The sequence below is a fragment of the Callospermophilus lateralis genome, chromosome 15 (genome assembly GCF_048772815.1).
Source record: "Callospermophilus lateralis isolate mCalLat2 chromosome 15, mCalLat2.hap1, whole genome shotgun sequence".
NCBI classification, from domain to species: Eukaryota; Metazoa; Chordata; class Mammalia; order Rodentia; family Sciuridae; genus Callospermophilus; species Callospermophilus lateralis.
In genome coordinates, this window is record NC_135319.1 from 87,976,174 (window position 1) to 88,219,966 (window position 243,793).

At 44.0% G+C, this 243,793-nt stretch overlaps 6 protein-coding genes and 1 non-coding gene across 8 annotated transcripts; 3 read left to right on the forward strand and 4 right to left on the reverse strand.

The window, feature by feature from the left end:
* Nucleotides 1–59,571: 59,571 nt before the first annotated feature.
* On the reverse strand, nucleotides 59,572–71,931 carry Tex36 (testis expressed 36). Its single transcript, XM_077105529.1, has 4 exons — nucleotides 71,881–71,931; nucleotides 66,388–66,519; nucleotides 65,630–65,710; nucleotides 59,572–59,784 (listed from the first exon to the last, which is right to left on the reverse strand). Exons 1-4 carry the CDS (start codon nucleotides 71,929–71,931, stop codon nucleotides 59,572–59,574), a joined length of 477 nt encoding a protein of 158 aa, XP_076961644.1.
* A 35,025-nt stretch (nucleotides 71,932–106,956) lies between these two features.
* On the forward strand, nucleotides 106,957–151,691 carry Edrf1 (erythroid differentiation regulatory factor 1). 2 transcript variants are annotated; one of them, XM_077105531.1, is made up of 25 exons: nucleotides 106,957–107,175; nucleotides 108,090–108,298; nucleotides 109,981–110,047; nucleotides 110,653–110,778; nucleotides 112,201–112,325; nucleotides 112,882–113,038; nucleotides 116,667–116,768; nucleotides 117,021–117,142; nucleotides 117,802–117,913; nucleotides 120,810–120,957; nucleotides 121,670–121,778; nucleotides 122,142–122,253; nucleotides 123,236–123,505; nucleotides 125,637–125,708; nucleotides 125,965–126,115; nucleotides 128,513–128,701; nucleotides 129,051–129,251; nucleotides 130,399–130,617; nucleotides 132,101–132,324; nucleotides 133,768–133,926; nucleotides 134,078–134,227; nucleotides 135,575–135,728; nucleotides 143,231–143,346; nucleotides 144,453–144,604; nucleotides 150,209–151,691. In XM_077105531.1, exons 1-25 carry the CDS (start codon nucleotides 107,068–107,070, stop codon nucleotides 150,381–150,383), a joined length of 3,729 nt encoding a protein of 1,242 aa, XP_076961646.1. In that variant the 5' UTR covers nucleotides 106,957–107,067; the 3' UTR covers nucleotides 150,384–151,691. The 2 variants fall into 2 exon arrangements, with proteins under 2 accessions (XP_076961646.1, XP_076961647.1); XM_077105532.1 differs by lacking the exon at nucleotides 116,667–116,768.
* LOC143638076 (U6 spliceosomal RNA) lies at nucleotides 113,256–113,358 on the forward strand. Its single transcript, XR_013154536.1, has one exon. It is a non-coding gene; the product is annotated as a U6 spliceosomal RNA (small nuclear RNA).
* Nucleotides 151,692–153,436: 1,745 nt separating the features above from the next.
* On the reverse strand, nucleotides 153,437–160,788 carry Mmp21 (matrix metallopeptidase 21). The gene is made up of 7 exons (XM_077105483.1): nucleotides 160,627–160,788; nucleotides 158,985–159,504; nucleotides 157,859–157,998; nucleotides 157,457–157,598; nucleotides 156,291–156,548; nucleotides 153,972–154,141; nucleotides 153,437–153,736 (listed from the first exon to the last, which is right to left on the reverse strand). The coding sequence occupies exons 1-7, from the start codon at nucleotides 160,786–160,788 to the stop codon at nucleotides 153,437–153,439; spliced, it is 1,692 nt and encodes a 563-aa protein (XP_076961598.1).
* Nucleotides 160,789–163,179: 2,391 nt separating this feature from the next.
* On the reverse strand, nucleotides 163,180–188,432 carry Uros (uroporphyrinogen III synthase). The gene is made up of 10 exons (XM_077105408.1): nucleotides 188,213–188,432; nucleotides 182,785–182,872; nucleotides 182,510–182,593; nucleotides 181,352–181,448; nucleotides 179,023–179,097; nucleotides 174,610–174,684; nucleotides 169,500–169,580; nucleotides 168,746–168,831; nucleotides 167,699–167,797; nucleotides 163,180–164,653 (listed from the first exon to the last, which is right to left on the reverse strand). Exons 2-10 carry the CDS (start codon nucleotides 182,845–182,847, stop codon nucleotides 164,516–164,518), a joined length of 798 nt encoding a protein of 265 aa, XP_076961523.1. The 5' UTR covers nucleotides 182,848–182,872; nucleotides 188,213–188,432; the 3' UTR covers nucleotides 163,180–164,515.
* A 277-nt stretch (nucleotides 188,433–188,709) lies between these two features.
* Bccip (BRCA2 and CDKN1A interacting protein) lies at nucleotides 188,710–203,288 on the forward strand. Its single transcript, XM_077105268.1, has 7 exons — nucleotides 188,710–188,894; nucleotides 193,931–194,005; nucleotides 194,837–194,917; nucleotides 199,252–199,344; nucleotides 200,255–200,442; nucleotides 201,751–201,922; nucleotides 202,834–203,288. The coding sequence occupies exons 1-7, from the start codon at nucleotides 188,727–188,729 to the stop codon at nucleotides 203,002–203,004; spliced, it is 948 nt and encodes a 315-aa protein (XP_076961383.1). The 5' UTR covers nucleotides 188,710–188,726; the 3' UTR covers nucleotides 203,005–203,288.
* Nucleotides 203,090–243,525, reverse strand: Dhx32 (DEAH-box helicase 32 (putative)). Its single transcript, XM_077105267.1, has 11 exons — nucleotides 243,042–243,525; nucleotides 234,507–234,700; nucleotides 228,449–228,821; nucleotides 222,425–222,670; nucleotides 221,201–221,300; nucleotides 220,954–221,112; nucleotides 208,487–208,678; nucleotides 207,658–207,807; nucleotides 205,889–206,076; nucleotides 204,704–204,885; nucleotides 203,090–203,580 (listed from the first exon to the last, which is right to left on the reverse strand). Exons 1-11 carry the CDS (start codon nucleotides 243,321–243,323, stop codon nucleotides 203,409–203,411), a joined length of 2,238 nt encoding a protein of 745 aa, XP_076961382.1. The 5' UTR covers nucleotides 243,324–243,525; the 3' UTR covers nucleotides 203,090–203,408.
* Between the last annotated feature and the right edge of the window lie 268 nt (nucleotides 243,526–243,793).

The window sequence follows — 243,793 nt, forward strand, 5'->3', positions numbered from 1 at the left end:
TGTTTCTCTCGCTGATGTGTCTTCAAGTTAATTTGCAAGTCTTAAAGCTGAACTGAGGGGCACAGCGTAGGGCCTTCCCTCCCCGGCACTATCCATGATGCCCCACTAATGCCCATCTAAGGTGGCAGCAAAGCCACCTGGTGCTAGGCTCTGCCTGCACTTCCTGTGTGTCCCTGGACACTCAAATCCTTGTCACCAATCTATTCCTCTTAGCTAGTTTTCTTTCTCCCTCTTCTCCCCTAATAATCACCCATTCTTCAAGACCAGCCCCAGCATTGGCCCACACAGGATGGCTCTCCCTGTTTTCTTCCCAAAAAGGCCGCTCCTTTGGGTGGTGTCCTTGGCATGTTGTTTCCACTCCCTTTGCCCACAGTTCTAAATGCTAAAGAAAAGCCATGCAGAAAAGCCGTGCCTAAGTGACTAAGATGGTGACTGCTAATAATCTGTTTTCAGATTTACAGAAACCAGAACATCTGGTGACCCTCAGATAACATGGGAATGCACCCGGCCCCTTCTTAGTCTTCAGTCTTGTGCATGAAGCAACATGAGGCCTCTAAGTCACTGTGGGCTTCACCAGTGGAAAAGTAACATTTGTCCTTAGAATTAGAGGAACTGGCCCCGGGAGGTGGAGGTCAATCATGAAGTTCTGTCAGGGAAAGAAAAGAACAAGACACCGCCCGGAGGAGAGCCGCCCTGCACCTAGTCTCCATTGCCCCCGCACCTCCCTCCCTCCCTCCCTAGTGAAGCCTTTTCAAGTACCTGGGTTCCAAAGATGGTCTTTTGGGGGGATAACTCCCCCATCTTCTCAGAGTGCCGACTCTTGAATAAACTTCTTTCCTTCCGTCACTGGTGTCCCTGAGTGCTGGCTCTCCAGTGGTGGACAGACAGACAGACTTGGGTCTGGTTACAGGTGCCCAGTGCTCCCATCCCAGAACCTAATGTGGTACCTAGTCCCTGGGAGGTGCTTGGAAAACAGTTTTGTTTGAATAAACATATGGATAGAATAAAAGCCTTGTTTTCCAAAGCTTGCCATCCACAATATTAAGAATATTTGAAGATCCGGACCATCATTAGTTCCCGGCACGAGGGGCTCTATCCTGGGTTCTGACTTTCCAAGGGCTCTTTATATCATAAATACACATGATGAATGTTTTAAAGAAGCATGGGTGCCTCTGTCACCCAGAGTGTGACAGGTAATATTGGCAGGGTGTCAACCCTAAGTGTCCCTGCAGGTGAATAACAAGGAAGCACCTGTCAACATCTGTTTCCCTATTCCTCCAAACAAAAGCCTCTGGGCGGGCCTCTCCTGTCAGGAACACACTGCTTCAGACAGGGGCCCAGCGAGGGGGCTGGAGCAGCAGGAGTGCTTAGGTAGGATAAATGACTAATTAACTACCTCCTGAAACCCATCCTCCTAGGTAGGTGGCACTCAGTAGATTCCTGCAGGAGCAAGCTTCTTTCTCTGCCATGCTGCAAATCCATTTTCATGTGCCTCTAATTTCCATGTTTTCTAATTTGTGGCCCAGAGGTACTGAGGAATTAGTGCATCCTTTGCAACAGTCACATCCAGTGCCTAGAGAGTATTTTGCAATACTGAGATAATTCACATTACCTTTAAATTCGTGAACACACGGATCTAGATATAACAGGAAGGAATCCTGATACTGACACCTGTATTTTGCAACTAGATGGACATCGAATACCGGGGCTGAAATGCAACCTGTTTTTGTTAACTTAGTTGAATTTTCAAAATTAAATAAAAATTTCATGTTGTAAAAATGTTCACTTTTTAAATGGTTAATTCTATTTTCCTTTTTAAAATTTAATGTTCAATCTTTTAACTTTTTAAAACATAAAATTTGCTTTTACATTCTTTTTGACATAAGCATTTACATTTATTTACTTTAAATACAACAATGTTCTCTATGTTCTCTTTTCAATCTTTAAATCATTGATAATAAATATTAGGCCACGTTGTCAGAGGAATAAAAAAATAAAGGTGAAACTCATAGGAAATAAATCAAAAACAGAAATAGAAGATCTGCCAGCAAGTGGCTTACCTGTATTTTTAAAGCTAGAAACAAGAAAAGTGAAAAGTCTCATATCAAGCATGATTTACATAAAATTTGCTAGGATAACATTATAAATTCTATATTGAGCAAGTTTTAATAACTGATCAAAACAATAAAAATGAACAAGAAAATTATTCTCATGAAATTCACAGTTTCACAAGGTCAGTGGAAATATCCGGAGCCTCATGTTCTTCCCTACGGGGAGATTTAATTAGTGATCAAAGAATGAGTCTGAGAAAGGGGATTGTTCATAACTAATCCACATTGAGAAGCAGCTAGTGTAACTGGCCTGTCCATCAGAGGAAGAAACAAATCCATTCATGAATTCAGCACATTGAACAGGAGGTCACTCCAGAGTTTCATTCACATAAGATAATCCAAAAAATGGTGTTGGTCATATCCTCCTGACAGCCTGAGACTCTTTCTAGAAAAATGAAATCTGATTCAAATTAGAAAATACAGTTTTTCAGAGGATGTGCATGACAGAGAACTTACTATTTCATTTTATACCATCATTCTTTCAAATGGAAAGAGCCCCTAGAAGCAGATTTTTACACCCCATGACAAAAGGTAAAGTATTTTGTTACATATGCTATGTGAATCACACCAATTTTCAAGATGAATTTTGGCCCAAGTAGTTATCTGGAACAGAAGCATTTGAATAACACAAAATATCATTCACACATATGTAATAAAGTACACATGCAAGTACCAGCGATTTTTAAATAGGCCAAATAAATAGCAAACTTCTAACGGTGTTCAACAATGATAAATGCCAGTTTAGAACACTGTTGTAATGTTCTAAAAATATATATTGGGTCTACTACTTTTCATAATACTAATAAGCCCAGTACCTACAGAAAGCAATAAATAATTTCTAGGCTTAATTAAAATAATTCCAAATTTTTGTTTTAGAATGGTAAAAAAATTTGTAAGGTGGACAAAAAATAATGAAATAATCACTGTTTAGGATTAAAAAATTAAAGATGAGATTATTAATTTAGTATGCAAGAAAGTGAGAGACTAAAACATATATAACTTACAAACATAAGCAAATATTAGTGTAACTCGCTGGTACCCGAGACAAAGGACAGGAGGAAGAACCGTATGTGCTGTTGAAGAAGGAAAGGAGAACTGGTTACATTGTTGTTACCCCTGGAAGTACCAGTTTTGATGTCCGTGAAGAGCTGGAAAGATAATTTTTAATTTTAGGCACTGAGTTGAAAGATTGTTGAGGGTAATGTGAAAAATAAAAAGAGCGGTGGTCCATTTTGAGAATACAGTATTTAGCCTTAAATGTAAAATTGGGATGGAAGAAGGCAAAGGAGGAGAGGACAGAGCTAAAATAACAAACGGTGACACTTGGGTGTGACAGATTCACAGCCTCTTGACAAACAGGAGATGAGGGGGAAGGGGCCAACCTGGCCAACTGCAGACCCCCAAAAGGCACTCAATCCAAGAAGACTTTCCTGCCACAGGAGAGCAAGGGGGATGGGGACAATTAAAGGTGCATTTCTTTAAATAACCCAATAGGAGACAGGGAAACCCAGGTTGTGCACCCCAGAGTGCTCAGCCAGTGAGGAACCTGGGGAGGAACCTTGCACTGGAGGGGATGAGATGCTGGGTAGCACTCTGGGGGTGTCTGCTCCCCCAAACACCTCACCTCACAAGACCCTCGCTAAAGCCTCACTTTCTCTGTACCATATTCTCTCAGTCCATTCTTCGGGTTCGGACAGGTGAGCCTGTTTCTCACAGGTAAGTTGGTAAAGGAAATGATGCGCGTGCCAGAAGGTTGGTCAAAAATTCAGAGGCCTCCCAGGTATGGCCCACCGTGGAATCTGCTGTTAGAACAGAGGTCTCCACTTGAGCCACTGTGACGCTCCCGGCAAGAAAGCAAGTAGAAGGGTATTGTCTGGATCTACCCCAAAAGGGAACATCTTAATGAAATACACCAAATTTGACCTCAGACTCTCTCTCTCTAGAAATTGTTTATTGCTTTCTGTAAGTATTGTGCTTATTAGTATTATGAAAAGCACAATACTCCTGACTAAAGAGTAGACCCAATATCTATTTGTAGAACATTACATCAGGATGGGAAGCCCTGTCAATGCTGTTGAAGCACTTAGACTGCACTTAGGATACAGAGGAGGTAAACAAAGCAACGGAAGATCCACTTAAAAAGATCTAATTAGATGTGTGAGTTACATATAGTACACATATTGCCTGCTCTTAATAATATTATCAGACTCATTACAAAGAAGCATCCAAGTTTTCCGACCTTTCAAACGAAAAAATGACTTAGGTGTGGGTATTTCATTTATTTGTTAATTATTCAGAATTGTTTTTTAAGATTTTTTAAATCACTCCCTGAACGCGGACTCCCTGCTTCTCACTCCCGTGACAGCCCACCTGCTCCTGGAGCCGGTCTCTGCTTCCTAACTCAGCCTTTGTCCATGTCTCCAACCAGCAACTGCTGAAATTCTGTTCCATAGTGTAGACCAAGGACCCCACTTGTCCTGAGTTGGGGATACTCTCTGCAAGCTCCTCGGGCTCCGGCGACACCTCTTTGCTGGTGATCGCAGCAGAACCGCTCACTGAGGTAAGCTCTCCAGAGAAACCGTGGAAGAACCAGCCAGAATCACCAACCAGGTCCCCGTGTCTCACTCTGTTAGATGACAGTAAACGTTGCTCATCATAATACTAAATTCTCTGCCCAGAGGTTTCCCTTTCTGACGTTTTTCTGAATGTGCAGTGTGTGACTGTGCTCAGGAATGTGCCCATGTCCACGTGTGGTGATGAGTCTTTCCTACATTAATATATAAAAGTTTTGCCTAATAAAATACTCTTGTTTTAGAGAAATTACCTTTTAAATACATATAATAAATCAATCTAAGATACTCCTTTAAAACATGGATGAAACTGCCAAATAAGTGATGTGATAAAACTGTAATGTTGTGGGGCTGGGGTTGTGGCTTGGTGGCAGAGCGCTTGCCTGGCATGTGTGAGGCACTGGGTTCAATTCTCAGCACCATATAAAAATAAATAAAATAAAGGTCCATTGACAACTAAAAAAAATTTTTTTTTTTTTTTAAATCGCAATGTTGTCTACAATAAGTCATCACAAGTGATCCCATTACTATGTGAATGTGATATCGAAAATCCATGGTCTGCTTTGGAATCTTACTTACAGAACTTTATTGATGCTTCACAGAGAAGTTTCTTCAATTTGAAGCTAATAAAAAAATAAGAAGTATATTAACTCAAGAAATGTCTAATTTGGCATTATTCTATAAAGGATGAAAATGATATGGAAATATTAATTATAAAAATATAGTTAGTGATTTTTACTAGAATAAAAATGAGAAATAAACTTTATGAAAGAAGTATATAATTTCTGAATTATGAATATTTATTGTATTTTATTTATTTGGGGGGGGTACCTGGTATTGAACCCAGGGGCACTTAACCACTGAGCCACATCCCCAGTCCTTTTTATTTTTTATTTTGAGACAGGATCTCAATAAGTTGCTTAGTGCCTTGCTAAATTGCTGAGGCTGGACTTGGACTTGTGATCCTCCTGCATCAACCTCCCAAACCACTGAGATTACCACCAGTCCCAGCTATCTGTTCTATTCATCAATCTATAACCAAATCATCCGTAAATACTCAGACATACACAATAATAACTAAGCTTGGTCAACTCGGATATTTTTGCCAACTTTTTGTCATGTCAAAAATTACAGTCAAACATTTTAACATCCTTAACATTTATTTTTAATGTTGATATTTAACATACCTCTAAATTTCTAACATTCTTAAACATTACTGGATTGTTCTTATGAGCTATAGCTCTCCAGTTAGGTGGAAAGGACTTCCTTAATTGTTAGCTTGGTGATATTTTTAACAGTGGGATCATGTGGTAGAAAGGCCTCTGCTTGCATCTGGTCCCAGGCCCCGCAAAGGTTAGGAGCAGGCCCACTTGGGCCCAGTGACAGACGCGTAACCCCAGGCTCCTCCAGCGTCCCTCCTGGGATGCCAACTCACTTTGGCTTGAACTCAGCTCCAGGAGGTGGAGATGGGGCTGGGGGAGCGCCGGCATTGCCATCCCCACAGACCCTGGGGCTCAGGCTGCCATATGCCGGGTATAGTGCCCGGCTGGGGACAACAGGAAGGGACACTAGGAGCTTTCTTTGCATGCAGAACCAGATAGGTCAAAGGTCGTGGTGGACAGGAGGGAAGGGGGGACAGCGAGCTGCCTCCCTGCCCTGCAGCCTCGCCCACTCTGCAGCATGCAGCACCCAGGTCGGTTCTCACACCCAGACCCAAGCCTGGTGCCCTGCTGGAAAACCTTCCATCTTGCCCCACAGCCCTTGTGGTGAAGACCCTCCCACCCAGCTTCCAGGCCCATGGATGTGGGGCCCTCCCCAGCGTCCCCCCACTTCTCCTCCTACAGCCTCTGTGTCTTGGCTCTGGGCCTTTGAACGTGCTGTTTCCTCAGCCATGAACGCCTTTCTGCCACGTCCTCCCCTCCCCTCCCTGGCCCCTCTCCCCTACCGCACCCTTCTTCAGGACTTGGGTAGGACGCCACCACCTCCATCTTAAACTTTCCCAAATGGTGTCATAGAACAACGCCGAGTTAGATGCCATTTCCCGCATGTGCCTCCAACCTGCCGTGGCACTTTTCTTATCCTTGTCCCTGACTTGACTGAGGTTCCTTGAGGCCTGGGGCCACTCTTCTTATTGTATTGACTTGCCAGTACCTGATGTGCACGTGGCTTGTAGCTGATGCTCAGAATGTTTGTGGACAGATGAGTGGACAGACGGACGGACGGGTGGACAGGCAGACTGGTCTCAGTTTTCCTGCCTTAACCCATCAACCCCTCCTGGGTCAGAGTCTGCATCCTAGCCTCCAATCTGAGCAGGAGTCCTGCTCCCTATAACTCTAGCCCCAGCCTGGATGCATCTCTCAGAACCACAGCCAAGAGACAGTCCCTGGGTCCTGGAAGCCTCCTTCCACACCTCCATCCCCAGCACACCCACCTTTCATGAAGCCTGGGACTGCCCCCACTCCAGGACAGCGTCTCCAATTCCTGAGTCTCTGTGAGTTCTTCCTGCTTCCCCAACCCCTGGAGGGTCCTGGGAGGAAGATTAGAACAATGCTAGTTTAGGAAATGCCCTACCTTTGTAGATGGGGACCATACCTTCAAGGAGCTGTGTTTTATGCTGTAAAGTACTCTCAGGTCTATATGTGGCTTTTCTGTTTGCATGATATTGACACTGAATGAACTTTATGTCCATCAGGCACAGTTATAACCTTTGGGATTTCTGATCAAGTTGCACCAAACAAGTGTCAACGATGTTTCATTAGGGCAAAATGGTCCCACCGGACTTCTAGGTTTATCTATTTACTCTGAGAGTGAAACAACAGAACATATCTCACTGCCTTAAGAAAAGAAGCAGAAAGAGCAGATCATTAGAGCATTTTTCCTGCCTGAGAGACTATCCTGTGACCCTGGCTTCAATTTATTTCTCAAAGGAGGCTATGAATACAGTGGTCCCTTCTTATCCACTGTTTGCTTTCTGAGATTTCAGTTACCTACAGTCTAAAAATAAAGTGGGATATTCTAGAAATAGTCAAATCATATTTTAAATTGCCTGAGTACGTGATGAATTCTTGTGCTGTCTGGCTCTGTCCAACCTGACACATAAATCATCTTATTGTCCGGGTATCCACGCTGTGTATACTACCTGCCCGTGAGTCATTTCTCTCAGTAACCATCTTAGTGATCAGAAGACTGTCACAGCATTGCAATGCTTGTGTCCAAGTGTCCTTATTCTATCTAATAATGGCCCCAAGTCCCCAGAATAGTGATGCTAACAATTCAGATATACCAAAATGAAGCCACCAAGTGTTTTCTTGAAGTGAAAAGGTGAAAGTAGAATAAGATATTTTAAGAGAAAGCTCATGTTCACGTAACTTTTATCACAGCGTGGTTTTATACTTGTTCTATTTTCTTATTAATTGTAGTTAACCTCTTACTGTGCCTAATTTATAAACTTTATTATAGATGTATATAAGAGAAGGCATGGTATGTAAAAGGTTCAGTATTACCTGTGGATTCAGGTACCCACTGGGGGACTTGGAACACCTTCTGCTCCCGTGGATAAGAGGGGGCAGCTATAAATACTGGTGAGTGCTAAACAGGCAGGCAAGACTAGATGTTATTGTTTTTTCCCTAAATAAGACTATCTATTCCCTAAATAACACTATCTATTAGTTAGGATTCTGGGGCAAATGACAGAAACCTGACCTGAAAAGCTTGAGCTCAAATAAGGGGGATTTGTCGGTTCTCAGGCCTGAAGGAGGCAGCAATGGGGTATTTGAAGGATACTGGGGCCCCACGTTCTTGTTCTTGTCTGATTCCCCTGTGGGTCTACTGAGGCTACCCTTTCCTGTGAGGAGGAGGAGGAATCACACATAGCCTCCCACTGGAGTCCTTGGGGGCCAACCATCAGAGCGGGAAGGGGAACTTACTCTTAAGCTAAACACCACAACCCAGTGGAAGGATTTAGTGTGAGCTGTCCTGAGTTCTTGCCCATTGCTGCCCTGGGGCCAGAGCCTGGAGCATCGTTACCGGCTCCTTTTGGGATCACACATGTGCCCACACAGGTAACCAGAGGAACAGTGACAGGCACACAGCAGAAAGTCAGCAAAGCAGGGGAAGAAGGCTTCCAAAGGGTCTCCAGGGCTCAGCAGGTAGTGGCTACAGGTCTTCAATAGTCTAAGTCACAGAAAAATCTTGAAAACATGGAGTGAAATCATTACCCATAACCCAGTCATCTTGAAACAAGGTAACCAACACTGCGGAGTATTTCCCCAGGTACACATGCATGCTTAATATGGTCCGACCAGACAGTAAGAGAATTTCACGTCCTGGTCATGTTACTTGAAATTAAAGCAGAAGAGTTTTCTCGTGTTATCTGTCCCCTGCACAATCCACCTCCCTGCCCACTCAGCCCTTGCAGAAAATGTTGCAGACTGCACAAGGAACTTGAAGGAGTACTGGCTTTGGGGTTGGGGGAATTTAAACAAAAAGAAGAGGAAGAAGGATTAAAGGGCAGGTCTCTGTGACCCTACAGAGCTGCTGAGATGACCAAATGGTGTGTCAGGTGAGTGTCTTGGGGCTGGCTACGTCTATCAGAGTCAGAGTTCTTAATCACTCCATGTGCCTCTCCCAACTTTTAAATAACTGAGTCCATCAGACGATCTTGAGTGCTGGTGGACAGCTGACCTCTCCTGACACAGGCCACAGCAGGGAACGGAGTGGTCTTCCAGAGAATCTGTGGAGCTGTTGGCAGAACCAGGCAGGACTTTCCAAAAGCTCTTCCAGTGTCAGGTGAGGAGACGATGCTCCGCTGAGAGCTGTAGAAACTCTGTGGATCCAAACACGGGGCCTGACGGCGCCTGCTTGGCAGTCGCTTCAAAACCGAATCCTGGCTGACAGGAATAACCAGTCACACGGGGGTGACTGACGGAGCCCGTGTGCTGACAGATATGACATTTCAACTGTAACTAAATTGTCCTCAGTTAATAGAACTACATTTTCTGTCATTCTCTGATGTGAATTTGCTTGGCTTCTGAAGATAACAAGGACAGGACCCAGGTATTCTCAGTTTGGCTCTGGGCTTCCAGAGCACCCAGCAGGCTCCCCCTCAAGAAGGGAGCCTTGGGAAGGTGGGGGCCTCATCCCATCCTCCTCTGCCTCCTCACCTGGTCCCACCAGTCCTACCTCTGTGGCCCTTTCAGCTACCATCCACCACCACGCCGTACGTGCCATGCCCCTGCTGGCAGCCCTCCAACAGCTCCCTGGAGCACCAAGACCAACATCTCCATTCTTTGCCATGGCCCTCCCAGCCCTGCCACTGGAGTCCCTGCCTCATGTGCCCTGACGTCTCTTTCCCCACATGCTGTGCCCCAGTCACTTATGCCTTCTCTGTATTCCTGAGCACCCCAAACACGTCCTGTTTCAGATCCTCTGATGGACTCAGTTATTTAAAAGTTGGGAGAGGCACACGGAGTGATTAAGAACTCTGACTCTGATAGATATAGCCATAGAACAGTTGTGTTCTGCATTATCCCACAGGGAGGACAGTATTCTGGAGTTGGTTGCTCTCCAGTCAACAGTCCCTGATTGTTGTTGTTATTTTTGTTGTTTTTTGCTTTGTTTTGGTACCAGGGATTGAACCCCGTGGCGTTCAACCACTGTGCCATGTCCCTGGCCCTTTTTATTTTTTATTTTGTTTTGAGAGGGTCTCGCTAAGTTGTTTAGGGCCTTGCTAAGTGCCCCTTGGGTTTTTCTACTAGCTTCCTGAATGTTGGATTCATCTTTCAGCTATGAAAGGACCCCCTAATATTCAATAGGGTCAGAAACGTGAAAGTCTTATTTCTAGTAAGGGAAAGTAAAATCTAGGAATCTAACTAAAATGTCAATTGCCCTGAGGTGTGAAAAATATTTTAAATTTCTCCATTTGCTCTTTTGTGATAGCATTCTTTGTCAAAACCTCTTCTCCAAATTTTATTCATGTTTGATAAATGGAAAAAGAGAGTTTCCCTGTGTATCATAAAACACAGCCAGCTAGGTGAAGCTTAGGAGTCTAACACCTTCCCAACCGCCCCAGTGTCTGCAGGGCTGAAATTAAGGGGTGGAAAGGGGAAGAGGAAAGTCAGGATCTAGAGAAATCGAAGACTGCTGGGCAGGAAAGGGGCAGACTTAAATTCAGAGCCCGGCAGCCTTCCGAGGGGGAAGGAATCAAGGCCCCCAATCCCCTCACCAACGGTGCACATTACTGAGGCCGGCTAGATTGGCGGGTGCTGGCCAAAGTCCCACGGCCGGAAAGGACCACTCGCTCAAATGGTCCATCCTGGGCCAATCATAACCCTCCTTCACCCTGACCACCGTGATTGGCCCAGGGAACGGTCACATGACCCAACCAGGCCAATCAGAATCCCTCCCTGGGATTTCCCTGGTGGGAGCTAGAAAGAAGAATCCTTCTTAATGTGTAAGGACTCAGCCCCCAGAGGCTTCGGATGAGTTTCCAGAAGAAAGGCCACGTGCTTCAGAGACAGCCAAACAACCCAGCAGGGACGGACGAAGGAGACCGAGCGGCATGTGACCAGGACAGAAGGTGCTGCGCCCACTGCGTAGCCCCTGGCCGCCTGGGTCCGCAGCAGCAGCAGCCGCCGCCGCCACCCAGGGCAGCTTCCCAGCTCGCACCCCCATCTTGCTTCTCTGCCAGAGGCCTCTCCCCCAGGCTCCCGGCTCGGATGCAACCCCAAGCACAGCCCTCATGGAGACGCCTAGGTTCCCAGGGCAACCCTCAACCAGTACGGGAAGGGAGGTGCCGAGTCTGCTCCCACAGAGGGAGGCAGCCCGAGAGCAGACGGAGCCCCACTCAGACAAGGCCACAGTGGGACACGTGCTTCTCAGGGCAAGCAGGGCGTCCCCCAGACCTGGGGTGACGGCACTTTTGGAGCAGCCAACTGGAGAAGGCCACGGGGAGGCGACTGAATAAGAAGCACAGACCTACTTGGCCCTTCCACCTGAACTTACTGCTCAGGGAGCAGCCCACTGAGTCCAGGGCATGGAGTCCCTGCTGGGCCTGTAGCCCACACCTCAGTGCTGTGTCATTCCTCAGAAAAACAGTGCCTTTCATCTGGGTGACGTCTAACCATAAAGCACTTTCGCCCCTGTTATTTATGTTCATCTACTTCTTTAAAGTTTTTGTTCTTTTATTATTATATTTTGTATTAGGGATTGAACCCGGGGCGCTTAACCATTGAGCCACAACCCAGCCCTTTTTTAATTTTGAGACAGTTCTTGCTAGATTGCCAAGTTGCTAAGTCTGGTTTTGAACCTGCCATTCTCCTGCGTCAGCCTCCTGAGTTGCTGGGATTGCAGGCATGCACCACTGCACCCGGCTACATCCATCTCCTTAACCTGGAATTCTGGAGCACAGATTCTGTGCACATTTCACCCGGGATGGTGATAAGGTTCTGGCTCTGGAGGGTGGGGTGGCTGCCAGTTCTGCAAGAACAAGGACCATCCATGAGAAGAGAAAGTAACTTCCCTAGATTCCAGAGGACAGGCATGCCATTCAAATACACATACATAGCTTCAAGTTTGGCTACTCGCTTCTGCTGAATGAATGCTCACAGACCCAAACTGGTGGCCAAAATGCACTATATATTTTTTTCTGTTGATTTGAGTGAACTTGATGACTTAATTAGCCTCTTAAAAGTTCACTTTATGAGTGACTCAACTGTATACACCTGTCAGCACAAATCCATTTGTTCACACAGACAATCAGCAAATAAACCTCAGGAATTTGCTGGGATTAGGAATCCAAAGACTTCTTGAGATGTCATTTTTTCAATGCTTATTCACTTTGGGTTGCTAGGAGATAAATTGGTTTTTTTTTTTTAAGCAATTTGCATAAAGACCAGGAAAGCATTTTAATAATGTCGACGTATAGCCAAATGGACTAAAGTGCTAAAGTGACCATTTTTCTCTAGATAATTAAGCTTCCAAATTTAAATGTTATAAAAAAGATATACTTGTATTCCACGGAGGTCTTTCCCACTTAGGTAGCTAATTATTTCTCAAGAACAACAGTGAGTCATGTTAGACATCTTCTTGCTAATCTAATAATAGGCTACTGGGAGATGGTTCCTGTCCCACCTCATCCTCAGGAATGGGAAACTGGTAGAGCTTTTGTTGCAGAATTCCAGGAAATTCATTCTTCTAATCACTAGTACAAATGTGGCGATCTGTCCAGCAGCCAGCAACCAAATTTAAGCTTAGAAACACAGAGCCCATGCCTAAATTGAAGTTTTCTTCCCTTAATACATATGCTGTAAATTTTATAATTCACACTCAGTGAGAGGAAGAGTGTCTTGGTCTACTTTTGCTACTATCCCATAATGCCTGAGAATGGGTAAAACAACAGAAATTTATTGCTCATGGTTTTTGAGGCTGAAAGCTCAAGATCAAGGCAGTGTCAGATTTGGTGCCTGGTGATGGCACAGACTGTGCTTCCAAGATGGCACCATGTTGCCTCATCCTCCAAAGGGGACAAATGTTGTGTCCTCATAAAGTGGAAGGGACAGAAGGGTACAGGTCTTAATCCCATGCATAACAAAAAAGATCTCACAACTTAAATCTGCTCCTAAAGGCCCCACACCTTATACTGCCCATTAACTGTCAAGTTTCAATGTAAGAATTTTAGGAGACATGCTTAGACCCTGGTAAAAAGCTAGTTGATTTAGGTAAAGCGTAGTCAACCCTAAGACCTACCTAATACTTTTTTAAAAGGTTGCTCCCTTAGAAAGTGTGGCACTTAGAAATCAAGGCCCCAAAACACAGCGCCTTGGCTTGCTGAGTACTGTGACCTGAGTAGGAGGCAGGATCAAGGTCTCTCCGACCTTGTCCTGCTCCTTCTTCCCCAAGGAGATTCACAGAAACCAGAACTCCTTTCCCCCAGAGATAAAACCTGAAAGTCGGTCTCTGACCCCCTGTCTTCCCCCCAAAGTCCTCAGTGACAAGTGTCCTGCCCCATCCCTAGGGAAAGAGTCTGAACAAACAGGCCTGGCGTAGCAATCTCTCTGAATTCTCTTTTAAGGTCAGTTGATCCTCTTGGGGTTTTCAGGTAAACAGCTGGAACACCTGCGAATAACAACAACTTTGTCTTTTTCTTTCCAACAATACTATGTAATATTCCTGTCTCTCCAGGGGTCTCTTCCTACACCAAGGTACAGTTTCCAGAATGCAATAGGTAGTGGGTGGAGGTGGCCAGCTTTGTCTCATGACTGACTGTCAGGGGTTCCAGCATGGCACAGTCACGTGTGATTAGGGTTGACAGGTTGAGACAGGTACTCTTTAACAGTATGAAGAGGTGTCCTTCCATTTCTGATTTACTGACAGACTGTTTTTTTTTTTTTTTAATTTAATCAATACTGGACATGAAGTCTTAGTAAAATCTTTTCAGAACATAGAGAATCACATTTTTCCTTTGTCATTTTTGATAAATTGTACTGATAAATTTCTAACCTTGAACTATTCTTGCATTCTTGGAATAGTGTGTTAAGCTTCTGATAATAGTGTACAATTCAGTTACGAGTATGTTAGACAGGATTTCTGCATCTCTTACGTATTACCCTGGACAATTATCAGAATAATACTGTCTGATGCAGACATGCAATTTATCTAAGCTGATTTTTGACCAACGTGTTTTTAAAGTCTGGATGTCACGACTGGATTGTTCTTGAGCAATCTTCATCTTCGAGTGTTATTTTCTTTTCTAAATTCTGCCTAGTCAAGTCATAGCTTAGTTTCACAACCAGCATCACCTGTCTGCAGGGTGTCGGCAGGGAATCCACTTTTAGTGGATTCTCCTTTATTATTTAAAGAAGGGGGGAGGCAGGTGATAATAGTCCTGTCTCATGGTAGCTGTGTTTCCCGAGGATCAGAAGACATGGTAGCTGTGTTTCCCGAGGATCAGAAGACATTTTATAAAAACCTTAGCATAATATTCCAGAGTAGGCGCTCAGAAATGTGGCAGATCTTACTGTTGTTGCTGGGCCAGTCCCATCTGATGGGAGCAAATGCTAAGATGTACTTCCTTGCCGCACCTGCTCCCTGTGTGTCTTGTGAAGGCGCGAGTCAGACCATGTTTGTGAAACTGTGTTAGAAGCAAAAGCACTACACAGAGGTCTGATGTTGTCAGAACCACATTTCTAATGAGGAAACATGACTTGCTCCGGAACACAAAGCCTTTGGAACTGACGTGGAGGACAAGAACACACCGTGACACAACACAGAGATGATGCTTTACCAAAGTACTCAGAAAGTCGCTCTGTCGCACAGTTTAAATGTTCCCCTGAGGTTGTTACAGGAGTGATTTTAAAGGAATACATATTTTGTCCACACCTGGCTGGAGGGAAGTGGTCTCCACGTGGAGCTGGCCTGTGTTGCCCCACACCTGAGAGACGGCACAGGCTGGTGGTGGGGGCAGGGATTGGGAGCCCATGGGTGACAACTGGGATCTTTGCTTTTTCCTTCCTCTCTGCCTACCATGAGATGCGCACAAATGATTGTCTTCTCTGCATCTTGGAATGATATTGGGACTGTAAGAATCGAAACGTGAATCACTCATGGCAAAATGTTTGAAATCATGCCCGGCTTCTGGGAAGCGCTGGGTGAGGGGGGGTCATCCGTGTTATTTTCACTAAAATCAACAGAAGGAGAGACTCAGGTGGTGGCTGGTGAAAGTGTCAAAGATCGCATGAGTTGGTTTTCATAGGAGATCCTGGTCCCTGACCCCACTTCCCAACCCCTCGCCATTTAGTTCTGACCTTACTAACTGGAAGCCAGCAAGGCCCAAGGTGAGGAGCCCCAGGCTGCATGGACACTTCCTACAGATCTCTCCCGCAGAGGACGATCAAGAGTGTGGGGGCTTCACTCTCTGTGTGCCCACACTGGGGACCTCCCTGAGAGATGCCGCTGTGTCTGCATGGTTCTCTCCACTCTCTGATTTACTTGAGTCAACGGGAAATTGCAGCTCCCGTATCAGAGCAGACCACAGTCTCCCCTTGATGGTGCACCTGTAATGCACATCTGTTATGGTTTGGATTGAGTGTCCCCAAAGGCTCACATATGAGACAATGCAAGTGGGTCCAGGGAGGGAACGATTGAGTTATGAGGGCCTTAGCTCAATCGGTGGATTAATCCCCTGATGGGATCAACCGAGTGGTCCCTGAAGGCAGAGGTGAGGCTGGAGGAGGTGGAACTTTGGGGTATATATTTTGTATCTTCCAAGGGGAGTTTTTCTCTGCTTCCTGATCATCATGTGAGCCACTTCCCTCTGCCTCTGCCTCTAGCTGCAGGTTCACAAATTCAACAGGAATCTTTCTTCACTCAGCAAAATGCAGTTACTTGAATTTTGTGTTTCAAATTCTGTAGGAGAAACAGAAAGAAAACAAAGCATAATGTTTTTCTGATTCTCTTACAAAGTCATTCAACTCAACATTTCCGACACCAGATGCACAGGTTTTAAACACACACACACACACACACACACACACACACACACACACACCAACTGCCCATCCTGAATTCCATTCACTCTGATAATATCTACCTGGAGGTAGCGTTGGACTCCAGAGGTCGAGTTTCAGTTCCACTGGCTCCCCCCAACTTTTGATGGCAATTGAAACCCTCAGGTTGTACCCTGTGCTTCTGAACTTAGGGCTATAGAGGGGAGCCCATGGCCCCCTCTTTCAGGTTGGATTAGTTTGCTACAGCAGGTTCTAGGACTCAGGAAGCACTTTGCTTAGATTTGATAACAGATACCACAAAGGATACAGAGGAGCAGCCAGATGTTAGAGAGCCACAGGGCAAGACTGGTGGGAAGGTGCCTTCTAGGCGGGCCATCCTCCAGGACCGCCCCACTTCTGCAGCCTCCTGGAGCTTTATCGCACAGCTCTCCAGACTGACCCCATGCTGGGCCTCTGGTGATCCGGACCTTCAACCTCACCACTTCCAGGCTTGAAATGGGGCTGGAAATTCCCACCCTCCAATCCCGCAGTTGGCTCCCCTGCCGCACCTGAGGGGATCTATCCAGGAGCCTCCAGCTCCAGTCATTCACAGCATACAAAAGACACTGACAACTGCAGATTTTAAAGAAGTTGTGTGCCAGGAACCATGGGCAGAGAGCGAATATGATTCCCTTCTTTCTTTTTTCTGTTTCATAATGCTGGGAATTGATCCCAGGGTGCTCTCTACCATGGAGCCACACCCCAGCCTTTTTTATTTTTTATTTTGAGACAGGATCTCACTAAATTCCCAAGGCTGGCCTTGAACTTGCAATTCTTCTACCTCAACCTCCTGAGTCATTGGGATTATAGGTGTGTGCTATCGGGCCAGCTCTATTTCTTATTATATCACATCAGCAGATTTAAGAAGAAAGAAATAAACCTCAACTTCTGAGAAGTTGCCACATTCTAGGAAGAATAACAGAATCTGAAGATGCAGGCTTCTGTGCTGCTTCTGCCATTGCTGTGTGACTTCAGACAGCACAGCAGCTTCTCTGAACCTCAGTCCATTTAGGGCACCAGTCGTCCCTGGTGAGGTTGCCCTTGGGGATTGTTAGGGGACTCAAACAGGCCAATGCATTAGAAAATCCTTAGAGGGTGCAAAGCATTGCACAAGATAAAATGCGTTCTTTTTAAAGTGGCATGTGAGGTTAACTCTTAAGTATGCTTTGATGAGGAATTGTAAAGTAAAATTCGTAAAGTGAACAGATGCACAAAGGACAACTGTGATTCCCCTGGGATGAGGCCCCTTGAATAGACACAATCGTAGAACAGTGGTCATCTGGGAGGAGGAGCGGGGAGTGCTGAATGGCAGAAGTCTCCTTGCAGGACTAGGGGCAGCCCTGGAGATGGATGGATGATAGTGGAATGAGAGCGTGAGTGTGTCCAATGACACAGAACCACCATCAAGGGGTTAGTTTTATGTCTTGTGAATTCCATCCAAATCTTGTTTGAAAAAGAAAAAGAAAAACAAGGCCATGGGTTTTCCTAGCAGAGCCAGGTCAGGGATGTTGGAGGAGTCCAGAGGAGGGGTGTGCGTGCTTTAGCCCACAGGAACTTACAATTTAAACTTCTGGTTTCTAGAATAGTAGCCAATTGTCTTCTCCAACAAGGACAGTGATAGTCCATTTACTAGATCATTAATAAATAAGGAAAGGTGGGTGTGTATGAATACATGTCCCCACTAAGAGAGACAAAAAGAAAGCAGATGTGTAAAAGTGATACCCGACAAGGTTTTCATGGTGAAAATCATTAAAGGAGACAACAGGGATATTTAATATTGATGGAAAGTTTAAGCTTGAGCTCTCCTATACTCAGCAACGCGGCTTCAAATCTGTGAGATCAGAAGGGATTGATAAGCCCACAATGGTGGGTCAACATGTCTCTCAGAAATTGATCAAGCACATAAAGCAGTTTCCACCCAAAGAGCCCCCAAACCCACGTATTTGGAAACTTAAAAGCACAATTCCATAGAAGGCATATTCAAAGAAGAAATTATGCCGACATTTTTTTTTTAATATTAAGATGTACATGGCCAAGAAGGTGTAAAATATCAAAATCTGTGTGTTTTATTTAGGGAGAAAATCAGAATTATATATATTTGAAAAAATAAAAGATCTTACATGCTGATAAGTTTGGCTTAACCTCGAGTATAAAGAGAAGCAAGGAAAGCAGAAGAGAGGATATGATGAGACTAGCAAGAAACAGAGGGGCAGAGCGCTGGCCCAGCATGCAGGAGACATGGGTTCCATCCCCAGCATAAACATAGACAAAAGAAATAAGGATATTGTGTCCATCCTCAATTAATAAAAAAAGAAAAAGAAATGGGTGGAAGAGCCGGGGAGTCCACAAAGCCCACACAGGCTTTATTTAACTTGGATGAACATCTGGCATGGTCGAAGAAGAGAGTAAAAAAAAAAGAGGGGTCACAGAAAAGTGTATTAGACCAAGAAAAGGGATTTAACTACAGCAATAGTTAAGGTTTCAAAACTCAAAGGAATGCTTTGCAGTAGGTAGTATTCTTTGTACCACAATGTTTAAAAACAAGTGAAATAGATAATTTCCTATAAATACAGATATTACAAGTAGTGGATTTAGAAAATGAGAATGTACCTATTAAATAAGTGGAATCTGAGTCGAACATTCTCTCACACCAAAGGGCTCTGACCCAGCCATCTTGACGGTTGAGTTTTACCAGACCTTTGAATAGCGAATGGATTGTTCCTTCTTGTATAAACCACCCTCCCTCCAAAATAAACACGTACAGGAAACGTCCACGTTCTGCAATGCATTCTACGATGCTAACATCACACTGATATCAAACCCAGTCAGGAACGTTCAGAGGACGTTTTCTGCATAATCTTCAGCCACTGGACTATTCTCCCAGCACTGTTCTTGTCCCTTTAGGGTTTACCTTCGTTGCAGCCCGTAGTGATCCACTTAAAGAAAAGTAGGTTATGTCAGTGCCCTGCTTAGAGTCTCCTTCTGCTCAGTAAGTCCTGCATGTCTTCTGTGCTCTGGCCCTAGCCACATCTCTTCCTGTCCTTTGCTGCTGACTGTACAATCCATTTGCTGCCCCAACACACCAAGAGTGCTCCCAGCACAGGCCCTTTGCACTGGTCATTCCCCTGAAATTCACATGACCCACTCCCCTTCTTTCTCCACCCTGTGCTTAAATGCCCCCTTCTCAGAACAACCTGCCTGAACCCACAATCTAAGGTGCCAGTCACTCTCTACTTCCTTCCCCTAATTAAAAATAATATAACATATTTACATATTAATATAGCAAACATAGAATATAACAAGTCTTCAAACAGTAAATATTTATGTGCATTTATTATAATCTCTGCCTATATAGTATAAATGACACAAGAAAGAAACTTGTCTATCTTATCTCTTGATGAATCCTAACGTCCTGGAACAACATCTGATATATTATTAGCACTCTGGAATATTTGTTAAAGAAAGAAATCTCATTTGTAAAGTTAGATGCCAAGATCCTCATTAAAATTAGCAATCTGAGTGGGCTGGTGTTGTAGTTCAGAGGCAGAGCACTTGCTTAGCATGTAGGAAGCACTGGGTTCAATCCCACCACATAAATAAGTAAAATAAAGCTATTGTGTCCATCTACAACTAATTTTTTTTAAAATTAACAATCTGAATACAGAAATTGCTTAAAAGTACTAATTACAAATGCATCCTGAGTAGGTTAGTGTTTATCTCAGGAAGGCAAGGATGGTTCAACATGAGAAAATGTGCTAAAGGAACTGTGGTGGCTGAACAATGGTCCCCACTCATAGCCACACTCACACACACACCTGGAACCTGTGAGTATTTGACCTTATATGATAAAAGGACCTTTGCAGATGGGGTTAAGGACGTTGACACTGGGCTGTCATCCTAGATGATTGAGATGGACCAAAAGTCATCACCAAGATCCTTCTGAGAGAGCAGGGGTCAGTGTCAGAGAGCGGGATATGAGAGCAAAAACCGAGAGGTAAGGGGGAGGGAAATGGAGACGGAGGAGAGAGAGACTGACATTTGAAGGTGCTAAACTGTTCACTTTGAAGATGGAGAAAGGGACCATGAGCAAAGGAATGAATGCCAGAGGCCCAAGAAGCAGGAGAAGACAAGAAGAAAGATCCTCCCCAGAGCTTCCAGAAGGATAGCTGACAGCTTGGTTCTAAGACTTGGGTCTCCAGCATGAAAGGCCCAGAAGCCATTCTCTACAGAACACTGTTGCAAGTGCAGCTGAGAACCCGTCACCTGGATCTAGATTCAGGCCTTCCTGGCTGGGATTCTGGACTCAGCACAGCTGTGTTAATTTGTAATTTCCCCTGCTACTTTCCTCACCTGGAAGACAGATTGAAGAATAACACCTACTTCAGAAACCCACGCGGGATGGCATGACATGACCCAGCAACACTGCTAGAATTAGCTCCTACCAGCCACCTGCCCAGGAAGAGTGCTGGCTGGGCCCCGCAGGTGAGCCTATCCAGCTTCAGGGTGGTGACCACTTCGAACCGCTGTTGTCACTGTCACCAGAACTGCAAAGCACTCACACCTCCTGGCTTCATGCTCCACCTGTCTTCTTCCCCCACTGCAGGGGGCGTTTAAACCCGAGGCCTGTCCTCCACATCTAACCTACATCTCTCCACCAGGTTGTCAGCCCACTGTCCCACTTGGTGAGCTCCCTCCAGAGCCCAGCCACTTCCCCAGGCTGGGGCCACCTCCATGTCTGATTCTAGCTTGATGCCGGGCACAGCAGGACACACCGGCCTCCTCACTCTCCCACTTGTGGTCATTTGCTGCATTCTCCAGCTTACATTTGGGGACGGGATGCCAACAGTAATGGAACAATGAAGGTCTTCATTTAGGCTGGGACCTGCCCACCTGTTGTTTATAAGGTCACAACAACCCCATAGGGTAGCAACAGTGGAGGCCCCAGGATCACAAAGACAGAGCCAGCCACCCCATCCGGGTGAGACCAAGGCCACTGCCCCTTCTGTCTTCATCCTGGGCCTGGTCTGGGTCTACACGCTGTTCAGGAGTCAGGGCCCACAGATCCCTAGGGAGTGGATCCTTGGGAAAGTGTGTCCTCCAGGACCATGACAAGGCCAGATCCCCAGACCAACAGGGCCCATCGCTGACTGTCCATCGCCAAAGTGGCCAAACTTTTGTGCTGAGAAAATAAATTCAGAAAGTACATTTTTACCATTCTCAACATCTCTTTTTAACTCCATATTTTGCTAATCAGTAGGTTTTACTGATTTTTTTCTAGGAGGTTTTTAGAGACCCAGCAGATTCATTATAGAAAATCAAATCCACTCAGGCGGAGTGGCCAGGCCATGCTTGATCACTAGCCAGGCTCAGAGCTGCCTCCACAACCACTCCCTCTTCCTGAGTTCAGCTGCAGCTTTGCTGTGGTGGAAATGCCTTGAAAATTCCATCCCATGGTCAGAGCCCCTGGTCCAGAAGTCCCTCTCCCGCCCTGTCGATTAGCGGATCAGGTGAAGATGGAGTTGACCACATGCCCCACATTCTTCCAAGATCAGAAGCTCCCTGCGAAGTGTCACTTTTTCTCAGCTGCAGCTTTGTCTCCCTGCCCCATGCCCTCTCCCTCACCTTCCTGAAGAACCGCAGAAGATTAAAAGGGGACTCGTCTGGAATTTCTTTCCTCAACAAAATAGGGGTGACATCCTTTTGTTATAAAATACAACCACATTAAAAATCTGGCACATGGAGAAGGAAATAGCCCCCCCCCATAATCCCTGCAAACACAAACAGCTCATGGCACGTGTCCACATTGTGCCTCTTGAAGATATTAAAACTGAAATCCAGTTCAGTGTGTAACCATGGAGACTTGTGTCCCTGGCCTTGGGATGGGCTGAGGACCAGTTGACATGGGGGACAGGCCACCGCACCCGCCCATGCTGGGGCAGCATCCTAGATTATCCATCAACTAAGAACAAAGGCCCCTCTCGATTCCCTGGTGGGGGCTCATTCCTACTCGTTTGGTATTTTCTGCTTTGTTTTCCTACATTTCCTTGCAGGCAAGGTCGCTGAGAGAGGAGGCTGTCACACACGTGCACGAGCCCCGCCCGAGCAGGACGTGGGGAAATGGAAGATGGACTTGTCCATCTGCTGTGGAGAGATGGCCACCCAAGCTCCAAGGCTCATCCTCCCCCAGCACCACATATCCCGCTGAATTAGTAACATTTCTGCTGCTTCCAACAACTTGCTAGAAAATTCTTTAATGATATCTCCCGAAGTGCAATTGCACTTTGTATTATGTTTGTGCAAAAACCACTTTGTAACCCAATATTTGGGGATGGGCACTGGTCAGAGGCTCCCACAATATGTCTCTTTTTCCATACCAGTAAATATGAGGGGTCTCTCTGGGCTCCTCCGGTGGGCCTTCCCCAGCTCCCTGGCCACCCTAGCCCTCTTCAAAGGAAGCTATGACTGAAAGACCCTCTGCCCCTGGCTCAGCCCTGACCTAGACTGCAGGCCCATGAGCTCCAGCCCCTCACTCCACTAGATCCAACCCTAATGTCCCTAGTCCAGTTCAGGAATCTGGACTTAGGTTCCATTTATTCAAGCAGCAAACACAAATGGCCACCTTCATTTCTTGCCTGGATCATTACAATGAACTTTGTGCCTTCATATTCTCTACCCTCTAGCCAATGTGATTGTCCTAAAATGTAAATCTATCTGGCACCTCCCTGCTTCAAATCATTCAGGGGTCGCTGCCTAACTGCGGTGGGGCTCTCTGGCATCACCTTTGCCTGGCCATGCGCTTACCTGGTGATAGGGGCCTGCCACACTGGCCTGTTTTCACTTCCTCCTGCAGTCCCGCGTACCTCAGGACCTTCACACATGCTGCCCTTCCTATCTGTCGTCCCCCAGCTCCCTCCCACCTTCTGGAATCAGTCCTGGTCACCAGCCTGCCCTGACAGTCTGCCCCACTGCTGTCCCCCAGTGCATAGAAAGACCATGGCATCTTCACTAGCTGATACGGTGGCCAGCACGTGGTAATTTCTGGGTAAATATTTGTGAAAGGAAGGAAAAAAGAAAAGCGGAAAAGAGGGAAGATGGAGGAGGCAGGGAAAGAGGTAGGAAGGCAGGAGGCCCAATCCCGGGAAGGTGCAAAGTCTCAATACATCTGATCATAGATAAGGAAGTCGAGGGTCAGAGAGATAGGGACTTGGCTCAAGGAAAGTTGCCAAGACAGGAAGTCAGGTCTGCAGATGCATAGGCTGATTCTCATTCCACGGCCCACATGCTTTGCTCAGTCAGACGAGGGCAGAACAGACACAGAAAATGCAAAGAAGGGCCTGTGCAGAGAAGCCTCTGAGAAATCTGGCCCAGAGAGATAGAAAGGCTCAAAGGTGGCCCTGGGTCAACATCCTCCAGACGTGGGAAGAAGGTGGGAAGCAGGACAAAAGGAAAGAAAATGCTTAATGCATCTTGGGGTATTTTCTGGGCTATCTCAGGCTGTTTGCTCCCTGGAGGACACGTCACTGTCCCTGACTTGCTGAGGGGTGCAAGACAACTCCCCTCTCTACTCCAGGCCACACCCAAGGACAGGCAGGGGGAGCCTGTCCACAGGCTGGTCAGTGACTCATGACCGGTTTCACTTACTGCAAGGAAATTCAAGACACTGGGACATTCAGCTGGCGAGACAGGAGATGCAAGAGAATCGGTGTGGAGGGCCAGAAGGTCCTGAGGGGTCACATGCAGGCTGATGAGGGAGTAGAAAGTGGGACCTGGGGCAGGAAGAGCCAGACCTGGGGGCAGAGTCACAGGGAGATGGAGAGAGGTTCAAAGGACAATCACACAGCTGTCCCATCTCCCCCTCATTCAGTGAAATCCACTCTATCATCTGTGTACTTCTAGTATCTCCTTCCTCTACTTGAGCTACTATGAATGGGTTCTGTTTCGACTTGAATTATTTAAAAATAAGAAAAAGGGAAGGGCTCGGGTCTACATTTGTGAAAACCAAGCATCACTAGCAGGCAAGTCCTTGCCCAGACCACCCAGTGATACCCCAGGATTCCTCCATAGCCTGTTGGGTCATATGCACAAGGGGGCAGCCCTCCCATGTTTAAACTACACAAGTCATTCCACTTCTAAATATAACCCCATGGTATAAGCTGAAAATCTCTGGGCATAGGATACTTGAAGCCTTATCTATGAGACTGTATAAAGATCTGGTTTCACAAATGTGAAATACTGACTACCACAGCTGATTGCCATGTGGGTCTTACCTGGAACTGCACTAATTCGAGAGCCTAGCTAATGCCTTACTTAGCAAGCAAGACCAATTGCTAAAGAATACCATATATTTTCAGAGTCACAAAGAATTTTATCTTTGTTCACTTGTTTGGCCAGAGGAATTGGCATGTGTACATGTTGATTTAATTTGGCTCTCTGGTTGAAATAGGAAATTGGGAAACTAAACATATTTGTGACATCTAAGCATATTTGTGTCTCTATTAATGCCTATATCCTAATATTTTTTATCTACCTTTCAGTTAATAACAACAGCTAACATTTATTGTATGTTTACTATGTACAAGGAACTTTTAATTAATATTCACATTTAATCTTTACAGTAACCCTATGAGACAAGCATATTATTGTAGAAACTGTGATAATGACTACATGGGGAACTTCCTGTAACTTGCTGAAGATGCACAGCCAGGAAGTGGCAGCACCAGGTACCTACTTGGAGGTCTACCCTCTTCCAACCTTTTAGTCTTATCCTCCTAAAGAGGGGTAGCTAAGGAAACAGATGATTGCCCATTTGTTTGAGGTACAGATACAGAAGATAATTCAGGAATTTGTAATTGCTCATCCCTGCTGGGGGATATTAGCTGGCATTAGCTGTAATGTGAATCACGACGCTTGTTTCCGGCTGAGTTATCACCTATGCACAATGGTACTCCCCAGCTTGCCAGCTTACCTTAGAAAATACTGGGGAAAGATGGTGCTCACTGCTTCCAGTTGCTCCAACTGCTGATGGCTCAACCACAGAGCCAAGGTCCCATCTGCCCTATATTGTTAGCTGGCCTTCTCTGTCCTCAGTCCTCCCTCTGGAGGTGAGTTAAGACCCTGGGACATTTTTAAATATGTTGATGTGTCACAGCCCATGGACTCTGCAGATCCCTCTGAGAACACTGAACTGCTAAAGCGTGGAAGGGCAGCACTCAGCTCTGCCATACTGGTTGGAAAGCTTCCTTGGGGTCTCCTCCCTGAACAGGGCCCAGAGACAGCAGCTAAACTCTAGAGGCATCCGGGACCCTGCTCTTGTTGCTCTGCAGGAGACGAGCACCATGCCCTCGCCCCCAGCAAGGAGGGGACCAGACTCCTAGGAAGACCCACGGAAGCTGCGGTGCCAGGGAGGCCTACCCAAGTGTTCCGCCTCCCGGACCCTGCTGGGCAAGTCACTGCCCCTGTCTGAGCCTCAGCTTCCTGACCTAACAAAAAGAAAAAGCAGGGCTGTCCTGGGGTGGACAGAGCTCAGCTGTAGCAGAGACACCTCCCATTTCCTCTTGGGATGTGGGATTATCCCAGGGCCTGTGTCCTAGCAGGTCCATCTAGAAATAAACAGGGTGCTCTTTTGCCGTGAAATTTGTCATTCTTTGCTTAAAATACAGGAGGGGAAACCCTCTTCATCTATTAAATAAACTCCCAGCTTCCAACATATCCCTCGCCGCTCTGTGCTCAAGCCAGGGAGGGATGGTTTCGTTTTGGTTTGCCCAGGCCAATCTCACACTCACAGGCTCAAGTGGTCCTCCTGCCTCAGTGCCCCAGCAGCTGGTACGGCAGGTGCCAGGTGCGTGCCCCTGCACCAGCCCCAGGGAGGCTGTCCATCACTCCCTCAGCTCGCAGGAAGCTCCTCACCCTTCCTCACGGCGAAACCCTAAACCCTCACCCTGAAACCCTAGGGGTGCTTCCCAGCAGAGCCCCAGGGTTCTCTGCCTCGCGTTTGGATCATTCATTCAACAACCCGGCCCTGAGCGCCCCAGAAGTCAGCAGCGGGGAAACGGAAGAAGAAACACCCCCAAACTCTCTATTTTTAAATTCTTGATTATATTCTCATACTCTGTAAAATTTCGCTCCATTTGGAAAGAATAACACCTTGTCCTTCCCACGGAATACGGGCTAATCCCCAGAGGCTAGCCCCGGGAGCGCGCCGGCGCGGAGCATCCCGCAGGGGCGCGCGCTGCTGGCCGCAGGTCCCCGCCCGGAAGGCGCCACCTGCGGGGCCGCGCACAGGCCCACCTGGCGCCCGCACCCGCGAGCTGGAGGGGCGGGGAGCGGCGGCCGTTTTCCAGGAGCGATTCCCCCTGGGGCAGGCCACCTGTCCCAAGAGTCGCGCTGCTACCACCAAAACTACTTGAATAAAATGTCCTCCCCTTCCCCCTGCCCCGCTAGAAACTAGCCCAGGAGATGGTTCCCCTAGGACCCTGGGACTCCCATGGACCCCTCCGGGAAGACGCGCCCTTCCCTGCGCCAGAGAAGGGGAGAAGGGTCAGGAGGAAGCCCTGGGCTGCCCTCGCGCTCCGCGCCCCTCTCTGCGCCCCTGGCCGTCGCCCTTCGCCCTCGGCTGCACCCTCGGCCCTGTCACCGCTCCTCCCTGGCCACCCAATATTCTTCTGTAACGCGGCCCCAAAATTTGCTGATTAACAAACTGCAGTGTGCACCACTCGACTGTCGTTCTGACATCAGGACGCGCACGCGACTGACCGCGAAGTTTGGGAGGGCCGCACAGCCACCTGCCTGCACTGCAGTGGGGAGTGGGCCGGCGCGCCTCCGCTGCCTTGGATCTCTGTAGGAACAGTCTCCATGGTTCCCCACAGGCCAACACCCCCGACCCCACAAGCCTGCGCAGCTCTCACAACGACAGAGAGCAGGACCCCCAAGAGGACCCTCTGACAAAGCACTACAGTCCAGAGCAGGGTCCAGGTAAAAGGGAGGCCTGGGTGGGCACAGAGGGCCGGTCAGTTACAGGGCATTTGACTCTGCCGCTGCAGGATGAAAATTTGAGCCTTAGTCTCTAGTTCAGTCCAGGCCTCTCCAGGGGACCTGCACCAGGGATCCTCTGAAAAGACCTGGTGAGGAGCATTGGAGGAGGATGGGTGTGCGAGTGTAGGTAAGTGGGAAGGACACCTCCGGAAAAAGTTGTTTCATATAAAACAGTGTGTGATAAAATTTGGCAAAAGCGGGCGGGGGTTGTGGCTCATGGGCGGGGGTTGTGGCTCTGGCAGAGCTTGCTTAGCGTGCGTGAGGCACTGGGTACCATCCCCGGCACCATATATATATTTTGTAAAGTAAAAAAATAAAATAAAGATATTGTGTCTACCACCACCACCACCACTCCAAATTGGCAAAAGCAGGGAGAAAGAACTCGGTATGGGAGGAAAGAGGAGGATGCTAGAGGGCCGGCCAGGTGCTTGCTCCTGCTGGGTTAGGGCGGTGGTGCCCAAGTCCCCCATCTCCCACCCCTCTTATGTCCTCCCTCACTTTATTTGTCTTGCCAGACTGTGAAGTCTATAAGGTTAGGACCACATCTTCCCAGTTAATCTCAATATCCAGCATGGTGCAGTCACATGGTAAGTGCTTAAAACATTTCTTGTTGAATGAAAAAAAAAAAAAAACACGTCTAAATAAATGATGGAAGGAATGAAGGAAACCCAGAGTCCAAAACTTGTCTACTTTTAGATTCCAGTGGCAGAGAATCTCTCCACAGTTCTGCTTATTTATCAAAAACAGCTTTTGGGCTGGGGATATAGCTCAGCTGATAGAGTGCTTGCCTTGCATGCATAAGGTGCCAGCACCAAAACAAAACAAAAAAACAGCTGTTTGAATTTTCAAAATGCATTCGATTTATTCATCTACAAGGCTTTTATTTAGTACCTACTATGTACTTTTTGTATTGGGGATTTACTAGCCCTGTGGGAACATTCTTAGATTGTATCAATGTTCTAAAAATCAATTCCTAAAGTACTGACAGTCATTTTATTTGGAAAGGGAAAGTCCTTCTAACTGAGCACCTTGGTGGGATTATTTTTTTCCTTCAGTGAAATATATTCAAGAAAGACGAGATGTCAATAGAGTCTTAAGTTTTCAAACATGTCTGCAAAAATCCAAACCCTAGACCACATCTTCCTGCCTGTCCAAACAGGTAATTATGCTTTGTGTATTAAAGCCTTATATCTTTGACCTATCCAGTGCACCAAAAACAGTTTAACCTTTAAACCAAGTCATGTACACCATTTTACTCCTAGAAAGATGAATTTGTGTTATTCCGTCAAATCAGTATCAACCTGACCTTTAAACACATCAGTGTTTCTTGGAAAAGTATTATGGCTGGATGCCTACTGCGGTAAACAATATTAGCTGCGCCTGCCCAGGGTTGAGCCATGCTGTGCTGCGGCTTATCAAAATAAGGGGTTGGGAGCCAGCAGGGACCAGAGCTCTTCTGACAAACTCTACAGGATATGAAGAACAATGTAAATGCACCAGAGTTGGCAGATATATTCCTATATTACTGTTCCAGAGATAACAGCTAAGGTGAATCATTTCCCACCACCTACCATTCCAAATTATTTCAAATTCTGAAGGGACCCTATTTATTTCATTGGTAGCTAGCAATTTACTTAGCTGAAGATCATTATATTTATGTGTCTGTGAAATCCTCACAATAATTACACATTTGAGCTGTCTCAGATGTGCTATACGTATTCTCATTAGTCATATACTTGCAAGGATATTATCACATTTTTTGTAGCAACCTTCACAACATACATATAAAACGCCCAACTGAATGTGAACTTTGATTCTTGTGGTTTTCTTACATATCAGATTTATCAAACAGCAGGACAGCCTGCATTCACATGCAAATGCTTACAGAATGCTGGGAAATTGTCTTAATTTCCCTTTTCTCTGGATCACTCAGTGCCGCAGCCCTGGAAGATATTGTATTGGGCAGCAGGGAGAACAAACCTAGCTGAGATCTGAAATTACTTTAGGAGCTTACCAAAAGTTCCATAATAGGAAATATTTATAAAGCAGTGCGCTTCCTTCCAAATCATAAAGTCACTGAAGGGTAAGTCTGAAGCATTTCTAATTTCCAGCGTTCTCGAGCAAGCATCCTCAGGTTGAATTCTGGACCATATTTGGGCGCCTGATTGGTTTATCTGAAAGGTTTGTTTTGTCGTTTTAAAGCCCAATGTCATAAAGGGAGCAGCCTGGTGGCTTTGCTTATTTCTGCCTTCCCTGTGCCAGCTACCATCATAAATGTGGTGAGTCTCAGAACATCTTTATCCTTGACAGCAAACAAGATCGGTCCTCTCTCCTGAGCAGTGACTTCAGGAAAACATGGGGATTTTTCATGTGGCAAAGAACATTATAGAACCTGAGCTCAGGGTCAGGTTTTGTACTGCATTCACCATGATCTAGCAACACACAAAATATTCTGTGCGGTCTTTGAATTTACCTGGCTCCCAACCTCATGGGAAGCCCCATGAGCATGTCCTCCTTCATCAACCCTGCACAGAGGTGCTGCATGAATATTTACTGGTTAGTAAATGAGGGAGGTATCTAAACCAGCTCCCTGTCTTTTCTCTATAATTCACCTTATATTTGACCTGCCTGAGGCTGAGAAGTCACACGATTTTCCCATATAAGGTTGGAGCCAGAATGAGAAATCCAGTCTCCAGACCCATCAGGTGCTGTCCACACTCCTCAGTTCATGCAGCAATGATTTAAAGAGCACCTACTAGGTGCTAGGAACAGCCATGTTGAACAAGTCACACAGCTGGGACCCTGACAGCTCGGAGTCTTCACCGGAAACATGTTTATCAAGAGCTCACAAAAAGGAGATTCCAGAGCAGGAAAAGAGACAAGAGCTAAGTACACCCTGCACAATAAAAAGAGTGTGGCTTCTGTTGGTTGTGAAACCAAACACCCCAAAGGCTGGTGCCTTAGGAGGGGCCCTGTGGGTGGTTAAAAAGGACTGTGTTTCTATGCGGTGGTCACTTCACCAGGGCTGTGCATTTGTCCAAGTTCATCAACTGTACTAAATTTTACTAAATACGAATAATTTCTTAAAAACTGCTTCTATAGACTAAACAACCAGAACACAGCAAGCACAGAAGGTATCCCAACTGGGAATCTGGGGTGGACATGGTGGAGAAGTTGGTCTCCCCTCCCTGAAGCCGGGACCTCTGCTGGGAAGTCCCACAGGCTGGACGCGGCTAAGTGCTGGAGTCCCTCCAGGCCCTGCTTGGTTGCTTGGGTGCTGGAGTCCAGTGACTGAAAGAATGTCACCTGAGCGCCTCCACGTCAGCCTCCCCATTCCGCAGATCCTACTAGCACCTGGCACTGTAGTGGACATTAGGGACACATTAACATAATGGGCAATATCCCACCCTGTGGATGTTCCAAAGGGAAGTCAGACGAGAAACAAATACTATCAGTAGTCAAGGAATGGAATGTTAGAGGGAGCACAAATGTGGAATAAAAAAAATTGAAGAAAAGAGAGGAGGGTGGGGAGGGTGGGGAGGGAAGAGTCCCTGCCAACGCCATTTCCTAGAGCTGAGCAGCTGGTGGCCCTGATGGGTTGTTTTGCCAATCTGACAGTGAAAAATGGTTTTAATCACATTTCCTTGGTTACTAGTGAGCTGAGTAACTCTTCAGAGATGTGGCAGAGACTGCTAGCTGGTCAGCCAGCATGGTGCCTTTTTCTGGGACACCATTTGACTACATCTCCCAGCCTCCCCTGAAGTTAGCTGGAGCCCTAAATGGAGTTCCAGTCAATGGGCGTCATGAAGGAAAGTGCAGGTACCATGTGAAGCCCAGGTCCAGCCGAGCTTTGCCTCCCCTCACCAGCCTAGAACATGTTCCCTGTTTATATAAGCAAGAAATAAATTTCTGTGACAGGGTCTATGAATTGCAGCAGCTCCCCCATCCTAATACATGTTTATTGGTCTTTTGGTTTCTCTCCTTCTGAGAATTGCCTGCTCAAGAGCCTCTGCTGCAGTTATTCTGAGATTTTTATTCCTTATATTTACTCATCTGTAGGAATCCTTTATATCCTTTCTGTTCAAAGTGTCGTCTGTGGACCAACAGATCAATTGCACCTGAGACCTTGTTAAAAAATGCAGAATCTTGGGCCCCACCCAGACCTGCTGAATCAAAACCTGTGTTTCAAAAACCTCCTGGTGATTCCTGTATACATTAAATTTTAAGGTGCACTGCTTCAAATGTTCAGAGATCATCCCCCCACTTTTTTTCAGTGTGCACTAAATTCATTTCTGCCGGTCTACAGCTGCCTTTGCATTTTTTGGCTCTGAATTCTAATGTACAGATTTTTAAACAAGTTGGAGCATTGTAGTATTTACCAATATTTTGCTGTATGGTTTGTCTGTTTTCTTTGTCACTTAAGAAATACCTGTTTATGAATTATATTGTTGTATCTTCAATGACATAAAAGCATTAATTAAAAAAAAAAAAAAAAGAAGAAGAAGTCTTCTTTCTGAGGTCATCCAGATTTGTGCTCCCTTGTCTGCTGAGAGTTTTAGTTGTCCTTTCACAGGTTGTCATTCCTCTGGAACTTTTGTCTGTGGTGTGCCGAAATGTTTATTTTCATATGGATAATCAACTAGCCCAGTGTCAGGTCCTGAACTATCCGTTCCTTCTCTAATGCTCTGTAAAGTGGCCCTGGTCATAGGCGGCAAATCAGGCTTCCAGGCATGGGGGGGTGTGGTTCATGTCTTTGGTCTCTCTATTTGCTTTGTTCCCCATTTAGTCACATGCTGTGAACGTGTCCCACATCGTCAGGTGTTCTTCCACGATGTCAGTTTTAATAGCTGCCTGGTATTCTGTCACTGTTTATTTTGTTAGACAGTTATGTTGTTTTCGGTTTTCCTCTTTTGTAAATAATGCTGAGGTTAATATCTTTCTCTCCGTCTCTGCACACAAGTGCATTGATTTCCTTAAGACAAATTCTTTGGGTGAAATTACCAAGTAGGCATATTTTTAAAGCATTTGTTGGATGCTGCCAAATTACCTTCCAGAAAAATCGTACCAATTTATATTCCTACCTGTTTCCTGCCACTCTCCTTCAACACTTTAATACCTCGGCACTTAAATCCCTGTCAATTTCAAAATAAATAAATAATAATGGCATACTATCGTTAGAATTCATTTGCCTTTGATTGCGACTAAAGGCAAACGTTTTTCTGTTTCTTGGCCTTTTACATTGACTTATTTTAATGTGCGTGTGAGCTATCCTAAGTCCATTTGTTTGGGTAGGTATGTCTTTTATTGATAGACACAGCTCTTTGTATTTGAAAATTACAACTCTTGCTTGAGTTGACTGTGAATGGGTTTTTCTGGTTTGTACGTTGCCTTTGACTTTTGCTGGTAGTGATATTTCAATGCAGAAGCTTCAAATGTGGACAGGGTCAAATTTAGCAGTGCTTTGTTTTGTTGGTTTGGTTGGTTGGGGTTTTTTGGTATGGTGCTAATAGCTAAATAAGTCCTATCCTTCAATTATTCCCCTACGTTTTCTTTCAGACTTGTTTTTCACATTTTTCTGTTTGATCCACTTTTTAGCTACATTCAGCCCTCAGGTGGCGACTTGTGTCTTTCCTGACTTCCTGGGCCAGGCAGAGTCTCCAGCGATGCTCAGGCACCAGGCCCTCTCCTGCATAGCACTTGGCACAGGGCAGTGTTTTCTGGGAGGGCTGCTCTCGGATGGATGTTGTGTCCTACAGTAGCACACAGGCCCCACGAGGATAGTGCTCTTTCTCTTTCCCACTCTTGTGTCCCCAGCATGCATGGAAGTGCCAGGTACTTGCATCTGCTCAGGTGTGACCACTCAGGGTGACTGAGGGTTTCTGTTTCTCTCTACCAGCCCCCGCCTGAATCTAGTTATCTCAGTCAGCGCGCGCGCGCGCACACACACACACACACACACACACACACAGTTTCATGTCTGTACAGTGATGTCCTGTCAGGCCTTTCATAATGAGTGTGCAGTCAGGGAGGGGCCAGCTGAGGCTCAATGCCATGTCGTCCCCTTCTTACCTACAGTAGCTTTCTCCATGATTCTTTGGGTTTTAGAAGCAGGCAGATATAATATCTGAAAGTAACTGAGGTCGTCTTCTACAGTTATAACTCACTCTTTTGTTTATGGCATTGGCTAAAACTTTCTGTACACATAGTTCTTTATAATCAGAAAACAAAGTACATATAACCAAAATAAGAGGTGGTTTTCATTTAGGTTGTGATCTTTTTTAATTTTTAAAAGCTATCTGGAAGATCTCTGGATGTGCACCCAAAGATACTCTTCATTTACTAAAAAGCAGCCCCAGCACTGCCCCCTCCCCAAGCTGACTCTGGTCTCATGTTCTACCATTGTCTCAGATGGAAGCCGCGGTCGTGCTCCCCCCCACCCCCACCAAGAGCTTGAGTCGGGCAGCTGTGGGTGCTGTGTGCCCGTGCACCCCCAGGTTGTCGGGAGCTGCCTCTGAGCTGGCACTCGGTCTTAAAAAGTCACTGTCCCTCTGCAGATCTCCCATCCCCAATGGAAAGTGGGAGGACTGCCAACCACCTTGCACCCCACTACATCGCAGGGCTCCCAGCTTCTGCTGTAGTGGCCCTCCAGGCACTGCAGGTCCTGCCACCTCCCATCCTCAGTCTCCTCTGAGAAAGGCCAGGTTTGCTGAAGGGGACGCAAGTCAAGTGAGGACTTAGGCAGACGCTCACTGGCACCCTGTGGGGGTGGGGGTGTTAAAGGGACTCACCTGGGCGTCTCTGCTCCACTGGCTGGGGTGAACCTGCACAGGTCACATGGAGAATAAGCCCTAAAGCCCTGTAAGCCCAACCCAGGAGCAGAGCATTCGAGACAGTGAGGCCAGGAAGAACAGCAGCAGCAGTGGGCACCACCCCCAAGGTCAGCCGAGGCAGAGACCAGCAATGGCACCACCCCCCAGGCGTCCCTCCTGGTGCCATCCCAGGTCCCAGGCAGCGCCGACGCTCCTCAAGGTCGGGGACTCCTCCTTTCTGTCTTCTCTGAGATCTTCAGATGCTCAGATGGTGATGTATTCTTCACTTTTTTCAAATCATGTTTTTTCTAATGATGAAAATAGCAAATGCTGGCTTTCGAAAATTTAGAAGCTACAGAAAATCAGCGGAAAATTCATCATTGCCACCTCCAGAATCTGGAATCCAGAAATCACAGATCACATTTTGGTGTATTATATTTCTTCTCTGCTTTCTACAGTTTTTTTGTTCATTTTGTTTTGTTTTGTTTTGTTTTTTTTACAAAACTAATCCTACCATACTAATAGTCTACATGCTCATGTCATTGTAAACATTTCTCACATCATTAAATATCCTTCTAAAATATGATTGCTGTGGCTTGGATGGAAGGTGTCCCCCCACATCTAATATGTGAGACAATGCAAGGTTTGGAGGAGAAATGATCGGACCATAACCTTAACTTAATCGGTGAATTGATCCCTGATGGGATTAACTGAGTGGTGACTGCAGGCAGGTGGGGTGTGGCTGGAGGAAGTGGTTCACAGGGAGGGTGGGGCGTGGCTTTGGGGTATATATTCTGTGTCTGGCAAGAAGAGACCTTGCTCTCTGCTTTCTGATCATCATTTGAGCCGCACACTTCTGCCATGACGTTCTGCCTCACCTCAAGCCCCAAGGAATGGAGCATGTGGCCTATGGATTGAGACCTCTGAAACCGTGAGCCCCAAAATAAACTTTTCCTCCCCTATAATTGTTCTGGTAGTCTCAGTGATGAAAATGCTAACTAAACAATGATACTTCAATCAAATTTTTCATCTTGTTCCTAAGCCTTCTGTTTTGCCAGATATTTAGTCCTGGTCTTGAGCTGCATAAATAACTCTGAAATGAGCATCTTTGCTCCCAAATCTTTGTCTAAGTATTTTGTTGATCCTTCGGATTGATCCTTATTGGGTCAAATGACATGGACTCTTAGAGGGCTATTGATGTGTGCTATCACACTTCCTTACAGAAATGTCCCAATTCTCAAGTTATCCATCTAACAAATCCTTGCCAGAATTAGGTATTTAAATTATAATAATAAAAATCTTTACTCATTTCATAGTGAGAAATGGAAACTCATTATTGCTTTAATGGGCTTTTCTTTGATTATTAGTGAAGCTGAACATTTTCTCATTTGGTGACTGTCCATTTGTAATTTATCTTTTGTGGATTCTCTATTCATTCCTTCTTCCCTTCCTCCCTCTCTCTCCTGATTTTCCTTTAACATTCAGTAGAAATGGGTTGAACATCTATTTGTTGGACCCTGACCAGACCCCAGTGGACACGAATCCGGGAGACACAGTTGTTGTCAACACAGTGTTGACACCTGGGGCCAAAACGCTACCTGACAGCTGATGACAACTGCTCTGAGAAGGTAGCCATGAATAATTTTTGAATTGTAATAAAACTTGCCATCTTAATTTTTCAGTGCTGGGGTGGAACCCAGGGCCTTGTGTGTGCCAGGATCGCTCTGCCACTGAGCTATATCCTAACCATTTTAAATGTTCACTTCCGGGCTGTTAAGCATATTCATATTCTTGTGCAATCAGTCTCTAGAACTTTTTCCTCTTGCAAAACTAAAACTCTGACCCCATCAGATTACAGTTCTCCCTCTCTCCCTCCACCCATCTGGCAGCCACCATTCCATCTTCGTCTCTATGTACATGCTGACTTTAGGAACCTGGCATAAGTGGAATCATCCAGAGATGGTCTTTATGTGGCAGCTTATTTCATTTAGCAGAAAGTCCTTGAAGTTCATCCACCATGTCATAGGCATCAAGCTTTCCTTCCCTTTTGAGTCCAATGGTCTTCCATTCTACATACAGACCCATTTGTCTGTCGGTGGACCTTGGGTTTCTTCTACCTTTTGGCTATTGTAGCTAGTGCCGCTCTGGAAGTGGCTGTACCGATATCTTCAAATAACTTCTGGGTACATATCTGAAATATGTTGGAAAAAGTAGAATTACTGAATCATACAGTGATGCTGATTTTAACCTTTTGAGGAACCGCCATGCCGATTTTACATTCCCACCAACAGTGCCCAAGGGCTCTGGTTTCTCCGTGTGCAAATCAACATTGACATTTTGGGCATTTTCTTCCCCTTCTCCTCCTTCCCCTCCCCTTCTCCGCCCTCTTCACCACCTCCTCCTCCTCCTCCTCCTCCTCCTCCTCCTCCTCCTCCTCCTCTTAGTAGTCATCCTGATATGTTTGAGGTGATACCTTGGTGTGGTTTTTGATTTGCATTTCTCTGATGGTCGGTGATGTGGAGCATCCTCTCGTGAGCTGCTTGGTCGCTTGTCTGTCTTCACAACACATAATCTGTGGCACTGCCCCGTGTTGGTGTAGCCTGAGGCTGGGGGGAATTTGTCCTTCTGCATTAGTTCCCAGCTTTAGGAATACCTATAATATGAAGCTGGCTTGAAATCGTCCTGAGATGGGTCGATTGCCAATGGAAGAAACAGCTTGTGTCAGCCCCGGAGACAGTGAGGTGGGAGACTCTGCAGGTCTGATAGGTAGGGCTGAAGCAGCTCTGTGTGTGGGAGAAAAGCACTTTGCCTTCCTCCCAGCCTCACCGTGAATGTTGTATCAGCAAATATGTACCCAGGGATTTAATAACACATTAAAGAAAGGATTGGAGGTAAATTATTTTGAATGACTGTCTATGCCGTTTGAATCTACAAATACGGAGTTGCCTCTTTGCTTTGACTCTGGAGGCGTGGGGACACAGGACAGCAATCATCTTATCCCCACCTTGGAGTGGACACGTGAGAGAATCGGCAGGATGAACACGTGTGGACCACCAGAAGGTTTTCTAAGACATTGATTTCCCCCCCCACTAGGCATCATCAATTCCTAAGTCTCTGCTGTCAGAATTATCTGCAGTAGTACTTTTTGATCCTCAGCTGGGCAAACGTTGCGGACCAGTTCCCTTCTCCCAGCTTTGAATTGTTACAGGCTCAGAGAAGCCACTTCACCTCAGCATTCGTGAAAGCAAAACGCATTCTGGCTGTTGGATCTTTTGATCTCCTCCCAAGACCTCCCTGCAGTCCACTATCAAATAGACCAAGAACCTCCCAGTGACAGCAAAGGACCCATAGATGCCCACGTGGATTTTGGCAGGATTCTCCTTCCCCTGAGTGGGAGCAGGTGTGACTCTGCCCCGGGCGAGCTTGTTACCAAGCTATTTGGGGTCAAAGGACTTGATTCTGCCCCGTGTTCTGCAGAAGAGATCAGTAGGGCTAGAGGAGGAGACAGACAGGTCATTGCTTGCCCAGCTGGGTGGTAGCCAGTCAGAGGAGATCATCTGGACTCCCAAGGCCTGCCAGGCCCCCGTCCAGATTATTCTTGTGACCAACTGTATTTGGTCATGTCGAGATGACCAAAAAAAAAAAAAAAAGAGGGCATAAACGCAACAGCTGAAACCATACAAACCACATGAACTTGTCCAGGGAACATGAGGAAATGGATGCACAGAGGGCTTTGCGAGAGGAGGCTCAGAGGCCGAGGATTCCAGGAAAAGTGACTATCCCTCCAAAGGCAAGCACAGAGATCTGAGAGCAAGCCGCCTTTGTGCAGAGAAAGATAAGGACAGGGCACAAAGGCAAGAACGGCAAACCAAGGAGCCCGACTGCAGAGAGGGCCAGGGTGACCTTGGCGTTTGGAGAATAAACATGAGCAAAAAGCAGTTTCCAGGAAACGGGCCAGATAGTCTAGATAACAATCTCGCCATGTCTGGCACCTCTTCCAGAAAACCCATGCTGACCCTGGCCCTCCCTTGTCCTCTGGTGGCTCAGCCACTACTTAGCTCTTCTCATGACACACACCTGAAGCTCCCACCACCCAGGAGTCTCTCACAGGCAGGGACTGTGCCTCATTCAGTCTGTTTCTAGGCCCAGAGCCAGCAACGGTGCACAGCACTAAGGGGATGCTCAATTCAACTTGGAGCAAAAGGAACTGAAAATAGTTGAAATCCTGCCCAAGGGTCTTGCCTCATTTTTTTAGTCTTTAATTGAGTGAGAGGGAAGTTATTGAAGAGCTTAAGTAGATAATGGAGAGTTGTTCAAATTTAAAATAAAATTCAGGTTCTACCCAAAGGTTATTTTGATGTCCTGGTTCAGTTCACAACTCAGCTCTAAAATGTCTATTTTAGACATTTGTTGGTTGGCAGAACTGTGTCTGCCTGTGATATTTTCCCTTTTAAAAGGAGTGATAGGCTGAATGGAAGGTTAAACAAATGCAGTTGTTACAAAGTGTTGAGCAATTTTAACAGCTCTATTGAGGTGTAATTTTTATAATGTATAAGTAGAAAGTAAACATGTCATAAGTGTGCCACTCAATGTAACCCCACACCCAGAGCAAGACACAACCTTGCCAGAAGCCCAGAGGGCCTGAGCTCCCAAGGGTCCCAGTACCTGTCCACGGGCAGTAGTCCTGTGGCCACAGAGACTCTCCTGTCCACCCAGGCTGCTTTTCCAATGGAAGCCACTGCACTGTGGGTGAAGGGTGTGTGGAACCCACCTCCCTCAGCTCCAAGAGTGTTCCCTGCGAGAATCAGTGTGGTGGGCGCTAGTGTGCACTGCCCAGACTCCCTTCGTAGAGGGAGGCCTTAGCTTCAGGGACCACAGCTTGAAGAGCTGCTTCAAAGTTCATCCCTTCCTGGCGAGACCCACATCCAGTTACCATCAATGCAGGGTACGAAGGTCGAGCCAACTCAGAGCAACTCCAGAGGGCCACTTGAGCTGGGGGCTCCATGGGCCAACCAAGGCCATCACTGAGCTGCCAGCCTCCCAGCTGGGCTGCCAGCTTCCCCCTCTGCCCTGCCTCACCCTCTTCCTCTCCATCCTCTCCCAGGTCGGGTCCCCTGGACTCTCTGCTACAAACATCCTGTACCCTGAACTCACTTCATACTCTGTTCTTGGGGGCAAGACCTCCAGTGGTGAACCTCGCTCAGCTCTCCTGCCTTGGTTCCCCCTAGAGGGCGCTGAGTGCCCTCTCCATGCCAGGTGAGGTACAGGTGGGGCACCAGGTGCTAGCAACCACAGGGCGCAGGCATGGCCTTGGGTTCTCCATGTGGTGCTGTGCTGTGGACAGTGCCGTCCTGACACCGTCTGGTTTGCTTCTTCATCTCATCGTTCATTCACTTTTTTACTCAAGGGACGCCTGCGTCTCACAGGAGTGAGGTAAAAGGAAGAAAGAGAACTTTGCCCCTCACAGAGGGCTCCCGTTCAGGGCAGCGGGCTGGTGCTCAGCCAGAGAATTCTCCCAGGCACTGAAGGCCAGCACGGGAAGGGCCAGAAGGATGGCCATCGGGGAGGACTTTCTGTGGAGGCGAGGCTGCTGGCTGACCATGCAACCAGCCACAAGAGCAATGGGATGGACAGAGCCCAGAGCCAGAGGCCCCCACAGCAAGCTCTCCTGCACGCACAGCCACAGCTGCAGGAAGTGGAAGGGACCCGGTGGGCTCTGCTCTCCTCCAGTGAGGCCTCCCTGCACCCCCCTCCCACTGCTGCTGGGGTCCAGGGAAAGAGGGAGTTTCCGGGTGGTGGGCAATGGGATCTGAAGAAAGAGTAACATGATCTTGGCAGGCTGCCCACGTCCCACTTCAAGCACTGGATTAACTTAAATCCTCCTTTGTTACTTTCCAGGGTCAACAGGATTTTCTTAATTTTGCATCTCCGATAGGGGAAGAACCTTGGGAAAAAAACAGATGAAAAGACACTGGGAGGTGAGATGTTTTCACTGATCTGAATTTGGGGCATATTACACTTGAAAAAAAAAACTAAATGCTAATTGTGGGGTCAGGCACTCTTCTTTAGAACATATCTGGAGAAAAGAACAATGAACATCAGTTTGTGCTTTTAGATGTTGCAAAGATGAGAATATATCTTGGCTATTTATCAACTTAATCACCCTATAATATAAAGACAAATGGGATTCCTAGGGCAATATTCAGCTGGTAATTTAATGCCCAAGTTTTTCTGATCAATAAACCATTGGCCTGTTAGAATATTTAAGTCATGCTTAAAGTCATTCAGGAAAAAAAAATCTATTAACTTAAGTTCTTTGAAAGCATGTCTTTAATTTAAAATGTCATTTTCTATTTAAGCATTGCATTTTACATTATTCTAAAACAACCATGATCTTAATTTTATTAAAAAAGGATTAAAACAAATATTTTGAATCAGAAATGTCATAATTTATTGTCTTCTATTCAACAAATATTTGAGGGACTATCTATGTGCCACCTCGTTGTACAATTCCAGGGATGCCATTGATGCTGTGATCCCAAGAAATGGGTCAGGTCTGTGTGAGGCTCTTGGGATACCAAGGGATGTAAGATATTCACTTGGGAGCTTTGGACATAGCTCAGGGCCCTGCAGATCCCAGAAGGAAGCAGTGACCTCTTCGTGGGATTTGAGAAGGGGCCGGGTGGTGACTCCTAGCATGTAAAACCTGTAAGACTCTTTGAAGATGATCCAAATGAAAGACTAAGAGAATTGTCCATGTTCACCCAAGTGACTTTAATCCTGGAGTCATGATTTATTGCCTGTCCAGATTTAGTATGCTTATACTCATGGGCTAAATGTGATGTAAATTTAAAAAAACCTAATATTCTATATTTGACATCATATAATGATAAGAAACATTTGGCATGTGAAAGAGAACAAAAATGCAAGTGTAAAATTCTTCCCTATAAAAACATCTGCTTTGTGTGCTTGTTCCGGAGAAGCGAAGCTTTCAAGAGCTTCATTTGGAGCCACAGCATAAGCCAGGGCTGCATAATGCAGACAGGCTGCAGACCAGACCAGTCCCGGGAAACCAAGAATGATTTCCCGCCCAGCACCTGGAACGTGAAGGCACGGATAACACCCCACTGCATCTTACTCGTTACTGTGGCCTCTGGTGGGGTCTGGTGGCAGTTGTGCAAAACCCTCCTGTAGTCATACTGCAGTGACCCTCAGAGAGGGGAACTGAAAATGAGCCATTTTGGAAGTTGCTTCCTTTTGGAATAGATCAGCGTGTAGGTCCCTGGTGACACCGATCAGGAAAACAGCCTGAGAAGGCGTATTTCTTCTTGACGTTTTCCCTAGAGATAATAGATCTTTAGGTGCAAAGGAAGCATGAAAGGAGCATCCATTTTGGAGGAATCTTCTAAAAGACCTTGGAGAGGTTGTGCGTGTGTATACAGTGGCTAAAGGAGGCACAGCATTTATCTAATATCTTTGTCTTCAACCCTTTAAGGCCTTTATAGAACAGAAAGTGGAGCAGTAAAAATTAACAATAGTTAACAGTCTAGCAAGTGTCTGCTGCACCCCAGGCCTGTGGATTGGTGCAGGGCAAATGGCAAGAGGGTGGACCGGTCAGTCCTTGCTCTTTCAGTGCTGCCTCCACTGTGACAGCCATCTGTCAGGAAACAAGTGCTGAAGGTGGCTGGGTCAGGAGCATGCTCCGAGCTAGGCTCTGTGAAGCCTCCACATAACATTTTGAGAAGACCATTTGTAATCAGAAAAAGCGCAGGTTCTGAGAAGCCTGTTTCTTCATCTTTCTTAGAGAAATGAAGGCGACTTCAAATTACCCAACAAATTAGTTCATTTTAATGTCAGAATGCATGGGGGTTCTGAGGTGAAAGAAAAATAAGTGTAATTGCTTCTTTTTTCAAAATCGCATATTACTTTGTTCATTATGAAATAATGAAGCATTATTTAATCCCATTATGAAGTAAATGAGATTGAGTAAATAGCACATCTGCATTCATGCGGTGACACGGAGTCAGGAAATGTTTATCCCACTGACATTTAAAAATAGCAGCTCAATTTTTCTTAGTAATGAAATTGTAGGTGTTTTCATTATAAAAATATATTTTATAATAAACACAAATATGGCATTGTTAAATTAACTGTTAGGGAACTCACTGAAGGCTTTCCTAGCTGGCTGGGTTTTGAAATGTAGATTCACTTCTTCAAAACCGAAGCTTGTCTGTGGGCAGTGATCAATAGGAAACAAAGTCATTGGTGAAATTAAAAAGAAAGAAAGAAAGAAAAAAGTCCGTAAGAGAGACAGGGGTGAAGTGGAGGAAACCCTATTCCAGTATGAACACCTGCCCTCTTGTGGCACGCATCTGTACAATCACGGAGCGTTTTTAAGACTAAGAAATAGGGTAGCCCAATCAATATTTGATGTGGCTGTGCATACATCCGGCCACAGAGCCTTGTCTCCAAATAGTCCAGATTTCTTTCAACCACCATTTCCTAGATGCAGCCTCTGCTGGGCCTTAATCCCTCCACCCCACCCCAACACTAGGTGCCGGGAGCTGGTGATGGCGTTTTTGGAACAAAATTCTCCTTTTCATTATTTATTTTCTTTCAGGCACTGAGGCTATGCAACATATCACCCCAACACTTAATGGTGCAAACAGCCCTTCTATGAGTCAGGAACTCAGACAGGAGGTGGCTTGTGTGGGGCCTCAGGTGGAAGTCTCAAGGGTGGGGTCTGGTTCTATCTGAAGGTCTGTTGACTCAGGTCAGATGGTAGAGGCTGGCTGTAGACTGGGGGCCTCAGTTCCTTTCACTATGTGTAGAAATGTCACATGTGCTGGTTGGACTTTCTTCAGATCAGAGTGGCTGTGTTCTACGGCTGAGGAGAGAGACAGCCAGGCAGAAGCACTGTCGGTTTTCTGACTTAGTCTCAGAAGTTAGAAATGCCGTACACATTGTATACATGTATTGAAATGCCACACTTTACCCTGTAAATATATACCTCTGTTGCATGTTTATTAAAAGGAAGAATCAAAATATATACAGGAGGATGTGTGTAGATTATATGCGAATGTTACACCTGGGCATCCACAGAAGATGATTTCCTCAGCCGTCCCTGTGGGTACTGAGGCGAGGCTGTACCTGCCATGTACATCATTCTGACTCCTGATCGCAGTGACCAAAGCTCACACAAGCTGCCTCAAGGAACGGGGGTCTGTGGTACAGAGACAGGAAGCAGATGTCTCAGGGGCACTTGGGACCCATGGTAGCTTTTTCAAGTCCTTGTTCTAACAAGGGTCTGTTCCTCTGCTCTGCCTTACCTGTCTCTCCGCCCACCTCTTGGCCTACACACTTTCTTTGTAGCTTTCTTGTTATTTCTCCACTCATGAGTGGATTCTCCCCATATTTTCTCATTCAAATTCCTAATGAAAAAAACAAACAAGCAAACAAACAAACAAAGGCCTGATGGGTCTAGCCAAGAGGAAGAAAGGCAGAGAGGATGCTTCCCACAGTATAGTACTGGTCCCAAGGGCCCAGCCCTGTTCAGGGTGGGAAGGGAACACCAAGAGCAAGGACGCAGGGAGGCCTGGGCCCTGGGCCTTGAGGACTACCACCTGCTGCCATCGGAGCAGTCCTGTGGTGGGGTGGGCACCCCGTCCAACACCTCCATCCAGCGCAGACCTTTCCCCTTAACGTCTCCAGGAAAATGACGGAGGGAGAAGTCCTAAAAGAGGAATTGGTCCCAGGGAAGAGGCTAAAGCTTCCAGGATTTGGTTCTGGAAGAAAGAAATGGGAGGGAGAGGAGGGACCCTCATGCAGATGATGAGGCACGATAGGCCCCCCGGGGAGGGGGGCATGGGGGCTTCTTTCCGTCCTCCCCTTCTAAGACGAGGTCTACTTCCGAGACCCCCTTTCCCTACTGTCCTCCGCCTGCATTTTAAGAGAATTCCATCATCGACTTCTCAGAGAAATATGAAGGATTAATAAACACATAAAAAAAAAAAAAAAAACTCAATCTCACCAGTAACCCTGGAAACAGACATTGAAGCCACAATCAGACACCCTGAGAGGGATTTTTAGGCAGGAAAGGTGTGGTCAGAGGCCATCTCCATTGCAAGTGCATTTAATCCCCAAATAAAAGGCTGTCTATAATTACCTACGTAGTCTCATCCTGATCCAGATTTATTTTTAAAAAGATGAGTGTTTTAATTCGTAAATGTATAGCCTGATGTTCAGAAAGATCAGATGCTGGTACAGTGATCACTATTCCCAAGTTATCTTAGGAGACAGCCGGGAAGCAGGCGCGCTCTAGGTATAGCCAAACCAATAAGACGGAGGAGGTCTCACTGCTGATCTCGAATGTTCTGTTGTCAGAATGAGAGATGAGTGCAGTCTGCAAATATACTCCCAGAGGCAGGAATGGCCAACCCAGAGGAAACCCTGGAGACTGTCACTCATCCTGCCTGGGTTTGGGGTAGAAAGATGACCTTGGGTGGGGTTTGGAGGTGTGAGGATATGGAGAAGATGATTTGCCCTAGAGCCTTGAATGACAGGTGAACAGGGTGTGCTACCTCCTTTCTTGGGAAGCATTGAAGTACAAGGGAGCCGTAGAGGGCCTTGTACTTCAGAAATGGATTGCACGCGGGGGCCCTGGTTGGTGACACAGGAAGTAGGTGAAAGCAAGCCAGCCTACAAGTGGAGGTTGGCCAGAACCACTGCAAGGAGGCTAGACTGGATCCCCCCACCAGGAGCCTTCAGTGATCTGAGCAAGGCTTCATGCAGTTAGTGAGTGTTTAGGAGAGCCACTCTGTGCAAGGTGGTTCATGGGGCAGCGAGAGGTTATGCCTGAAGACAACAGAGGGAGGCTGAAAGTGAGGGATAACTGGGGTACCAGCCATGCACAGGGGAAGAAGGAAATGGCCTAGGGACATTTCTCAGGCAGGACAGAAGACTTGCAGGAAGGCATGTGGCAGGGCTCTGAGGCTGCTACTGGCTTCTATGATTACTTAGATGGCGGTGTCTTTAAACAAAATGTGGGCTCCCGAAAGGAGGAATAGGGAGTCTGGGAAGAGCTTGAGCTCACAGACATCCGGAGAGTAAGTCCAGGAGGAAGCAACCTTGGCCCTGCCTTGGGACCCTGGGCTTATAAAATCAGTGTGGCCCCTCCACGTGTCTCCCAGCCTCCAGAGAGCATGCAGGGAAAGGCACTCTGTCTTGGTCTTGCCTGGCTCCTTGAAGGAGCTCTGCAACTCTGCCACATGAATGGCTGCCCACAGAAGTGCAGGGGAGAGGAGAGGAAGCAGAGGGCAGGGGAAGGGAGACTGTGACTCTGAGACCACGGTTAGAGAAGCATGGGAAAAAGAGAAGCCAGAGAGGGTGATGGACAGAACAGAAGGGACGGAGCAAGAGAGCTGGCCAGTGGGTATATTGTCCCTCAGCTCTGGTCCCTGCTCAACCTGACAGCATGGCTGGGCTGGTCAGAACTGGTTCTGTCCACATGCAAGCAGGATGAACTGTCCTGGAAACATTCCTATTCACCCAAGCCATTTTTTACTAAAGGTGGGAATCCTGTGCACAGTTGATGGCCTCTCCTCCCACATCATCTCTTCTTAAAGAAGACTCGGAAATGCGTCTTAAACGCTGTTGGTGACCCAAGAGAATCCAACAGGTGGAGAAACCCGATGAGGGCTTATTTTTTTTAACAAATGGTATCACCTTTGGACATCTCCAGGAGTCCACCACCCTGAAAGCTAACAAAGTCTCTTATGACATTTATTTGAATTTCCCAGATTGAGCTGATTTGCCTAACATTGCCAGCCTTGAGGGTGCTATTGTTCTGACTAATAATGTCTATTAAGAAATCAAATAATTGTTTTATTTCATTTTATTTTTTAAGTTTTGTCGAGAAGCTAATATAGCAGCAGAAAGCTTAGAAAACAGAGTGAGCGACCTCCCATCCCTGCCGCAGCACAGCTGTGCTGAGAGGGCCGCAGGCCTGCAAACCCGCGCCCCAGGCGGCCGGCTCTGCAGCTGTGGGCAAGCGGGGCCTTTGGCCTGCTTTTTTTCACTTAACATTATCTGATTCTTTTTTATGAGCAATGAAATGTGATACGAGGTGCTGCTCCCACGATGTTTTGAAAGACCATTGTTGGAAGCTTGGTGAGCACTTTCTAAGCCCCATCAACTTCGGGGAATCAGGAAATTAAACTTTTTATTTATTGGTCTTTGACTTTCCCATAAATGGACACAGTTCTACCTTGTTTGACTGCATTGTTAAAGCAGACCCGGGCAGGGCCCACAAAGGCATGCCGACCAGTCATTAGGCACTGGGTGGGAGGTGGGGCGGTGCTTTATGGGCCATTAGTACCCACCCGGCTGCTGAGGTTCAAGTCTGCTCCTCTGCCATCTGATTCCTTTCGTTTCTCTGGGTTTTTTTTTTTTTTTTTTTAATGACTTTACATGATTTTTGCTTTGTCTTAATGTTTAAAAACAACAAACTTATCTTTGCACAGTCATTTAAGGGAAAGAAGAAAGGAAGTTTGTGGTCTAAAAAGAAAAAAAAAAAAAACCTGCTCTCTGAATCTGATTTAACTTTTGTAGCACTTGAGTGTTTAGGACTTGAAAAGGAGGGAGTGGCATTTGTTCTGCAGAACCAGTCCCAAGTTGTCCGTGTCCCTCTTTGGCACCAAGAAGAAGAGATGCTCTGACCTTGCTTCCCTCTGTGCACTCTGTGACGTACTGAGAGGGTGTGTTGTGACAGCACGCTCCTTGGCAAGCCCACTGGACTTGGTAACCTAACCAAGTCCTGGGAAAGGCAGTGTGCACTGCAGGCACTTTCCCTTGTGAAATGCCTCTCTCAATATGCTTCGTCTAGAGCAAAATTGCCATCTTCCCTACCTGTGATCACAGCTATTAAATAAATAACTGAAGGGAATCTATCTTCAGAGAAGATCCACTGGAGAGTTCTTTCCCACAAATACAACCTTAGTAAAATGTTGTCATCTTTGCAGGCACATGTTTACTTACTGCTGCAACTTTGCAGAACAAGTGGCTAGTTGCTGCTTGCTAGAAAATTAACGTCCACTTTGTTAAAAACCAGATGGTTAAAAATGCCCAGATCTGCAAACACTGGTTTAGTGGTTGGCTGTTGTGAAAACACTCATTCATTAGTGCACTAACTCCTTCAGTGCACCAAATCATTACTGGGGGTCTGTGAAAGAGAACCCAGAGAAAGAGAGAGAGGGGTGGGGGCCATGCTGATCTCTGAGGCTAAATATGGGTGGTTTGAATGGACAGTGAACCCAGGCTCTTGCAGCCCAGGAGGAGAATGAAGCTTGTGCAGGTCCTCAGCAGCCAGCAGGCATGCCAAGGCTGGGAGGGGTTCAGAGCAGGGGTAATGTGAGCTGCAGCTGGGGCTGGGAGGAAATGACCAGACCTTTTCTTAGTAAAGGAAGAAGGGGCGAGGTCGCATCAGGCCCACCGCCAATCTAACATCCTTCTGTTCTCCAGGAACCAGCAGACTCTACTTGGGTGCAAACGCACTGTAACTAGGCACCTGATTTCATGACAATTTAATGGTAGAGTCTTGACAGGAAGTGTGCACCATCCCATCAGTCCATCCATCTGGAAGGGACACAGAAAGGTCACCCTGAGGCCTCACTGACTGACTGTTAGAATCTTCCAGGTAATTTGGAAGCAACTTGCTCAAGGTCATAAAGATAGACAGTAACTGGGCTGGGTACCAAAGCTTTGCTCCCAGCCAGTGAGCTGAGACCAGCCTCCACATCCACCCTTTGCAAAGACATTCTGGAATGCTCCTTTGGCCATCCCCTGCAATAAGGCCCTGTGTGCTGGGCAGGGTGCTATATGCTGGGGTTGGAGGTGGAGCGGAAGGGGGAAGTCTTTCTGTTGTCCCCAGATACTGCCCTGTGGTGAGCCTAGGAGCCTGGCACTGTCCTGGTGTCACCCTGCCCCTGGGGCCTACCTGCTCGCTCAGCTCCTCCCATTCTCTGTGCACACTGGCTGGCGCCCAAGTCAGGACGTGAATGAGATTCTGGGATGACGGATTCCACTCACAGCCTGAATTTCCGAGACTTTCCTAATATTTACACATTGTGTTTGCTGAACCCAGCTACATAGGCGATTCGTTAAATGAATGGCCAAATGAGACTCGACTTGGATACCTATGTGTAAGTTCCAAACGACCTCACAAGCATGACTTTTTAAAATCCTGTTTCTGTAAATCTGCTCCACATATCGCTCTGCCCCCGCCTCCTCCCATCCAGGTTGGTCTAGCCTTCTCCAGAAGCGCCCCTCTCACCCTCACTCCCCTCCTAGCAGCTTCAAGAGCCCTGGTGTATTTTCTTGTGACTGTAAGAACACTTACCATGAGATCTAGCCTCTTAAATTCTAAGTGTACAATACTCTGTCGTTGGCTCTAGGCACAGAGCTGTGTGGCACAGCTCTGGAGCTTATTCATCTCATTTAAATGAAGCTTCTTGCTTGTGCCTCAGTCTCTCAAACACTATCATAGTCTTTGATTTTATGAATTTGACTATTTTAAAGACCTTACATAAGCAGAATTGGGCAGAATTTGTGCTTCCGTGTCTGCTTATTCTGCTTAACATCTGCCCTCAAAATCCACCCATGTTGTTGCCTATCACAGAAGTTTCTTCCTTTTCAAGGTTGACTAGTATCCCACTGCATACCTGGTCTTTATCTGCCCAACCACTGGGGAACATTTACGGGCTTCCAAAAGGGGACCATAGTGTGTCATGCTGCAGTGGAATAGATGTGCCTCTTTGAGCCCCTGGTTTCAGGCCTTTGAATACACTTCTCTTTGCATTCCACCAGCAGTGCCCAGCCTCGGCTGACCCTAGAATCACCTAGGGAGCTTTTTTAAACTGCTGAAGCTGGTCCTACCTTGGCGGGTCCAGTGGGACCCAAGAACTAGCAGGCTCTAGTTGGACTCCCCAGGAGACTTGCAGGGCAGCCAGCCTCGGGAGACTCACCCCAGCCTCCTCTTGCACACGCTTCCTAACTTCCCCATGGGGGCATTCACTCCCTTTTATCATTTCCTCTTGCCCACTCGGGACCTGCTGAGCCCAGTTGGGGAAATCCTGAAGCAAGACCATGAACCATGAACTATGACTCCAGACCATCTCTCTGCTTCTGGGCCTCCTCCAGCTTCATCTGGTGAGGCCTTCCCTGAATGGTGACTCCACACCTCCCAGGTTCCCGTCTCAGGCACCTCCTTCTCAGCCAAAGCCCCACCTCCTACAGGAAGCAGCTGCCTCCCTCTCCCCTTTGAAGTTCCTCTCATCTCTTCTCAGCCACCCATGCACCATGTGACCCCGTCCAGAGGTAGGTCTCCTATCCAGGTGCACGCCTTGCCCAACCCTGACAGCCCTCTCACTGCTTTTCCTCTCCCCAGGAGAACACTGTCGATTTCTATTCCCTTCTGTGCCTTGGTCTGGAAGCATCACCCTTTCCCATGTTAGGAAGGAGGGAGGGAGGGAGGGAAGAAGGGAACCCTAAAACACAGAGAATAAGGGGAGGAACTTAGAAGACAGAACCAGAGACCCAGTGGCGAGGGACTGGCTCTGCGTGGCTGGCCCTGCAGGCGAAGGAAGGGGCCACACACTCAGGCTACCTACAAAAGTTAGGCAGGAAGAGCCACTGGCCCTCCCCTGGAGCCACCAGAGAGAAAAGCAGCCCTGCCCATGCTGGGATTTTTGCCCAGTGAGACCTGCTGTGGACTTCTGACCACCCTGGAAAACCGCGATAAATTTGTGTTTTAAGAAAATCCTTCTACATTACTGTTCCCCCATCAAACGTCCTCGCTTCTCCGTCCGTGTCTCATCCTCCTCCTGAGCTACTCCAGAACTGGGCCATCACGCTCGGCCGTATGCCGGAGACCTCCCCTGCCTCCTCCCTCACCTTGAACTGAGCCTGTCTGCCACAGCTCTCATGGTCCCCCAGCCTGGCCCTCCGCTGTCCCTGCAGATCACTCAGTCCCAGCAGGAGCTACACGCTGCCTGGCATCACCCAAGAGCAAAGCCTGTAACTTTGAGTTCCCAGTCGTAAGGTGGGAAAACAGCAGACCTCGCTCCATCTGCTGAATAAACCCATTATCCCTCCCTGTTACACTATTAATTCTTCATTTTACCTATCATTAGGTTTTCAGTAAATAAATAAATGAAGCCAAAATAACTGTTTATATCCATAAGTAATCAAAATGTATTTAGTGCTTTAGTAAGTAGTTTGTTTTTCTAATTTTCCTCTAATTAGCAGAGAAAGAATTAAAATCAATTCCTTATCCAACAGACAAAAATTAAGCTCAGCTTTTGCCTTTACATGTATCCAAATTTTAATGTATACAAGAAACAAATTCATAATTGTTCCATAATATAATATGTATCCAATATTAAACACGTTGCTATGACATTTATCTTCTCTCCCTGATCACAGCTTACTACAATTATAATTATGACCTTTCAAAGTATCATCGCCTGATCCACACTTCCTTGACATCCTTAGCTTAGCCTGGGCTGTTACAAGTGGGGGGGCTGCACTCTGCCGTCTGACAGTGTGGTCTGGATGCACTGTGAGCAAGGAACGGATCTCCTGCTGCCTGCCTGCCCTTGGACCCCAGGGACCAGCAGAGTGCTGACCACAGAGCCAGGGCTCAACAAATAGTCTGTGAGTGATGAGTAAGAATGTGAGCCTTTGGCACGGCTTTCAGCACGCGTGTTGGGACACACAGACTGTAGCTGCACACCCATCCCAAAAGGAAAGGAGCAACTTGGAGGGGGAGCAGATGGGGGGTGGGAGGTGAGAGGCAGGGCCCTGTTTGGGATGAGTTGTGGTACAGTTGGCAAACTGTGTCTGCTTTGACACAAGCTATCTTAATTGACTGAGAGACCAAACTCTCAGACTGCTGGGTGTCAGCAAAGCCAAATCCTTCCTTGAAAGACTTAGAATGTCACAGATATTGCAAAATATTCTTTTTGAGGAACAAGAAGACTTCCCCTGAGGGATTACATTGAGATAACTCAGTCCCCTTTGGAACCACAATGGCAATTGTAGGGTACATGGCTCAAGGTTGATGCCAGCCTGGCATTTTAGACAGAGGCTACAGATGGCACCAGATGTTTCAGATGGTTCAGTATTTCTTTTTCTGGCTGGAGAATAATTGCATATTCTCCAGAAAAGAAGGCTGTTCTCCGCCCTGGCCACTTATAACCCAGCCGGTAGCTTGCAACATGGAGAATGAGCAGCCTTGTGCCTTCCCTCAGAAACTTACATTGTCCTCCGCAACAGCATGGGCAGAGCAGCACCCAGTGTCCTGGAAGTGACAGTCCTTGGACCCCAACCTTCTGATGCCAGCTCCCATTGGGGCGATAGGAGCACAGAAGGAAAGACAATACAACTTGCATCCTTGAGCTTGGATTGGCCAATTTGGAAACCGGGTCTGTTTCATTTTGATTAGGAGAGAGAATATGGCAGTGAGGTGATTTTGGTTACTCTGTAGAAATCACACACTACACCACAAACTCAAGAGCTCCGAACAGCTGTAGGCAGGCGCGCATAGTACGATTTTATTCATTCCCTTTATTCAGTGAGTCAGGCTCTGACAGGAGTTTGATTTGTTGTTTATATTTGGGGGATTATTTTGGTGGGTTGGCCAGATGTTTGCTTCAATACTGTGCGTGTGACTAGATGCTCTTGTTTTGATGGGCGCCTGCGAGGGCAGCATGTGGCATTCACGCTCAGCACCCTCTAGCCTCAACAGCACTCCTGGTGCCAGGACCCTGTGTGTCTGGGAGGCGCCACCCTGCTCCACCCAGAGAAAGGCAGGGCTCCTGCAAGACGGCCCAGACTCAAGGCCCAAAGCAGAGCTGAGCGGGTCTTCCCAAATGCCTGGCTCCCCGACCAGGCGAGGACCAAAGAGGTAGGCAGCATCAAGAGCCTGGAGAAGAAAATCGATTATTCTTGCTTGTTTTATGGTTCTAAGGGTGTTACCATAACAGCACAGATTCCTCGCGCACTCCATGGAACATATGGGAAGGCTATACTTAGCTAACCACTTCAAGCCCTCCTCCCCACACCTACCTCTCCCACTAGGAATTGGCAATATGGGACCAGTTCTTCTGTAGATGGAAATAAAAAAGTTGAAGTGGGTGAGATGTCCTTTCCTCCTGACCCAAGGGCTAGCAGTGATAAGCCTGAACTTTGGAGTCCCCACACGATCACTGAACTGTGAGGTGGAGACGTTCCTAGAATGGCCAGATTGTTCTTGTCTGCCCCAGGAGAACTGTCACTATGTCTGACTCAGGAGCATGGCCACCAGAGCAGAATGACTTTGGCCAAAGCCAGTCCCAAGTTGCTCTAAACAGAAAGAAGTCACAAGGCAATCTTTAATCATCCACATCGACATCAAACAGACCCGCTGACAATGTGCTTCTCTGTCTAAATATAGGTGGCACTGAAGAGTTGGCTTCATAGAGGAAATTGTCACTCTGCTCCTTCAACCGTGGTGTCTAAGGACCCTTAGATTGGACTTTTGTGAATATAGAGATTCGGCAGTTAGACGTGTGCCTACGATGTCCTGGAGTGACCAGGACTTCCTGGGATGGTTCTGGAACAGAAATTAGGCAGCATCTCTCCAAAACGCGATTGCGAAGCCATCAGTTGTTCCTTTAGGTGTCTAAGTCGTCCACTTCTAGATGGCACAGGTCCAAGTCTAATTCATTAAAACAGAGGAAATCTATAAACACCTGCATGTAATTGATTAGTAAGTTGGGGTTTTCTTAACCGGCTGCTTGTTTATTTCTCTGTTCTAAACAACCCACTAAAACAAGGAGCCAGCGATAGCAAGTCCTTGGCACTATGCCAGGCTATCGAAGACTTTGATTTGCCCAAAGTGAGTTATTGTATCTGGGGGCCCCAGATCTACCCTCCATTAAAGCACGGCTTCCTTTTGTTTGTGGTCCACCAACTTGAGAATCATGGGATATTCGGATGATTTTAGTCTTTTACAGAGAAAACATTTGAGTGAAAAAAAAGATGATAAAAATAACTCCAATTCATTAACCCCACATTCCTCCTTCACCTGATTGAAGATTTGGTTCTGTGCACCTTTTTGGTAATTTTTTAAATTTTTGATTCCCAGGAAATTGAATTACAAGTCACTTGTTGGAGATTTTTGGTGTTTGGGCAGTGTAAGAAGATGTGGAAAGCTGAGTGAGGATTTCTTCTGAGGACTTCTGGGAGAAGAAAGCAGAGGAAAATGCACTTATTGAGAACAACACTCCTGCACATCAGTGGGGCAGCAAAGTGCTTCATGGACAATGTGCAGAGCTGAAGGTGTACGGCCCTGTGCATCGGACATGAACTTGAGAATTTATTCATGCTGCAATCCCAAAATGCATCCAATGACTGGGTCTGCAGAGGTGAGACCCAAGGGGCAGGAATGGCCATCAGAGGAAGCTCCATTGTCACAAAAGCTGCCTGTTTCCAGGCCTTCTGCTAAAAGGAGCACCAGAAAAACTGAGTGCTTTTCTGAATCTAGGGACAGGTGGGGAGTGTTACCAAGGCTTCCCTCAGAAAGCAGAAATTACCATGATTACTAACTCGGGTGCCTAAGGTGTCATTTGATATTCTGTATGTCTGTTTTTAAAATTTAGTTTTTCTAAGCATTAAGGCCCTTAGTCTGTATTTCTTAAGGTATGGGAAGCAGTTTTTAGGTGGTTGCCAGATGCAGCATCAAATAATATTGACCTACATATTAAGAATTTCTTTTTCTATTCTATTTCAAATCTTCTGTTGAGGTCAAGCAGAAAACCTTGGGTTTGGTGATAATATGTTTAACATCTCTCTAATACTTACTAATCTCCTGTTTCAACAAACCGAGGGCAGGCCTTGACACCCAGCTGGAATTCAATCATATTGGCTTGTTTGTTTGTTTCCCTCTGTATTTGCTTTGGGATTACCCTCTATCTATGACAAATTATCCTGGTTTTCTAAGCAATGGAAGACTGACAGGATCCAATTGTGCACCCATCATATCTGTACAAAAGTGTTAACTTTTGCTCCCGGGGTGCTGGCATGGAGGCAGTGAATTAAAGAACAGATAGGGTCCAGGGGAATGGGATTCTCCACCTGGGTAGGTTCCCATCATGTTCTCTGTACCATGGACAGGGTCCATGCCAGTGCCTTGTGGGTGAGTCCAGAGTCAGTGCTTGGGCCAGGGGCCCAAAGCAGTGTCCCAGGAAGATGTCAAGAGACAATCCGGGAAGACTCCCCAAGAGGAGTCAGTAGCCACACCCACAGGCATCTGTCCCAGCCTCATGCTGACAGTGTGAGAACATAAACACAGCTCTGGATGAGCTTTCACAGATCCTCAAACACAAACACAAAATGCCTGCACTATGCAAGAAAAACAGCAACTCCCATGGAGGCAAAGGGAGTGGAGGAAAGCAACAAGGTACTGTAATGAGGACAATTAGAATCAGGCAGAATCAAACAGGACGTCACCAAGAGATAGTCCTTGGAAATTGTCCAGAGATGCTGGGAGCCATCAGCCAAGTAGGTATGACAATTTCCTTGCCAGCGTACCCCCATGTTTCTTTAGTGGAAGGACTCATGGAAATAGGACATTTTGCAGGACATTGCATGTAAGGTGACCTTGCTCAAGGACCAGGGCGGATCCGTGTTTAGGGTGTTCCCCCTTTAGAATAGGGCGGTTTAGCATAATAGGAGATTAGGGTGTTCCCCCTTTAGAATAGGGCGTATCCTGCTGCTGAGTTCCTCTTGAGTTCTTAGGGTCAGACAGTATATTTTTGGGAGACAGAAGCCCAGTGGAGTAGTGGATTTGGGCAGAGTGTGGATTTGGGAGAGAACATGGATTTCCCCAGAACGTGTTTGTAGACGGCCGGTGTGAGTTCGGGAATAAAGAATTGCTGTTTGAATCTATAAGCTGTGTGGAGGCTCGTGATTTGTGCCCAGCCAGAGACTGCGGCACAGAGAGAATCCTTAGAGATTAAAATGCTTAATTGTAGGAAAACTTCAGTAAATTGGCCAAAGAGCAGAATGGATAAGTGAAGGGCTCTTTATTGAACTGGAAGATGAAGCTTAGGAATTCTTTCCCTAAAACCCTATAGTCATTCTCCCCTCAAAAAAAAAAAAAAAAAAAGTTATTTAAAAAGGAGATTTCACATCCATTAAATATATATGTAGAACACTCACAGAAATTGGCTGTGTATTGAATCACAAAAACATTTTAGAACTTTCAGTAAACAGAAATCATACAAACCTCAATCACTAACAATGTAGAAATTAATCACCAATTAATTAATAAGACATTGACAAAAGAATGCACTTTAAAATATACTGTTTAATAGTTCTTGGATTTTAATAAAAGCAATTGCAAGGTGTTTTAGAACAATACAAATGAATAAATTGAAAGCACAATGATGATGATGGTGGTGGTGGTGGTGGTGATGGTGATGATGGTGATGATGGTGGTGGTGATGATGGTGGTGGTGACAATGGTAATGGTGATGACAGTGGTGATGATAATGATGGTGGTGGTGGTGATGATGGTGGTGGTAGTGATGACGATGTTGATGGTGATGATGGTGATGATGGTAATGTTAGTTATGACAGTGATGATGATGATGGTGATGGTGTTGATGGTGATGATATATGTATTTGAAAGAAATAGCCTTAGTTACATTTGTAAGAATATAGAAAAGACTAAAAATAATTGGGTTCTGTTTTTACCTTGAGAAACTATAAAAAGAAAATCAAAATAAACCCAAGCAAGGAAATTAGTAAACACCAAAGCATAAACTGAAACCAAAAGCAAAGAACAGCAACAAACTGTGGATCTGGTAAACAGCAAAGGCGTGTGAACATCACTCAAAATGTCAAAGGGTGGGACATGACTTCACAAACCTAAAGAGAAGAAATTAAAACACAGAAAATGGTGAAATCCTCATAGAGCAAATGATTTCCACCAAAAATAAAAATGATCAAAATTAGAAAAGAAATAGCACCATACAGACCAAGCTTCATGAAATAAAGTGAACAGACTTCAAAGATCTGTACTGACAGCAGCACCAGTTCCGGGAGCTCCCTGGCAAATCCTGCATTTTCCAGAAAGGAGCGAAAGCTCTCTGCAACTCACAGCTAAAACTATGAGTGCAGAAGTTAAGCAAAAGGCTACAGGTGGAATATTCACAGCAGATCCTGAATGTATCAAAAGAATTAGTCATCATAGCCAAGTACAGCAGAATGGCTCAGAGTAGGAAGTCCCTCACTATGCTTCTTCCTTAACAGATAAATGTGCAAAATGTATATGATCTTTTCCATAAATGCTAGAAATTAATTGCTATGTCACTGCATACATACACAATAAAAACTATAACCCAAATTTAGACTGATTTAATAATATGAAAAGAAATTCTAAGCAAGGCAAAAAAAATCCAGAAATAAGTAAAAGAGTCATTCTTTTTACTACATTAAACAGTGTGCAGGGCTAAAGATACAGGTATATACTGTTCCAATTCAAAATGCTAATAGGGGAGAAACTACAGGGGGAGAATAGCGAGATGCCTGGTGGGAATTCTATACTTCCCATTCAATTTTTTCTTTAGACTTCAGACTAAAAAATATAGTCTCTTAATTTAAAATGTGTATGTGTGTGTGTGTGTGTGTCTGTGTGTAAAACACAGAAACAAAAACCAACAAACTACATAAATCATTTGGAATATGTTTGATTTTTAAAACTTAATACAAGAATATATATATATAGAAATCATCATCCAAGGGGTTGAAGAATAACATACCCTAAAAGAAAACTAGTGAACAGTTCACAGCAAAAGAAATACGAATAGCTTTTCTACAGCTACACATAATGAAGGAGATGTGGATTAAAATTCAGTACCATTTTTAGGCTAACGAACTGGCAAACAGAGTTCGATCATGCAAGGGTGTAGGAAGATAGGCGCTCTCTTATCTCACGTCTCCTTAGTGAAAACTGGAAGCTGGAATACAACTTGTAGAAAATTTAACCATATGAACTAAATTGAAAACCCACATACTCTCTAATTAACAAGTTTATTTTTATGGGTTTACGTGTAGACATGTTCATAGATGGACACAGATGCTTACCTAAAATGTTTGTCCGAGATTGTTTATAGTAAGGACAGCCTGGGACTTGCCTAAGTGGCCATCGGATTACAGGAACGATGGCACATCCCTGGGCACAAAGATCATGTTTTCTTCAGGAAGTGGGTTTGTCAGTGTCAACAGGGAATCTTGGAGGACACACTCAGAAGCAAAGGGGTGGGAGAGTGGCGGGCATCAGGAGTGAAAAGGACCCTAGTGTTCCTTAGGGGGTGTGTGAGAGAGAGAATCTATGCGCGGACTGACCAGGGACGGATGCAGAGATGTGAGGGGGGATTTTTGCTAATTTTTTAGTTGTAGAGGGACCCAATACCTTTATTTTATTTTTATGTGGTGTGGAGGCTTGAACCCCATGCCTTCCACATGCGAGGCAAGCACTCTGCCACTGAGCTCCAACCCCAGCCCTTGTTTTTACTATTTATTTTTATTTTCTTCAAACTTTTCCCAGGTACCTAGACCTTAAAATAAGGCCCAAACAAAAACCGAAACCTAAAAAAACTAAGACCATCATCAAACGTCCTTAACTAGGTGATTAAGTAAAAGTTACCTATCTGAAAAATAAAAGCCAGGTGTTTTAGTGATATATCAGAAGCAGCCCTCATTAAATTCAGATAGAAAATAAAGGTAATCTCTGTCCATGATGTTAGCACCGTACCCAGGCCCGCTTCAATGCAATAAGATGGGGGGGGTAACATCAATGTTAGAAACTACACAAAATTATCACCTTTGTAAATGATTTGATTGTTTAGATGGAAAATCCAGAAAAAAAGCCCACTGCAACATTATTAGAACTTAAATTTTTATTAACTATTAGAAGGTTTTATTTATTAGAAGGTTAGAAAGTGAACAAATACAAGATTCGTATACAGAAATCCATGATTTTCTCACCCCTTCACCAAAACCAATCTAAAAGGGCAACTGGAAAACAACATTCAAAACAGCCACAAATTTTCGAAGTATGCAGGAATAAGGATAGGAAAAAACGTGTCAGGTCTGTGTCTGGAAAATTATGAACTTCACCGAAGAATATAAAATAACATTAATAGGGAGATATACCATGATATAAAGTTGTCAGCTTTCCCATAAATTGGTGTCTAAATTTGGAAAAATTCCTATCAACCTGGCAGTGGATTTTTTTTTAACTTGACAAGCTTATTATTAAATTTATGTATAGGAAAAAAATATCAAGAATAAACAAGAAAATTTTGGTATAGAATAACAGTGATAGTGCTTGGTTAAGAAAGGGAAATAAGAATGGCGGTCGTATGGGAAAGAGATATCAAACTTCCCCAGTAATTGGAGAAATGCAAAATAAGAAAATAGTGATGTTTTTGTCCTTAAATATCCAAAAGACCCTGTAAGGGGAGAGAATCATAAGCTCGCAGTTAATGGGCCACTCTCAAGGGCAGTTTGGCAGTAAACTCCAACTGTGTCCTGTCCTCTCAGCACTAGTCAGATACAGGTTCAATGTTGCTCCTACGATGGGTGCACCCCAAAAGTATGATCTAACATGCTCTTCTGACATCATGCCTGACCCAAAAGGTTAAACCCAATTCAAATTAATAAAAAATAATTTTAAAAAAATAAGCTGGATGTGATGGCCACACCTGTCATTCCAGCTATACTCAGGAGGCTGAGGCAAGAGGATCACAAGTTTGAGGCCAGCCAGGACAATTCAGTCAGCTCCTGTCTCAGAGGTAAGAGCAACCATGTTCAATCCCATATGGCAAATAAATAATCAGTCTATTTATAGTGACACAACAAGAATGCCAAGATACATGATTAGATATCAAAATAAAGTTATAGAACGGTGGATATTGTGAGACAAAGTTCACATTGCAATGTCACACATACATGCACGTGCATAAAGGCATGGAATAAAAACAACATCTGGGTGACTTAGGGGACAAGAACTGGAGATGTGATGGAATCAAGGGACCTTGTGCTTCCTCTGCATTGTTTGAAATTGCAAAATGAAAACATAACCATGTTGAAACTGTTAATTTCTTAAGCTCCCCCAAAAGTAAATGGGACAATTTTAAAAGTTTATTTATATAACTGCACATCTTATTTTATAAGGATCTGAATATTTTCCAATCTTATTAAAAACCATGAAACTATTTCAAAGACCAAAGGGTAACACTGGATCAGAAGGCATATGCTTTTAGAATGACTGGTTAAATAGTAACATCACGAAACTCCTCACGAGTCTTCTGGGAGGATTGGGGTTCCCGTGGAAGGGCTGCACTTTTGTCAAAAGAGAACTTTCCTTTGGCTTCTTTTTCAAAAACTCTGTGTAGCTTCTCTAGGGAACGAATGTGAAACAGCTCCACAGCTCATTATATCGTCTTGGAAAGCGTCTGAAGTTTGGGACCATCATGGCCTCCTTATAGACATAGGATATTTGGTTATTTGAAAAGCCATCGAGACAAGATGGAACATAGTCACTTGCCCAGAGATTGAAATTTCTAGAAACATGTTGACTTTTATCTGGGGGAATCTTCTTACGTCCGAAGCCCTGGGGAAGAATGACAAGATCAGAGGGGAAACATTCAAAATCACATAGTTTTGAGATTTGCAATGAAACCAGCTACATGATGTGTGTTATGTACCCTGCGCCACCCTTCACAAAAGGTCCCCTTGGCCAGCCTGCTGGATTCCGCAAACCTACACTGCAGCCTGGTAGTGTCTCACGCTCTCCCGTGCTACCAGGGGGCTGGACTTTCAGAGACGTGGAAGGCAAAACCACAGTGAACCCAGCCATCAGTGCCCACTAACTGGCCTCAGATCCCAGGGCCCCCAGCAGTTCTTTGCGTCCCTGGTTGCCTCCTCATTACGCAGCAGGACAGATGCATCTTTCTCTAAGAAGATGGGAGGCTGAATTCCTTCCCAACCCTGGGTTCCCTGGAAGGAAACAGAACCTCTGTCCCTGCCCACAGGCTCACATGTTAATTTGTGACAGCAGACATGGGAACCTGAGAATTACTATGTACTCAAAGTTGTACACTTGATTTTATCACAAGTAGGTGAAAACGAAAAAAGAAAACATTATGCTAACACAAAGGACCGAGAGGCGGCGGCCACTAGGTCACCCAGACTTCGCATCAGTCAGTGAGGGCTCTGTTCACAAGGGCCGGCAGCAGTCAGGTTTGCAGAGGGAGAAGAGCAGCACACCTAAACTCAGACCATCGGAGCAGAGTTTATGAAGGGACTGCAGGTGGCCCCCAAGGATGCAGGCAGCCAACCTCCAATTCAGCTGACTGTGGGTGGAAAATATATTTTTTTAAACTGAACCTGTTAGATGTATACAGATTTTTTTTGTGACATTATACCCTGAGCAATACAATATAACAATTACTGACCCTGCATTTACATTTTTTGAATTATTATAATTAATGTAGAGATGATTTGCAATACACAGGAGCATTGCATAGGTTACCTGCAAATCCTACACCATTTATACCAGGGACTTGAGCAGGCTGATGTCTGGAGGTCTCAGAACCAGTCCCTGTGTATATTGATGGACGAGTTGGTGTGTGAGGGGGACCTGCATGGGCCGTGCAATGGCTCTAAGGTAGTCCACATAGACCAGCCTGTGGGGCCAGGGCCATGGGGGTAGGCGGCAAGCGACTCTGGAGAGACCAACAAGATGCTGGATACACCAGAAAATGAAAGAAGACACAATAGGAACAACAAAGAGAAGGGGGAAGAGCAGGAAGGAGAGCAGCAGGTAAAACTGCAATTATGTTCAAATAACTGGTGACTTTGTGACTAAGAAATGTGCTGGGATGTTGAGTAAGAATTCACAGAAAGCGGGGCTGGGGCTGGGGCTCAGGGATAGAGCATTTGCCTAGCATATGTGAGGTACTGGGTTCAGTTCTCAGCACCACATATAAATAAGTGAATAAAATAAAGGTCTACTAACTACTTAAAAAATACTAAAAAAAAAAAAAAAAAAAAGAATTCACAGAAAGGAAGAAAGGGAGGGAGCAAGAAGGAATGAGAGAGAGAGAAGGAGGAGGGGGGGATGAATCTACAACTGAAATTGCAGGATTTGGCCCTGTCTGGGGAAGCCAGGTCTGCAGCTCCGTCGTCCAGGCGGAAGCCCTGGAGTGGCACCTCTGGGAGCGAGCGAGCCTAGCTAGAGCCACCAACAGCCCCAGGAAGGGACATGCAGAGATAAGTACTTTAAAAGACTTGCCTCTCCTTGGGGAAGAGCTAGAGATATCCATTTATATAATCAGAATAACATGATGTTAATATATGTATTAAACATTTATACTTTGAAGGTAACTACTAGCAGAAAAGCAACAGAAATCAAAGGGAGCAAATAAATTCAGCCAATCTAGCAAAATAAGGAGTCGGGGGCGAAGAATCACGGCCTGTACATGAGGGCTGGGGCTATAGCTCAGTGGTAGAGAGCTTGCCTCACATGTGTGAGCACTGGGTTCGATCCTCAACACCCCGGATATACATACATACATACACAAAATGATATCGTGTCTGTTTACAACTAATATATATATATATTAATATATTCACACACATACTTGATTTTATCATATATATATATATATATATATATATATATATATATATATAATAAACAAGAAACTTGAGAAAGGACAGAAATAAAAGCAAAAACACAAGCTGTCATAATAATATGAATGGGTTAAATTCTTTCATAAAGAAACAAAGATTCCTGGATGTTTTAAAAAGCAATGCTGTATACTATTTATAATGGAAGACAAACCCAAAGCAATATCATTAAAAATGATGAAGACAAAGGAATGCAGCATAACCTAAATAACATTAGCAAAAAGGCAGTGTAGTGTCCTGGCAGACAGGTAGAGCCCAGGCTGAAAGCACTGAGGCGTGTCAGGAGCACTCCATGCTGGTGGGTGGGGCAAAGGCTGCCTGGAGATAAAACAATTGGGGTTACTGTGCTGAAAGACAAGGTAAGGCAAAACCAAGAATGCTTAGAAATTCAAGAATAATCTTAGAAGCAGAAACTGGAACATCAAGTAGAAAAATAAGAAAAAGAAAGGTTGCAATAACAAATTGGGCATTAATTAAAAAAACTTTGTAACTCAAAGGGGAAATTATGCTCTTTTAAACCCTGATAAAACACTTCAAAATTACAAAGATAATTTCTATAATTCAAAAATTCAAAATCACAGATCATACACTATAAACTTACTATAGCCCATAAAACTAGATAGTAAGCAACATCTATCAACTTAGTTAGATGGCCTAACCAAATTCTAACCATCTAGAAAATTCAAAATACTCTATAAATTATTTTTTAGTTAAAATGGAAATTAAAAATTAGATCATAGACTATTTAGAAGCAAATAATGATGATAACTTAATTAGAAAAACCTTTGCAATATATCCAAAACAATAATCTAAAGAACATTCATGGTTTTCATAGATTAATTAACCAAAATTACAACTGAAAACATTTCTAAAAGAATAGCAAAATAATAGTATTTTAAAATATTTTTTTAGTTGTAGATAGACACAATACCTTTATTTTGTTTATTTTTATGTGGTGCCAGGGATTGAGCCCAGTGCCTCACATATACTAGTCAAGTGCTCTACCACTGAGCCACAACCCTGGCCCCCAAATAATAGTATTTTAAGAGATATTATACCACTAAATTTAAAATGAGTGAGTTAGATATATTTTAGGCAAATACAACAGCAAAATCTACCCAGAAGGAGGTAGAATGTTTGAATAGATTAATTCTCAAAGCAGAAAAGGAAAAAGTAGTTTTAAAAAAACTTAACTCAAAAAGGTATTGAACCCAAGTAATTTCATGGGCAAATTCTGTCCAACCTTCTTTAAACTTAAAGTCTCAATGTTATGTAAACTATTCCAGAACACAGAGAGGGCTGAAAAGCTTGCAATGCCTTCTGCGAGACTCTGGTGACTCTGGTGAAGTGCCTGTGGCAGGATCCTATCTGAGTCACTAACAAGGTACACACTCACACATCTCTCTCTCTCTCTCTCTCTCTGTGTGTGTGTGTGTGTGTGTGTGTGTGTGTGTGTGTGTACATACTGCAGGCAAAGCTCCCCTTCTATCTGAAAACCATCACTAGCAGTGAGTCATCAAGGTGAGATGGTCAGAAGGGAAAACAAGGGAGTGAATTTCATTTCTAGTTTTTTATAATTCCATGGTTTTTTAGTTCTCTTTTAAAGGCATGCTGCTTTGGTGATTTAGATAACAACATTAATCTCTCCATTAGAAGAGGCAGGCGGGTGCATGTGTGGGTTCTATACTCAACACTGCCAGAGGAAAACCAGAGACTGGGTGGTTGGTGCTGTTTTAGGTGAGAGCCACTTAGATTTAGTTAGGACACTGTAGACTGGGGGAAAGGGTAACTTTGGCAAGTTGTTTGACTTGACTAGTTCTCAGTTTCCTCATCTCTAAATTGGAGTTGATAAGAGTAATTAGCCCATAGAGTTGCCATGGGGATTCAGTGAGACAATACAAGATGCTGGCCTCTGGCAATTTAAGTAAATGATGGCTATGACTAACAGCATCATCCCCACCATCCTGGACTTTCAGGTTTGGTGAGGATTCCCAGAGCTCTCCTGACCACCTTCTACCTAAGGCCCCGCAGCCTTGGATGTGCAGTTAGGGACATGGAAGGACACAGGCATACCACAGTGCCACTAGGCACTAGGAATGTGAGTCCTCAAAATAGGGGTGTGTAAAATACAAACTAGAGTTTAAAGACAGCTTGGATTAATTAATTAATATATCATTAATAACTTGCCTGTATTGATTACATGTTGAATTGATAATTTGGAGGAAATATTGTGTTGAATAAAATATATAAATTCTCGGGCTGGGGCTGTAGCTCAGTGGTGGAGTGCCTACCTCCCACGTGTGAGGCACTGGGTTCAATCCTCAGCACCCCCGCATAAAATTAAATAAACATGTTGTGTCCAACTACAACTAAAAAAAAATTTTTTTAAATACAAATTCTCTTGACATAGCTTCTTTTTTTTAAAAGAATTTCTGTTTTAGTTGTAGATGAACACAATACCTTTATTTTATTTATTTATTTTTTTCATGGAGCTGAGGATGGAACCCAGTGCCTCACACATGCTAGGCAAGCACTCTACCACTGAGCCACAATCCCAACTCCTCCTTGACATATATTCTGATAAACCTGTTGGTAGTTGAAAATATCCTAATAAGCATATAAGCTGCGCAGAATGTATGCATGCCTATAATCCCAGCAATTTGGGAGGCTGAAGCAGGAGGATTACAAATTCAAGGCCAGCCTCAACAACTTATCAAGACCCGGTCTCAAAATAAAAAGGGCTGGGATGTGGCTCAGTAGTAAAGGGTTCAGTCCCCAGTACAGAAGGAGGAGGAGGAGGAGGAGGAGGAGGAGGAGGAGGAGGAGGAGAAGAAGAAGAAGAAGAAGAAGAAGAAGAAGAAGAAGAAGAAGAAGAAGAAGAAGAAGAAGAGAAGCAGCAGCCTCTAATGTTATGTAAAACTTCCTGGCCAGCCTAGCTCAGCACTACAGGGCACTGTTATGGTCTGGCAGTTTCCATGGTGAGGCTTCCCAACCAGACCTGCCTGGGGGCTTCGGCCGCCTGCTACTGTCAGTCATCCCAAGAGAGTGTGGTACCATAGATTGATACCTGGGAAAAGAGCAAAGTTCAAAATTTATGTATGGTTTCTCCTGAAAGCCTATTACTTTTGAACCCCACCATTAAGTTGAAAAAATCAAACCTTTATAAGTAGAAAAATATTATTAACTTCACCTGTTTCTTTTTACTTACTAAAGCTCCAAGAAAACTTAAAATCACATACACAGCTTGCTCTATATTCCTATCACAGTGCTATCAACCACCACTAACAAGTGCTATCAGACTTCAAGTTCAACAGGGAACTCACCACCTGTAGAGAAAAGGTAACTAGGTACTCGGAAGTCCTTCCTTCTATTATGTTAGCTTTTCCCTCCTGGATCCCTCCTTGAGGGCCCGGCTCTGTCATCCAGAGACATGCATGTTCCTCCTTCCTAGGACAGATCTTCACAAGAAAGCTCACAAGAGACCAGGTATGGGAAGGGCACTTTGGAAAAGCTTGAGAGGCACATTAACAGGACAGAAGGTTGCTGCAGACTTGACAACTGCTGGCCACTTTGCGAACTCCAGGAGGCGTTTCTTGTAACCTGAGTCTTCTTGAAGACCCCACTCTGTTTGGACCCTGTTCAGTTTCCGAGATGAGTCCTCTGTCTCCCGCAGGCCTCTGAAAATCAAGAGCCCTGAGGCTACTCCCCACCCCCCCGCGCCCCCCCCCCCCCCATTTATCAGTCATTTGGAAAGAAATACTCACAGAGTCAAAGTAGTATCCAGAGTTCTCAAGGCTGTGACGATTGTCATGCACAGAGAAGGGGAAGTTGTCCTTCGCTGCTTGCTGGAAAGAGTGAAGGAGGAGATGGGAAGGCACACGTCAGAACTCCCCAGGACTCTGGGGCACTGTCAGACTAGTATGTGGCAGGAAGGAGGCCCGATGGGGCAGAGCGATCGCTCAGTGAGACGAGACTCAACCCGCCCCAGCAACAGCAGGAACATGGGGATGTGGGTGTACGTGTCGGGGACCTGAAACTCAGCCTTACTGCCAATTTTCTGAAAATCAGAAAAATCCTCTTCCAAACACCTTCTCTGGAGGCAGGGATAGGGAAAGCATACAGGTTCACAAAATAAAAGCTGAAAAATAATTTTGAGGTCACAATGGACCAGCTTCTCTAACCAGTAAGGATCCCAGGAGACCAGAACCCTGGTCTTGGCAGGGATAGGCCCACACCAGCTCTTCTCCATGCCGCCACAGTGCCCTGAGTTGCTCATGAGCTGGCCAGGGAGGTGGACAGGGATACCAATGACCCAAGAGCACCACCTGAGATGACTATAGGGAGCTCGGCTCACTGTGGACTAGGAGGCAGCCTTTCTTACAGAATATCCAGCCTGGCACAAGGACCCGGCAGGAAGTGGTCACTGTGCAAGAGCCTTGCTAGGAAGAACTGCCCTGCTGGCCAGAAGGCCACGGGGCTGCCCCTTGAGAGCCACAGAGATTGCAGCTGGAACACTCCTCACCTTCTCCCGGACTTTGTATATGGGTGGCAGCTTCCCCTCCACTCGTCCAGATGAGTGTGGATAATGAGGTTCTTTCAAAGTAGCACTCGTGAGGGACTCTGGTGTCGTCTGCGTTAGTCCAATGTGAGGGAACTGGAAATCAGCACACGCCCTGATTAGAACTGGACCCCCCGACTATAACCAAGGCTTAGTGTCTCCTCTGTAGAATGATTAAAGTGCAGTTAGGGTGCTTCTGGCATGCAGTGGAAATGGTATATTTTGGTAATTTTCAAGTATTTTGTCCAAGACGAAAATAAATAAATAAAATTGCAATAGTCCAGATCCATCCCTGCGGCTGTCTCAAGTCACAGGGCCATCCTGCTGTGTGTCGGGGAGCCTGGAACTGTTTACACAGCCTGGAGAGGAGGGTGAGGGCCTGGAGTGTGCACCTGCACACTGGGAGAAGATGCCAACAGGCCCTCTGCGATCCCCACTATTCCAGGAGCTCCCGCCTAGGATCCCGTCATAGGGATGGACCAACCTCCCTCCAGGCAGGCATGAAGGGGGCCTGAGACAAGGGGAAGGTGAGGGGTGAGGACGCTGACTCCCCACTGCTATGTGAGGCAGAGGATAGGAGAAGTCAAGGAGGGAAAAGGGGGGAAGGAGAAAATGAAGGAAAGACAGGATAAGGAAGGTTATTTGGGGTTGTCCTCAGCATCTCCCTACAAAGGGAAGAAAGGAAACAGGGCTGGGCAGAGGGGGGTTGTCCCAAACAGGACCTCAGCAGGTGCTCTGGCACGTTGTGGGCACAGTGTGGTCCTTCAAAGTTGCCCTGAATTGAGATGAGGGGCTCTGGCCTTTGTGTGCTCTTCGGCCATGGGATCCCTACGGTGGTCTTGGCACCCAGAGCAATGGTCCTTCATCCCTGACACAAGCATGACTGGCACTGGATGCCCCCGGGAGCTCACCCTAGTTTATGTGAATGGCACCTCTTGAAACCGCCCCAACAAAATGAGCTTTGAAGTAGGGATCTCTGGGAGAAGAAAACGAATGGAAGATAAAGCCAGCAAGAGTCAAGACCCGACTCCAGGTGGAAATTCTCCACCTAGGGAAGAAGAATCATCGCAGGGTGGCTGGGACCAGGTTATAGGAGCAGAGGGCCTGAGCGCAGGCCAGCCCTCTCTCTCCTGCTAGGTGACAACTTTTCCAAGCCTCGGCTTCGTTATCTGTAGAGTGGGATAATAATGCCTACTCAACAGGGTGGATTCGATTAAAAGAGAAAATGCATGTACCAGATAGTGCTCCATCATGGTTGGCAGGTTCTACAGTTGCTCACAGCTGTCCCCTTCTTTGTTCTCAAACCTAAGGCCATTGCCTTGGGCCAGTCCCCCTTTCTTCCCTTTGGGAGTATGACGTTGCTGTCCACCCTCTCAAGTCACAGTTCCACCGTGTATTCAGGAGGGTTTGACGAAAGTCTGCCCAAAGGTGTGTTCAGTATGTTACATTTGTGTAAAAAGGCCAGGGGGTCATGTGATAAATGTCATATATGTGAGAGGAGGGTGTGGAAGCCACAGGAAGCAAAGGACACCCAGAAATGGGTGGATCAGAGTGGAAGAAAGGAGGAAACAGAATGGGATGTGCCAGCCATCACCATGGACGTGAGTAAACTGTCCATGCACACAAAACCATGTGGGGTTGACAAGGACACACAGAAAGAGAAGAACTCCCCCTGAACACGTTTAAATGGCTGCCTGTGGGGGAGGGGATGGGAAATGGGGGTCAAGGGCAATATTCTCCTACGTGCCTCTGTGTGCACAAACTCTCCAGGGGACACACAGGGAACTGGCCACCAGGCCCTCTGAGGAAAGGCCCCAGGGAAGGAGCCACTTTTTCTCCACTGACCACCACTGTGCACCATGTAAGTATTTCTTAACTAACTTGCACTACATTGTCTTTTTTCAACAAAAAATAAATGTATTTGTTCTGTTGAGAAATGTCATATATATTCCTGGTTTTAAAAGCTCAAATAATAAAGAAGAACATAGGAAGTAAAACACCTCCCCCGAGATCCTATGGCCCTTTCCCCTTAACTCTTTGGAAACCACTCCTTCACGATCCTATGCAAATGTGCATCTATAGGCTCGGATCCCTTGACATGATATGGTACGATACATACTGCTACGAGCCACAGCCAAGTAATATGAGGCATGGCATTTTTGGTTGAAAGGTGACGCCAGCAAGCCATTGAGATGATATGATGATGTTAAGATTTGCATTCGTATGGATATTGGACTCCTGCTGTCCACCTCGGCCTGCTGCGGGACTCCTGGAGAGTTCCCATTGGTTGGGGAAGTGCGGTAGGAGGGAATTCCGGGGGAGGACCTTCCTCTTGGGATCAGGGAGAACGCGGCGTGGGTCAATCGGCAATCTTCCCGGGCTCCTACGGGGCATTGGTGGCAGTTTCAAAAAATAAAGTTTGTTCCTGCTTGAGTGGCTCGTGATTTTGTGCCCAGCCAGACTGCGGCAACATACATGATATGATGACATCATGGAGGATCATTTTACCTGTATGACTTCCAAAAGCTGTGGATACCTTTTTATGTATTGGTACTTTAGGTTGCCTTCTGTGCCCTCTCTGTCACCTCCACTGCACCCCAGAGGACCGTACTGAGTGAGCCCTCGTGTGACCACCAACCCGCATACATATGGAGCTTTACACTGCTTTACCAACACACACCGCATCGGGCCTGCTGCCTTACCTGGCTTTTGTCATTTAACATACACCCTAGAGGTTTTCAGTCAACTCACACATGTATGTTTCTAGTTCATTCTGTGCCCTATATTTTAAATGTTTTTGAAGCTAGATACAACTAACACCAAGGGGCTGCAGGCTCACCACCTTCCCTGTGCCTCTCCTTGGGCCTGGCTGAGCCCCACTCAGTTGGGGACACCTGTTCTGACATCAGGAATGATTGCTGTCACCCGGTAAATGATGACGGACTTGAGTTCATTTGTATTCTGCCAGTCTGTGGACTAAATCACTGTTTAAAAAAAATGGCACTAGCATTTTAATTTCCCTCTTTTAACATATATATTTAATGGCTATAACATGATAGCTATGAAATAAACCCTTCTGTTAGATATTGTAACAGTGAAATATAGCTTTTTAACTAGTTGGCGGTGAAATTTTTGCTGCATTCAATCACTCAATGACTGAAATATTAAATAGGAAAGTGAAAGTATGTGGGGGAAAAAGCCTTTGCTGTGCGGCGACAGCCAGATTACAACCAGCAAGGTCAACTGCAAAATGACTGTCACCTCTAATGTGGCAATTACTGTCCTCCCAAATGGGCTGCTGCTGACTCCAAGCCAACAATTTCTTTGATTTTCTCGACTCGTCTACGGGTTACTTTGGGAAACTTCCTGATCAGCAATATTCTTTTGATACTCTTAGGTGCTGACAGCAGAGAGGACCCATGCCAAAGATTCAAGTCGAACCCTGGGGGACAGTGGCCTTCCCCCAAACCCGGGGGACCAGGCTGCATTCCCAGTCTCTTTACTGGAGCATGGAATGAACTTTCTACCCCTGAAATGCGGATTCTTGCTTTCTCTAGACCGTTTGAAATGACAATGTGGTTGTCTCTAGACTCTTGCAGCTGAAGTGGCCATGTGACCCAGTGAGCCAGAGGCATGAGCCTGCAGGCCCAGCTCCTAGGAAAGCTCTGGATAAGAAAGGGGCAGCCTTAGCCAGCCGGTGTCTTGTCTTTTTTGTCCTTAGAACTTCCCCTATTTTCTTTCCTGGGCTGTGGACTCACTGCCTGAAGTTGGAATAGCCCTGCACTAAGGATGGCAAAATAGAAGGCCAAAAGGACCTGGGCCTCAGAGGACTCGGGAGCAGCTGTCCCAGCCCTGCACCCTGCAGCCCTGCTTCTGGATTCTACTGTTACTTGAGAAACCGAAACCCTACCTGGTAAGATGCTACAGTTGGCTTTTTATAATATTCAGTGAAACATGATCCTAAATGATAGCTAAGTGATAGAGAAGTAGAAGCTACTTAGTTCGAGAAATTTGTATTTTTCTCTTTATAGGAAATTAGTGTTATATAGTGGACACTACTTCCCATTTTACTTTGGAGCTTCGAGTCAAATTCTTCCTAATCTCAGTCTCTTATTCTAAATACATATAAACTGATTATAGATTTTTATTTTAATTCTACTTAATTATTGTGCATATTTTCCATATATTACTTCCAATATCAGTGAAATGAAGCAGGGTGTGCATTTTGTGTGTGTGTGCACGTGTGTGTGTGTGTGTGTGTGTGTGTGTGGTGCTGGGGATGAAAGCTAGGGCCTTGCACAAGCTAGGCAAGAGCTCCATCCCCAGCCTTACACTGAGCACTTCTGAATGACTCATCTCATTAATCCCACCTTGGTATACTATGCTCCCATTTTACAGGTAAAGAAACTGAGATTAGACTATTTGTCTTAGTCCAAGGTTATATCTGACTAGCAACAATCAGTTTTTTTAAAGACCGGAATATGCCAAGGCCTTTCTATTTTTTTTTTTTTTTTTTTTTTTTGCTTTAAACAAACAAAAGTTGTAACCGTTTTCTGCATGTTGCTGCTCTGAAAAAAGTCAGGGTTTGCCTCTCCCATGGGTGTTGTGGAGGGCTCCTGGAGGACTTCCTTTTGTGAGTGAGCTGTAGCGATTGGAAACACTTAGAATGCACACAGCAAAGAGCCAACAAGAGAAGCCAGTCTGCAGGGCTGGGCCGCCCGCAGGAGGGGTCCTGGAGGTGCCAGAAGAGTGGCCGCCCACTGGACTGTGTCAGGGCTGCCGCAGGGGGGTCCTGCTGGCAGGTTGCCTTGAGCCCAGGATTGGGAACAGCCTGGGCAACATTTACAAAGTGGGGAGGGGCTTGGGGCTGTGCCCAAAGCCGGGAAGGGAAGGTTTCCCAGGGACAGGGAGGGGTGATGTGCATTCCTAGACTCTGCCAGTTTCATGGGGTGGGCTAAGGGAATCAGACACCAGCGGACAGGAATCTGTTTAGGTTTCTAGTATAGTATTAACTCCTTCGATAGGTGTTTATCAAGTGTGTCTTGTGCATTAGATCAAATTCTAAGCTTTGGGGAAACATCAGCGAGCAAAAAAGACCAAGGCCCAGCTCCCATGAAGCTTCTATTCCAGGAAGCAGAGATGACTAATGTTCGTCACATATCAAGGTGGGTAGAGTCTGTCAGAAGATAGATGTTGAGAAAAAAAGAAGGACTAGAACAGGCTGCCTAGCGGGCATCTACACGGTCCAGCGAGCAGAGAATTTAACCTGCATTATTTCATTTAATTCTCCTGCAAATGTAGAGGTTCCCGTTTCACAGAAGAAGGAATTGAGGCCAGTGGAAGGGGCTTGTCAAAGGTCATGCTGCTTTAGGCAGAAGGGGATTTGCACTCACTTCTGTGCCCTCGACCACACCCATGTGGCGTGAGGAGGTGTCCAGAGGGCACCGTCTCTCTTACCCATCTTCCGTCCTTGTCTGGCGGAGGGTTGAAGCGTCTCCCTTTGGGCATTCTCTCCAGGAAGCTGAGGGGGGCTGAGGTTGGCACCCTCACTGCTACATGCCCCAGAAGATCTATACACTCCAAGGGCCAGGCCTTCTCTCCCTTCCCTGCCTCTCCCCCTCAGCTCTGCAGGGGTGGGGGGTATTGTTGCCATGGAGCGGGGCTCACCATCACAATGGGTGCACAAGTCTTCTGAAGCCCCTGAGGATTCCTGTCTCTGGTTCCTTGCAGGTGAGGCTCCCCAGAGTAGGAAGCAGAGCTACCAGGTCCCAGGGGAGGAAGTCCCAGGGATGGGTCAAACAGGGGAGGACAAGGTAAGGGAATCCTGGGGTAATGGCGAACACTTTGCACCTCCAAATCCTGGAATTAATACTATTTGAGTTGACATCCCCATGATAACCCTTTGTCCAGCCTCTTAGTTACCAGCCCTGGGCAGAGGGCGACCTTGTCCTTATCAGGAGCACTTCTATACCAGGTTCCACACCTGCCACTGTCTCCTTCCATGACTCTCTGTGTCCCAGCTGAGATCCAGCTTGGGACACACTCACAGGTGCTCTCTCCTGCCTGCACAGCATGGAGGCCCAAGGAAGTAGCATTCATGAATAGTTATTATATGCCATGTGCTACACTAAAGGAGACACTTCCCTGTGTTTTTGTTTTCCATGACAAATTTCAACCTTTATAAATGGGGAAATGAGGGCCACCCAGCCAATGGATGGGGCACTGGAGGTCAAACCAAGGTGATGGGACAGTTCCAGAGCCCAGGAGCCTTTCCAAGGACCACCTGGCCTCCCCAAGGCTGCAAAGGCTGCTCCTGAAGCCTGGCCGTCCTCCCTGGGCCTGGACACGCAGGCACCACCTTGCTTCTGCTCCTTACCATGCTCGGCTGCCTTTCTCCTTTGCTGTCTGACGGACTCTCAGCTGCTCCATGGGAGGATAGAGTGACACCCACGGGAGCCCCTATCCAGCTCTGTCTCTTCCTAAGAAATTATGTCCTCAAAGCTCCCCTCCCAAATCATCTCCCTGGGTACTAATAGGAGTTGCTGTGGAAGTGAGAAGGGAACTCGTCCTCTGCCAGTCAGTCCGAGAGGTGGGCTCCTGGCTCTGAAGCCAGAGGTGCAGCCTGCCTGCTGCAGCTGAGAGCCACATGTTGGGAGAGGGTAGGAGGGGACAGTGCAGCTCTGCTGTGCTCCAGCCGCTGCGCCCGCCCCAGGCAAGCCATGCTGACCTGGGGGTCACGACCCCTTCCTGGGACTCTTCACCTTCAGCAGGTGCTGCTGCCTGCTCCCCAGTGCCGCAGTGGAACTCCTCCCGCCCAGCAGCACCGTCAGAGTCCTGTTGATCCCCAGCCTGGCCAAGATTTGGTGTATGGATTAGGATCAAGTTCAGCCGGGACAGGAAACCCAAAATAACAGGGCTTAAACACAACCCATGTTTATTCTCTCTGTCCGGCAGATCTGCCACATGATCCTCAGAGATGAGGCTCCCCGCTACTTGTCACCACTCGGCCATCCCCGGAGAGCAGCTGTTACCTCGTGGCCCCAAGGCAGCACAGCGGAGGAAGGGAAGTCCCAATATATCATGTTAGACCGATCCCGACCCCTGGGCCAGGACACACACTTGTCATGAGTTTACCAAAGTCCTGGCAGCTGCACACAACACTTCTTGTCATGTGACGCAGCCTAAGCCACAGGATCACACCTTGCGATTGCCTCCAGTGGTGGGGACCAGGATAGGGCTATTCCTGCCCCTAGGGTTCATGTGGAATAGGCTTTGTTCTGGTGGGGTCTCTGTCAGGCTAGGAGTTCTGTCACCACCACAGGAGAGACAGAGAATGCATGTCAGAGGACAACCAGTGGCCCTGCCCAAAGGGTGCTCCCTAACCTTGAATTTGAATTTCCTTGTATCTTAAGGGTAAGCCTAACTTCATTCCTCACAGCAAAGTTTGCCAGCACAGCAGAAGAGGAGGAAGCCTGCCGTCCACTCCCAGCACCATGGCAACATGGCACCCAGAAAATACTTGGTCAATTTTAAAGCACTTTGCAAAAGCAAGAAGAGTAGGTGTGGAAAACACTTCAATGTCCACTAAGTTCTTCACTGTCCATTTTAAATAACTTCCCCCATCAACCCCAAGATATAGGCTGGTTACTTTTCTTTTGCATGTACCACCCACCCCCATTCACTGTCCATCCCCACTCTGTTCTGCACCCCCAAGCCCAGCTACAAAGACTGTATCACCTATTCCTTGACCCTTTGGTCAAATTTATCCAGAAGGAAGGACCAGTGTGAATTGGAACTAGAACCCAGGTGTACTGAAGCCAAGGTCAATACCAGCACCGAACAAGGTTTGCTCCACTACAGCTCCTTGACCCTGTTAGATTATTGGGAAGTTACTTTACAGAAGGATGCCTTTAATTCCCTTTCCTAATCTTTCTAAAACAGGCCCTTTGAAATGCCCACACTCAGCCATAGTGCCCTCCAAGGTGAGCTCTTCTAGACCAAGGGCCAATTGATTGACATTATGTGCTACTCCAGGGCTCTCTCCTGAGGCAAAGGCGAGGGTCCAGGTGGGATCCTACCAAGTCGAGGAGGTGGGGGTGGTACAGGAAGCAGCTGGTCCTGACCCTAGGGTTAAAGGTGAAGCCTGTAAGAGGAGGGGAAGCCATAGACCCAGAATCTAAAACCTAAAACCAGTGCCGTTTACAACACAGCATTTGTTATATGTTACCACCAGTCCCCACCAGTGGACCAAAACTCTTTTAGAAACAAAACCTCCTTTTTAAATATGTTGTGCATCTTTTAGTCTTATGCTCTGTTAAACCATGTAGATGAACACTGATTAAGTACATTCCAATATCCTTTTGAATGGTTGTTATGACTTCTAATAAAGTTGTCCAAGAAAATCAAAACCAAATAAAGAAACCTTGACCAGGAAAATGAAATAGAATTTTTCTTCAACTAGGAGTTCTCAGTCATAGAATAGGGTGGGGTTTGTTCATCGTTGGGGCTGTAATTTTTCAGAGGTTAAGTGACTGGGCTGTACTTTGTGACCTGCTATTCTGAAAACACATCCTGCAGCGCTCAAGGAATTCAGACCTCTGGGCTGAGAACACAGAGGGTCAGGTGCGGTCCTGCCTCCTGCCTTTGCACGTTCTGTGTCCAAAATGGCCTGCCAGGCAGCATGAATGTATGGTGGGGCTTACCAGTTCCTTCAACAAACATTATTGCCAGTCCAATGTGGGCTAGCGTGATTTCTAGATAACACGACAGCAAACACCAAAAAGCAGTTCTTTGGAAAAAAACAAACAAATCATGACTTTGCAATGCATTCAATGACCTGTGCCCCAGATTACTGATAAACCAAAAATTATTTTCATTGAACTATCTACAAGATTTTATAGCAATAATTACTTTGCTCACTATATTTTTTTTTTTTGATATGGCAGGTTTTGTGTGCTTGGAATTTTAGATCTCTTTCATCCACTGTGTTAAGGATTTCATAAAAGGTGGATATGTCTGTTTCAGTTCTTTCCAGTGCAGTGTGCCATTCCTTGTCTTGATTAATGATTTGTTGTCTTTTGCAGGAGATAAAGCAGTAGAATTATCGCTGCTATGCAGAAATGTTCTCCCACGGGTGTGCACATGTCCCCCCAGGAATGCACCCACAAACACCCAGATTCTATACACAGGCACGCTGTGTTTTGTCACACTACCAAATAAAATTGCATTTTCAGTTTGTGTCTACAAACCCTAGACAATTCAATAGGCACTTGGGGAAAGCCAATCTATTTGCATGTGGAGGACTAACCCTCTGAGAAGTTCTCAGGTGTCTGAACTAAATCACATTTTGTTTCACCCTGCAAGGATGAGTCTGGATTATGTCTGCAAGTAGCCCACAAATTGAAGGGACCCAGTTGCACTCCCTTGGTCACAATATTTGGGGTTCCTATGGTACCAATGGAAACTGGACTGGAGGAACAGCATGTTAGTATGCTGTCTTGAAAAGTCCTCAGACATCAGTAATAGGAAGCAGTTTTTTATTTATCTTGAGTTGCAAACTCTTGGGAAGATCCACTACATCTCTCCCTCATCTTCAAGAGAGCAATTCCTGGCTCGAGATAAGTGAGACTACCTGAAAGACAAGAAGGATAAGATGACCAACCAGAAAGTCAGTAAATGGACCGTACAAACTCACTGTAACCTTTACTTAAAAAAAAAAAAAAAAAAAAAAAAAAACTCTTGATTCTGCTGACCCTTGACCAGCCTGACACCCCAAATTCAAATTTCATATAAAACCGATATTGAATTACTAAATATTTGTTGTCCTGACTGAAACACAAATTGCTATAAGCTTTTCAAATGCATTCTAGAAAAGCTCCTGGTTGACAATTTGGACAAATGGTCACGGCAAGCCGTGCTCCATGTGGCAACTTGAACTAGGTGATGAGTATGTGGATACAGTCCTTGACCTCGAGAAACTGGCTGTGGTGGGGAGAGAGACATTACTGTACAGGTAACAGAAGAAAACTGTGAAAGGTGTGGGGGCCTCCCAAAGCATGTGACAGGGACCCTGAGTGAATCTGAAAGGCTAGGAGGAGGTGAAGGAGTGAACCCAGGGAAGGGAGGGAGCAGACCAGGCAGATGGAGACCTGATGGGAGGCCTGGTGCTGGGAGGAGCTTGGCTTAGTCAAATGAATGAGGCACATGGGGCTGGAGCAAGAGGCAGGCCATCCAGGCAGTGGACAGAGCTGTGGACAGCACCCGGCCCTCTGTGACCTTGACCAGCACAACCTCAGTAGGAGGCAGAGATGCCAGGAGGAGGCAAGAGTGAGTAACAACAGCAGGAAAAAGGAAGAGTTGAGCTTTGGCCTTTTGATGAAAAAAGCATCTTTTCTTTTGCAGGGTGGGAAATGAGACTCACCTAAGATGCAGAAGGCAGGTTGAATGTGTTTGTTCCTTCTCTAAATTCTGAAAGAAAAAACAAAGACGGTGGAAATCGCTGGTACGATTCCTGCTTCTCAGCTTGCCGGAGTTTGAGGCTCATCCCCGCTTCTGCTTCTCCGTGTTTGTGAGGGTCACATGAAGACGCTGTCCCTGCTTCACCCCCTGGACACAGCTGCGTTTTGTCCTTGCATTTGAACAGGATAGTCCTCCGAAAACCCAGCATAAAAGACAGCTGTAATTATGATTCAGAAGGAAGAGCCCCGGGATGGAGGACACCAGCCTCCAGAATCGCACCACAGACTAGATGTCTTGGAACATGACAGAAAGTTCATGTGTGCCTCACACCGAGCAAGAGAGAGGCAGGGGAGGAAGGGCCCCCGAAACGAAGAGATCTTTAACAAACCTCCCTGATTCTCTTATTTTGCACTATAAAACATAATGGAGATTTCATCAACTTGGCAGGAAATCTCCAGCTAATAAAAGAGCCTTGTTACAAAGATAATAAGAAGACAAAGTCATAAAAGAGACTTGGCTGAATTCTGGCTTCAGGCCTCACTCTCTCCGACTCTGCGGGGACCCAGGCTTCATCAACTCAGTTAATCGAGTGGATGGTCAGGCATTTGTCCTTTCTTGCTTTGGTTCTCTCTTCACATTCCAGGGCGCTTCGCCCACAGGGTGTGCCTCGAAAGGCAGATAGGAAGTGCTGTGGCGTGAAGCCTCACCTGCCCCTGCCTTCTGCACCCCTGCTGCTTTAGCTCGGTGCCCACCCTTGAAGGAGCTGGGCAGCGACCCTCCAGCCGGCTCTTCCCTGGATTTCAACCTCCCCACTAGCTTCCAACACGTGGTCACCAAAATATCAGCTGCCTTTTCTCCCCTCCTTCCCTGGAATTTGGGACCCTCCTCCCTGCTCCAGTTGTGGAGTTTCTCCCAGGCCCAAACCTTCTGAATCAGAATCTACATTTTCACAGATTCCCTGGTGATTCCCGGGCACCTTGACGTTCCAGTGGGGCCATCTTAGAAAGCCAGGACCTACACCTTCGCCATGTCTGCCTTCAATGCTCTCTCAGTTCTGGAAAAGGACCATATGGTGAGGGTGCCTTCAAGCACAGGAGACCTTGCCCCTGCAGGTAAGCACCAAAGCCTGGTCTCAACCTGCTACCTTCAATTGGACAGCAGTCATTGGACTTTTATAAAGATTTGAAAGCCAAAGTCGGAGGCTGAAGGGGTGAGTTTGCCCCGTGTGTATCTAGCAAGCTTTCCCTTGGGAACTATGAAACTCTGGGGGACACCATGGCCACCTTCCGGTGCAGTCTGATATGGACGTATCAGAAGGAAGTGGATAATGTGCTCCCCGGGGGGGGGGGGGGTCCTCAGACAGGCTACTGCCCTGCACAGATACATAAACAAGCTGCAGTGTGCTTGTCTTAATGTTTGATTTAGATTGCTGCCCCATTGATTCAACTGTGGCTCGAGCAAATGGGACTAAACCAAATTCATGGTCTTGCCATGCCGTGGTCCAGCCGTTTTGACTGTACAAGAATGACCACATAAGGGCTGTGCGCCTAATTAAGCACTTAGTCAATAACCCACTCCCTCTGGACTAAGTCATTTGCTTTATCCATTGCGGGAATGAGATCAAGCTGGGCAGTGAATGTGAGTAATTCATGCAGGAAGAACTCATTTAAGGTGCAGCCGGATTGATTGGAATTAGTTATTGCAGGCAGCAAGAGAAAGTGGGTTCCCTCCTCAGGTGATTCCAATACTCCTTTACAAATGGTCATGCAAGGTCTGAATCCAGTTGCCCAGGACCACATGTATGTGAGGGGACCCTAGAGGGCCAGTATCCCAATGCAGAGGAGATCGTCTTGCCACAAGGAGCTCAGATACTTGGGAACAGGCTTTGCTATTGGTATGCATGGAGCTGGCTGCTGTATGATTTTTTAAAAGTAATTTGATGCGTCTAATTGTTCTGCGGTGAGATAAGAACACTCCATTTTATCTGAAGTCACAGGACAGCTTATTGACTGCACTGTCTTACTGCTGCAGCACATAATGGCATTGTTAGGGGAAATGTCAGCGAAGGCACTGGAGGGTGGAAAAACACGAAATCAAATTTCTCACATGACAATAGCTTGAATATCTGTTGGGCTTTTGCTTCCACTGAATATGGCTGAGCATTCTTCTCCAGCTGATTCGATCAGCCACGGTACAGTGTTTGTCCAGCCAACCTTGCCGGCAGTTACACATTTTAACAAGCCCCCGACTCTCCTGCCTCTCAGGAAGAGGTCTGGACCCTCTTCCCCACACTTCTCCTCCCAGAGAAATCAGTTTCCCAACATCCAGAGTCTATGAGTTCATGCTGTATTCTTTTATCAGCCATCTGCCAGGGTAGATGCATCCGCAAGACGTCTTCCTTCGCCGGCGTAATTAGAAGAGACTCTCTCCTTTCGAATGTTGTGTTACATTTACATTCAACGTTATTTTGCCTTCTCTGCCCTTGCCCTCAAGGAATTGTGGGAATTCAAGTTAATAGGCTTTTAATGGTTCTGTGATAACTGTGATTATAAACTGTGAATCAGATCAGGGGGCGCATCCAAGTTCAGCGGAATTTCATGTGAAGACTCCACCATTGCTTTTGATCCTTGGTGGAGATCAGTTTTCAGTGTTCAGACAAAACCAACCTTTAAAAATAAAAATAAAAAATAAGAAAATTTAAAGGCACCTCATTTGCTTTGCAATTGCTTTGATAATAATTTTAAAGACTTTAACTACAATTCTCCTTTTGATATGTTAGCAGTATTTAGAAACATATCCTGTTGCTAAAAATTAAATTTCAAAGTCTACAATTGTATTTCCTGCTTCCTTGTAGAGGGGAAGATGCTGAGTTTATTTAAAACACATGCAACACGTTGGGGTCACACCACACACACACACACACACACACATGCACACATGCATACACGCACACATGCACACATACCGCCTTCAACCTTTCACTGCCAAATATTTAGAAATAAATTTTTACTGTGTTCTCTGAACATATAATTATTGCTTTGAGGCTAGTTAATGAAAATACACTTTTCTTTGAAACATGTTGGCTCTACTAAATGAGCCTGTCCTTGTGAGTCCGTAGATGAATCGGTTGTGAGCCTCCTTGAAAAGAGAGGCATCTGATCATTGTTGCCAGATGTCTCAAGAAAGCCTGCCAAGCTGGGGCTAGAAACGCAGCCTTAAAATAGTAGGCACGTAATTGCACCATCAGCCAATTAGGGCCCTTAGAGCAAATTAGCTCTTGTTGCCATTGGCCAGAGCAGCTGCGACTTTTGCCTGGCTAGCCCAGGGCCATTCCCACAAGCCTCGCCTTCTTTGGCCAATTACTGCTGGCATCTGAAGTGGCCACACAGCATGGCAGCCCTCAGTTTTAAAACCAGCTCCCTTCCCAGAAAAATCCCTATGGCCACCCCTGGAGACCAGGCCATTATCAAGGCAGAATAACTCCTGTGGGTAGAGTATTCCCAAATGGGGAAGGCCTTGGAAACCAGGGCTTGACTGCAGGGGTGCCCTAAGCTGCAGCACCCCCACCCTCTTGGAGACCTGGAGAATGAGAGTTGAGCAAGGAGCACAGTGCTGCCTTCTCCATGAGCGGGTCTCAGGTTGGAGAAAGCATCCCCACAATTTTGAAAGAGACATTTGAATACAAAGCAGTGGGGAGGAGGGGCACCTTCAAGGCGAGTTTATCTGTAGGGAACAAAGAGCACCGAAAGCAAGAAGTCTCCTCCAGCAAGTCTGGCTCCCAGAGCACAGGGCCACAGGGCAGGGAGGGGCACTGTGCAGTTGTTCTGCCAGAAGTGGCCCTGGGACCAAGAACCAAGAAATAACTATTGGCAGCAAGGCTACTACTGGTAGCAAAGGCTCCCAAAATCCTTTATGATCCAGTAATTCTACCTCTGAGAATTTACCCCAAGGAAATACCCATGTATTTGCACAAAGATTTATCCCTGAGTATGCTCATTACAGTATTTGTTAGGAGGAAAAATTGAAACATAATATAAATGCAATTGAACCCAATGCAGTCATGAAGAATACGAAAGAATGGGACAGAAAAAATATATTGTTCCATAAAAGAGAAAGGTAAATACACATATAGAATGATCCTAGTTTTGTAAAAATTATATATAAGATTAGTGGAAAAAATGAAGATTACACATTTACTTTAGGATTATTCTTTTTTTTTATTGGGACTTTCCAAATTTCTAATAATGAATGCATTTTGCTATTGAGATCAGAAAGAAAATTAACTTTTTCATACTGGGTATTGAACTCAGGGGAGTTTTGCCATTGGGCTACATCCCCAGCCCTTTAAATATATATATATTTTATATATTCAGGGTCTTACAAAGTTGCCAGGGCTGGTCTTGAACTTGCAATCCTCTTGCCTTGGCTTCTGGAGTCTCTGAGATTATAGGTGTGCACCACCATACCCAGCTCAGCTTTTAAAAGAAAGCTTTAAAAAGACTTCTTTTTAAAAGAGACAGCGATGGATCAAGCAATAGATTGCCAATGTCTTGCCATCATTCAGGATCCAGACAGGAAAGCCACATAATTAAGCTGCAACATACACAGAATCGATCACGTCTGCTAAGAACGGAGGGCAAGACTGACTACGGTCAAAAAATGAGTTTGCATCAGTCCAGAAAAGTGTTCTGCAGGTAATCCTCCAGATTGCCACAGGATGAGAGGTGTCCCTACTCTCAAGGACTCACAGTCTGAGGAATATGTCCCCATTTCCATGGGAGCATTGTCACTCCACCCCTGTGGCGGGCACAGAAGTTCTCCTGTCAGCTCCTTGGAACCCACTGTGATGAGTCTTGCATTATGGAAAGGGAGATCATGAAAAGCTTCGAGTCTGCTGAGGCATGACACTTGGCTTTGCCCCAGACTCTGAGGAGAGAAGACTTCAAGTCCAGCAACCAGGACTAGCAAAGCTCTGAGCTCCAGCAAAGCCTCTGACGAGAGGCTGAGGCTGGAAATCCAGGACCTCCCAAAATCTCTCCATGGGTTTCTCTGAACCCAGTTGTGACACTTTCAAAGCTTCCGCCCTTAGGAACCAGACCCTCAAATGGTATATGTTGTTTACTTTGGAGGGGTGTGGATGTGTGCCGGTGGGGGGGGGTGGCGGGGGGGGGGGGAGCGGGTGTGTCCTCTCCCATATTGAAAAAACTTTTGCAGCTTTTGACACAATTCTTTGGGTATCAGTACTAATTTTTATAATAATTATACCACCTGACGAATTCTTCCTTATAGGGTTTTGGGCAGGCTACGTGATCAAGGCCAGGGATGAGTGCCAGGGACTAGATCTTATTTATTTATTTGATATCAGGGATTGAACTCAGGGGCTCCTAACCACTGAGCCACATCCACAGTCCCTTTTATTTTTTTTATTTTGAGACAGGGGCTTGCTGAGTTGCTTAGGACCTTTCGAAGTTGCTTAAGCTGGCTTTGAACTTGATCCTCCTGCCTCAGCCTGCTGAGGTGCTGGGATTATAGACATGTGCCACCACATTCAGCCCAGATCTTATTTTAAAGGGCAATCATGGGTTACTTGGAAGTACGAGAAACAAGGGTATCAGGGAGGGTACTTTGTGATTGCCTCTCCAGCACCCCTCCTTCTCCCAGCAATGACCCCCATTTCCTTCTCACCCCCATCACCATTCCCTGTGGTTTAGGCAAAGCTAACTCTGCCACTTGCTCCCAGACCAGCCAATCAGAGCATTGCCTTCCCCTGAGATGGTTTGTTTACAGAACCAGCCCATGACCCAAATCAGAGCAAGGCAGACTTCATTGCAGAACTCTTACTGGAGCAGAGAAAGAGTCTCCACCTTTCCTGACAGGGCTGCTGTTTCTGCTGCCCCCTTCCAGCCCACACCTCCAAGTCTTGAGAATGAGACCCACTCAGGGGACCTGTGGGAGCCATGGAGGAAGCTCGGGCCCTGGCCACACGGCCGGAGCTGCACCAGAAGCCAGCGGCTCCCATGAACTGTTCAGGACACGAGGCAATAGAGTCTCCTTCTTGCTGTCAAAAGAGAATTAGGATTGAGGGAGAAGTGGGTAAAGAGAGAAGGAAGAAACTGCAGGTTGGGTTCCTAGATACTGTGTCTCCCAGCAACGATGCCGGTAGAAGGCTGAGCCCCTGTGGGGTGAGAGGAGGGAAGGACTCCCAGGTCCCGGTGCTCACGGACCCTCCACATGCCCGACTCCAACTCCAGCCCACCTACTTTGGGTTTGAACTCATCCCCAAACACCATCTGTTTCTCCCTGGAAAGGACTACTCTTGGCAAATCCCAGGGCCTCCATGACAGCCCCACTGTCCTGTGACTTTGGCTTTTCCTCCAGCTGGCACAGACAGCCCCAGACACTCGCCCCAGGGATGCAACGACCCTTCTTATTCATAGCCCATACTCACTTTTTGGCCACACGGCCCAGTTTCTGCCTCTGGGACATGAGCGGCGGGGTACGGAAATCACAATGACTTTAAAAGAGCAAATAGCAAAAACCCGCCAGTCCTGTCACGGAAGGATGTTAAGTTCCATATTAAATTTATTTCCTTACTAATCTTCATATCAGTATCATTAACATAAAGTTGTAATTTTTTCTATTAAAAAATAGGCACTTGCGTGCTGCACCTTTGTTGATCATAAAATGTTCTGGATTTTAGTGCACTTGGACTCTGGTCTGACCCAGTCTCCTGTGGAGGTTTATGCAGAATTGCCTGTTGTCTGTTCTCCAAGTCAAACTTGGAAGCAAGCACCACCTGGGTGCTGATGCGTCACTGTTTCTCTGAATAGCGGGAAAACCTTCCAGCCATTAGAAAGCAGAGAAAGCCCTGGGAAAAGACACCCAGGACCTCTGGGGACAATACCACCCTGTGGGGATCAGCTCAAGTTTCAGCGGCAGCCAGCCCGGCCCACCCCTGGCAGTGCCACTTCTGAGATGTACGGTCTTGGGCAGGTTACTTACTCTCTTCCTGCGTCAGTTTTCCCGTCTGTAAGATGGAGATAGCATAGTGCTTACGTGGACACTGTCCAGGTTGAGGGCAGAAGGCCGCGGTGCAGGGAATCAGAGAGGAGCAGGACAGTGCTGGGAACCTGGTCCAGCCAGGCGGCTCTGAAAGTCTGTCCTGGGTCCAACTGTGAGGTATCAGAGGCTGGGCAGAGGCAGGTGCCCTCCACAAAATCTGAGGAACCACCTAAAAGGTCCGGGTTTTCCTTTCGGGCTTCTCTGCCGGCCCTGCTTGGTCCTGCTCTGGAGTTGCCCCCTGCTCTCATTCCCTGTTGGGCTCAGACACGAGGCCCCTGGCAGCATGTCAGCATCTGTCTTTCTGATGGCTTGGGGCAGGGGGCTTGCAGCCAGGTAGCTGGGAGGAAGGCAAGAAGACGCCTATGGAGAAGGTCCCGGCAATAAATCAGGGGCCTGGAAGTCTCTCAGGCGAATATGGATTCCTTATGGCTCTCCTAATGGAAAGGCTGAATTCAGGTCCTACAAGAAGCCACAAGCAGTGACAGGCTATCTGATACGTGTCCCAGTCACAGGCCAAAGATCGACTTTGCTGAACCAGAGTGAAGAAAAGAACGACCGTGAAACATCATCTTTGTGGGCACATGGGCTGCAGTGGGCTGTCCACAAGGTCATCCTGGAAAGCCAAGGACAGCGCAGACACCTCTCCTGGCTCCTGCTGTAATGGACGGAAGCAATGGTGCAGATAATCTAGCCAAATGGCGGGTAATCCAAAAGCCATTTCTATTTGGCCTTGGGAGAAGTTCCTGTGCTCATTCTGAGTGTGGGTGGATGGGAACCTCCCTGCCAGATGGGTGTGCACACAGAGATCTGGGCACTGTCTCACATCCAGGCTGCTCTACAGGGCAGGTGGCCCTGGCCAGCAGCAGCTGGGGTGGTGGGCATGGCAGGGAGCAGGTGAGGAAGAAAGGGTTCAGGAGGTGCTTCTCCAGTTGGCCCCCTTTCCTGGCCATTCTCATCCTTTTAAGCTCTGCCCAGAAGTGTAACCTCTGTGGGGAGCGTGGCCTGGGCACCTTTGCTCTCTAGCTTCCATGTTGGTTTGAGCCACAGGAGATGGGAGCAAAGAAAGAGAAGCTAGGGCATCTCACCCACCTCCCTCCCTCTTCTGGCAAGACTCTCTGGGTGCTCCTGTTGCCCTCCACCCGTCCCTGGCTCGTTTTCAGTGGGCATTAGAACATTATTCTTCCCCATACCCCTTTGGTCTGGGTGTGGTAAGAGAGCCGCGCCACTCATAGGTCCCCTAACCTGCCCACACCTTCACCAGATCTTTTCCACTGAGGCATCTGAGGCAAGCTCTAGTTCCTGTCCACGTCCTGATGGGGGTGGTACAGGGTAGGACTACAGGTGGGGCTGGGAAAGTGGGACTATTTAACCAGACAGGGACCTAGGGACCCTGCTTGAGGGGCAGCCCCTTACTAGCTAGATCTTCCTGAAGCCCAGAGTCCCTCTTTGTTCCATACTGAGTCAGCCTGCCCCATGTCCCATACAGGTGGGGTCAGCTACCTCCACCTGCAGCTCCATCCAATGTTGGAGGCTGACTCACCTCCTCCTTTGAGTCACCAAAGAGGATGCAGCCCTCCAGTATGCTTGGCTTCCCTTGAAAACGATGGTGTCAAGTTTGAAAAGGAGGAATTTTCACAACATCCTCAAAAATTTTCTTTTTCAGGAGCCTCCTCTTCCCATCCTAACCTCTCAAGACTGGAATTGGGAATTTATCAACTGGCCCCTGGGTCCATCCATGATCCTGACACTGACCCTGTTTCTGGATTCATGACTCACATTCTTCCTCCCTGGTCTGTCTGGCTTTCTATTGGTCAAGGTCATGGCTGCTTCGGTTTTGCTTCTGTCATATTCTATTTGATCTTGTAATTCTGGTGATAAATGATCCTGTTGTTTCTGATAGTTGTTAAATCTGGTTACTTTCTAGTTACTTACTCCTCCTGGGTCACCACCATCTATACACCAAAAACATCGGTATCACCCTGTCTTCTCCTCCACGGCCCAAATCAAGTCATTCCCAAGTCCTGCTATGTCTCCCAACCCAGCTCCCGACACTTTGCCGCTGGATGACTACCCCCTTCCTAGAATCCCTCTCTTCACACCATCCTCCCCACCAAGCCATGCTTCGCGCTGTCGTCTTTGAAAACTATGAATCAGACCATGTCAATTGCTCGAAAATCCCGTCAGTGGCCTCCATGACACTGGGCATTAGAGATACATCCTGAGCGCGGTGTGTGTACCGTGAAGCTCTGGGCCTGCCTTGTCCTGGCTGCACCTCCAACCTGGACTCCTTCATCATTGTGCTCTCTGCCTGTGCTCCAGAGTTCCCCATCCCTTTATCTGTCCATTCCCATGCATCCTTCAGATCCCTAACATCGCTTCTGCAGAGAACTGAGAACTCCTCTAGGCCAGGTCAAGGGCCCCAGGTCAGTGGGGAAACCCAGACCCTTCTCCAGAGCAGTTGTCACAGTTTGTAATGTGACATGCATTTACAGTCCTCTCTGGGTGGTGAGCGCCAAACCCAGAGCTCTCCTGGCTTTGCCTGCACCAACACCTCCACCGCCTTCTCAGTCGTCCTGTGTGAGTGGTGTTTTCCATCAAAAACATACCTCAGAGACATTTCATGGCAAATTGACCACATGCTTCTATTCCCTCTCCTTCTAGAAGTCCTCCACCAACGGGAGTTTTCAAAGGTGTAGACTCACCAGGACTAAGAAAACCAAGCAGGAGACCACAGCGAAAGGAGCTAAGCGAGTCTGGAAATGTCACAACGCAGACAGAGAAACCATAATTTGTGCAGAAAAGAACAGCCATATCCCAGGAGCCATCAGGAAGGTAACCAGGAGATACCCAGAGCCCATGGAAACCGAGACCTAGTAACACAGCATGGGGGAAGTCAAAGCTGGGCTGAAATGGAAAGTCACCTAAAATTCTGTGGGTAGAGTAGTTAAGCCCTCACACTTCCTCACCCTGTGGAGACAAGCACCCTTTCTCTACCCTTACACCCCCAGAAAGAAAGCAGAGGCTTATTCTCCAAAGAAAAATGAACCTGGGTGCCGCAGTCCGGCTGGGCAAAATAACCGGGAGGTGACAAGCAAGTTGAAGGTTGAAGCAGGAACTGCTTTATTGTGGAACAGCAGAGGTATATATACCTAACTGATTACACACAGCTTGACTCAATTAGCATCATCCAGATACAGCAATCAGCCAATAAGGAACCCCTACCATCTTAATGGCTCAATGGTGTTGCCTCACAAACCACTCCTCCTGGCAAATTGCCAGGCGCCATCTTGACTTGATTTGCGGTCCCCAACATCTCCTCCTTTTTGTTTTATTAAACAACAAGTATGTGGTTTAGGGACCTGTTTTAGGTTGTCCAATACTACATATGGTTCTTACCCGTCATTGGATGGTCTGACCTCAAATCGTCAGCCTCCTGGCTTAAGTTGGTACCAATGCAATTGGATCTTACCTGTCTTTGACTACCGGCCCAACATATTTAGCCATACTTGTGGATAACGACCATAGTGGTTTTTACACAAACACCATAAACAACCTGCCACAAGCAGAAGGAGGAGGACAGCTGTGATGATGGTAGCTGTGATTCCTTCTTCCTGTAACTTGCATATGGGTTTGAAGGCATTCCCACAAGTGAGCCTCAAGGTTTTTTACATTTGAAATAGGCTTTAATGGTGCTCATTATTCATTAGCCTCCAGGTGTGGGAGAACCATTGTCACAGATGTAAGGATAGCTAAACTGGAGTTCTGGATATCAGCTGTTATGGATTTGAGATAAAATAGCATTCTGAACACTTGTATCCCCAGGAATAGCGAGGAGTCCTGTGGCAGCACCTGCAGCAAATAGGGAAAAACTGATGACTCATTAGTTATTGGCATTGGAAATGACCAAACTTCAGGGGCACCGGGCACGTCCTCCACCACCAGCCGCAGCATCCTGCTCCCCGGGCAGCCCCTTCCCCAGGTGGGGAAGGGCCGGTGGCCACTGCCGCCGGCTGGAAAGTCCCTGCTGTGCTGCGACCATATGGGTGCCGCACGGCTTCAGGCACCCTCCAGTGACAAAAAGTCGTTAGTAGCAGCCTTTTGTTGTAACTCCTTCCCTGATAGTCCTTTCTCTTCTGAACTTTCTTCCTCTTTCTGACTAGAGTTCCTGGGCTTTTATCAACGTATGCCCTAACTGTTCTTAATTTTACTGGGGTGCCTCCTTCCTTAAGCAATGTACTTAACACCCCTTGGGTTTGATTTTTACTAACTTCTGATCCGTAACAAAGACAACAGAACACACTAAGATAAAACGAAACAAAAACACTGTATCAATCTTCTCCATTTTCTTGAAATGGCCATTCGTCCTCTCGCCCTATCTGTTTCCTCAGGGGTGAGCAACTTTCCTCCTGTCCTATCTATTTCTAGGGACAGGCAGCTTTCCTCCCATCCTATCTATTTCTAGGGATGGGCTGCTTACCTTGTCACTTACCCCTGAACGTCCCAGAGTTCCCCTGTACAGGCCACCATTTGCCGCAGTCTGGCTGGGCAAAATAACCGGGAGGTGACAAGCAACTTGAAGGTTGAAGTGGGAACTGCTTTATTACAGAACAGCAGCAGTATATATACCTAACTGATTACACACAGCTTGACTCAATTAGCATCATCCAGATACAGCAGTCAGCCAATAAGGAATCTCCAGCATCTTAATGGCTTGGTGGCGTTGCCTCACAAACCACTCCTCCTGGCAAACTGTCAGGCGCCATCTTGACTTGATTTGTGGTCCCCAAAACCTAGGAGTCTCCACAGGTGAGAAGCTGAGGCAAGGAAATGAAAGTGCCTGCAGCTGAATGCAGTAGTCAAGCAGGATGGTCGAAGCTGGGGAGAAGAGCCCTCGGGCACCGGCCAGAAGGCACTGAGGGCTGAGAGCTGGCCAGAGCTCACGGAGTGGACTCAGCATAGGGGGCATTATCTTCTCTAACTTCTCTAACTTCATCCATTTATCTGCAAACGCCCCTTATGAAGAGAAAAGGTTCCTGTGGGAGCTCAGTCCAATCCTGGGTCAGAAAAAGAGGCAACTATAAAGAAGGACCTGAGAGCTTCTAGGGAAATTGGAATTTGAACTCTATATTATAAATATCTTGCTAGGATAACACTATTGGGGAAATGTAAGAGAAGGTCTGTGTCCTTAGAAGAGCTACGTGGATGTGTTTAGGATGGAAGCCTGATGATGTCTGCACCTGTCAAAAGTTCAACAAATAACATATGTAATGCAAATGTGTGTGAACATGTGCATAGATAGGTAAAGAGACAAAACAGCCCTAAGAGAGAAGAAAACAGAGGAAGCCAATGTACCAAAATGTTTAAATAATGAATCAAATGTGTATTCAGGTGTTCATTGGTTTTTTATTTAGTTTTTTTTAAATTAATTTTTAAATTTATATATGACAGTGGAATGCATTTATACATGTACTTTGGATAATAATGTGCATCACGTTCCACCATCATTTATAACCCCCTGCCCCCTCCCTTTCCCTCCACCCCTCTAACCTATCTAGAGTTCCTCTATTCCTCCCCCACTCCCCTTCCCTACCCCACTATGAATCAACCTCCTTATATCAGACAAAACATTAGGCATTTGGTTTTTTGGGATTGGCTAACTTCACTTAGCATTATCTTCTCTAACTCCATCCATTTACCTGCAAATGCCATAATTTTATTCTCTTTTATTGCTGAGTAATATTCCATTGTGTCTATATGCCACACTTTTTTTATTCATTCATCTACTGAAGGGCATCTAGGTTGGTTCCACAGCTTAGCTACTGTGAATTGTGCTGCTATAACCATTGATTGATGTAGCTGTGTTCCTGTAGTATGCTGTTTTTAAGTCCTTTGGGTATAGACCAAGGAGAGGGATAGCTGGGTCAAATGGTGGTTCCATTCCCAATTTTCCATGGAATCTCTAAACTGCTTTCCATGTTGGCTGCATACATTTGCAGCCCCACCAGCAGTGCATGAGTGTACATTTTTCCTCCACATCCTTGCCCACACTTATTGTTGTTTGTATTCTTAATAACTGCCATTCTGACTGGGATGAAATGAAATCTTAGATTAGTTTTGATTTGCATTTCTCTAATTGCTAGCAATGATGAACATTTTTTCATATATTTGTTGATTGATTGTATATCCTCTTCTGAGAAGTGTCTGTTCAGGTCCTTGGCCCATTTGTTGATTGGGTTATTTGGTTTTGTTTTTTTTTTTTTTTTTTTTTTTTTTGGTGCTTAGCTTTTTGAGTTCTTTATTTACCCCAGAGATTAGTGCTCTATCTGATGTGTGAGGGATAAAGATTTGCTCCCAAGATGTAGGCTCTCTATTCACCTCACAGATTGTTTCTTTTGCTGAGAAGAAACTTTTTAGTTTGAGTCCATCCCATTTATTGATTCTTGATTTTAATTCCTGCACCAAAGGAATCTTATTAAGGAAGTTGGGGCCTAATCCCACATGATGGAGATTAGGGTCTACTTTTTCTTCTATTGACTCAGGGTCTCTGGTTTTATTCCTAGGTCCTTGATCCACTTTGAGTTGAGTTTTGTGCATGGTGAGAGATAGGGGTTTAATTTCATTTTGTTGCATATGGATTTCCAGTTTTCCCAGCACCATTTGGTGAAGAGGCTATCTTTTCTCCAATGCATGTTTTTGGTGACTTTGTCTAATATAAAATAGTTATAATCATGTGGGTTTGTCTCTGTGTCTTTTGTTCTGTACCATTGGTCTACCAGTCTGTTTTGGTGCCAATACCATGCTGTTTTTGTTACGATTGCTCAAAAAAACAAAATAGAACTTCATGATGTGGGAAAGGGCAATAATAAAATAGATATTCAAGAAAGCATTCTGGTTCTGTAGCAGATGTAAGGGTAGCCAAACTGGAGTTCTGGATATCAGCTGTTATGGATTTGAGCCAAATCATCTTCTTTTTGGTCTGTAAAAATCGCTTTAGTTAGTCTCTCTGGAATCCAAATCGGCTGCTGTTCTCCCTGTGGAAACACACAAACAGACCCCTGACTCCAGACAATCACTGGGTCAGGACCTTTCCATTGTCCTGTTAGAATATCCTTCCAAAGTACCTTGGGCTTATGTACATTTTTTGGACACATATGCCTTTCTGCAGCACTAAGCCCTGATGAATCCAAATTTAAAAAGTTTAGAGTAAAAAGTGTTATTTTAAGATTTTCTTTGGGGAATATATACCCCTTCCCAATTCCCTCTTTTTGCTTTAATAAGTACATTTTAATAGTTTGATGAGCTTTTTCATTATATCAGCCTTTCTATCCTCCTGAAATGTGCATCCGTCCTTTCTCCCTATCTGTTCCTCAGACGCAAATAGTTTTTCCTCAGGTATGAGCGGTTTTTCTTCCGTCTCACTCATCTCCAGGGACAGGCAACTTAAAACAAAAGCAAAACAAAACAAAAGAAGAATCTTAAAATGGCTACCCATCCTCTCGCCCTGCCCTCAGGGGCGAGCAGTTTACCTTATCACTTACCCTCAGTCATTTGCCGTGTGGGCCACCAAATGCCTCAGTCTGGCTGGGCACAATTCACGAACCACTTGTCAAAAGAAACAAACTTTATTTTTAGAACCACACACCAAACCACAGGAGCTCTTCAGGAAAACCCTCAGAGCCCAACTGCCACCACCAGCTTCTGGCGAGCCTCTCAACCCCCACTCCTCCCACTCTTGAGGCCCATTGGCTGGGTCACATGGGCGGAGCCAAAAGAGTCCCCCAATGAGCATCTCTGTGGTCCGAAAGGGCGGGGAAACAGCCCAGTGAGCATCACCACAGAGGAGCCAATTGCTGGGGCCGCTGTGAGCCAATCAGCTGGAAGTTTGCAGGGGCCACTTCGGCTGTGGCTCTCAACACAGATGAATTTATGATTGCTTTTTCTATTTCTATGAGGAATGTCACTGGGATTTTTATCAGAATTGCATTAAATGTATATAGTGCTTTGTGTGTGTGTGTGTGTGTGTGTGTGTGTGTGTAGGTTTGAAATTCTGCAAAATAAAACAGAAAAAAAATAAAAAGTAACATAAGATTTCTCGACAGCAAAACTAAGACCAAGGACAAGGTTGTTTTATAAGATACTAAGGAAAACTGATCTTCAGCCCAGAATTCGAATCCCAGCTATGCCATCTACCAAAATAGTGAAGCAGAACAAATACATGTATATATATTTTGTTTGTTTTTGTGGTGCTAGAGATTGAACCCAGGACTTTGTGCATGCTGAGCAAATACTCTACCACTGAGCTACATCCCCAGCCCCAGAACAAATATATTTTTAACACATTTGAAATCTCAAAATATTGATCTCCTGTGTACTTTTCTTATGAAGGTATTAAAAGATGTACTTTGAACTACAAAGTTGGGATGCAGGAAACAGCATCAAAGAAGAGAAGTCTTGGGACACCGGAAAACGGGAGCCACAAGATGGCAATAACACAACTCATACAGGCTGGTGGGACTGCAAATTGGCGCAATCACTCTGAAAAGCAGTGTGGAGGTTCCTCAGAAACTAGGGGTAGAACTACCATTTGACCCAGCTATCCCACTCCCCAGTTTATACCTAAAAGATTTTAAATCAGCATACTACAGTGATGCAGCCATGTCAATGTTTACAGCAGTTCAATTCACAATAGCTAAGCTATGGAACCAACCCTAGGTGCTCTTCAACAGATGAACAAATAAAAAAAGATGTGGTGTATATACACAATGAAATATTTCTCAGCTACAAAGCAGAATGAAATGATGGCATTTGCCAGTAAATGGATGGAGCTGGAGACTATCATGCTAAGTGAAATAAGCTATCCCCCAAAATCAAGGTTGAATGTTTTCTCTGACATGCAGAAGCCAATCCAAAATAAGGTGGGGGAATAACAAAGGAATAGGAGAAAGATCAGTAGAGATTAGATAAAGGGGAATGAGGGAAGGAGGAAGAGTGTGAAGTGAATCTGACCCAACCTTCCTGTGTCCACATGTGAATGCCCCACAATGAATCTCCACATTGTACACATCCACAAGATACTCATTTAAAAATAACTCTAGATCAATAGAAAGATCAGCAGAGTGGAGGGAAGAGAACCGGGAGGGAGAGGGGAGGGGAAGAGGACATACTGGGGACGGAATTAGAACAAGTTATGTTCCACGCTCCTATAATATGTCAAAATGGATTCTACTGACATATATAACTAAAAAGAACCAATTTAAAAAAGATAGCCAAAGGGAACATCCATACCAGAGCTGAAGAATACTTGGCTTCTGGAAAAAAAGAAGGAAAAGAGAACAAAAGAAGATAAAATTAAAAAAAAAAAAAGAACTCTGGGTTCTAATCAAAAAGAACTTGTTTTGGTGAACATGCAGCAGGGTATCGAGGAAAGGGTATTGCTGAGACACAGAAACTACAGCAAATGTAAACTGACACCATTGTTAACTCCAGAAAAAAAGTGACAGTACTCAGAGACCTGAGTCTAAAACACATTTGGCTTCACAGCTAACCATAGTTATCTACATCTGTGTAGGTATAATAAAGATAAGGCTGATTATTAACAAAAGTGGGGTGTGGTGAGGAATGTGTAGGCAAAGGGGTAGGGAGTTGACTGCAGTTAGAATGTCTTCTGCTCATTTACCATGCCTGGAATTCAAGAGATAAGGTGAAAAACTGGTGAACCAAGAAAGTGTTGCTGGGCATGGTGGTATAGGCCTGTTACTCCAGGGACTCAGGAGGCTGGGGCAGAAGGATCACAAGTTCAAGGCCAGCCTGGACAACTTAGCAAGGCCCTAACAAACTTAGATCTTATTTCAAAAAATAAAAAGGCCTGGGAATGTGCCTCAATAGTAAAGTGCTCCAGGTTCAATCCCTAAAACCAAAAATGATCTGCCCCAAAGAATAGAACAGGTCTTCAGCAATTACTTGTACACCCATGCTTACAGCAGCTTTTTCACAGTAGAATAGGCAGAAAAAAGCAAACAAATATCCATTCCTGGATGAATGGTTAAACAAAATGTGGTATATCTACACAGTGAAATATTATTCAGCCTTAAAAAAGAATAACCTTCTGATACATGCTACAGCATTAAAGACCCTTGAGAACATTTGCTAAGTGTAATAAGTCAGTCACAAAAGGACAAATGGTGTATGATTTTACTTCTATAAGGTCCCTAATTTAGTCAAATTCATAGAGACAGAAGGTGAAATGGTGGCTCCCAGGCACTTGGAGGAGGGGATGGTGAGTGTTTACTGGGGACAGTGTTTCAGTTTGGGAAGGTGGAAAAGGTTTAGAAATGGGTAATAGTGAAGGTTGCACAACACTTTGCACGTATTAAATAAGACACTTAAAACAGTGAAGATGGTTTTAAAAAATAGCCGTATTGGGTTAACTTTTAAAGTTGCGGTAGGAACCTCCGGAAGCAGAGCATTCGCTAATACACAGTGCTGGGAGACTAAGGACGCTGCAAGACACTGAGGGTTTTCATTACGATCCTTTCAGTGCTGCTTTACTTTTTAAAGTGCCGCAGTAACATTTATACAGTGCTTACTGTTTGCCGGACATGCTTTAAAGTGGTAGCGCATGTGCCAGCGGATCCCACTGCTGCTGAAAGCAGGTGCCGCTAACGGTCCACAGGTTGCAGAAAAGGAAATGGAAAGATTCTGAAGTAGAAGGGCTCTGCCCAAGCAGGCTGCCCCAGAGTCCTCCCTGCCCGCCATTGTCCCTTTTCCCTGCCTCTCTTGTATCTATATGAGGGGGGGTGAAAGGAAAAAATTAATCGCAAAAATATGCTGCAGTGAAAATCCTTATAGGCATATTTTATGTGCTTGTGTGAGGATATCTGACTCCCTGGAGCAAAATAACTCCCACTTTTATAAAAAGACCAAAATGTGACATTGGATTCATCATACAGGCATAAAAACTATTAGAATAATGCCAATACTGACATTATACTCACTGAATTATGGAATTGAAGCACAGAGACAAATGACTTTTCTACGTATTCATAATTTTTATCAGGTCCCCGGTTCCTCTAGTCCCTCTAATTTGTCCCCTCACCTCCCTATACAGTAATCACCAGGATGGCACCTGTGAATAAAACATAAGAAAAAATGAGCGCTGCAGGCTAAATCCTGCTCCGTTAGAAGGAGAGAGACATAATTCTGCATTTGGAAAACATGTTGAGATATTATTTTTTTTTACAGTGAAAATAGTTACATCACAATTTTAAATTACTTTTCCATTTGAAATGGAGTCGATTTGCACCACCTACTGGAATATACAGCTCTATCTAGTCACAGGTTTAGAATTACGAGACCACTTTTAAGAGTTCAGAATTGCATTTCCAGTTATCTGGAAGAGATCAGCCCCTTTGACATGTTAGAAAGGCCAGACAGTGATTCACTTCAGGGACCATTTTCTAAAACAAACTCTCTTTAGAAGCCAAATTTAATCATCTAGCTGAATTAACGAATTGTACAACTGCTTATAAAAAAATAAAATGATTAAGCCAAATACATCAACCAAAGAGATAAAAATGTAAATTAGAAGCAAAACTGAAATCAATACACATTATCAGTTGCTAAATCACTATTAAAAAACGGGATTCAGGCAGACAACTGGAAAATGACAGGAAACATAGGCAAATGGGACGATAAACAGAACATAACTCAACATTAATTAAAAAAGAACTTGCCCAATGAAAATTTGATAGAGTTTATATCAAAAGCAATAATCATTGTCACAGCTTAATTATAGCCTGAACATCAAGACACAAAGTATTCATATTTAGGCTCTTTGACATTTTAAAGGAAGTCACAACAAAAATTCTCATTTTTCACGACAAACTACTCCAAGCAATAAATTTCTGACTATAGAGTGGCAACATTTATTATTGTGTAATTGACAGAGATTTGTAAAAAATTACATCTACAGCATCTACTATTCTAGATGAAATTGCTTTAGAATAGAAGCCTAAATATATTACATTTTAATTTCTTGAAACCTATTACACCATTTCACTTATTTTATGGGTATTTTGTCTGAAAATTGATTTTATTTTTATATGTCAACTAAATTAGATGTCAACTAAATTAACTGAAGCATAAAATATGCTGGCAAGATATATTTACAAACCCACATGGCAAAATGGTGTGTGAGGAACAGGAATCTGATTTCGACTCCCAGGCGAGAAAAGATCCCGGCCGCTGGGACCTCGCCTGCCCAGACCCTCTTTGCTCTTGCAGGCGATTCGTGAAGGACAAGGACAGTGTCACGCGCGCGTGTTCTAGGTCTTCCCTTCTCATCTCAGTTCAGCGCTTACGGGATTTCGTTTTCCAAGTTCTCACCGGCCTTGGAAAGCTTGGGTGGGCCATTTCCACCGTAGACAGGAGGTCAGCAGCAGCTTTGCCCTGGTCTCACCCTCCAGCTGCGTGGAGGTGACTCCCGCGCCTGTCCACCCGTGACCCCACCCTTTCTACAGTGCAGCCCTCTATCCTCCCGCCTCCTGCTGCCCTCTTAGATGCCCCACAGGGAACCACCACCTCATCCCCACTCAGCGTCCCCAGCTCGTCCACCTGTTCATGCAGCCAGGTATCCCCGCTCCTACTTGCCCCTTCGTTCACGACCCAGCAAAGTCCTGGCCTTCTAAATCTCCAGGATGCCAGCTGCCTCTCCATCTCCACCATACCCCACTGGGCCAGAGAGCAAGCATGTCCCCCAGACGGCTGGTCATCCATCTGGGTTGGCCTCATTTGCCCTGCCCAGGTGGCCCCTTGCTGAAAGGCCTTCACTGCAGATGAGCTTGATTAAGTGCCTTTCTTGGTCTGGTGTCCCTGGCTGCGCAGCCCCTCTCCCACCTTGGTTGGGCCTGCTTCTGCCCTCCCTCCCTGGGTCTGTTCCTCACCAGTGTGTTCCCTGCTGCATGAGGACAGGGCCCTGGGCTCCCCTCTCTGCCTGCCATTCTCTTCTTGCCCCTTTTTTTCACAGCCATTGACTGGGCCAACTCACACCCTCAGTCTACGTTCTGGGAGGAACTGGAAGTTTCTGTGTGACCCACGAAACTATTTTTACTCAGCTTTGTGTTCCCTACACCGGAGAAATCTGGAATGACTCATTCACTCAGAGCAGGGCCAAAAGCACAGGTGCCCCCAGGTGAAGAGAGGGGCTCACCAGGAGCGACAGGGGGCCTGTCCTATGAGCTACAGTCCTGGTTCCAGGACCCTCTCCAGAGGAGCTGGTGTGCACATCCGGTCCCGGGGGTGGCCCAGGGGCTGCTGTTGTGGAGGTAACATAGCGGGACACTTTGGAATAGTCTCCAAAGGATGGCTGTTAGGAACATGCTTCAGTGAACACTTTGTTAGCCCAATCCATGAAAACTTTAAGTATTTAGACAGAGGCTAGGCAGGCCTCCATTTCCAGTCTTCCCCAGGCCCTGCGAATGTTGGCATGGGCTTTATTTCACATATCTGACAATCAACTTCATTCTTCTCCTGACCCAGTCAAAAATACCTATACAAAAAAAGGGAAGAGAAGAGAATTCCAGCCAAGATAGCCATCAAGATGGTCCCCTGGGACTGGGGACACAGCTCAGTTGGTAGAGTGCTTGCCTCGCCTGCACAGAGCCCTGGGTTCAATCCCCAGCACCAAAAAAATAAAGAAAGAGAGAGAGGAGAGAGAGAGAGAGAGAGAGAGAGAGAGAGAGAGAGAGAGAGAGAGAAAGGAAAGTCGGTCCTCTGGAGCCCTTCTGAAATCTGAGGTCAGAGGAGGACTGCTTCTTCAAGTGGACAGAACTGTGGGCATGTTGCCCAAGCTCACTGACAGCGTGACGGAGCCAGAGGGGCATGAACTACTCAAATCACTCAGTACCAAAAAAATGTGGCAAAATCATTATATGACCCCCAAATACTGTAGAGATTATGTTCTTAGGGTAGTGGGACAAAGCATTTTCCTGCCTTTTCATATTTTGCTACTATTTCAGTTTTCTTTTATAAACATGCTAACACTAGTAATGAAGACCTTTTTTTAAAAAAAATCATTACTATTCTGTTTCATTTACAAGATGTGAACATTTTGCCAAAGCTTTCCATCTTCGTGGTCAGCCCTCACGTGACAGCATTGCTAGGAATGTCCTGTCCATGAATTTACTTCCCTGGCAGAGGCAAACGCCTTACATTTTCAGAACTTGGTGGAAAGCACTATGGCTTCACTTACGTTATCTGTCAGAAATCAGGGACAAGCCTCCTACACAGATTTAAAAGAATGTGTTGCTTACAACCCCAGCGGCTTGGGAGGCCGAGTCAGGAGGGCTGCAAGTTGGAGGCCAACTTAGTGAGACTGTCTCAAAAAAAAAGTGTTGATGTGTTCCCTGGCGAATGGACCAGCATCCACTGAGTGTGGGGAGCTGCCTTGCGCTACCCCTGGTGCCTGCTTTTCTGTGAGCCCGCCTTGGTTTCCTTGCTTCCCGGTTGTGCTCTGGAGTTTGTTTTCCAGGAGCCGGGCTTCTAGATATCCAGCTTGGCTTTTCGTTACTTAGAACCAAGAATCGTCTGGTTACTAAGCTAGGAAGAATGCCAGGGGTCTTTCAGAGCCTGACTGCCTGTCTCCCGACCCCGGGGGTCCCCCACAGGGCCCCTTCATCACATCCCACCCCCTGCCCAGCCCTCCCCGCTCTCCAGGGCCTCAGGCTCACAGTGCTTCTGAGCCTCCTCCACTGTCAGCCTCTGCGGGCACGTGCTCATCACGCACGCTACCTTTCCTTCCTTTCTCAGTGACCTTCAATACCTGCCACTGCCCAGACCTAGAGCACAGTCCCCCGAGGTCAGGTATCACTTTTACTGATGAGGCCCTCAATCCAGCACTGCGTCTAGGACTCCAGAACCTGTTGGATTAAGCATACCTGTGGGTCAACCCCAAACTGCAACGTGTCGGAAGTGCTTAATGCCCTCTGCAGACATGTGTCTTTTCCTGGTTGACTCAGCAGACTGTCTGACTGACAGCACTGATTGACAGAACAGAAGAAATGCTACAGGGAGGATTAGGTTAAATGTAACCAAGCCTCAGCTAACTTCACTATTAACCTGGAGAAGGGAGGAAGGAGGGGTGGAAGGAAGTAGATGATCCCCGGGAGGAGGGCGGGAGGGGAGGGGTCATGGTGATGGACACCACGCGGGGCTTGTTTTACTCTTCTGTCTGCTTGGGTTTGAATTCGAAATTTTTTTTGTGTTGAAGACATTTGAAGAAGACAGAAGAGAAAGAGAAGCAGCAGCTGATTGGCAGAGTCTAAGGAGGTCCCAGGCTCCGGAATGTCGTCTCCCACCCTTGCCCTTTCCTGTGCAGCACTGCAGTCCCCCGGGCACCCCAGCCCCATTCATCATATGGATCTGGTATCAGACTTTTGACCCAAGTAACACCACCAAGGCTCTGCCCTTGGGGTGCTCCATGTCCTGGAACATTCCCAAACGGGAATGGATCCCATTGGAGCCAGGCTCCACACCAAGTGATCCAGCTAGCAACCCTCCTTTGACAAGATGCACACTGAGATCTTTTGGGACAGAGAGTCCCTTTGGTTACCTCCTAAATCACACTGGGCAGAGCCCCAACTCTCCCTGAGAAAGGTCCCGAGAGTCATCTTGGTAGAACTTCTTCTTGGACCTAGGAGGTCCCTGGAGACTGTGCCCTGACCCAGGCAACCACCTTCTAGACACTTCCTCAGAGCAGCCTCCCTCTGACTCTCTCCCAAGAGTCACTGCAATCAGTTAACAAACATCCTTGCAGGTTTTCCCAGAACAATTCATTAGGCCCAACCCATCAGGTCCAACCAGTGCTGCAGATAAACAAGACTTAGGCCCTCCAAGGCAAGAGCCCAGGTTTCTGTCCTCCCCTGTGTGGCTAGTGTCCCCTACCTCCAGAACATTGAGTGATGATATTTGTGATGTAGATGAGGTCGTCCTTTCACCCAGGGTTGACAGACAAGAGGAAGATTCCAGGAGAAATGCCACAGCAGCAAATGAATATAAATGATGCTTTTCCATTTTGTGCTTCTAAAAATGCCTTTTGTAGCAGAATCTCAAAGCTCTCCAGGAAGCAGGGCTTTGACTGGCACTTTCGCTTGGGGTAAATGTGAATGGTCAGAGCTCCCTAAGTCATTTGTGATAAGAAAGAACAAACATCCAAGGCTTTTAAAATGCAATATTCTTGCCTCCTGGGTAGTAAACAAAAGTGTGCAGATGGATAATGACATCTGTGGATTCTGGCTCCATTTCCTAGAGAGAGAGAAAATGTAAATAAATATGTAAAAAATTGTCATATGTGGATAACACCCATGGTTCTTCCATTGGTCACCGTCCTGCTCAGCCTTCACAAGCAACGGATTCCATGGCTGAGTGCCTTGAGACCACATGACACTGAGCAGGCCAAGCATGTCCCTTCAATGCCCAAGGGAAGACAGATGCTATGGAAATGTTTAGTAAAAGGTCCAGCAGTGGCTTTGACACTTGATGCCTTGTACCAGGGGCCGATTTCCTTTTGTTCTCTCCATTGGAAGCCTCCTTATAAATGTTTAATAACTAAATGATTCATTCAGGTCTGCAAAGGCCACACCCTCAACTGGAAAGACAGGGAGACCCCCCCCCCCCAGCAGTGTCTGAGTGCCAGACTGACTGGAAGGTTCATTGGAGAATTCTTCCCTGTTCATCCTCAGCTTAAGATGCACGTGTGGCAACATTAATAATCGCTTGGGCTCTAGCCACCGACATGCCTGAAGAGCAGATGTTAGTGACTTTGAAACCATTTCTAGATTCATTTAAGGTATTCATCCGCCTCAGAGGATAAAACTCAAAGACTCTAAGAATATTTTCTGCTGCTGCGAAAGTGATACTGAACATTCTGCCCTTACAATCCCTTGCCTGGTTATTCTGAAAGTCAATGCTAAGACTTTGCAAAAAGAATCTGGGTTCCTAGGAGTCAAGAAACCCCTTCAAACGAAGTCCTAAATGCTGTGCTTCGATGTTCTTAATCTTCAGAACAGCAACACTGATCAGTTAATAACTAAATATAATATCAGGTAGCTGTGACCAAGAGTATCTTTCTATTACACTGGTAAACAGCACAGCCAGACTTGCATTGTCTTACACACGAACATTTTTCTACTCTTGTCAAATTAAAGTGTAAAGCAAAGTGTAGCTCATTAACTTGCTAATTGCTCTTGACTTGAACAGTAGCTAGCATTTGGTTGTCAGCACCGCAGTGAGTCTAAAATAGTCATTCTAAAAGCAGTAGTCTACAAACTTTTTTAAAAATCACTCCTCATTATTAAAAAGAAGTTTGAATGTGAGACCCTGACATATGCATATTTATCTGTTTGTAAATATGTATCAGCACTAATCATTGACATAAAACATAAAAGTAAAAAAGTGTAAGTGTAAAACAATACTTGAAACATTTTATTCGGGAACTACAAAACAATTCTGCTCATATTAATGTTTTTGAAAAGGAAGCAAGGTGGAAAACTTGGTTGACAAATTTGCTATATAACAGACTGAAGTCTCCTTCCAAATTAGTTTATTTTAAAACTTGACTTAATGGCTGTCATTCCTTCACATATCTCAAAAGACAAGAAGACCTACTAGAAAGAATTGCATGGGCTTAGGGCTCACCAGATGAAACTGCTCAATTCAAAATATGTACATACAAATTATGCAAAGGTCTTAACTGAAATTTGACTGGTTAAATTTCCATTTTCTTTGAAGTCCATCAGTCGTCCTTACAAACCAATTAAATAGAGTCAAGGAATAGCTCAGAAGTCACTTGTCAGTTATTTTACGTGCAATGTACTTGCTCATACATGAAACAGAAAGGTCGACAGACTGTTGTCATGGAATAAAATTAAAGGCTGGGTTGTGAATGACAGGAGAAAGGGAAAGACCTGCTATCTGACTGCAAAGAGGAGGGCTTGCAGGTATGTTCTTGGGTAAATAATCAGTTGGCAGCTGATGGAGAGATCTCTCTGGGTGTGTGAGTTAGCCAACTAGTAATATCAAAATCACAATTAAATGTGGGTAGTTTTTTTTTTTTTTTTTTTAAATTCCTAACCGTGCTGCCGAGGAGCACAGGAGCTTGCTGCCTCTGTGTGACCTCGTCCAGGTCCCCTCCCTTAGCATCTGCCCTTCCTGGACCAGACCGACAGCCACTGACCTCCCACGAAAGCCTCCATGTTTGGTTACCAGCTACCCCTTGGGAAGGTTTCCCCAAGCAGTGAGAAACTTCACTTCTAAGTCGGGTGTGCAGATAGGAGCTGTTAATAGCAACACACATCATTTTTGGCAACAAAATCACATAATGTTGGAAAGTTTTCCAAACATCTATTTTCAAAGGTGCTGCCTCCATAGGATAAACTTCTTCCGAAAGCCAAACGCTTTCTCCCTCGCAGCTGAAGCAGCACCTTCGTCTTGAAGGAACACATTAAGTCTGTTTGTTTTCGTGAGACTTTCTCCTCAGTAGCATCCTAATGACAGCTACTTGTCATCACAGACAAGAAGAGAAAATGTGGGGCGCTCTCTGTGAAAGAAAACAGCAACTTGCTTTCAAGCTCGACAACTCTTTTGAGTGCTTCCTCACAGAAGATCTGTGACCTCTGTGGCACACGAGGTGTTTGAGGTCACTCCTCCTCTCATCACAAAACTCCAAAAAAGATTCTCCTAGCAGCCAAATTCAACCTTACCAAATTCAACCAGGCGATGGCATCTGGCAGCAGCCTACTCAAGCTACCCTGTCCTTGGGGCAGGCTGCGTGATGGTCACCAATAGCCAACACCCTCCTCAGGGGGGAATTAGTCTTTCCTTCCTCACTGATGCAGTGATGTATCCCAGTGATGTGTCCCAGTGATGTGTCCCCACCCGTCAAGAATGGAATGGCAGTAATGTTTGTCACTTTCTTTTCTTTTCTTTTTTAATCTTTTCCATTTTTTAGCTGTAGTTTGTTTGTTTGTTTGTTTGTTTATTATGTGGTGCTGAGGAACGAACCCAGGGCCTCACACGAGCTAGGTGAATGCTCTACCACTGAGCCACAACCCCAGCCCATGTTTGTCACTTTTGATGGGAGGATTTATGAGATAAGCAGACAGTTCCCAATCTCTCCTGTCTCTCTACCACTCCAACTGGCAATGCACTATCAGCCTCAGTCCAGAACCAAGATGACTCGGACTAGCATGTCTCAAACATTGCATGAGACATACTTATGCTACATTCTCAGTATGTTTCTCACCCTAATTTTTTTTTTCACCGATCATCTGAAATTCAGATGTAACTTAGTCGCTTGTATCTTACCTGTAAACTTTAGCTGTAAGCTTCTGACATTTTGAGATCATTTGTTCCAGAGGCATACCAAATCTCACTTGACTGATAGACCTTGGCCCAAGGAAGGGCTCCTGTGTTAATCTTGTGTTTAGTAAAGCTTGAGTTTGCCGTTATTTGCAGATTTTAAAAGATGTTATAGTTCTTCTTGCATCCAAAGGATCGTTCTAGGAGACCCTATTGCCAAGGTGGTAGTTACAGACCAAGGTCCGCTAGAATTAACAGTCTCACAAAACAAGGCAGATTCCTTAGCAGTGCCCCAAAGATACTGATTTAGAATCTGCTGGTGGCTGGAAGATCTGCCTTTTAAACAGGTGGTTATGAGACAAATTAACTGTGGACTATACTTGCAATGAAACTCTTTAGAAGGCCGCCTGAGTAGGAAACCTAAGAACTAGTCCTGGCTTCGCTACTTACTAGTTTTGTACAATGTTCAGCCAGTCAGTTCTATTTTCCCTTCTTGGGTTCGTTGCTCTCTTCTAAAGGAAGAGGTTGGCTCAGATCATCTCAAAGCCCTCTCCCACCTCAGCCTAGGATCAGGAATCAGAAACAGATCCTTCTAGGATCCAGTAAGCAAATTAATGAGGCTAGTTAGGTGGAAGATAGTAGGTCATAGAGGGGGCTGTGGCAAACGGAAGAGCAAGCACCTCAAACTTGCCTGAGTGTAGAAGTTTTGGAATTTGGCATTCTCTGCTGGTGTAGCTGTACAGGCATTGAATATGCTGGGCACTCCTATTTTCTGCAGCACCACCAAACCACATCTGCCTTTCATGTAGTTGTCTTATTGTAAAAGTTTTTGAAAGGGTTTCTAATTTTGCTTGGAAAACACTGTACACTGTGAATAACAAAATGAATTTAGGATTGACTGGGATTTTGCAGAAATCATCCTGCATGCTGGGAGGAATTCTGCAAACTGAGAAAGTCTAACCTACAAATTGTTTTAGAATAGAACAAACTGTATGTCAATACTGACTTTAATAATTAATGTCATTGACAGTGCAATGTTTTAGAGTTACTTCATTAGACAGTCTTAGCTTTGATTTTGCCGATTAAAAAAATATTTTGGAGTCAACAACATTGTTTTTATGTCTCATACATTTTGATAAGCATTTTTAAAGCCTGTCATCCCTAGTCATTTTCCCTACATTGCCTAAGGGCTAAAACAGTTCTGTCAGCTGCTGCTGTCCTTGGTGTTGGTGAAACGGAGATGATCAGACAGGACACCCGCCTTTGAGCTCACAAGCAGCAAGAGAGGCAGATACAAACAGGTAATTTTTCTATAATATGACAAGTGCAGGATAAAGCCATACAAGTGAAGAGAACAAAAAAAGGACCCTGAGGGTTAAGTCTGGAGAGGTGTGAGGAGAGACTTATTAGAGATGATACCTGAATCTTGAGGATGGGTAGGAATAAGCCAGGTAAGGCAGGGAAAGGTATTCTAAAGCACAGGAAAAGCTCATGTGGAGCTTATGGAACAAGTTGTCGGAGCAGCCATTCTGGACAGCTCATTAATTCAACAAACACCTAGTAGGCAGTGAGGGCATCAGGCAAGCACTTGAGCACCCTGGCTAGGTCCCAGAACCAGTGCAACTGACAGGGCATAGATGAAGGAGGCCATCCCTCCTGAGCTGGGCGTGGGATATCCTGGTATGATACAAAAAGGAAGATGAACGAGGGTCTTTAAATTTGAAATTGTGGAATAAATGTTTTCCCCATGCTACGTTTCAGTAATTTACTTTAGAAACAATAATGACTTTTAAAAAAACATAGCATGTAAGAGTATTTGAATATAGAAAAAGAAAAACATGACTTGGAGTTAGAAGACTGTTCAAACTTTATGTAACCCAGATGTGCGCAGTTTCTGCAGGCCTCAGGGATCACCCTCCTTTACTAAATTAGTCCCAGCCTGTGGGTGGCTGCAGACTCAGCCCCTGGCCAGGCATCCCTCAAGTAGCTCCTGAGGGGTGAGGCCCTCATCTCCCTCAGCCTCTCTCCAGCTGCAAGTCTTCCTTTTTCTGTGCAAGATCTTCATTCCGTCTCACTCCTCTCTGGCTTTTCACCAGTGGTTTCCAGCCCATCTTCCCACCAGCCAATATAAACAAGAATCCAGGAACTCCCTTTTCCAGGCATGCAGAAATTTGAGTTCTGAGAAAAGAATTCCTGCTACCTCACTTCTTACATAGAATTACACAACAAAATTGAAATATTATCAAAAGCTAAATTACATATGTGCAAAAGCTTAATAAAATTATAGTTAGTTACAAAATGAAAAAAAATAGGGGAGCCTTGAAAGAACAAAAATTTAATCACTCCATCTTTCCATTCAGATCTGTTTTTGTGGACAAAGACATAGAAATAGATGTTTTTGAGACTGGGATCATAATGCATATCTACTTTTACAAATTTGACTTATTTAATGTGATGTGTACAATTTATAATTTGAATATTCTTGAAAAATGAGGTAATGATTGCATAGGTTTTATTAGGTACCCAAAATAAGTTTAACCATCCCATTTTAGATATGAGTTAAACATTTTACTGAATAATGTATAACTTGCAAAAAAAATTGACAGCAAAATAGAACGAATGATTGTAAAAATTAAATCAATACATGTTAAATAGCTCCAAAATATTTTGTCAAATCGTATATTAATCCATAATTTGTTACATTTGAAAACAAAGTAAGTTAGGCTTGCTCATTCACAAGAATTCCTGAAGATGCACACTATTAGTCAAATGTAAATTACAAACTAAGACAGGCATACCTCAAAAGCAAATTTAATTAAAAAAAAAACTTTTATTACTGAAAAACCGAACAAGATTTGCCAAATTTTTGAGACGTTTCGCTGTTTCATATTAGTTGATTCGTCCGAAAGAGTCCAGGCTCTCCAAGATTTAAACAACCCTAGCTATTTCTCCACCCCCTTGCTACTCTAGGAACTGGCAGCACCTCCTGGGAGCTTGGGAGAAATGCAGACGGTCGGGCCCTTCCCGGAGCCACGGAGTCGGAACGTGCACGCCCGCAAGATGCCCAGGTGTTCCCAGGCGCTCTGACGTCGGAGGCTCGGCTCACGCCCGGGTTCTCAGCAGACGCTCCCTGCGCATCTAAGCAGTTACCCGAGAAGGTGCTGCCAGCTCAGAGTCCCCCGGCGCCCCACGGCCCGCGAAGCCCCCGCCCCTGCAATCCTGCATTGTGATGCAGGAAGAACGGGCCGCCGCAGGGACCCGGGTTGCAGCGGACCGGCGCACCTGGATGCGCCTCTGCCTTCTGGGCCTCGGCGTGCACCGCAGGCCGGGGAGGGAGCGTGCTGACGCCGCTAACTCTCAAAACCCTTTAGGGTAGTTCACCTCCCACGCAGAGAGGACCTCCGGATTCGGACTCGGTCCAAGCTCCGGCACCAAGAACTATATGCCAACAAAGACTAGCGGCGTGCGAGGGGTGGAGCCTGGGCGGCAAATACCGCGAGAAGTGGTCTCCCGGAGCGGCTTTGACAGGCGCCGGCGCGCCGCCGCTCTCGCCCCCGGAGGCGGCCTCCACAGCAGGAGGCGGGGCCGAGCCTTCGTTACAGAGATCGCGAGATTTGGTCGCGTCACCGCAAGCCTTCCTGTCAGGGGCCGGAAGCGCTCTTCGCGGAGCGTCTCCTGCACCTGGTCGGCTGAGCTGCTGTGCCCGTGGGCCCCGGTTTCCGGTGCCGCCCCTCGGCTGCCTCTGGGCCGCGCCTGCCCTGGGCCGCAGTGATGGAGGACATCAAGGAGGCCGGCGCCGAGGCTCCGCCGGCGGGGACCGGTGCTCGTGGCGGGCTGAGCCTCCTGTCCCAGGGAGATTCCGAGGAACCTTGCGCGCAGGTAAGTCCCCCGCGGGGCCGCACCTGCCCGGGCTCCGCGGGCCGCGCGGCCAGGGACGCTGTCACGGGCCCCGCAGCCTCCGGCGCCGCCTCCACGCCCCCGTCACCTCCGAGGCGCGAAGCGGAGGCCGCTGTCCGTCCCAGGCGTGCAGGTCGAGAGCCTCAGCCGTCTCGCTTCCCCCCCGGCGGCCGCCGCCGCAGCGCGCTCCGCCATCTCCGCCCCGGAGCACCGGGCGTGAGAGTGGGTCCGAGCGGCGGCGCGGGCGCGGCGGAGCCCAGGGGCGGCGGAGCCCGCGGGGCGGCGGAAGGGTGCGCCAGGGCTCGCCGGACCCGCGCCGGGCGGGTCTCCGAGGGCGCGCCGGGCGGCCGGGCCGTCGGGGCCTCCAGAGCAAGGCTGGAAGGGCGACCCTGGGCCCGCCCGGGGCAGGAGGGCTGCGCGGGCCGGTGCCGCGCTCCTGTGGGGACCGACGCGCAGTTGGCCCTGGCTGGTAGCCAAAGAGGCCCTGAAATCACCCGAAACCACTCGGTAGGCGGCGCGCAGTGTGGACACGAGCTGTTTCTCGGACCCGGGGAGCGGCGTCGTGGGATCCGCGGGGACCCACAGGGCGCTCTTCAGTCTCCTGGTTTCTGCTTCTGGGTTTTACATAAGTACATTGAACAAGGCGGGGTGGTCGGCCTGCTTCCCGGCTGAAGACCGTAGCCATCGTGCTCCTTGATGCATCCGTCTTTTTTTCCTCTAAAACTATTGAAGAAGAGCTAGTAAATATGACAATGTGTGCTAAAATGTATTGTTAGTGACATGCGACACGCGTTCCCGGTGAAGCTTCAGGTAGTGAGTTCCTGTTTTCTTTTTATAAAGCTGAGATTTTCATTCCTAAGAGTGTTCATTATAGTGTCGTTCAATATGTTAATTAGGGATCAGCTTTATTTCTTGGAGGCAATGAAGTGAAGAGCCGAGCTGTGGTGAAATATTCTTCGGCCCCTCCTCGAACAGCATTTGCACGCCTGGAAGAGAAGACAGACTTGAAACTCCCACCTGCCAACTGGTTACGAGAGAGTGCCAAACTAGGGCCAGCAGGAACTACCATTCTTGGCAATAGTAAGAAAAGCAAGCCGTTTTCAAGGTAAATATTAATAGATGGCATTTTTAACCTACCCCTTTACCTCACTTAAAACTCTTAATACTTTCCAGTTTAAGTTGTGATGTACATTAACTTGCTGGGATTTTTTTTCTTTTTCCCAAAGATCACATTTGATTTTCAAAGTTTTTTCTCCCCTGCAGAATATGTAATAATATGAAGATACCAATTTCATGTGTTCCTTTCATGTCTGCATCATGTTATTAACATATATTAAATTTTTTACTAAAAATTGACCATTTTATTTTTAACTAATTTGCTAACTTTTGAATGTGAAAACAAAACAAATCAGGGTGGTACATGAGGAGGAAAACCCTTATCATGGTCTGATCTGTTCTTTGGAGTTTTTCTTTGAATTATGGTATACTGTGTAGTTTAGGAAAAACCTGATGTAAAATTCCAGCATATTGAGTAACCTACACCTTTGACTCTGAACCTGCGAATTCTGCTAGTGGTATTTAAAAATGAGAGACTGGCCCGGCATCTTACAGAGAAAAATGTACTTGTGTCTCTATTCTTGTAGGCCTTTTTTTTTTTTTTTTTTGCATTTCATTTTATTTATTTTTTTTTCCAAATCAGCAAAATAATAAAAAGGTAAATTTTATTTTATTTATTTTTTTTTCTTCTCCTTAGCTACCTTTATTTTTTTTTTAATTATTTTTTATTTTTTTTTATCTTTCATACATTTGATTCAAGTGAGTTATGCACTTCCATTTTTACCCCAAATACAAATTGCAGAATCACATCAGTTACACATTTCTTGTAGGCCATTTAATATGTGGGGTCCTTACTGCCTCAGGAAGTAAAAGTTATGTATACAAATTGTTGTTTATTTGTGGCATTTATTCTAGCAAAAAACTGGAAATAACTCAAATATCTTCTTTTGGAAGAAAGCTTAATAGATTATATTGTTATGAGATGATTTAAATAATTATATTGACTGTAGAAACACAGTGCTAGGTATTTTATGTTTATCTCATTTAATGCTCATAGCAATCTTTTGAACTAGATACTGTGAAATATTTTGCATGTGAGAAAATAAGCTAGGAAAGTTTAAGTAATTTACTTAAAGCATATGATAGATTGTAAGAGCATGCTCCAATATTAAGACAGTCCTGGGTAAGTATCCTGACTGCTACTTCTCCACCTTATAGACTATAGGTGTATCTCATATGGTACCTGGAATGAGTTGGATGCACACATTTCTTCTTCTTTTTTCTCCTTGTTTCTAAATTGGTGTCAGGTGCATTTATCTCTCTCTCTTTTTTTTTTTTTTTTTTAAACGATATCTTTCTAGAAACAGTCCAGTCCTAGAAACTAAAATCATAATAAATGTTTGTTTTATCTAAAAGAGTAAAATCTTAAAACAATTTTCTCTTGGAAGAGATTTTTTTGAGTTTCAGAGGACAAAAATAAAAATACCCACTAAGTATTTTATTCTAAATCTTTCCTAATGACTTCTTATAATTATTACTGTTTCATTGAATCTTAAGATATTTTTTATTTTGAGACAGAGACACTATTTTATATATTCTGAAAAGGAAACGCTAGTCAACCTACTACATGTTGATTTCAGAGATGTTAGAATATGGAAAATGTGAATCCTAGAAGCAAGGATATTTGGTGTTCTGTTCACCTTTAACTTGTGGCCTCTTTTCCTTTGGTAGTTTTGGCATGGCATATGACTTTATTGATTCTGTGGGAAATGATGTGGATGTTGTCTCTGATTCTGAAGTAAGTTTTCTTATTGTTTAAGTGAAACTCCATGAGTGTTTTATACTAGGTGTTACATGTTCTGTTTCACAGTCTTGAGAAATTCCTGATGAAATGATACGATTATCTGATTTTCAGATACCTTTTTTGTTTTTAAATTATTACTCCTTACCATATGTTCTTTCTTCAAAGTGGAGGGAACAGTCCCTAAAACAATGGTAGTGATATTAATACTAATATGAACTGCTATATTTTAATAATAGTAATTAAAATGGATTATACTGCATGTTACCAATTTAGAATCATATTTACAGTAAATTCTATTGGTCTTTAGTTGGCAGTTTTTTTCTGATATGCTAAAAGCTTAGGTCAGTTCTATAGTGTTATCTGTATGCACTTACCCTTGAGAAATTCTATCTTGTAAAAATAAATCTTTGATCATCATTTATATTAACATGTTAGCGTGGCTCATAAAGTGTAGTGATTCTGGTTTAAAGGTCTATTTTCTATGTAGCTCTTTGTGTAAATTACAGTTTGTATAACCTTGAGAAAATGAAATTGAAATTTGAAATTACAGATAACTCTAAAAAGGTCTTTCTAAATTATTTTTCCTTATTTTTTCTAAGAACATAAAAAAGCTGCTGAAGATTCCCTACAGCAAGTCCCATGTAAGCATGGCGGTGCACCGCATAGGAAGGACACTCTTATTAGATGAGCTGGATATTCAGGAACTCTTTATGAGATCATCTCAGGTAATACTTTGTGAAAGACATCCAGAAAAACATTAACAGCCTAAGAGCGCTAGAAATATAATTGTGTTCCAGAGAAAGGCCAAAGTAGAAATGAAGCTGAGTACTTCAGCAATCAAAAGTTGAAAAAATTTACTGAAGATAAGAAAACTTCAGTTAAAAAAAAAAAAAAAAAACACAGAATGGGGAAGAAAATTATTTTGTTCATACTGACAGCCAGGATTCTTACAAGGAAAAGAGTGAAGCTCGTGAAGAAAAAGTTCAGAAAAATATGTGAAATTATTATTTTTACATAATTATTATTATGTTTAAATTATTAAAAAATTCTTTGTCTTCATATAGAGATTGTCCTGAAACGTTGTTACTAGGCAATGTGAAAAATGTCTTAAAGCCTGATTTCTAAAATTGTGTTGATAAACTGCTATTTTTCCTTCTTGTGTTAATGTTGGACACTTTTATAAAATATAATAACAATGTTTCAATTTCTCCAGGCTTGTTCTCCAGTTCTATACTTAATCTTTAGTTTACTGATAGCAAGTGGTTGATGGTTCTACTGGTTCATAGGGCTACTCTTTAACATCACTTCAGTGTTTTCCAATAAAGGAAAATGAGTGATTTAAACTGACATTTAAAATATTCTTTTAGAGAAAATAGTAGTTAAGTTCAATCTGTGTGTGCACCAGATACACAATGCTTTGGGAGATGTGAGTAAATTATAGCCCTAGTTCTTCAGTAGTTCACAGTTTTGATGTAAGAACACAAAGGTAGATATTTCAATGCAGTGCAAAGTAGGTTATACTTCAGGCCCTCAAGAAAAGATAGAGAAGGGTTACCTCTCTGGCCTGGCCTAGGAAGGGAGGAATATGTGGGCTTCTTAAAAGAGTTAAAAGAGGCAATATGAATTGAGTCTAGAAATATAGGTGTTTTGTGAGTGTGCTTATGCCAACGATATTCAACAGAGAATCGATTGTAAAAGAGTAATAGGTGCGTGTTAGCTTTCAGCCACAGTGATAAAATACCCAAAATATTCGGTTTAAAAAGAGGAAAGGTTTATTTTGGCTCATGGTTTCAGAGGTTTCAGTTATGACCATCTGGCTCCTTTGCTTTGGTCCTATGGTGAGGGAGCATATTATGTTGGGGAGCACAGGATAGAGGAAAGTGCTCACCTCATGGTGGCTAGGCAGCAAAGAGGGGAAAGTAGGGGCTGGTGTCCCCATGTCCTCTACAAGGGTATGTCCCAGTGACCTAACTTCCTTCCACATGGTTCCACTCTTAAAGGTTCCATCACCTCCTAATAGTGCCACAGGCAGGGGACCAAGCCTTCAACACAGGAGCCTTTGGGGACATTTAGGATCCAAACGATAGCATAGTAACAAGTTGTTTCCGCTATGTGTGTGATATTTATTTAATTTTTTTCTTACTCAGACTGGTGATTGGACATGGTTGAAAGAGTTTTATCAAAGACTGATAGATCAAAAATGGCAGAGGAAGAAAAAGAGCAAGGAGCACTGGTACCAGAAGGCTATTCTTTCCAAGTTTTTATATTATAGGTACTTGACTACTTGTTTATTTTTACCTTAAGAAGAAAAAGGAGGGGCTGGGGTTGTGACTCAGAGGCAAACCGCTCACCTAGCACGTGCGAGGTGCTGGATTTGACCCTCAGCACCACATAAAAATAAATAAATAAGATAAAGGTATTGTGTCCAACTACAACTAAAAAAATATATATTAAAAAAAGTAAATTCTGATCTAAAATTTAATTTGAAGCTAGTAAAATTAATTTTTTTTCACTATGATGTATTTACATTTTTCATTTTAATTTTTGTTAAGAAAATACATGCTTGATTACAAAGTCTGGGGTTTTTTAAAAATTCTAATTAGTTATATATGACAGCAGAATACACTTCATAATATACAAATGGAGCACAATTTTTCACTTCTGGTTGTACACGAAGGAGAGTCACATCATTTGTGAAATCATACATGTACTTAGGGTAATGATATCCATCTCTTCCACCATCTTTTATAAATGGTAGATTGTAACATAAAGTTAACTTTGTCAAAAGTCTGTTTTTATTTTGTTTTTTAAATTTCTGATTTGGGCAGTATCAATGGTGATGGAGCAGCTCAGCCTGTCCCTTCAGCTGCAGAACAACAGGAATCATCAAGTTCTGATCAGACACATGACTCAGAAGGGGCTTCATGGCCTGCTCCCTTTGAAATGCCTTCTTCAGTTTCTGAAGACCCCAGTGCTTCCAGTCAGGTTTGTTAGTACTTAAATACTACTTCCGTAAACTCATATTAGGAAAACAGAACTACCTTATTTAAAGAATAGACAAATAGAATAAGAAATTGTTTATCAATTTATTTCACAATCAGGAAAAAAAATACATTTTAGTTTTTCATTGTAGAACTTACAAGAACTATTACAAATAGCCAAATTAGTTTTTTTTTATATTAAAATGTTTTAAAGGAGCCTACTGTGCTTGCACACATACTAAAAAATTGGAATGATACAGAGTAGATTAGCATGGCCCCTGCGCAAGAGATGACACACAAATTCGTGAAGCGTTCCAAAAAAAAGCCTGCTGACAAGTATAGCAATACTGATTTTCTCCTTAAAGTCATAGGAATACTTTATAGCATAGTGATAAAGTATATTTTTTAACTTTAGACAGGTAGTAAGCTATCAAATATTGAGGCTGATAGGCCTGTTCATAATGTAAATATTATTTTACCAGAACTTCTAGTCAAATTGTTAGAGCTAAAATATCCCTTAAGATTTTCTGAATGAAATTCCTAAGTTTTAGCCCACATTCCTACTATAAAGCTTTTTAAAAGGATAAAAGAAAGAATATGATGTCTGATTTGTATTTTATATTCTTGATTGCTTATTGTTTGTTATCCTTGTTGTGTCTATGAAAGAACAAAGTAGCTCCATAGACATAACTTGTGGCAGCATGTGTATATTTAGGAACAGATATTGATAAACCTGATTTAAAAAAAAAATTGTGTGTGTGTGTGTATTTTTTTTTTCCTTATATATTCTTCTCTTTTTTTTGGTTCTGGGGATTGAACCTAGGGCCTTGTGCATGCAAGGCAAGCACTCTACCAACTGAACTGTATCACTAGCCTCTCTCTCTATATTCCTTTATATATATGTTTTGTTTTTTTTTTTGGTATGTATGTGTAGTACTGGGAATTGAACCTAGGCTCTCCTGCCCTCCTGTATGCTAGGCAAGCACTCTGCTATTGAACTATATCCCTACCCATTTTTATTTCTTTGTGAGTGCACTCTTTTTAAATTTTTTTCTTTTTAGTTATATTAGACAGTAGACTATATTTTGCCATATTATACATGTATGGAATATAACTTCCCATTCTTGTGGTTGTACATGATGTGGGGTTTCACTGGTCGTGTATTCATATGTGAACATAGGAAAGTTATGTCTGATTCATTCTATTGTCTTTTTTATTCCCATCTCCCCTCCCTTCCCTTCATTCCCCTTTGTCTAATCTAATGCCCAGCCCTTTGTATTTTTTATTTTAAGATACAGTCTCAGTAAGTTGCCAAAGCTGGCCTTGAATTTACCATCCTCCTGCCTTAGCTTTCTGAGTAACTGGAATTATAGGAGTGAGTGCCACCATGCCTGGCTGAAAATAAGATCTTAAACTTGGTAATTTTTTTTTTCTCTTGCTATGTGTTCCCATAAACTCAACACTATTCAACCAGATTGTTTTAGTCTTCACAAATTATAGGGTTATAGGGAATGAACATGTTTAACTTGATTTTAGTTATAGTAGGTTTTAAAGTGGGAAAACCTTCTATAAAACAACACAATGAATTTTGAAAGTAATTAACATGCAGGTCACAATGGTAACCACCAAGAGGTGGGGATATTTTGTGACTGAGAAAGGACATATTAGGGTACTAAGTACTATATCAGTGTCCCATGTTATGATTTGGGTAATAGTTACATGGTAATTTGCTTTGTAATTAAAGAGGCGGGGGTGTAGCTCAGTGGTAGAGCACTTTTCTAGCATGGTAAGGCCTTGGGTTCAATCCTCAGCATTGTCAGAAACATAATAAAACCTAAATTTATTTGTACTTTTTTTTTTTTGAGGGAGCTACTGGGAATTGAACTCACAGGCACTCATCCACTGAACCACATCCCCAGCCCTATTTTGTTAAGAGACAGGGTCTTATTGAGTTGCTAAGTGCCTTGCTTTTTTTGAGTCTGTCTTTGAACTCCTGATCCTCCTGCCTCAGCCTCCGATCTGCTGGGCTTACAGGCATGCACACCAGGCCTAGCTGTACTTATTATTCTGAATTCTTTGGTTTTTATACTTTATTATATGTGATTATATGTCACCAAAGATTTTTTAAAAATTCATCTAGTATTCCTTGTTTCCAAAACCTATACCTTACAAAAATGACCAAATAATAGAAATATTGCTCTGCTGCTGCCCATTGTCCTTCTGCTAACCTTTTCCTTGTGTCCTTACCTTGATTAGGAGTTATTGTGCAAAATCTTAAAGAGATTTTTAAGAATCTGTAGACTTGCATGTGCCAGAAGCAGACCAGCATTTACTTAGTGCTCCAAAGGCCATGAACTTTATACAAACATATATTAAAGTTCATGTGGAGTTGCATATGCAGTGAGTATCAATGATATCATTTTACAAATCTGTTATTGAAAGCTTATAAGCAGGCGATGATTTTCTTTGGTCACACAGCTGGTGAAGTCTAGGCTAGGGTTTCCATACACATCTTTTCTGACCTCAGAGACCTGTTCTTACAGCAGGACTCCACCGTGTCCCTAAATGCCACCCATTTAGGAGGGCTCTAGAAGCAGATTGAAATGAATTTCAAAATTTGGAGATCTGTTTGCAAGCTGTTGCCTCTTTAATTCTTGTTCTCACAACTAAAACCACTAGGTTGAGGCCTTTGTTTAGCAGTTACAGAGGTTACTTGGGTGTCTGTGGTATAGCCTTGGAGCCAAAACTTTTTTGAGACCGTTGAGCCTATCATAGTCTAAAACCCCTCTGAAGCTACCTCACAAATATAATTTTGGGAACTGACCCCATAGCTTGATCATGTGTCTATATAAACAAATGATTGAGGAGTTCGATGTCCTCGTAGGACTCCTGAGGGAGAAAACAAGATGGCAAAGATGCTGGCAATCTCCCCTGACTTGAATCGTGCTCACTGCACAGGCACACACACAGATGAGGAGTAGGATGGATCTTCATGGAATAAGCAGCACATACACATGTCCATCTTGGGGTCAAGTAGAACACTGACATTACATTAAGCTTAAAGTAGTATTTCTTAATACCAACTGTCCTAATGGTTGAAAAACTGAAGAATGCAAAATGCATTCCATAGAATATGTTAAGAACAAAAAGTATTGTGAGATTGACTATGTTTGGCTTAAACCTTGGATTATATAAGGATGAAGTAGATTTCTATAGCAAGACCATTTTTTAGTCTTTGAACAATAAACATTTTCACTCTCAAAAGAAAGTATAAAATGGTAAGTAGCATTTTTTTCAACCTGACTCTGATAAGATTTCAATGGGTGTCCAGGATTGGAATTCTGTGAAGCTCATGTAGGACATATTAAACTAGAGACTGTCTGGATGACAGAACTCTCTCAAGTTATGACTGAGGTGTTTAGAATTTTCTATTCAGTAGAGATGGGGTAACCCAAAAGAGCAGTAGTAATCAATGTTACTAAAAAAATGAGGGAATGAAAACTGTATTGGCTTAATTTACAAAGGTAGACTTGAGATGAGTGCTTCGGTTTTTAGGTAATGCTCTTTAAAAATGGGTCAATTTTAAGAAGTTTTGGCAGCAGAATCACTCCTTATCCTTGCACTTTTCACAGGGAAGTGAGCCTCTTGAGCCCTCATACATAGTGGGGCATGTGGCCTCAGCACCCAAAGAACAAAACCTGACTACTTTATTCAATGACGGGGAGAACAGTCAGGTATGCTTTCCACATGGCCAAGTCAAGACACCTAGTCCACGGTCCACTTCGTTATCCAAAAACTAGTATCAATTGGAATTGATAGGGAAAAAAGTCCACTTGATCCTGAGAATTCCTAGTACACATCTCTCTGATCTTATAGCTCTGGGAACTTACTCTATCTTCTTTTTTCTTTTTTCTGGTCTTTCTGTGGATCATGGGGGATACTGTGGATCTTCTGTTTATTATAATCTCTCCATTTTTAAATCAAAGGGTCTTAAAAATGATTTTGTTCGGAATATCCTGTGGACATTTGAAGATATCCACATGTTGGTGGGATCCAACATGCCCATCTTTGGTGGAGGCAGGTATCCAGCGGTCAGCTTACGTCTCAGGTAAACGGCACCATGCCCCTCTTGTGCTTATGTTTTTTAAATGCTTCCTTTAGATTTAGTGTTCCATTTGCTTTTCCTTATCTGTCTGGGTAGCCTCTTTTTTCCCTAGATTTTCTCACCTCCCTTGTTCCATGCCATTTGAAATGGTAAATGCTGAAAGCCCCATAGCTAAGCTGTCATTCTAGACCTAATTGAATGGAGCCAGAGGTCTGTTGTATTGGCCTATTCTTATGTGTCAATCTGCAACCTGTGAGAATACAAGAAAATTTATTGGTTAAGGAGATATTTTGCTAACTTCCTGTTAAATAATTGTGAGCATTCTTCTTAATGCTTCATGAGTATTCATATTAGTGTGAATTCTTGCCTGGGCATTATTGTCTGTGCTCGATCTTGCCTTAGGTTGTGTAAGGAACAGTATGTTCAGTCATCTTTCTGTTCTTATTGAAAACTTAGTGCCAATTAGAAATAGGAAACAGCTTTTGGAAAGATGTGAAAATATAACACCATTGAGCTATGTGCCTGGGTCTCATCAAACAAAGCATTTATGGCATTTTCATCTAGGGAGCATAGAGTAAAATACTTACATGGGGAAATAAGTCACAGATGACTCATGGAACATCTCAATGAAAACAAATAACACTAGAAATGTATATTTTTAGGGATAACAACAAACCAATCAATGTGCTAACTGGAATTGACTATTGGTTGGACAACTTGATATGCAATGTACCAGAGCTTGTGATGTGTTTTCATGTAAATGGAATTGTACAGGTAAGATACACTGTGACTTTTTAAATAATCTCTCAAAAGCAAATTGATTGGTGCAGAGAGTACCTCACCAGAGTTTTTAAGGCTTGTGAATACTAAGGTGTATTTTGGTAGGGAATATAGGTGTGAATTAACTGAAACTTGAGTGTTTTCACTTTTAAGTTCGTAAGTATACTTAAGCATGGATTTGTAACCATAGAACTCTTAAGTGCCAAGTTCATGATGGCAAACTGAAAATGCCAGAGCAGTGGACGTGTTCATCTTTGCACAAATGTCTGCTCGGTGTATGCAAAATTCTAGGAGCAGACTAGAGTGAGAATTGCCTAAGGTAGACAGGTAGCCTATGTAGCAAGTTCTTACTGAGCACTTTCTATTTAGGGAAATTTTAACCCCCATTACAAGTGCTGGAGGGAAACAGAGTATGTTTGATTACTACTTACCTATGTTCTGATGGGAAGTAATGATGTGCAGAGAAAACAGTACAAGATAGGAAGCGAGTACTGTAAGTGTATCAGTACACACCAGGTCTGGATAGTCAGAAGGGCGAGATCACTCTGGGTCTGGAAGAAAGGCTTCATGCAAAAAGTGGCTTATTAACTGGGTCTCAAAAGATAGCTAGTGTCTCAAAAAGTAAGAACTTGGATTTGAGAAAAGTTGAGTAGGCAAATGAGAGGATTGGTAATAAATCCAATTAGGGAACAACAGGATTCAGGTAACAGAATTGAAAAAGTCTTGGCCAGATAATGGGGAACCTGGAATGCGGTGCTGAGGAGTTGGTCATGCGGGATCAGTGAAGGCTTTGCCTCTGGGAGGTGAGATTTGTTGTGCTGGAATGTTAATCTGGGATACTATGGAACAGGCAGGGAGGACTTGGGGACAAGAAGATGACCAGCTATGGCATTACTTTAATAAATGGCATAACATTGTGCTGCAGAGGAAGTACTGAGACTCAGCATGGTGGTGATGGCATTTGTTCCTTGCCAGTCCCTTTGTTAAGGGCATCACCTTTTTGATCTTCTCAGCTGTCTCATGTACTTTTATTCCCTTTTGGTGGGGAGGGAAATTGAGGATCAGGAGCTCAAGTGAGTTGCCCAAGATCATGTTGCTAGTAAGTGGTGGTTCTGATGTTTGAGCCTGTATCTGCCAAGATTATTATTTTTTTCTTTTTTCCTTTGTTTTTGTTTTTTGTTCTTGTTTTTGGTATTGGGAATGAACCCACGGTGCTTTAACATTGAGCTACATCATCCTGGCACTTTATATTTTTTGAGACAGAGTCTTACTCAGTTGTTGAGATTGGCCCTCTGCCTACCTCAGCCTCCCAAGTCCCTGAGATTATAGGTATGCACCACCACACCCAGCCAGAAGCCTTCCTTTTAACCTTTATAACCTTTTTTCACCTGGGCTTCATCAGAATCACTTGGGCCCCCGGTGTGCCAGGCTTGGAAGGATTGTGCATTATTTTTTCCCCCATTAAGTTTTATTGGTGATTGATTTGCAGCCTTGATTGAGAACCTCTGTCACACCATAACCTTAAATGGCAACATTAGTGAGAAGCTTGTGGTGAGGCAGGGGAAAGGGGAGAGGTAGGTACAGCATTAGTGAGACAGAAGGGAGGAAGAGACCATGGAAACTCAGGGCCCTGGGACAAGGATGATGATGGTGTCTCTTGCTAAGAAAGGGGCAGTGGGCTGGTATAGTCTGGGAAAATGATGTGTTTTTAATACACATTCAGCTTGAGGAAATTTGAGAGGTTCAGTGAGCATTCTGCAGTTACAACCTTCAGAGAAGATGGGCCTAGAGGATAAATTGAAGCACCCCCTGGGTATAGTTGGGTTCATCATCATTGAATCTCTCAAAATCATGCATCAGAGACTTACCCCATATAAGTGGAAGGGGAGTGGGCATTTGAGAGGGGAACCAGAGTGGTGCAGTATGAACTCTGGGGGGAAGGGAATAACAACCTTGGGGCCTTTAGATGAAAATCAACCTTAGGCAATCTTGTCTGGTGTCCCAATCCAGTTGCTTTAGGGCTTCTGGTTTTACAGTATTTCAGGAAATGTGGTAAGATGTGTTTAGGGAAATCTGCACAGAAGACACCCTGGAAAGAAATATGGAGGCACTTTAAAGATAGTAGTAGTACCAGCCATGCAGCCTTTATTCCTGTTGCCCCCTCCATCTCTGTGCCCTATCCCTCCAAAGGATGAGTCTCTAACTCAAGGGAAGAGAAGTATCTATAAGGAAAACATCTCAAGTGATGCTCTTCCTTTGAGCCATTCACTCTGGTGTGTGTGTAGGTGGGTAGAGGAGGCCAGAAATATATTGTTTTTAAAATGCTTGTAGGGTAAAGTCTACCTTCATTTACTACCTTCCCTATTTAAACCAGCAAAGGTCTGGGGTTGTGGCTTAGCAGTAGAGTGCTCACCTAGTATGTGTGAAGGACAACCAGCAGAATGAGAAAGGAAGTGTTCAGTACTGTGCAGTTAGAATAGAAGCAGTGCTAAACCTGAAGCTCTAGACCTGGTGTAACCCCCCCCCCCCCCAAGAGTGTCTTTAGTGGTAGGCCACCATCAGTACTGGGCCTGGATCCTGGGGATTTGGAGCAGGAAAAGATAGAAAATCACTGGCTTAGGGCTGGGGATGTAGCTCAAGCGGTAGCACGCTCGCCTGGCATGCACGGGGCGCTGGGTTCGATCCTCAGCACCACATAAAAATGAAATAAAGATCTTGTGTCCACTGAAAACTAAAAAATAAATATTAAAAAAAAAAGAAAATCATTGGCTTACACTCTTTAATGCTGCATGGGTCTCTGTTTGCAGATTTGTGTTTGGTTGCTTTGTAAAAGGAAAGATGTTGCTGCCTCAGGTTCTCTCTTAAACAATCTCCCATCTGTGTTTTTCAGAAGTATGAAATGATAAAGACAGAAGAGATTCCCAATTTGGAAAACTCTAATTTTTCTACTAAGGTCATAAAGGACATTGCACAGAATATTTTGTCATTTCTGAAATCCAATTGTACCAAAGAAGGACATACCTATTGGCTCTTTAAAGGTAAGCTATTTCTTGGAAACTTGGAATGGAATCTCCATTTGACCCAGCTATCCGCTCCACGGCCTATACCCAAAGGACTTAAAATCAACATACTACAGTGACACAGCCACATCAATGTTCTTAGCAGCTCAATTCACAATAACTGAACTGTAGAACCAACCTAGATGCCCTTCAGTAGATGAACGGATAAAGAAACTGTGGTATATTTACACAATGGAATATTACTCAGCATTAAAAGAGAATAAAATTATGGCATTTGCAGGTAAATGGATGGAGTTGGAGAATATCATGCTAAGCAAAGTAAGCCAATCCCAAAAAACCAAAGGCTGAATGTTTCCTCTGATAAGTGGATGCTGATCCAAAATGGTGGGAGTGGCAGGGGATGGCATGGGAAAAATGGAGCGACTTTGGGCAAAGGGGAAGAAGGGAAGGGGAGGGGTATGGACAGGAAAGATGTGGAATGTGATGGACCTTATTACCCTAGGTAGGTGTATGGCTATACATATGGTGAGGCGCTACATTATGTACAGAGAAATGAAAAGTGCTGCAGTTGTGTACAATGAATCAAAATGCATTCTGCTGTCATTTATAACTAGTTAAAATAAATAAATATTTTTTTAAAAAAAAGAAAAAATGTAAGCTAGTTTTTGAATGGACAATGATTAGTTTGTGTGATTGCTATAAAATGAGGTTTATTTGTTTTTCTTTTTAGCCAGTGGCAGCGATATAGTGAAGCTCTATGATCTCACTACTCTTTGTGAAGAAACAGAAGACAAATACCAGAATCCATTCACAATGCCAGTAGCCATTCTCTTATATAAGTGAGTGCTTTAAAAATTTAAGTTGAAGTAGCCTTATGTAAAAGTGTAGTATGCAGCCACACTCTTCAAGCCAAGCCTTTAAAATACCTCTTCAGGTTTTCAGATTGGGACAAATGCTTACATACATGTGTGCATATACATGAATATATATGTGGGTGTATAGGAGAGACAGGCACACAGTCACACATATAAACACATTGTACCAAATATCATTCAACTTTCTTATGAAAGCATAGTATAAACCTTTGGGGGTAGGTGGGCAAAGTGCAATCTTTAGTTGTTTCTTATAGCCCTTATTCTGTTGGGAAGATGCGCTGTAGAGAAGGATGAGGGGGAGTAAAGTGATCTAAACATCTCTTTCAGGGTTGCTTGTAATATGATGATGAAGAAGAATCAAAATAAAAAACACTATGGGACTATTAGAACATTGCTTCTTAATTGTGTCAAATTGCTGGACAAAAGCAGACATCCTCAAGTAAGATCACATTCATATGCTTTCTGACAGAGTGCTGATGAAGAACTGCTGCCTGGGCAGTGAAGGCTTCTTAGCCAGACTCTAGCCCGCCCCTTCATGGGTGCCTGCAGCCTGTGGCCTTGGAGCACTTAAATGTGCCTAATCCGAATTGAGATGTGCTGTCAGTGTAAAATACACACTGAATTTTAGAGAGTGTGTGTGTAAATGCACACTGAGTTTAAGTATAGCAGTATCCAATTGTAAATAGATTATCCTGAAGCCCAAACTTAGAAGTAGTTTGTTGAATAAAAAAAGTTGTGTGTGTGTGTTTTGTTTTGTTTTTAATGTTGGGGGCAGGATCTCACTAAGTTGCCCAGGCTGGCCTTGAACTCCCCTTCCTCCTTCCTCAACCTCCTGAGTAGCTGGGATTACAGACACAAAACAATTACTGACTTAAGTATCTAATTGCTGTTTGAAGTTTTGGTATTTAGTGGTACTGAGTGATTTATGCAAAAGTTAAAAAGTGATGTTCAGATTATTAAGGTTCTATAATAAAGAATTAGTCAATAATAGTGAGATAAATGGTAATATGTAGTGCTTATTTTAATAGCAATCAGGGAAGGACTTTTCCTTTTTTAATCTAGTGAGGTTTTTTTGCCTGTAGAGCTATAGGTCATATTGTAACTATTGCCTTTTAAAGGTAAGCTATAGTCGTTTATAAAGGAAAATTCTCATTTCTCACTTGGTTTGGGTAGGATTTGCTAACATTTTAGTTAATACTTAAAAGCTTTTGCTTGTCCCCCGTGAAGGCTCAGGGTGGAATAATTTCCAGAAATGAAACTCAACCATAAGGATCTCACAGAGCACACTCAAGACTAGCTTTGGGAACATTTCTGTGTGTGTGACAGTCTGTGTGGCAAAAACAGACTAACTGCTTTATCTTTAGATGATGAGACAATTTTGGTGATAGTTACTTACACACATTTGTTTTTCTTTATGTAAGATTATTGCTTCAGCCAATTACATGCTTTCAGAACTTTTTCAATTGGATGAACCTAAAAAGGAAGAAAATTCTGAATCTCCTGAATCTCCTTTACATGAGAATTCGGATGAAAGTTACAGTGAAGAGGAAGAGGAGATGCCTGACAGTGATGAAAATGGATCCTATAGCACCAGCTCTGATCCGCCAGACGACAACAAAGCAGTAGCTATCATTAAGTCTGTTGGGGAATTGTCAGTACCAGAAAAATACAAGTCCATCCACCAAATCAGAGTGAGCACACAGGATTTATATTAAAGTTCTATTGGTGGAAAAACAAATAGGTGTTAATTGAATGCAATTAGTCTCAAAGATGCTAATTGATATTTAGCAAATCTTCTGTGATCCGGGGTCTAATAATTCTTAGCTTTCTGAATTCTGAACCTTGGTTTTAGAACCCCACAGTTGAATAGTCTTGTCCTGGGGGAACTGACCTACATTGTCCAAGGCTGGTGGCTCAAGTACACCAGACAGCCACATGTTGATTTTTATGTGGGAGATTTTTCTCTCCAGTGGCCAGTGTGTATTTGTAGCCATGTCTCCTCATCAGGGTGTGTCTGTCCAAGTTTTGAGTTGCTAGGAAATAGCATATGTGGGTTGCTTGGTGAACAGAAGTGGGGGGTTGATCCATATGTAGCGCTATCTGGTACGTTGTCCTTGTGCTGTAAGTAGGACAATACTTTTCTGTGACCTGGGGCTTGTTTCTGCCCTGGTCAGGGCGGATGTCCCTAACACTGCACACCCTTTTGGTTTTCCATGGCATGGGCTACACTGGCTCTTGTATCAGTCTGTTGCCACAGTGTACTTTCCTGTGTGCTGCCTCCCTATGATTAGATCCAGTCAGCCTTGGGAGAGTTCTATCTGTTCCACGAACTGAGATAGTCATATTTACAGATAATCTCTTAATTCAAGTTCCAAGTCTAACATTCAGTTGGAAACTTTATATCCAACCAAGTTTTGTGAGGCCATCTCTCTGTTACTTTAAAAGACTGCCTGTGTCTCTGCCCTTCTCTCCCTTCACTTTCCCCTTTCTTTTACCACAGCCATCCTGTTTTGGTTTTTTTTTTTTTTTTTTTTTTTTGTCTCTCAGAAGCATGGAGATTGTCTGGGGACCTTTGCCTTTATTGCTGTGCACCTCTGATCAGACACCCCTTTCCCTAGATCTTTTTCATGGCTGCCCTTGTGACTGAAACGTCACCTCCTAGAGGAGATCTTCCCTGACCATTCTGGCCACAGCATCCTATGTCGGCTCCTTCAGGGAGCTTCTCTGTACCTATTTTTGGTATGTGCTGTCTCCCATCTCTGAATCATAAGCCTATTGCAGGTAGATCCTCCTCAGCCTCCCATGTCTGGGACACACTGTGGGTGCTCAGGAAATATTTGACTACATGACTGTAGAGAAGCGTCATTAACTCTTCATCTAAGATTTTAGTTCACTTTCAGCCTGAGCCCCACAGTGGAGTAAAAAATGTTTTTCTGGTTAAGTCTTCTATTGTAAAAGTTATGTGTACTTGGGAAGCTGCATTGTAACATAAGGCCCTGGACTTGTGGGGCAATTAGACAATTAAAGGTGCAGCAGTATGTTAGTGTCCCTCTTTTGTAGAGACAGCACTTTTTATTAGTGTTAGACATTCAGAAATGAAGACAGAGTAGTCATGAAAACATGCTGTAGCTAGTTTTAGCTGTGTTTGATTTGAAAAATGGGCAATCAGTGTGGATTCCAGAGTCCCTGCTTCTCCACTCACTCGATTCATCCTCAGATTCCTCTGCCATCTTGTGGGCTTCTATGAGAAATCTAGTAGGAGTTACTAGTAACTCCAGCCTCCCAGGATTCAGGAAAATGAAATGCTTCTAGAGGCCTGTACACACACTGTTACTTAGTGGGTAGATGTTGGTAACTAGTTTTGCTCCTTAATTAAGCAGATAAATTATATAGTGAGCCCTTGGGTGATGAGTGATTCTTGTTGACCTTTTGCTAAATTAATGATATTGTTAACTATGCTACCAAGTATCAATGCTAATTAAGAGTTTAGTTAATCTATTGGATTTAGTATGCATTTTATCTAAAACATTACAACTCTCATTCTTGCTTTTTTGTTATAATAGAATTATTTTTAGAAATTTAAGTACTTAAAGCAGCACATATACAGGAAGATCTTTTTGTTAAGCTAGATTTGTTGATATGCTTACAGTAACTTAATCTGCAAACAAAAACATTGCAGAAACTTTTGTATCAGAAACCTTACCAAGTTGAATACAAAAGGATATTTCTAAATTATTGGTTTGTAGAGTTTTAGAAATTTCCAGAAGTGAGTCAGGAAATGTGTTGTAGCATGTTAATAACTTCAGCTGTTTGTTTCTAAAGCCCAGTTGTGCATTTCCAGTTTGCCATGATACAGAAGAGCGCTGCAGACTAGTACTTAGCTATGTTCTGGAGGTAAGTTTAAATTTAGATTTTGTTTTTTCAGTAAAGTTTGTTGTTGATATGCAAATAGCACTTGTTCATTGGTGTCTAAATGTTATCTGAATGGTGGTCTGCTGAGATTTTTTTTTTTCCAAGCCTAACGTGAAAAGCAAATCAATGTTTCCCAAATCTTTCAGATCAAACAGTTTTTTGAAGTCTGTTTCTAAAATAGAAATTCTGCCTTATTCTTTGTAAAGTATATAATAAATGTTTTTCCTTTTTTTTAAAGGGTTTAAAATCTGTAGATAGCAGCATCAAAAAAGAAAGTGACCTTCCAGCCGCTGACCCCAGCACCCCAATCCCCTTAAAATATGAAGATGAATCTGCAAGGGGGGGTCCTGAGGGGCTAGAGAAGCAGATGGCCTTGTTTTTGGACAAAAGTAAGTTGAATTGATGTGCAAATAAGGCCCTCAATAGAATAATATACGGGTCCTTTATGTCAATGAAGGCATTCCATTGAAAGGAATTGAGAAAAAGGATGTCATGTGAATGAGAAATAGGGTGACATAGCTTTTCATTCAAAATATAAAACAAAGCAGAGTAATTTTGACCTTCCATACTATTTTTTTTAAAAAAATTTTTAGTTGTAGGTGGACATGATACCTTTCTTTTATTTAATTTATTTTTCTGTGGTGCTGAGGATCAAATCCAGTGTTCCACGTGTGCAAGGCAAGTGCTCCACCACCAAGCTACAATTCCAGCCCCCATAAACATTCTAATAAGAGCATAAGGACCCTGGTTCCCCCTTGCCTGCTGTGAGGAGCTGATGCCATCAGCCCAGTGCAGTTCTTCAGAGAAGTTGCATTGGTAACAGCAAGGGAAGGTGATTAGCACAAGCTGTGGCTTCGCCCGGCCATATTTCCTCACTTCCTTGAGCTGCCTTGTCCTTCTCAAATTTGACCTAATAATAGTGTCTACTTTTGAAGGATATCATCATGATTAAATGATTAATATAAGAAAAGTGCCCAGGACCATATATAGAAGTGGTGGCTGTAGTCATTTCATATGTGAATAAGCTGGCAAGGTCACTTTCAGATGATCTGTGTGTTCCTCAGGAATGTCCCTTTATGAAAAACTTGTAGGCTTTGAGATAAAAGTGTTGAGGTTCCTGGGTTTTTTAATTTGGCATATTTCTTATTCCAGCCTTATCTCCTCTTCCTTTTTAAAAAGTTTCAGTTGTTTTAAAAACAATTATTTTGAAAGCCTGTGTATTTGAAATACTACCAAGTGCTTTCTGGACCCTTCTTCTCTTCATGAACAAAAGTGGTGGAGGTGGGGTGGCTTTGCTCCCCCAGCATCTGTGTGTGGTGCTTCTTGTGTGCCAAGCTTATCTGCCTGCAGTGAGAATCTACACTGACTTTCTCTCTCTTTTTTTTTTTTTTTTTTTTCTGAAACACCTTTTCTATCTCTTATTCTCCCTCATTTGCCCCAGTTAAAAATCCTGTTCAAGTTCAAAATCACCATGCTCACCTCTCTCTCTAGTTGGAGTTTCTTGATCCATTAACACTGGAAGCGGGGAGCACCCACTAAAGCCTTGTCTTGTGAACAGGTGTTAAATGGTTTTCAGCACCACAGTTGTGAGCACGACCTCCATCTTGGTGTCTTTGGTTTTATCAGTGCTTCACATACAGATAATGCTTATGGCAATAGAGGAAAAGGAAATCAAACTACAATGAAACCATCATAGAGACTAAGTACTTTTTGTTGGCTTGAAAAATTCTTAAGTCTAGCTAATAAGGAAATGGGGCCGGGGGTACTGGGTTTGTGGCTCAGTGGTAGAGCGCTCACCTCGCACATACGAGGCCCTGGGTTTGATCTTTAGCACCACATTAAAATAAATAGAAAAATAAAATGTATTTTAAAAAAAAAGAATATATTCTTCAAAAAAAAAAGAAAGAAAGAAAGAAAATGGGAATTCTGAGGGCTGGGGGAAAGGCGTGTGTTTGGGGGCTGGAGTTGTAGCTCAATGGTGGAGCATTTGTCTAGCATGTTCTCAGCCCCACCTAGAACTTTATTTTTATTTATTATTATCAACAACTAAAAAAACTTTTTTTAAACAAAAGCATGTGTGTTTGTTCTTTGTTCCAAAGCATTTTGCTCTTACGTCTGTAATCACAATGAGTATATTTGGTGTGGTTTATGTTATCAAGGCAAAGGCCTTAGGACTCCATGTCACGGTTCCTAGTGCCTGGTCCTGTGCTTGGCACAAAGGTGGTCATTGGTGGAGTGGAGTAGCCTGGGCTTTGAGTGTTCCTGGTGGAGAAACCATGGGCTGCTGTGGGAGCCAGTAGGCCAGGCATCTGCGAAGGCAACAGGTAGTGACTTGAGTCTGGCTGATGGGCGGTAGGGGTGGAGTAGTAGAAAGGCTAGAAAAATGGCATGTAGGAAGTAGCTCAGATGTATATGGTTACAAGTGCTAGAAGCCCTGTTCTGTCTAGTGACCTGCTTTGATTGAGATTGGGGCGGTGCTTCAGGAAGGCATAATATTTGGTAGGTTGATTTCAGACTGGAGACAAGAGACAGATGTCAATCTGTAGGCATCGCAAAAGAGAATGACAGTTGCCCCTCGCAGGGATGCGGAAGGTTTGGAGCTTCAAGCAAGAGTTTGAACGCTGCCATTTGACTCCTTTGAGATTAGGCAAGGAAGCATAGTATTCACCAGTCTCAACATGGCAGTAGCATCTGAATCTCCAGTGTTTCTGTCAAGCAACAGGCAATATCTTTTTATTGTAAGACTTGTGCTCAAGTAAAATGTGCTCTTTTTCCCCATGTCACAGTGGGCTCCCTTCAGAAGGGTAATTATTCCAGTCAATCTGGAATGATCCCTGGTTCTTGGCAACATAAAATGAAACTCCAGCTGATTCTCAAGTCATCAAAGGCCTATTATGTCTTGTCCGATGCTGCCATGAGTCTTCAGAAATATGGGAGAGCACTGCGATACATTAAGCTGGCCTTGCAGAGCCATGGTAAGCCACCAAGAGTAAGTGGGGTCATGGGAGGGAGGCTGAAGGCATCTGAAGGCATAGGTCATGTTGGGTCCTCACTCCTGCTTCTGTTGTGGAGTTTGATCTTAAAATGGCTTCTTCCAACCCTCTGTATGTTACCTAGTATTTTATTTTGTGCTCTGCAGCTTAACGTCTCTTCATTTTGAAACACATGTAGCCACCTGAAATATATCTGCTACCTGGCACAAAATGAACTTTGAGCAGATGCAGTGGTATCTAGCTTTCAGCTGGTAATAGATTTTCTTCATTTACTGTGCACAATAATTTTAATGCCTTTGTGTTTTTCTCCTTCCTACTATTTTCCAAATAGATACTTACTGCTGCCTGTGTACCAATATGCTCTCTGAAGTGTTGCTGTTTCTTTCTCAATATCTGACCCTCTGTGGTGACATCCAGCTCATGCTGGCCCAGAATGCAAGTAACAGAGCAGCACACCTGGAAGAGTTTCACTACCAAACCAAAGAAGACCAGGAGATCCTGCACAGCCTCCACAGGGAGTCTAGTTGCCAGGGTATGCCACAGAGGCCTCGTGTGCACAGTGGTGCTGTCCAGAAGCCCATGCTTGTTTATGTCCAGATAAGAGGCAGAAACCTAAGTTGTTCAGTGTTTGCTGTATTGTTTCATTCTTAATTTTAAAACCAAGCATGATCCTCCTGTTTTTATCAAAAGGTTTTTAAATATAATTATTATTGCTGACTATAAAATAAGGTGAAGACAGTTATGGGTTGTCTCTGAACACTCTTCTTTTTATGAGGATTTTTTTAGTGGTCAGCAGACCAAGCCATACATTTTCCTTTGGAAAATAGTAAGTTGGTGAGAGTGTATTAATTACCTTCTGAAAGAATGTGGGGCCAAGATAAAGAGACCATTATTTTTAACATGAGTTCATAGCCACTGTCTTGTATCACTGTCAGGGTTGTCCAGGGCTACAGTGGGAACTAGGACAGCACTGCACAGCAGCAGTCCCTCAGCCCAATGCTGTGAGTGCACAGGCTGCAGTCAGGGGCAGATGAGGCAGAAGGCCAGTCTTCTGAAGGTGCTTTTGAAATGTATCATGTACTTGCTTCTTTATGCTCTAAAATTATTCATAACATTTGATATCTGCTTCCCAGAAAATCCTGGACAGGAGCACACGAGGGTGCAGTGTCCTTGCCTAATATTTGCCCTCCTTTTTCCCCTTCTCCCTCTCTCTCAAATGGTCATTATATTTTAATAGACACAGTAGAAAAACCTCAGTGTGCTTTGTTCCCCTCGCAGTCTCCCCATATTCGAGTGTCAGCGGGAGGAGCGCTGCCTTTTTCCCCTTGAACTTGGGTTCTGTGCTTGCTTACTCCAGCCCACTAGATGGCATTTGTAAGTTTGAGGACTTAGCTAGGACTTGTCTGCTTGTGACTTAATATTGACTTTACTTCAAGTACTATTTCCATTAAAACTAAAAACTGTTTACTATGTATCAGTGGATAGCTTTTGTGTGTACTAGTCCAGCTGGAAAAATCTGAGTATTTTTGAAACTATAAAATTGTGTTGTATTGATTGAAACAGTATTTTATGCAGCTTTGCATTTTGTATTTTGACTAAAATCTCTGACTCACTTAGATATTATGGAAGAAGAGTTTATATGGCTTCTGCTAACTTCTTTTTTTTTTTTTTTTTTAAAGGATTTGCATGGGCAACTGATTTGTCTACAGACTTAGAAAGTCAACTTTCAGTTAGTTGTAAATGCTATGAGGCTGCTAATGAAATCTTGCAGTTTAGTGACTTAAAAAGCCAAAATCCAGAACACTATGTACAAGTATTGAAGAGAATGGGCAACATTAGAAATGAAATTGGTGTGTTTTACATGAATCAGGCTGCTGCATTACAGACTGAGAGAATGGGTGAGTATCTTGGGATTCTTTCTTTAATCTCTGTTCTGTTATATAAGTCATGCTGATTTTATATGGGCTGGCTAAGAACTGTTGCACTTGATTGTTATTAAAAGGAACTCTGTTTAAAAAAGGTTTTACTGTTAAAATTCTCAAGAAATAAAATAAGGGGAAAACATAATTTCCCTTGGGCTCCATCAGCTCTGTGTCTTCTTTCTTCCCAACTTCTATACTTCATAATATCTGGTCAGTTCAGAAACCACTTGAACAGTGAGCCACGCGCCAGGCTCTGTGTTGGACGTATAACTGGTCCCACTTCTGGTTGGAAAGCCTGGTATGAATACAGATCTCTAAAAAGTGCTGTAAATAAGTTCAAATGCAGTACAGTGGGAGAGTGGGGAAAGGAGATATTCAAAGAGGTTGTAGGGTTCTTAGAAGCTGTGGTGGAGGGGAGCAGTGTGTGCTGAGTAGACCCCAGCAGGCAAATGTGAAGGAAGAGGGCTTTCCAGATGAGGGAGCACCAGGAAAGTGCCGGTGGAGAGTGTGGTGCACCCGAGGGCTGTGGGACCTGTGTGTGAAGAGGCCCAAGTTAGAAGTCTGGCTGGGAGCTGTCAGGGCTTCCGCAGCTCCAGCAAAGGCCCTTCCTGTGGTAACGGCTGAGGCCATGTGAGTGGATGACAGCCTGAAGGCTGGCAGTGAGAAGGTGGGGCTGGGATGCCGCTGCAGGTGACTTGAAAACAGCTAGGCGCCTGCTGGGCTGTGAACAGAGCCTGTCCAAACAGTTCACTGCAAGAAGAGCCTGTGCAATTAAGGGCACCTGGAGGAGGTGGCCTGTGGGGGAGCATGAGGCTGGCTCTTAGGAACCTAGGACCACTGGATAGAATAGACTCTGCCCTCGTAGAAGTCCAAGGGACAGCATTTGAATTTGTACAGAATAGCACCTTGCTCAGATGTCTTACCTTGCTTGTCTTAATGTCAGTCCATTAATAATGAGAATATACATAAATGTTACCATGTTACCGGGGCTGATATAAAGTACACAGACTGTGACTTGAACCTCAGAAATATACTTCTCCTGGGTCAAGAGGCCAGAGCCCAAGATGAAGGTTGGATCCCTCTGAGGCTTTCAGTGGCCTGCTATTCCCTACTTGACCCTTTCTGTGTACACAGCCCTGGCATCGCCCCTCACGTACAGGCACACCAGTCATATTAACTCGGGACACCATTTAACCTAAGTTTCCTCTTTAAAGGCCTGATGCAAATATAGTCACAGTCTAAGATGGGGGTTAAGGCTTCAACCAGATGGATTTGGGGGACACCCTTCCCTTCATGTCAGTCATGGTGAGAGCAGAGCACTGCAGTGGCCCAGGTAGCTAGCTGGCTTTCCACCAGGCTCCTGTCACTGCTGTGCTCCTGTCACCCTCACCTGGAGGGACGGTGCTGGGTTCACACTGACATCTGCTCATGCAATTGTTTTCTTTCTTTCTTTGTGAAGTGAGCAAATCTGTGTCTGCTGCAGAGCAACAGTTGTGGAAAAAAAGCTTTTCTTGTTTTGAAAAGGGGATTCACAACTTCGAGTCCATTGAGGATGCTACGAATGCGGCTCTGTTGTTATGTAACACAGGAAGACTGATGCGCATCTGCGCTCAGGCACACTGTAGCGCAGGGGACGAGTTCAGACGGGAGTTCTCCCCAGAAGAGGGCTTGTACTATAACAAGGTAACCTGCCTGCTTGTGATGGGCCTGGTCTGTTCACTCCTGGCATCTGTTTACCTGTGGCTATCACTCCACTAAAATGTTACACAACTAAAAATAATTGAACCATCGCTCAGGATTTGACAGACTTATAGAAATTTGCCTAACAGTGGTGAGAATCTACTGTTGAAGGAACATCTTGAATTGTTAGGGAAAAGATGATTCAGTAAGTTATGTGGGTTATCAGAGAAATGTCCAGTAGATTAAGGATTGACATGGAGAGGGGAAAGATAAAAGCACCAGAAGAAAATGGAGGTAGAGGTTGGCATGGGGCGGGGGTGGGGGGGAGGACTTCCCCAGCATGGCACAGGAAGCCTAAGATGAATTAACTTAAATGTGCAAATGTGCAAAGCAGCAGATAAAGTTAAAGCAGATCATGATCCAGGGTAGTAAGAGCGACATCTTTCTACACAGATGACAGTCAGGTTAGTACATTCTTACTATATGAAGAATTAAGAATCATTGAAAGGAAACCACTCTAGTAGAAAAAGGGCAAATAAATGTGAACCAAAAAATATATACATGTAAAAAAAAGTAAATGCCTAATATGTAAGAAAAACATCAAAATTTTAATTTATATAAAATTTTGATTATCAGATGGCCACATGATAGCATCCATTGTCAGGCACAGGGAATGAGCACTTCCATAATTGAGTATTTTTACGCTGTCTAATGACATTTGTGAAAAATGTTCATGGCATAGTAAATTGTAAGATAAAAGTGACCTTGTTTTTGTTTCTCTTTAAGTTTTTACATGCACAGAAGGAAACAGTAGAAGTATAGTAGATACTGTGATTTGTTTTAAGTGCAAGGGTCACATATTTGAGGATGGGGGAGATAGGGTGAGAGAAGTGACTTCTTTTTGCAGTAAAATCTCAAATTATTTTCTCCTATTGACTCATTCTACAAACTGTAACTTTTATTCAGAAAGGGAGACAAACTGGAAAAAAATACATCCTTGTGCACCAGGCTGTTAGAAAATAGCACTAAGGACTGACCTGCTGGAGACTCAGATGAAGGGTTCAGTCCACTGTAAATAAACTTGTCAAAATATTTTCATTGGCTTTTTTTTTCCTTTCTTCATAATGTTGTCCTTTTATAAGTTTTCCCCGTCATTAAATTGACATCTGGGTGGTTTTGAGTATTTTGTGCCAGCCACTGTGGTGCACACCTATGTGCACCAGTGGTTGGGGAGGCTAAAGTAGGAAGAGCACAAGTTCAAAGCCAGTCTCAGCAATTTAGCAAGGACCTACACAACTTAGTAAAACCGTGTCTCAAAATAAATAAAAAGGGCTGGGGATGTGTCTCAGGGTTCAGTCCCTGGTATGAAAAAAAAAAGTATACTTTATTTTAATGCAGTATTGTTATAAACAAAGTAAAAAATTGTCACCTTTTCTTTCCTTGCAGGCTGTTGATTACTATTTGAAAGCTCTGAGATCATTAGGAACGCGAGACATACACCCAGCCGTCTGGGACTCAGTGAACTGGGAATTGTCCACTACTTATTTTACCATGGCAACTCTACAACAGGATTATGCTCCATTATCCAGAAAGGCTCAGGAGCAGGTCGGGAGGTTTGCTGGATTATGAAATGAGTCTTCAGCCTTATTTATTCCTTTGTTATCTTTTCAACAACCAGTATTTAAACATTATGAAAGTCTTAGTCTGTGATTGTGATCTTGTCATTTTTTTCTCCCCCTTAAAAAAAAAAAAACAGATTGAAAAAGAAGTCAGTGAGGCTATGATGAAGTCCCTGAAGTACTGTGACGTTGATTTGGTGTCTGCCCGACAGCCTCTTTGTCAGTATCGAGCAGCAACCATCCATCACAGGCTGGCTTCCATGTACCACAGTTGTCTGCGGAATCAGGTATGTCTGTTCCAGGCTAAGTTGCTTTCCAAGACCATTTACAAGTGTTCCTTGCTATGAATTCTAATTAGCCACTTTAGAAAAACCCATGGAGCAGATGTTCCTCCCCTCATTTGTGCCATGTTTTTCTCTACTACATTTGATCAGGTCTTGGTTTGAAAATTATACATTTGCTGGGTGTGTTACTTAGTTGGTCTTAAATGCCATCAGAACTATAGTAATGGTTCTGAGCCAACTTTGAAGTAATGGTCTCCTGGTTTTTTTTATTGTGATATAAAGCATGCCTGTGAGAGCACAGGTGGAGCAGAGGTGCAGGTAAAGACTGATGGAAGGAAACCCCTGTGACTTTGCCTGGAGTTAGAACAGAGAGCTCTTTAGAGAGCCCCTAGCACCCTGCTAGTATTGCCCTGCCAGGCACCCAGATTGGTGCAGAGCTGTCTGGTGTCTTGCCACTTGATGTGTTGGGTTTTATGTGGTTGTGAGACTTATGGAATGACTTGAACTGCAAGGGTCCTTCTGTGGATTACTGCCTTTTGCTTAAAGGCATGTTTTTGAGATCCACACATCAATGCAAGTAGCTCTTCATTTCACAACTCGGTAGTGCTTGTGCAAGGAAGACAGCATAGTTCAGTTACCCATACTGTGGCTACTGAACTTGGACTTTTCCAGTTTGAGGTGGATGCTGGTGCTCAGCCTCGTGGATTGCGAGGAAGCACCTGATACCAGGTTGAAGCTGCCCTCTTTTAGAGAGTCTGCTTTGCTTCTGCAGGAGACCTGTCCTTGTAGTTGCTCAGTCTGTTGTGCATTGTTTTCCCCTTCCTTGGCTCGATACCTGGACACCTTGCTGTACAGTTGCTTGGGCTTTGTTCTCTTCTGGATCCCTCACCCTGAGTATCAGCCTTTGAGACCCAGCTTTACCTGGAAAGGGTTTCTTTCCACTGTGCTGAGGTGCTCCCCATCTGAGGTCCCCTTACCATAGGAGACCCCCACCCCCAGCCAAAATTCAAGTTTGCCTAAATGACTTAATATCTTCAGGACAAAAGCAACCTGAAGGATGTTTAGGCAGTTCAGTGGGGGAAGACTAGTAGTCTCCTCAGCAAATGGAGCTGGCACAGATGGATCTCCACGTGCAGAAGAACAGAAGTGGGCTACTGCTTCACAGCATAAGTGAAGATCAACTTTAAGTGGCTTGAAGGCCTAAGTATAAGAGCTAAAACTTAAAGACTTGTAGGAAGACTGTAAAAAACTGAAAAGCATTTAGTGATCTGGTCAGAATACTTGAATAACTAATTACTATGAATCCCAAGCCTTAAGAATTGCATTTTTAAATTTTGTTTTTGGTTCTAGGTTGGTGACGAACATCTTAGGAAGCAGCACCGGGTGCTGGCAGATCTTCATTACAGCAAAGCTGTAAAGCTCTTTCAGCTCCTCAAAGACGCTCCATGTGAACTACTTAGAGTGCAGTTAGAAAGAGTGGCATTTGCAGAATTTCAGATGACCAGTAAGTCTGATGTCTCACTTTTCAGATCCGTGTGCACTGGCCCAGTGTGGAATTTTCCTGGAGTCTTAGAGCCTCTGGATTGCTCTTGGATGTAACTGGTGTTTTCTTATTAATTTGCCTATAGCATGCCTTATGCAGGACCTGGAGAAGTTACTATGCTTTTTTTTTTTTTTTTTTTTTAACATTTATTTATTTATTTTTGTAGTTGTAGATGGATAGAATGCCTTTATTTTATTTGTTTTGTGTTTTTGTTTTTTTTATGTGGTGCTGAGGATCGAACCCAGTGCCTCACGCATGCTAGGCAAGCACTCTACCACTGAGCTACAGTCCTAGCCCTTTGCTATGCTTTTTGAGGTGCGTTTTAAAACAGAGCAGTCAATTTAGACAAAGATTTAAATTGGCATGCAAAACTTGGGGATGGAGAAGCAGCAATAGAGAAGTAGAGGTTTTTGTTGAATGCCTTTAAATATGGAACTGATGCTCGAGCTTTTTGGGTTGTGGTTCTAGAATAGATGCTAAAATAGAACCTGATCAAACTTAGGATAATTTGGGACATGGGGGAATTGTGAAAAGAAGTGGGAGTGCTTCCTGTGTTGCTTCCATGGCCGACACCAAGGGGCCACTCTAGTCACTTAGTGCTTTCTGAATTCTCACCCTCTACTGCTCTCTCACTAGCTTTCTTCTTAACAGAGAGGATTTTTGAAAAATATTTTCTCTTTTTTTTCCCCCCCATGCTGGGAATTGAACCCAGGGGCACTTAACCACTGAGCCAAATCCCCACCCCCTTTTTGTATTCTTATTAGAGACAGGGTCTCACTGAGTTGCTTAGGGCCTCACTAAGTTGCTGAGTCTATGCAAATATTCCAAAGTCAGAAGTTTGAAACATAGTAACAAGCGTTTTGGATAAGGAACAGTCAACCCATTTTTTCAAAATATATGTGTGTGTGTGTGCATACATACACATGCGTACCCATGTCTTATTGTGTAGGTGCACAAGCAGCCTTGGAAGGATGTGCCTGAGGAGGGGACTGGGAACACATTCTCACTGCCTTCATTCTCACATTGAACCTTGTAAATTTGGGGAAAGTATTACCTTTTAAACAGTTTCTAAAAATATTTTATTTTGCTATATTTTGCTAATTCTTTGCCAACATAGTAATGCATGGTGTCCACATGGGTTGGTCTGCAGGATCAGCAGCACCTCTTTCTGGGATGGGTTTGAGGTGAATTATGTAGCTTGCTTGAATGCTTTAGAAAAAGCAGGCATCATTTTTTTTTTCCTTTTGTTGGGTGGGGACAAGGTGGGTATTGGGGTTTGAACTCGCTCTACCTCTACCATGGAGCTACATTCCTTTTTTCTTTCCTTTCTTTTTTTGTTTTGTTTTTGAGATAGGGTCTCACTAAGTACCTAGGCTGGCTTCAAACTTGTGATCCTCCTGCCTCAGCCCCCGAGTCCCTGCATTATGGGTGTGTGCCATCACACCTAACTTGAGTAGGCCTCATTTTTGTAAAACTAATAGAGAGATTCCAAGAATAAGTTTGCTAAGATGATGTAACTCAATTTTTTTTTTTTTTTTTTTTTTTTTTTTTAGAGAGAGAGAGAGAAAAGTTTTATAATATTTATTTTTTTAGTTTTCGGCGGACACAACATCTTTGTTTGTATGTGGTACTGAGGATCGAACCTGGGCAGCACACATGCCAGGCGAGCGTGCTACCGCTTGAGCCACATCCCCAGCCCATTTTAAATGTTTTAATAGCTGGAGTGTAGCTCAGTGGTAGAGCACTTGCCTAGCATGTATGATCTCCTGGGTTTAATCCCAGTAATGCCCAAAAAGAAAAAAAGTTTTAATAGCCTGTGTACCTTATGAAAACAATTTAAATACTTCAGAAGGTTTTTATTAGCCAAGCTTCTGGGTTTTGTAAGCCACATCAATAAAGACTAAATGTATAAAAATTTTTTAGTATATAAAACCTTTCAAAGGAATCCCGTCACCTACTGTTTTCTTCTCCAGTACTTAGGGCTCACATTTACCTTTCTTTGTCTTCTTCCCTCTGCCCCAACAGCTTTTTCATACATAGTCCAGAGCTTTCTTCCCTGTGTCAGATCTACACTGAAAACATCTGTCCACTGATATTTTTTCCCCCAGTGCCGCAGTCTGGCTGGGCACAATTCAGGAGCCACTTGTCAAAAGAAACGAACTTTATTTTTAGAACACACACACCACACCACACAGCTCTTCAGGAAAACCCTCAGAGCCCAAATGCCACCACCAGCTTCCCACAAGCCTCTCAACCTCCCCCACCCCTCCTGCTCTTGAGGCCAATTGGCTGGGTCATGTGGGCGGAGCCAAAAAAAGTCCCCCAATGAGCAGCTCTGTGGTCTGAAAGGGCAGGGAAACAGCCCAGTGAGCATCACCGCAGAGGAGCCAATCAGTTGGCAGCTAGAAGTTTTGGGGGCCGCTGTGAGCCAATTATCAGCTGGCAGCTGGAAGTTTGCTGGGGCCCCTTCGGCTGTGACTCTCAACATCTCCCCCTCTCTGTTTAAACAAGCATGTGGCTTAGGGACCGTGCCTTAGGTTGTCCGATACTACATATGGTCCTTACCCATCATCAGATGAGCTGACCTCAAGGCGTCAGCCTCCAGTCTTAGGTTGGTACCATTGCAATTGGACCTTAACCGTCATTGACTACCGGTCCAGCATACAGCCACACCTGTGGATAGGTCTTTGTACCAGCGGGGGGGTGAGGTTCTTTGCCTCACCTCTGTTGGCCCCCAAATTTTAGCTTTTAGCTGAACGCCATCACAAGCAGAAGGGAGGAAGATAACACCAAGTCAATTGACGGCTCCTTTTTGGAAAAATTATACCACCGATGACACCATCAGCAAAAATACCCCAACACTACCACAAGTCGCTGCACCAACAGATAGTTCACAATGCATACAAGTGAGTTCACAATGCATACAAGTGATACATAGTCCAGGCAAGTTCTGCAAGCAGTTCAGTGATAGCTATTGCAGAAGCTGTAGATTGGTTTTATCTTTGTCTTCACTGGCATTGAGATGAAGATAGGAATTCTGGCAATAATGGCTAAAGAAAAAATTATGTAACATTCCAGAAGGCACTAAAAGAAAACAATTTTCTGAACAATTTACATTATCTTGAACAGAATTATTAAATAATGAAAAGGAAAGGTGAAAGTAAACAAACAGATCTGTTAACCTCCTTTTTGGTTCACATATTAAAACAATCCTCAACAGCTGTTAACCCAATTTAAATTAAACCATTTAAATCACGTGAATAAAAAAAATATATTTGGATCCATTTTTTCATGAGCACTCATCATATATGGATATATGGACATACGTACAAACATACAACACAAAACACAAGTGTGCACACATAATACATACAACACATAACATAATAGTAAAGGCCTTATAACTTTTTACAGGTGAAATCTCCATTGCAATGTTTAGAAACTCTATAGTCAAAAATAGAACTGATCAGCTGTACGAGCTCAAAAAAACAAAATAGAACTTCATGATGTGGGAAAGGGCAATAATAAAATAGATATTGAAGAAAGCATTCTGGTTCTGTAGCAGATGTAAGGGTAGGTAGCCAAACTGGAGTTCTGGATATCAGCTGTTACGGATTTGAGCCAAATCATCTTCTTTTTGGTCTCTAGAAATCGCTTTAGTTAATCTCTCTGGAATCCAAATCGGCTGCTGTTCTCCCTGTGGAAACACACAAACAGACCCCCAACTCCAGACAATCACTGGGTCAGGACCTTAGTTAATTTCTCTGGAATCCAAATCGGCTGCTGTTCTCCCTGTGGAAACACACAAACAGACCCCCGACTCCAGACAATTACTGGGTCAGGACCTTTCCATTGTCCTGTTAGAATATCCTTCCAAAGTACCTTGGGCTTATGTACATTTTTTGGACACATATGCCTTTCTGCAGCACTAAGTCCTGATGAATCCAAGTTTAAAAAGTTTAGAGTAAAAAGGGTTATTTTAAGTTTATCTTTGGGGAATATATACCCCTTCCCAATTCCCTCTTTTTGCTTTAATAAGTAATTTTAATAGTTTGATGAGCTCTTTCAACTATGCCTTGTCCCTGTGGATTGTATGGGATTCCTGTTATATGAGTAATGCCAAATGATGAGCAAAATTGTTTAAAAGAGGTAGAAGTATAACCAGGACCATTATCTGTTTTTAACTGTTTGGAATGCCCACAGTGGCAAAATTTTGTAAGCAATGAGCTAGTTTTTTTCTCCGGCATGAAGGGAGCCCATCAAAAATCCAGAAGAAGTATCAACTATAACATGCAAATATTTTAATTTTCCAAATTCTGGCAAGTGTGTGACGTCCATCTGCCAAATATGGTTAGGTATCAGTCCTTTAGGATTGACTCCAAGATTAACTTGTGGTAAAAAGGTCACTGCTGATCCTCATAAGGTCCCTTTCCTAACTACATATCTAGATTTGTTTGAGGATAACCAGCTGCTGCATTTTGCCTAGCCGTCTCCTTGCAAAATTCCTCATTGGCAACCTTCCATAACAGGTATTGTCCTCCATTTAGCATAGCTTTTACACATATTAGCCCAATCTGCTGGCGTCATGTTCAAGTTGTTAATGAATCCGACCATGCTTACAGAGAAGGGTGCTTGAGGACCATAGGTTGTTACAGCCTCTTTTAGCTGCTTCACTTTTTTGAAATTTAAAGCATAGTGAATTCGCTGCCCTCCTGCCTGCTCAAATACAGGGCATGTTAATATTTGAGATCCTGTCTCAGGATCCCAACTATCAACTGTGGGGGTTGGGGGCCTCCCAGCATATGGAGGTGGCACTGTTGGTTGGAGATTTATGCCCTCTGGTGATAGAAAGGTGTTAGTAGCAGTCTCCTGTAGAGGTGGCGCTGTTGGTTGGACACTTATGCCCTCTGGTGATAGAAAGGTGTTAGTAGCAGTCTTCTGTTGTAACTTTTCCCCTGATGGCTTTTTCTGCTCTAAACTTTCTTCCTCTGTCTCGAAAGACCTTCTCTTTTACTTGAATCTTTTCCTCTGTCTGACTAACTTGAGAGACCTTCTCTTTTACTTGAATCAATATGTCTTCTCCTTCCTCTACCATTGTCTGAACTGAAGGCTTTGGACTAAGCAAACAAGATAAGAACGTCCACAATGGCAATGTGCCAACTGGCAGAGTTCCTGGGCTTTTCTTTTCTATTCTTTTTAAATCTTCACCATGATGGTTCCATTGTGATATATTTAACAACTCCTCCTTTAAAAGCCATGGGCTACATTTTTGTATTGTATCAACGTATGCCCTGTGTTCTTGATTTTACTGAGATGCCTCCTTCCTGAAACAATTTACTTAACACTCTTTCGGTTTGTTTTTTACTAATTTCTGATCCCATATTTCTACTAAAATACAACCCAACAAGATGACGCCAAACAAAACCGAGACAGAATGAAACAAAAATGGAACAACATAAAATCATTATATCAGCCTTTCTATCCTCCTGAAATGTACATCCGTCCTTTCTCCCTATCTGTTCCTCAGATGCAAATAGTTTTTCCTCAGATGTGAGCAGTTTTTCTTCTGTCTCACTCATCTCCAGGGACAGGCAACTTAAAACAAAAGCAAAACAAAACAAAAAAAAGAATCTTAAAATGGCTACCCATCCTCTCGCCCTGCCCTCAGGGGCGAGCAATTTACCTTATCACTTACCCTCAGTCATTCCCCTTATGGGCCACCAAATGCCACCAAATGCCGCAGTCTGGCTGGGCACAATTCAGGAGCCACTTGTCAAAAGAAACGAACTTTATTTTTAGAACACACACATCGCACCACACAGCTCTTCAGGAAAACCCTCAGAGCCCAACTGCCACCACCAGCTTCCCACAAGCCTCTCAACCTCCCCCACCCCTCCTGCTCTTGAGGCCAATTGGCTGGGTCATGTGGGCGGAGCCAAAAAAAGTCCCCCAATGAGCAGCTCTGTGGTCTGAAAGGGCGGGGAAACAGCCCAATGAGCATCACCGCAGAGGAGCCAATCAGTTGGCAGCTAGAAGTTTGCTGGGGCCTCTGTGAGCCAATCATCAGCTGGCAGCTGGAAGTTTGCTGGGGCCCCTTCGGCTGTGGCTCTCAACACCCCAGTGACATTTTTTATTTGTTCTTGTTAGATATACATGGCAGTACAGTGAATTTTGACATACGTATGTGGAATTTAACTTATTAGGATCTCATTCTTGTGGTTGTGCGTGATATGGAGTTTCACTAGTCATATGTTCATATGTGAACATAGCGAAGTTATATCCAGTTCATTCTAATGTTTTCCACTGATTTTTTTAAGATTTGTTGTTTTAAAGTTTGAGATTATGCTGCAAAGGAAGACAGCAGCAGTTGTCCCAGGCTCACTTCCCCTTCTGACACCAGCTTCAAGTTTGAGGGTCCCCATGATTACCCTCAGGCTCAGCAGTTCACTAGGACATCTCAGTTCACTGAAAGCTGTTCCACTTTGACTGTGGCTTCTAAGAGAAATAGGGCACATGTCAAAATCAGCCACAAGAAGAGGTACATGGGGCAGAGTCCAGGAAAGTGTTAAGCACAGAGCTTCCAGTTATCTTCTCCAGTGGAGCTACAGGTAGAACCGTACTCCCCTCAGTGGTATGGAGCATTATGTGCAAGGAAGCTCACCTATGTCTTGGTGTCCAGAGTTTTTGTTGGGATTTAGTCACATAGACATGGTTAATTGCCACATGGCTGACCTTAGTCTCCCGGTTCTCTGGGGGTTGAGCTATTACCATGAGGCCCAGAAGCCCCCATGATAAGTTACAGTCTTAGACTATCTAGCGTGGCCCAAGGCCTCCCAGGTAAACAGAGATACTTACCATGGGGGACATCCCAAGTGCTAAGAAAGCATTCTCCAAGAGCCAAGGACAAAATGTAGCCCTCCCTCTGGAGAAGACTAATGCTGTAGTGCATGCCGCTGCACACACACTGACGCAAGCTCCAAGAGAGTAGGGTCTAAGGTGCTCTGTGCTTTCTGATAGCTTTAGAAACATTTTAACAATAAGCCCTAGAGTAAAATTAAACTCATTCATCCGGTCTGACTTCCTGACTTTGAACAGAAAGATAACATGCTTACTGTACAAATAAGTGCTAAGTGACTTGACCAATGTCAGGCAGCTGGCAAACAGTGGGACAGCTTTCAACCACAGACTCTTCTTGACCCTAGCGCTCCAGATAGAGCTCCTCTTTCAAGGTGTGTTCTCACCTTGACCAAGTCAATAGTGAGGCTGGGGAACAATTAGTATTTATTACTTTGTCTAGACTTAATACTTCTCCCGAGGGAAAATTAAACAGAAATTAGTTTTGCTGGGATTCTCATGAGCTATCGCTATCGTGTTTGAAAACCAGTTTTTCATTACAACATTAACATGGATGAGTTTCTAGATTGATGGGTAAAAGAAAGATCATTTTGTTTTTACTGTTTTAGGTCAGAATAGCAACGTTGGAAAGTTAAAAACACTCTCTGGGGCTCTGGATATCATGGTGAGGACTGAGCATGCATTCCAGCTCATCCGGAAGGAGCTTGTAGAGGAATTTGACCAGGTAATGAAGAAAATCACCATTTTTATGTGTCTTATGCTAAATGGTGAATGTATATATGATCATATGGCATTCTTATAAATGTGTACACACCTACATGTGTGTGTACATATATGCTCTGCATAAAAACATTTTAAGAGTGGTTTGTGCATGTCATAGTCTGTCTTGTATTGCTATAACAAAATCCTGGAGGCTGAGTAACTTACAAAGAAGTATTTGTGGTTCACAGTTCTGGTAGCAGAGGGTCCAGACAGCATGGCACCTTTGTCCTAGCAAGGCCCCCTGGCTGTGTCACAACATGTTGGAGAGCCAGAAAAGAAACTCAACCTGTACTGAAGGGGCCAAGGCACGAGGTGGCTGCTTTCTAGTACCCTGCTCTTGTGAGAACTAAGCCCATTCCAGGACACCTGACCCACTTCTGAGAGAAGGCATTAATCCCTTTGTAAGGGTGGAACCCACATGACTTAGTTGCCTCCCACTGGACCGTACCTGTTAAAGCCTTGCCAGCTCAGCACCACCACCTGGAGACCAAGCCTCTCCAAGGGTGAACCATAGAGGTTCTGTCGTCAGGGTAGAACTAAAAATTTTGAATCAGTTGCAAGTTTATCTTTTATGTATTAAAAGTTTTTTAAGAATATGCTGTATTGTTTAGCAAGTTATAAAGGCTCTTTAGCTTTTCTGTTTGGGGTTTATTTTGGTTTTGTTCTTTAAGAGAAAGAAAAAGCCTGAGCTTCTTTTCATAATTTCCACTATACTTCCTGGAACTTTTGAATGGTGAATGGCTTAAACAGGCTCCAGGGGAAGGAATTTCTAGTTTTCTGGGCAATCTAGATCTCAAGCTGCCCAGAGAGTCCTGGGTGGTGTCCTTTCTGCCGTGTTCCTGCAGGGAGTGATGCTGGGGAGTCAGGAGCTTGTTGTGCAGGGTTAAGCACTTGGTAGGTGTGGGACACGTTTATTATGTGTTTTCCTGTATCAAAATGATTTCAGGTCTGCTTTTTATTTTGTTTTGGGGTTTAAATTAATGGATAAATGAAACTGCAGTTTTGTCATTTTGATATGAAACTACAGTTGCTGGATAGCTTAGTGAAGTTTCATTTTGTTGTTTTTAGCCTAAGGGTGGTGAGACCAGTCCAGCTGCTGATTCTTCTCCTAGTCTTAACAGAGAAGAAGTAATCAAACTCCTCAGTATATTTGAATCTCGATTGTCCTTCCTCCTCCTCCAGTCCATCAAACTGCTGTCTTCAACTAAAAAGAAAACAAGGTGAATTACATGGTTATTTGTGAAAACTTCTTTCTCTATGAAAAGAATATGAATAATCTCAACTGACATTGTAAAGAAATAGTTGTATCCTTTCTTGTCTTTTATTTGGAAAATTCATGATTTTAAGTGATATTCCTTCTTAATTTCTTCAACTAGGTGAGAAGTGTCTCCATCTGGCCCACTACATGTCAGTTATATAGCTGGAAAAGTCTTGCTGCCTAGGGGTAGATACCCTATGGTGATCTGTTCCATTGAAAGGATGAATGGCCCTGAGCTGAAGACTCTAGATATTCCAGATAATACTTCTCAATGTCATCTTTAGTGAGAAGTCTGGGCTGTAGTTGGCTACTCTGGGTGAATTGTACCATAAAAGGAAATGGCAATGGTGTAGGCCTGTAATCCTGGCAACTTGGGAGGCTGAGACAGGAGAAGCACAAATTTGAGACCAGCCTCAGCAATTTAGCAAAACTTAAGCAACTTACCAAGACCCTGTCTCAAAATAAAAAACTAAAAGGGCTGGAGATGTGCCCCTGGATTCAATCCCCAGTAGCCTCTTGCCAAAAAAGAAAAAAAGATGGGAGAACACTGCAGTCCCTCTAAAGCCAGGAAATTGGGAGAAAAAAGGAGTGAGCACCTTGGCCAACATGTTCCCAGGTCCCTCTGTCATCTTGTGCAGTACATGGGTTTGCCCGAGCTTTAATTATGAAAGTATTGACTTAATTTAAAATTGCAGTAAATCAGAAAGATAGTGGGAATAGTATACCTTTCTTCTTAAAAATATAAGTGCAGTCTGGCTTGTATTACAAAAATTGGAAAATAGAGAAAAGAACTCTACCATGCATCCATTGTTAGTTATCCTATTTATGTTTACCAATTTATGATATAAGGGTACAGAAAATTTTTATCTTTTATTTACAGTGAAATTCTGTGTGGTATACAGTTCTTTAAGGTTTAATGAGTACATAGATGTATGTCAGTCGTATTTGGGACACAGCACCATTCCTTCACTCAAACCTATTTCTCTGCTGAAATTATAGGTCTGATCTTGAACAAGTCCACATTTTCATTGGAACCTTAGACATAATTGACCATTGTCGTTTGCAGTCCTCTGTGAGCAGTTCCCACCTTGTCATCTGAGTCTGGTTCTGTGGCTCCTTCCTCTTTTGCCAGGATGCTGCTGCCACCTTTCCTTTCACAAACTTAATTATTGAAAACCAAACATCTTGTGTCAGTCAGGAGAGACTGGGGGAAATAATTAGTTTGTCTGGAAAGTTCTTATATCTTTGACCTGCTAGGCCGTTGGTGTGGAGAACTGAGTTCATTCTGTAGCCTGGAGCTGAGCTGCAGTTAGGATTTTTTCTTGTCATGGTTATTACGCATATGCCACAGGCTTAGTTCTAGCAATGTAATAGTCCCCTGTTAGCTGTAGTTCCTCTCACTGAGATTTGTTTACCCACGGTCAGCTGTGGTGCCAAAATACTAAATGGAAAATTTAAGAAGCAAGTCTTTGCACAGCATTCTGAGTAGCATGATGAACTTTCATATTGTCCCACCAGGACGTGAGCTGTCCTGTGCCTAGAGTGTGCATATGTGTGCACTTCCACCCACTGATCATTAGCAGCCTCCAGTCATGAGTTTCTCTGTTGCAGTGGCTGTGCTTGCGTTTCAGTCACTTAGATTACATAATAATGACTCAAAGCTCAACAGTAGCTGTGGTGGCAACTCAAGATACAAAGAAAAGTCTAAGGTGAAAAGGTGATAGTTTTTGACTTAAGAAAAAGTAGGTCTAGGTCGAGGCGGCTGAGGTCTGTGCTCTTTCTGTGCCTAATTTATAATATATACAGGTGTGTATATATAGGAGCAAACGTGGCATATGTGGGGTCAGTACTGTATATACTTTCAGACATCTACTGGGGGGTCTTGAAAAGTATCCCTAGATAAGGGGAAATGACTGTACCTGGCATTTAGAGTGGGATAGGTCTGCAGGGGTGGTTCTCAGTGTCTGTTTCACTTGGAGCGATAGATCATCCCTGCATGCTGCACCTGGCAGAGTGCCTCTCTACGCTGTCACGGCCTTGCCAGCTATATTCCACTGACACTTGTCCTTTGGTGCTTGTTAGTCTGTTTGGGAGAGGAGGGGACCAATTGGCCAGACTTCTTAGTTGTTTGGGGTGCACCTCAATCTTGGCAGGCTTGTTGCATTTGAATCATTCTCTGTAGCCTGAGGAGCACTCTTCTCTGGGGAAGTCTCAGTGTGGAGTATACTGCCATCTCGCTCAGCCCTGTGGGTGATCTTCAGTGTCTGCCACAGCAGGTCCTGGTACACAGTAGGGTATGCTGATGTGTTCAGTGAAGTTGGCAGATAAATCCATCTTTTCAAAGAATCAGAAAGGAAAGTAGATAGTGCATGTAGTGACACAGTTGATAAAGTGATTGTGGCTTTTCTAGCTTGAAAACAATAGGTAACTTTAAAATGTTTACTAGTTTTTACAAGATGGCAATATAAATATATGTGAGAAACAATAATTCATTGATTTGCACAAATTGATGACAGGTAATAGTTTCAGTCTTATGATAGTGTTATAACAGTCCTGTGCATGATCTAAATAACTTTTGTCTTAGTGGAGGGTTTCCTAACCTGTTTGTTCAAGTTAGAGTTTCAAGCCTGATACATAAAGTAATTAGAAATTTGGGATTTTTTTTTTTTTTCAGATTTATTAAAGACTGTTAAATGTTGTTACAGCAAAGCTGAGTACGGTGGCGCACACCTGTAGTCCCAGCCGTTGGGAGGCTGAGGCAGGAGGATTGCGAGTTCAAAACCTGCCTCAGCAAAAGTGAGGCGCTAAGCAACTCAGTGAGACCCTGTCTCTAAATAAAATACAAAATAGGGCTGGGGATATAGTTTAGTGGTCGAGTGCCCCTGAGTTCAGTCTCTGTCCTGAAAAAAAAAAAATGTAATTACAACAAATATATCGAAGGGTTAGAAATAGAACTTTATTAGTCATTAAGTCAGTGCCTCTTTCTGTCTCACTTCACTAACAGGCAAGTAAAACCTCTGATTCTGTGTGAAGAGGCCTCCTGCGCAGGCCTTGTTATTCCACAAAGCAGTGTGAATCCCCTCGTAGATGAAAGGGAAATAAGAATGAGACCTTAAATGAAAGGAAACATTAATTTGTTTCGTTTTGACTGCTATTCCTCTCCAGCCCCCTAAGGGAAGAAATAAAAATAAAAAGCAAATTGGACATAATAATAAGGAATCCCAATTTTCTTAAATTGCTACAGAATTACAGTGAAATCTAAGAAAATTAAGATGCATTTAATTTGTTCAAGAATTTTTATTTTCAGCTCATGAAGGTACTTCGTCATGTGTCAACTGCGTTGGCATTGTCCTGCTAGAATAATAGTTCATTAGGTTGTGGGAGGTCTGATTTGTTGTTTTTCTTTTTGGATTAAGAATTTATTTGCTCTTATACTGTACTTTTATATTCATTGCTTTAGAGAAAGAGACCTCTTGACATTTTGGTGGCTTTGGGGTTTAATTTAATGAAAAAAAAAAAAACATGAAAAAGTAGAAGTAATCTCTGCCAATGACACCACTGAAGAGAATGGATTCAGGAAGGGCATGATTTATAGAAACTAAGAGATGAAGATCTAAGATGTAGAAGTACCATCTGAAGAACTCAAAGGGTTTAGAATTTGATCCCAGTGACCATCAGTTATCTTTAGGCACCCAGCTAAAGTAACCAAATGATGTTATTGTCCTCAAAAAATAATTTATATTTCGAATGCCTTTTCTTATTGTTAAATGCTATTGCCTGATTACTGTCAAAAATAATGTGCATATTCTATAAGGTTATCAGGAGTTCTGATTAGTAATACTCCCCACTCCAAAAATAAATAAATAAATAAATAAAACGCAGCCAGTCAAAGTCCAAGTACAGACAGTGAATGAATTGTGACTGGTATGCTGTGGCAGGTTTGGGGGAAGAAAGACTTTCCTAATACAAAGAAGTGGGAATTGGAAGGAAGGAATTATCTTCTACAGGGGTGGCCAGGCTGCAGAAGAGGGGTGAATGGAGCCTGGAACCTAGGAAAGAGGGGAACCTGACAGCCAGGTTTGGTGGGGACAGCACGTTAGCACCCAGGTGCTCTCTTTGGCAGGCCCAGAGGTCTCTTGGGCAAGGGGAGAGAATTTGCACACTAGAAAGGAGAAAGAGCATGGCATTAGAAATTGGGAAATGAGCCCTGCATGGTGGCACATGCCTGTAATCCCAGCAGCTTGGGAGGCAGAGGTAGGAGAATTGCGAGTTCAAAGCCAGCCTCAGCAACTTAGCAAGGCCCTAAGCAACCTAGTGAGACCTGTCTCAAAAGACAAAAAGGGCTGGCGATGTCGCTCAGTGGTTAAGCACCTCTAGGTTCCATCCCTGGTACCAAGGGGGAAAAAAGTGGGAAACGTGATGTTTTGACCCTAATCCAAATTGTCAACTTTTGGGGGCCTTATCTTTTATGGTAAAATCAAATCAGTCCTTGCTTTGCAAGGGGCAATGTTGTCCTGTGGAGGTGTGTCACATTTTGCTAGGAGCCGTGAAACTGCTGGCTTGTGAGCTGGGTCGCTTATACATGTAGACGCATTAAAAGGAGGGTGGCTAGAATTGAACTGCCATGTAATTACTAGTCTTGCATCTCATACATTAATCCATTATAAGGGGTAAATATTTTCAGAACCAATTAAACTTTTACAATGGAGTGGTGTAATATGTACCTCAGTGGAGGAGCATCTTCACCAGAAGGTGCACCAGTGTCCTTAGACAGCATGGAGGTGCTGCCATCCTGTGACTCTGCTCGATGTCCTAGGTGGCTCCAATGCAAGAGCTGGCGTTCTGCAGTTGGTTCAGAGTAGAGGAGACAGGAGCGGTGGCGCAGGCCCATGATCCCAACTGCTCAGGAGGTTGAAGTGGGAGGATCATGAGTTTGAGGCCAGCCTGAGCATTTTAGGAAGCCTCTGAACAAAAGGGCTGAAGGTACAATTCAGTGGTAGACTGTGTATGAGGCCCTAGGTTCAGTCTCCAATACTGCAAAAAAAAAAAAAAATACAGAGTAGAGGAAAGCCATCTGGCTTCCCAGTGCCCTCAACCACATCAACTCTATTTCTTTTAGGGGATGTGACAGTTGTCTGCCACTGTCTGTTTTGTTTTCTTCTGGTGCTGGAGGTTGAACTCGGGTCCTGGGGCATGCTAGGCATGCACTCCACCTCTGAGCTGCATCCCCAGCATAGTTGTCCACTGTACATCTTCTCCCAGTGTCCCACCACCACCCCTCACACAAAACAGGGACTTTTGTCCATTTGGTTCACCACCTAGAGCAGTTCCTGGCAGAAGACGTGAACAGATAAAAGGCTTTAACTCAGTTTTAGTTGATGTATTGACATGAGTGTCAAGACAGGTCTAGGAACAGAAGATAGACGGTAGGTATGGGGAGGCACTGGGAGACCTGCTTTTCTGTGTAGCACCACTGCTGTGCAGTTACTGTTTCCAGATCCCTTCACTGTGCCCTTCACCTGTTGTTCTTTTTTTTTTTTTTTTTTTTTTGGCGGGGGGACCCCAGCAATAACATTGAAGAAGATGGACTTCTCAAATCCAACAAGCAAATTTACTCCCACCTTTTGAGAGCTACTGCAAACAAAAGTGCAAGTCTTTTGGAAAGAATTGATGTCATCATCCATTTGCTGGGGCAGCTTGCTCATGGGGGCAGCGGAGTAAGCAGCGGCGCCATTCAGTGACCTCGCGCAGAGCTGCGTCTGCAGACGCGCTGACAGTGCCTTCTGACCACAGGAGTGGCTTTGTCCATTCGGTGCTGAGTTTCATTAAATGTGAGGAAATACCCATTTGAAACAGGCATGCACTTATTTCTCATGACAGACAGACAATGGTGGAGTTCTTTGGCTTCTTCGTTTGAAGTGCTAAAGCCAGAACTGAACTGAAAGCTTCAGCTTTTATTTCTATGAGACGTACATGGTACCTCAACATTAATAGACTTTCTGTTATGCAATTATACTTTCAGATATTTTTGAAGTATCTTGGATAACAAAGGTTTAAGATATTATTTTGGATAAAATGTTGCTTCCACCAAAAGAACCTTTTATCCAAATGATATTACAGGTTCAAATGGGTTAAAGAAACTTCCTATAGATCTACAATATTTCCTTCCAAATTGCACAAGAGCGTCCCCTTTGTGAATTTCAGTGCAGGAGTTTTGAAGACTAGCCATTGAGCACTACTCTATATTTAATGCATGTTTTGAAGGGATTCACTTTTCTTCAACTTTATATGACAGTTGATCAGGAATAGTATTATTTCCCCTCCCCTCCTTTTTCATTTTAAACTTGAAACTGTGAATAAGGTAAAAAACAAAACAAAACTATTTTGAATAAACTATTTATTTAAAATATCTTATTTTCCATTTTTTCATTCCTCACATTAAATTGTGATTTGAACTCAGTTTAATAATTACAAAATAAAGATCATAACGTTAAAAGTAAAACTTTGCCATCCACTCAGTTTTCACTGGAATATTTCACTTACACCTTGCTGTGTGTGGGTCTTGTCTGATTGCATACATACACTTCCCCCCCCCCAAAGCCTCCAGTGTATACAAGGCTGTACTTGTCCCTTATGATCAATACTCGATTTCAAGAAATGGTGTAACGTGGGAGTCAGATTCTTTCATGTGGTGGTGAGAGTCTGGGCCCCTGTGCCACTGACTCTGTGGTTATGACAAGCCTGCTGGCTGGGCTCAGTGGCAGGAATGGATGTCACCTGCCCCTTCAGGCCTAGGGATGGTTGGTTTCATTGTGCAGATCCTCTGTGTTGACCAGCAGCCCCTCCACACCAACCCCACCTGAAAGAATCCAAGCTCCATCACAAAGTTGTCTGGAGTAAACTGGTTTCAAGCTGAATTTTCACAAATTGCTTGTTCCTTACATAGAGAATCCTGAGTGTTTTCACGGAAAATGAATTGTCACCTATCAGCTTGGCAGAACTCTTTTGCCATTTGTCTAGTTCTTGTCTAGTTCTTTGACTTACATCATTCTTGGGACAGATTTGCATCAGCTTACAAAAGTTAATCATTGAAGCATTTAAAGTTTTGCCCAGGTGGTTAAAACATTTGCTCCAAATCAGCAGTGTCTCCTTCTGGCAGGGCTTCATTCTCTCCCTGGCAGCCGGAGTCCACACAGAACAGAGCTGCTTCCCTCTGCTCTTCAGCCCGGGGCACCTCCAGTGGTTATATTGCCCTCTGGGTTCATGGATTCAAAAAGGATTTTCCTTCTTGGGTAGAACGAGCTGGAGTTAGGGATGTTAGGGTTACTTTTCTTGTCTCCTATCCTTTCCCCTTAGCTAAACAGACTTTTAGTTGAGAGGAAAATTGTTTTTAAGCAAGAAAATATAAATTCTGTCTTCTTTTGTCAAAACAATGACATGAAGATTTCTACAGAGGGAATAAAAATTTCCTTTTTAAATATATTTGTAATTTGCTGGTTTTAAATTAAAGCTTCTTACAGTACCTGTGTTTTAAATGTTCCATTAGGAGAAATGTGGTTATTTGTGTCCTGGTCACTGAGGCTACTGCATCTTTCAGTTAATTTCATTGCCAAATTTTGCCCACATCATTACATATGGGATTATGGTTTTCTTCCTTTTTTTTTTTTTTTTTTTCTTTTCCCTGTGTGTGTGTGTGGTGTGTGTTAAGAATTAACATCCAGGGCTGCAGATATGTGGCTCACTGACAGAGCTCATGCCCAGCATGCATGAGGTCTGGGTTCCATCTCCAGTACCACCAAAAAATATCATATTAAGCATATTAAACTTGAAGGAACATCATGCCTGTCCTAAATATAACTGATATGGAGAAAATAAAACTATCCAACTAGCTCCCAGAGCTCTATTTTGGTGGTCTGACTATCACACAAGTGTTTGTTGCTCTGCAGGGAAAGTAGAACACCAAATGAATTTCAGCAAGACAAAAGCTCCTCTGTTCAAGACCAATGAGATGCAGGCCTATGTGTGCAAATAGCACAGCTGGCGTCAGGGCCAGAGGCCATCACAGGTTTAACAAGGCTGGAAACGTGCACTGTGTCTGTCCTGCCTTGCAGGAAGATCAAGACAGACATGTGAAAACCTTTCATATACTTTCACTTATCATTATGACAAGGGGTGTGTGTGTGTGTATATATATATATATGGGTTTTTTTGTTACTGGGGATTGAACCCAGGGGTGCTTAGCCACTAAGCCAAATCGTCAGCCCCTTTTTATATTTTTATTTTGAGACAGGGTCTCACTAAGTTGCTGAAGCTGGCTTTGAACTCGAGATCCTCCTGCCTCAGCCTCCTGAGCTGCTGGGATTACAGGCATGTACCACTGCACCTGGTACTTAATTCAAATTCTGTGGCTTTTCCCATCACATTGTTTTAAGTGCAGTAAACATTTACACCATGGCACTGGCAGCCTCCCCAGTCCCCGTGCAGCAGGGCTGGGTGCAGTGTTGGGGTGCAGTTGCAGAGTTCCACGCAGAACCGAACAAATGTGAGGCTGCCTCAGGGTGTTTGTGTGTGGGGGGGAGATTTTCTGAAAAGTTAATAAAATTATTTGGCAATTGATTGGTTTTGCCTGAGCAATTGATCTTAAAACCAAATATTTTAAAAGTTTAAGCAAGTTTTTTTTTTTTTTTCCATTGATTTTTAACTTGGGGAGCTATAGTCACTTCTTTGTAAAAGAAGTCAGACTTTTTCTCTTGGAAAAAAATCTTACCCTGTTTGAGTTTTCCTGTTTTTCTCATTACATGTCCAGTGTGGAGGTGTGGACATCACAAACATCAAACCACTTCTCTGAAATAGACCTTTTTGGAAATACACCATTAGAAGGAAGCCAGGAATTCTGTTGTTTGTCTTTGTCATTAACTACTTTCCAATAGGCATTGCCTTTGAAAAAGAAAATGGAGCCATGTGCATAGGAATAGTAAGCTGAATCTATATTTCTAAAGGGATGGTTGTGTGGTCTTATTGCTGGAAAAACTTCAGTAATCTTCTTTGGATAAGAACTCAGTACTTGGTTTCTGTTGACATCAAATGCAAATACCTGCAAACAAATTAGAGAGTAAGACTGTTCTGAAGTTCATTGATATTTAGGTTAACTTTAGCAGTGAGTTAATTACATCCAACTGTGCACTGAGTTCTTTAGACCTGAAGTTCTAAATAGTTCTCCACCTAATGATCTGCCACTGCTGTTAGACCTGAAGCAAAGAGAACAGCTTTCAACTGAGAATTTTGTTCAGACACATCTCAGACGGGAGTACAGAAGCAGTGCTACTTACAAAGGACACCTTGAAGAAGTAAATTAGCTGTTGCCTTCTGTCATAAAAGGCAGTGTCCAGAGGACTGGGGATGCCAGGAAACCCTTCTGAAATCAGTTTGGGGTAGCTTCTTCCTTCTTCATCTGTGTGGGCCTGGTCCTTGTCACTGTCATATCTCCAGTATTGATTTCCTGAGTGTCAACCAAGAATATGAATATGGCTTTTAAATCACAGGAAACCCGATGGACAGCCTCCTATGCAGGCCCAGCCCATTCTGCATATGCTCTGCCGGATTCCCAGAGAAAGCTGGGCTTGTGGCACCTACTGAAGTCTCAGTGGTTTCCCCAGGTTTTGGATGACTTCTCAATTTGACCCCAATAACGTTTTCTGTACTTGATACTGCTGCAACTAGATTGTTGGTGTCTCACAGAGAGCCCTGATCTATTCACATCGTCCTGTTGGCTCTCAAAAATGACAAAAATGTGGTCTCTTTCACCTGAGCATCTTGATTTTTTTTCCTCTTTCATGATCTAACAATGTCCTTTTGCATGTTAGTGGCCCACGTGTTGGCCAGAATCACTTTCCTACTCTAATTGACACAAGGTCTCTTGACAGAAGAAATCCCGATGCTTATTCCTGGGTTATACCTTTTCCAGTGTTTTTTAACCATCTGTCTCTCCATCCCCATTTTGCAAATAAGGAAACTGGAGTAGAGCCTCGAAGTGACTTGTGCAAATTCAGAGTCCACCCAGACCCACTATCCTGAGAACTAATATACTCCGGTTAATTTTGTTTTAACGTTCAAATGCTAATTTAATGCTCTGAAACAGGAGAGGATTATTCTAGGCTTTCCTTTTTAGTTCTTAAAAGACATGACCTGTTGTCAGCACACAGTAGAATAAATAAATCTGCTGAGTTAGACACTTCTGTTTGCACAACTTATGGCGTACTCAAGTAGTGACATCCCTTAGCAACCACACATGCATTACAATTGGCACTGAGATGTCCCAGTGGAGCAGCAATTCACTCTAACTGGGATTTTTTAAAATTTAAAATATTTACAGCAAATTAAAGATGTTTTTAAAGCAGTCCCCCATCATGACCTAATTCTGTACTGACTCCTTGTTGCCAATGTAAGTTCTTTAAAGCATTAAAAAAAATCTTGTGTGATATGAAGGGAACTAAAGACCAAATCTAGACATAGGATCCTGATAATAAAGTTTGCATATGACGTTCTCGCAGTTTAGCTCTTGCTTTGTTAACTCTGAGCAGTTAACAAAGCATAGCAGCATAGTTTGGATCACTGAGATTCAAGTTCAAGAGGTACACACAACATTTCTGCAAAGGAAAGAGCAGGAGCCACAACATCACGTTTGGGATTGGATTGCAGCCCACTGGGTTTGCGAAGCAGCGTGTCTTCATGAGCTGGGTGTGGAGATGCTGGACAGGGTGGCTTGTGAATAAGAACAGCAGCAAGACAGCCCCAACCTGCTCTTCACATGGTCACCCCACCCTGGCCGAATCACCTCCTGCAAAACACTGCTCTTCCCTGTACAGAAATTGATTCCTTGCTACCCGTTGGATGAAGTCCAGACCCTGGTTACTCCATTTGAGGCTCTCCAAGGTCGGACCACCAGTCTTCTCAGAATCTCATCCCATGTGGGTCCCCTGTCCCCCTTCAATGGAGTCCACAGATGAGCCTTTTCCATTCCCCATTCCTGCTGCTTGTGTCTGGCCACTGCACGCACCCACACTGCAGTCTGGGTGCCCTCCTCTAGGCATTCCGGATCTCTCCCATCCCTAGTCCAGGGCAAGTCCTGACTTCTGGAATACTAGCATGGATTCCAGGTGGCAGTGGTCACCTCCCTGATCGGCCTGTCCCCTGGAATTATGCCTGTGTTGCTAGCCTTCCAGGGCATCCTTTTTCCTCCAGAACCAGGTAACAGTGCTTTGTCAACTACTTCAAGTGTCTAGCAAACTTCTTTACACATCCATTCAATGACATTAAGTACTTTCTTGTAAAAGATCAGGAACACGACCCAACCCCTGTTCCCACAAAGCTCGCAGTCCAATGGGGCAGACTAGAATCAAGCAAGTAATTACCAGAGCATACAATAGATTCCATGGTAGGGTCTTGGAACATTTATTCTGAATGCATTTCTCTTATTAAGAGAAATGGCGAGGGCTGGGGTTGTGGCTCAGTGGTAGAATGCTTGCCTAACATGTGAAGCACCAGGTTCGATTCTCAGCACTGCATATAAATAAAAAAATAAAGTCCATAGACAACTAAAAATATTTTTTTAAAAAAGAGCAATGAGGCCACCCATGAAGAATCTTTACCTTTAAAAAAATAACGTTCGTCTCTTCTCCATGTCCAGATGTGGACAAACGCATCTATCTTTCGTGCTGGGATTCCGTGCCAGCCAGTGAGGATTGGAAGAGGATCCCCATAGCGGGTCCTGTTGTTTCGATTTTCATAAAGCCAGTACCAGCTGTTGCGGAAGAAATAGGTGCTGAACCTCACCATCACCTCACCATATTGGTTTCTCTCTTTGCGAATCCAATCAAATGCAGTATCAAATGATCCTTCACATGAACCTGAAAAGAAAAATCCGGCCACCTGTCACATGGTACAAATGTCAACTTTCAGGTGTGACTGGATAGAGATAATTGCAAATCTGGGGTTTTCTATTGACACACCTTAAAGCAAGATACCATCTGCTATTAGACGTGGGCTGAGCAGGAACAGGGACCCAGGTTGCCTGCAAGAGTCCAGCCACACGAGTTGCTCATAATGCTCTCAGACTTAGTCTGAATGCCATGTTATATGACCTGATTTCTCTTTTGATGGCCAGTCTGACTTCATTAGAGGAAGGCCCTCTGGTTCTGGGCACACGCTAGAGGAAGAGCTCCACTGGGGAAATAAGTGTGTCCTGGCTCCCATTGTCTCCAAAGGCCCTGAGTGCCAAGAACAGAAACAGGGTGGTCTCCCTGAGGCTCCTTTACATGGGAAGGGGAAGCCTAGCTTTCCTTGCCTTGGGCATCTGTGTTAAATCACTGATCATTTTCATTAAATAATGGCCCATAAGTACCTCAGCCTGAACAACTAAATAAAAATTAAAGCTGCCGCTGCAAGCTTAATCAGTTCTTTGCCTTAGAATTACTAGAAAGCTCCCAGTGGCTTCCCCTTGGTGCTCCTGTGTGATACTGAGGCACAGGTCAGCTTTTCTCCCAGCCAACACAGGCAGCATGTGGAGGAGGGCTGGAGGATTGTCCACGGGAGTGTGCTTTGCCCACCTGTGTCCTTCACCTGTGACTGCAGTCAGGGCAGGGCCACATTTAACTAAGGAAATTGTCCCGTGGAGTTAGGGGACAGATACTTAGTGGAACTTTGTGCTCCCTGGGGACCTGCCTCTCACTGAGCGGCAAGCAGGGTCCTGGTGTATCTTGGCACCCTGAGTGTCCTCTGGGAGCTCTGGGGAGAACCGGCCCAAGAGCTGTCTTACCATACAGTCTCTGAATTGCTTTTCTATCTGACCAGTCCAGCTCAAACGCAGGTTTCTGGGGAATGTAATTTGGTTGCATTATGGATCCCATCCTGTAGGTGTGAGGCAGGCCGAGGACATGGCCAATTTCATGGACAGCCACCTAGGAGGGCAACACAAACCATGGGCAGGGCCAATCCTGTGCCTTTGAGTACCACTGGGACTGGTCCCTGAATTACAGAGGACAGGCCTGTGCCTCACTGGTGCTGTGCTTTTTCAGGAAAAGGGGAACATGGTGAGAACTAGGAAGCATCCCCAGACCCTCCAGCCACCTCAGGGCAACGCCGCGGTAGGCCCTGGCTTTCAGACTGGGCCCGTGCTGCCTGCCCTTTCCGGCTCAGTAGAGCAGCATGAGCTACTTACTTTGAGAAGGCTGATGCCTGTGTCACTCGTGGGTGGTGTGAAGTGCTCATCATCATCAAAGTGAATATCACCCAGGTGCCAGGCATGTGCGAACTCCTGTCCGCTCCCATCAAACACCCGAGGACAGCCCAGGTGCCGGCCTGGCAAGGGGACAAAGGGGTTCTGGTGAGTGAGGGGTGCCCATTGCAGATTCCCCACCTAACCAGACAGACTTGACAGCAGTCAGCCTCCAGGAGCTTGCACCAGGGGCAGGAGCGGGCATGGCCACAACTGGGTTAATTGCCGCCCAGGAGGAGGAGTGCGGAGCCACGGTCATCTACAAACTCATCATGAAGAACAGACTGTAGCAAAGGAGCAGGTTCCAAAGCTGGGAGCAGCAGGGAGAGGAGTGTGGGGACGGGGAGATGGGTGATGTCTGAAGTGCTCACGGAGGGGAGGGCACTGGAACTGGGTCCTGACAGCTGGAAGGTCCCTGAAGGTCGCTGTCCCTTATGTGCTTTTTCAACAAACCGTGCCCCATGCACTCTCACTGAGACACTGATTCAGCAAGACCAGGACAGCCAAGAGCTGCCCTGGTTCACACATGGGGCACAGAGATGTTAGGATATTTGTCCAAATCTACCAGCTAAGAGTTGGTGGTACCTGTGGGTGACCCTGGCTATCTCCTTACTCAGGTCAATGTTATATACCCATGGCTTCTCCACAGGACCAGGGAGGGCGTGTGTGTGGAGTCTTGATGGCATACTGAATGCTCCAGGTGAGCAAGCTCCTACAGCTGGCCTGCACCCATGGGCCCACCTACTCTGAGGGGAGCAGGCTGGCCTTGGTGTCCCCTGTGACCACTCCAGGCGCCCTGCTAGGTGACAGGTCCATTCCTTTTCTGGTAAGTTCTAAGATGGTAACATTAATAGAGGGCTTACATCTGCCTCTCCCTGTTGGTGTCACTTCAGAACAAGCCAGGGAGACCAGTTGCACCACCTTTCTGCAGGTGACTGAGACTGGTGGGACTGACTCCAGGAAGCCCAGTGCCCAGCATGCAGGTAAGGAACCCAGAGGGAAAGGCCAAAGGTGTGTGCTTGCAGAGTGGGCAGGAAGCGTGGGGGGTCCTGAACCTGCCCTTTATTACCTCTCCCAAAACCCAGTTTTATGTCCACTGTGGCCCCAGGAGCGGTGAGATCCTCCCGGAAGTCCAGTGGTGTCACCTCACTCCACATCCTGAAGGCCAGTCTGAAGATGTATCTCTGCTCGTCCACAGAGAGCTGGCTGCTGTAGGCCTCGCCCACCAGTCTCCAGGTCAGGGTCTTTTTGGAGAAGGCCCTCATGGCCCCACTGTCTGAGGAGTCCTCCTGCTGCCCACCTGGCCTGGGTAGCAGCATTTGTAGGAATCGCTTTGATCGGGCCCTGGGCCGTGGGTCTGAAGGGGTCGACAGGGCTGGCAGCCGGGTGTCAGGGACACCACAGCGAGGCCTGTTCATGGCCTCCAGGGTAGCTGCATCCAGCTTCCCACTGGCTGGCAGCGCATTCACTCTCTGGAACCTGCGCACAGCTTCAGCCAGGGTGGGGCCCGCAGGGGAGGCTGCTGGCTCTTTGGGGCTGGGACCCCAGGCTGAAGGACCCTCCGACCAGCCATATCTGGATAAGAACTTCTGTGGGAGAGAAATGCACCCAAGTCCAAGGGGCTGCCACCCGCAGGGCCTTCCCACTGCCCATGTCTGCCCTGACCAGGGACTATATGACCGAAAGGAGATAGAGGGAGAAGAAAGAGACAGAGGAAGGGAGACAGGGCATGGAGAGAGTAGCCGAAGGTGAGGGCAGTGTGCAGGGGGTTGGCTGGGCTGGCTGAAATCATGGCACCGTGTGGCCTGAGGAGAGGCAGAATTGGAGCAGGCCGGGTGGGAGTGGGGATGGTAGGAGGAGAGGCATGTCGGGAGACGAGGGGTCAGGACTGGAAGAAGCGCACTGAGGTCATGGGATATAAATAGGGGAGGTTGCAGCGTCTGGCCCAGGTGCTAGAGACTATAAGTGAGGGGCCTGGGAGTGGCAAATTCCACCCCAGCACAGGGAGGGGAGGGAGCACCGCAGCCCTTGGTCCTGGCAGCCACAGCAGACCCAGCCAGCCCCCTTCTCAAGACCCTCCACCTTCAGGTACACCAGATCCAGGGCTTAATGTGGGAGATTCTGATCATCTGCTTGTGGAATATGGTGACCACTAGGATTGCAGGGTCACACTCCCTGTCCAACCCATGTCATGAAGAAATCTCATGAGAGCCTTTGCCCAGGTCATGATGGAGCTCCAGCAGAGTCAATGGATGCCACCCTCAGATGGCTCTGCTGAGGATCCTAGATTTTGCAGTAGGGCGTCTTTGCTAGAGCTGCCCCTTTCTCCAGAGAGCGCTCTTTGGACAGTGCCTTAGCCTCTTACTACCTCACTTGCATTTAGAAAAGCAATGATATTCAAGTCTGTGGTTCTTTTGCACAGGGCAACATTAATCACTGACTAGAGGCTGACCTAGGGGTTGTCAATCAACATTAGGTTGGGTTAGGGTGTGGTTGGTGGTGGAGTGCTTGCTGAGCATGCACAGGGCCCTGGGATCTAGCCCAGCACTGCAAAAACCAATAGTGAACATCAGGTTAAGCACAGAGCCATGTCCTGCTAGAACCATGGAAATCCTGCTCCCCACAAGATCTGCAGCCATGCCCTGTCTGTGGACACGTGTCCACACATCATGTGCATGTGGACGATGCTACTCTTGGAGTCTTTCTCCTACCTGAGCAGCATGGAGGTCAGTGATGGGCTTGGCCCTGCGCAGCGGGGATGGTTCCAGGTCTGAGCGGTCCCGGCTGTGGAAGAGGGTCTCTGCCCGGGCAGGCCAGGGGACAGCCAGGCAGCTGAGCAACAGTGTCGGACACAAGACAGAGAAAGCCAGCATGGCCCAGCCTGGATTCTGGTCCTCTTGTCTTGCTTTGTCCCCGTCTCTCCTCCTTAATGAGCAGGGCCTGGAACGCTTTTATGAGCAAACAAGCTTTCTCACCCAGTCTCCAAGTGTGCCCTCTGAGAGGCTGCTCAGCAGCCCTGGCAGGCTGCCTTTGAAGACCCCAGGGCCACCCTTCTTGTTAGCATGAGAACTCTCTCCTCATCCTCCTGTGTTTGCCACATCCTCAGGGAATTCCTTCCCCAAGTTGCAGATACCTGAGAATCTCAGCACTCTGGCGATGTGCACGTGGATGAGCTCTGCATTCTCCTGCCTGAAGTAATATCCGGGAGGGCAGACAGCATCATGAGGAGATGAGATCTGAACACAGAGACAGGAGGGAGGCGTTCCCGTTGGATCTGGCTTGAAGGTTGCATTGTAGGCAAGGGGCAGGAGCAAAGGCCCTGCACAGGAACCAGCTGGGTAATTCCGTAGCACTCGGGAAGGAAGGAGACAGTGTGGCCGGACCTGAGTGAGGGGAGGGGAGGGAAGGAGAGCAGGGGATGGTCCAGGGGAAAGACCTGTGTGGCAGGGGAGCTGTTTGGATTTTGTTCTAAATTGCATGGAACTTTTTGGTGGAGTGAGACTAATTTTTAAGAAATCTCCTGAGACTAAATCTTAAGGAATCTCTGTGGAGCTTTGAGACGGGTGGAACCTGGGTTTCCTAGGTGGAACCTTCCTGGCCCCCTGCACCCTTCTTTGTTGCTCTTATGGCTCTACAGGCCAGGAACCCTCACCAGGGCCCAGGACTTTAGGGGGAAGGGGACTAAGTGCCAGGGGATCTGTTTGTCTCATACTTGATAATTCAGCAGCAAGGCAACACCTGTGACACTGGGAAGGGAAGTGGTGCTCGTGAGGAGCTTGGACATCTCCAAGGTCCATGCACAGCTGTGTTCTGACCAGCAGAGAAGATGGAGCTGGCAGTCCTTCCCACTTTGCTAGCTCCGGCCAAAGTCTGTGCTTCTCAAAGTCAGACCTTAAACCCTGCATGACAGCCATTCCTCCTGGGGATAGGATGGTCTCTCCTAGGGCTTGCTGTGGATTGAATGTTTGTGTCCCCTCCTAAATAAACATTGCATCGTAACCCCAAAAGCAAGTGTCAAACTGGGGGGCCTTTCAGGGGCCATTAGGCCAGAAGGGCTCTGCTGTGTGAATGGATTGTTATGCTTATAAAAGAGGCTTCAGAGGGCATTGGTCCTTTGCCCTCCCATCCCTTCTGCATGTGAGAACAAAATTCAAGGCCATCTTGAAGAGGAGACCAGGCCTCCATGAGACACTGAACTTGCTGTCATCTTGATCTTGGATTTCCCAGACTCTAAATTTTTAGTATTTAAAAATTACTAAGGTATTTCGTCATAGTTAATTTTGTCAAATGAACTAAGACAGAGATCAGAGACTTGAGGAATTCATTCCTAAAGGGTCTTGTTCCTTAAAATTATTTGTGCCTGTGTATGCTGTTGGCCTTGTGCTGCTGTGGATGGCCACACTCAGGCAAGTGTGGCTGAGTATAGGCAGAAGGAGGCATGGGGGAAAGGCTAATCAGCCCAAGTTGGAACACCTTGAAAGCCATGGTTGGGAGTATGGCCAAGAAATTATTTGAAATATTATAAGAATGAGGTCACAAAATTTTTTGGTCCTGGAGGAAACATGAAGCAGGAGACTGCAGCTGTCTGGGTTGTACACTTTTGAACACGTGTGTGATTTCTTGTGGCACCTCGGTATTTCTAACAAAAGTGAAAAAAGAAGCTCTTCAGGCAAGTTGGTGCTGCTCTGACCTCCTGCATGTGACCTCATCTCATCCAGTTCAGGATTCGTCAATCCCCGGGGTAAATCTTTTGTGGCACAAGTGATAGACTTGTCTTATCTATATAGTAGAGCCACATTGAAAGCTGCAATATTTTAAGATTGGTTTCACCATCTCTAGTCCCAGAAGGGGACATTAAACTAGGAGAATAGCCTCAAGACCTCGATGCCTGCCCTTGGCACAGTGGGCTCCTGCATAGCCAAGGATGCCAAGTGGCAACATGGAGGCTCTTGGAGTCTGGTCCCTCGATTTCCTTTGCTGAGGGACCTTAGAGTGCTGCCAGAGTCCTCAGCATAGACTGCTAGAGCTGGGTTCTTCCCCAAGAACAGAAACTTCTGTAGAAAAGGGTTCCTTGACAAAGGGAAGATTGTAAACTTACTCTAGGTTTGACTTTCAAATCAGGAAGGGGGACAGTTCTGCCTGTGTCTGGGCAGAAAACCAGGGGGCATTACAGTGCCTTCGTTGCAAAATTTCTGTACAAGTGTATATGACAAAATGTTAGAGGCAGGCTAACTTTAGAAATAAAAGAGGTTTATTTAGCTCAGTTCTGGAGTCTAAAAGTCCAAACACATGCCCAGGCTCTTACGAGGACACCCTCATGCTACACTGCCTCAGTCAAATGGCAGGGATGGGAAGCCACACGGGGAACAAAGACAGGAAGCCAGGGAGGGAGTAAGGTCCTGCAACCCCTTTTGGGGGAAAACCCAGTGACCTAAGGACCTCCTGCCAGGACCTGGCTCTTGAAGGTTCCATCAGCTCCCACACCATCATACTGGGGATTAAGCTCCTAACACACAAAGCTTTGGGGACACATTCAAACCATGTCAAGTATCAAGTCACAAGTGTGAAGTGTCAAGACACACTGAGGTCTAGAGATCTGGAGAACCACAGGAGATGTCCTGGCCCTTGTGCTGCATTCATAAATGTCTTTTAAATTTGTCTTTTTTTAATCATTTATTAGCTATGACCTTGAACGTGTATGCTCACCTCTTGAAGAGCCTGTTTTTACACCAGAAAAGTAGGAATGATAGCAATGCCCACCCTCCAAGGTTGTTAAGAGGACTGTCACAGGCATAAAGCTTTCCCTTCCCTGGGGGCATGGTAGGTGCCCAGCATAAGATCATTCCAACCTGATCTTTCAAGGAGACAAGAATCCCAAGGGCATAGTGACCTTTTCCGCTATAGGCTATTAGAAAACAAATGTGGGTCTCCTTAACCCAGCTCAAATACAGGGCAGTATTAAAGAGTGGAAATAGAGTTTGGAGATAGATTCTCTAGGGACACTACATTTCTAAGTAAATCCAGCCTCTAGATGCCAGGAGCCAGCTGGTCTAACTGAGCAGTGCTGTAGTTACATTTCTGAATGAAAAAAGAAAAAAATTCTATTTGAATCCCAGTTGACCACAGCTCACAAGCAGGAACTTGAAGGTCTTTTTTTTTTTTTTTTCTTTCATACACAGCAAATTTTAACATTAATACCAGGCTTGTCAGTCAACGGAGGTGGGCATATCTGTTCCCCTCTCTGAACACAGCTTTGCACTGAAAACCACACAGGTTGAGTTGAGACACACACTTGGTGGGCACATACAGCCAGTGTGCTTTATTTGATTTCCTTCCTGCTGGGCACAGGAAGCTCTTGCACAGTCCAGGAACCACATGCACCTGGCTGGTTTCAAGCTGGACTTCATGGAGGGCAATGACATGGGGGAGGCCTGACACTGGCCCCGGGCTGACCCCACCTCCCATCCAGGTGCTTCCGTTCAGGAATGAGGTAGGAGTTTGATGGTGGCAGCTTCTCCAGAGCCGCTATCTGATGTTGCCTTCCCCCATGGGGAAGAAGCCAGGTGGAGAAGGCCACACGGGGCCAGGGCCACAGCTGACTCAGCAGCAGCCTTGGGGCTGCAGTGCCTTCCTGATGCCAGCAGCCAGCGCTTGAGGCGTGGGGCTCTCTGCTGTGCAGCTCACAGGCAGGCCCTTGGCAGTCAGAGCGTGGGCTGTGGTGGGGCCAATAGCTGCAAACTGCAAAGAGGGAGGAGACAGAGCCTCAGCCAGCGCCTTTTGGGGTATGAGGGGTAAGCAAATGACAGCACACCTATGAGGGGTAAGCAAATGACAGCACAGCACAACTCAGCTTTAGTCGGTATAGACCAAAACCACTGATTTGTACACTTTGAAGGTACACATACTGAATTAGTGAAGTAGTGAATGCTATGGTTTGTAGTTACATCTCAATAAGAGGTTAAAAACATAAGAAAGGAGAAAGAAATTGCTTGAGACTGGAAACCAGCAAGCAACCAACACATCTCAGCAGAGCAGCTGTGACAGAAGAGTGGCCAACAGTTGGGTTGCAGAGTGATTTTTCCACCTGAGCTCTTTTCCTCTGTGGGTGCATCAGTGGTCACAGGACAGCACCCTATGGGGGATGCAGTCTTCCCACACTGGCCCTGGGAAGTCCAGTGCTAATGCTCCTTCCCACCGCTGACAACTGATAGGAGCTGAGTGTGTCAGTCAGCTCCATGTGGCAGTCAGCAGCCTGCTTCCCAACCAGCTCTGCTACCGCCAGCCTGCGACCTCCAGTCACAGAGGCCATCTCACAGGCTGCGTGTGAGTCAACTGTGAGGGGCATGCGGGAACGAGGCAATGCAGTCACTCTGATTAGTTTGTTGGTGGTAGTTGTTATGAATGGCTCACCCACTGCTCTGAAATTACTCCTTTGTGGCATTTACAAACCTGTGTATGGTCTTCCCAAGTCACTGTAAGTAATGAATTCAGGCCAGAAGTTACCCCCTTGACTTTTTGAGATGACCACATTTTGTGCATAGCTGTATACAAACAACGGGTCCCACAAAGATTCCTCGGGAGAGAGGAAGAATACCTTGCATATCTGGGGCCGAGCTGAGGCAGAAAGACCAAGCCACCAACCCACAGGTCTCAGTGCCTGTGAGCCAGTGCTAAGTCCTAGTGATGAAGGAGTCTACAGATGCACACAGACTTCATGGCTCAGGAACAACCCAGGAACTGTTGACAATGTCATTTCTGTTACTTCTCCTTCCCAGCACTGGCAGTGCTGATGGCCCCAGTGGCATCTAACTACTCGTACGTGATATGTTGACCTGCAAAGTGACTGTGGTTGCTGAGAACTGGAGGATGAGAAATGGGCTGTGCCAAATCTAAGTCAGGCACCTTCACCAGGCCCCAGCTGCTGTGTGGTCTTGGATGATGCCAGCAGTAACCTACTCTAAACAGCTTGAGTTTCACTTGAGATTTCAAGGGTCCATTTGTGCTTTTAAGTAGGTTTGTTTAGAAAGAGGGTGAAGTGCTAGGGAAGTGCTCTACCACTGAGCCACAACCCCAGCCCTAAAAAAGTGTGAATGGAAATGTCAAGTTCCCCATGAAGCAGACAAACCTTAGGAGCCTGGGTGAGTTCTGTGGCACCTTTCTGTTCAGGTTGCCCAGGATCTCAAAGCCGTGGCATGACTCAGACAGGGTCATTTTTGGGGTCCATGAGAGTAGCAGCATGGCATGGAGGGATGAGAACTAGAATCGCGCCAGTGCAGAACAGCTACTGGCCCACTCCGATGTCGTAAATGCTCATTATGTGCCAGTTACCAATTGAGCACTTTCTGGTCTTCTTGCTTTCCTCTTTCTAACAGCAAGACTTAGGAATTTTTTTTCCTTTTCAGGGACCCACATGTGAGTCTTGGGCCTCCTGGTAATTCATGATACGAGTCAATTTGCCCGCAAATTGTTCAGCTTCTTTGGGCCTTAGTTTCCTTACCTGTGATGAGGACAATTGCCCAAATCTTCCTGGATACCTGGGCCTGGACTGGCTTGAGAATCACTTGAGCTACACCTAGAAGAGCTTCATCCACCACCCAGCAGCCCCGGGACTACCAGGATGTATTGCCATGGATGATGCCAGCAGTAACCTACTCTAAACAGCTTGAGTTAATAGCCTGAAACACATTGTCCTGGGTTCCAACTGTGACTCTTCCTAGCGGAGAGATGGAGGGCAGGGTACAGCTCTGACCCTAACACACCACCTTGAAACTGGAAAAGTAGTCTGGAAGCCCCACAGAAGATGCACCTGTGATAGGCAGATAAAGATCCTCATTTCCCTGATGACAGGGAGCACTCAATGGTGCTGGTAGCCTCTTTCCTCAACCCGCTTTGGGCCAATTCAAGGGCAGGTCCTTTATAGACACCACAGGGCTGCGATTAGTTGTGAATTTGTAACAAATACAGTCCCTAAAAAATGTGAATGGACCTTTATTTTATGCATTTATAGGTGGTGCTGAGAATCAAACCCAGTGCCTCACACATGCTAGGGAAGTGCTCTACCACTGAGCCACAACCCCAGCCCTAAAAAAAGTGTGAATGGAAATCCTTAACATTAAAAGACATGAAAAAGGGATTTTTTTTTTTTTTAAAGAATAGGTAACTATTTCAAAATGGCTAGTGGCTAGCTGGGAAATAAAAAGGGAAGGGAAAGATGCCAAAAGTTGCACTAAGCCTAAGCTCAGCACCATGCTAAGGACTTCACTTGAACTCTCATTAGTCCCGGACTAGTGCTATGTAGGGAAGAACAATGTCCACACAGGCCACAAAGAGATAATTATCCCCCTGTTTCAAAGAGTTTTAGCGACCTGGCAGAGCTCCAGCCAGAAAACGGTATTACCTTCCTAACTCGACAGAGCTCTCTGATGGGCATCTGCTAGGCCTGTCCAAGGTGGGTGACTTAATATGGAAACCTTATCACAATCAGTGAAGATTCAAAAACAAAACAAGCCAGGCCTGGTGGCACACACATGTAACCCCAGCAACTGCAGAGGCTGAGGCAGGAGGACAGCAAGTTCAAGACCAATCTTAGCAATTTAGTGAGACCCTCAGCATCTTAGCAATACCCTGTCTCAAAATAAAAAAAGGACTGGGGATGTATCTCAGTGGTAAAGTACCCATTCAATCCTAGCAGCAAAGAAGGAAAAACAAAAACAAAAACAAAAACAAAAATCCCCAAAATACTAACCTTTTGAAAAAGTCCAAAAGCCCATAGGAAAACCATACCTTAATTTGATCAATGCTGTCACCAGACAACTCTTGAATATGCTTGAGACTGTATGTAAGGCCGGAGGGACTGAAGAACGTGATGCTGGCTGGGACACCCTGGGGGAAGAGGAAACAAGACCCATCCTTTGCCAGGAGACTGAGGGGAGATGATGCCCCTTCCCCAGCTCCATCAGCACTAACACCCCAAGCACAGGCATCCAGCAGCTTCAACCAGGAGTAGTTCACAGTTATGTTGTGATTTTTCTGCCCCACAGAGGCAGAATTCTGGTAAGGAACTGTTCAAAGAGCAGGCTGTGACCAGACAGGTTGTGAACAGGGCCCCTTGGTTGCTCTTCTGGCCCTCAGGGCTGTGTCTGGCCAGAGAACACGGGCACCACAGAGCCCACAAGCCCAGCAGTCTGGACAATGCCCCTAGTGCCTGTGATCCAATGGCACTGAGTCAGGCTGACTCACTGTCACCTCTCCCTCTCTTCTAGTTGGAACAGACGGCCTGCATGGTCTCTGATTTGGTTTGTCCTGTCAGGACCCCCAGAATCAGGCAAGGCATCAGGAAGCCTGTCCCAGGAGAGCAGAGGTGTCTTCTGAATACAAATGGTAAAGACATCAATCAACTCAGTCTGAGCTGTCCACTCTCCTGCCCTAGGCCTCCCCAAATCAGTACAGACACAACAGAGGGCTCCTCCCAGCATGGGCTCAGCCTCTGCCCCCACATGATAGAAATCAATGGCAACATCAAGGCCACTATGCACCTCAGGCTTGCACATACCTTGAATGCTATACAAAGAGGTTTGCTTAAGTATCTCCTTATTAATTATCTCCTTATTAATCCTTCCACAAATTTACTAGATAAGTCTATGCTTTCACAGACCAAAATGGAGTCTTGGAAAGGCCACTTCCTCAAAGTCACTTATCTGGGAACATTGCAACAATGTAGACAATCAGCATCTACAAGTTCATGCCACTCAGCCTGTACTCTCACCACAGGGGCCGGGGGTGGTGGTGGGTGGCTGTCCTGCCAGGTGTCTCCCTGGAAATACCACATACCTGCTTGGAATAGTAGCTGTCCAGGTTCACTTGGATTCGTGGGTGTGGAATCGTCTGATAGACAGTTATGCTTTCCATCTGAATTCCTAGGCACAATCAAAACAAGCAAACAGGAGTGGGGTTTTGGCTCAGTGGTACAGTGCTTGCCTTGCATGTGTGAGGCCATGGGTTCGATCCTCAACAACACAAATAAATAAATAAATTAATTAATTAATTAAAGATATCATGTCCATCTACAGCTAAAAAAATATTTTAAAAAAAACAAAAAACAAGGAAACAGACTTTACTGCCCTAGGAACACGGTGGAACCTCTACCACCCAGTGTGCAGTTGGTAGGGATCTTCCAGTGCAGCACAGTCCTCCTGGAACAAAGTGCTCAGAATCTGAGAGGCAGAACTGAGGGCAAGAGGACCAGCTAGTCCTCTGCAGCCTGATGAACACTGAGGAGCAGCCCCCACAATGGAGGAGGCCGAGAAAGGATAAAGACCCAGAAACTACAGCCTTTGTTTGTACACACAGGTGCTTTTGCTCCCATGTTTGTGTAAGTTTGACAATACAGGATTGTCTCTGGCCACTCCATGAATTCCACACAGATAGGATGCTTAGGCCAGGAAACAAAGCCCCAGGACAGCTCTTGGCAGAGACTATGAGATAGGAGCTCCAGCTACATCCCAGCTCTGCCTCTCCATGACCATGTGCACCTCTTGGTCTCAAGGCACTATCCCCAGTGATGTGGTCAATGTGTTTTAGTCACCTTTGTCCTTCAGCATTTTTGGCAGGATTTCTCTTTTGAGGTTTCCGCAGGGAAAGAGAAGAGGAAATGCTGGTGACTCTCCTGCAAACACAGAACCAGACTTTAAAAAACTTTATAAAAATTCAGGGGGCAGGCCTGTGCACAGGGCCCAGGGAGGGCAGCTCCTGGGAGGATTAAGGTGTCCAGGTCTCCAGGACCAGCTCTGCTTCTGGATCTCAGTTCTGGCATCTGTAAGTGGGAAGAGCAATTGCTACCTTGCTGACCTTGAAGACGATTATATGAAGATAATGAGACGTATGTGGTGAAGGTGCTTAGAAAACCAACATCCTCAGGAAAAGAAGCTGCTATTCTACATACTTCCTGCTCCCGCTGGTCCTGAAGTGGCTCCTGGCCTGTCGGCACTGTTTAGAAAGCAAGTTTGCAATTTACCTTAGTCAGAAAGGTAAGGATCAGTGGTGTTGGCATTGAGATGATTTTCCACTTCTAGAGGAGGCCTTGGATGGGTCAGGGCTCACACTTAGGAGTCAGCAGGGAACCGGCAGTCAGGGTTCTGTAGCCACTTCCAACAAAGATAGGCTTCCTGTCCACTGCTCTCCTAGCTATGCCAGCAGCCATAAGACCACATGCCCAAAGGGCTTAGAGACAAGATGCTCAGAAGGACCCTGCCTCTCACCACGCCCCTCTACCCCATCTCTATTTTGCAAAGACTGAGGACGTTTTTGGCTCTAAAATCTTTGCAGAAAGCAATGACAGCAGGCGATCTGAATGCTGACCTGCAACATTACTATTCAACAATACTAACAGGCTATAGACACCAGAATCTTTCCCAAATATGAAAAAAAAAGGCATTTTGGTAGAATCAACTGTTTCCCCCCACATCTGTCTACCAGATGCAAGAAATTTTAATGGGTGTTGGTCATGCACAGACATTACATATTTTTTCTATATCCTTAGGGTCTCCCTGAACACATGTTTTTTGGTGAGTAGAGCAAAATAAGCTCTCCCCACCCAGCAGCATCTTCATGAAGCAGCAGCTAAGCAACTAGAACATGTATGTTACTCTAAGTCAGTATGTATAATAGCTTCCTACTGCTGGATGTTTTCTCCATCTATAATACTCTGTAAATATCAGTTCCAACATAAAAGAATCAGGAAATTGTTAGGTATTGACCACAGATGCCTGCTGAGTTCTCTTTTCCAGTGTGAAGAAATGTTTCCCACACATGGATGCCATGTTCAGGAGTGTTTTCTTAACCTGGGCCCAGGCATTCCTCCCTGTCTACATGTGGTGGGACAGCGGGTGCAGGATGCTGGGGGTTACGGCTCTCCATGGGGCCGCAGTGGGAATCCAGTAGCAAAACACGAAGTCTAACTTTCCAGCAAGCCTAGCCCCAAAGGCATGCAAGGGACCTTCAGCAGATTCAAGAATCTCCCCACTGCCATATTTCCTCCAAGAGCCCACTGGAGCACTGAGCTGCTCATTCTTATCCTCTGATTCCTAGATGGCACTCAGGAGGCTGGGCTGCAGGGATCCCTGAGATGAGTGCTTATCTCTCTTACATCACTAGAGGTGTCTGGCCTAGAGTCTGGCTTGCAGGCACTCAGGGCTCCCACAGGTCCAATCAGCTCAGCTGGCTTCACTGTAAAGGCCTGGCCCTACTGACATGATAGAAAGACCTGAGTACGTCCTGGGGAAACTCTTTGTAGTGGAGGGGCCATCTGATGCAGTTAAATCTCCTGAGCTAGTTCCCCTTAGGAGTCAAAGACCATCCATTCTTTTTTGGGAAAAGTTTAAGGCCTGTGGACTTGTCTTCAACCTAAACAGGGCAATGCAATAGTAAACTGCTGGTTTCCAATCTGAAGAGACCAACACAATAGCGAATGCCAACACAGAATGGTGACTGGTACAGTCCAAAGTCTGCCCTCCCTTCCTCTCACAGGAAGGAGGCCTGGCATTCTGGGTTGTCAGGGCTGAAGGGCAACAATGCTACAAACTTAGGAGAGTGTTATGAAGCTGAAGGTAGCAAACAAAAGGAGATGGGTTCTTTTTTTAATAATGTCATCTCATTGGAGAAAATGTGCCTGTCTGTGAAACTATGACCATTTCCAGGTCTCCAAGAGAGTGCAATCCCTGGGCGCTGGATCACAGATAATTGGGATACAGAGATCAGTTGAGGGCATGGAAGAAGAGCCCAGCAAGCCTGCCTGGCTGCAAGGTCTTTACAAGTCCAGGAGGACATTCCACATGAACTGCAGTGCACCGGGATTAAACCCAGGGGTGAGTAACCACTGAGCCACATTTCCAGCCCTTTTTATGTTGAGACAGGGTCTCACTAAGTTGCTTAGGGCTTCACTAAGTTCTGAGGCTGGCTTTGAAACTGTCAATCCTCCTGACTCAGGCTCTCAACCTGCTGGGATTACAGGTGTGTGCCATTGTGCCTGACTGTAATGCTTTTGACTCTCCCTCTTCTTTCTTTTTCAAGTTATAACTGTCCTCCAGACTTTACCATTTAACTTGTAATAATTGCTTTTCCATTAGAATAGAGGACCTGGGAGAGAAAGAGGATTTCCACACATTAATAGATTAAATAATTTATCAGTTTCACATGTTTACAATAGTGCCTGTCTCATGGTAAATCATAGTTAAAATAAATAAGCAATAACTAATAATCAGACTATTTACCACAGCATTGGAAGTAGATTTTTTGGCTTTTGAAATTGGTATTCAAAGTTGGAAGAGAAAATCATTAATGCTTTGATAAAACCAAGGTGAAGATCCTCGTTAGCAGTCAACTTGGATTTTATTTGGATATTGTAATTGCAAATGGAAGATTTATCAGGGCCCCCAGACATGCTGGTGATAAATTAGAGGAAGTTAACAAAGGCTTTGCAAAGAATGCAGACCAGTATCACCTAAGATAAGGGCAGAATGTTTACCAAGCCTGTGTCAGTTAATTGGCATCTCTGCCTTTATATTTCATCTGTCTCCTCTGCTGCTTTAACCTTTGAGTCAAATTCTACTGCATGTAAACACTTTGATCACTTGAGAAATGTTTCATCCGAAACTCCAATATAGGGTTAACATGATTTAGATTTGCCTAGACTCTCTCTCTCTCCCTCTCCCCACTTCAAGGCTAAAGACAATACCAGCCACCATGACTGGAAACATCAGACCATGAAAGGTGTAACAAGAGGTGGCACCCAGTTGCTGGAAGATCTCCTCCTATTTTTCTTTATTAGTCCCTCTCTCTCTCTTTCCCATTATTCCTTTTCTGTATCTGTAACTCAACTCCCAGGAATAAAGGAGTTGATCCTCTTCTATTCTTTGGCCACTGACTAAAGCCCTCCTCACTAACACTCATCTCTCAGAGATAGTTTTTCCATAATGAGCTTCCAAACCTGGGTTCAGTAACAAAGATAGTACACAATTTGAGATACAAAAATGCCAAGGTGCGCCCAACCAGTTGGCCAGGCTGCAGGGACTTTGCAAGCCCAGGAGAACATCTAACACAAACTACAGTGCAGCCTGCCTTTGGTTCTCTCTTTTTTTTACTTGACCTTCTTTTGGACATCCCCTCTGTGACACTGTGGTGTAACAGGAGATATGCATTTGGCCTTCACCCTGGTTCACAGTTTTTAAAACCCTTGGAACTTCCTGAGTGACCGGGCATGAGAAGAGTATCTTCCATTATCCAAAGCAAGCTAATGAGTTGACTCTGGGTGGCCCCAGACAGCTTCAAAATGGATGCTGGTTCCAAAGGAGCCAACCATGTAATCAGAGGATTTTCAGTCCCTCACCCTGATCTCCAAGGAAGAGAAAGGGCCCAGGGACTGAATCAAACACCAATGGTCCATGACAGACAATGAAGCCTACACAGTGGAACCTTTATAACCCACTAACTATGGGTTTGGAGAGCCTCTGGGGCCAGGGAACACGTCCACATGCAGAAGGGTAATGTCCCCTAACCTTGTCAGGAAGAAGCACCTGTGTTTGGTCTTTGCTTTATGTGCCCCTTTTTCTGGCTATCTACCGGTATGCTTGCATACTTTATAACAGACTCGTTAACGTAAGTGTTCCCCTGAGTTCTGTGAGTCAATTCCAGCAAGTTACTGAGCCTGAGAAGGGAGCTGTGGGAAGCTCTGATCTGTAGCCCAGTTGGAGAGTCTTGCAAGACTGAGCCCTTAACTGTGGGGTCTGCACTAGCTTTGGGCAGTGCCCAGCTCATATCTGGAGAGTTAGAGAACTGGTGTTTGGCATAAGGAAAAACCTCACATAGCTGGTGTCAGAAGTAGCTTGTGGGTAGAGAGAGATCCCAGGAGTAGCAGTAGCCAAACTAAGACACCAGTTCTGAACGGATGACATCTGCCAGCCTAGGATCTCGAGGAGTGAGGCCCTGGCTTCCTCTTCAATAATATAAGGCAAGAGAATTCTAAGTCTCCTGTGGTTGCGTGACATGCTGCGAAACCTGAGTCTGTGGGTGGATTAGATGCATGGGAAGAGAGAAAGGGAGGTGCAATCTAGAGAAAGGATATGTGCACATCCAATCTCTCCATCCCTTACACTACAAGTCTTTGCCCTGCCATCCTTCAAAGGCCTAAAGTTAAAGTTTAATCCTCATATAAATGCAAAAATCCCGAGAAACAGCCCCATTCTAAATCCAGGTCTACCTACTGCTGCCCATAAGTGAGCTTACTAAAACAGTCAGCTCTTCACCTGGGAGCAAGTTTTAGTGGGAGGGAATTCAGAGAAGGAAGCAGTACCTCAGAGAATAGGAAAGGACAAGATGGAAAAAAGTCTCCATCTGCACCAGCAGCTTCTGCTGTCTTAGAAGTTACAGATGGCCTCTCTGCTGTTCCAGTTGTCAAATATTATATTATGTGTAATGTTCAAGTTGTCTCCAGTCCTTTGGTATAGAAGGAAGTGGACTAAATCCCAAATTACTACAGCCAGACACATATAGCAGGTTATGGTCGGGAGTGGCTTACAAGCTGATTGTCAATCAGCATTACTACTGAGAACACACCAGGAGTATTTTTCCCTAGGTGATGGTTGTGAAAGGTCAAAAACAACACAAATGGGCTTCATTTGGGGTGATATTTTTCTACTTACTGGAACAAATATATTCAGCCAGTTTTTCTGCATTTCCACGGTTTTCTCCTTCTACATCCAGGCCAATTTTACTGACTGGAAAACAACAAAGAAATGTCATTTCTTTAAGTGGTTATTGAAGTCCTTTGGTTCCTGTGTTGTTTTTTAGTATGCAAATATACAGACATGCACTTTACAAATCAAAAAGAAAAGTCTCTTTTCAAAGCCAGGTAGGAGGATCACTCAGACATGAAGGACAGATCATGCCCCTCACTCCTGACCTTAAATTTTGGGTAAGGACTTAACTCACTTCTCTGAAATCCACTTGCCTATCTATAAGAGGTGAAATGTCAACCCTATGGGACTGTCTCAAAGATCAAGTGAGATAATGACAGCAAACTACTGGCATCCTGGGAGGAGCCCAATAAAGGTTGTTTTCTTATCATCCAGTCAGCAGATGGTGAGCATGTAAGAGATACTGCTTTTTGCAGGAGTCATTAAACAGCCTTCATCTGTGAAGAAGACAAGCCGCATCCAGAGAGGGATTGTGGGCTGACATACCCAGACAGAGATGGAAGGGAGGTCAGGAAGGGGTTCACAGCAATCAAACAACAGGGACCCACACTCTACAAATGTAGGTCATTTAGGGTGAGGGGGTGTCCTTTTTTTTTTTTTTTTTTTTTTTTTTTTTGAGGCTCATATTCATGAACTGAGTAAGATGCAGAAGACCAAGGCACTTTTCCAGATAGCAAACTGGTGGCTACTCTGCCGAGAATGATGATTGCTGTCTGTGCTCCAGAATGTGGGACTTCTTGGAGAAAAGGGGTGTGGGCATTCCATTTAGGAGCACAAAAAGGTTGGCCATTAACAAATGAGAGCTTCAGTGTGAATACCATTAGCTTTTAGTTTATGGATGATAAAATCTGCTGAGTCAAAGGGGAAAAATGCCATGCATATGTAAACTGTTCAGGCTGTAGTGTAAACACAGACCCAGTCTCCCACATGTTTGAGTTTTTTTTTTTTAATATTTATTTTTTAGTTTTAGGTGGACACAATATCTTTATTTTACATTTATGTGGTGCTGAGGATCGAACCCAGTGCCTCATGCATGACAGGCGAGCACTCTACTACCATTGAGCCACAACCCCAGCCCTATTTGGGTCTTAAAGGGCTCAATGCACAAAGAAATCCTAAAAAACCCTAGGAACAGAAGAGAAACCTGAGAATTTCCCCTAAGATTGTAACTTAACACAGCAGATCTGTTCCCTTGCTCTGTCACAGTGTCCCAGGTAACTGGGATTACAAATATGTGCCACCATGCCTTGCTACTGTTAACCATTACTGTCTAATTTATAAATTAAATTTCATTATAGGTATGTACATATAGGAAAAAATATAACCTATGTAGTGTGGGTACTATCTGAGTTTTCAGGCTTCTATTGGTGGTGGTGGATCATATTCCTGTGGTGCAGGGGACTATTGTATTGACATCAATATACATTTTTCCCTTAAGTACTAAGACAATGGGAACCATGCCTAGAATACTAATGCACATATACTTTGCTGTCTATACAGTCAGCACTTGCTCATTTGATTCCTATTACAACACTGTGAACAAGACAATTACTCCTGCACCTGAGAGAGGAGGAAGCTGGGGCTCTAGCTCTGTCTGCAAGGCCAAGGACTGGGAATATTTAGTCTGTCCTGAAGCCTACAAAGACTCTCAAATAATGTTCAGAGAATGTGTGTTTGGTCTAGGGCCTCAGCCCTGGGTGTAGAAAGGCTGGATCTGCTCCAACTCAGTTCAAGTGCTTCAACCAACACTTGGGCCTGAACAAGTTCATCTGAAGGGCCTTCCCCAGTCAATAGCTGACAGAGAAACTGCAGATTATCTAAAGTTGCATTAAATAAATAATAAATCCCACCAATCATGGACAAACCTGATGTAGAATATTTTAACAATTGAGACATTAGGATATTGCCACAATGGATCAAAGTTTTTAGACTCCTGTAAACCTGTGGAGTGAAATCTGCCAGCTGATGCCTATACTGAAAAAGTACCATTTGGAAAATCAGAAGGTAAAATGAAATCCTTGGTGAAAAATCAAAATTGATCAAGAAATGATATTTGAAGATATTAACAAGGTTATAGGTAAGACCATTAAAAATTTTTTCAACATTTATGAGAAACCATGGAAATGTAAATTATATCTATAGAAAGATAATGGCTTAAAATGGTAAAACATCTGTATGCTGATGCAGTGGGGTATGGTGCTTTTGGAAAAATTTTGTCACAGATCAAACTGGTCAGCCAATGACTGTCTTTGTTTGTGACCCTGGCAAATAACATCCTCCTCCTTAGGCTCAGTTGTTTCATTTTATTTAAATTAGAAAACAGGCCTTATTAAAGAATTTCTTTATGAAAATGAGAAACCATGGCATGGTTCCTGGTGGATAACAGAAACTCCAAACAGTAGGTGTCATGAATGATATTAATAACTGTAGATGACAATGTGTTCAAAAAGTGTAAATATATATGTTTTTCTGAGTTCTGAATTGTTATTGCAAAGTTGTCGCCCAGGAGGTCACTGGTCTGGGTTTATAAAACCAAGCAGCAGTGGCCACATGTAGCTCTCAGGTACCAACCCTGCAGTCAGAAGAGGGTGGTGGGCACCCTACCTTTGGGCAGCCAGATGGAAGGTGTTCCTTGGGATAGGGGCTGAGTTACAGTGTATCAGCCCACAAGCCAACTAACCCTGATTCTTTAAAAAAACCCACAAAATTAAGATAAATAAATTATTAAAACCTCTTCTCAGGATATTTTATGCAGACCAAATGCAAAGTTACACAGCATATATTTTCCCTCAAGCAATTACATCTGCAAATTTGAAGTTAAGTTGTAACATATGTGAAGAAATATTGACATCTTCTCTCCTTGGATTTCAACACTGAGAAGGGCTGCACTGGATCATGCACTTGACCAGTCACTCAGCTGTTCTAGGTCTCAAGACAGTTTGCTCATTTTCATTTCATTTGACAGAATGGAAGAGCAAAATGCATAGTGATGCTGCTAAAGTCAAACTGAAGGATATGTGATAGCTCAAAATCTTTATCAGCTAATGTGCAGAAATCTGACTTTAGAGTATAAAAATCCAAGTTGGAAAATTTATAACTATAATGTGTATGGAATAGTTGAGTTTGGGGTAGATGAATTAGTCAGATTTTCATCACTGTGACCCAAATACTTAAACCACTTAGAGGAAGAAAGATTTATTTTGGCTCATGGTTTCAGAAGTTTCAGCCCATGGACTTAAGGTGAGGCAGAGCATCATGGTGGAATGGTGTGGTGGAGGAAAAGCTGCTCAGTTCATGTCAGCCTGAAAGCAGAGAGAAAGGGGATGGGAAAAGATATAGGCCCCAAGGAACCACTCCCTCCAACTAGGTTCCACCACCTCTCAATAGTCTACGCAAATTATTAATTCTCCAGTGGACTAATCCACTGTTGAGGTCACAACCCTCAAGATGCAATTGCTTCCCCAAAGCCCCACCTTTCAACACTGTTGCACTAGGGACCCAAGTCTTCATCATATAAGCCTTTGGGGGACATCCAGAAACTATAAGAGGACACAAGTCAGAAATTGCCTGTATTATTTTCTTTCCTCTTCTCATTAAAAAAAAAAAAAAAACAGTAAAGTAAAAGCAATTTCTCAACTTATTTTGGAGAACTGACATGGAGAGTGGAGGTGGTTCCTTTGGCAACTAAGCACTGAGTCCCTCACCTGGTTGACTTGCTGAGCTTGTGGCAAGTTATCAGCACACAAGATCCAGGAGTCATCTCTAATTAGTCTAACAACTTTCAACCCATTTCGTCCCTAATCTCATTTTGTTCTCTGGAAAATGTACTAATTTCATTCATACCACAATATTTCCTCCAGTATTTTTAAACTTATTTGGACAAGTGAACTATTTTGAAGCTAAGTTATAGGTTAATTTATTCGCTTCTGGTCAGCATTGTTCTAAACATTTAAAGTGTTATAATATTAACTCTCAACAATTCACTCTATGTGTGTTAGAGAACTAATAAACCACTACATGGAGATTACTATTTTAGCCATTTCTTCAAAGAATAATTCATTGGCATTGAGTACATTCACAATGGAATTCATGGGTCAAAGTTTACGAATATTAAATAAAACTTCTGAATATGTACTGATCAAGAATTTCTTAAAAAATGTACCAGTTTTTAATGTCACTTAGAAATGTTTTAATATATTTATTTCACTGCACCCTATCAGTATCATTAAATATTTAACTAATTAATAACTTTCTGCAAATTTTGTAAATAAAAACATTTAAAAACTGAATTGATGTATTTTACAAAAATAAAGAAGGCTAAACCATTTGGGGCACTTTATTTTTACCTGACTTCCTTACCTAGAGAAGCGGTAGCATTTCCAACCACATACACTGACTTGGCATTCCATTTTTCTTTCAGAGACTTTTCCCAGACTGCAAAATATTAAATTAAATTTGATTTGTAAGTACCAAAGTTTTGGATTGCTGCTCAAGGTTGCTTAAGTTTTGGATTGCTGCCCAAGGTTATTTGTTCACCCGAAGAAACTCATGAGCAAAGCAAACTATTAATAACCAATGTGAAAGAACAGCATCTCAAACTAAAATTCCATTTTCCTGTTGTTCATATTCTTCAGGGTGTTTTAAAAATCACTTAGGTAAATGTTTCAATATGACTGCTTGAAATAACAATTTCCACAATTGGCACAGAAGCATTTTTTAACATGTACTAGAAAATAAACATAACTTAAAGAATCAATTTGTATGGTGAGATTAAAATTTTAAAAAATCTAGACTTTTAAAGAAAACGTACTAGTCATTAAAAAATGACATTAATATTAGACTTAAATGTCTAATAAATCAAGTTATGTTTTATTTGGGAAATAAATTTGAAAGTGATCAACAAAATATAATCTCAAATGAAAGGGTTCATTTACCCATGGCTCAAAGTAGAAATAATAAATTTCACTTTCATTAATAAACACAATATAAAAATATAGTAAACTACCATTTTATGACAAGGAAAGATCTTTTAAAAATGGATTAAGGACATACAAAAAGAAAATGGATCGTATGTATATACATATTATATGGCCACTGTGGTTTCAAAACATTTTAAGAAGACAAATAATAGTGTTTTTTTGTCCTAAAATCTAGTAAGAGCATAATTTTCCCCTAAATTCACCAGTGTTATGGTGAATTTACTTTTTATATCCCAAAGGAAATTCCTTTTTAAACAACAACTCAAAATTGAGTTTTACCTTTTTTCCTACCCTACAAGTGTAATAATATTTATGGGGAAATTATCCATAGCAGGTAACAAAGTGCTTCTCGAGGTTTGCAGCAGAACAGTGATGGAGTGAGCACACTGATGGGTAGAGAAGCCTCGCTGCAGAGCCAGCTCTGCCCCTTCAGCAGCTGTGGACCCCTGGCTAGTCGGCAGCTCCCCCAACCCTCATCTTCTGTTTCTTCATTAAGCTAAAAGGGACTAATGTATTGGTCCTGAGAATCAAAATAAAAACATGTATGGGAAATGCTTTTTAAACTGCAAAGCATGACAAAGTTGCAGGACTCAGGGGTTTTCTCCTTTCTTATAACTTTCTCCTTCTAAGCACATACAAATGGAAAAATACAACTGTAGGACAAGGCACCCCAAACCCCACTGGGGGCAGTGACAGGCTCTCTCTTCAGCAGGAGGCCCATATGTGTACAGGTCTGCAGCAAGCCCAGCTTGTGGAGACAATGACAACCCATTACCACGTGACTCATGATGACTATTCCAGGCAACCTCCTGGATGCCTTCTCTGGGACTTGGACTCTTGCAAGAGTCACAAAATGCAACTTAAGACTGTGCACTGCATTCCTTGTTCTTCAGGTTCCTCACCTGTCAAGTGGAACTACCAATCCACCTCACAGGGTAAAGACCAAGGATAGCAAGTGGCACAAAGTGGTAAGTTCCAGCTAGTAAGGAGTAGAAGAGTACTACTGTGGTGCGAGGACTACTAGGCCTGCTCAAAGGCAAGGGACCTGACAAGCAGAGAGGTCAAGGAGCTCACCAAGCTCAGGATGACTGCACTCCAAAGCCCTGGGCCAACCACTCTCCCAAGCCTCTGCATTGTGAGCTCTAAAGTGAGACTGTGGTATTGTATGCCTTGGGTTGTTGTCTGGGGTTCAATGAGATAATGAATTGAAGTATTTCACACAGAGCCTGATGCACAACAGGCACTCCATACATGTTAGCTAGGAGGTTGTTCAGCAGCAGTTATGAATAAGGTGGCTGTTCAGTCTGCACCCCAGCATTCAGTGAAAGGGCTGTGCCTTTTTATACTATTGATCGAAAGAAAGCGAAGGAGAAAGGGAGAAGGGTCAAGGAGATGGCCTGTCATCAAGGGCCTGACAGGGCATTGAAGATTTTCTCATACATTCCCAAGTTTTCTCATCATTCCTTTGAGAAAAGTGGTATTTATCATATTTTCAGAGGAAGAAATTGGCATTCATATGTTCTGAGGAGATACAAATGCCCAGCAAGCTGTGGAGGCACCCTGTCTGCTGCCTTCCAAGAAACATTTGGGACCCAGCACCACCTTGTACACATCTCTGTCAGGGCTCAGCTACTTCTGTCTTTAGTGTCTCAGTGGGAGAAACAGAGTAAATAAAAGCCCAGTGGAATCCAGATCAGACCCATCCTCACCTTCAGTTTTATTGTCTTTCTTCAAACATAATTCCACTGCTTCCACTGCTCTGGGGCTGGTAAAAATGAGTCCCCCGTAACATTCTGGATGAGACAGCTGCACATCAGAAAGCAATAAAGGCATTTTGTATGATAGCTTAAGTTCAACATCTCCTATGGAGCTATGTGACCCAGAATTCTAAATGCTTCCCAGAAGTAGCAGACAAGCTAATTCTTTTCATCCATCCACCACCCCCCAACATTTACTGAGGGCTCACTCTGAGCCTGGAACTATTCTAGGCCTTTTAGGATGTACAGGTGAATTACCACAGTACTTCCCTCAAGAAGCTCACAATATAGGAGACAGACAAGTGCAACCCAGGAGATTGTAGCAGGGGGGGGCAGGACCCAGCCTGGGAATGGCTGAGGTGCAGGAAGAGGGCAGACTTGATCTGTGTCTTAATGCAACTGCAATATTCAGGAGGTGATGCCTATACTGAAGACCTAAATTTCAAAACTAGTAATGGTGATATAATGCACTAAAAGTTAACTCCCAGGCAAGCACTGGGCTGTTGTACGGATCTGGTATCACTCAAACTGTGGGTACTGAATCTGTTGTTATGTCTTTTGTAGTGCTGGGCATCAACCTGAGGGCCTTGTACATGCTACCCCTCTACCACTGAACTACATCTCCAACCTAAAGGCTTTAATCTGAAACATCTGGAAGACTTTACTGGGTATGTCTCCTGCAATATTTATTACTCCTGCACTTGGATGCAAAGCTGAAGTGGTAGACAGAGCCCTGGGTTTGAGTTCTAGGTCTATCTTTGGCTGGCTGGAGGTCTCATTCTCTAAAATGGGGAAAATACCTGTCTGGTCTGCTATGTAGAGGTCTTTCAGGGGAGAATATGAACAGAAGATTCTAGAATTCTGAGAACCACAAAGGAATGGTACTCTCATAGGCCCTGTTCTTCCTGGCCTACCTCTGGTTATGGGTGGCTTCCTAGAGGAGCCAGGGGAGGCTTGGTGAAAGAAGCCCAGGACGAAGCCTCCTGGAGCCCGGTGTGCCGTCCTTGTGTTCAAATCTGGTGGTAGAATAAGGGGCTAGGAAAATGGCTCGGGCTGGCCAGTTTCTAGAGACCAAACACTAACAGGGAGTTCAGACAAGACAAGTCTTACCTTCTCAGAAAAACTTGGAAGAGATAAAAACTCAAAGGATAAAACAGGGATCAATGTGGCTTCAAGTCCATACAATGCTAATTCCTGCAAATAAAAAAATAGTTCTGGATTGGCAGGGGCTATTCTGAAAATAAAGGGAATGGATAGTATCATTAACTTTATTCTGTGTCAAGTATGAGTGTTAGCAGCTCCCCTCCACCACCCCAGCTCCAGGCCCTTGATTCCTTTAGCAAGAAATCTCCAGTTTAGGGGACAATGAGTCTTGGGCCACTTACCCTGATGTATGGATCCTGGCCACAATCGTCCTCCTTTGCATCTTTCAGTAAAAGAACCTTCATTATTGCCTGGTGCTCCTTATGGGCACTATGACAAAGTAAGGGAAGAGATCTTAATTGGATCTCAAAGAATTTCCCTAAGCAAGACTAGATGGGGGCAGCATGAAAAGGAGGTGATTAACTGCTCGCTGGAGAGATCTATTCTGCCCACACAGTGACTTGGTGTTAATGGGCTTGCTCTTTCTGAAGACCCCTGTCACTGATAAGGCCAAGGGAGGGCATGTTAGCAGTTGATATCACTTGCAAAGGCAGATGAAAGCCATCAGTGAAAGTCAAGTGTCCCATGTCAGTGGCTCACCATAAAAAAATGCAAACTCTGGGGTGTATCTATAACAAATAGAGAAATGAGCATCTTACATTTATGAAGGTAAATTCATAATTATTTCCATTTCAAGACAAATATATTATGCAGCTTATAAGTACTTTAGGAAATGACTGCATTGGCTTTTGCACTTCTCAAATGATGTTTATAAATGTTGTCAAGTATAAGGAGATAATTTAGCAGCCTGAAGAATTATTTGTAGACATTTAAAGTCTTACAGACTTCATAATCTTTCTTCCTGTAATTTCACTTCTAAGAAGATAAACCCAGATGATACTCATAAATGTGTACAAAGAAAGATTGTTTAACAAAGATTTCATCATCCCACAAATAGCACTAGACCCATGAGTTCCTTAAATGTTGTGCAGTGATTGGTGAGACCGAATAGAGTACACTGTGTGAAGTAGAAGTGTGTTAACTCTGAGAGCCACTAATTATAAATGACTACTAATTATATTACTGGAATATTGGACTATTTACAGGACATTTTAGGAAAATTTGATTCAAAATGAATTGCTTTGTGTTTAAGCAACCAAACCTAGGTGAATATATTATTATGAAATCAAGTTCTAATTATTGTTGCTGTCCAGGTGTTAAGATTGGGGATTTAAGGAAATGGGCAGTGTTTCCTCAAGTTCTCAAAATGTGTCTGACAGAAATTCAGAGCCCAGTTTTCTGTGATGGTCTCTTTTATATGTCACCTTAGCTGGTTATAGTTTCTGGTTATTTACAAGTGTTAATCTAGGTGTTGCTGTGAAGGTATATTGGAGAAATAGTGCATCACCAAAGGCTTTCCATGGGCAAGAGCTCTACCACTGAACTATACCCGCAGTCTTTTATTTTTTTACAGTGCTGAGGATTGAGCCCTGGGCATCTAGTATATTAGGTGTACCTCTGCCACTGAGCTCACCCTCAGCCCTCTTCCTGTTTCTTTATGGAAATAGTGTAAGGAGGGAATCATGGTGTCACAGAACAAGCATAGGATTAAGGGCTAAGGGACATGGGCTCTGGTCCCTGCTTTATGACTTACCATGGTTTGACCATGTTTTCTCCTGTGTTAAGCTGGAATAACCTCTGCCCTAGCCACAGGACTGCTGAGACAGCTAGCACATTTGTTGCACATGCCAGGCTTTACATGCATTCAATCGATGAGGTTTATGCAGAAGCTGAGGTACACTTGTCCTGTTTCAGAATGGCTAAGTGGCAGCTGGGGGTCATACCCCAAATTCTGTGTTTTAACTCCCCTGCTGTATCTGCCTCTTATAAACTTGGCAAATGAAAATGTTTAGGAAAGACAAAGGTATGAAGATATAAAGTTATCACTATAGTACCAAGTACTTCATTTAACTATAAAACATGTGAAAGCCAAATCAATTTATCTACTGCTAGCAGAAAAATATTCCTTCTGAGTTCTCTTCTGATTTTCTTAGGATAAAACCATGTTAGCAAGAAGCTTGGGCTTTCAGATGAGTAACTATTCCTCACATGTGCTGTAAGACTCAACAAATAGAAATCAAATTACTACCCTTATCCCTCTCCTGCCACACCAGTATAAAACTAAGGGGACCTGTTGCTGGTGATGCTCTGCTGTGCTGGAGTCCCATAAGTAAGCTGAGAAGTCCAGGATAAGCACATGTTGTCAGGTGAATAAACAGGCTGCACTCTGAACTTGAGGAAGAGGGCAGTGGAGGAGGAGCTTTCCCAGGAGGGCTGAGGCTTGGGTTCTGGTCTAGGCTGCTTTTTTTTTTTTTCCCCCCTTTAGTACTAGGGATTGAACTCATGAGTGCTCTACCACTAAGCTACATCCCAGCCCCTTTTATTTAAAAAAATTCATTTTCAGACTCTAGTCTTGCTAAGTTACCAATGCTGACCTCAAACTTGGAACTCTCCTGTCTTAGCCTCCTGAACACTGAAATTCCAGCTGTGTGCCACTGAGCCCAGCTCAGACTGTTCTTCTTTTAGTTCCTTCATCTATGAAATTGGCTGGAGGATTCTCAGTGGCTGGATTTTCTGAGGGCCCTTCTTTCCCACAGTAGATGCTCAATACTTTTTCACACTGTGGGAAAACACTTTTAACTTTATCCAGCATTTCTGAAACAAGAAATGGTTGCTTAAAGAAACAGGAAAGTGACTGGAATAAGATGGTTTCACTGGTAAGAACGAAGCCCCAAACACTTTGTGTGTCCTGCTGCTCTTTGTATCAGCAGTAACAACAGCTGCCCTTTAATGAGTACTTAGTGTTATTTACTATGAGGGTTCTGCAGAGAAACAAAACCAACAGGATGTATCTGTATCTACAAAGAAGTGTAGGAGAAACTTGCTCATGTGATTACAGAGGCTGAGGAGTCCCCCAAATTGTTACTTGCAAGAGTAAAAAAAAAAATTTTTTGAGATGTCTTAAAATGACCCAATCCAACAGATGTTCTGCATTCCTGAATTATGTTAAAAACTTGAGTTAAAACCTCTGGGAGCTGACCCCAGGCACCACCAACCTCTCTGGCTTCTGGATAGACTTTCTGGACTACTAACCCCAACCAATCCAGAAATTAACAAGAACTTTTCCTTATGGAATGCCCTCCTATCCCACATTTCCTTTCTCACTTCATGTGATTCCCACCCCTTTTATTTATAGCCAACATAAATTCACTGGAAACAACTTTATGATTTCGTTCCCCAAATCTTCATTATAAAAGTGTTTTGGGCTTTTGTGGATATTTTTTCCGGTTGCTACCTAGCCTTGCTGTGGTAACTGTGGCACTCATTCAGGATTCGGTCTCTTTCTGGCTAGCATCTGTAGCAGCTCAATAATTTTTTTTTTTTTTTTTAAGAGAATTCTTGGTCTAGAGACTCAAGAAAGCTAGTGGTGTAGTATGAAGGACTGAGGTCAGATGCAGTAGTTTCCAGTCCAAGTTTGAAGGCCTGGGAACCAGGAGCACCAAGGGCAGATGAAGGACAGGGGCAAATTCTCCTTCTCCCTCGCCTTTTATTTTCTATTCAGGCCCTCAATGGAGTAGGCCCACCCACTTTAGGAAGAACAATGCACTTTACTCAGTCAGTGGATTCAAACACTAATCTTCTAAAAATTCCCTCACAGACTCACATTGAAATAATCTAATATATCTGGGCATCCCTTCAATCAAGTCCAGCTGACACATAAAATTAACTTATTAGCTATCATACTGGGCTAATAAGCATTTACATGCAAGACTAAAATCCTCATTTAAGTCTGCAATGGGTATCATCATCCATATACTAAAGGACAGAAGAAAAAGGCTCTGCAAAGTTTGAGGCACTTGTCCATGATCACACAGATTGTAAATGACAGTCTGAATCCAAGCCTGAAGCTAATCACTCTAGATTGCCTTTCTACTCTTTTAAGGCAAATTCTGTACTAAATAGAAAGATTGAGACAGTGGTAATCAATCCATTACCTAACTAAGGATATCCCCTGGGATCTGTAATATATTTTTCTTGACTATCAAAACCGTAAGTGAGCCATTTATTCACATTTGCTACTCTAATTCATATTCTGACCATGATTTTGAGATTAGGAACCAATCTGGGGGCCCAAAGAAAGACTGTTACTTTCTTCTTTTAGCAACTCATTTCGAAAGTTTTGCACACACACACAAAAGCAAAGTTTCTCAAAAAAAATTAACAAACCATATGATCCATCAGTTGTTAATACCCCAAAGAATTGAAAGTAGGAGCTTCAGGAGATGGTTTTATACTCATGTTCATAGCAGAATTATTTAAATAACTAAAATGGTGTCCATCAACTGTCAGTTGACAAACAAAATGTAATATTTACACACAATGCGATGTTTTATTATTCAGTCATAACAAGGAAGGAAATACTGACACACGAAGACTACTATATGATTCCAATTAAAAACAATACAAAGAGGACTGGGGGTGTAGCTCAGTGGGTAGAGTGCTTGCCTATCATGTACAAGGTCATCCTGGGTTCAATACGGAGCAATGCAAAAACAAACAACAACAACAACAAAAAAAGCAGGGAAATTACCCATAATGTCTCAGTGTCACACTACTGTCATGTTTGCATGGTGTATTCTAAGTCTCTTTTCTAATCTTAGCTTTTTTGAAAGGTGCACATTATAGGATTCTGGCACAACTGTGCGGCCCAATCGGGCCACTTCAAGCTACTCCGTCAGATGTGCAGCCCTGATTTTTAAGTATATTAACATTCGTCACATGGCCTGGTGGGCACCATCATGAGGACTCTGAACTAATGGAGACCTTCAGGGTATACTGACTTTTACTGAAGAAACACTGACAAGAAGTTCCCATGCTTCTACATAAACCTCTTACACAATGACCACCTTACTTCTAAGGGCAGCTCATTCTGTTTTTCGAAACACATCTGGCATTCGTTTTCAGTATAAGAAAATGGATAATCATATATCTCATTCTCAAAAAGCTGATGGCTTCTCTAATTAAAGATCTTCTTTCATATCGCCTTTATAAGGACCTGAAAATTGCTACCCTGAGCGATAATCCTGACTGGTGGACGCAATTTATTTGGTAGTGTTTTTTTTTCTTTTTAATGAATTTGGATTCCAATATTTTATCGGTCCATTGTAGTTATGCATAATAGTGGGGTTTGTTGTTACATGTTCACACGTGCACACGAAACAGCAATATAATTCGGTCAACAACGTCGCCAGTATTTCTCCTTTCCCTGCCCACCCTGGTCCCCTTCCTCTTTATTGGTCTCCCTCTCATTTTCACGATTGGCTTTAACGATCTTATTTCTTGTAAACGTCCGGAACTCCAGCTTCTCTCGAACTAGACACGTGACAACCCGGACCAGTACTTCCACCTGCGCACTGGCGGCCGCTGAGGGGTACCTCTCCTGTTTGTCACAGGCTCAGGCCGTCAATTCGGATCAGGTGACCGGCGCCGAGGCACGGAAGGTGGTCTAGCCTGCTCTCAAAGGGCTTCCAGGAGCCCGGCCGGCCGGCCCCACATCGCTAAGGCCCGCATGCCCGTGTCTTCCTTGGCACCCTGGGCAGCGACACCTACCTCGCGGGCCCCGCGAGGCCCCAGGGCTAAGAAGCGGGGGGAGCCCGCCCAGCGCCAGGCGCCGCACTCGGCCAACACCGGTGGGGGGCAGGACCCTGCGGTCCCAGCGAAGGGGCTCAGGGAGACTGGCAACAGAGTGGGCACCCCAGGAAACGCAACACCTCAGCACCAGCCCCCGGTCCGCCGCAGTGCACAGCTGAGCGGCCGCGCGTGCGCACCGGCGTCCAGGCCGGCGGAAGGAACCCGGCCCGATGGGTCGAACCACTGCGGGACAGGGGTAGCCTTGGAGGGACTGATGAGGGAGGGAGGACGAATGAGAAATAAAGGGCCAGGCTGGGATTTATGATGGATGTGACTCCGGAAGACCACGGCTGTGAGTCCAGAAGGGTCTCTGGTGTTCATTCAGGTCCAGTTAGCGCCGAGGGGCTTCGTGGTCCCCCACCCCCTCGGCCAGCATGTGTCGGCCCGGAAGGGCGGGCCGTAGATCTTGCGCAGGCGCAGTGTGGACGGCAGCATGGCGTCCCGGGCCAAACGACGGGCCTTGGGGAACGGAGCCCAGCGGCCTCCCGGAGACCCCGTCCGGCACGACGAAGAAGAAGCGGGGGATGAAGTCGAGGATGAAGACGAAGACGATGAGGATAGTGACGAAGAAGAGGACGAAGACGACGAGGTCCTTGACGAGGTGAGAAGCACGCGCGACCCCCGTGTTTAAAAACTCCCTGCCCACCAGAGCAGGGTGAAGAGCGTGTGAGCTGCGTGGACTGGTGACGTCCCTGTCCCTAGGCTCGGCAGGCAGAAACCGGGGCCAGGTGCTTGTGGAGTTCCAGTCCAGTCCTTCCTACGCCGCCTTCGTGGCGACGGTTCCGAGCTCCTTCTCGCCTCGCCGCTTAGCCGCCTCTCCCCTGCGTCCGCCCCCCTCTTGGTCCTTGAACTTCCCGCGCTGTTGTTCCAGTCTTTTCAGAGGCTCTTAGTCGTGCAGTTCTCCTTCGTGTTCGGAGCTCGACTAAGCGGCATTTTCTGCCTCTTTGGTTCTTTTTCTTTTCTTTCTTTTTTCTTTTCTTTTCTTTTTTTTTTTTTTTTTTTGGTACTGGGGATCGAACTCAGGGGCACTCAACTACTGAGCCACATCCCCAGCCCTATTTTGTATTTTATTTCGAGACAGGGTCTCACCGGGTTACTTAGCGCCTGGATGTCGCTGAGGCTGGCTTTGAACCCATTATCCTACTGTCTCAGCCTCCCCAGCCGCTCGGATTACAGGCGTGTACTACCGCGCCAGGCCATTTTCTGCCTTTTTGGCACAGCTGACCCGGTCAGATGGTTTAGCCTTATGAACTCAGAACTGGGTTCCTTTCCTAGTGCCCAATATTATAGATATTTGTTCGTTGAGTGAATAATGAGTAAGACTACTGAATGTCTAAGCAGGTGCATCAAACTTAACTATCATAGTTTGTAATTCATGCCTCCCTCACCTAATCTTCAGCATTCTGTAAATGGCCCTAAATTGACCAGTTTCTCACACATCAAATCTAGGAGTTAACTCAAATCTCCCGTCTTTCCTCATTCCACATCCAGTCTATCAGTAAATTCTTCAGTGTCCAGACACTTCTCATTGATTTTGTAACCATCTTGGTCCACACTGCCATCATATCTTGCCTGGACTACTGTAATATAATAACTGACTTGCCTTTTCCATTCTTGTTCCTTTATGGACTATCTGCTTACAGCTGGAGATCTTGTAGGTCTGTTCTCATTCTTTTGCTCAGAATACTCCTGTGACTTCCTATTTTATTTATTAAAAAAAACCCAAACATTTCCTCATGGTGGGTGGGCAGAAAGGCAGCAAGGATGGCTGAATCAGAATAAAGAGGAATGGGAAATAAAGTCTAAGAGGTAAGCACGAGTCAGATTGAGCATGGAAAAGAAGATACAGAGAAGTGTGGATGCAGGGTTAGGGGTAAGACTGGTGTGGGCATATGACACATCTTCCCATTCAGATCAGCTCTTTACTTTGGTTGTTTGCCTTGTAATTACCATCTTACCACTTTTCATTTGGAAAAACGTTTGCTATTTTTCTAATTTTGTGTTTGTAGGAACCTGTGCTTGCATTAACATGGAAAATCTAACATACCTCCAGTGACTGAAAATGTGTTTACTCTAATAATAGTGTAGGAAAATCAGCACTTACATATACAGTTGGTGGAAATGTAAATTGGTACAGTCTCTTTGGAGGTAATATGACATTGATTAGAATTTAAAGTGTTTACATCCCCTGATTCAGTAATCCTACTTGTAAGAATTTACTTTCCAACAATAGTAATAGATCCTGTTCTAGACTCAGCATTTTATTTTTTAAAATGTTTTAGGTGGACATAATATCTCTATTTTTATGTGGTGCTGAGGATTGAACCCAGTGCCTCATGCATGCTAGGCAAGTACTCTACCATTGAGCCACAACCCCAGCACACTCTGTGCATTTTATATTAACTCATTTAATACTTACATCAGTCCTATGAAGTTAGAATTATTGCTGTTTTACAAGTGAAACCACACAGCAAATTAAGTGACAATAACATGTATATAGTCTTTTATGTGGAGGAAAAATGAGATAGAAAATAATACCAGATTATGTGTATGTTTGACATTAACCTCTGGAGAGGAGTAGGTGCTCTCAGGAGAAGGGAATAAGGGCTTTAAATCTCTTCTGCACCCAATGTAGTTTTTACTCTGGGAATATATGGCCTTTTGTGGGTTTTTGTTGTTGTTGTTTGCTTTAGTTGCAGTTGGACACAATACCATTATTTTATTTATTTATTTTTATGTGGTGCTGAGGATTGAACCCAGTGCCTTGCACGTGCTAGTGTTATAAAGCTTCGTCCCGGGGTTTCATAAACTGACTTCCAGACCACTCACATATAATCGAATCAAGCCTTTATTGAAGCACACCGGTGGCGGCTGACCAGAACATAAAGCTGTTCCCCTGATCAGCCCCGAACAATTGCAAGGGCGCTCCTTATAAGCCTGAAAACTGCAAAAGGGATATTCAGGGGTCTAGCCAATGCAAGCAAGCCAGGTTACAGAAGCAGGAGCCCGAAAACTGCAAAAGGGATATTCGGGGGTCTAGCCAATGCAAGCAAGCCAGGTTACAGAAGCAGGAGCCTGAAAACCGCAAAAGGGATATTCGGGGGTCTAGCCAATGCAAGCAAGCCAGGTTACAGAAGCAGTAGAGTGCAGTCAAGCGGCAGGAAGCCTAACCAATCAAAGTTAACCCAGTCACCCCAGTTACAGAAACGGAGCCCCCTTACCCTACTTACAGAAACAATGCCCCATTAGGTAGTTCCGTGTTCTTAAAGGTTTCTATAGCAAAAGGAAAAGAACATCTTACCCCAGTCATGACCCTTCTACTTGGCATGGTTGTTTTACAGGATGAAGTCATAAAACAAAATGGAGTCACATTTGTTTCTACTATCACACTAGGAGAGCACGCTAAAGCTGAGCCACAACTCCATCCCCTATGTATGGCTTTTTTTTTGATGGAAGAAATTGTTAAAGCTTTCAGGGCAGTTCCCCTGAAATACTGAGTGGATATTTATCTCTTTGTTTATTTAAAGAAGGCTTTAATTTCTGAGATGTTCACTTATTCACAATTTATTTCCCTTATGTAGGAAACTATGAGAATTATGTTAAATTCAAAATCTGACTCAGGTCTTTTTTGAAACAAGATGGTATATAAGGACATCTGCAAATAGTCTAATTTAAAGAATAAGGTGAGGCTGCTGGCTGAGCAGCAATAGAAAGTGGTTTTTCAGACTTCAAGAAGGAACAGTGCCGATAATGAAAAGATGAGAAGAAAAGGCTTGGGCATATTTATTAAGGTTCTTGTGATCGTGTGGTTAGGATTGTTGTTTGTGCATAACAGAAACCCCTGCAGGATCACTACAGCCGAGGGGAATGTATGCTGAGGATGCATAGTTATCTTAATTATCTCCAGGGGCAGGAAAGCCAGTGAGCTTCAGGATTAGACTGAGTCCCTGAGCTTGGAGTGCTATCAAGAACCTTCAAAGTCTTTCATGTTTGTCATCCCTGTCATACTCTTCTCCACTGTATTCTTGCTTTTCTGTTTCTACTCCATATAACAGAAAATCAAAATGCCAGTAGCTTCAGAGTTTCATAAGAAAGAGCAAGAAGGCTAGAAGCCACAGTCTGAAATCTGAATGCTGGGGAAGCGGGTGAGTGACAGGGCTGTTATACAAAGATGGCCATTTTTGCTGAAACCATGTAAAGGGGAGCCTTATGCAGGAAAGAGACTGGACTGGTAATTTATTTGGTAGCCATTGCAATAGCTATGCCATAATAGTCCAAGACTTCTATCTAGATAGAAGAGACACTAGAGAGCATTATTTAAATAATTCTAAGGAATAAAATAAAGACCTGAATAATGACAATTTGTCATTTGGTTTAGTTTGATCCTTTTTGGAATGCTCCCACCCAGTCTCCTGGGTTTTGCTATTTTTGTAATCTGGCCTACTTCAGAGAGTGAGATCTGAAGTGTGCAAGCTAGACTTGATGTCTGTGCCCTGGCAAGTTGACAGTCAAGGGAGCACTTAAGTGTATGCACAGTTAGGATGACAGGGCAAAAGTAGGTCTGTTTTGTCTGCAGAATCCTTCAGCTGAGACCCAAATTCCAAAACCTATAAAACCTGAAGTGCATGTAAATATATTGTACCATCAGAGCTCATGTCAAGGTATGGTTTAAGGTATGATTTAGATGCATTTAAAAGCATCAAAGATTTTGTTGTTGGTGTGAAGTAATAGTTTCATTTTTTTGTGGGAATATTTCAGTAGAATCTTGTTAGATTCCGTTATTTTGCACAGATAGGTCAGGGAGCCCAGCTCCCCACTTGTTCTTCTAGTCCTTTGGACTCACCATATTACTCCTGACTTAGGGCCTTAGTATGTGCTGTTCCCTGTGCCCCCTTTGTTTGTTCTCAGTTCCTGGTTTGTGCCACTTTGTTAGGTATGCTTTTCTTGACCTTCTCACTCCTGTTTTTCAAGTGGTAGCGCTATGTCCCTTTCTTTAATAGCACAAATAATTGTAATTGTAACTTTGCATTTATTTGTGAGTATCTCCTTAGTGTCTGTATCCCAACTAAACCATAAGCTTCATTGGGAGCAGGATCATTCATGTCTGCTTCCCTAGCCAATTTATCTCAAATGCTTGGTACCTGGTGATATTTAATAAATAAGTAAATGAAGGATAGCCTCAAACCCATGGGCTACATCAAGCTGTAGGCAGTACCAGGAACTTTTGAAGTGACTTTGTGTTTTACTTTGTTTTTTGGGTAAATGACAGTTTCTCCTTTGTGACTGCTGTGGCTGTTATCTGAACTAGATTTTCTCAGCATTTAGACTAGGTCACTCAGAGTGTTTTGTTTCCTCAGGCTTTTGTGTCACATGAGGAAATGATATGAATGTCTTTGTAATCTGTACAGGTGACAGTCTTAGCAGTGTTTGTTTGAAAGCCTAGACATTTATAGTTATTCAGGTGACATCTTTCTCAGGTCTTTTTTTTTTTTCCCTTAGCATCTTCTGTACATGACTAAAAATAAGAAACTAAGAAAATGGAAGTTGATGAAAAAGAAAAATTTGCAAAGTGGAAAATAATGCCTGAATTGTCTTAGGAAGTTACATATGATGACCTGTTTTGTGTGTTCTTTACAGGAAGTGAATATTGAATTTGAAGCTTATTCCATCTCAGATAATGATTATGACGGAATTAAGAAATTACTGCAGCAGGTATTGTCTTTTACTTATTACACATAAATTTGCTCTTCTCAGAAAATGCAGGTTGTTTGATACAGTCCCTTTCAAATTTCATCCTTTCAGAATTCGCATTTCCATCCTCTTCACTTTGCCTGGAAGGAGGAATTGTTTTCCCTTTAAAGTTTTTTGTGTCCTGAAATATACTCATTTTCATCTGTTAATTGCTTGAGCTACTGTTCTATTTCCTTTAATTCACATCCATACTTTGTGGGGTAAAATAATTTTTATATAATAATCATTTTAACTTCACCTTCTGGTGGTACAGTGTAATTTTTGCTGCCCCTACTTATCCCTTTAGCCATATAATATGGCTTTGGTTCTCTAACCTTTATAGTCTTCAGTGACCTGTCAGTAATTCTTTGACCCTATGTCCATCCTTCTCCTCCCTTGCTTCCCCTGCCCTATACGCCTTATTACCACTGCCTGCCTCTTCTCAGAAGTTTCCTAACTCTTAGGTGCTTTAACACTCCTGGGCTTTTCTCTTCATCTTGGAGTTGCTTTTCTAGATCATCAGTTTGGACAAGTGATTTGACTTTTTTTTTTTAATTAAGGGATTTGAGGGCTGGGGATGTGGCTCAAGTGGTAGCGCGCTCGCATGGCGTGCGTGCATCCCGGGTTCGATTCTCAGCACCACGTACAAAGATGTTGTGTCCGCCAATAACTAAAAAATAAATATTAAAAAATTCTCTCTCTCTCTCTCTCTCTCTCCCCTCTCTCACTCTCTCTTTAAAAAAAAAAAGGGATTTGAATTTTTATTAGAAATCATGCTTTGATCTTAATTTAAAATATTTTTTTTCCTCTTAGCTTTTCTTAAAGGCTCCTGTGAACACTGCAGAACTAACAGATCTCTTAATTCAACAGAACCATATTGGAAGTGTGATTAAGGTAAGCAGGACAGTTGTGTTCTTTTGTTCAGCTCCAGCTGAGAGGAGGTACCACTGGAGAATGCCTCGGAAGGTCATTGTAGTGATCTAAAGATATTAAAAGCAATAAATCAGGAGGTAGCAATGGACTCAGGACACTTGGGAAGTGAAATATGATGGGGCTTAGTATGTGGTTCACTTGAGAGTGAGAAAAAATGGAGTCAAGGATGAGCTCCAGGTTTCTGTTTGGAGCAATTAGGACAGCAGACATGGAGGAAGATCAGGTTAGGAGGGGAAACATGACTTTGGCCATGTACATTTTAGTTTGGGGGGCCTATGATGAGTGCAAGTGAGATACTGAGCAGAAGAGGGAGCCTTGGAGACTTGGGGGGGAGTTTCTACCCTGTAAACTTATACTATCTGTGCAGATTCTCTTACCTTGGTGTCAGGCTTCCACACCCTGCTGGTTTCTCAGGATGGATGCTATTGCAACTATAGGTGGCAGCGGCAGTAGCAGGAGCTAACTCGAGATAGCAGAAGAGGTGCCCCAAAATGGATGCAACTTCAGAGATGGGGCTGAAAGGGTGGGCCTTACATTGGCTTTGGGATACCCGTTCCAACATGCAGTTGTCTGCTGCCCCAAGGTAGAGGCTAGTGTGTGGGGAAGGTTATGGGGATGGCTGTAGTGTCTCAAGATGGAAGTGAATTAGACCTGGGCTCCCAGGGGGTGGTGATGGGGCAGACCCAGGCCTACACTGGGCCTGGGCTCCTGTGCAAGTCCTCGGAGGGGCTGAGCTCTGGGGGGTCTGCCGGTGGATCTGGGCTGGGCTTCAGCTCTGGCAGGGGCCTGCTGGTGGGCAGAGGTGATCCTAGGCTGGGCCTCAGCTCTGGCAGGGGTCTGCTGGTGAGCAGAGGTGATCCTGGGCTGAGCCTGAGCTCCCACCAGGGTCTCAACTTGGGGGTTTTAAATGGGTGAATAGGCATTGGAGTCATATGAGTGATTGGGATTGCCCAGGGAAGGCAGGGATAGACACCTGGTAATACTAGAACTTGGATGTGGCAGGAGTGCCAGAGGAGATTGACAGGAGTGATTGGAGAGGTGGAAGGAAAAGCAGTGCAGTGACCTTGTAAAATCAAGGGAGGAACATTTGAAGGGAGAGGGAATTGCCATCATAAGTGTCATAGAGAGTTCAAGAAAATGAAGTCTTGGTTGAGTCCTGGCTCTGCTGCTTATCTCCTAGTGGCTCTTTTCATTATTGTTTGCTGCATAACAAGTACCCTATAGTTTAATGTCATAGAATAGCAGAGGGGATGTTTGGCTCATGTAGTTTGGACAGAGCTCAATGGGAATGACTAATGTTTCTTCCTGCTCTGGGTCATATTAGCTGTGGAGGCTCAACAGGAAGCTGGAGAATTTACTCTCAGGGTGGCTCACTCTGACTGGTAAGTTAGTGCTGGCTTTCTGTTGGAAACCCAGCTAGGATTCTGGGCCAGTGGCCTCTGTTCCTTTCCACGTGGACCTTTCTACACTTTGGTTGGGTTCCAAGAGCAAGAGAAACAGGTAGAAAATAGCATTTTATGGTACAGTGTCGTTTCCTTTATGTGTTTGATTTGCATGGACAAGAGATTTTTCTGCAGGAGAAGGAAGGCCTAGCCAGGGGTGGGTACATAAAGCCCATCACTCAACAGGCAGTGTGAGGTCACTTTGTCAGAAGAGAACACAGGATTCAATATGTCTTTGGAGCCATTTATGGAATATGCAGTCTTTCCCAGAGACCTTAATCCATCTTTGTACTTGAGGATGATCTATGCACCTTCCTTGCAGATTGGGTTGGTGAACAAAATGAGTTGCTGAGTGCTTTGAACAGGATCTGGTACATGGAAGAGCATATGTAATCTCTGTTGATATCTATTCCCATTCTTGGCACCTATACTCTAGGCTAATGTGAAAAAAAATAAGAACTCCCAGTCTGCGTCCTCTCTAATTGCTCACTTTTAGCGGTTTTGCTTTGTCTTCAAAACCAAAGTTCTTGAAAAGTATTCTCAGACCATGACCACTACTTCTCCTATTCATTTCTTCAAGCACCCTAATCTGGTTTTTTTGCCACTCCAGTTCTGACACTGAATGATAGGCTTACCAACATCTTTGTTGCTTAATACAGTAGATACTTTTAGACCTTCTGACAACATTAGTAATCTCTGATGCTAAATGTAAAGAAAACAAGAAATCTGTGCCAGTTCATATGAGTGCGCCCTCTGAAAGTGAGTCCTCCAGCCCTCTGTGAGTCTCCCCGGCTGATATGACACACAACAGGTAGTAGGAAAAGCAGACCACTTGCCTGCTCTTCCATCTCTAGCTTTTAATGTCTTTTTTTTCTATATTTATTTTTTAGCTTTAGGTGGACACAATATCTTTATTTTCATGTGGTGCTGAGGATCGAACCCAGTGCCTCACGCATGCTAGGCAAGCATGCTACTACTTGAGCCAAATCCCCAGCTCTCTAGCTGATTAATGTCTTATAAGGTCTGATGGCTGTGTATGAGAAGCAGTTGCCTTTATCCTTGAAACAGCTTGACATGCAATGGGATTTGCCCTTTAAATGGATAATCACACAAATAGCTCTTCAGTTATAATTAAGGTTTCTTTGATTTCCGAGACATTTAAGGTGTCCCAGGGATAGACTTCTTATTCCTAGGAGCCTTGCTCAGAGCATTTGCTGGATCCTTGGGGATTAGGTGGATGTGAACTCTAAAAGAGAGGTCGTCTCTAAGGTCTTAGAGAAAAGGGCAAAGGGAGAATAGTAAATTGCATATGCTTGAGTCTGAGGGAAGCTGGAGATGAAGTAGTATCATTCAGTTCTCCTTGGCTGTCATGAATTCCACAGTACTTAGGTGCTAAAAAACTGTTGAGTGTCAGGCTTAGGAATGGGGATGGGATGGGGCAGGAAATGGATTTAGCAGGGAGAACTCTTTTGCTGGAGAGGCATATGGTTGTAGATGTGATTGTGACTCTAGGCCCATAGAAAGGCAACTCCTTTATGGTCCAGCCTGATGGTTGACAGCCCCTTGTAAGGAGAGGAACAATCAGGGTGAGCCAGGGGGAGTCCCATTTACTTCCCCTGGTCTTTTGTCTGTAGTTATTGCACAGGTTTTGCTGCAACAGCTGGTGGTCTGCTGAAGTGCAGGAAAACTGTCATGTTGAATTTAGAGGACCAGGGCTGTATGTCTATGCCTTTTTTCCTGGACTTCTTTCCCCTTTCTCCTTTATGAGCTAACATTCCCTTGTTCTTCTCACTGGAACTGTCAGTCTCATGAATTACCTTTTCAGTCTCCATTTTTGTGTCATCTTGTCTTGTTGAACTGAAGACATCCTGCTTAGGACTGTGAACAATAGTGAACAATACTCACTGAACCAGTGTAGGATGCTTCCCCGGAGAACAGGACCCTTCCCCCGAGAACAGGTCCCAGGACATGGGCACCTCTGCTGTCCTTTGGTATGGAAGCAGCAGCCTCCTTTCCTTCCCAGGCATGTCTCACCTGAGTACTTACTCTGTGCTGGGCTCTGGGCTGGGTATGGGGATGGAGTAAACAGGCAACACATAGAAGAAAAACCGAGGACAAGGCTTTGAGGCCTCCGGTGGAGGGGCCATCAAAGTAGAGCTGGGAAGTTCAAGTTGGAGTCAACCATTTCATTTGTTTTCTTAATTTATCATTCCCTTTCTTGCTTTTCCTTCTCTCCCACTCAAGATGGTAGGTATAAGGTGTTAGGAATTAGTGAAGAATCTTTTTCCATATTTCACTGATGGTCAGTACTGGCAATTATTGTGGAGGCATGAGTTTTAGGTGGAACAGTGTCATGAACCCACAGAAAAACAAGGGCTGGCTCCAGTGTGGTAAAGGAAAATGTCTTAAAAACCTTGAAAAGAAATTTAGCTGGGCATGGTGGCACATACCTGTTATCCCAGTACCTTGGGAGGCTGAGGCAAGAGGGTCACAAGTTGGAGGCCAGCTTCAGCAATTTAGTGAGGCCCTAAGCAACTTAGTGAAAACTGACTCTCAAAAAACAAACAAATAAATAAGGGGGATTGGGGGTGTGGCTCAGTGGTAAACCACCCCTGGGTTCAATCCCTAGTCCTCCAAACCACCTCCCAAAAAGAAGAAGAAATTTAAGCAGAATGAGCTTGAACAGAATGTACAAAGAGGAACAGTAGAGGGAGGTTAGGTGAGAAGCGCGTCATACAGGTTAAGATATGGTGTGTTCTGGGTCACAGCAGGAAAGCAGTTTTGTTTTTGAAAATGAAAAGATAAAATGAGACAACCAAATATGAAAATTTTTTCTTTTTCTTTTTAAAATAGCAAACAAATGTATCAGAAGACAGCGATGATGATGATGCAGATGAAGATGAAATTTTTGGTTTCATAAGCCTTTTAAATTTAACTGAAAGAAAGGTTAGTTTCACCAGGTGGCATCTGAATGGTTGTTCCTTAGGCCAAAACCACTTTGATTTCATGCATGGTATAAGTCAGACAGTGATATTCAGCTGTAAGAATATGTGCTCTCTCAAAGTCTTACTGAATCCTTTCAATATGAAGGTGTTGTTTTATTTCTGAATACCCAGATGAAGTCGTGTACTCCCTGTGCTACAGTGTCTGACATTGGTACCGACATAGAGTTCTGCTGTGTCTGCAGCTGGTCTCTTTGCTGTTTATGCATTGTGGCTGTTCTGAGGCTTTGCTGCTTCCAAAGTTGAAGGCACTTACTGACATTTACTTGTTTTGATTCATCTCCTTTTGTTGACTCATGATGAATTCTAATGCAAATTATGCCAGCTGCTTACTGTCTTGAGAATAAGGCCACACTTAATAATCTTTAATTTTTAAAATGAACTTTTCAGTTATTTGCACTTGTTTTTATGAACAGATATAACTTCTTTGTGGATGAGTATTAATTATAATTCTGACCACTAGTCATGGATTGATAACTTAAACAGATATAATTACTTTTCTTTCTTTGTTTTTTGTTTTGTAATAAATAGTTAAAAATTTTCCACATTTTTATTGGTGCATTATAGTTGTATGTAATGATGGGATTTGTGTTACATTTTCAGTCATGCACACAATATAATTTGGCTAGTATCACTCCTTAGCATCTCCCTCCTCTCCCTACCTCCTTCCTCTGCCTACTTCCCAACCCCTGGATGTATAGTTACTTCAAAAGTAAGATGCAGCAGATGTTAGAAGCTATGGAAGGAAACGCCCCTTGGACCTATGGGATTAAAAAGCCATAGCTCTTGCTCTCGAGTTTTCTCCTGTAAGCAATGGCCTGTAATAAAAAGCAAGTCTTGTTTTTGCTTTCTAGGGTACCCAGTGTGCTGAACAAATTAAAGAGTTGGTTCTAAGTTTCTGTGAGAAGAACTGTGAAAAGAGTGTGGTTGAACAGCTGGACAAGCTTTTAAATGACACCACCAAGCCTGTGGGCTTTCTCCTAAGTGAAAGATTCATTAATGTCCCTCCTCAGATTGCTCTGCCCATGCACCAGCAGCTTCAGTAAGAGACTTCTGAAAATACCTTCAAACAGTAGCTTGTTTGTTTTTTCCCCAAGTAGACTCAGAAATGTGATTGAAGTGGAATATGTAGGTACAGAAAGAGCCCTGGCCTGGGTTGAAACAAGTGCAGTGTTGGAAGAAAGGGTCTAATAGCTGGCTTTTTGAAGAATTTGGATTATTTGTGACAGTAATTTTCATATTTTTTAAGATTTTAAATGGAATAAGGTGGATGAATTTCCTTTAGACTTTTTGACATTTTTCTCCTAAAAGATTTCTGTAACATGAATAAAATGCTGAATAATGACAGCAGTAACAAAAATGAAGTTCCTAGTTTCTGTTGGTCTGTTTCTTACCTAATTGAAGCATAGTTCTGTTACTGAATCTTGCTTCTCAGCATTTTTGTTGTTTTTGTTTGATGCAGAAGTTTTAAGCTACAAATATGTTAATCTCAGAACTGTAAAATCTTGCACACTAATGAACTAAGCATTGTGGCCTGTGCTTTGAAATAAACGATGGAATACAGACAGGTCCTTTATAGAGTATTGCCTCCTCTGGCAGCACTTGTGTTGTTTTCCAATAATAGCTGTAGGACTGAAACTACACTCTGCAAACTTTGTTTGCCATTTTTGCTTCTTGTTTCAGTGTTTTTTAGTTTTATATCCACTCTTCTATTCTCTATCTTCTCAGCTGCTACTCAGATTATACTTCTTTTGTCAATGGATTTTGTTGATCGAGTTTTGCTTTTTCTAAGCAGTTGCAGCTCATGTTTGTTTTCACAGGAGAGTGATCTGCTCTTATGATTTTTTTTTAGAGATGACTTGGGTTGTTTTTTAATCTACACCTTTGTTCAGGGATAGCCAGATGCATAGAGCTGTGTAATTTTTAGGAGGAAAAAACGATTTTATTACATTTTATTAACTGCTCTAGAATTTAGGATCTTCATGTCCATGAAGCTTCTGCTGTGTCAGAAATTAGTCCCAAACTCTAGTGATTAGAGACTGTATAGTCATCATATGCTATAGTGATGTTGGTCATGTCTCTTTATAAGTTACATAGTCATTGCTTTTAAAGTTCAGATTCTTAGATATTTTAAGTTTGCACAGAGTAGCAGTACTGAGTGAATTTAAGATTCATTTACACAAACTTGGATTCATCACATTATTATAAAGTGGTGGCATGATTATTCTAAAGTGTAGTTGACTGCATAGATAAAAATCACTGCTTTAGGAGTGGGGCCTCGGTGCTCTGGTTTGTGGACAGATTTAACCTGTCTCACCAAGTAAACGTTGTGTGTGTGTGTGTCTTTTAGGAAAGAACTAGTAGAGTCACACAAAACTAATAAGCCATGTGGGAAGTGCTCTTTCTACCTTCTGATTAGTAAGACATTTGTGGAAGCAGGAAAATCCAATTCCAAAAAGAAATGGAGCAACCAGAAGGATGAATTAATGTTTGTAAATGCAGAGGAAGAGTTTTTTTATGAGGTAAGTAAGACTGTCTGGTTTGATCTATTTGGATGTTTGATCATCAAGATTTTTTGTTCTCTCATGTTAGGTCAAAGTCCTTTAGGTATGGCCAGTCCATTTTTCTGTATGGCCACTGACTAGCCACTAACAAATATAGTACCTGGCACCCAGTCAGTACTCAGAAGGCTCACCACCACCTTCCAGCCCATGGTAGTGACAGAGTATTTGGGAGGAGGAAAATGTGATGACTTGTTCTACCTGATCAGGCTTATTCTGAGGTCTTAATTCTAAAACCATGTCATGAGGTAGGCAGGATCTGCTTTGCAGGTAGGATGTTGGGTGTAGGGAGATGTGGGAACTTACCTGAGAAGTATATAGGAAGTATACAGTAAAGATAATCTTTAAAAAATGTGTGCCTCACACCTCTGACCATTTCAGGGTCATGTGTGGGTGTTTCAAGGTTGGTTGTGCATATCGAATCTGTTCATAAAATGGCCTTATGCTAAGGAGTGGCAGAGGGAGTATGGAAAGACCAGCATTTGAAGATGACTCTTATTGTGGCTGTCAAATGTTAAGAGTCTTAATCTCACTTACCTGCACAAGATTACTTTGAGAATTAAATGAGGTGAATGAGATTGACTTTGGAATGAGAAACAGTTCACAAATAGATAAAAGTACAATTATCACTTAGCTGCCTGTTTACCTCTTAAAAATGGCATACCTCAGTCCCTGTTCCCAAATCTATTTGGAGAGTGTTTCATAATTTCTGCCTCAGTGTCCCATCAGAGCATATTTTATTCTGAGTTTTGCTTCCTTTAGCTGTCATTCTTACTCAAATATATGCCAAACATACTATTCTTTATTGTAGATTGAATGAATTTTGCTTTGGTTTGTCCACATTTTTAATTCTTGGTTACTTTTTGCTGTAGAAGGCAGTCCTGAAGTTCAACTACTCAGTGCAAGAGGAGAGCGACACTTGCCTGGGAGGCAGGTGGTCTTTTGATGATATACCAATGAAGCCCTTGCGAACTGTGATGTTAATTCCAGACAGCAAGATGAGTGAAATTATGGATAAACTGAAATATCATCTATCTATCTAGTCCATTTTTCATGGACATTGATGGGCTTATTTTTGTAAAATTACCAGAAAAACCCAGTGGAGATTTACTGAAAAACTCATGATTTTATTCATATTTAAGTCCTCTACAAAAGTAGGGTTCTTTTCCATGTGTCTATGACACATTCACAAAATATCTTTGTTTTTGGTCAAATTATGAACGGTTGATTAAAAACTTCCACCAAGAAGAAAAACATGGAGTAGTAATTTGAAGAATTCAATAAAACTCCTATTTTTTATTTTAAAATAATATACAAAGTGTTATTTTTTCAAGACTATCCTGTGGGGTGGGACACCCATCCTCATGTTAAGCATTCATACGTGGCTTTAGTGGGCCCACTGTGGGCTCGCTCTGGGATCATTATTGCACTTTGTTTGGCGGGCAAGTCACTGAAGAGTGCATCTCTGCTCAGTAGTCTCAGGGCACTTTTCACACATTTTCTGTTCCTTCTTTATAGTTGAAATGGGGGATAGGTGATCCACAACTTGCTGTAGAATATCCTTACTTTCACTAGGAGGCAGATTAGTGAAATAGTATTGTGGTGCCAGCTGCATAAATCTGTTTAAAACAAAACAATTAGATGGGGACAGGGTATGACAGATATCAAACCTTGTGTCTGGGCCCTTCCCAACCCTAGGGATTAATTTGAATTCTCTAGCTGGACACAGTAGTACATGCCTAGCAACTCGGGGGGAGAGAGAAGGATCCCAAGTTTGAGATCAGCCTCTGTCACTTAGCAAGACCCTCTCTTTAAAAAAAGGCTGGGGATCCAGCTCAGTGGTAATGTGCACCTGGGTTCAATCCCCAGTACAAAAACAATAATAATTTGAACTTCCATCTGCCTTCGTAGAATACGTAGTTTCTGGTTTTCATGAAACCAATCCAATCCTATTTTTAGAATAAGTCAGCTTCTCTAGCATTAGGCCAGATGATGGAAGTACTGCTCACCATTGACCCCTGGTAGAAATAGGTACTTTCCCTAAGGCCCAGGACCACATGAGAAGGATCAGATCTGAAGCTTGACAGAACTTTGGACACTTATGAAAAATAATCTCCATTGCTGCTTTGAACATCACTTTGCTCAGGCAGTAGTGGTACCTTTACCAAAACGGATCCAGAATTTGCAGTAGCCTCAGAGAGATTTGTCTTCATTCTTGATTGCCCCCCCACCCCAATCCATCATCTGTTTAGCAGCCATAGAGATGCTCTTGCTTAAAACTCCAATTGTTATGTGCTGCACTCAGGATAAAATCCAAACCATTTATCTGACCCACAAAGCCCTACACCTGTGGTACCTGCCTGTCTCTTCAACCTCACCATCCCTCCTTTCCCTACCCCACTAGCTCCAGCCACGGTTGTTCTTCTGTTCCTAAAAGACAGCTATGCACATTCTTCCCCAGTGAACAGTGCATTCTCCAGTAGCATTTTGTTCCTCTTAAAGATAACATCATGCTTTGTTTAATACTTCTTTGTTGTCGTCTCTCTTTAAGCTGTGATCTCAAAAGCAGGAATGTTTCTTAGGTATCATCCACACAGTTGCCTGTGGTAGGTGCTCTCCAGAAAGTAAGAAAGTTACTAGTGTAATTTTAGTATAACTGAAAATGAAATAAAACCCAAATTTGTCCTTTATCCCGACAGGTATGAATTCACAAGAATCCCCTTTCTTCTCCATTAAACTTACAGTTCAGGAGAGATTGCGGAGGTGACCCTGATGTAGTTGTTCTCAGATATGCTGAACTGATGGAAGAGGACCCACTCGGGCATCTTCTTGGTGATGGAGTAACCAGACAGGGGATGCAGCTGAGCTACCTGCTTATGTGTCAGCATTAAGTAGTTACCTGACCCATCCACATCCCGAGCGATCTAAAAGGTGTGATTTAAAAAGATTTGGCATCAGTATGGAGATTAATACACAAAAATTTCGAAGTATGTAATATGGAATAGTTTAAGATTTAGCACTCATGTTTCCTGTTTTCATAGAGAAAATACCACATAAATATGTTTTGCCCAGAACTATTTTTTTTTGAAGATTTTTTTTTGAAGATGGACACAATATCTTTATTTATTTTTATGTGGTGCTGAGGATCGAACCCAGTGTCTCACATGTGCGAGGCAAGTGCTCTACCCTGAGCTATAACCCCGGATCCCTTGTCCAAAACTTTGAGACAGTGATGACGTTAGCTAACTTGGGCAACTTCAGGGCAGCATACTTAAACTACAGCTGTGAGGTGAAAGTTCTGGTCAGAAGTAAAATGGCATGTCACCTGCCATATTATGGAGAAGCAGATGTCAGAGGCTTTGCCCTTGCTATGGAGCATATAACTATTTTTAAAATTAATTTATGTATTTTAATTAGGTTATATGATCATTTAACTCTTAACAGGACCCATAATATACTCCTTCCTTACAGATTAGGGAACCCATACTGAAATATCATTTTTCTTCATTAAGATGACATTAGAGTTTTATGGAAATACTAGTTTGTGAGGGGCATACCGACTTCTGTCATGTGCTTTGATTAGTAAGCCTTCACTATGGGAAAAGAGCAAATAAGACACTACTTTTATTTGTTGGGCATTTGTATCACCACTGAAAAGGTGAGATGAGGGACTGTTGCCTGATGTTCAGCTTCCCTCTGGAGTAAAAAAGACTTTGTTTGCCCTCCTGGATAAAGTTAACATTTTTCTTGCTTGGCCTTTTATTTCCTTATGAGGAAGTATATTTAAATGCCAAGTCTTAAATAACATGTACTTTTAGTATTATTTAAACTTCAGGTCAATAAAACCATCACCCAGTGTGAGAGACAACTGGCCAAAAACACGTAGCATTTGCTACAGCCCTGCCCACACGGCCCTGGCCTGCTGACCTGCATGAAGTAACCGGACAGCAGCGCTTTCTTGATGTTGAGGTTGTTTTCCTTGGAGCCAAAAGCAGGTTCTGCATAGGGAAGCTCGATTCGCTTGATGATTTCTAAGAGTTCAGCTCTGATAACATCTGCCATCCTGAGAGCGGAGGAGTTGAGGAAGTGATCATGACACCACTTTTCCACACAGTCTAGGAGGGAAAAAGGAACAAATGGGTATTTAGAAGTGATCTATCCTAAGCTTGAAAGAGCCCAGGCCAGGCTGGTTCTGTCCCTTAGCCCTGTGTACTCTCCCAAGGAGAAGTTCATGTGAGTGGGTGGCAGGAAGACAGCAGAGACAAAGGTCTCTGGTGGCTGTGGGATTGGCTGTCGAGGTTCTGCAACCCAGTGCATTGGGGAAATAGCACATTCCCAATGTTGATCAAAAGTGTAGTCCCCTTAATCCATGATGGTTGAGGCAGAGATTATGTTAAGATCTACATTTCCATCTCATGTGCACAGTAAGATGTACGTGGCCACAATATTTAATCAAACTAGGAAGGAGAGACTTACAAGTTCCTCTGATTCATGCAGATATTTCATATTTTATTTAATAAGAAAAGGATTACTACCAGGCTGACTTGGGAGCTAATTATACTACAGTTAAGCTCATCTATCTACCATAGCTGCAACTTTTTATTAGAAGTCACTTACCTGGTTGACTTTGGTTACTCTTTAATGCCACTTCTAATTCTTCAAGCTTTGCCTCAAGCTGGGAGTGCACACGGCCTTGGCACAGAGGGCAGAAGGCCCTCATTTACTGTGTCCTTTCCACTCAGGCCTGCTTGCTGCAGTGAGAGCCCACATGTGGTCAGACACTGGCACCTGTCCTGATTGTTCTCAAAAGATGCCACCAAATCCCCCAGGTACTTTCTGGCTCCACTGACAACTTTCTTCTCAGCTCTGATACACTAACTCTGATTATGTAGTTCTGTTGCCTTTCACTTCGCTGTCATCTCCCCGCATCATTTCACATAGTTTTCAAACCAGTTTTTGAAGCAAAGGAGGTAAAGATTCCTTATGGAAAACAGTGAGAAAAGCCCTCCTTCAGGAGAGGAGCTTCTCACTGGCTGCCTTTGTGGGCTCCAACCTCTGCCATGCTGTTTTGCCCTCTGCCTCTTGCATAGAAGCTTCTGGTCACTTGGCATTAGTACCCTCCTGTGGAATTACTGTAACCACTGCCATTCAGGACACAGGCTCCTGCCTCTGTGTCTGCACACACCCTTCTGCTTTGGGTGGCACCCTCCAGACAGATCCTTTCCATCTCTCTCATCACAGCAGCCTGGTCTCTACTCATGCCTTGAGCAGGGTTGGTTTTCAGTGCTCTGTGTCTTCTCCATGTGAAGAGTGAATGTGCTAGGCTATGCAAGAACATGGCACAGCTCTGACCTGGGGAGGTACCTAGAGATGTTTGTTCCATGTTGTCCCAAGTCTCTGTGTCCCTCTGTCACTGCGCCCCAAGCAAACTTTATCTGAAGACTGGCTGAGCAGAGTACCAAAGCTCTAGAAACAGGCAGGCATGCGTGGCAGCCCACCCGCACCCCATGGGATGAGAGCCCACCAGTCAGCAGGAAACCACGGGTGTGCTAAGAGCCTCCAGCAGTGCTCCCCCAGTGGCCTGTGGGGCTAGAAGAGAACAGTTGTGGATAAACCACAGCACTTAAGAACTCAGCCTTCTATGGGAAAAGATGGAATTAGGAAGTAGAAGCTGAGAGCCACCACCATCCACTTACGCTCACTGGTGGAGTTCAGAGAGGTGTCTTGGTAGGCCTTGTAAATATTGATGAGGGTGAAGTGATCTCCTTCAGGGTGCAGAAATGTCTCCCAACAGGTCATGGCAGCCTCCTCAGCTCCGTGAGGCAGATGTAAAAAGCAGCTAGGAGCTTTAAAACACAAGGATCACACGGTCAGCAGAAATGAGGACATTCCATCTTGGCACAGCATGCATAGGGGCAGGGTCACTATTGTTTATACAACTTCATCTGTCTTGGATCTCTCAATAAATATGTTATCTTGTTTACTTAGAAGTCAAAGAAATTTAGAGCCAGTCATCCTATAATTATCTCTCCTCTTTGCTAAGGCCTGCATAATAGCTTTGACACCATGCTTACATTCCAAGGAAGCTGGGAAGCTCCATGCAGGACAGGCTTAGTATTAGGGACTATGTTTTGCTGCAGCCCAGAGGCTGGTCTGTGCTGCCAGCAAAGGAACACACACACACACACATACACACACACACACACACACACACACACACACACACGTATTTGGAGAATAACTTTTAGTGATACTTTATTGATCTGCGCAGAGCCCCTGAGCAAAAACAAATTTGGTATATTTTCACATGCTTGATTAGGAAATTAATTGGATTTTTATTTAGATTTTTCATACTAAGATCATTTTTAACAATTTTTCTTAATCTACTAAAATACTTCACTATTATTTCAAATGATTGGATCTCTGTCTCTGCTCTGTACTCCTGGAATTATAATTTCAAATGGATCATTTAAATCTATACCTGATTCAGATTCACAGTACAAAAGAACAGCCATTAAGGAATACCTGTTACCATGGCAGCAATGGTTAGCATTTCATCTACACAGTCAAATTCACAGGATGCCAAAATAGACTTTGAGAGCTGTGGATCCAGAGGAAACTCTGACATGATGATTCCAAATTCAGAAAGATTCCCGTCATTATCCAGTGCTGCCAGATAATCTAAGTCTTCTAGTGCCTGCATCAAACTTTCTGGTGCTAGGAAAGAAAAAAAAAAAAACCAAAAACCCAAAGTCTCATACATCTAAGATGGGATAATAGGTACTGGATTTGCTCTCCTGCATAAAAAAAAAGTGAACGATGGGCAAGATAGGTAAAACAACAGGTAGCAGGATGCTGAACATCAGGCAACCTGGACAGTAATTCCTGAGTAAAAATTAACAAGGTGAGCTTGGTGGTAGTCCACATAATGCCTTGACAGTTTGCAGGGAGGGGAGCCCTGGTGGAGCACTGGCCATGGCCCACAGATAAGAGTACCTGTCTACAGAGACAGGAATGGGGCTGAGAGTCCTCCCTGACCAGTCAGCAGAGTAAGATCCACAGACATATGAGGCACTGCTTCAGGCCAGAGGGGGAGTCGTGAGAGAAGACTAGAAAGAATGGTGCCTGGTACTCACACAGAAGTAGGCTGGGCCCTGTGTTCATGAGCCAGATCAGAAAATCTGATTCACAGGCACAGAATCATGAACCAGATGAGCACTGCTTTAATGCTACCAGACAAATCTACCAAGCAAATCCTGAAAGGTTCACATTGCAAACTAGGGCAAAGCTCACAAATATTTGTAGGAATACAAAAATATTCAGTGCCCAAGATAAAATACAATACCTCACATCCAATGAAAAAATATGCATTAAAAACACTACATAAAAAAAGAGAAAAAGGAAAAAAGAACTCAGATGATAGGAATAGTAGACAGGATGTTCAAAATTAATTGCCAGTGCAAATAAAGACAGAAAACTGACTTTCTCCATTCCTTTCTGTTTTAGATTTATATAACATTGAAAATGGTATGGTGTTTATTATACATGTTTAATCTCCACCAAAAATCCATTGCTTCAAAGCAATCTATTCTTTTTGTTCTTGTAGAATCATTATATTAAAATAAATACATGTGTTTTTTCACGTGTTTGGTACTTGGATAGCAGCAAAGTCCACACAAGGAAGCAAATCATACAATATAAAGCTGCTGTTCCAGAAACTGAAGAATTTATGAGAGGTGCTGGATTGCTTTCATTGGTCTCAATCCTGGTATGTGCAGGGTAGTGGTAGATGAAGACTGGGGCCCTGAGAAGCAATTTAACCTGTCTGCATTTGGGAATTCAAAGTAACAGATAGTAAAAATGTACTTACTTGCTGCCCAAACTTTGACCATTAAGCTATTTATCAGAATTTTAGGCAAACTGAGTAATTCAAAACCTAGTCCAGGCTCTGAGTTGAGCAGACCCCACCACTGTCAGACCAACAGCAAAGCTGTGGAAGCCACTAGTGTGATCTGAGGAACAACAATAACACTGTGCTGCAGCTCACTGCACCTTTGGCCCTGCTGGAGGAGAGCAGAGCCACCAACAGAGATGATTTCAACCTCTAATAAACTAGATATCAGTGCTGGGAAAGCAAGGGAAGGGCCAGAGGGCAGTAGGCAACCACCTGACACCAGCTCCGAGGTCCAAAGCACAGCTTGAACCCCCACCTGGGAAGAAAGATGCTAAATATTCCTATTCTGATTTTCACATCAGAATTTTAAACTGAGCAGAAATCATGGCTTCTCAAGAACATTACATCATGGATTTGGCTGCCCTCCTGCCTGGGTGCTGACATGGAACACTACTTCATAATCTTGGGGGCCCTTGAACTAACCAAATTGGTAAAGAAGACACTTGAAAGGCTGCAACTCTGGGAAGGAACAGTCGAGCTACTCAGAAAAAAAGTTCAGGAGTCCTGTAGGGAGCCAAGGGAGACATGAAAGGGAAGAGCCGAACTATTAGAGAAGATGCAAGAATAGGTGCAGGAATTAGCAACTTAGATTGAACAGAGTGAGGGGGCTGGGAGTACAAAGTTAATCACTGAAACAAGTTTCTATAGATCAGCAAAACGGCTGCACTCTTAAGTTACAGGATCTTTGGCAATTGTTCCTATAAGATTCTGGCTTGACAACCAGGCTCTGTCCCCACTATTCATATTTATTACCTGGAGTTGAGTTGGCTGCATACAGAGTTAGGAACAGAAATGACTTCATGATTCTGCGCCTGTTCCTAACGACAGAGAGGATATTTATGTTTTTTTTTTTTGTTTGTTTTTCACTTCAGAAAGAATTAATTCTGAATTAATTTCAGAATGAGTTAATGCAAACTAGAAGGAACCCTGAGCAGGATTTGCTAATATTACATTCTATATTTTAAGACATCTGGCCATTGTGGTCCATGAAACTATGTAAGCTAAAAAGCAGAAGGGTTTAGAAGAGTTGCTGTATGACAGTAGTCCACAGTAGGTAATGGATTATAAAATAGGCAGCATGCCTCCTCTTCTTCATGGCAGTACAAAAGCAGACTCGTATTCCAAAGGCAACATCAAACAAAACATGGTCTTCATTCAGCTATCTTGGCAACAGCAGCTGATTGCCTGAGGTAAAAAGCTCACTGCAAGGTCAGGCGCCTTGTCCGCTGCCATCGAACTTGAAGGGCTATCTATCATCACAGCATTTCTTTGCTGTTCCGTGTGTCTTTCTTCACAGAATCCCAAATGCCACCCTTCAACACACTTCTGCATTTTTCTTCCAGGACATCAGCAGAAAGGCTGCAACAAGGCTGAAGCTCACCAGCAGCTGAGGGGCTGAGGCAGGGCTATCCTGGAGCAAAAGCACAGGACAAGTGAGGGGTCCCAGGGCTGCACTGTCACAGCCTCACACAGCAGATTTCCTGTGTTCTTGAAACACATGCCAAAATTTTAGGTGTGAAATGGGAAGGATCCCAGTCAGGCCTCCTCCCTTTGCAGGAGCATTTGTGCCCTCAGGGGCTCAGCAGGACTCCTCCAGCTAGGTCACCTTTGCTATGACAATCTCTTCTACCCTCACTTGCCAAAATGACTCAGAAACTTTCAGTTCCTTTCAAGGTAGCTGATACTATGCAAATTTATGTCAGTAACTTTATAAATGTAAATGCTTTAGTCTACTATTATTTCTGGGAATATACTTGGCAAGGCACCATGCCTTCTCATGTCTGGAGTGGGCAAGCATTTCCAGCCATAGGGCAAGGAGTCCCTTGGTGAGTAGTCCCCAAAGCCATAGCTGTCCCTCTCTTTTGGCCATCTTCCTTAGCCTCCTTTTTACTAGCAAGGGCAGAAAATTAAGGCTCAATCTGTCATTAGAGATGGAGAGGGTTTTATGGGTAATGTGGCCTCCAGTGGTAAACTGGAGAGAAACATTTTCTACACCCTGATTCTCAGAGCCAGAATTCTTTTGTGTCCAGCCCTGGCCTTAGGCCTGGCCTTGTGTTAGCCCTGGCTCAGTGTCCAGTTAGGCCAAGCTTAGCTGTGCCCTGGGAACCCTCAGGTGCCAGCTTTGCTCCTGCCCATGGCATGGAAGAAAACATGAGCAGACAATAGACAGTCATGGGCAACTCCCAGAATTTTCTTTCTCTGCAAGCCACATCACCAACCAGCCCAGGCCTCAGAAAGGACCACGCAGGCAAGAAAGATGCTTAGTTCATCTCCCACATGTGTCTGCCTTTACTGGTGTTCTTGGGGGAACTACCAGCCTTCCACAGGGCACACTTCTGTCAGTGTTCCTCAAGAACAGGGCACTATGAATGCCACCACTTAAAAATTACAAGTGGCTCCACCCCCAGTAATGGATATAATAGCTGTCCCCTCTTCTAGGAACTGCACTTCCACTGCACGTCCCATACAAGGTGAAGCCACTGTGCATAAATGTCTCCTCCGTGCCTCTCAAAAACCCCATAATGCAGGTGGGCAGACGTTTCACTTGCAGTTTATAGCTGAGGAAAAGGTAAGTGACTTGCCAAAGCCACGTGGCCAGCCAGCTATTTCCTTACTTATGAAATGAGGACTTCATGTGAGGTTTCACCGGGAGCTGGCAAAGCTGCTACTGGACCCTAGTAGGCCCCAGGGCCCACGTGCTTGCTGTCATCCACCACAACTGTCCCTGGGCAGCCTCAGAGGTGATCTGGTGACATCTCCTAAGACCCATGGCTCACTATCTGTTTCCCGGCCATGAAAATTGCCCTTCTGTAGCTCAGGGCCTACTGGCCTTGCACTTCAAAGCTCAGAGGGGAGTCACTGTATGCCAGTCACTTTTCTAAGGGGCCTACATATGTTAATTAATTTAAACTCTGTGAACCAATTACTTTGATTATCCTCATATTAAATTATGTCCACTCTGTGCCTTTTAAAATCCCTGCCAGATTGTGTTTTTACTTTCTGTAACATTTCTCAACTGATTGCTTCTAAGATGCTCCCAAACACTGGCTCTCAAAAACTATGTTAGTGCCTACTTGCCTCTTTTTCACACACACAACCCAGCTGAGTATGGCAATAAGTTCTGTTTGGCCTTTAAACAGATGATAGTTATTTAACTTAAAAACCCAGGCGTGGTCTCATCAGTGCAGTGGTGGAGTATCTGCTTAACTCTAGGCTGTGGGTGGTGACATGCAGGTGTCCTACCTGCAGTCAGGAACTGCTGCAGCAAGGCTGTGGGTGAGGGCCACAGTGGAGCCTGTGTTCTCCCATTCTCCTCTATGTAGATTGTACAATTTTAAAACCGCTCTAAGTTTCAAAGCAAATCCCCAAGTTTCTAGAGATTTGTAAACATGCACATACAGCTCTCTAGTGTACTACAGATGGCTTTTAGTATGACAAATGTGATTCCAGAAAGTCGTGGTTAACAGATCTATGAGTCCTCTGGTGGAAAATCTGCACCTTGCCCTCAGAGGAAGCCCCTGCAGATCTTCTCTCCCTCTCCCCACCTGCGCCAGCTCAGGCCCCTGCAGCCCCAGCCTCCGTCTGCCTGTGCTTTCCCATTTTCAGGAGGCCTGGTCTTGTCTTACATGCCTGGCAGTTTATGTTAGGTTCATTTTTCTTTTCAAATCCAAGGAATCAGGTTCCAAAGCCAGTTGTCAGGCCACCACCAAAAATTCTGAGTCTGATTACAAAGACAATATCTGGTGTAATCTGATACATTTTGGCCCCTTTTCTCTGCAAATTCCTGACCAGGTATCCTTGCCTTCCGAAGGTCCACTGAGAGAGCCAGTTGATCCTGAGCCTCCTAACCCAGATCCATTAGTGGCTGTGTCATTCATGATGGAGGTCAATCCTCATGCAGCCAGGGAAGAAAAAACCCTGGTTTTTAAAAAGAGGTCCATATCAAGGGAATTCAATTAATAGCCTGTAGCCTAGTTATGCCAAATTCATTTTCACATGGTTCATGAATCCAGAAAAGGGTAACAAGTTTGCTGCGTTTGTGCATTTCAATTATATGTTGAATTAAATGCAGCAGCTGCAAGCATTTTTTATTTATTTATTTATTTAGCTTCCAGAATGATGAGTCAGACTTAATCCAGTTATATTTTTCCAAGCACAGCAGAAAATAGTTGTGTGGGTATTGTCAGAGGACAAAAATAAGTGGCCACCGTGTCCTTTTGTCCCCAGTTATCGGCTTAAGCCTCAGCGAGAAAGCAGCACAGAGGGGCCCTAGAGAGCACACAGGGGTCCCCTGTACCCCCACAGCTGGGCTTCTAGGAATGACATTTGAGCCTGCCTTTTCCTCTCCTTTCATGACAGTCCACCAAATATCCCCTTTCCTGAGCAGGAAGAAGGCTGGGACATCAACAGGTTGTGATTCCTGGGCCTCAGGATGAGTAGTGGGGTTAGAACAGAGGAGGATTCCTGGATGACTGTTGTGGCAGATCCACCGACTACAAGAGCAAAGCACTGGAAGCTCTGTGTCACCAGCGAGGCAGAGTGAAGGTGGAAGAGACACCCCCGTCCACCACAGACTCCTCCTCCAGGGCCAGGAGAAAAAGCTGAGAGGATGACATTACTGTTTAAAAGCTGAAGCCCCACACAGGAACACTGCTGTCCTCGTCTAGCCTATCTGGGTCATCTGACCCTTTCACCATGTCCCTACCCAGCTCCCTAACTCATGGCCACTTTTATCTCTCTAAAAGTGTCTACATAAGAAAAATCAATTGGGATCAGAGTTTGCCACATACATCTTACAACTTTATATCACATTCGGTGACTGTTTCTTCAGAACCACCCCTTTCAGACAAATAAATCCATCATTTAAGCAAGCTAGGAAGGGGTCAGGCCTCAAGAGCCCTTTTCTAGGGAAGGAAACCAGAAGCCAAGAAAAGCTGGCTAACATATGCTCTGAGCCCAGCATTAGGAACAGGAACCCTGGCTGTTAGCCAGGTGACATGCTCTCTCCTCCCTGGAGCAGGGGGGATAGAGCTCACTTTGCAATCTAACTCTCAAGGTTGTCCTTCCACGCATTCCCTCCAGGCTTCTCTTTCCTGCAGGCCTCAGCTCTTCTAGCCTCTTCCTCCTTATTCCAGAATTTCCCCATTTACACTGTGATCTTGATCCCCTAAGCTCTGGGGAGCCAGAGTCTTGAGCCCAAACATCTCTCCTCTAGTTCACTCCTGGATTTCAGGGACACTGTCTACTCCCACAGACGTGCGTGTGTGTGTGTGTGTGTGTGTGTGTGTGTGTGTGTGTGTGAAAGAGAGAGAGAGAGGGAGGGAGGGAGAGACAGGGAGGGAGAGAGAGGGAGGGAGGGAGGGAGGGGAAGAGAGAGAGAGAGAGGGAGAGAGAGGGAGGGAGGGAGGGGAGAGAGAGGGGGGAGGGGGAGAGAGAGAGAGGGAGAGAGAGGGAGGGAGGAAGGGAGGGAGAGAGAGGGAGGGAGGGAGGGAGAGAGAGAGAGGGAGCGCATATTTCTTGCAGGACCACTGCCCTAGATCCTTTCACTGCAAGGACAGATAGTCAGGTGGGGGACAAACATGGGAAGGAAGTCTATTTAGAAGAGACAGGAGCTTGTCTGGTGCTGGGAGCCACAGCCAATTAATATGATGCTATGATGCATGGCATTTTTGATTGAAAGGTGATGCCAGCTAGCCATTGAGATGATATGATTATGTTAAAAATTACATTCATATGGATACCGGACTCCTGCTGCGGGACTCCTGGAGAGTTCCCATTGGTTGGGAAAGTGCAGTAGGAGGGAATTCCGGGGAGGCGCTTGCGCTGGAATGCCGGGAAGGGACCGGCAGAACGCCGCGTGGGTGGATCGGGAAGCTTCCCGGGCGGACGTGTTATTGGCGGTTCTTTCAAATAAAGTTTGTTCCTGTTTGAGTGGCTCGTGATCTTGTGCCCAGCCAGAGACTGCGGCAACTGGTGGCCCTGTACGGGGAGCGCCTGAAGCTTGGAGGTGAGTAAAATTGCTCGCCCCTGAGGGAAGGCGACAGAATGGGTGACCATTTCAAAAAACAATGTGTTCTTCTTTTGATTTATTTTGTTTTTGTTTCAAGCTGCCTATCCCTAGAATTTTCTCAGGCAAACTGGGAAAAATGGTTGGCTCAAGGCTTGAAGTTGTTTGGCCCGGAGAAAGAGAAAATTGATACAACTATTCTTTGCTCCGTTTTTGTTTCATTCTGTTTCGGCTTTGTTTTATGCTACCTTACTGGGTTGCGTTACCTTTATAGTAGATTAGAAACTAGTAAAAAACAAACCGAAAAACTGTTAAGTAAATTGTTAGAGGTCCAAACTGTGGTAGAAAACATGTCAGGTCAAGCAAAAGAGAAGGTCTCTCCAGGAAGCTACTGCTAATTTAGGTAATGACCCTTTTTGAAGATTCCAGAGTCCCCAAAAGTAAATTTGAAAATCTTAAATTTTCGAAAAAGATTCTCACCTAGAGGAGCAGTGGCTTCTTGGAACATAGTAATGGTTTTTCAAGACATTTATTAGGAGAATTCAATAGGGAACTCCTTGGGGGATTTGGGGAGGACTGGGCACTGTTGAGGGGCAGGATCCACTCTTGCTGGCCTGGCAGCTGCAGCTGTTTCCTGGGCCCCTCTGCAGCGGGCACCTCCTCGGGTGGTAAGCTGCCTGCACTCCATCTGTCTTTTTACTTTTTCTTTTTTTTAAAAAATATCCTTATTTCATTTTAATATGGTGCTGAGGATCGAATCTAGTGCCTCACATGTACTAGGTGAGCACTCTACCACTGAGCCACAACCCCAGCCCTTTACCTTTTTATTTTCAAAGTCAGCATCCTTAGGTGACCCTCTTCTACTAAAAATTGGTGATTCCCAAGATAACCATAAGCAGCATGTCTCTGTTGTTTTCTGCTCAGAAACGGCCATTCTCTGCTTGAGCCTTACCCTGCTTTACTCGACTCTTGCCTAGCTTACACTTCACCTTCACTTATAAAATTCTCTTGTATAAAAAAATTTGTCCCAAATTCTACCAGTATTGTAAAAACATTTTTTTTTTGAGAAAAAGTAACTCTAAAATCATTTACATTTTCTTGAGTGCCCCTAAATCCTACTGGTGCCACTGGGTAAATGATAGAAGAGAGGCAGTGCAAACAGGTAGAAATTGTACAGCTTCTACCCTAAGGACCCTCTGATTCCAAGGCCTATTGCCAACTTCTGTCCCTTGTGCAAAGTGACAACTGACAAGAATACCACAGGGATGCATGTTGGTTCAGCATATGGAAATCAATAAATGTACACATCACATCAATAGACTTAAAGACAAGAATCATGATTATCTCAATAGATGCAGAGAAAGCACTGGACAAAATACAGTACCTCTTCATGTTCAAAACACTAGAAAAACTAGGGATACTAGGAACATACCTCAACATTGTAAAAGCTATCCATGCTAAGCCCAAGGCCAACATCATTCTAAATGGAGAAAAATTGAAAGGATTCCCTCTAAAAACTGGAACAAGACAGAGATTCCCTCTTTTACCACTGTTCAATATAGTCCTTGAAACTCTAGCTAAAGCAATCAGATGAAAGAAATTAAATGGATACACATAGGAAAAGAAGAACTCAAACTATCACTATTTGCCAATGACATGGTTCTACATTTAGAAGATCCAAAAAATTCCACCAGAAAACTTCTAGAACTAATAAATGAATTTAGCAAAGTAGCAGGATATAAACTCAATACCCATAAACCAAATGCACTTCTATACATAAGCAATGAATCCATTGGAAGAGAGATTAGAAAAACCACCCTAGCCTAAAAAAATAAAATAAAATATTTGGGACTCAAAAGAGGGACCTTTACAATGACTTCAGAACACTAAAGAAAGAAAGTGAAAAAGATAATAGAGGATAGAAAGATCGCCCTCCCATGCTCTTGGATAGGCAGAATTAACATAATCAAAATGGCATACTATCAAAACTATTATATAGATTTAATGCAATTCCTATTCAAATCCCAATGGCATTCTTCATAGAACTAGAAAAAGCAATCGTGAAATTCATTTGGAAAAATAAGAGACCCAGAATAGCCAAAGCAATCCTCAGCAAGAAGAGTGAAGCAGGAGGCCTCACAATACCAGACCTGAAACTGGTACCAAAATACACATGTAGACCAATGGTACAGAATAGAAAATACAGAGACAAACCCACATAAATATGGTTATCTCATACTAGACAAGGATGCCAAAAACATTCACTGGAGAAAAGATAGCCTTTTCAACAAATGGTGCTGGCAAAACAGGAAATCATACATAGCAAAATGAAATTAAATATCTATCTCTCACCCTGCACAAAATCAACTCAAAGTGGACCAAAGACTTAAGACACTAGAATAGAGACTTCTATTAAGAAGAAAAAACAGGCTCAAATCTTCATTATGTTGGCTTAGGACCTAATTTCATGAACAAGACTTCTAAAGTGCAAGAAGTAAAAATCAAGAATCAATAAATGGGACGGATTCAAACTAAAAAGCTTCTCAGCAAAGGAAACAATTAATAACGTGTGGAGAGAGCTTACATAATGGAAAAAATTTACTACACACACCTCAGGTAGAGCACTAATCTCCAGGATATAAAAAGAGCTCAAAAAAACTTAACATCAAACAAACAAAAAACCCAATCAACAAATGGGCTAAGGAACTGAACAGACACTTCACAGAAGAAGAAATACAACTGATCAACAAACATGAAAAAATGTTCATCATCTCTAGCAAGTAGAGAAATATGAATCAAAACTACTCTAAGATTTCATTTCACTCCAGTCAGAATGGAAATTATCAAGAATACTAGCAATAATAAATGTTGGTGAGTATGTGGAAAAAAAGATACACTCATACATTGCTGGTGGGGCTGCAAAATGGTACAACTACTATAGAGGTATCTCAGAAAACTTGGAATGGAACCACCATTTGGCCCAGCTATCCCACTCCTTGGTTTATACCCAAAGGATTTAAATCAGCATAGTATAGTAATGCAGCCACATCAATGTTCATAGCAGCTCAATGCACAATAGTTAAATATGAAACCAACCTAGATGCCTTTCAACAGATGAATGGATAAAGAAAATGCGGAACGTACACACAATGGAATATTACTAGCCTTAAAGAAGAATGACATTATGGCATTTGCAGGTAAATGGATGGAACTAGAGAATATGATGCTAAATGAAATAAGCTAATCCCAAAAAACCAAAAGCCGAATGTTTTCTCTGGTAAGTGGATGCTGATCCACAGTGGGGTGGGGGGATGGGGAAGAATGAAGGAACTTTGGTTTGTGTAGAGGCAAGGGAGGGGAGGGAGGGGCTGTGAGGAGGGGAGGGAAGGTAGAATGAGACAGACATTATTACTCTATACATGTATGACTACACTCCTGGAGTGACTCTGCACCATGTACTGCCAGAGGAATGAGAAGCTGTGCTCCATTTGAGTACAGTATGTCAAAATGCATTCTACTGTCATGTGTAACTAGTTAGAACCACAACAAAAAAGATAGCAGAGCCCCCAGGCCAGGAGGCTGTCATTTACATCTTTGGTAAAGTGCAAATTACAGCCACCAGCTTAAAGTACTGACAAAATTAAGGATGTTCCTTTAACATAGAGCCCAAGTGAAAACTAACATGACAGCCAAGGACTGCCACACTCAGCCAGGGGCCTTCCCAGGAGAAGCCACACCCCTTAGCTTTACTGAGGTCAAGCTGCAGGTCACGGGGCAAAGTGGCAGGTGCAAGGGTACTGGGCCTGGGGTTAGGGGCAGGCGCAAGCGGGTGGAATCCAGGACCATGGCAACTAGTGCTCCCGGGCTGTGTTTCGGGCCCCTGGTGACTGGGGGAGAGGAGGACCCGCCTGCTGACAGGGGAGTGAAAGGAAGGGAGCGCCAGGGGACTGTCCAAGGGGAAAGAAGCCTCCAGCACCAGGAGGCTCCAGGACATGCCCACAGGGCTTTACAGAGACAGGTGGCAGTGTGGCAGGAGGGCTCTACAGCCAGGGTTTGATGTTCACCTTCTTCAATGGCAGTGGGTTACCTCCTTTCTTTGTGATTCAGTTTCCTAATCTGTAAAATGGAGCAAATAATAGCACTCCCTTGGCAGGGTTGCTATATTAAATTGTTTCACATGACACTAAACACCAGCCATATAAATGTCACTGTTGTTATTCCTGCGGGGACAGGCTGGTGTTGAAGTGGATAGGAATAAGCACAGCATTGCTGCCTGCAAACCACCAGCTGGCTGTTGACATTTAAAACCAAGTGACCCCATGCCAGGATGCTGTGCCTAGAGCTGAGGGGGTTTACCCAGCACAGGCAGGTCAAACCACGTGGGAATGCGCGGGAACCACCGCCTGCTTCCTCCCCCAAGCACCCTGAGCCACTCTGGCCTGGGTGCTGCCTGCTCTGGGGGTTTTCCTCAGCATTTGGTGGCCAGCACAGGTCCTGACAAGGCATGGACTCAAGGGACAAAGCCAGAGGTGTGCTAGGGCAGGGCTGTTCTCAGTGTGTCCATTAGATGCCAGGAGGAGCGTGCTCACAGTGTAACTCCACCCAGAGTTCAAGAACATCACCTCCCTCGTGTCGGAGTTTGACCTCAACTACAAAGGAGTGGAATTCTAGTGGCTCTTCCTCAGGTGACAGCATGGCTCCTAAGGAAGGACCACTGGCCTTCAAACACCCCTTCCAAGAATCTCTGAGCTACAGGGGTACTGTCTCCATCTTCCCCTGCACTCCGAGACTCCACTGCCCCACCTGTTTCTCAGGCCTAGACAGTCCAGTGGTCAGTGGCAGATATTACCCAGTGACAGCAAAGATGCTTCCTAGAGGTTTGGGGGCTTCTGTCAGAGAATGTTGCCTCTAATGGGAAAAATGCTTTGGACCAACCAGATGCCTTTGCTTGCACTGCCAGGTGCCATCTGTTCTCAGAACTGGAGAGGGCAGGAGATCAACAGGTAAGTTGTGGCCCCCAGGTCCCGCTACCTGGCCTGTTCATGAAGTCGCAGTGGCCCAAGCCTGCGATGTCAATCCTCTTCATGAAGAGCACCATGCTGGTTAGGTTGGCTTCTTGCATTTCTGCTGGTTTCAGTGGCCTCATGTCTTTGGAGGCAAATTCTTCAGTGTACAGACAGAAAAGTTTCCCTACAAGAAATCAAGGAAAGTGACTTCAGTGCCTCCGTGTGGCCTTCATCTAAACAGCCGCATTTGGTTTCTGTGTCCGCAGTGCTACCTGAAGAGGATGCCCCGAGAATCTGCTTGCGAATCTCCGCTTGGCTTTGGCTGATGGGCTGTGTGACGAGGGAGTTGGCTCTGATCCTGGGGTTGTACACCTTTAATGGAAAGACAGCAGCGTTAGCCTCAGGCAGCTACCATGCCATGCTGCACGTTGCTGTGAGGACGCACTCATACAGGTGCCTTTCCTTTGTCTGCATTTACTATTAGTTCACTTCCATGAAACAGGGACTGCAAGTGCTTCAACACATGGCTGGAAGGTTGTCTGCTCTCCCTGCGGCTTCCAGAACTTGGGGCCATTGCACCATCTGCTGAGATACCAGCGCTGCTAACTTTCCAGGCACATGGAGAACAGCGCTGCTGCTCCTAGTGGTAATGCTCTGATGTACGGTGTGCTCTGAGCTTTCTCAGGTACAACACCTACTATAAGAAACCACAGACAGCACGAACAGCAAGTTTTTAAGAATGACTTCAGGGGCAAGCAGCACTTGGGTTCTCTGAATGGTGGACTACTTCAGTCAAGATCAACTCTAACTGGCTCCAAGGGAACCTTCATAACTTTTGGGGCTATTTTTTTGTCACAGTAACACAAGGATATTTAGGTGTTCAACAGCTAATAATGGTAAATGAATCAATATTTGCTAATTCCCTTTCAGCTCTCAAAGGCTATGATATCTTTAGTCCCAGTGACTTTGGAGTTTGAGAGAGCTTATTTTCATTTTCCATGATTTTTTTATTTTAAAGGGACTGATAAAGGTATCTTATCTAAAATAGCTTTATTCAAGCAATATATGTTCTAAAAAATTTAGTACATTGCAAGCCAATATTTGCTAAAATTAAAAATGGTGCACTTCTGATTTCTAGTAAATTCCTGGGCAAGATGCTTTGATAAAGGGGCTACCAAAAATTATCTAGATGTACATAGGAGAAGATAAGTTTAGGTATCCTATGCCGGGACCTTATCTAAAGAAAACACAGACAAAGAGAACTACTACCCTCATGCTAAAGTTTTGTCTTTCCTCCAAACCTCCTCTGGTACCTCAATCAGTTTAATTTGTTTCCAGACTACCAACATCACTCTTCTTTGAATGTGTGACCAAATTTAGAGAATCCAGGACACAACGGTGCATTCTCACTTTCTGGCCAGCAAAATGGTGGAAACCCAAGAAAGTGGATCTTCGTGATCATCAGCACATTATTTAACCTCCTTGATGATAATTACCCTTCTTCTCTCCACACCCACATCAATAACAAATCTGACTGTGTTGCTCCAGATCAGAGATTCTCCAGAGCTGGTGGTCAACACCACTCGTCTTGGATAAACTTGGCATTTCTTCTCTGTTTCATCCATTGGCTTGAATAGTGCACACTTTTCTCTGGGGTACAAAGGAACCACCACCAGTTCTCCAAGATCTGGGTTTAAGTTAGACCCTTCTTGGCAGACATTCTCATAGGCTTTTCCAATATCCTAGCATTAAAAAAAAAAAAAAAAATCACCCATGAGAATAAGCACAACACAAATTGCTATTTTTTTATAAAAGTCATAATTCAATAAAATTATAGCCAATTCTGTATAAAGCAGGCAGGGAAAGAAATGCCTTGGTTGTTGCCTACATATATCTTTAAATAAGATATAACTGGAGAAGAAAATTTCACTGGGGTCATTAAATATAATTTATAAGTTATTTCATTGCTTTTGGTCCAAAATGGGTTTCCTCTTGTGAGATGTACTATCTTTGCCTTTGCCTCATTATCTGGCTATTTCTCCAGCTTGATGAGGCTGCTCATATCTATAAGCAATGACAGGTAGACACAACTTATTCTCGAATCAGTGAGGATGCATTGCTGCATTTTAACACTAGCAGACCTGGGAATTACACACTTGCTGCACATTTCCTATAAAGGCACATAGACAAATATAATCAGGATCCCCATCTGGATCATTCTAAAACTGATTTTGACTCATTAGCCTTTAAAGTAGCAGAAATACAATAAAGTACAGAGCAAATAGTGCTACTGAACATCTTTGCATGATTCAGGTGTCTAGAAATATGTTTAAATACATGTCAGATAGAGCATGGGGGAAAATGTAAATTATGGTCGGGCATGGTGGCACATGCCTCAAACCCCAGCAACTCAGAAACCTGGGGCAGGACGATCACAAGTTTGGGGTCGACCTCAGCAATTTAGCAAGACCCTGTCTCAAAATTTAAAAAAATAAAAAGGGCTAGGAATGTACCTCAGTGGTAGAGCACCCCTGGCTCAATCCCCAGTATCACAAAAAATAAAAAATGAAAATAAAACTATTTGCCATAAAACTATGTACAAATCATTGACAGAAAATGCTTAAAAGGTAAGGCATTTTAGAGAGTATTTTTCTTTTAAATTTTTTTTAGCTATACATGGACACAATATCTTTATTTTGTTTATTTATTTTTATGTGGTGCTGAGGATTGAACCCAGGGTCTCACACGAGCGAGGCGAGTGCTCTACCGCTGGGCCTCAACCCCAGCCCCAAGAGAGAGTTTTTCTATTTTTCAAATCACACCTAAATTTTTAGAAAGTCATATAAAAAAGATGTCACACTGTAATTTTGACTCCTCTTTATGTTTCCAAACTTTTAACCTTTTAAATGGTCTAACAAACTACCAAGTGAAAGAAGCTTCACTGAATTTGTTAGATTCCATTAAGTTGAAAGATGGCTTCCTGTGACCCTTAAAGTTTAGGACTTAGCTGTACTCTGTTTTTCTACCTTGTGATGCCTTCCTTTCTACACCTTTTGTAGAATGGGATTGAGTTAACTCAAGGGTTTTGGAGGAAGACAGATCTGCCTGAAAAGGGTCAGGCTTCACAGATCTCTAAGAACTGGGGTAAGCTCCTTTTTTTCTTTCCTTGTTCCTTTAGGTACCAGGGATTGAATCCAGGGGCTTTTAACCACTGAGCCACATCCCTAGCCCTTTTGATTTTGAGACAGGGGCTTGGGAAGTTGCTGAGACTGATTTTGAACTGGCGTTTCTCCTGCCTCAGCCTCATTGGGATTACAGGCATGCACCTCCATGTCTAGCTGATTTTTTTTTTTTTTAACTGAACAAACAGCATGACTGTTGATCATAAATAAATGAAAACTGGCCAAATGGAATAGCAAGAACAAACTATTTTTCCACTTTTACAATTCTGATCACTTCATTTTATCTCACATATTTTGTGAGGACAGCCTAGAAATTAAAAGGAAAACAACTGAGTCCTGAGCTCCTGGACCTTGCTGAGGCTGGCCTGCCCAGAGACCCACCACTCCTCCCAGACGGCACAGGTCAACACCCTCCGCAGCTAACCTGGGGATGGGAAAGGAGGCTCGATTCCAGGTACTGTAAAATATCTACTCTTATACTTAGAATACTGTTGAAAGAATGATTTTAATAATTAATTTTTAATTTGCTTTTAGTTGTCAACTTTTTAGTTGGGAATAGGTTCAAATGTTGAATTTTGTTCCAAAGTGGGATGGGGGATAAACCCTTAGTAGGAAAAAGCAGAATGAGATCTAAATATATATTATATAGGGGCTGGGGTTGTGGCTCAGCGGTAGAGTACTCGCCTAGCACATGTGGGGCATGGGGTTTTATCCTCAGCACCACATAAAAATAAAATGTATTGTGTCCAATTACAACTAGAAAGAAAATATTTCTAAAAAAACTCACTCTCTCTCTCTCTCTCTCTCTCTCTCTCTCTTTATCTATCTATCTATCTATCTATCTATATATATATATATATATATATATTATAAAAGTTAGACTTGCTGGGCATGGTGGTGCACACCTGTAATCCCAGAGGCCTGGTAGGCCCTAAGCAATTTAATAAGACCCTGTCTCAAAATAAAAAAATAAAGAGGGCTGGGGATGTGGCTCAGAGGCTAAGTGCCCCTGGGTTCAACCACTGGTACCAAAATAAAAATAAAAACACACACAAAATTTAGAGTCTTCAAGCACAGATGATAGAGAGCTTTGAGGCCATAAGCTTCAGAAATTTAAAAATGCTTAAAACACACCTGGTGCCTAATACCTTTTGTTCAATCATTTCCTTGAATCTTCTTACTCTGTGTGTCCAGAGCCTTTGTATATATAGGACGCTACCTGTATAGCTATGCAAAACGGCAACATCTACTGAAGGACAATATTCAGTAGATGTCCAGCCTCCCAAACGAGAGGAGACCCTCAGCTGCATAGAACCAGAAAATGCCAACCTGCCAACAGCTTCTCTGACAGTTTGTCACTGCAGGGTACTCTGGCTAGACACCACCATAAATCTCACCCTACATTTTCTACTTGTTTTCAGTTTTTGTTTTCAGGCTAAATGATAGCTAAGTGATAAGAACAATACCCTGTAAACATTCAGGGCTGTAAGTCTCAGGTGCCAAGACCCTGGGCAGCAGGTGAATTATGGGGATTAATTCACAGCAGATGTGACACTAAGCAAGAACTTTGAGAAAATGTCACATACCTAATGTGAATGCATTACTGACTCAATGAAACCAAAATGTTTCTGCAATTTGAAATATATTTTTTCAATAAAAAATCACAGCGAGCACTATTCCACTAAACTGCCTGGGTTTGTTCTCATATTCTACTTAAGCACTATGGAAGGTTTTAAAGCTTTATATAAGAACCAAGAAAGCTTAAATAGCATGGGGAAATAATGATCCACAGCTGTGAACAGGGATTTCCAAGCAAGACAAACCTTTCCAAGACCATCAAAGAGGAATATCTTAACAATGATGGAATAAGAGGGGTAAAAGAGAAGCCCATAACCACACTGTGTTGCACCTGTTGGGTGGATGGGGCAAGGAAGACCAATGACACCTGTGGACTGTGGGGCTGAATCACCAGGAACAGCCAGCTTCCAGGGAAGGTCTGCAGGAGCCAGCAGAACTACAGCAGCTATTGCCTATGGACCAGAGGGTCTCCAGCGTCTTCAGGGATCTTACTCTTAGAGGCCAGAACTACAAAACCCCCCTGCAGCTATCTGTGGGAGACCAACCTTACACGTGACTTGAGTTACACTCCCCAGCTGGGTGCTGAGGCTCTCAGTCACAGAAATGTGGCAGAGCTTTCCTCACCCTTCTTGGGTTCGAGCGTTGGTGTCTCGTGCATGGGTGTGTCTTGCTACAGCCCCATGGGTGAAGCTACACTCACATGTTCCTTTGTAATATAACCCCTTGCTCTGTTTAGGATAGAATCTTCCATGGAAGTGCCTTGTGTGTGTCTCCTTCTCTTATGCCTTTGGGTGTGGCCTAGCCAGGTGTCAGTCAACCTGCTGACAGTGGACTCAGCCCCCTGAAACTTGACCCCTTGCCTCATTTGAATCGCTTCTCCTCAATAAAAGGGGTCAGTGCGTGCTCTCGCTCGCTCTGGACCCTTAAGGTCAGAGGAGCCGTCACAGCGACTCCAAAGAAAAAGGTATTTGTGTCTCTTGTGGGGTTATTTGGTGCAGCCCAGTTAGCTCAGTTCAACTGGAGTGACCCCTGAGCCTTTTAGTCACGAGAACAGAAACCTGGCAGCTATCCTAGCATATTATTTTCAAGATCTTCAGATTATAAGACTGAGGATTTCCTGACAGAAATACCCTGGCAGTCTGGCATCCTGTGGACTCGGTTTCCACAACCGGTCTCAGTGAAGTTTACCTTCTAAAGTCCAGAAAGTCAACAGTCACTGCTGCTGTTAGTTTATAGCTTATGTTACTTACAAGGATCAAATGCTTTAAGACCATCATTCCAATTCTCTTACAAGCTTTTATTTTCCAAAAGTTCATTTTGAAATTTTTGTTTACGTACTTGAAAGACAAGATAACCATTCATCCCACCAGTCTTAATTACACTTTCTCCTTTTGCAGAAATGCAGGTCTGCTTTTTTACCTGGCAATTCTATATGCTTTAGATTTCTTATGTTGCCATTTTTCCCTTCCTTAGGTTCACTCAGTGACACTGGGGACCTCTGTTTTCATAGATTCTCTGCCTCCTTAGTCATTTTATTATGTTCCTGAGGACTTTTTTGAATATCCTAAATCATGCAAGGTTAGGACATGACAATAGAATAAATCACTCTCATAGGTGGATTACAATTCAAGAGAATGTTTATCATCTTTGTACAAAAATTTGATAAATACACTATAGAACATACACATTTAAGATTCTAAGTGACTTTCTTTAAGGAAACAGGTAACATTTAAGTTGTAAGAAAACTGTTAAAGTTCCCAAAGCTAGGAGGACCAGTGTTCCCCCTGTTCTGAGAGGCAGGGACTCTCCTGGGCTCTTCCTGGCAGTACAGGAATGAGCAGGCGGAGGCTCTGACAGAGGAGCAGATGCTCCTCTCTTCGGCAGGTGACACAGCCTGCAGTGAACAGTTTCCTCCTCGGTTTCTGTTAAATCACTAGAACCACTACCTGTTCGGGTCATGGTCTAAGAACTAGTACTTTTACTCTCTAAGTGAACAGATTTGAAGGGAAGAGGACCAGGCAACCAGTCTCTAAGAAGAGGTGGGATTCTGGTGATCTGGGGGCTTTTAGATTCTGCCCATGAATCAACAAAGAGTCAGTGTTGCTTCAATAAAAAAATGAAGTAACCCCAATGGCAACTCGCTGTAGAAAAGCAACCAAAAACGGAAAAGAGGCTCAACTGTACATTTCCAAGCATTCTTTTGAAGAGAAGTTTGCAAGAAATCCAAGTTAAGGTTTTCCTCCATCTTTAAGTAAAGGAGGCTCATTCTAGGGAGATGGCCTTCTGGGGAGCCCAATCCACCGTTTCCGTCTCGCACCCCACTGTCACGGGAACATTTACGGGAACTTTGTTGCTGCTGAACTCCATCCCAAGAGCTTAGGTTAGATTTGTGATCTCCACAAATGTGCCTGGGCAGTCGAGAGTCCCTGCGTGTCTACTGCACAGACAACGAGGAAGCCAGCAGGCCTGGGCCGGGCAGCCCTGGCCAGGGAGCTGGCCTGGAGATCACTTCCACAGGCACCTTGCAGCCTCGCTTTCTGTTTGCAGAACAGCATGTGACTTCAGCAACACTTCCCTGTTCCCCTCTCAGTGCAGGTTTTATTTACCCTGCCAAGGCTTTGGAAGTGTCAAAGAATGAGGTGTGATGGAGCTCAATGTTTAAACAGTTACCCGGCAGATGGAAACCGTGTGTTAGTTATTAAAAGCTTCCCAGTGAAATTCCTCATTACACACTGCTGGGTCAAAGTAGCACTTACTTACTTGCTCACAGGCCAGAAAGACTACAATGTCGCCCTCCTCACCCGAGTGGTGAATTTCAAAGATAAGGCGTAAAATAGACTGGAAAGAATCCTTTTGAGCCCCACTAAGGTACACAACTTCCACAGGGTGCTTATTTTTCACCTCTATGAGAGGCACGTTTCCATAGTAAGAGCTGAGTTTGCTGACCAGGAGAGGGGAGCAGTTGATTATGAGCTTCAGCTCTGGTCTTGCTAGCAAGACATCCTTGAGAAGTCCGAGTAACACGTCGGTGGCAATGCTGCTTTCATGGACATCATCCAGGATGACGACCCCATAGCTACCCAAGAAAGGACTGGACATCATTTCTCTTTGCAGCATGTCGTCAGTACAGTACCTGTAAAGAAGGCACATTTCAGTTAGAATATTCTGAAGAAAGTCATGCGGAGAACTTTCTACAACAAACACGCCTTTCCCTTGTACCCTTTTCTTTAAATCAGTGGCTCTACATCTTCACTGGGACCAGGATAATGTTGAGGTGGTAGAATCTACAGGCCTCCAACATGGGAAAATAGACATCAAGAAAATTTACACCCAGTTTGTATATATATATTCATGGGTTCTCTTAGGACGATCGCAGGTTGAAGACTTCTGCCTAAATGCTTATTATAAATAGTAACAAGAGCTGTGTTTAACATGGACCCAAAGCTTTATAAATAAAAAAAAAAAATTACCACAAAACACCCTCACCAGGCAGGCATTGTCCCTTCCCCTTCATGAGTGGGAGAATTCTCCGTAACAGCATACGCTTTCCAGGCTCGCAGCCAGCTCCCACAGGGAGATCTCCATCACTGGCGGTGCACGGTGGGAATGTGTCCCTAATATGTTGTCGTCAATAAGCTTGGGCTCTCACTCCAATACTAAACAAACACAAGTCTCTAAAGATAATCTTCATATGAGAACAGCATGCAAATTGGCCAGAATGCCTGGAGACAGCAGGAATCATTAATGATTTTAATGGATTTTTTCAGCAGTTTTTGGGATTTTATTTTTAAAAATAATAAAAAATAACCTATCTGTCACTCAAATATCTTTCTGACATATATTTACCTATGTGTTGCTTAAAGAAAGCAATTTTACACATTTTCTAGCCATTTAAGGTATTTGCTATTGTTTGTCTTTGTACATAACGGTTCTGAGACTGCTATTCTCAGAAAGGATTGATTGCAAGGCTTTTTCTCACTAGCATTTGGAAACTCAGATTTGGGGAGGGTTTTCACCCTTTCTTCCCAGAACTGGGAAGCACTGGCCCACTGTGCCTAAACCACACAAGCAACAAGGCTGAGGCTGCCCTGGTGCCTTCCTCCGGGGGGTCTGGAAGCTTGCACTGTACTAAGCAGAGGGTGCTTATGTGACCATCCTCCACTCAAACCCCTGGGCACTGAGTCTAGTGAGTTTCCCAGGAGGACACCACTTTGCATATCGTCACAACTCACTGTGCTGTGTGACCCCTGGGAGAGGACTCCTAGAAGCTTATGCTGGTTTCCTCTTAACTTTAGCCCATACCCCATTTTCTGTGCTGGTCTTGCTTTGTATCCTTTCACTAAATATATCTTCATTGCAATACATCTTAGGTGTGAGTAAACTATATTCTGAATCCTCCTGGCAAATCATCATACCTAGTGGGTCTTGGCGACCCTGGCACAGCTCTCAGTTGACCACTTTAAAGGAAGAAAGAGAAGAATAGAAACACGGTTTTAGCTCCTAGTGTATCAGGCAAGCTGCTAGTCTGGGGCAGACGGTTTCTCACTTAACCTTCAGAATAAATCTTCAAGGTAGATTTATTACCATCTCATTTTTATGAATGAGGACCTGAGATTCAGAAAGGCTAAACACCCTGTCACAAAGCCAGGCACAGAGTCAAGATCTCAACCTGAGCACCTATCATGTCTGATGCCACTGTTAAATTACAGATTGCCTCCCTGGCCTCTACATCTTGGGGATAAGGTTCCTGCTTTTCTCTGTTGCTCTGTGGGATCAACACATTTCCTCTTGGCCTTCCTTTTCATACGTATTCTCGTGTCTTACCAAACGAGCAGCGACAAACTGCAATCATCCCTTTCCTCAAACTTAAAGAAGAAAGTATCTTTTGACTTCTTCAACATTGCATTTTATTCAAGATACAGATGAATAAATGTAGGCATGCAAAGTCTGGCCTTCAGGCCCCCTTTTGCTAAGGTTAATCAGTAGGATACAATGCCATCTTGTTTTTGGTTCATCTTAAAACAAATCATTTTAATCTATGCTACTTCCTTAATGGTAGAAACTGAATCTCTGTTCCTTTTTCAGCAAAACCCATCTCAGCACTGCCGCTGTAGGACACAGAGCTCACCGTCAGACAGGAGGCATGTGTGTTACGTAAATACAGATAGGTGTAATTAGAAAAAGAGAAGAGGGTGACCTATTTAAAACTCAGCAAGCAAGGCCTGGCTTCCAGATGATCATATCAAACTAAAGGAATCACAAAGGCTCACCCTAAAACTTACTACACAAATCTTCAATTTTTTCTGACATGGATATATTTCAAAGATATATTTCTTACATTTATGATAATAAGGTATCATGTGTACAGTGCTTTAAAAAGTGCTGTTACTGATAACCATGCAAAACATATAGATACACTGCCAAGGTTTCAGGAAATGCAGTACAAATTTTAAATTCTTAAGACTGCTGGGTGCTGTGGTACACCCCTATAATTCTAGGTAAGTAGAGTGCCCCTAGGTTCAATCCCCAACACTGCAACAAACAAAAAAACAAACAAACAAAAAACCCCTAAGACTTAAAAATGCTAAGAATATGATAAAATATTTAAAAGTTTTATTAACATTAATATTTTCTATAATTTTATATGTTGAGTTTGATCTTAATGTAAATTTGAGAACTCTCAGTTTTCAAAACTGAAAAGGTCAGTATTCAAAATCCATGTGTCACTTCTACAAGAAGACTACTTTGGGTATATAATATTCAGGTGTCTTCTTTTTTCAAAAAAGGCCAGAAAAAAAAGCTTAAAGAATGAAACTGTTATATATAGCATCAAAAAAACAAAAAAACAAAGTAGAGGACATAAGATGGCTTTCCTGAGGCCCACTATGTGCCTGATGGATTAGTTTTCAAGGAGTTATGAAGAATACTGCCTCCTCTAATCAACAATCAACCTTAAATCCTTTGCCTTAAGTAGCAACTCAATCTGAGCTTATTCAAAATTATGGCTAGCATACCTCCCCAGGAAAATGAATCTGGCTCCGATTATAAAAATCTAATCAGAAATTTAATTATAATTACAAAATGGCTACCACCTACATACACTATGCGTCGGTCCCATATATGGACTCACCCAGGCCTCACAGTACCCCTCTGAGCAGATGCATCAGTCATCCGATTTCAGGGATGAGGAAACTGAAGCACAGAGGATAAGTTCATTATAGAGTCACGCAGCCTCCTCCAGAGCACAGAGCTCCAGGAGGAAAATAAGGTATTGTTTTCACATCCTACCCAAGACTGCACCCCATTCACAGCAACAGCAAGCAGGACGTCTGCTGACTCTGCTTGGGGGAGGTCAGGGTGAAGAGAAAGCCCCAGGCCCCAGCAGCAGAGCTGTAATACGAAAATACAAAAACATGAGCGGCCAGCAGCCAGCAAGAGCCCCAGCAGACCTGCAGAGGCTGAAGCAGGCTGTCATCAGAGTGCCTTGCACTGCAGCCCCACTCACCCAAAGCTCTTGTCCCTATTAAGAAAGGGACACTTTAATGTAAATTGTGGACCTTCCTTTGGCTGTCAGAATTGAATGCTTGAGTTTTGCACCTTGAATAATCTCACAAAAGCAAGTCCAATATGTGATAGATGTTTAAATGGTAGGAATGTCTTGACCTACTCTCAAATATATTAGATTTCCAGTTATTCATCTTTGTAGCTTTCTTTTTTTAATTTTTATTTTTTAGTTGGACACAATAGTTTTATTTTGTTTATTTTTATGTGGTGCTGAGGATCAAACCCAGGGCCTCGAAAGTGCTAGGCAAGCACTCTACTACTGAGCCACAACCCCAGCCCCTCATCTTTGTAGCTTTCTAAAAAAAAAAAAATAAACACACACACACATACACACCTGATTTCATATTAAGATAAAACCATTATTCTATTTTTAAAATGACTATGTCCAAGAGTTTGCTGATCAAAGAATTTTCAAAGTCTAAATGGCATTAAAGATATAAAAGCACAAGCACTTACTTCAGAACCTTTAGAACCATCATTTAATTAAAGTCATGACAATCCAAAAGGCTACTTTAGCCAGGCATGGTGGCGCATGCCTGTAACCTCAGTGGCTCAGGGAGGCTGAGGCAGGAGGATCACGAGTTCAAAGCCCACCTCAGCAAGAGCGAGGCACTAAGCAACTTAGTGAGGCCCTGTCTCTAAATAAAATACAAAATAGGGCTGGGGGCATGGCTCAGTGGTCAATTCCCCCTGAGTTCAAACCCCAGAACAAAAAGAAAAAAAAAGAGGCTACTTTAACCTGTAAAAGGTGAAGAATGACAGCTACCCCCAGGGATCCTTCCCTCTTTCAGCATTGTATGTTGTGCCTGTACAACTGTGCAACTAGTCTGTGAGGCAGAGAAGGTTTCCATTTCTTGTCAGTCATGCACCATTTACATAACAGGAACTTTATAAATATTATTAAAAATACTAACTTGATGACTTGGGCCAGCAGCGTTATATCACTAAGGTAATGTGTTCTCAAGAAGTTCAAGTCAGAGTGTTTTTGGTATGAAGATTCCCTATAGCTTGACCCTAGTCTGAATCAAAGTCTTCTATTTCTGACGACAGACATTTGCAGGAAAGCAGCTTAGTACAAATGAAACAAGTCACATGGGCTTTTTGAATGGACACAGAGCCACATTCAAGTCTGCAGCAGTAGCTGGGCCAGAACAGTTCTATTTCCTTCCTCTAGCAAATTTGCTAGCATCCTCTGTGGGACAAGCACATTGAATGCTGGGGATATGAGTGTGCAGAAAGCCATCTTTGACCTGTTCTTCTGAAGCATAGCTGCCTAAATGGCATGCCATGGCCCGCTGGCATGCCCCATAAGTGGGTTATGGATGTGCAGATATACCAATACTGATCCCAGTATATGCAGATCCCCTCAGTACCTGGAGAGGCAGGCAGCACCCGGGCAGCTAGAGCCTAGAGCCTACAGGTGGTCACCTCTGGCTGCAAGAAGCACCCACCATTTCCTTGAGGTGCTGGACAGATACTATCACTGTCTATGAGGGCTATGATATAAAACTGCCCAAGAAGCACTGGTCCAGGGCAGTGACTTTTCTAATTTTCCTACTTCCTATTTCCTTTTCCTTTTCTCTTTTCTTCTTTGTATCAAGCTCTCAGAAGCCTTTACTCAAAAGAAATCACACAGAAGCTAAACACAAAGAAGAGGTACCACAACTTACAGTAGCCACAGAGAAGGCTCCTGGGATGCCTTAAGACACTGAAAAAGAAAGTTGCAGAACACAGATGGAAAGGGTGTGGTGGAGGCTAATGCACAGGAGCCCATAGGGTTTCAAATTCCTATCAGCAGAGGGTCAGGAAGCCTCCTGGTGTGGGTGACTCTCCCATTGAGTCTTGAGTGACTGGGAGGAAACAGCCATGCCCACAAGGGGCCTGGATTCTCTGCATAGGGAAGCACAGGTTAAACGCACAGAAGCATAGAGGCCCCCACAGCTGGCACACAGACGATGATGTGGGCGCATGAGCAGGCAGAGCTCTACAAGTATGAGCTTGTAGGTCTTTGGGCACCAACCTAACAAGCTGCAACTTTTTCCTGAGGATTATGGGGAGCCGTGGAAGAAGTTTTGACACAGAATCTCTGATGGTGCCAAGGTGGGAACATAGCTGGTGCGGTCAGGCTGGACACTGAGACACAGTTATTATTACCCCAGATGCTCAACCCACAGAAGTAAGAATAATGCTCTTCCAGGATCACAGAGCCCAGGCCAAGAGTCATCAGGGAGCTGATGAAGCCTCCAGAACTAACCTCAGGATCGTTTCACTGGTACAGCAGTTTTCAAAAGGGATCACGTAGCCAACTTCATGCCCGATGTTCACATCCATCTCATCCGCTACCCTCAGGGCGAGCTGGACTGCAGTCTGCTTACGGACCTGAGTGCACACCACGCCCCCATGCTGGTAGTGAACGGAAAGGCAATATTCAGCACACCACTGAGGAACCTTAACAGGGAAAAATGACACAGGGTCAGCTCCCACTATGACAAACACGACAACCACAGCAGGAACAGCTCTGTTGTAGTAGGGTCTGACTTCTAAGGGACTTTTTCTTTCACCAGTCACCAAAGGACTGTTCTGAATCTTCTTAAATGGAACTCTGATCAAGCTGTATTATGTATGCACTGTCATGAATTAAGAATACACCAGAGTTAGTAGGGAATTTGAAACTATTTAAATTTGACTCTCAAAGAAAGACAAAAATAAAGAGAAAAATAAAATAATATTCTTAACCTAAGCTATTTCTGAAAGGCCAATCTATTTACAGATTATTATTTTCTTCTGGTGATAAGAAAGCCTCATCAAAAATATAGCTTCTGGCATCTGCTATTATGTTTTAAGAGTGTAAATATTAAATAGCATTTAAATGAAAATGAGCAACTCAAAGCATTTACTTTTAAATTTAAATGATCATAAAAATAACTAAGTAGATTGGGTGACCAAACATTCTTCTGGTATGAAGACTAAAATATTCTGGTAATTTGGTATCTAAATACAAATGGTTTCCCACATAGATTTGGAAAGCAAAGCTGCTTAGAAAATACTTTTATCTAAAATGTGTTGTATTTGGGCTGGGGATATAGCTCAGTTGGTAGAGTGCTTGCCTTACATGCACAAGGCCCTGGGCCAATCCCCAGCACCACAGGAAGAAAAAAAAAATCTGCTACTAAAATGTGTTATGAATCAATTGATTTTTATCAAGTTAATTTGTGTAAGAATTGTTATAGCAGAAAAGTACTGAATTTATTTGTAAGCTACAATCTTAAGATACTATCAATAAATTCTGCCTTAAATGCATTAAAAAAAAATTATTCCAAGAGTATTTTTAACTAGATCTAAAGCATCTGAAAGTTGCAGAATTTTTAATGATCTGAAGTCTCCTATTTATTAGTCTTATCGTAGAATTCTTAGATTTTAATCCTCACTGTAATTTGAAATATTAGTAATTTCGAGATGAGTGAGTATGGCAGGCCCTCACTTATATTAAGAAAGAATGCACTCCCTCCATCTGAAGACAGGGGGCAGCCTTGTCAACGGGTTGAAATTACTAGTAATTATCTACTCAGTGTCTATTTTGTTCTACGAAAGAAGCAGGTTTCAGATGATGTGCTCAGGAAATCTGGAATCAAGGCAGAGCCAGGAAATCACAAAGCACCTACGGGGCCAAAGCCAGCATAGGCCTGGCTTGTCACTGACCTGACCCACATCAGCCACAAGTCTCCCAAGCTTCAGCTCCCTTGTCTGTGGGGGGAATGTTGAATGGATGAGAGCTGTTCTTCAGGCCTGCGCTCCATGGGCTTTGTCATTCCCAGGCATTAGATCCCGGTGTATTTCCTAACCATGGCAGAGCTGCCCAACTAGACTCTGAACTCTGAGAGCAGAGATCTGTCTGTTTTGGTCACCAAACTATCCTAGTGCTCAATAAATGTATGATAAATGAACAAATTACTTACTTATACTTTCCAGAAATATTTTAAAATTTGATGATTCTACAGTCTAGAATTGTTTCACAATCATCAATCTGAGAATTCACGTAACATTTTGTTTCCCTCGTTCCTTAACAAATATAAATATACATATAAATAGGACAAATATATAAATATACATGTATTTATATATAATATATAGGATTATATAATATTTGTCCCAGTAATATAGAATTATAAAATATATATTTTTATAATATTTCATATTATAAAATATAGTCATATAAAATAAAATCATAATATATATTTATAATATATATATCTCCTAATCAAATCCTTAGTTTTTAAAGTGACTTCCTTCATGTAAGGGTCCATAATCCAGGGTCCCTAGTGCAGACCTCAGATAGCACTCATGTGAAAAACTGCATTAAAATCACTTTTTGAACCTTTGTCTTCCCACTAGACTGGAAGATCCTTAAACTGAACATGTATGATTTATATCCGTCCTCAATATTTAATAGAGGACCTGACACATGGAAAATAAATATTTGGATGGATGGATGGGTGGATGATAAAGACATCATAATTGAAAAGAAGGCAGAGAAAGGCTGGGCTCCGGACTAAGCACGAGAGAATAGAACCTAGGAGAAATAGGCAGTACCCATTAACTAATTATGCATAGGAAGAAAAAATAAATATTCCATGGTTTCTAATATAAAACCCCAGAGTAATAGCATAAATTAGCAACAACTGTTAATTAGAAAGTAAAATAAATGAGTGAAGCAAGATAATAATACTAAGTTCTATTGAGAGGAGTGCGGAGTTAGGAAGGAAAAGAGATGGCCTTTGGGACTGTCAGGAAGATGGTCAGTATGAAGGTCCTTGACTAAGTGACAATGAGAGACATTAGGTGGAGCTGCCTGAGGTCAACTGAGAAGCAGGCCTGAGAGAGAGGTCAGAGCTAGACATAAAGGCATGGCAATCCTAGAATTTCAGAGCTAAAAGGAATCTCTGGAAGCTGTGTAGGCCAATCCCCTCATTTTATTTACTTGAGAAGATAAAATGGGAACAGTCCTTCCATATGTCAGATAATATCTAGGGCAAGGCTGAACACACACGTTTAGTGGCCAAGTTCCTAGCTGTATAGAAATTACAACTAATTTCAGAGCACACGCTCCACTAGGGTTCTGACTACATAAGATGCGTCTCCGCTTTGGGCAACAACTGTTTGAGGGTAGGAACAGTAAGAGATGAGAATACAAACTGAAGGGTCATTTCTGAATATAAAGGATTGAGACAGAGCTAGCTGTCCTCTCTATTAGAATTCCTGCATGTTGTCATGTCTTGGAATCCCTCTAGGAAAGCAAAGGTGCATTCTGAAGTTTGATTCCTCAGCAAATTCCAAATATTGGCTAAAAAAGTTATGATGCAGCAAATGCTGGAAATTTGGATATTTTCTACTTTTGAGGGACACTGAGGCTATAGCTCTTTAAGGAACCCTGGAATTCTGTGCCATAATTAACAGGAAGCCTACTGCTGGTGTCTGTGCTCCTTGTCCTGCCTTGCGATTCTCCTCTGAACAGCCACTCGGCAGCTTTTCCACTGTCCCTCAGAACACCTTCCTCTTCTCACTACTGAATTGCCTACCAGATAGAGGTCTCGAAGACATTCCCCATCAGGAAGTGTTCCTCTGGACAGGTTAGTCACCAAGTTGACTTTATGGGAACTAGGAAGTACAGCTAACTGTGTCTTTCCACAAATCATTTGGCTTTAGCTGTCTTCAGAGAAACACTGAATCCTGGGCCATTTGTGACTTAAATGGCACTGAGCATTTAGCAAAAGTTATGCAATGTGGTGATAAAAATAGAAAATTGCTCCTTTAACATATGAAAAAAATAATTTATCTACAAAGCAACTTGCTGGCAACTTTGGCAATAAACAAGTCCCAAGTTTATATGTTGGGCCTAGAAACTCTCCCCAACTAGAAATCAATACTTTAAATTTTTCGTTCTAAGCTTGCCTAATAATTTCTCAATTCATTTTATAGATGCAGTTTCCTGTACTATATGAAATGCCAAATATGTTCAAGCCAGAGCAGTGAGGTGTGCCTTATGCTATGCCCCAAAGCCTATGTCCCAACCCTGAAGCCTGCAAGGCAGGCAATCAGTGTTAAGCAGAGACCAAAATGTGCATCCCAGCCTTGCACCTCCTATCTGGAGGAAAATGGCTAGGACTTAGGCTGATCTGCTGCTGTGAGAATAGGAAACAGGAGACCCCTGGGTGACTAAAACCCAATCCACGGATAGCCATGATCATCTTCAGTTACTGCAACTTGTACAAATTCGGAAAGTGAAGCAAAAGTGCTCCATTCCTGACTTTGAGTAGCATGCACAGAGGCTGGATTACTGGATCCTGGGGGAGATAGAATCCAAGGTCCTTGGGTTGGCTGCAGATTTCCTGTAAGAATCTGCAGCCAGCTGCAGACGGGAACTAGAGCATATCAGCAGCAGCAAGCAGCAAGCATGGTCTTATCACTGACGTGTGCAGGAGGATATCCACGTGAGCTGTAATGGTATAGAACCTTCTGCCTGTCCATCCGCAGCTAGAAATTGCTTTACCACATCTTATGGCAAAATGGTTAAGTAAGAATAAAGAAAGTGAGAGAAAAGACCTGTCTCTGTGAGACACGATACTACTACTCTTCTTTTCAACACATCTAGTCCCAAAGGGCCCAAGCCTTATTTTTAAATCACTAGTCTGTCCATGAGGCCAGACTCCTTTTCTGCTTTCTTTGCTTGGTGTCACTAGGGCCCCCAGTTCTGTGGCAAAGTGCCAAGGTCCCAACCACTCACTCATATTTCAGTACCAGAATCACAGAATTCACAAGGTAAACGAGACTCTGAGGACCACCAACTCCCCAAAGGTGTGACTCCCTTCAATAGGGTCCTTGCAGAGTGCCTGTGCCTAAGGTGGCTCGTCCTGCCCAACAGAACTCTTTACAGAGTGGTGGGGCCCTTCTTAATCAAAGGTCACACATCCCTGGGTATCGTAATTTACACATATCTTGATTTGGGGTGAATACAGGTACAATCTACCAGCAGAAAATGATGGGAAAGTTCGCCCAGTCAGTAGGATGGAGATGTTCTATGCCATCCAGCTTCTGAAGTTAGATCGTTTATTTTTTAATTTATTTTTGCATTACAATTCTTAATATACCATTATACCATAATTTATCATATCTCTGATTATATATAAGGTATGTTGAAGTTAGATCTTAGACATTTCATGCTTATTCACTTCACTGACCCATCCATTTGTGGGGAATTTCAGGACAAGTCAGAGAAGAAGCAAGCAAAATAGATAGTTCTAAAAATGTTTCACTTTCTTTCAGGCTCTTTCACCAGCCTGCCCCCAAAAAACGTAATAGGGAAAGGCTCTACAAACAGATGAGACACTGTCCTCTTTTCCCTTAGGGCAGTCATAAAATAGCCTCCATAACATCTGCACCAAACAGTGAGGGAATTTTTAGGACCTTTGGAAGACTTGGCTCTGGAGACAGGCTTTTCTTTGAAAGGTTTTAAAACTGTGAGGAATAAGGAAATAGTCTTAGAACCTCTAAAAATAAATAAGTAACCAATCTATTTCCAGAATTAAGAAAACAACCAATGAACAGACCCATTTCGCATCATTTGAGTACAATTTTTATTTCTCTGAACCTGAAGATACACGCTGCCTTCCCACTGAAGGGAAAACAGGCGTGATTTATTTAAGTTATCGGGAAGCTAAAAATATCAGGAGAAATCACGACTAGGTATTAATGCATTCCAAAATACATAACAATTTCTTCTCTTAAAGATCACAAATTCTAAAAGAAAACTCAAATAGTATATGGGAAATTAAAAAAAAAAAAAACTGTAGATGTGGGTTAACAGTTCTGAGGCTCTGAGTATTCTAAGACTAAACAAGTAATAAAAATATCGTAAACAATGAGAGCCACGTTTCTCATGGAGAAGGGAGTTACAAAAAAATATGGAAATTGAGAGGGCTATGGTGGGCCCTGTGGTGCTGAACTGGTATGGGAGGCCCCACTAGGAACTCATACTGAGATAGACAGACAGACAGGCATGAGAGAGAAACTTTTTCCTTGCTTTATCCACCAAGAGGGCTTTGAAGAAATGACAAACCAATGGCAATGGGCACAGCTAGGGTCCAGGTCCTGGTTTCTAAATGCAGCTTGCTGCTAAAAGGAACCAGTCTTCTTGAGAAGAAGGGCTGTTGCCTAGACTGGCACAGGGAATATCCTGGATGAGCCTGGCACATCTCATTGGGCCAGAAAGCAAAGAAGTATTCGAGACGGATGCAGATAAGTCAAGGACACAGAAGTGACTTTGATGTTCCCACTGGGCATATCAGGGACAATTTAAGTAACAAAAATAAATTGGGAGGGCCCACCATAGCCCTCCCAATTTCCATATTTTTTGTAACTCCCTTCTCCATGAGAAATGTAGCTCTCATTGTTTACAATATTTTTATTACTTGTTTAGTCTTAGAATACTCAGAATTCAAGAACTATTAACCTGCATCTACAGTTTTTTAAAATTTCCCATATACTATTTGAGTTTTCTGTCAGAATTTGTGATCTTTAAGAGAAGAAATTGTTATGTATTTTGGAATGCCTTGTAATGAATTATAATCAATAGAATAAAAAATATAAGAGTCTGCACTGACATAAATAATTAAATAAATGACAAAAAGAGAAAGCTGATAAATTCTAAATAATAAATGTAGAAGGGATGTTGAAATGAGAAAAATCATCATCTGGCTACCACCAGTGCAGTCTTGGAAAGGTCAGCCTCAGCAAGTCACACTAGACCTGGAGGTGAACGCCGAGAAGCACGTGTCACAGCGGCCTCCAAGTCCAGACCTCCTGAGTAAGGAGGGGGACAGTAGCGCCACAGTAAAAACCAGGCAGGCACCACCTCACCAATGATCAGATGTAACACCCCCAGCTGGGAAGAAGCCACATGTTAGGCCTCTGATAGGATGCTCTGAGAGGGGTCACGGGGCACCTCTGCTGTCTTCCTGCCACAAAGGCAGAACCTGAATTCAACCCTGGGGGTATACCAGATCATTCAAACAGGGGAAGTTCCACATAAGATCTCTCTCCACAAAAGTCAAGGTCATGAAGGACAAGGAGATGCTGAGGTGTTGTTACAGACTCAAAGAAAACAATTAAATAATATGGAAATTACAACACAATTTTGGATTGGATTTTTGAACTAGAAAACAATTTTTTAAAATAAATTTATAATTTTCCCCCATGGGTAGAAAATTGATTAAATGTGAATGACTAGAAATTAGATAATAATGAGAGGTCAGCAGTACACTCCCTGTTTGAGTAATTACATTGTGACTATGCTCTGTTTTTTAGTACTTGCTGAAGTATTTGGAGGCACAGGGCATTGTGTGATCAACCAGTTCTTCAAACTTTCAGCATAAAAATGTGTGTGTGTGTGTGTGTGTAACAGGGCAGGGGGAGGGAGAGAATAATAAATCAAATATAGTAAAATATTATTCTTGGGGAATCTGAGTGAACAAAATATGAAAAATCTCTGTACTATTGGGAATTTATTTTTTATAAGTCTTAATTAACTGCAACATAAAATTTAAAAAATTTTAAACTTGCCATTTGTTCACAATAACCAGGAAAATTATACTCATTTAGTTCTCCTGAAGACTTGGAAATGAACCTTCATGACAATTAGCTTCTTGTGGTGAACTGAAATCAACCGTTATAACAATAATTTATCATAAATATAACATAATATACTATTGATATTGGCAGTTATAAACCAGATTAAAAACACCTATTATCCCACCTCTTCTCCTAATTACATTTAAAAACTAGTAGGTGCCAGTGGTCACAAACAACTTGGAAGTGATTCCGTAGAGTGGAGAGTATTCTTTTCATCCCAATTCAGAAAGCCACATGACATGAGACAGCCAATCATCAAATTCTTCTTAGCTACAGTTTGTCATCTGAAAAATGACTTGGGCTGGGTTGGAGTTGTGGCTCAGTGGTAGATCTCTTGCCTAGTATGTATAAGGCACTGGGTTCGAGTCTCCGCATTACATATAAATAAATAAATAAAATAAACATCCATGGACAACTTAAAAAAATTTTTTTTAAATGACAGGGTTTTTAAAGACTTTTTTCAGATGATTTTTGTGTTCTATTCTAATTCTTTCATTATAAATATCTATAATTTAAGAGTGAAGCATAGCTCTCACTTAAAACTCAAAGTTCCACTACAGCAGTAGCAACCTGGTCAGTAAAGATTCATTAACTCTTTAGTTTTTGGGCTGAGAACAAACCAGGCTAAAATATGACTGTAGGAGGTCAGAACATGCCACCCAAAATATGCCACTCTGGTATATTGATTATACTGAGCCAGCTTCACCAGCCAGCACAACTACACATTTTGATTATCAGAACCCTGGGCACATACATGTAGCAGTTAATCCCCTGTTGGGCAAATAACACCTACCATGTCTTTTAAAATATAACATGCAAAATAAGATAATTTAAATGGGTTATTCTAGAGATAATTCAGGGATTCACTAAACATAATCAATTTCCATACAAGTATTAACTGTTATTCAGTTGTCATTAGTAAAATAAGTTGACTTAATTATGATATCTGAATTGCTGATGCTTTTTTGTTTTAGCTATTATTGTTATTATAGCAGAACACTATGCTGTGACATGTAATTAAACACACACACACACACACACACACACACACACACACTCTCACACACAACACCTAAAGCAAATTGTTTTTGTAGAGGTTACTCACCTGAGAGCTCTTGCCACATTTAGCATCTCCTGAAATGATCACAATTTGATTTTGAAGCAGATTCTCCATAAAGGAGTATTTTTCTTTCCATATTGGAAGCTCTTCTCTTTCTTTCAGAAGTTTATAATAACGCGATGAATATGGCAATCCATCAAAAGGGTTCAGTTCCAAGTCCTCACAGGCCAGGACCCCTTCCTCATCCCCATCGCTGGAATCTAGGGATTCAGGAAAATAGCGCTTCTCCGAGGTGGAGTTTGGACACTCCAGTTCTTCCTCTTCCATCTTGTTCACCAATGAGCTCAGGCAGCCGACACTCACAATCGAGCTTCTCCTCTCAGTAACCCATTGCAAAAGGGTTTGAAAGCCTCCTAACACACACCAGGATGTCCCAGTCCCTAAGACACAGTCCCAGGTTTCTGGCAAGTGAAACTCCTCAAGCCGGCACCAGTTCCTCTTGCTGTGGACCCCCTGTGCTGGCCTCTTCAGTACTCTTCACATGTCAAATGACTGTCAATAAACCATGCTAAAAAATAAAAAATAAACACACGAAAAAGAATGCAAAATCAGGCATACAAATGAGAAGTTAGAAACTACAGGCATTCAAACAAAAAGCAAGATTTTTTGAGCTAACTTGCTACAGTCTGTCATTTTTGCCACTTGCTTAAAGGACCATGAACAATTTTGGCTGGCTCTTACAGGTTAGTGGGCTGCAACTTCTCCCTGGCCATTTTGGAGAATGACTCCCCGGCAGG

Bases quoted from the DNA above. Each gene is read 5' to 3' on its own strand.
- Tex36 (XM_077105529.1), bottom strand. From the start codon at position 71,931: ATGCCCAAAGGGAGACGCTTCAACCCTCCGCCAGACAAGGACGGAAGA. The intron at 66,520-71,880 runs GTAAGAGAGACG...GCTGATTTCCAG, and splicing joins CAGACAAGGACGGAAGATGG to TTCCCTCACATTGGACTAAC. The intron at 65,711-66,387 runs GTGAGGAGTGTT...CACTCTTTCCAG, and splicing joins TATACAAAGTCCGGGAGAAG to CAAGCAGCGAAGGACAACTT.
- Dhx32 (XM_077105267.1), bottom strand. From the start codon at position 243,323: ATGGAAGAGGAAGAACTGGAGTGTCCAAACTCCACCTCGGAGAAGCGC. The intron at 221,301-222,424 runs GTAATTATCATC...TTTCCATTAAAG, and splicing joins TGGGTGTGGAGAGAAGAAGG to GTGTACAACCCCAGGATCAG. The intron at 221,113-221,200 runs GTAGCACTGCGG...GATTTCTTGTAG, and splicing joins TCTCGGGGCATCCTCTTCAG to GGAAACTTTTCTGTCTGTAC.
- Bccip (XM_077105268.1), top strand. From the start codon at position 188,727: ATGGCGTCCCGGGCCAAACGACGGGCCTTGGGGAACGGAGCCCAGCGG. The intron at 194,006-194,836 runs GTATTGTCTTTT...TTTTCCTCTTAG, and splicing joins TTAAGAAATTACTGCAGCAG to CTTTTCTTAAAGGCTCCTGT. The intron at 201,923-202,833 runs GTAAGTAAGACT...TTTTTGCTGTAG, and splicing joins AGGAAGAGTTTTTTTATGAG to AAGGCAGTCCTGAAGTTCAA.
- Mmp21 (XM_077105483.1), bottom strand. From the start codon at position 160,788: ATGCTGGCTTTCTCTGTCTTGTGTCCGACACTGTTGCTCAGCTGCCTG. The intron at 156,549-157,456 runs GTAAGACAGCTC...TTTTCTTTTCAG, and splicing joins AGCAATTCAGAGACTGTATG to GTTCATGTGAAGGATCATTT. The intron at 153,737-153,971 runs GTAAGTAGCACT...ATTTGTTTGCAG, and splicing joins ACTTCTTCAAGGTGTCCTTT to GTATTTGCATTTGATGTCAA.
- Uros (XM_077105408.1), bottom strand. From the start codon at position 182,847: ATGAAGGTTCTTTTACTGAAAGATGCAAAGGAGGACGATTGTGGCCAG. The intron at 169,581-174,609 runs GTAAGTAGAAAA...CTGTGTTTGCAG, and splicing joins GGCTGAATATATTTGTTCCA to GAGAGTCACCAGCATTTCCT. The intron at 168,832-169,499 runs GTGACTAAAACA...GATTGTGCCTAG, and splicing joins AAAAATGCTGAAGGACAAAG to GAATTCAGATGGAAAGCATA.
- Edrf1 (XM_077105531.1), top strand. From the start codon at position 107,068: ATGGAGGACATCAAGGAGGCCGGCGCCGAGGCTCCGCCGGCGGGGACC. The intron at 133,927-134,077 runs GTCGGGAGGTTT...AAAAAAAAACAG, and splicing joins CCAGAAAGGCTCAGGAGCAG to ATTGAAAAAGAAGTCAGTGA. The intron at 135,729-143,230 runs GTAAGTCTGATG...TTACTGTTTTAG, and splicing joins TGCAGAATTTCAGATGACCA to GTCAGAATAGCAACGTTGGA.